The following is a 268911-nucleotide window of genomic DNA, read 5'->3' as shown; positions in this document are numbered from 1 at the left end:
TGGGGGCCATAATGATAATGAGGGGGGGACCTACTGTCCTCCCCCTCTCCGGCCCCCACCCCTGGGCAGCGGGTGGGGGCCATAATGGTAATGAGGGGGTGGACCTTCTGTCCTCCCCCCCGGCCCCCACCGCTGGGCGGCGGGTGGGGGCCATGAAGATAATGAGGGGGGGGCTACTGTCCTCCCCCTCTCTGGCCCCCACCCCTGTGCGGCAGGTGGGGGCCCTAAAATTAACAATAAGGGGGGACCTACTGTCCCCTCCCGGCCCCCACCCCTGAGCGGTGGGTGGGGGCCCTTAAATTAACAATAAGGGGGGACCTACTGTCCCCCTTGGCCCCCACCCCTGAGCGGTGGATGGGGGCCCTAAAATTAACCATTAGGGGGGACCTACTGTCCCCCCGGCCCCCGCCCCTGAGCGGTGGGTGGGCGCCCTAAAATTAACAATAAGGGTGGGACCTACTGTCCTCCCGGGCCCCACCCCTGAGCGGTGGGTGGGGGCCCTAAAATTAACAATAAGGGGGGACCTACTGTCCCCCCCTGGCCCCCAACCCTGAGCGGTGGGTGGGGGCCATAAAATTAACAATCAGGGGGGACCTACTGTCCCCCCCCGGCCCCCACCCCTGAGCGGTGGGTGGAGGCCCTAAATACAAAGGGGGGGCCCTAGTCACCCCTCCCCAAAAACAATTATCCCCCTACCTACCCCCCTCACCCTAAAAATAATGAGGGGGGGAACCTTTAACTAAAAACCTGTAAAAAAAATTAGATAAAAACAACTTACCATTCGATGTTTTGTTTCTTCTAAAATCTTCTTTTTTCAGCCCCAAAATAGGCCAAATAAAAAACCATAATAACCAACGCAATAAAAAAATTAATAAATAACGTCCGCAAAAAAAAAAAAACATCTTCACGCATGGAGGGCTCCGCGCAGACTGAGCTCTGCAGGGCGGGGGAAGGCTTATAAAGCCTTGCCACGCCCTGCAATTAGGCTCAGAACACTCTGATTGGCTGGTTTAAGCCAATCAGAGTGCTCTTTGTCATTTTACATAGCGTGGGAAAATTCCAAAGAACTTTCCCACGCTGTGTAAAATGACACAGAGAACTGTGATTGGATGGATTTCAAGCCATCCAATCACAGTGCTCTGTGTCATTTTACACAGCGTGCGAAAGTTCTTTGGAATTTTCCCACGCTGTGTAAAATGACACAGAGCACTGTGATTGGATGGATTTCAAGCCCACCAATCAGAGTGCTCTTTGTCATTTTACACAGCGTGGGAAAATTCCAAAGAACTTTCCCACGTTGTGTAAAATGACACAGAGCACTGTGGCTTGAAATCTTTTTTTTTTTTTTAATTGCTTCGGTTATTATGGTTTTTTATTTGCCCTTTTTTGGGGCTGAAAAAAGAAGATTTTAGAAGAGAGAAAACATCGAATGGTAAGTTGTTTTTATCTAATTTTAACAACCTTATTGTTAGTTTTAGGGCACCCACCGCTCAGGGGTGAAGGCCGGGGGGGGGCAGTAGGTCCCCCCCTTATTGTTTTTTTTAGGGACCCCACCCGCTGCTCACTGTTTAATAGACATGCCCCTACTCGCGGTATTGCGAGTAGGGGCACAATTTACTAATACTAAGTAATTTTTACTTAGTATTAGTAAATTTGGCCACAAACAACAACAAAAAAAATAGGGGGTGGACCGAACATCGCATATGTTCGCCGTCCGTGCGAACACGAACACGCTATGTTCGCCTGGAACTATTCGCCAGCGAACCGTTCGGGACATCACTAGTCTTCATCTGGCAGTCCATCTTCTCCCTTCTAGACACCACAAATTGTCTTCCTATTCTTCTTAAGCACTGGGTTTCGCTATTTGAGCTGATACTTAGTCAGTGAAGCTTGCATGACATGTTCTACTTCCTGTTTCTTCTGCCCCTGAAAGTGTCCAATTCCTGATAGTGATGGTGTAATATGGTTCAATAATTGGAAGACACAGTAATTTAAACATTAAGTAAAATTTTACATTATCCGTCTTGGTGTAGATCCAAGAGTCACTGTCTACGCCTGGAGTAGGCACCCTTTGGTACTCCAGATGTTGTGGCCTACATCACGCCTGATGATTCACTAGCATTATGACTGTAAGAGCATTATGGTAGAAGTAATCCACAACTTTAGGAATGTTAAAGGTTACCTACTTCTGGCATAGGCAGTGACACTTGGCACCATATACATCAGAGTTTACTTGATGGGCGTTGTAAAAGGGTGGGCCACTGATGCGGATCATGTAACCAGAACTCCCAAAGGGACGAACATACCCAAAAAAGAGGCGTGTCTGCCCAAAGAATTTGAAGGCTAGTCTGGCATGAATGCATGTCAGGCTGTCTGCCAATCATGCATGCTAACAGCATCCTGAGCTTGGCATAAATGCATCTAATGATGCACTCGCTTTATGCTTCCTAAGGACTGTTCCCTAGCACTCATATGGTTACTTGTCTCCTTACCTTCTTACTAGCAGGCAGAAGCTCCTGGTATACAGTCTGAGACAGAGAAAAGGTGGATGTAGTGAGTGTAGAAGAAAGGGAACTTTCTACAGTGTTAGAGAGACCAAAGTCAGCATTACCTTAACTAATTTAATTTCATCTAGTCCACACAAGTTTTGTTTCCATATATCCCTCTTAAGTTTACATACATAAGCAAGAGTATGTGAAGAGTAATTTGGGTTGCCACCTTTCTTGGAAAAAATACAGGCCTTACTAATTTGACTCTGCTGTAAAGATGAATTGCTCTCAGTGTCTCTCTGTCTCCCAGTGGCCCCTAGTGTCTGTGTCCCCATGTCTCCCAGTGCAAACTTCAGACAAGCCTGTACATGTGCTTTCTTGAGCAGGGGGACCTTGCGGGCGCTGTATGATTTTAGGCCTTCACGGCGTAGTGTTTTACCAATTGTTTTCTTGGTGACTATGGTCCCAGCTCATTAACAAGATCCTCCTGTGTAGTTCTGGGCTGATTCCTCACCATTCTCATGAAACTCCACAAGCTGAGATCTTGCATGGAGTACCTGACTGAGGGAGACTGACAGTTATTTTGTGTTTCTTCCATTTGCGATTAATCGCACCAACTGTTGTCACCTTCTCACCAAGCTGCTTGGCGATGGTCTTGTTTCAGCCTTGTGTAGGTCTTACAATCTTGTCCCTGACATCCTTGGACAGATCTTTGGTCTTGGCCATGGTGGAGAGTTTGGTATCTGATTGATTGCTTCTGTGGACAGGTGTCTTTTATACAGGTAAAAAGCTGAGATTAGGAGCACTCCCTCTAAGAGAGTACTCCTAATCTCAGCTCATTACCAGGGATCCAGAAATTGTGCGGATTGATAGGGGATCAAATACTTATTTCACTCATTGACATGCAAATCAATTTATAACTTTTTTTACATGTGTTATTCTGGGTTATTCTGTCTCTCACTGTTAAAATATACCTACCATTAAAATTAAAGACTGATCATTTATTTCTCAGTGGACAAACGTTCAAAATCAGCAGGGGATCAAATACTTTTTACCCTCACTGTATTGCGAACCTAGCCCACCCTATTATAAACATACAAAACAATTGTGTACTATACCCAGTTGGACTATTATATCCTTTATCTGGTATTTTGTGCAACCTATGTTTTTGTTTTTTTTCTCTGTTCTGTTTTGTTATACCTCTAAGATGATAAGGGAGTTCCTCTTTTCACATTGTCTGCTGCCTTTTGGTATCTTTGGTATCTTTGTCTGCTGCCTTTTGGTATCTTTTGTTGTGTAGCTTAGCTCTTATCCAGGCCCGGACTGGCTATCGGGCATACCGAGCAAATACCTGATGGGCCGCGATAGCCAGGGGCCAAGGCCAGCAGGGGATATCACAGGATCTCCTCGGCCAGCCTATGCTTCCCCAGTGGCCCACAGGCACTGATATGCAGCCGCTGGCTGGGGAGGGAGAGGACTACCCGGTGGAGTTCTACCCTGCAGCTCCGCCGGGTTCCTCTCGCGAGATCGGAGTGTTGTCGCACTTACAGCGGCAACGTTCAGATATCGCAAGAGTGAACTCTACCCTGGGAACTGCAGGTTAGAGTTCACTCACCACTAGGACCACCAGGGACTGCAGCATGCAGACTCCTCCATGGCAGCACGGCTCCCCCCTCCCAGGCTAAAGGTAAGAAGGGAGGGGGGATATGAAGTTTATTTTTTTTTAATAATAATAATAAAAAAACATTCCATATTTGCATCTTACCCCCCCCCCACACACACACACACACAATCCCTCCAGACATAGTCACACACACAGCACACTCACACACACAGCACCCTCACACACACACTAACAGCACACTAAGACACACACAGCACCATCAGACACACTAACACCACACTCAGACACACACAGCACCCTCACACACACACAGCACTGTCCTCTTGTATCCCACTTACTGAGACACCAGAGACAAGTTAAAAGCAAACACAGCGCAAGCATGTTATTAAATTTGCTTGCGCTGCGCAGAACAAATACAGGGCCTTTTTCTCATGCTAGAGCTCTTTAGAGGGGCTCTGTGCATTGAACTTATTTGCTCACTTTGAGAGGGGCGTGCTTGTCATTAGTGATGACAAAACAAACCCTCTCTGGCCCCAACCCCCTTCTCAGGGGTCCGCTGTGATTGAAAAATGCCCGGGCATAATTTTTTTCCCAGTCTGGCCCTGCTCTTATCCATACTTCTACACATAAGGTATTGTTTTCATAAATTTCCTTGACCTGATTCTTGCACTAATGCACCAGCAAAAGGCTAAAACCAATACATTGGCCTCCTAGGTGGTGAGTTGGCAATAGCAGAATTACTTATCCGACTGGATTGAGGCACAGACTGAATTTTACTGGTAGAAGTAGCACTAGTAGCCCAATTAACTTTATCTGACTGTTTGTGTGCTGCAATAGCAATAAGGAAACTAGATAACAAATCAAATTCTCTACACAGAGTAGAATTATTAAGCCTAATGACAAAAAATAAATAAATAAGCTTAGAATACTAAAAGGAATGTGAGACCGGACAGCATGTAAAATTCGCTACACACAATAGAATTATTAAGACTGAATTAACAAAAAAACAATCTAAACTTGGAATTAATTCTTACTCGGCAATGCACAGTCACACAATCACTGTACTTGCACAAACTGCTGATTAAATTAAATTACACTAGTACTTTCAGTAAAGAATAAAAAAAACACTTGTACGTCAGAATAGAAACTCGAGAGCAATTCAATACATTTAACTCCACGCAGCAACAGAACTTCTAGGTTGTATTATTGCTGCAATACCAGAAGAATATCAGTTGGTCAATCACCTAACGCTAGCCTAACCTACTTAACTAATCTAGTAGTCTACCCCTATAGGGCAGATATCCTCACCCACCCAGCCCCAAATCTAAACTAAAAATAATTATTTTTCTGCAGCTAAATCAATTACATCTGTTTATTGAAATGTATAAAATTAGCAGTATCCCAAGGAGTGCCAAGCTGGTGTAATACAGGCAAACAGGTACAATGTGAAAAAAATGTCTGCTGTATCTTTTAAATCAAGTGAAATCGGCTCAGTCTGATGAGTGTCTTGCACTAGTCACACACAGAATAAGCAATGACAACGGCTTGTGTCTTTTTCATAGCTCAGTCAAAGTGTCGAGAAAAAAAGTCCCTGGTTTGGATTTATATAGCATTTGCTCACCCTTCCTTTTTTCATAAAAAAATAACTAGGGATAATGCCCACAACGTCAGATCATGTCACATGAGTAGATTATTTGCCCCAGGAAATCATCTCCCTCCCCCGTTGCCCTACCCTTTGTGTGAAGCACGTGTTGAATACAACATCCAAATGGACAAAGTATGAATGGTCCATGGAAGAATTGAATTCAGAATGCATTCTTTTATTCATTCATTCTTCCATTTTGTCATACTGTGAATTGTCGGACTATTGGACAAATGTTTGATTTGATTTTCATCCAAATAGGGATTCTTATGAAAACGAATGCCCAAGTCTAATAGCAAGGTATAACATTTATATGTCATCAAGTCTATCAAAAATGACCTAAATTGTAGAATTACTTTCAGAGTGAGGTAAATCAAAGATAAATCCAGAGACTTTCCGAAGGCTATCATGGATTGGGAAAGGCAGTAAAAATGACCACAATTCACAAGACTTTATATGAGAAATAACAAAGTTGAGGGAATTTGACTACCAACAAAATCTCTGAAGACTAGAAGATGTTATTGCAATACCAGGGTACCCAGACAGTAAACTATAATGACATTTTAAGAAATTCAGACCCTAAATCTCTATCTAACAGCTACTTACATGGGTTATCGGGGTCAACAAATTAATAGTTCCAGGGCCTCTCTCTAACCCTTGGACCCTACGTGGTCTCCTTGGGTCATCTTATGGTTAATCCTGCTCTGCACATAGATAGGTCTACAATTCAATATTCCATTAAAGAACTTTTGTTTCTTTCAGTAGAATAATGACATTTAATAATGTGAAGGAGGAAAAGGGACCCTATTATCTGTAGACCCTACAAGCTTGCTTTAAAGCAAGTTCATTCACTGGAATCAATGCTTTCCTGTTGTTAGTGAAACATATAGCTTAGTAGCTATTTACTAAATCTAGCTTGTAGTCGGATAACGGTACTATAAGACAATCAACACAACTGAATATAGAATGGGTCATGTTCTATAATAATTTAAAAAGAGAATCATTCAGATGCTTGAGGCACAAGCATACTCAAAATAAATGGTTGTTTGCTGACATTTCCATGATATTGTATTAAGTTTATGCGTGGTTCCACAGCATTGCCTGATTTAATGCAAAATAGCACTGAGAGCACTTGGTTTCTATAAAAAAAAATATTTGAGATTACAAAATGACATTATTGAAATGGAAAACATCTGTTATATGCATCAAAACAAAATGTTCAATCGTTCAATCTAATTACATCCTGTGCTACATTCTTCCAACAAGTTAATTACCATTTTACAATATTTTGCAAATCAAAGGGGTTTCTTTACTAAACAGTGAACTGTGGTCAATTTACAGTTCCAACATTTTGAACAAAATACTACATTCCCGGAAAAGGCTTTTGGTTGCCCAATCATGACAATTCTTTGCTTCAAGGAGTATACCATGCTTGATTTAACCGGTTCTTTCTTAATACATTGAATAGACAATGCGTTAAAACAATAAAAATATCATTACTGTTAAAGTTCTTGAATTTTTTGCATATTCTTGCATGTCACATCATCATCACTAAACATTTCCAATTCTGGGAATCAGCTTGGCCAGTCAGGAACCTCTTGTAAAAGGACTCTGTGCTACATAAGACCGGCGATGTTATATTGTATATACAATTGCTACTTTTTCACCACTACTATAGAAGTAGTTTATACCCAGGCAGAAGTATTTATATAGTACCTAGAGGATCAATGCTGATCTTTCAATTGCATTTTATTATGAGTGTTCACAATAGTATTTGTCAAAATGTAGATTGAAATACAAAGAGTTAACTATTGAGCATGGCATACACACACATAGACCAATTCTGAACTCAAATGTGCCGTCAATTATATAATGGAGCTTTGGGTTAGGAGTGTTTTACTCTGTTTATTAAAAGACTATTTTCAATATGCATGTGCATATGCTCTCCATATGTTACACGTGGGAGTAAAATGCAACAAGCACAATAAAAGACACAGTCAGCCAGAATGTTTTGCAAATCCTACTAGTGACATGCCGTGGGTCTTAGCAACAATACACGTGTGTTGAACAGGTACAGCCTCAACAGGAACCAAGTGTAGTGCAAACCCCACCTTGGAGAGCATCATACTATGTCATGTACCTCGCATGGGTACTCAGGAGCGTTGTTACGTTCCAGAAACACATGGGGTTCAGCGCAAGAGAAAACTTGCTCAACTCTACACTAACAAAGTGGTGGGGATCTTTCATTAAATATCCCTTCCTGTCTAGTCATAAACAGTGGCGCACACAGAGTTTTAAATATTTTAAGGCTACTTAAATTACCTATCTCAGCAAACAATATGGGGATTCAGCTCTACCATATGACCATGTTGTGTTAGGTCACCATTACTGCACAGTACCCCAATATCGGTGGGTCCTACACTAATTGCTATTCTGTTATTTAGAATGCTTAGCAGCTGAGATGAGGTACCTAGCCCTGTTTTCTATTTTTTTCTATTTTCTTGTTTAGGGTAATTGGTAATAGCTGCTTGATCCAAGCAGATATCTGACTGCTATTTTGGGGTCAAGAAGGGATTTTTTCCTAGTTTGTTGCAAAATTGGAAGCGCTTCAGACTGGGATTTTTGCCTTCTTTTGGGTCAACAGCAAAACCAAGGCTGAACTTGATGGACTCTTTTCAGCTATGTAACTATGTAACTATGTATTCACCCTGTGCTCTGGATAGGAGTATATTTGGTTCAATTGATCACTGAGATTTGGTAATGTTATAAGAAATCCTGATGGTTTCATTGATTGATTTTTTTCTCACAGACACAAATTATTAAATTATTAATTTATAATATATATCCTATAAATAAGGCGGGTTATACTTGCGTGATAGCTTGACAAAGGCCTCTGTGTGGCCAAAATGCTGCACTTCATGCTCCAATAAAGCTGCTTCTTTGACAGAACAAGACAGTGTCTGGACCATATTCATCCTTTGATCTGCAATATTGGGGATTTGCCAGCTCTGGGTCTGGAGCACCTTCATCCGAATGTAGTAGTGTGGTATCCTCTCCAGTGTGAGTTACCATATAAGTAACCTTATAACATTCAAAACTGTATTTTTATGTGTGCACTGTTCCTTAATTTAGTATCAACGTTGGTCTCTACGGCAGCACCACTACTGAGTAAAACATGTTCTGTGTGTGGCCCCCCCAATTCCCTTTGTTTCTTTACCCATGAATACCATGTTGAGCTCTAGAATCTCAATGAAAGCAGAGTTGGAAACAAGTGTAAGCTGCACAACCACCTATTCAATGCAATCCCACCACTCTACCTAAACAATAGAGAGCTTTGCAGCAAAGTTCATTTCTCCAACACCACTTACTTACAGTCCCCCTACATCGCCTGGAAGAGCACTATACTACTGATCTTTCATTTCATAATAATTGGCTGCTTTGAAAAGCAATTGCCTTATGTGACATTAAAGTTACACTCCAGACCCTCAAAGCACTTTAAAGTACAAACAGTATTGGGTTCAGCTCCTAGTGGCCAGTGGGAAGCTAAAAAGTAAATAAAAGGTAGGCCGCAACCTAAGGGTATGAAGTTCCCTCACAGACCGTCAAAAGTTCACATCTAGAAAATGAAAAATTATAGGTCGCGCCACAATAGAAACAAATGATATGATATCATAAAACCAATAGTGTACTTAAATGCTAAAAGACAAAAATATTTAAAAGGAACATTCCTGGTAATAAGATACAGTAAAAAAAAAAAATTAGGTCTTGCAAAGACTTCTCTTTGAGCTACAATGGGAAGTGTGTGATTGGACAGCCACAGAAAGTCTGGGCAAGATTAGAAGAGGAGTGTTTACAAAGTCAGCAAACAAGAGAACAATGTTTTATTAGCTGTTTTTAGATTTACCCCCAATGAGACATGCAAAATTAAATGCATGGACATTTTCATTTGATGTATATCTACTAAACAGGGATTTTTATTTATTTTGTATTTGGGCAGTGGAGTGTCCCTTAAAAAATGACTAATGTCCTCCTGTTCCCCTACCAACTGTAGAGATCTGGGTCTAAAGAACTCCACATTCAGAGCTTTATCCCCCAAACCTCCTATGTGGACACCTATGTGAGTGCTATATGACATGATTCTTGTTCATAAACATAGTCCAGTCTAAATCATTTCTGACACAAAAAGGAATCCAGAGAGACACGTTAGGAACAAGTAAGGCTGACCATACCAAATTAACAGCAACACACATTCCCTTGATAGTTAAAGGTAAACTATTTTTTTCCCTTTATTATTTTTTTTATTTTATGTACATTTCAACATAAAACGATACAAACTAAATAAAAAGAAGACAAAAACAAACAAACAAACAAACAAAAAATAAACAATACAGAGACTACATGTAAATAACCATATATATATAATCACTATGCCATATGAAGACAGAAAACTAAATAAATACATCAATAATTGAGTAAGTACGGTATATGGACCAAATCACAAGACAACATCAACAATCAGCAGTCATTGCGGTTGCGGGACTCCACTTTGTTACATACACTATTTGTGGTGCAAAAATAGCTGAAAATAAATCGTATTAAGGCCTCGTTATTCTAAAATGTTAACCAAATCAATAAGCTCCCTATAGATGGTAATGTATCTATGGCTATGGTGGAGATTATATAAATAGATGCCCTTTTCCTTAATTTTCCTTTTCCTTATTTTTTAATGCATATGGACAGCAGTAGCAACTACAATTGTGCTCCGGTAGAATTTTAGATGGGTCCTTTTCTAGCAACTGGTCAACTGGCAATGGCTGCCCAGTCGCTTGTTTTTAGTGTGACATATGGAGATTACATCCTCCATTACAGCAATATGGGAATCTTATTGACACCCACAGGATTTTTATTTAAATATTTTTTTTTTACTTTTACTATTTCCATGAGGGTTTTTAACTATTTACCTGCTGGCTGCTAACGCACCAGCAGGCAAATAGTTCAGATTTTTTTTTTAATTTAGGCCAGAGTTGAAGCCTTTGGTCCTGGAATTAATTCATTTGGTTTAGATTTTCAGCCGTCTGGTTTGATTCCCAAATTCCGGATATTGATGAATTCCTTTTGCAATGTATGGTTTTTGCAGTCCAATGGCCTCGTATAGCAGTGAATGGTTTGCCCCATACGGTACGGGGCCATTTGGATTTTAGTAAATAAACCTGTATGTATCTCCCTATTCACAATCTGTGCCCTGGAATGAAAAGGATTGTGATGCCATTTGCTATATCTTTAATATAAATTATAAAGAAAATGGAGTGTCACATAAAAAAGTTCAACACAAGTTAAATGTGATGTTAAATGTTTTATTCAAAGGCATCATCTCCAGAGAAGCAACATTAGTCATGAGTGCTTGGGGTGTTCCTTTAATGACACACTTGCTCTGCATTTGCTATAAACCTCTTCATTTTCATATACGTAGTAACAGAGGATAAAAGAGGGACAGGCTGAGAAAGTCTGTTGTGTATGCGCATGTCTGTGGGTATGTGTTTGGAGGCTGCTTGTCAGGTTTGGTGTGTGGGGGTAGACTGCTTGTGGTGTTGTGTATGTGTGGTAGATTACCTGGTGGTGGTGTGGTGTGTGTGTGGGGAAGTTGTTTGTGGGGTTATGTTTTTTTGGGTTGTATGTGGGTGGAGTGTCTGTAGATGGGACTGTTTTTAGTGAAGTGTGTATCGGAAAAGTGATAATAGGAGCCGCACTCAATCCCATTAGCCACCCAGTGCTCTGGAGCAGGACCAGCAATCCCACAATGATAAGGCAATACAATAAATTCTCCATGCACTCAAGGTGTTCAAGCCGCAGGCAGTTTTAATGGAACAAAAGGAGCAGCAACGTTTCAACCTGCTAAGAGGTCTTTGTCAAGCTAGACGAAGACCTCTTAGCAGGTCGAAATGTTGCTGCTCCTTTTGTTCCATTAAAACTGCCTGCGGCTTGAACAGCTTGAGTGCCTGGAGAATTTCTTGTGTTGCCTTAGTGTGTGTATAGGGGCTGTAGTGTGTGCTGGGAGATAGGGGGAGTAATGTGTGTATGGGTGGGATAGGTGGTGGAGCTTGTCTGTGGGGGAAGAGGAGTGTAGTGTGCCTTTTGGGGGAGAGCGGTGAAAACAACAGGCACACTACACCACTATGTGTGTGGGGAAGTTTATGATCAGTTTAAGACAATCTATATGTATTAAGTATATATTCATTAAAGCCATTGGTCATCTTTTTTCCCATTAATCGTCTTTTATTTTGGTAAAATAAGCAATGGGTAAAATTCAGAATATGCTGAATATTTAATCCTTCACCAACTCCATAACAACCCTTCCAGTAACCCTGTGCTCACACTAACTCTAACTGTACACTACACTAACCTTTAACATTAATCTATACTATTCCTAACCCTAAAAACAGCATTAACCCTAACTCAGTATTAAACCCCTGCATTAATGCTAACCCTGCTGAAACAGTAGAGAGTGCTCTGTGATCACCACCTACTGTCGGTTTTCAGTATGTCAGTGAGATCTCTCTGTTATGCTGTCCCTGCCAGCCATTATGTGATCAGTGCTGAGCATATAGCAAAGTCCAACACAGATCACAATTGTCAGGGGGGGCGTGAAAACCATGGGGGTCTATAGGAACAGGCTCAGAATCTGGGATTGCATAATGTCAGTGTGAGAGCTGCATACAGCTCACCTGTCAATCTGGGGCTACTAAGTATACCCCCAGCTGAGAGAGGGGAGCCTCAGGTGTTGATTGATTTAACACACACCAAAACAATGCAACCAGCATGCTGTGCCTTTCAATGACACTGTGATGGGTGCTGGGCAACTGGCAAAGCTCAGCACTGATTACAATCAGCAGGGGGCATACAGGTTTATCAGGACCCTGGTGATCTCCCTCTGGCAGCCTGAGAATCACCGCGGCTGAGCAGGATTGTTCAGCTTCATGGATTTAAATGTATTTAAAGGGTTGTATACTGTGTTCATTTTTAGCACAGCATAAATTTCATCTGTGAGTCTGGGACCACTAAATATTGTCACAGCTAGAAGAGGGGAGTCCCAGGTGTAAATTGATTACTGGGTTTCCTGGTGAAAGCAGGGATTTAATCCTGCTCACACCAAGTTGTAGCCACCGCATACAGCTCATATTCCAGTCTGGGACCACTAATATTGGCTCAAAGTTCCAGCCATGACGATTTAAATACCATTAAAAGGTCTTTATGCAGCGCCCCCTTACAGTGCTGCAAACAGCTTATCTGTCATTCTGGGACCACTAAATATGGCCCCAGCTGAGAGAGGGGAGCCCCGAGTACTAAATGATACCTGGGTCTCCCTGATGTAAGCAAGGATTTACTATGCTCACTTGAAAATGTCAGAATGTTCCATGCTGTCCTAATATTGTTAAAAAAGTTACAGAAAAGAACCAAAAAGGAGTAAACGTGTATGTATCACCAAAAGTGAATAATCAAATAAAACAACCTGTATATGAATGCTGCAATGCAATTGGTAGATGTATCTAGGGAGAAAAGAAGAATATGGTGCAGTATAATCAGCACAACGGTGGGGGGAGAGGATGATGAAAAACTCACTAGATGGATGCAAAATCAGGCGTCTCTCCCTCTTAAATAGGGGGAACGGTATAATGTGAACAATCTCCAGATGGATATCTTCAGAAAGGGTATCTTAAGATGTCCAAAGACATTAAGCATATCACCACATAAACATGGTATCCAAGACTTCAGCAAGTAGCAAGAAAAAACTCCCAGAATGGAAAATTCAATAAAACAAACAATGATAAAACCAAGATAAAACAAAATAACAAGTCCTATGTTCCACTGGAATTATGGGCAACTAGCACAATGCCTACGTACACTATGATTGGATTTTTTAGTTCTGATATTACATTGTGCTAGTTGCCCACAATTCTAGTGGAATACCTTTTAGGCCTTCGGAATTGATTAGATTGATAGACATTGGAGAGGGGGGAACATTGAGGCATCACTTAACTTGAAAGAGGCCCAATGGATTTTCAATTTAAAAACTCTCAAGTCAGGTCTCAATCAAGAGATAAATCTGGCAGGATTATTTAGTTGTTTTATTCTTCCGTTTTTTTCTTCTGGCTTTTTTTCTGGTTTATTTATTATCTATATCTGTGTGATATTAATATCCTTTTTTGAGTTTCAGAGAGATTGGTCTTAATTTATGAAAATGTTGTCTTCTTTATGATGTGTATATATATATATATATATTGGGTTTGTGAAAATACATTCATCCTGCATTTTTGTACAAGTCGTAGCGTAGCAGTGTATATCTTCCATTTTTTTATATTTTTATTTTTTTCAGTATTATATTTCTTTTTATATACTACATATATATTTTTTCATGCATTTTTATTTAATTTTTTTATATATTCATTTTTTCTGTGTTTAGATATTATCCTGCTATGCTTTGCCTTATTTTATTTATTTATATCTGTAATATTCATGTTGAATATACTTAGGTTTTTCCTCTTGATCTACCTAGTCATGATATTTTTCCCTTATATGATTGACTTCTGCACATTTTTAAATTACAAGCGTCACCGATCACCTGGAAGTTTGTTTTTGCGTTCCATAGTGGAACGCATGTCTTTGTAAAATTCTCAGCATAGCAGTTTATATCTTACATTTTTATATATTTTTAATAGTTCTGTATTATGTTTTTCTTTTTTCTTTTTCTTTTCACATTTTTATACATATTACTTTTTTCACATTTTATACATATATATTTTTTTACTGGCTAGATATATTTCTGCTATTTCTTGATCTTTTTTTATTAATCTTTATTACACAAATCATGCCCAATAAGGGTTCTTCTTTCTGCCCGTTTTGGATATGTTGTTAATAATACTACATTCCCCATGATGCCTTTCACAATAAGAACGACATCGGCACATCTCCGCTTACCGGAAGTGGCGTTGTTTGCCTCAGAAGTTCGCCATGCGTTCCACAGTGGAAGGCACGCTATCGCAATCATCAACTAGAAAGATTTCAGCGCAATCAAAAGCATATTTAGGAAGAACCCGACAGATCAACATTATACATCCTTGAGAAAGTCCTGACAGGACGAAACGCGTAGGACTTGTTATTTTGTTTTATCTTGGTTTTATCATTCATTTTCCATTCTAGGAGTTTTTTCCTGCTACTTGCTGGAGTTCTGGATACCACTTTTATGTGGAGATATGCTTAATGTCCGTGGACATCTTTTTTTCTTTTCTTTTTATTAACAAAAACAAAAATATACAAGACATACACAAGATGGTGAAACCCTTCTCCCTAGTCAATCTGCATTAACTCTTTTCTATCTATCATCCCTTTGATCCCCATGCTTCCTATTCTTCCTTTACTCTTTCTGCTTTACTCTATTGTCTTCTATGTATATTAATCCACCAAAGTCAGTTTATTTAACCATTTATTTATATCAGGAAAAAATAGACCTCCCTCCATCATAAGTTGTGAAGTTAGTTGACTTTTTACAATTTCCCAATTCGGTAGGGTTTTCGTTCTCCACCTTCTAGCTATTGAAATCATTACTGCTATTAATGCATGAGTGAAAAAATGTTGCAAGTCTAAATTATATTGATGAACGTGTAAGTGCAACAGAATCGTTTCAGGGGAAAAAGAGAAATTAGTTCCTGTTACCATTTCAATTTATCCATCTTGAGATTGCTCACCATAATGTTCCACCCTATTTAAGAGGGAGAGACGCCTGATTTTGCATCCATCTAATTAGTTTTCCATCATCCCCTCCCCCCACCACTGTGCTGATTATACTGCACTAAATTCTTCTTTTCACCCTAGATACATCTACCAATTGTATTTCAGCCTTTATATACAGGTTGTTTTATTTGATTATTCACTTTTGATGATATATACACGTTTTCTCCTTTTTGGTAGTAGCTCTTCTGTGTGATCGGATGAGATGTCTAACCCTCACTCCCCATGTGCATCAATGAACATTGGGTGCCCATGATCCTGATGCCGGTTCACACTTTGTCCTTCCTTGCGCCACTGGGAACACCCCACAAGACTAGCTGTTTTTGAGATGCTCTGACCCAGTCATTTAGCCATCACTATTTTGCTCTTGTCAAAGTCACTCAGATGCTTTCGCTTGCCCATTTTGCCTGCTTCCAACACATAAAATTCAAGAATGATATAATCTATGTCATTCACTTCACCTGTCAATAGTTTTAATGTTGTGGCTGATCAGTATATATTACAACAACATAATACTATGACAAGCCTGTGCCTTAGCAAAATTTAAACAGAGCCCTATATAATAGTGGTGAACAAAATGGTTGTAACTATTACTTTTCACCACTAGAGGATGCTATTGTGTTGACATTTGACTAGCCACAAATCAGCTCTCCATAAAACACCCTGAACCTTCAGAAAATTTAAAATGGAAAATAGTCTATATATTATGTTCAACAACTATTTAGCAGATGGTAAGTTATTTTAACATCTTAGGACCAATGACAATCCACTATAGAAGGGGTAGGCAACCTTCAGCACTCCAGATGTTGTAGACTACATTCCCCATAATGCTATTACAGTCATAATGCTGGCAAAGCATTATGGGAGGTGTAGTCGCAAACATCTAGAGTGCCAAAGGTTGCCTACCCCTACACTATAGCATCACAATCTGGTTGGTGCCTAAAGGTCTACAATACCCTACTTTGTGGCATTTAAACATATATGTTGTATTATCATTTTTGGTGATTAGATCATTATTACATTGTTTCCAGGTTTCCTTGTAACCCTATTTTTTGAGCATGTTTCTCTTCCTCGTATGCTTGTTTGTTTACCACTCTAATACATTTTACGGTGTTCTTTTTGTCTCTTATTACACTAAACTTGGATATTCTAAGGCTGGCAACAGTCTCTTTTTAACTTTCGTTCTTTGTTAGGATTTGGTCTGCAATTTGTAAGTTGTGCCACACAGTTGGTCCCTAAACCTGCGAAAGGGTCAATTAACTGAATGAGGCTGGAACAGTGTTTTTTTCAGCTCAGGTGATACTGTGAATGCATGGGCGAACATGTTCTGCAGTGAGTATCTAAGTCAGTTTCTGGCTCATAACTGCACATTCATAGACCTGAAGTAATATCAGGGAAGGAAAGTCCCACCTTGGTCATAAGGATAGAGTGAAACAGCAAGAACAGAGACTGAAGTGCCTTAGACTAATGTAACGTGAAGCAGGTATCGATAAAAATGTGTGTATTCAGGATCTCATGGTCAGAAGACAAAGTGGTCAATAAACAAGCTGGTTTAATATTATATAAGAATGCCACCATCAAGTACATAATCAAAACGCAATAAGGTGCTAGCACTATCTGTACTTCACAAGGTGTAGATTGAATGTTACTCATGACACAATGTAGAACTGCACTCCAAAATAAATATACAAATATACCCGTATTGAACCACATTATAACATATTTTCACTAACAGTTATAGTTCCCAAAACATATTATATTCTAAAACAAAGCAAACAATCAAAATAATGATCACTGAGAAGTGATTCACTAAGACTCCATGTTTCCAACCCTACCCCAACATCCAGAAAAAAGTGTATTTATTTTTCAATGGAGTGTAACAATTGCATTAGCCACGTTAGGTACATATGGCTAACATATGGCTAACACTTAAAAAAAAAAAACTAGCACTTAAACCAATAAAGTACATAATGTGAAGGAAACAACAAAAGTCAACAAAATAAGCCATACTAATCTAAAAAAAACACACACTAATGCAAAAACCCCATGTCCAGGACGTGGGGCTAATGCTGCTCACGATCAGTTCACACAAAATAGCATGGTGTTTGGAAGTAGAGATTTATAATATTCTCTGAACTTGTGTACAAATGTGGTGTCATCATGTGTTTCATAGAATGTTAGTGTTCAGGGTTTGACATTTTTAAGAGTGCCTGAAGTCTAAAAATGTGGGAGGCACAAAAATAGCCCGATATAAACAGTTTGCACCCAAGACTACTAGGTTAGCTCCGACCTCTTCCACCCTTCCCTTTTATTCACACTCCACATATATAGGGTGGGCAAAAATCCAGGGGATTTGAGGAGTGTTTGATGAGTCATTAATTAACCTATTTCAACGATAATACATACGTATGGAGATTTTTTTTGACTAGGCACAGAAGATGACATGTGCTGCTTCACAAAGTCGTTTTCTTTCGATTGCATTGTTCATAATATTAGTTATTGTACATTACTGGCTACGAGTGGAAGGTAACCGAACATAAGGTTGCAGTTCATGCTGATAATCTCTTGTTCTAATCCTCATGTTACCATTCCTTGTCTGATGTAGGAATGTACCGCCTATTGTCTGGCACGGACGTTTCTAAGTTATTAAAATGAATATTTTACCTTGACTTTCATACCTGTTTCAGACAATATCTCTTTGCTTGTAAGATAAAACAGAATATATCTAGACCTATAGAGAAATAAAAGAAAGCGCTCATAGGGGATTAACGTTAAACCATAGGTGTCCCCTTGAGTTTATATCGCACTTACAGAATATCTGTAGTTTTCAAGCTCATCAAATTGATGGATATCCCCAAATTCCTCGAAATTAGGATGGTAGATTAAGCATGCAAAAGATAAAAAATATCATAGTTGTCATGCCTTAACTATGGTATCCTCTTACTTCCTGGTTCCACGGAGCTTAGCTACACCCCTTTATGACACGGTCTCCTTATTTAATCCGACCGCACCAGCTGAGGGACGCTGGATTATTGAACTACGTTCCGTACTCACGAACCGGCTGCAACATCGTTGTGAAAGCCCTCTGTTACCGGACCGGACTGGAAGACTTCAAGTTCCCTTCACCTCTCCTCATCCACGACTAAAGCTGAACTCTCTCCTTCCAGGATAACCGCCTCTGAGGAGATCTCGGGAACCAGTGTTCTATGTGCCGGAAGCTAAGTAAAACCTCTGTGATAAGCGTTGCATCTCAAAGCTGTTATTTCCTGTCTCCAAAGTCTTTCGATAAAACAAACCCGTTACAGCTAACTTCAACTCATACTTTATCTCAGTTAGCTGCATCTGTCTTGCTTCAGTTAAAGTCTATGGAACAGCTATTGTAACTTCTTATCACCTAATTCATTAATACTACTAAGAGACTCTTTCTGATTCAGTGTCTGCTAATTACTACCGTTTACTACTTAAAGCTACAGTGCCTATAATTGTGGACTTCAGTTATCGTTTACTACTTAAAGCTACAGTGCCTATAATTGTGGACTTCAGTTATCGTTTACTACTTAAAGCTACAGTGCCTATAATTGTGGACTTCAGTTATCGTTTACTACTTAAAGCTACAGTGCCTATAATTGTGGACTTCAGTTATCGTTTACTACTTAAAGCTACAGTGCCTGTAATTGTGGACTTCAGTTATCGTTTACTACTTAAAGCTACAGTGCCTGTAATTGTGGACTTCAGTTATCGTTTACTACTTAAAGCTACAGTACCTGTAATTGTGAAACTTCAGTTATCGTTTACTAATTAAAGCTACAGTACCTGTAAATTGGACTTAAAGTCAATACCTTTTACTTTTTATAATAAATACCCAAACTATATGAAATCTGCAGTTGTGTTCCTTCATAACAAATGTTTAACCCCTTAAGGACCAAACTTCTGGAATAAAAGGGAATCCTGACATGTCACACATGTCATGTGTCCTTAAGGGGTTAAACGTGACAGAATAATCCAGCCATTGTAATGGATCCAGCAGATTTCGATTCCACGATAACTACGCTGAATCAAAGAGTTAATACACTAGCCCAAGGTGTGCAAGAATTACAAGTTACTAATGAAAGAATTCTTACTTATGTCAGAGATCTACAAACTCATACACCTCAAACCATTCTGCACTCGGCTAGTGATCCTGCTGTATGTAACCCTGAAAAGTTCTCTGGAGATCGTTCCAAATATAGGGAGTTCCTCAACTCTTGCAAACTATTAATTGCTTTGAAACCTAGATCTTATCCTACAGAAAGAACTAAAGTTTGTTCGGTTATTTCCTTTCTAAGAGGTGAACCTATGTCATGGGCCCATTCCTTTTTGGAAAACGATGACCCCATTTTAGACTCACTGGATGAATTTTTTGAAGCCATGTCTCTTCTCTATGAAGATCCTAACAAACAAGCTACAGCTGATTTAACAATCAGAACACTACAGCAAAGAAATAGACCCGTTGAAGATTACATTGCTGAATTCAAAAGATGGGCTATAGAAACGCAATGGAATGACATCACATTGCGCAACCAATTTCGAATTGGTTTATCTGAAGCTGTAAAAGATGAACTATCTAGAACAGAACTCCCTACTAATTTGAACGCTCTAATTCGCCTATCAATCAGTATTGACAGAAGATTAAGAGAAAGAAAGGCCGAAAAAGCCCTTTTACATTCTAAAGACCGCAAACCTTTTACTCCCTCAAAAGCTCCAGAAAAGACTTCCTTACCAAGTGAACCTATGGAAATAGGGGTAATAAGAAGTCCTCTCACTCCTGAAGAAAAGAACCGAAGACGTCAATTAAACCTATGCATGTATTGTGCCTCTCAAGATCATTTGGTTTCTGATTGTCCCTTATTAAAACGGACAAAGGCCGGTAGGCAAGCCTATACCTCTGCGATCTTCAGTGCACTCCCTTCTACACCAACCACTCAGTTCACTCCTATATCTCTTATACTACAGTGGGACAAGGTGAGAATTGTGACTGAAGCTATCATCGATTCTGGTGCACATGGAGTATTCATCGATTCAACCTTTGTAACAAAGAATAAAATTCCTTGTGTTCGAAAAACCATTTCTGTTCCTATTAAAGTGATTGACGGCTCCCTTATATCCTCGGGACCGATACTTCATGAAACCATCCCTCTAAAGGTAACCACCAATCATATTCATACTGAATTTCTAGTATTTGATGTTATTCCATCACCTCTCTATCCCGTTATAATAGGGATCAATTGGTTAAGGAACCACAACCCTCAAATTTCATGGTCTCCTTTCTCTATCACCTTTAACTCACATTATTGTAAAGAAACATGTTTACAGCAAATTCCTATTCTTCAGATTTCCAAAGAAACAACTATACCTTCTTGTTATTCAGACTTTTCAGACGTATTCAGTAAAAAAGAAGCTGAAACGCTCCCACCTCATCGTTCCTACGATTGTCCTATAGACCTCATACCTGGTGCCCCTATGGATAATTCAAAAGTCGATTGTATCATCAATTGGCCTGTTCCCTCTACAGTAAAAGAATTACAGCGATTTCTAGGGTTCGCCAACTTCTACAGAAAATTTATTAAAAACTACTCTGAGATAGCTCACCCACTCAATCAACTTAGCAGTAAAAAACATCCCTTCAATTGGAACGAGAAGGCTCAAACTGCCTTCAATGAATTAAAGAGAAAGTTCACAACAGCTCCTGTTCTTCAACTTCCAAATCCTTCATATCTTTATGTCCTTGAAACGGATGCTTCGGAATTTGCAATTGGAGCTGTCCTTTCTCAACACAAAACTCCTCAAGAACCTCTTCATCCTGTCGCCTTCTTCTCACGATCATTATCTCCTGCCGAAAAGAATTATCCTACAGGGGAAAAAGACTTATTAAGTATTAAAGTGGCATTAGAAACCTGGAGACACCTTCTTGAAGGTGCTCAGAACTCTTTAATCGTATATACTGACCATAAAAATCTCGAATATCTTCACTCCAATAAAACACTGTCTGCTCGACAAGTAAGATGGAATCTCTTCTTTTCCCGGTTCAACTTCCAAATAGTCTTCAGACCTGGGTCTAGAAACAAAAAGGCTGATGCCCTTTCCAGGATCCATAAAGACGCTAAAATTGAACCTCCTTCTCATCATCATACCAGCAGCAAAATGACTCCATCTCTATCCAATTATGGATTTCATCCTTCCTCATTTCCTGCTCAGACAGTTTCTTCATCTAATCTCTCCGATTCGAATCAAAACTCTCATAAGTCCTCTTTATTCAAGAAATTACATGAAAATCTAGAATCGGCCTCCTCCAATCAAAAGAAGTTTTTTGATACAAAAAGACAACCTTCACCCTCTTATGAAATCGGTGATCTTGTCTGGCTTTCCTCAAAGAACATCTCTACAAACCGTCCATCAAAGAAGTTAAGTTCCCTTTTTCTTGGTCCTTTTCCAATACTATCGGTTAACAACCGTAATGTTGTTAAATTGAAACTTCCACCTACTTTAAAGCTACATCCTGTTTTTCATGTGTCCTTACTGAAGCCTCATCATCCTGACCCTTTCCAAAGAAATGTCACTACTTCTCCTGATCCCATATTGGTCCAGGGCGAAGAAGAATACGAAATTCAAAGTATACTGGATTCAAGGATCCATCGTGGCTCTTTACAATACCTCATCAGATGGAAAGGATATGGAATTGATGAAGATACATGGGAAAACTCCTCTGTCGTTCATGCTGACAAATTGATTTCCAAATTTCACAAGCGTTACCCTTCTAAACCAAGTCAATAGCACCCAGAGGTTGCTCATTAAGGAGGGGGTACTGTCATGCCTTAACTATGGTATCCTCTTACTTCCTGGTTCCACGGAGCTTAGCCACACCCCTTTATGACACGGTCTCCTTATTTAATCCGACCGCACCAGCTGAGGGACGCTGGATTATTGAACTACGTTCCGTACTCACGGACCGGCTGCAACATCGTTGTGAAAGCCCTCTGTTACCGGACCGGACTGGAAGACTTCAAGTTCCCTTCACCTCTCCTCATCCACGACTAAAGCTGAACTCTCTCCTTCCAGGATAACCGCCTCTGAGGAGATCTCGGGAACCAGTGTTCTATGTGCCGGAAGCTAAGTAAAACCTCTGTGATAAGCGTTGCATCTCAAAGCTGTTATTTCCTGTCTCCAAAGTCTTTTGATAAAACAAACCCGTTACAGCTAACTTCAACTCATACTTTATCTCAGTTAGCTGCATCTGTCTTGCTTCAGTTAAAGTCTATGGAACAGCTATTGTAACTTCGTATCACCTAATTCATTAATACTACTAAGAGACTCTTTCTGATTCAGTGTCTGCTAATTACTACCGTTTACTACTTAAAGCTACAGTGCCTATAATTGTGGACTTCAGTTATCGTTTACTACTTAAAGCTACAGTGCCTATAATTGTGGACTTCAGTTATCGTTTACTACTTAAAGCTACAGTGCCTATAATTGTGGACTTCAGTTATCGTTTACTACTTAAAGCTACAGTGCCTATAATTGTGGACTTCAGTTATCGTTTACTACTTAAAGCTACAGTGCCTGTAATTGTGGACTTCAGTTATCGTTTACTACTTAAAGCTACAGTGCCTGTAATTGTGGACTTCAGTTATCGTTTACTACTTAAAGCTACAGTACCTGTAATTGTGAAACTTCAGTTATCGTTTACTAATTAAAGCTACAGTACCTGTAAATCGGACTTAAAGTCAATACCTTTTACTTTTTATAATAAATACCCAAACTATATGAAATCTGCAGTTGTGTTCCTTCATAACAAATGTTTAAACGTGACAATAGTGCAACACTGTTTGAAAAGTAAAATCACAGCTTTTAATGGTTACACTTACAATATAGTAGTGGTAAAAAGGCTCATCAAAATGATTCTGTTTTCTTCCATCAATGTGGGGCCAAAACGTCCTTATAAAGAGGTCAGGCAGGCAAAACAGATACACATTTATAAAATAATAAAATGCCAATCAAATAAAAGTCTCAAGTCTCTACGCGTTTCGTCTGGGTCACCAGACTTCCTCAGGAGTAGTGCTTCAATCCCTCTGGGGGCTTCAACTTCCTTTTATAGGTCTCCCCGCCGGTATTCCAATCCAATTTTCAAAAAACCGATCAGCTGTGTGTTGTGCACGTGCGTTCCACAAGCAGGATCCGGAACTCCATATATGGAGTGAATGATTAAACCGACACACAGCTGATCGTTTTTTTGAAAATTGGATTGGAATACCGGCGGGGAGACCTATAAAAGGAAGTTGAAGCCCCCAGAGGGATTGAAGCACTACTCCTGAGGAAGTCTGGTGACCCAGACGAAACGCGTAGAGACTTGAGACTTTTATTTGATTGGCATTTTATTATTTTATAAATGTGTATCTGTTTTGCCTGCCTGACCTCTTTATAAGGACGTTTTGGCCCCACATTGATGGAAGAAAACAGAATCATTTTGATGAGCCTTTTTACCACTACTATATTGTAAGTGTAACCATTAAAAGCTGTGATTTTACTTTTCAAACAGTGTTGCACTATGATATTTTTTATCTTTTGCATGCTTAATCTACCATCCTAATTTCGAGGAATTTGGGGATATCCATCAATTTGATGAGCTTGAAAACTACAGATATTCTGTAAGTGCGATATAAACTCAAGGGGACACCTATGGTTTAACGTTAATCCCCTATGAGCGCTTTCTTTTATTTCTCTATAGGTCTAGATATATTCTGTTTTATCTTACATGTACTGTGAGGATTGAGAGGAATCCTTTTGTTATATCTGACCATAAAAGGAAGTAACTATTCTTTTTATTCTTGTTTTACACTGCACCTGGGTGGTCTAAATTTGTATTTGAATATCTCTTTGCTTACCTAGAGTGTTTTTAATTTCCTTACGGGCATCCATGATTAGTTATATTTGGAGGGTGAGAGATCGCGTTTGCAACATGACCTGCTGTGACTTCCTCAATTGGGGAGGATTCACCCTTCCTGACTTAAGGAAATATCATCGGGCTGCAACAGTTTGGAATATTGGAATGGTACACTTATCTGAAACATAAACAGTGGGTACAGCTGGATTTTTCTTTGCCATCAGTGATCTGGAATCAGGATATTGAATTGAGGGATAGGTATTGTGGGAATTAAACCAGTGGCCCAGACTCTTCAGATTTGGAAGGTGATAAGGAAGCTTGAACATGTTGCTCTCCCGATGGGCCCTGTCCTCCTGTTGACACATAACAGTGGGTTTGGCAGCAGTCTGCCATCTGGTGCCTGGAATTTTCTTGGCATTGATGAATTAATCCTGATACGAAGAGTGTTGGGGCCTACATGTCTTCTGGGGTTGTGGGAGTTGTTAGGATACACTAAACCTCTTGTTTAGTTCCGTTATGTGCAATAACAATACTATTATAATAATTTCTGGGACAAGTCACAGCTGCAAAAGGAATTGACATGGTATGAAGCTCTGTGGGGCGCGAACTGCTGGATAAAGGCGGACTTTCTTTTTTAATTTTACAATTTTTATTGATTCACAGGATCAGCCAGAGAAGTTACAGTACATACATAAAAAGACAACAGACATAACTAGACAGGGTGGTCAAAAGGTAACAATAATAAAACATAAGAACATTACATAGTTATTGAGCTTATAATTATTGTAACCTACATGACCTGCTTTGCGATATGTTTGCTAATGGCTGCATCTGTTAGGATGAAATATAATTGGGTAGGGAATAGGGTTGGGATGGGTTGAACATAAGATTGTTCAAGGAGATTACAAAGAGGTAGGCAGGGAGTGGGGTCCCACTTTATTTTACTAAAAGGGATTGTGATGTCCGCTATATTGGAAGTGTGATATATCTATGGAATGGAGAAATGGTAACAAATTCATAGAGGCAATTATTATTTCTGCGGCAAGTACAAAAGAGGAGATAGAAGGAAAAGTTCAGATTTGGATTGATGTGGGTCTGGGACACAATGGGGTGGTCACTTATTGTCTCTATAGATACGCCTTAACTCCATCTCTAGGCAAGGCCTGGCAATCCACAGGGTATATGTCTAATAATTCTAAAATGTGTTTTTTGCAGTTGCTTGAGGGGCCAGAATCTAATTCTAAGTGAGTAACCAGCTTTCTTACCAGAGACCCCCTGGGGCATAAGTTTTACTTTGAAAACCTGAGTAAGTGATTAGGACTTTTGTTTTTATCTGTTGTTGGTGTAACTAATTTGATTGTCCTCTATATTTTTGTATCCACTGTGATAATTTTTTGCTCATAATAAATATTCCTTTATTAAGTTCTGCCTTTGTCTGGTAAATAATCACGTTACCTGAAGAGACTAATTAGTGTTTTGCAATTGCTTAAATATTGTGCTAATTTGTATTTGGTGGCTTTTTATTATTAAGTTACCTGGGGGCCAAGTCACCCCATTTAAAAATTGTCATGGTGGTGGCAGCCTTAAAATAGTAATATTTGTATTATTATGCTTACGTTTGGGTGTTAAGTGGGATTTTATCATTATTTCCAGTCTAGTGCAGACAAATAGTGAACGTTAACTCTTTCACCACCACAACTATGTCACGCACACTCTTGAATCCATTATGTTATGCAGTGTGTATAGTGAATGCAATATATGTTTGTGTAGTCACGCACACTCTTGAATCCATTATGTTATGCAGTGTGTATAGTGAATGCAATATATGTTTGTGTAGTGATTGCAGTGTGTGTATTGTATGTAGTGAATGCATTGTGTGTGTACAGTGGATGCAGTGTGTACAGTGAGTGCATTGTGTGTGTATAGTTAATGCAGTGTGTGTAGTGAGTGCATTATATGTATGTGTGTGTGTAGTGGATGCAGAGTGTGTGTGTGTAGTTGATGCAATGTGTATAGTGGAAGCAGTGTTTGTAGTGCATTCAGTGTTTGTGTGGTGGATGCAATTTGCCAAGTGCAGGCATAGGCAACCTTCAGCACTCCAGATGTTTTGGACTATACCTCCCATGATGCTTTGCCAGCATTATGGATGTAAGAGCATTATGGGGGATGTAGTTCATGACATCTGGAGTGCCTGAAGGCTGCCTATCCCTGGTCTGGTGGATGCAGTGTCTATGTAGTGGATGTAGTGTGTGTGTATGTAGTGTTGTCTGTGTAGTGCATGTAGAGTTGGATACATGCTAGGGGGGTGAGCAGATTAAATTAAATTGGGCTTATCCCCCTCTCCCTGCCTCTTACCTGTGGGCTGGAAGGGGGGACGGTGTTCACAATAGCAATTTTTTTTTTTTTAAATTCTTTATTTTGGTTGTGCATAAGGAGAACAGTAAGCGCTGGTGCGCCACAATAGCGACATCAGAGTATAGTTATAAACAATTGCTTTACAGATTGTGGTCATCAATAATCATGCACATTTTTAGTTAGAAGAAATAACATAAGATTCAACGCTGATTACGTAGGCAGGCTAGTGCTATAAATGCATAAAATTACATGCAGGCTGGGTCTCTTGCGATTACTTTAGAAAATTTGGTGTTGTCAACGGTAAGGTAAGTTAACTAAAGCAAATGGTCATCAATAGTCATGCACATTTTTAGTTAGAAGAAATAACATAGGAAGATTCAACGCTAATTACTTAGGCAGGCTAGTGCTATTAATGCATAAAATGACATGCAGGCTCTTGCGATTACTTTAGAAAGTTGGTGTTGTTAACAATAAGGTAATTTATCTAAAGCAAGTGGTCACTAGGAGAAACTAGTTAGACTAAGCATTTTTCAGTTTTAAATGGTTCACATGCTGGTGTTGAGTATGTCGGTTTACGTTAAGTCGTACATTAGTTGGGTCATATCGATTAGATGCATGAGGTATGCCTAGTCAGAATATGCACATTAAGCTACAAAAGAACAAGAGTACCAAAAAGCAAATTAACATTACTGTGGTTAAACCTCTGAGAGTCTAATTTAGATGCACATTTTAGAGGGTCATTTAATGGTTGAGAAGGGGTGCTGGGGCAGTTACTCTGTGCGGGCTAGGCCGCTAGGTGGTCTAATAAGAGTAAGGCCTACATGGAGGGGGGTGATTACCCTATGCCTACTGGTCTGCGTAGCCTGTCCAGAGGTTTGACAAGGGACTGGGTCACCTCAATGCAACCCCACCAGACCCAGTCTCCAGCATAGTCCCGCACTTTTGTCTCGCTGGTCAGTTTGCCTCCCAAAGTCTGTACGGAGTATCGGGGCTCTGCTGTGTGTTGGTGGCGTCGTCGTTGTGTGGTGAGTATCGTGGGTTGCAGCCTGTGCCCAAGGATGCGTCTCCGTGTGTATAGAGATCCGGGAGGTTGCTGGCAGGTCTTTCCATGTAGCTCACTTGGAATGGCTTGTTTGGGCCACGTGTGTGGGTAACCCGGTGGCTGGCGTGGTCGGTGCATAGACCGCGTTCTTTGCCGCTGTTGGACCCCAGGCATCCCCAGAAGCCCCGTCCTTCTTCGTGGAGCCAGTCGGCCCGCAGGGTGTGGAGCCTTTGGTCGACTGTGTAGTTGCTGTTTCTGCCCTGGAGGGTTAGCTTTGTGTAGTGGGGCTTGTCGATGTAGCCTGCGTTCCAGCTCTCTCCAGAACCTTTCAAAGTGCTGGTTCAGCTTGGCTTGGAGGTCGTATGCAGCCTCAGTGTGGCGCTCTGCCTCCGCTGCGTCGGCCATCTTGGTTGAAGCTTTGCACTCCCGCTTTACCCCCGAGGCGGTCTGTAGTGCTTCACCCCGCCTGGGGTAGCCTCCGCTTGGTGGACCGGGATCTCCCCCACCGGTCCAAAGGGGGGGGTGACGGGGCTTGCTCGCTTTGTGTGTGTCAGAGTGCCTCCGGGTCGGGAGAGCGGCCGCCTCCCCCGCCCGTTGTGTGCTAGGCCGCACTGTCTGTCCCGGTGTCTGCGGGTTTCGAGCGGGTCTCACATCGTCCCTCTGCATGCCCTCTGTTGTGAGGTGATATCGATTAAGCAGTACCTCTGTTAGTCTTTCTGGATGCAGCCTTATATTGCTTATTTTGTCTGATTTGAGCGGGAGCTCTTGGAATGCACGTCTGGTCGCCATGATGGTTAGGCCCCGCCCCCCCACAATAGCAATTTTTGACTACTTACAGTTGTAATCAAAGTCATTCAACCCCCATTGAAAATCAGGTTTATTGTCAAAAGTTACAAGCTTACAGTTGTTATCAATGAACAAATCAAACAAAATCAATTGAAATAACTCAACACAACAAATGCTTCAAGTGTTTTTCCCAAATTCAACTGAAAATGCAACTTATAACGACTTTTACAGTCTCAAAATTATTCAACCCCTTCATGGCAAGCATCTTTAGTACTTAGTAGAGAACTCCTTTGCTGAGGAATCTTAGTCCACTTCTAATAAGCAATAACCTCCAGCTCAATAATCTTGTTGGGTTTGCATGATGCTACCTTCTTCAAATCCCACCAGAAATATCCCCATGAAGAGACTCTATTCACCTCCCGAATGAGTGCTCCATCTAATTGGCCATTAGAACCCCCTGTCAGAACGTTAACACCTGACCTGATGCCCAAATCCGCAAGGGAAGCCTTGACGTGTGCTGTCCCCTGGGTGGCCGCTAGTTCGTATAGACGAACACCATCCAGGGGGAGCATTCGTGTACTGCTTCCCACCCTGTTCGGTTCCCGAACGGGGACCTCCCCTAGTGCCCATTAAAATGTTCACACCAATCAATTAGAATGGTAACAACTCTCAACATAAGTGTAAAAACCGCAAGGGAAGTAATTAATGAGTGCTTCCCTGGGCGGCCGCCGTTTGTACAAATGAAAGCCAGCCAGGGGGAGCATTCGTACCCCATAAGGAGACGCTTCTCTTGTCCGGTTTCTCACAGGGACCTCACAAACAGAGGCTGTTTGAGACAGATACCATTACGGGGATCCCTGGGATTAATGTGGGAATCTTTTGGGGACAATGGCTGGTTTGGTGGGATTTTTGAAACTGGGAGGTAAGGAGGCGGGAAGCTTCCCCATGCTGTGACTCACAGGTACAGAGGTTCCTGGGAAGAAGACCCCCCTGTCACCGGAAGTGGGAAACCTGCACTTGGGTGGCGGGAACAGGGGACCAAGGGAGTCCTGGGAAGAAGACCCCTGTCACCAGATGTGGGAACCCCATGCTTGGGTGGCAGGAACAGGGGACAAAGGGACTGGGACTCCAGTGTCATGCTGAAGAACCCTGGGAGGGGGAGGACCCTGTGAGGGGACACTGGGATGATGTGGTATACACCTCTTGCATGGGGTTTGATATAAAAGCAATGTGTGGCCAATAAAGTATTGTTGTATCTCCAGGACTAGGTGTTGTCCAGTTACTGGGGGGAAATGGGTTTCTATGGCCCATAAGAGGTTGAAGGAAGGAGACTAGGGGAGGTAACCAGTCGGGTGGCCCGGAGTTCGCTACATTTTTCAAACCTCAAGCAATCCATCTTGCCTTCCACATGCTGCAGGTATCCAGTGCAACCCCAGAGCATCACAAGCCACAACAAAGCTAAACTGTAGTATTTTTTTTTTATTCTAAGTTTTTGTAGGAGAAATTAGTCATGTACAGAATAGAAAGAAGACAACATTACGTGCGTTACAATCCCATTACATTACAGTAGTGTGTGGAACATGCAAAGATATGGTATCGTGGGTGCCACCTTTATCTACCAGTTCATGTGGTCTTGATTTGGTTAGTATCGAACTACTAACTAGATAAACATTGGGTAGAAACACTGATATGTGTTAAACAAGTCAAATAGACCATGACAGGTGTTCATGGCTGGCTTGGTAATGATATATCGTGATGATGGGATTTAAAAACATTCTAATGGTTGTATTCCACAGCTGTCTGTATTTTGTGTAGACTTCTGAAGTTAATCTCTTGTTTGCAGTACATGAGCATCATGAGGTGTTGGTATAGAACGAGGGAAACATAACTCATAACAAGAGGCACAAGGTAGAACAAAATAAAATAAAATAAAATAAATGATAGAAAATAAGTTATAACATGAACCTATGTCCTATGTTTCAGCCCTGATTGAAACTTTAGAATTGGGATTGGTATTTGCGTAGGGTCTCAGGCAGGAAATCTGGGGACCTTGTCGTTGCCATGGTATAGCCAACCTTGTGAAGTTGTGTTGTGTAATGAACCGAATGTGGTTTAAAGTCTCTATTCCACCAAAAAATTGTACATGCTTAGCTGGAGATATCCACAAAAAGACTAAAACCAGTGTTGTAATGTAGGTGGTGATATTTGCCTGCTGCAGTTTATGTTGGTATCTTTTCCATATACGCTATATTAATGGTTGCCATATACATTAACATGTAAGAGTTTTGCCTAGTGAGGACCATCGAAGCTCCTCTAATGTGCAGAAATGTTCCACATTGTGTATGAGAGCCTGGATAGTCGGAGGTGTAGAGGATCTCCATAAGCTAGTGATTATCGTTTTGGCTGCTGAGAGTATAAAGTAGGTCATGGATGCCTTGTAGTTGCCGGGTCGTGTGTCATTTTTATGGAATAAAAAATGTAGCAAGATCTAATTCCACACGAGAGCCCACCCCCTTCCTAATAAGGGTAACACTTTCCCAGTATGGTGTGATATCTCTACATGTCCACCATATAAGTATAAGCGTCCCCCTATCTATCCTACACATCCAGCAAATGCCTGTTTCGTTCGATGCAAATCTACTTATGTCGGCTGGGGTATTATACGTTGCAGTTAAAATGTATATGTAAATGCACTCACAAGTGAAGAGCCAGTTTCCCTTGGCTAAAAATTTCAGTTTAGTGGAATTTCAGGTTTCCACTCTTATGGAGCAAAGCAGTTTCAATACATTTGATGGTAGTCACGAATGTTCATTTAGGAAAATAAGGAAGTAACAATTAAGCTCTATTTAAACGGAAGGCAACATATAAATACAGGCAATATTGCACTAGCTTGTACTTCTCTCTTACCACCCATTTTTTTAAATTTCGAACCTACCTTTTCTGTACCATTATATAAGATACTCCACCATATAAATATTTTTTTCTGTTGAATATTTTTTGGTGTGGGTTAAGGGAAGCCCACACAGGTGTTACAGATTGTACCACTTTTGTGTTTGTATGTGTCTGTATGTATGTGTTTCTGTCTGTATGTATGTGTGTCTGTGTGTATGTCTGTACGTACGTGTGTGTGTGTGTGTGTTTGTGTGTGTGTGTGTCTATATGTATGTGTGTCTGTGAGTATGTGTGTGTGTGTCTGTATGTATGTGTATGTATTTGTATGTCTGTATGTATGTATGTGTCTGTGTGTTTGTATGTATGTGTGTGTGTATGCATGTATGTATGTATGTGTGTCTACATGTCTATGTGTATGTATGTGTGTATGTATGTGTGTCTGTATGTATGTGTCTCTGTGTGTATGTATTTGCATATGTGTGTATGTGTGTCTGTATGTATACTTGTGTTTGTGTCTCTGTGTGAATGTGTGTATGTGTGTCTGTATGTATGTGTGTGTGTCTACATGTATGTATGCCTATATGTGTGTATCTGTGTGTGTCTGCATGTTTATCTGTTTGCCTTGGAAAAAAAAATATATTAACGATGCCTTGAACCTAAAATGTTTGGGAACCATTGGTATACAGTTTAGATGAAGAGTCATCTCCACATGCTTTTATCGAAGTGTCAGCGTAACCAAGAGACATATATATATATATATATATATTTGCTTTAGTATTGGACTTAATCTGTTATTATGGTAAAGTCGGGCATCTACATTACTGGAATAATACGGCAACTCAAATGTCATGATTTACTACCAAAACATAGGTCACACAATCTTTAAATGTTCATCTGATTCAAAATAATACCTCTGGGAAAAGACAACACATTATATCAGATAATCTGTGTATTTCTACTCTGATTGGATAATTTTGGTTGCTGTGTAAATTGAACTAAACATTTATTTTACTCCAATTTCTTGCCGGAATTGTGCATTGGTGTCAGATAACACAACCCACTGACACTAAAACAGTTCATTTCCTGCAGACATAATACCAAGAGGTCATAGTAAGAGATGGCCCACAGAGACTATATATTGCTACTTTGAACAACATTTCCAGCTTGTTTGCTGAGTGTGGAATAAGTGATTTATTGCAAGCGTGAAAGGAAGAATAGCTCTTTGGAGAATAGATCATTTTCATCAAGGTGCCACACCCAAAGTTAGGCTAAAGGTCTTCCAGTAAGCTGGGGAAGCTGTTTTTTTTCGATATGCAGAATCAATCCCTTTTGCAGAACTCCATATTTATTTTATATGTCATTTTTATGTAGGTCCAGATATTTTATCAAAGCTATTCACTAAACCAGGACTATGAACTTGATTTAGTATTCTCGTATAAGCTTTTCAAAATATTTAATATTTTTGGATACACTTTTAAAATAATTTAATATTTTGATTTTTTTTTTTACTATTTTGATTTTTTTTTTAGACATTCGTATTTCATTCATATTTTTTTTTTAATGTGATATATTTTTGGTATTTAATATTTTGAAAAAAAATATATATTTTAAAAGATTATCCAGAAATATTAAACCATTTGAAAAGTTTATCCCCAAATATTAAATTTAACTTCACAGGGAATTGCAAACTTTAGGCAAAAACAGTCAAGAAACATTTTTTTTTTCATTTTTGGCTATTGTAGCGTAAAATTTGCAATTCCCTAGTAAAATACCTACAGAAAACCAGAGTAACAGATACCAATGAATATATTCATTTTTTTATTACTATGCAAATGTGCAATTTGTTAAATGCATTAAAAAAGGTAAAAAGGTATTAGCAATACAATCAATGGCTGTATGCATAACTGCATTGTATAAATGAAAATTTGAAGAAGAAAAAAAAAGCACTATATTTAGTGTGATACAATTAGGAGCAAGTATTTTCAAAGCAGTTACAAATAAAAAAGCAAATCACTTTTTCACATTTTCACATTTTCACACACTGCTTAAAGGAGAACTCTAAGAGGTTGAAATTATATATATATATCGCCATATCTTTCATATTTTGAGGTCGATGCTGGCTGACTTTCCTCTTCAGTTCACTCCACACGGTTTCTATGGGAATCAAGACAGGGAAATGAAATGGCCATGGCAGGACCTTGATTTTGTGTGAGTCTCAGCAATCTTTTGCTGCACATCACAGTTAGATTCCTTCATCTTACCTATTGTGAGTAATGACAAAGGGAATTTGGCCTATGTGTTACCTCATATGTATACCCATGTGAAACAGGAAGTCATGGTTGAACAATTTCCTGTGTCTAATCACCCAGGTGTACTAAAGTTTGTCAATTATCAAAGGGAATATATTTTGAATATATATTTCTCAAATTAATTTATAGGGGTCAATAAGTGTGCCACATATATTTACCAATTTTTTATACACCTGTCACGTGTTTTCAATAGTTGATATCCATGAGAGGAGAATATTTAAGTGTGTTGTTTGAACAAAAGATCAAAAGGTTAAACAATAAAGACACATTTTTACAGCCTTCTTTACCAAGGGTGCCACTATTAGTCGAGGTTTCTGTATATATACACTGATCAGCCACAACATTAAAACCACCTGCTTAGTGCCATGTGGATCTTCACTGTGCTGCAAATGCATAGCACTGAGACATTAGCAACAAATCCTTCAAATCCTGCAAGTTACGTGGTGGGAATTCCATAGAGTGGATTTGTTGTACCAGTACATCCCACGGACACTCAAACGGATTGAGATCTGGGGAATTTGGAGGCCAATGCTACACCTTGAATGCTTAGTCATGTTTCTCAAACTATTCCTGAACAATTTTTGCAGTGTAGCGGGGTGCATTATCCTGCTGAAAAAGGCCACTGCCATCAGGGAACACTATTGCCATAAAGGGGTGCACATGGTCTACAACAATCTCTAAGTTGGTGATACATGTCAAAGTAACATCCACATGAATGCTAAAACCCAAGGATTCCCAGAAGCACAACTTTGCCCAGAGCATAACATTGCTTCCGCTGGCCTGCCTTCTTCCCTTCTTCTGCCGTCATCTGTTCCCAAGTAATCAATGCACATGCACTCAATCACCCACCTGAACGAAGGAAAACTTTTATTTGACTAAGCTAATTTCTTCTACTGGTCCATGGTGCAATTCTGACACTTACGTCCCCATTAAAGGTGCTTTTGGTGATGGACTGGGGTTATTGAGGCACTCTGCGAGTGTGCGGGTGTGCGGCCCCATATGCAGCAAACTTCAATGCACCTTTCTATCAAGGCCAGCATTAAGTTTTTCAGCAATTTGAGGTTAAGTTGATTTTCTGTGTGATAGGAACAGACTGGATAGCCTTTGCTCCACACATGCAGTGAGGAGCCTTGGGAACCAATGATCCTGACACAGGAACAACAGGTGTCCTTGCTTGTCCCTTTATTGGTAGGTACGAACCACTGCATACTGGTAACACTCCACATGACTTGCCATTTTGGAGATGCTCTGACCCAGTCTGACCTAGCCATCATGTAGAAACATAGAATGTGACGGCAGATAAGAACCATTCGGCCCATCTAGTCTGCCCACTTTTCTAAATACTTTCATTAGTCCCTGGCCTTATCTTATCGGCCTTCTTCTGAGGGGGGACTGTCTGGGTTCAACCCAAACAGCCCCCCTTCTGCAAATTAGGACACCCAGGGGCCATGTGGCCGTGCTAAAAGAGCAGTGACATAGCCGCAATAGGTGTCCATAGTGCTGCCAGCATGGGGATTGCCTGAACTGATAGGCAGTCCCCCTGCTGCTAAAATACGTTTAAAAGAATAAATCAATAAAGTTTAATAATTAAATATATATATATATAAAAACATATTTGTATTTATATATATATAATATGCATATATATATATATACATGTATATATATATATATATATATATATATATTATATATAACGTCATACTAAGTGTATTTTTTTATTAATATACAGTAGTAAAAGTAAAATTAGACATGTATATATAATATATATATATATATATATATATATATATAATAACTATATATATTGTATATATATTATTAAACAATAATAATTAAAAATAAATAAAAAAAACTGTAAAAATAAATTTTAAAAATGTGTATATATATATATATTTAATTCTTACTGTATTTTGTTATTAATATATGCATATTTGTTTATCAAAATACACTTATATATATATATATATATATATATATATATATATATATTATGTATATCCCCTTAACGACCGTGGACATACTAGGTACGTCCAACAAAACACGGTCATTAGGACCGCATACGTACCTAGTAAGTCCGCGGCGAAAGTTCCTTTCGTTCTCCATACTCTTCTCTTCCCATCACTCTGGTACAAGTTGATCTTGGTCTCATCTGTCCATAGGATGTTGTGTCAACAAAAATCACCAATTATTATAATTTTTTTTTAATTTGGCATAGATTGGTGGTAAAATGGTTGAATAAAAAGTCAAAATACCCCAAGTTTAATACCTTAGGTTGTCTTCATTTAAAAATTATATACATGTGCAGGGTTATTCAGGGATATGTGACATATATCAGTGTTACAGTGTAACTTACATTAATTTTGAAAAACATGGTTTGGAAAAAGCAAAGTGCTACTTGTACTTATTGCCCTATAACTTTCCAAAAAAAGCTAAGAACATGTTAACATTTGTTATTTCTAAACACAGGGGAAAATTTAGAAACTATTTAGCATGGGTGTTTTTTGGCGGTTATAGATGTGTAACAGATTTTGTAGGTCAAAGTTCGAAAAATGTGTGTTAAGAAAAAAATTCCATCATATTTTATATGCTTATAATAATGCTGTATAGTTCTACTTTTCAGCCATCAAACACATTTAAGTGTCATAAACCTACTGTAAACGCAATAAAAATGGTATGGAATGGGAATTGCTGAATGAGACTGAAGTAAGAGCTATAAGCTGTTGCAAGCACACTTAAAAGGAGATTAATTGAGCAAAGAGCATGGTCTGAAATTGTAGTGTATTAAGAACCACACATAATGTGTGCATTATACATCATTAGCAAAGCGAGTGCTTTCAGTCACTAGGGAACCTCCTGCACAAGTGCCATTGCTAATGTAGGTGCATTACTTATCAAATGTATTCACATCTTTTACATCTTCTTTAAATAAATGAAAATATACTGTACACATCAAAGCTGTTATTACTTATATAATGGATTACTTGGCACTGACATCTATATGCCATTTTAAACACATACACAAGATGTATAACTTCAATCCAAATAATGCTGTGTATCCTAGCATAAACATAAACATTACTGAATTTAACCTTCCCAGGCTCAATGCAAGGAAAATTCATTGTTGTCAAAATAGTCATTGGTGTCCTCTCTTGGCAAAGCCAATGGGATCAAGTTTTATCCTGTATAACTGTTTGCTAGAAGGCAGAGCCTAGAAAGGCCTGGGAATATAAATGTTTTTGTCAATTGGGAAACTCTATTTTGCTTTGAGGGTCAGGATAATTTCTGTTTTCAAAATAGCAAACAAAGGTCCAACATATATTCAAACTTTTTATATATTTTTTACATTTACATTATTTTTTTTTATTGCCAAAATTGCAAAGTATCATTAGTAATGACATAACATGGTGTTTGATAACATTCTAACAATGAATTCAAAGCAAGCCTCTATAAGTGGTTTCGCTGTAGGGTATACATTTCAATCTCACAGGGTCTAAATAACACTTTGAAAATATTCAGAATCAAATCTTTTTAGAGCACAAATGTGGTAAGCCTAAAAAAAGTACCTCCTGTGATAAACTTTGCCTTAATTATTTTTCCCATTGACCTTGATCACTGCAGAGAAGTTTATTGTCTAATGAATGACTTGTGCAAACCAAATATTTGCTTTAGAACAGTTTGATAAAATCTGGGTTAGTGGCATCTATAGACTTAGCACCATAACCACTGCAAGTGAATTGTAGTGGTTATGGTGCTTAGAGTGCCCCTTTAACAGAGTAACAGTAGGTTCTTGTTGGAAAATACTCTATGATTTTTCCAACTCCATAGCCTACCTCTTAAAAAACAGGGTCCAAAATAAATGCCATATTCATGGTTGTCGGTTTCTGTTTTCACCACTTGAGTCAACATCCCCTTTTATATCTGACAATATTAAACTGCTCTTTGCAGCTGCTGACTGACACTGCACAGGGCTGCTAAACCAATTTTCTGCAATTATCTATAAATGCTTTCTTAAAGCTTTCTCTGATTTAACCTCATTTGCAGGGTTATTCATTGCACTTGGAATTGTCATGGATTCAAATTGAAATTCAAATTTAATGCCAAAATAGATGAACTGAAAATTAAATTGACTCAGAAAAGTATTCTAATTCTGCTATATTTTGGCCTGAATATAAAAATTTACTTTGAAATCATTTTAGATTCCTGGCAATTCTCACTATATTGAAATGCCCTAAAGTGTATAAAAGGTTATTCTTGTATGTATTCAATTTGTCTTCATTGAATATCATCTACTACCGTTTCCATATCCTTCTGTAGAAAAATATTCCGTTTGTCTTATATTTTGTCTTCTAACTTGACAATTTTGCATCATGTAAAAACACTTACCGTATATACTCGAGTATAAGTCGACCTGAATATAAGTCGAGGCCCCTAATTTTACCTAAGAGTTTGTGTGCGTTTGTGTAGTGTGTGTATATAATGAATGCAGTGTGTGTATATAATGCAGAGTAGGTGTGTGTATGAATGCAGTGTGTGTGTATATAATGCAGTGTGTGTGTGTATGAATGCAGTGTGTGTTTATATAATGCAGTGTGTGTGTGTGTGTGTGTGTGTGTGTGTGTGTGTATGAATGCAGTGTGTGTGTATATAATGCAGTGTGTATATAATGCAGTGTGTGAGTATGAATGCAGTGTGTGTGTGTATATGAATGCAGTATGTGTGTGTATATAATGCAGTGTCTGTGTATATAGAATGCAGTGTGTGTGTGTATATAATGCAGTATGTGTGTGTATATAATGCAGTGTGTGTATATATAATGCAGTGTGTATATAATGCAATGTGTGTGTGTATGAATGCAGTGTGTGTGTATATATAATGCAGTGTGTGCTTATATAATGCAGTGTGTGTGTGTATGAATGCAGTGTGTGTGTGTATGAATCCAGTATGTGTGTGTGTATATATAATGCAGTGTGTGTATATATAATGCAGTGTGTATATAATGCAATGTGTGTTTGTATGAATGCAGTGTGTGTGTGTGTGTGTGTGTGTGTGTGTGTGTGTATGAATGCAGTGTGTGTGTATATATAATGCAGTGTGTGTGTATATAATGCAGTGTGTGTGTGTATGAATGCAGTGTGTGTATAGATAATGCAGTGTGTGTGTGTGTATGAATGCAGTGTGTGTATATATAATGCAGTGTGTGTTTGTATGAATGATTGCAGTATGTGTGTGTGTGTGTGTGTGTGTGTGTGTGTATGTGATGCAGAGTGTGTAACCTTGGTTTGGGGTGGGCATTTTTATTATTTTTTTTTATTATTATTTTAATATTACATTTTATTTTTATTTTTAATATTATTAAATGTTTTATTTTATTATATTATTTAAATTTGTATTTTATTTTTTTGTCCCCCCTTCCTGCTTGTTAGCTGGCCAGGGAGGGGGGCTATATTATTCCCTGGTGGTCCAGTGGATGGGCTGTGCAGAAGGGGGGCTGGCAGCGAGCTGTTACTTACCTTTCCTGCAGCTCCTGTCAGCTCCCTTTTCCTCCGTTCCGGTCAGCTCCATTGTAAGTCTTGCGGTCTGAGTGCCGCGCGGAGCGTTGCCACGGTAGCCACGGTAAACCGTGGCAACGCTCTGACGCCGCGGCTCTCGCGAGACTTACAGTGGAGCTGAACGGCACGGAGGAGAAGGGAGCTGACAGAAGCTGCAGGAAAAGTAAGTAACAGCTTGCTCCCAGCCCCCAACAGGACCGCCGGGCTTGTAATGAGCCCGGTGGTCCTGGTCTGTATTATGGCAATGTAAGTTGCCATAATATAGACAGTGACTCGAGTATATGACGAGTGGGGGTTTTCAGCACAAAAAATGTGCCAAAAAAACTCGTCTTATACTCGACTATATACAGTATTTATTTTTTAGATTTAAGGTGTTCTGTAAGAAGATCATAAAACATATTTTGTTGCACTCAATGTGACACTGTGCTTACCCCGCTTACCAATTTTGTTTCGGTAACTTCTAACAAGAACCCTCTGTACTTTACCAGTATAAGAGAAGCTCCAACTCCCAAAAATATAAAAAAAAAAAACATATGTTTTAGGAAAAGATATAATCATCGTCTCAGAAAATTTCCTAACAAATCACAATGCAAAATGCTAAAACAGTATACAATGCAAATATCCTAACATATAGTGTATACTAAAAGCATTCATCAGTTTCTGTTCCTGTACATCCAACTTGTCTAGCAACTCTCGTGTGTCATCCAGTTACTGGGGGGTAAGGGGTGATAGAGCTATTCACATTGCAGCGCCTTGTTCCAGAGTTCGTCTCTTTACGGATCCAGCGGAGGAAAAGTCCTTGTCAGGACTAGCGCTCCGCTACAAAGATGTCTAAAGTTTAAAAATTACCTTTCATTTTATAGTGAGATGAGTCGGGTATTTTGTTTTCTCATATTTGGGTTCTTGTAGACAGTTATGGTCTAACTTCATACACCCATGTTGATCCAGCCTCATCCAAATATTTTACTTTCAATACTAAATAAATGTAACATCAGGCAGAAGAAAACCCTCCAGCTGTTAACGCACACCAGTTCCTAGGCACCATGGATACCACCCACCTGTGACCAAGGGTTACAGAAAAAAGGAGGGTGGCTAAAATAAAAACATTATTTTTTTCCATGTTCGGACCTTATGAAGCTCTATATTTGGTACAATTGTGCCTTATAGGGTTGTTTAAAGGAGGATTCTTACATGATTTATTTTTGTGATATTACTATTTCTATAATTACCCCAATAGTGTTTCTAAGGCCAGCATGGAATTTTTGGCACATATTCCTCTGCTCTGCTGCTTGTATAGTCTGAATGTTTCTAAGGTACAGCTGTCTTTTCTTTTCAAGTGATGTTCTGCTGTTCCCTATACCTTTTTAGCACATATCATAAATATAGCACAATAGACTTGTGCATGGCAAGAAAATATTGTTTCAGCTGAACCATTTCACCCGAAAATGAAAAAAGAAAAATTCTGGGACAGCCGATGGCAGTTCGGTTCATCTGAAAGATTACGAAAAATGAAGCACAATAACCAAAAAAGCACAAAAATTAGCTAATCAGTGTACTGTAATATATATATATATATATATATATATATATATATATATATATATATATATATATATATATATATATATATATATATATATATATATATTTATCTATATACATTATATTATTAATATACATTATGTATATATTTTTCCCTCCTCCAGATCAATTGCGAAAAAGTAACCAATTGAGGCAAACAGAGCAGGATGAGTGAAAAATGTATATTTATATGTATTTATATATAAAATATTTAATAAAATATATAGTAGAGTTTTTTCTTTTACATCTGCTCCTTTTTTCCATCTGTTGGTCATTTCTCACTTGATCTGTGAATAAAATTTAGTGACTGTGCCCGAGCCGTATTCTTTATATTTTGTTTTATCATTTTTTCCCATCGATCATCTTTTTTTCTGTCACATGTGGAATTCAGAATCACAAATCAAAACAAGCCTGTTCGTCCCTTGCACTTTTCATCTGGATCGTCATTTGGCCACATTTCAGATTAGATTTGTGGAATTCAAATGATCACCTGATTGGCCCAAATTCGAATGAATTGCAGTTCTTCTCTATAGAATACGAGTGCTGCATTTATGTTTGTCTTCTCCTATCTAAATTGTGCAGTAACTTGGCTTAAAAAGTTTCTTCATGTGTGTGAACGTATCTGTGGAATGTGTGAGAGTGTCAGGAAAGCTGTCAGTCTGGCATTATCCATGCGCACAGCCAACATACATGATGCTGGGGGCTCCGTCTTTTATTGATCCAGACATTGAAGATGCTGTGCAAAACATGGTGTCTACCTCTGTGGCGTCCGTTCTTCTAGGTGGTCATCTATGCCTTAAAGGGACACTATAGTCACAAAAAAAACTACAGCTTTATGTAGTTGATCTGGTTAGTATAATCAGTCCCTTCAGGCTTTTTGCTGTAAACACTGTGAATGAAATTCAGTGTCTCCACCCTCTGCATGGAAACACTGAACTTTCCTCATAGAGATGCATTGATTTAATGCATCTCTACGAGGAGATGCTGATTGGCCAGGGTGGTATTTAGCTCCAACCCCAGCCTGCCTCCTTTTCGAGATCTATAGGAAAGCATTCTGAATGGCTGAAATCACCACTTCTGATGTCATCCAAGGATGCTGATACGGGGCAGAGCCAGCACCAGCAGACTGGAATACAGGCAGGATTTTACTATATTTAGGGGGGCAAGGGAGGACCAGGGGTACTAGGTAATGTTTTTAACACTATAGGATAAGAAATAAGTTTGTGTTCCTGATCCTCAAGAGTTCCTTTTAAATGACAAACTATCTTCAGTGCCACTACATGGTTTATTTGTCCAGAGTAAATTTTGTTGCATGCAATATTGTGTTTTGGTAATATTAATTTTCTGTACCTGTTAATGATATTAATTTACCACATTTTAGAGGTATATTTATTTTCATTAAAACCAAATGATCTAACATTAGGTAATATAACTTGCTATCCCTTGCTTTTATATGATATTACCCCTTTTAAGTCCAGGGTGTACATACATGTGTGTGTGTGTGCCCGGGATTATGTATTTGTACATGTCTGGAAGTGTGTGTGTATATGTCAGGAAGAAGCTATGTGTGCCAAAACATTGTGGAGTATGTATCTGTGTACACATGTTGTAGAGCGCATGGATCTATGGGTGTACATATCTGTGTGTGTCTGTGAGTATTTTTGTCAATATGTGTGTGTCCTTTTTTATACAATGGGATATTTAATAGTCGGTTGTGAAACTTTATTTGCACATAGTTAGATTCCTTTCACCTGTTCGTTCAACTAATAAAGGGAGATGATTTCACTGAAACTTACTCAGAGGTGTCACATTTAAGAGGGTGAATACTTTTTGTTGGCTTGCAAAATGAACTTTGAGCTACCGTTTAAAGCAGAAATGGATTTTGATACAAAAACTAACAAAACTCTGGGATCCAATATCGGTTTTCCCATTGGCATTTACAATTAAAGACTACTCTGCCTCCGCAGTTAGCCAAGATATGTTTAACAATAAAGGAGATAATTACAAAATGTTACAGGAACAATAGGTTGATTAGGACCCTGCTCAAACAAGCTTATTATCTTAGAAATATTTACAATGTTTCTTCGACCCCTTACACCACTGCCTCTAATCTGAAGGGAAAAACAAAAATGTTTACTTACCGTAAATTTCTTTTTCCAGAAGATTAGAGGCAGTGCTTACTTCCTCCCTCCCCCCCCCCCCCCAAAAAAAAAATTGTTCATAGTCTAAGTGGTACGGTTATTCGGCTTTTGTAATTTCTGGGGATGTCTTGGACAGGGGGCAGTTTGTAGGGCCAGGGGTTGATTGGGGGAGGTCCTTGGGAGGTTTTGGAGATTGCCTGCCTGTTTTTTCCCTCCGGGTGGTGGGGTCCGTGGAGCACTGCCTCTAATCTTCTGGAAAAAGAAATTTACGGTAAGTAAAAATTATTGTTTTTTTGCCTTCTTTTGGATCAACAGCAAAAAACATATGTGAGGAAGGCTGAACTTGATGGACGCAAGTCTCTTTTCAGCTATGTAACTATGTAACTATGTAACCAATTAAATTCTCATCTTTTCAGGGGATTGAAATGGTGAAAACCCTTCGTATTATGAGTATGCATATAAATGTATATATTTTTTGTATAACAGATTAAATCTGGATTCCTCAGTAAAGTAAAATATTGTAAAGCTCTTCAGAATAAGTTGGCATTCTATCAATGATAATAATAAGAATATGCTGATGTATCTGCGAGTATGCATCTTTGTGTGCATTTGTCTCAGGGTGTTTTCATCTGGAAGCGTGTGTGTGTGTGTGTGTGTGTTTTAGGGCTATTGAAGTATTTTAAGGCACACTAAAGTATCAGAAATACAAACATTTATTCCTGACACTATAGTTTTCAAATCATTGTTAGGTGCCCTAACCGTCTCCTTACTAACAGTCTCCTTACTTTTAAAATGTCTTTCTGGGACCACGTCGGTCTCGCCGCAGCTGACAAAAGGCCTTCAGGGACATGCTCCGTGCACCAGAACCTCTACAGTAAGCTTTAGTGGTTCTGGTGAATATAGTGTCCCTTTAAGGTTAAAAACATAAGAGGACTTGGCATTAAGGGCATGAATGTTTATTGTTAGAAGTTGACTTACATTTAGGGTATGTGGGATTTTTAGCGTTGAAAAGGGACTTAGTATTAGAGGGTTTATAATATGATTCTGTTAAGAAGGTGATTTTGGGTTAGTTTTTCTGGGGTTAGGCAAATTATTTCAACAGTATACTTAACATTTCTATTAAAAATAATAGGATGGTGACAGGTATCAGCTATTTTCTAGAAAGAGCAGAATTTACCACAAAAAGATGCAAATTCTAAGAATTAGCTGAACCTTCAAGAATTGTAAATTGCAGTGTGTCGCTTGTATGTCTTGTATGTCTTTGCATAGTTTAACAATAATGTTGCTCTTTTCTTTATGGTGTGTGCAAGCATAGCTTCAGGGCAATAAAACTCACAGCAATGTTTTGTTGTTTTTTGTTTTGTTTTTTTAAAATTCAATTTAATGCGTTTAGAATTGAACCAGATAAGTAAATGCTTTTGTTTTAAATGACATTTTCATTTACATAAATAGTAATCGGTGTGTAACGATTTTGCCTAAAATGACCTGAAATAGCCCACACGTCCAGACACACCCCTTAAACTGAAAGTGTACCAATTTAGGCATGTTAAATTGGAGAGGCATGGTGTTTTTGTGTGGTGTTGTTATATATTATTATATATTATATAATTAGTGCACCCTCCACTTTCTTGTTGTCTATTTGTATTGATTTGTATGTGTGTGTGTATATATATATATATATATATATATATATATATATATATATATATATATATATATATATATAAAACGAGGACTTGGCGCTCGCCTTTAAAAAAAATAGAAGCAAAACTTTTACCCTGGTGCTTTCAGTATGTGGGTGTGTGTATGTATGTATGTATGTATATATATATATATATATATATATATGTGTGTGTGTGTGTGTGTGTGTGTGTATATGTATTTATATATATATATATATATATATATAATATTTAATTTATAATAATATATTATTTTTGCATTGTCTTGTAGATCATATTTTATATTCCACACTTGATTAACTTTGTTTTGGGACTATATATATATATATATATATATATATATACACATATGGAACATGGGGGGGTGGCTGCACTCACCTGAACATGCTTAAATGGGGTGCTGCTGGGGGCCATATTATACAATAAACAAGATCCAGCGCACTCTCCTATCTACTAAACAGCAACTTCAACATTGAAGTTGCTGTTTAGTAGATAGGAGAGTGCGCTGGATCTTGTTTATTGTATATATATATATATATATATATATATATATATATATATATATATATATATATAAATACTAGTTAAATGGCCACGTTTACCAAGTCTATAAACTTAAAAAAAAAAAAATTTTTAAATGTAATCTGTTGTATGTATGGTGTCTACCCATATCAGCAGCTATTCAATATTTTTTGTAACCCTTTGTTTACCAGTTTCATGTATCCCATGCACCCATCCCCAGCCACTCAAATGAATAGTATCACTGAATGAATGGAAGTCGAAGTTCTTGCTATGACTGAATGCCCCAGCCTCCCAGAAGGAACCAGCCAGTGTAAAGATGGGTGTCCCTGTCTCCCTGTAACATGCACTATGGCTGGTTTTAATTGGCAGCACAGAACTGGCATCTGAGACTGCTGTCCATTATACCTCCTCCAAATTAAATGTTATTATAAATGAATGCATTCTGTTCCCCTGTTTTAAAATAACCCAATGGTGATTACGGTCGTTGTCAGTCATGCGGCAAAATCATTGCAGAGAGGGGAAAAAAAAAATCTGTTGCGAAACGTATTGTAAAAACTGCATGTTGCAGTTACTACTTTTGCCAGCAGGTGGGGCTACTGTCCACGGTTCCTCTGTTCTTCTTGTGTATATGCTTCTGTAGATTCGTTCCTGATCTATTACCCACTGTAGTGTAGCGCTCAGAGCAGGAAGCACAGGGAGAATTGAAGAGGGTTGTGAATGGGGCTTGATCGTGTTTTTCCCCCTGCAATAATTAAGGATACATACTTTGGCCGATTCTGATGAGCTGAGAATCTTCAGAAGGAGAAACCATATCCCCACATTCCATTCTGGTGCAGACATTCCATTAAGATGCCTGGCAGAGTTTCTTCTTCATCAGGTAAGCCCGCAGCATCATTTTACCATTGCCTGGATGTGCATGACTCTCTGTATTGTCTATATGGTGTGTACCCAATGCTGCAGTGCACAGGCAGTAGATATTGGGTGTTGGATGTCAGACCCCTGGAATATATGTGATGGCCAGTTGTGCAGTACTGCATGGTCAGGATAAAGCTGGGTTTCTCTATAGCTGAGCCTAATGATACCCCAGGCTTTGCTGCATTTTCAAGTCACCTTGTTATTGTGGCCTAAACTGACTTTGCAGGGCAGGCATCCCATTTGATTTGCTTGATGCGGATTAGATTACCTTAATAACACATTTGTATCATTATCTGGACTTCGTGTGTAAGTTTTGCATATCTCCACTGCAGGTTGGTCACAGTATTCTGCGCAAACAGGGGGCTCAGAGGGAGTTACAACCTAAGCCATTGCCAAGATGCTGTAGACACAATGCAGGGTATCACATCTCATCTTTCACCAATACAGACATTGATACTGTTGGGGAGATGGGAAAAAGACCAAGAGTTCTCCTTCCTTCCCCCACCCCCAACCCCCAATGATCTGCCTCATAATAATGTCCACTCATTTCTACAAATGGTTGTGTTGGAATAGTAATGAATTTCATTTGAGTCTAAAGTCTGATAACTGCTCTGAAAATCACTGAGATTTGTTAATAAACAGATATGTTGTTGTGCTATATTTTTGGAAACTGTCCACTTGAAGAGTGATGGGTCATTATCGAATATCACTCCTTATCAGTTCAAAACAGAAACACTAACACGTCCAATTGCTAGCAACTGCGGCCAATTCAATTAAGGCTATTGATATTAGATTAGAATATTATAATTGTAAAAATATTTTGTTTATACATGTTTACACAAATATGCACACACACGCACAAACACACACACACACACACACACACACACACACACACTAACACACACATGCAAGGATAGCAACTAAAGCAAAATGAGGAATAATTCATTTATGCATTATTTAAAACATTCTAGACTGCATGTATAATTAGCTACAGCAGATGTAAGGATTAAGTAAATATAAATACATTAAATTCATGAGAGAGACTGTAACTAGTTCTGCTGCCAGAATGCTACAGCTTGGTTAAACGTGCCCGGAATTAATAATAAAAGACATTTTTGTTGAGTGGTGAGAAAAAGCAATGCAGCACCACAGCGCTGTTCTCATGAGGTCTGCTATAAATAAACAAATGTATACAGCAGATGTGATGCATTTTTACATTTTATTCTATTTGCATTCTCCCATAGATCATATTTCATATTCCACACTTGATTAACTTTGTTTTGGGACTTCAAATTGAGTTTACATATTGTGAATTTTTACTCACTAGCTTTTAATATGTCCATTGTAGGCATGGGACAATACATGCACCATATCAAGATGCAGCAGCTGTACATGTCTTGTGAATATCTTAGACATTCATGGTATTTCTGGTCCAATAGATGGCAGTATGTGGTATCTGGATGTGCAGACCTTGCTGCATATTGCAACTAACGTGACACTTGATGACTTTTTTTTTTTTTTTGCGCATTTCTTCGTAAAGACAGTATTCCAATGAACCTGCAGTAATGCATATGATATCGTCCTGCATTTTATTACTTTTCTATAAAGTTTTGTCATGCGTTATCTGATTTTATTTGTAAAAGTAGTCCGGTGCTGAAGATCAGACCACTCCTAAATTACCATAAATTTTGGGGCCTATACTTAGAGAGCCTCAGAAGCCACTAGCACAGACCCAACTTCCATTAATTTATATCATACAAAACATATTGTAAAATATTTAATATTTTTGTTATTTTTGGATTTGTTATTAATATGAATGAAAGATTATTACACATATAGTCATTGCAATAATAGTAAAATTCCTACATATGCATACTTTGGGACATGTTTTGGATATATTCATTAAACTAGCAATTCTGGACATTTAACAAGGGATCTGTCCATTTTCAGTGCACACGTCTATGCTCAGTAATTCCTGGTGTTTCACAGCTTTAAATACATTCGTCTTCTAACTGGCAAATGGTACAATCATTTCCCACGAAAGACAGCCCAAATCAAAATACGTGGGTGTTTTTTGTGCCTTTTGAAGTAACAGCATTGGAATAGTTAATTTCTTTATCACACATCAGATAATCTTTGATCTGGGCCTGCTGTCCTGCCATTCTCCATGAGGATATTTTTTTTTTTGTTCCGAAACATCAAAGCTCATATTATGATGAAGATCTTTTTGTTGAAGGTCATTCAAATTAATTACAGCCGAGGAATATCACACTGTTCGTGTTTAGCTTTTACTGGATCTGTCCAATGACACATATCTGTGTATGCCTGTATGACCCCCAGATATTTTTGTCATTTTTTTGGTTACCACTTCATCTTATCAGAGATAGTTTTTTTTTTTTAATCATAGGAATAACATGAGTCATCACAAATTGCTTAGAAGATGATGTAACATCCTGTGAAATGTGTATGAATTATAAAAGAGTTCCAGTCGGCACCCTTTGTTTATGTTAATATGGGGTTAGTTTTAAGGTTCAAAAGCGCTATCAGGAATATTAACATACATTGGTACAGTCAATGACTAATTGATGTTTATTATAAGTGGAGCTTACTACTGTCTCAAATACTATGAATACATGTATAAAGAAGCTTCCAAAACACATATGAGTGTTGTACGTACCACGCCCATGCATTGGCTATAGTATTTGTAGCAAGTGTGAAGGCAAAAAATTGAATGTGCTATGTAGAATGAGATTTATTCTGGGGCATATGCTAAATAAGGACCAATTGCCATGGAAATCGTGCAATGTCTCAACATTTAACAGTTTGCAACAAAAATCACACCTAGTGTGCCTTGGGAATTCTCCTAAATACTGTTTAAGTGTCCTTTGGTCAGTATATAAGAGTACGTAACAACCGTAAAGGAGAGAGTACCATGATGTGATAAGTAAGCTTGGTTATGTTTTGGTCACATGTCTAAACCAAACCTCATCATTATTATTATGTTGAGGGCTTGTAGGGTTCAGGGAACAGGGAATTGTTGGCTACAATATATATATTCTTGTAATGGATCAACAAGAGTAACAGGGATGTGTAAAAGGTTGAAATATTTGGCTTGAGTTTATCTCGTAAACTATGTTACTATGAGGTGTAAATAAAGTTTAGTGCATTTGAAGGGAAACTGCAGGACTGCTTAGGGACAAGATGGTGAACTTTAAAAAGTAAAAACAGAAAATACTATGATTCTTACCTTTTATAAGTTTGCCATTTCCATGGTTATTTACCAAACAGGCAATTGTTATGAATTTGCCAGAGAATTGCAAGATGTAGGAAAAAATAACCGTAAACGTAACTGAATTGTATATATTTTTTTTCTATTCAGGAGTTCTGGCCTACATTTTGGTTATATATTTGTGAACACTATTCAGATGAAGCGTGAGTCGTTATTGAATTAGATATTTTAATATTAGAAAGAAGTACTGTGTCCAGTATAATATGCAAAAAAACAAACAAACAAAAAAAACAAACAAAAAAAAGTAATAAAATGTGTATTATGCGATTCTTAGGTTTAAAACAATGATTAGTTCCAGTATTGCTTAAATGTTATGGAGCAACTGATCTATGCATTTTAAGGATGAAAAATACATATACAGTTATTGATGATGACGTTAAGTTTAGAGTTTTTTTTCTTCATTTCCATTTTTAAAAACCTAGGTCAGCAGATATCATCTCCTTGTACCAATCGGTTGCATTTTCAGAGCTGTAGGAACAAAAGGACAAGCTGTCATGCTGTAATGGGAAAAGGGTGGTTGAGTCAGAGTTAGGTGCGTCATGGGATACACTAGAATCTACTGTCTGTCAGTGGAAAAAAAATCTCCAAACCAGGATTATTCTTTCTATACATATTGTGACAAGCTCTTGCATATCGTTTTTAAAAATGCAAGCTGGAAGATAAACGAGATCCTTACAATGGTATCAAAATAATGTCCATAAAAAGTATATTTTCAAAAAAGGACATCATGGAACATGGTTATCAATATCATTATTGAAAAGTGATGTATTTATGTGACATATATGCGTATCTCATATCCTGGACTTAATCTGATGGAATAAGTTTGATTTGTAACATTTACTTATATATAGAAATTTCTGATTATAAATACCCATCTTTGGTATTTTTATGGCTATTGGCCTCTGATAATCTAATACATTTTCTGTTTAACATATTTTGCTTTTATAATTAATGAAAGTGAACTTGAAATTATTGACTTATGCATGAAATGTATATTTACATTGGCTAGTAAGTCTCAAAATATTTTGATACCATGTACTTTGGTAATATCAATTTTCTTTTTCCTTGTTTTGTTATATAATGGAAAATAATATCAAATCAGTTAGTGGTTTACACATACACTTGTTACTATTTTTGCTTTATACCAATCTATATGTGGATGTACTTTTTTTCTTGTTTATATTAAAAAAAATAAACAAATTCCCTAAACAACAAATTCCCAAAGATATTTATTACCTTTTTTTGGTGATTGTGTCACTCAGTAGAACCTGATACTTTGAACAGGTTAAATTCTACATGACTTGAATTTACCTAGTTGCTTAACATAAATTAGGTGGTGATTTTTGTGCATACGGACACAATTGGGGTAATTTGCAAATGGCATGCAAATTTATTTTTACTATTCACTGTCTCACCACTTTGTTTGGACAAAAACCCAGGTGTATGTTTTTATTTTTTTATTTTATTTTTTTATTGGAACCATAAAATATCCATGTTCAATTTCTGGAACTTGCCTTGTTAAATGTCAAAAACCTTTATGTTAATTAACAAAAACAAACAAACCACTACCATAATAATGACGAAGAACTAAAATTTTTCAGTTAATGGACTACTAAGGTCTACTAAAAGTTTACTAAAGGAATACTAAAGTCATCACTTCATCTCAATGAAGTGGTCTGGGTGCAGTGGTCCTGATGTTTTAACTCAACGATGTAAAACATTGCAGTTTAGAAGAAAGCAAGCGTAAATATACCTCTAATGTCTGTCTTCCTTCTCTACAATCATGGGAAATCCATCCCTGTAATTAAATGGAGGAGTGGTGTGTGTGCCTAGTTCCAATTCATTGCTTCTGTGTGAGAAGCAGTGGATTGGAGAAGATCGCGAGTGAGTAATCTTTAGCAAGCTTAAATTTTACTGAGGAAAGGGGGTGGGCAGTGCTAACAAAGCTATACAGGAAACTATTGTCCTGAAATCATGATTGTTGTATAGGTTTCCTTTAACTGTGGTAGAATGCACAGAGAAAACATTAGCAAATTCTACTCAAGGAATATACAGAGTAACCTACTAAACACTTTGTAATTCCTACTACAGTACTATCAAGAAGTCTCTAATGCCTCGTTTCCACTGAGCGGATCGGTTCAGGTCGGTATAGTTTGGAAGGTTTAGAATGGACCAGCCCATTCTGGTGAGCGTTTCCACTGCAAGTCAGACCTTTCAGGGCCATGCAGGGTTTAGAAAAAATGCTCTTCCTGTCCACCAATCAATGGATTGTATAGTAGCTCCGCCCTAACCGAGCCGTTCCATTTCCTATGGCCCTACATCTGAAGCAGGACCCTGAATGGATCGGTACGGTTGGCTTGTATGGACTACTTTTATAATGGAAACACCCAAAATAGCAAACCGTACCGAACCGAACTAAACTGATCCGCTCAGTGGAAACAAGGCATAAGTGTAAGGCCACCTCTGTCACACAAAACAGCTTCAGTTTGCTTGGAATGCTGTCACTCAAGTTCTGACTTCATTGAAGTGGAATTTGTCACCATTCTTCTAGAAAAAAAGCCCACCATTATTTGAGCGATTAGGTAATTGTAAATCTAGTTTGCATTCTTTAATTCCATAACTTTCTTAAAGTAGGTGTTTTACTTCACCCTGGTGGTCACAAAATAGTTTTTTTACTATGTTCAGCAGGGTGTATTGAGATTATTATCCTTCAATATTAGAACATCATGATGAAAAAGTGTTATCACCACTGGGTACATCTCGACCTTTTATTTATTAGTCATTATACAGCCATACAGAGGAACAATCAGGTAAAATGTCTCACACAAGAATGCTGACCACAGCTTTACAGTAACCAACCATGCTTCATAATTGGCAATATAGATATTATGGGTCGAAGGCACCTTCTGGCATTGTTCATTCAGATGTAAAAAAAAAAATGTAAAATATTAAAATAAATAATATATATATATATATATATATATATATATATATATATATCGTGACATATCAGATTAGGGTGAATTATGTTATCCACAGGTAGGTTTGTGTTCCTCTCAATGAGTTATGTATCTTTAAACTTTCGCCCTAGTACAAGTTCTTGCCAGATGGCAGCCTTTCAAGAAATCTCCTCATTGTGAAGCAGATGGTGTATAAACAGATTTTGCAGAGCCTGGGTCACAAAGGATTCCATTCGGTCTCCATATCGCATACAATATTTCTGAGTCATGCTATTCGCATGAAGTGTCTGTCTACTCTTGTGGGGGACATTGACTTGCAACTAAATTTGGAGATCCATTTCATTCTGAACTGCAGTTCGTTTTAAGTTGGGCTGATTGGGTGATCAATTTGAATTCCAAGCCGAAATATACCCGAATCATGAACCAATGGAAACACACAATAATGGAGCATGTTTGTTTTGATTCATAATTCTGGATTCTTCCTGAGACACAAAAATAATAGACCATTGATGGCTAGGAGACAATGACTAATTGTTGATTTTATTCACAGATCAGGTAAGAAGTGACTAATAAAGGGAAAACCAGGAGGAGGAGTAATATATATATATTTATATATACATTATATATTTAATAAATATATAAATATAGATCTTCTTACTATTCCTCTTCTTTTTCCCTCCATTAGTTACTTTTTCTTACTTGATCTGTAAACTAAAAGGCGTAAAAATGGTGCTATCAGTGTACTGTCAGATATATACATAAGATAAGATATTTTGCAGTACACAGATTGGCCCATTTTCACACATTTTGTTTCGTATGGCTTTGTTCCTGAATCAATGTTTCGGTACCAATATTCTGCCAAGCTAAACCAACATATGGTTGAAATTTTGCCTATATTCAAAAAAATGTTTAGGCTGAGCCACATTTTCTCACCATGCAAATGTTTACTTACAACCACAGCTCCTCTTGCCAGTGCAGTGCAAACTTATGTGGCATATGCTAACATTCATTTTGAGGCTGTCTCCCTAAACACATAACTTTTGTTTCAGTTTTCAGGTTGGGAGCAGGCCCAGACTGGCCATTGGGCAAACTGGGCAAATGCCCGGAGGGAAGCGATGACCATGGACCAAAGCAGACATGGGCCCATGCAGACCCTGCTGTATGCCTTCGCAGGCTGGTGGGGAGATGAAAGATCTCCCTCACTGGCCCACTGTCACTAGAGTGCGGGGAGGCTGAATGTTCCTCCTGCGAGCCGACAGATCTGATCATTGCCGCAGGTTACCACAGCAGCGCTCCGACACAGCACATTGCTAGATCTCGGGAGAAGACTGATATCAACCTGTACATGAGGAACTACAGGATACAGTCACTCAGTCCCACTGGACCATCAGGGCTTTCAATGTCCCCCTCTCTAGAAGGGAGGCAGGATATGCTTTTTGTCGTTTTTTTAAAACATTAAAATAATAGTAATAAAAATATATATATATATATATATATATATATATATATATATGTTCACATTTCATCCCCCCACACTCACTATAGTCCCTCTACCACTCAACATAGTCACACACTGCACCCCTCACACACTGCAACCCTCACACACTACACCCGTCACTGCACCCCTCACGCACAATTTCCTATAGAAATGACATCCGTTATACATACACTGCACCACACCACCAACTACACTGGATCCCTGAATGCAAAACACACGCTATATTCCCTAAACACAAACTCTCTACTGCCGCTACACGCACTACGTCACTATACACACATACACTACAGCCCCTATGCAAACCCTCATTGCATCACCTGACCTTTTTGTCCTCTCGTATCCCACATTTGGAGACACCAGAGAAAAGTCACAAGCAAACGCAGTGCAAGCATGTCATTAAATTCACTTGCGCTGCGCAGAACAAATACAAGGCCTTTTTTCATGCTAGAGCTCTTTGGCAGGACTCTTTGAATGGGCTTCCATGCATTGAACCAATATGCTCACTTTGAGGGAGGGTGTGCTTGTCATTGGTGATGGCACAACACCCCCACCCCCACATCCTTGCCCCCTTCTCACTGGGCCGCTGTGTCCTTTTAATATATGTAACACAATACAATTTCACATTTAATTATGTTTGTAGCAAAGTTCAATAAAAAATTAAATACCAAATATGTCCACATGTAACATGTCTGAATACAAGTCAATCCAGATTTTAGCAAGAAAGACATGTTAAATTACATGCACAATGCACAATATGATTTCTATCCAATATTAATTCTTTAAAAGTAACTGGATCTACAGGTTATTCCAAACAGTTTTAAAAGGTTTGAGATAAATCAGGGGTATGGCGACCACACAACTACGGCAATGATCTGTACTGGTTATGGTACTTGGACTACCTATTTAATAAATGCTGATCGTGACCTTAGAAATTCATGTTCAAAGCATTTTTAAACTTAGAAAGGCATTGGATGTTGAGCTGTTAGTAGCAAACTACAAAATATGCCTTATCATTTTGATGTTCTAAATTTCAAAAGTTAGAGACTGAATCGTCATTTCTATCCCAGATTAATTCTTTAAAAGTACAGATTTCTGTTATATTCAGTGTGTGAAATAACAAAATGTTCCCTCATCTGAACAATTACTGAACTGAAGGATGGCTGCAAACACTGATATTCAGTATGATATACGTGCTGTACGCTGCACATATACAGTATGTTGAAATTGATTTTGAATCTCGCAGCCTAATTGCAGCATTGAACATTGTGTCTATTTTGAGAGAGGAGGCAGACTGACATTTTGTGCCCATTTAGCTTAAATTAAACTTGTGAGTGTCTGAGAGATGGATGTATAATGGTTTGACATGCACTTCATACCTTCTCACCTGGGTTATTATAGCATCCACATTATACAGAATGCACTCTGAATATTTTATTAACACTTACCTTTGATGCCTATGTTATAGACTGTGTTACGATAATGTTGCATGTTGACCTTATGTACTGTAATGTAAAAGCAAACAGAAAAACACAGAGAGAGTGTACAAATGGATAGGGAGAGTGACTGGATGATAATTCCTGGAACGGTTGTTGCAGATATAATGGGGGGGGGGGGGGGGGAGGGGGAGATTGCGTGAGTAAGACAGGCCAATAATACAAAGACTAAGTGGGCCTAATAGAGATTGGGAAATAATGATATAAGTAGAGGAACCAAAAATTGTTGGAGGAAGAAATGGGTCTCGGTAGTAATAATTATAGTGAGACAGAAAATGAGAAAAAATACCTTGGCAGAATTAAAAAAACAAACAAGAAAAACTGAAGAGCTTTGACTAGTCCCAGCTGAGAAGGGGACGGGGCCAGAGAGGGTATGTTTTGTCATCACTAATGGCAAGCACACCCTCTCTCAAAGTAAGCATGTTGGTTCAATGCGCAGAGCCCGGCTAAAGAGCTTTAGCATGAGAAAAAGGCCCTGTATTTGTTCTGTGCAGCGCAAGCAAATTTAATAACATGCTTGCGCTGTGTTTGCTTTTAACTTGTTTCTGGTGTTTCCAGAAGTGGTATACCAGAGGACAAAAGAGCCAGGAAAGCATATCATGTATGTGTTTGGAGCCTGCTTGTGGGACTGTGTGTGTGTAAAGTGAGCTGATTGTGTGGTATTGTGGAAATTTATTTTGTGTTTGTGGTGTAATATGTGTGGCTAGGTTCTGTAGAGAGTGTGTGTTTAGGGGATGTATCGAGTGTGTGCATATGGGCTGTACTGTGTGTGTGTGTGTGTATAGGGGGCATAGTGTTATAGGGGAAGCATTGAGTGTGTGCATATGGGCTGCAGTGTGTGTGTGTGTGTGTGTATGTGTATAGGCGACGTAGTGTGTGTAGGGGTTGTAGAGAGTGTGTGTTTAGAGAATGTAGTATGTTTTTGTTTACAAAGAATGTAGTGTGTGCGTAGGGGATCTAGAGTTTGTATGTCAGGAATGTAGTGTGTGTTGGTGGTGCAGTGTGTGTGTGTGTGTGTGTGTGTAAGGGATCTCGTGTGTAAAGGACCGAGAGTGTGTATAGCAGATCGTGTGTGTGTGTAGAGGATTTAGAATGTATATAGGGATCTAGTGTGTATGTGCGTGTGTGTAGATTAGTTGTTCCAGAGTTGGGTAAGGGATCTAGCTTGTATCTAGAGCGTAATGTGTGTAGTGGTGCAGTGTGATGGGTGCTGTAGTATATATATGTTTAGAAGTATTGTATGTATGAAGGGTGCAGTCTGTTGGATGTGCTGTGTGTATGTGTGAAGGGTGCAGCATGTGTGTGTGTGAGGGATACAGTGTGTATGTAAAAGGGGTGCAGTGTGTGTAAGAGGGGTGTTGCGTGTGTGAGGGGTGCAGTGTGTTTGTAAGAGGGGTGCTGCGTGTGTGAGTGTGCTGTGTGTGAGGGGTGCGGTGTGTGTAAGAGGGGTGCAGTGTGTGTGTAAGAGGGGTGCAGTGCATGTGAGTGTGCTGTGTGTGTAATGGTGCTGTGTGTGTAACTCTGAGGGTGTTGTGTGTGTCTGAGGGTGCTGTGTGTGTGTATGTGTGAATATGTTTGGAGGAATTGTGTGTGTGTGCGAGTGGGTGACATTTAGCCTGGGGGGCTAGAGTTCACTCTTGCGAGATCTGAGTGTTACCGTGGTAACCGCGGCAACGCTCCGACCTCACAAGAGGAACCTGGCGGAGCTGCAGGTAAGAGCTACCACGGATCCTCCTCTCCCTCCCTCCCTCCCTCCCCAGCTGGCGGCCGCATGTCTGTGCCTGTGGGCCGGTGAAATCTTTGATCTCCCCACTGGCCCATGAAGGCACACAGCAGGGCCGGCGGTCGGATAGTGCCAGCTCTGCATGGGCCGACAGTGGAGATCCCATGATCTTCCCTGCCGGCTTCGGCCCATGGCCATTGTGGCCCACCGGGCACTTGACCGGTATGCCCGATGGCCTGTCCGGACCTATAGGTGGCTCCTGTAGGGTCTAGCAAGCTATTAACAGAGCAGGAGATAAGAAATTCAAAATTAAACAGAATTTGCAATAAAGCAAGTGTAAACATTAGATGACTCTTTACAGGAAGGGCTTAGGAAGGCTGGGCAAGTCGCATGCAGGGAGGTGTGGCTAGGATGGCATAAATAAAGTAATATAACTCCTAAATTGTAGAATTCAGCAGTGAGACTGCAGGGGCATGATCTATACACCAAAACTGCTTCATTAAGTTTAAGTTGTTTTGGGAATTTAAAGTAAGTTTAACATTTTAGGTCACAACAGCCAAAGTGAAAGAATTCTCTAAGATATCTCTGTGTTCAGCTCTGCCAATTTGGTCTGCAGTTTGAAACAACCTTGATCGCCACAACATTGATCATGAACATGCCTTTTTATCAAGGTATTGTTTGGAATGTTAGTGTTTAATTTTAATTCTCGAATTGTCCTGTATAGACAGTTATACAAAGTATTTTAATTGTACTATGATTGTAGGAAAGTAAAAAAAAAATTTATATGGGTAATAATGTCATAACAAAATAAACTTGTATAGTACTGGCATAACTACAGCTGTGTAGATAGTGCCTGCCTTAGATGTAGCTGTACTTTGAGAGCATTACCCTAGTGACTGTGGCTCAGGTTGTTCACATGAAAAGGCCAAATATACATAGCCTGTCTGTCATACGTCAGGTCCTTTGACATAGCCTCTATTGAAGGGCTGTAAAATGTAAGCTTTAGTCTTTAGTCATTAGTCATTAAAAAGTAGCCATAAAGACTTGTGAAGGAGTTACAGGACAAATTGTCGTATATGTTTTTGTCTTTTCCAATCGATGGCCCCTGAGTGAAAACATATACATCTGCATAAAACATTTATGCACCATTCAACATAATGACCAGTAGTGCTATGACATTTTAGAAAGTTCTATGATACAACAAAGGCAAATAAGTTGTTGTACAACCTATTAATTCCACTACTAGTGATTTTTTTAAATCTGCATGGAAGTACCATCGTAGTAGGCATTGGCAAACACATATGGTTTAAAATCAACTTTTTCAGCTTTTCAGATTAAAATGATGTTACTGGTAATACAAATGTGTATTTATTCTTTGAGCTTTAGCTTAAACACTCTCAAGACTCTCAAGGCTCTATCAATCAAAAGGTATAGTGCAAAATCCCATATTCAATATTCCCTTCTTATTACTGCAGAAATATGCAAACATTACTGTAATTCTAAGTCCACTCAACCAATACACACAAATATGGTATAGAGTGCCCCCCTAGAACAAGGTGCACCTTCATATTATTTATTGCTTCAATGTAACAAACTGTGCTAGTGGTAAACTACATATTTAAAGGGACACTAAAGTCACCTGAACAACTTTAGCTTAATGAAGCAGTTTTTTTGTATAGAACATGCCCTTGCAGCCTCACTGCTCAATCCTCTGCCATTTAGGAGTTAAATCCCTTTTTTTAACCCTGGTCACACCTCCCTGCATGTGACTTGCACAGCCTTCTACACACACTTCCTGTAAAGAGAGGCCTATTTAGGCTTTCTTTATTGCAAGTTCTGTTTAATTAAGATTTTCTTATCCCCTGCTATGTTAATAGCTTGCTAGATCCTGCAAGAGCCTACTGTATGTGATTAAAGTTCAATTTAGAGATTGAGATACAGTTATTTAAGGTAAATTACATCTGTTTGAAAGTGAAACCAGTTTCTTTTTTTCATGCAGGCTCTGTCAATCATAGCCAGGGGAGGTGTGGTTAGGGCTGCATAAACAGAAACAAAGTGATTTAACTCCTAAATGACAGTGAATTGAGCAGTGAAATTGCAGGGGAATGATCTATACACTAAAACTGCTTTATTTAGCTAAAGTAATTTAGGGGACTATAGTGTTCCTTTAATAAAGATCTGCAGTGCATTGAAACATATAGGAGATATATTCAGCATTCCCGTGATAGATAATAGAATTGAAGATTCTAAGGATTTGTAGCAATTTTTTTTTTATTATTTTAATATTTGTATTAATTGTCCATGTTTTAAATTATTATATCATTTTTATAATTTTAGAAGCCATAGCTATTTCATTGTAAATAGACAAACCATACGGGCAACAAAATGGATCTTTGAATAAAGTAATAATATCCTTTTAAGGTAATGGAAATGTCACTTTCAATTTTGACCTTGAAAATGACTATTCTATATTTTCTCAAACTGTTTTTGTATGTTGTAAGTAAGATTTGATGCCTTTGTCGAATAGGGATCGTTCTCATATTGATAGGCCATATGTCACATTGTCAGCACATTCTTCTGGCCCTTTGCCCAGTGGCTTTTATAAAACCTGTACCTAGAACAATTACTGGCTTCAATTTCATAATATTTCCCCTTACTGCAGCAGTATAAATTTGTATGCAACATATAATTTCATATTTCAAGCAGCTAAAGACCCAGTGCAGCTAAAGACCCAGTGCTCCTACCCATCATAACGGAACCAAAAATAACAAATTTGTTTTGTTGGAACAAGAAAATTATTTAAGGAACTCTTGATGTACACTACAGCCGATTCTCAATGAGTTCTCGCTCAATAGAACTCTACCAGAACACTCACCTTGACATTTACTCGGAAGTTATGGGTTCAGTGATGAAATCTGATCTAGAAGGAAATGGCTTAGTGCGCACGCATGCGCACTTGTGATTTAACTCAATACACGTTTGACCTTACTCCCAATGCGTACAGTACATGGATCGTCAGACCTGTAAAATTGCTTATCTATGCTGATACCAATCTGTAATTTGCCTTATCTTTGCTGATATCACCAAAGGAAGATAAACTTAGAGCTATAGCTGAAATACACCTTGAAATAACAGAAATTAAGCTAAATATATTTTTGATTCATGGTTCTATTAACCCTTTAATGACCAAACTTCTGGAATAAAAGGGAATCATGACATGTCTCACATGTCATGTGTCCTTAAGGGGTTAAAAACAAACAAACTGCCCTTTAATTCTTGTAATTCAAAATAATTCATATGACATGAGATTTTATGAAATGTGGAAGCTATTTCAGTTATTTAGGAAATGCTTTTAATCAGCTATAGTGGATTGTATAAATTCATACCTGAAAAGTGCTACAATTCTCATTAGTGTGCTTCATTATTAAAGGGAAGTTATAGTGCCAGGAAAACAGAGTTATTTTTCTGACACTATAACTCACTATAGTCCCCCCCTCCCTTGTGGCTCCACCCCTGTGGTGTAGATGGAGTTAAAAACCCCTTCTGTCATTAACCTGATTCCAGCACCGATGTCCCTCGGCACTGGTTCAGGCTCCGCCTTCCCTCCTCCCCCACTTACATCAGCCAGCCGGGGGGGCCTTAATAAGTGCCGTGCCTACTTTAGGACTTCACCATAGGAAAGCATTGTATAATGCTTTCCTATGAGGTTTTGGGTGACGCTGGATATGCTCATGAATAGACCAAAAGTCACCTAACAACCGGAAGTTCCTCTAGTGGACAGCCACTAAAGGTGGAGTTAACCCTGGCAGGTAATTATTCCAGTTTATAAAAAATTGCAGTAATTACCATGGCAGGGTTAGGGGACCTGGAACACTGCACCCAGACCACTTCAATAAACAGAAGTGGTCTGGGTGCCTATAGTGTCCCTTTAATATTAAAGCAAAGTTAGCAAACTGCTAGGTCTCTAAATGTTACACAGATCCTTATATCATATATTCTATGTGATTTGGTGTGCTACCAGCTCTAATTAAAAACAAATGTAAAACAGGGACTTGGAATAGTGTGGAGGTAACTTTTTTTCTTTGGTTTTATTAAATGTAAAACAGCGCTGTCCTATAAAGCTTAGAAATAAATAAGTTAATAAATGTTCGATCTGAAATAAATTGTCCAGTCTATATTTGTGGTTTTTACAGTGGCTGTAGTATAGTGCGCAAATCGTTGTGGAATGCCGCAATCAGAATTGTGGACAGAATGCTGCCGTCAGCAATGTGGAAGGTAACAGGTAGGCGCACAGCCCACAGCATGTGCAAGAGGCAGATTTAAAACAAAAATGAGCACAATTCTCCTTGTGAAATATATAGTTTATGCTCGATTAGTAATATTAGGTTCTGTTACAATGTTACAAAACATAATTAGCACAGCATGTTAGCAGGGAGCAGCAACCTTGGTTTTGTAATAAAATACAGCTGTGACAAATCACGGCTGTCATGTGTTACTGTTAAATGGCTTTTATTTTTTGTGATTAAATTGCTTGTAAAATATTGAATAATTAGTGATCTCTTTACTTGTTGCTTTACAAGTACCGTTGTAAAAAAAAAAATGTGTTTTTTGAGCTCTGCAAGATAAATTATCTCGAGCACACTCGTTTAGTTAATGGTAATACAGAAGGGTTGCTGCTATCTATGGTAGTCAGATATCCATCTGAGCCAGTTATCAGAGTACACTTCCTACAAACCTCTGCACGAAATAGTGCAGCAAGGAGCTACAAAACAAACAAAACAAAAAAACTGGAGTAGAAATGCAGTATTGACATGTTTGAATGTCCTCAGTAATTGAAGAATAAGTACGCACTCACCAATGATTAGTCAAAAACTGATAAATAGTTACTGTCAGTGGGCACACAAAGTTTGTTGTTTCTGCCCACCACCAGGGCCGTTTGAAGGGATTTGGGGGCCCCAAGCAAAATGGACATGGAGGCCCCCCAACACTCCCCACACATACGCAAAGCCTACAGGAACCACAGCATAGCCATACAGTTTAAGTTCACCTTCACTTTATATAAATAAAAAAGGTTTACAGTGCAAATACTGCTGTTGTATATAATGTGCATAAAATTTGAACATGTTTCACAATTGAACATTTGCAAAAAACACCACTGTACCATAAAATCAAATATAAATTAAAAAAAAGTGCACAATAACTAAATCCCAACATACTAAAAACACACACACACATACATACATACATACATACACGTTTTTCAGTTCTCACAAACATGTGCAAATTATCTACAACTGCTGTGCACTTAGTGTGAAAGAGCTCCCTGTCCTGCCTCCTGTCCCAGAGAGCTCTCTTCTGTCCCTTAGAGCTCTGCCCTGCCTCTTGCTGGTCTTTCCTCTCCCCCCACCGTCCCCTACCAGTCTCTTCTCACCCTCCCCCCCGTGTTCTCCTCATCTCCGCTTCTCCTCACCCCCCTCCCTGTGTTCTTCTTACTCCTCCCCCCTCCCTGTGTTCTTCTTACTCCTCCCCCCCTCCCTGTGTTCTTCTTACTCCTTCCCCCTCCCTGTGTTCTTCTTACTCCTTCCCCCCCCTGTGTTCTTCTTACTCCTTCCCCCCTCGCTGTGTTCTTCTTACTCCTCCCCCTCCCTGTGTTCTTCTTACTCCCCCCCGTGTTCTTCTTACTCCTCCCCCTCCCTGTGTTCTTCTTACTCCTCCCCCTCCCTGTGTTCTTCTTACCCCTACCCCCTCCCTATGTTCTTCTTATTACTCCCCGCTCCCCCTCCCTATGTTCTTCTTACTCCCCTCCCACCCTCCCTATGTCCTTCTTACTCCCCCTCCCTGTGTCCTTCTTACTCCCCCCTCCCTGTGTCCTTTTTACTCCCCCATGTTTTTTTGCTCCCCCTCCCCCTGCCCCTCTCTGTTTTTTACTCCCCCTATGTTTTTTTTACTCCCCCCTCCCCCTCCCTATGTTTTTTTACTCCCCCTCCCCCTCCCTATGTTTTCTACTCCCCCCTCCCCTCACTATGTTTTTTTACTCCCCCTCCCCATGTTTTTTTACTCCCCCCTCTGCTACCCTGTTTTTTACTCCCCCTCCCTATGTTTTTTTTTACTCCACCCCTTCCTTATGTTCTTTTTACTACCCCCTCCCATCATGTTTTTTTTACTCCCCCTTCTGCCTCCCTGTTTTTTTACTCCCCCTCCCTATGTTCTTTTTTTTTTACTCCCCCTCCCTATGTTTTTTTACTCCACCCCCTCCTTTTGTTCTTTTTACTACCCCCTCCCTCCCTCCCCGTGTTTTTTTTACTCCCCCCTCTGCCTCCCTGTTTTTTTTACTCCCCCTCCCTATGTTCTTTTTTTTTTACTCCCCCTCCCTGTTTTTTTACTCCACCCCTCCTTATGTTCTTTTTACTACCCCCCTCCCTCCCTATGTTCTTTTTACAACCACCCACCCCCTATGTTCTTCTCAGTTACCTCCCCTTTCCTTGTCACGTTCACAGTAAATGATGTGGAACACAACTGCAGATTTCTTAGGACTTTGATCTTTTATTAAGACACTTAGATGGAACTGAGACTTCAGTTCCAGAATTACAGTTACTGTTTCTTTAAATAATAAACAGTTTGTTTCATTTAGCATTGACAAGGTTCAGAATTCATTAGAGTCCGTTATTCTTGTTAACAGTTCAAATTATAAGAGATTATATACATTGGAATTATCAGTAGCAAGAATGGTGCAGCAAAACTTAAATAGTACTTGTTTTGAGGGATGCTGTAGCAGGCTTGCTGGACAACTTGATAGCAGACTTTAGTATGAAGAAATAAGATTATCTGTAGCAAGACAGGTACAGCTGAACTTGAATAATACTTGATTTGAGGAAAGCTGTAGCAGGCTTGCTGGAGAACTTGATAGCAGACTTTAGTATGAAGAAATAAGATTATCTGTAGCAAGACAGGTACAGCTGAACTTGAATAATACTTGATTTGAGGAAAGCTGTAGCAGGCTTGCTGGAGAACTTGATAGCAGACTTTAGTATGAAGAAATAAGATTATCTGTAGCAAGACAGGTACAGCTGAACTTGAATAATACTTGATTTGAGGAAAGCTGTAGCAGGCTTGCTGGAGAACTTGATAGCAGACTTTAGTATGAAGAAATAAGATTATCTGTAGCAAGACAGGTACAGCTGAACTTGAATAATACTTGATTTGAGGAAAGCTGTAGCAGGCTTGCTGGAGAACTTGATAGCAGACTTTAGTACGAAGAAATAAGATTATCTGTAGCAAGACAGGTACAGCTGAACTTGAATAATACTTGATTTGAGGAAAGCTGTAGCAGGCTTGCTGGAGAACTTGATAGCAGACTTTAGTATGAAGAAATAAGATTATCTGTAGCAAGACAGGTACAGCTGAACTTGAATAATACTTGATTTGAGGAAAGCTGTAGCAGGCTTGCTGGAGAACTTGATAGCAGACTTTAGTAAGTTGAAATAAAGCTTTAGCATTATTAGCTCTTAACTCAGAGACTGTAAGTTACTTAACTTCTAGAAGTAGAGGGATTGTGTCCCCAGCTCTCCTCCGAGGCGGTTGCTTCAGTGAATGGTTGCCGAGAGTCCTGGGATCTGTCTATGATGAGGAGAGATGTTGGGGACTTGAATATTCCTCCAGTCCGGTCTAGTAGCGAGTGGTCGTCTCAGCGAGGTCTGTGAGCCGGTGAGTTTGGCGCGGTACGCGTTTCAATAATCCAGCGTCTATCAGCTGGTGCGGTCGCATTAAATAGCAGACCGCGGCAATGGGGGTGTGGCTAAGCTCCGTCAAACCCGGAAGCATGAGGAGACATCGGGAGGCTTAAGGCATGACATTCCTGCAGCATGGCCAAGCTCCTCTTCCTCCTGGCTGCCAGTCTGGCCGGGTACCGCGCGGTACAGGAGATTCAGTTTCCTGTTCCCGGCCGGACTGAAAGGAAGTGAGCACTCAGTGTGCACTTCCTGTCAGTCTGGCCGGGAACAGGAAACTGAATCTCCTGTACCGCGCGGTACCCGGCCGGACTGACAGCCAGGAGGAAGAGGAGCTCGGCCATGCTGCAGGAAAGGGGAGGGGACGAGAGAGGAGTGCTGCAGCCGCCTGAGGCTCTCTATAGAGCGCTCAGGCGGCTGCAGCCTTATAGGAAACACCGGCTCTGCTCGGGGCCCCGGGCCAGCTCGGGGCCCCAAGCAATTGCTTGGTTTGCCTGCCTGCTAGTGACGGGCCTGCCCACCACACACAACTTCTGGAAGTGACCAAACTGAGAAGGTGGCTCTTCATGTTGTAGACTACAGGTCTCAGTTGCATCATTTGACAAGCGAATGGACAAGCAAATGAAATGCAATATTTGTTCCACTAACAAATTCTCAAACAGCTCTATTTAGTGCTACTTTTTCTATTTGTTTTATTAGGAATTATTATTAGATTTTAGTCAAAGTCATATATATATATATATATATATATATATATATATATATATATATATATATATTTTAATCTGAAAAAATAAGCTATTTTAACTTTATTTGCCACTGTGCACCTGCTGTCCTCTTCTTCACTGGTTGCTGGTTTATTACTGTCAATCTTTGTTGATGTAACATTCTTTCTTTTAGGAAGATTTCAAAGTGCAAAATAATAATTTCTAGGTTTAAATGGAGGTAATCCCCTAAAAATGTATATTTGGGCATCTATATGAATATATAGCCAATAATTAATGCTTATAGGCACATTACATTGTGGTTTTGGTACTATATACTGGTTTAGCACTATACTATGCACTTTCTCTCTGCTAATGATATCTTGTTGTATTTCCTATGCTTAAATAAATACGTTTTCTATGTGCAAAACTGTGGTGTGCCTTGGGATCATTTCTTATTTTTTTTTTTTACAACAAAAAAAACATCAAATTGGGGAATAAATAACTATTCATCTTCAGTGAAAGTGCACATTTCATAGTCAACCATTTTGTAACTGAAATTAATGTCCACCTACTATTGACAGATATAATTCTATTGCGTAAAATTGATGAATGTTTTAAATTTGGTGTCATCTTTGCTCTATCAGAATCACTAACTATTCAGTGGAATTTAGAATTTAAAGAGCTAATATTATACATTTTAGAATTTAGGGCAAAGTACATTAATAAGGCTAATGGTAGTGGAGTTCAGAGCTTGAGTACCAATGTTTAAGAGTCTTTGTGTAACAAAAAAGTATATAAGTAATTATGTTAATCTTAGAGGATAGATGTTGAGAACCCAAATTTAAGATTGTACGGTAATTTTTTGTGTTAGGAAGCTAAAATTTAGAACTAGGCTAGACAAAAGACACATTAAGAGTTTAGGGTCTGGTTAGGGTAAAACCTATTTCAGAACTTAGTGTTTCAACAATGTTTAGAGACCCTAAGACTAGGGTTAGAGATAAGCACCATAAATAATCGATTCAATATTGAGTCCACATATTATATATGAAAGGGCTTTAAACATCTTAAAACCCTTCTTAAATGTTAGGTGTGGCGTATTAAGATGTTGAAGCTGTAGTTACCTGTTTTGACCTGTAGAATAAGCAAAAATTTACGTTTCCCATGAAAAGTAATTTGTATGTCAGTATTTTACCATATTGTACTATATCACCCAGTACATGTATTGAAGTTAGAAGAAATGCATCTCTGCCAACAATGAGGGGTATACATGACCAGCCTGTGACACTGTGCTCATCAATGGTGGCATTTTCTGCAGATTCATCCACTCTTTCTATCTATCACTTTCAATGGACGTTAAGATATGAGTTTATGGGATGTGTAGATGAGCACTCACAAGCAATTTCATGCACAGAAAACAGGCAGCAATTTCATGCAGATTTACTAGCCTAGATTTACTAGCCTTAACAGAAACATGGCTCTCCCCCTCTGACACTACTACCCCTGCATCTTTATCCTTTGGTGGTCTTCAACTGACCCGCAACCCAAGACACTCTGAATGGAAAGGTGGTGGTGTAGGGTTTCTCCTCTCCTCTCACCTCACTGCTCCTTCAAACCTCTACCCACCCCCCTTCCCTCCCTTTCCCATCATTTGATATTCATTCTTTTCGCCTTTTCAAACCCTTCTCTGTTAACATTGCCATTATTTATCGCCCCCCTGGTTTCCCTCTCCTCTTTCATGACCACTTTGCTGCCTGGCTACCCTACTTCCTCTCTTAATTTTCCATCCCTAATTCTCGGGGACTTCAATATTCCCATTAATCCACCTTTGACCTCAGCAGCCTCTAAACTACTTTAAATTACTTCCTCCCTCGGGCAATCACAGTGGGCTAATTCTCTTACCCATGTAGCTGGCAATATCCTTGACCTCATTTTCTCTTATGCTTGTACAGTATCTAATATCTGCAAAACTCCATTTCCTCTCTCTGATCACCACCTCTTATCGTTTGCTCTCAAGTCCCTCCTCACCCAACAACCTCAGCTAAACCACCCTCAACTCAGGAGGAACCTTAATTATATTGATCTCCAGCAGCTGTCCGCTGATATTGACTCACAACTGCTATCCTTCCCTTCCCTCTCCTGTCTCTCACTGGCCATCTCCACATATAACACTACCCTCACCTCTGCCTTGAACACTGCAGCCCCGTTCCAAACATGCACGCCGAGGAGGACACCCCCAACCGTGGTATACTAAGTCAACACGTTACCTGCAAAGATGCTCCCGTTGTGCTGAATTCTCCTGGAGGAAGTCTCGCACCCAGGCAGACTAACTCCATTATAGATTCATATTGTGTTCATACAGCGCAGCCCTTGCCCTTACCAAACAGTCATACTTTTCCTCTCTCATAAGTTCATGCACTCGCAATCACAGGCGTCTCTTTGACACCTTTAACTTTCTTATTCGCCCTGCTGTGGCCACCCCCCAAACTAACCTTACAGCCGATAGCTTTGCATGTTACTTTACCGACAAGATTGAATAGCTATGGAAATAATTCTCCCCACCTTGCCGTTCTCTTTTTCAACCATACGTAGATCATGCCTTTTTTACCCTTGAGACTTTCTCCCCGGCTACTGAACATGAGGTGACTGCGCTTCTCCTTTCCTCTCGTCCCACTACTTGCCCGCTCGATCCTGTCCCGTCTCACCTTATCAGATCTCTCTCCTCTTGTCTTGTGCCTTCCTTAACACACATCTTCAACTGCTCTCTATTTTTTGGCATTGTCCCTGCTGACCGTAAACATGCCACTGTAGTACCTATCCTGAAAAAAACATCTCTTGACCCGTCCTCCCTGTCACGAATGCACCCTACTTCAAGAGTGTGCATGACATAGTTGTGGTGGTGAAAGGTTAAAGCTCACTATTTGTGTGCACTAGACCCGAAATAATGACAAATTCCCCCTTAACATCCACCCACACTTAAACATAATACTATAACTATTACTATTTTAACGCTGCCACCACCAAGACGATTTATAAATGGGGTGCCTTGGTCCCCCAGGTAACTTAATAATAAAAACCCACCAAATAGAGATTAGCACAATATCTAAGCAATTGCAAAATACTAATTAGTCTCTTCAGGTAACGTGATTCTTTACCAGACAAAGGCAAAACTTGAATAAAAGAATAGTCACAGTGCATACAAAATTTTGATGATAAACACATTATCTACACCAACAACAGATAAAAATAAATGGATCAAATAACAAAAGGTGACTTATTTCAAAATTAGATCTTGGCCCCAAGCAAGTACCAGGCATACATCAGTTTCATTAGAGATATAGTGAGAAACAAAGAAAGTATATACACTAAAGTAAACTATATAATACGTAAAAAACTAAAAGTGTTCCCAGGTGTACCTCATAAAACACCAAATAAATAGAAATGCAACAGAAAGTGGGAAATAAACACCTAGTATACGTATATAACTTTATGTAAAGTTAAGAAACCACCTGGAAAATGTAGACCAGGGTAGATAGCTCCACAGTGAGTGGAGATATGCTCTTGATTTTACTACAGTCTGTAAGTGCATTCGAATACATTTTTCTATGTTTTAAATTTTGCTTCACCATATGCTTTTTTTTCCCTTTCTTTCTATATGAGGATGTACAGCATTTGAGACCTTCACTGGTTCGTTTTAAACCTTGGGTGGGGTGAAAAGCTTGAATCAACACATGTTTGTGAGTGTTCTACCAACTCCACATATTTCAATTTTGTTATTACTATATTACACTATGTTGTTTTTTTTTAAATTATGATTATAGATCTCCATTGGAGCTATCTACCCTGGTCTATAATTTCCAGGTGGTTTCATTAGAGATATACCCTGTGGATTACCATGCCTCACCCATAGATGGAGTTAAGGGGTACCTATAGAGACACTAAGGGACCACCCCCTTGTGTCCAATCCCCATCAATCCAAATGGAAACATTTGGCTCTATCTTCTATTATGTACCTGCCACAGAAATAATAATTGCATATATGGATTTTTATTATTTTTCCATTCCATTCCATATGTCACATGCCCCAATATAATGGACATCACAATCCCTTCCCATGTGGTTAAGGTATACCATTCACGTTTGGGCTTGTTTAGAAGATGGTGTTTGTCCCATTCTAAATATAATAAAAATGAGGCTTCATTATTATTCTGTGGGTACATATTAATATTTATTTTGGATATGATACCTAAACACAAGGCTAATGATCATTAACATAGCAAAGAAATCCCCTCATCATTGAAAAGGTACAGGCCAAATGGCTGAAGCCAGACATCAGGCTTTTCAAGCATAGAATCTCACACCTTGCAGAGCCTTGATTAATTCACATCCATATGATAAAATCCTTTTCACATTCCTATGCCATTCGCTCTTCCCCTTCTGTCATTTGACCTCTGTGGGGGTCCCAGCTTCAAAAGATGTAACCCCTTTTGAACTCCATACAATCAAATTAACCCCTTTTGACATTGACAATACCATCTCTGCCAGGCCGGCAGGTCTTTAATGCACTACACAAATTAAATTAAAGGACTATATTCCATAGTGCAATAACAAATTAGGCACCCTTGTCGTGACACTCCCCCTCTAACTATCGTCCCATAGCCCTGCTCCTTTTTTCCTCAAAGCTTCTGGAAAGACTTGTCTTTACCCGTATGCCTCACTTCCTCAATTCCAACTCTCTCCTTGACCCTCTTCAATCTGGCTTCTGCCCTCTCCACTCTACTGAGACTGCTTTATCAAAGTTACTAATGACTTAATCGCAGCTAAATCCAAAGGTCACTACTCCATACTAATTCTTCTTGACCTCTCTGCTGCCGTTGATCATGCTCTCATTCTTCAAACTCTTCAATCTCTCGGTCCCTGTGACTCTGTTCCTCTTATCTCTCCAAACGCTCATAGAGTGTTTCCTTTTCTAATTATACCTCCTCCCCTCGTTCTTGTCTCTGTTGGAGTCCCCCAAGGCTCTGTTCTTGGTCCCCTTCTATTTTCTCTTTATACTGCCTCTCCTGGCAAACTTGAGCTCCCCGGACCTCTCCTCTACCGTCCTGCAATGTGTCACTGCTTGCCTTTCTTCAATCTCTGACTGGATGTCCTCAGCTTTCTGAAGCTCAATCTCTCTAAAATTGAGCTCCTTGTCTTTCTTCATCCTAATTTTGATCCTCCTCTTTCGCTCTCCCTTCAGGTTAGTGGTATCCACATAAGTCCATCCTTGCAAGCACGCTGTCTTGGCGTCATACTTGATTCTGGCCTCACCTCAGAGACTCACATCCAGTTTGTTGCCAAATCCCGCAGATTACATCTTAAAAACATAGCCCGCATCCTCCCCTTTCTTACGCAAGATGCTACCAAGGAGCTTGTCCATGCTCTAGTAATTTCCCGCATAGATTATTGTAACCCTCTCCTAATTGGTCTTCCCAAAAGCCGTATTGCCCTACTACAGTCTGTAATACTAATAATAACAATGAATGCTGCCGCCAGACTGATTTCCCTCTCTAGTCGGTCCTCTCACACCTCACCCCTCTGTCAGTCCTTACATTGGCTTCCTGTATCCTACAGGAGTCAATTCAAAGTGCTAACTCATACCTATAAAGCACTGAACAATTCTAGCCCCTCTTATATCTCTTCACAGATCCATAGGTATGTCCCTTCTCGGTCTCTCCGCTCTGCCCTTGACCTTCTCCTGTCCGCTGCTCGCACCCGTACGGCCAACTCACACTTGCAGGACTTCTCGCAGGCGACTCCCTTCTTATGAAATAGCCTGCCTACCACCATCAGATTCTCCCCTAGTCCTCAATCATTTAAAACCCATCTCTTTAGGAAAGCTTATGGCCTCGCAGAGTAACTTTTACCTCACATACCTGTTTCTTGCTCTCTCCTAAAGGGCAGCACTTTACCTCTCCTCCAGCTCTGCTTCACTCCCACCTTTTTTGATTGCTATTTCCTGTCCTAATGTGTTTTATACCCCACCTCCTATAGACTTAAGTTCGTTTGAGCAGGGTCCTCTTCAAGTTCTCTTGTAATTGTCCTATTTACATTTAAATCCCCCCTCTCATAATATTGTAAAGCGATACGAAATCTCTTGGCGCTATATAAATGGCAATAATAATAATGCACAGAAAAGAAGAAAGAAACTGCTTCTAAAGCTGACAGCAACTAGTAAAAATTATAAGCAACTGTTTGCTCTGGCATCATGATATAGGGCTAAATAAACTGCATGGATTAATTGGTAAATGTGGTAAATTAAGAAAGTACTGAGTTGATTGAATTTGAATCGTGTTACATTATCCACAATGTCAGCATGTGCGTGCTATGCTGCCCAAAGAAATTTCCCTAGTATCCCTGGATGCAGGACACTAGGGAACTAAGTTGGGATGTCTGGGACAGGATCCTGAAATCGGAACTGCCCCCAACGAAATAGGGCCTGTCTATCTATCTATCTATCATTCCGTAATTACTCTCCCAGCCATCCATTTGTTTGTATTAGGTTAAAATGTAAATCTGCACCGCAATAAAAATATTTCTATAATGTCCCATTAGCATTTCTCTAACATTGAGCGAAATGGGATTGTGATGGTACACGGGCTTTCATCAATCTGCATCACTGGAGATTCCCACTAAAGGGGTGAGTCAGCCTGGCATCACAAACACCAGATTAACTAACAGACTCCTGGCTGGAACCCCAACACAGAAGACCATACATAGAGAGCTACGAAATCCCTTTCTGCATGGTCCTGTTGCATGCCGTACAGTGCAAGCGTGTCTAAGTATGCACTTGTGCTCTGTGCATGACTGGTCTACCAGGATATTGGGAGATTTCCCGATGGGGTGCCTCAGCTAGGGTCGCTCAGGCTAGTAGGGGTTTCTTTCAGTGACATTAGTGCCCTCTGTGCTTACTCTTTCAGTAAGCAGGAAAGGATGGAGACAGAAGATGGGTATTGAAGCTTGTTTGCTCCCTCCGCCCCTCCCATCTGTCCCTTGGCTGACAATCACTTGCCTGAGTTTCTCTGAGGAAGGAAGCAGTCTCCGGACTCTGTTTCTGCCTGTAGATTACTCACAGAGGATTGTATGCAGAGTCCTGCATTCCTTTTCTTGAACTGCTGCTGTGTGACAACCCTTCTGATCACTAGCTAGTCCTAGTGTCTGAAGGTCTGAGTCACGGCTGAGAATGGAGCTGCTTAGATGCTGCAGGTCAGTGCTGTATTACTTGATATCTATGTATCAAGTGTCTGTTATTTCCCCTATCCCGTCAGGACTGCCAGGCTCCATTTAGCATTAAGACCCAAACAAAAGACTCTAAACTACATTGTGGAAATGTGGATCATTTTCTAACTTCATTGTAGAGGACCCATAGGGTGGCCCATGCACTTATGGCCACCCAGTGGGTAATGCTGAACAGGGGCCCGGTTGGCCATCACGACCCGGCCCCAGTATGAATGGGTTCAGATCACTTCCTCTCAGCTAATAGTGAAGAGCCCACACGGGACTGAAAGGAAGAAAGCAGAGAGCCAGCAGCAGGATCCCAAGTAGCCACCCTTCTGCACACTAAAGGCGTGCTAACAGGAGGGTTACTAAAAATCTAAACATTATGCCATATTTGTGTATGTATCTATGTGTCTATCAGTTTGGGGATTTGTGTAAGTGTGTATGTGTATCAAGATGTGTCAGTATGTGTTTCTGTGTATCAGGATGTGTGTCTGTGTCAGGGTGTGTGTGTCGGTGTATGCATATATGTCAGGGTGTGTGTGTCAGTATGTGTGTCAGAGTGTTTGTATTTGTGTAAGTAGTTGTGTTTTATTGTGTGTATCTGTATCTGTATGTGTGTATGTGTCAGTGTGTGTATCTGAGTGTGTGTGTATGTGTCAGTGTGAATCTGAATGTGTGTGTATGTTTCAGTGTGAGTCTGAATGTGTGTTTTATCACTTAATTCCTGAGATAACTTGGAATAATATTTTAGTCTTAATTTTCATGCTATAGGCAGTGTTTTCATTTGTTCTTTACTGCAATAATTTTTATTCAATATAAATGTAATTGCTTAGGTAACTAGGTGCGTAGATAATTATGTAATTTGTTCAATATATAGTAAAAAATAGATACATCTAGAATTCATTTTCCATTTAATTACATCTTTCATTTTTTTTTTTTATTTAAATGTTTTTTATTTTTCACAAGTTCACATAGAAAAAACTTACATGGAAACAGTTAGGCCATTAAGTTAGTGCAAGTGTGTAAAATCATTACATAGTATCATTGGTTATACAGAGTTTGTAAAATTTATACATGGTATAGTTTGATTCATATGCTAATACAACAGGTTAAAGAGCCAATAAGTTAGTTGATAGTGTTAGTTCGGGCATAGTTATAATGGTATATTTACCTATTTATTCAACAGCATTTCCAGTATCTCTGTAATATAGGTGATCGAATTATGTAAAAATGACTTGTGTTCTAAGTGTGTAGTGTAATGTAGATGTTTAGTCCTAAGGCTGAATACAGTACTAGTCCTAGTCTTGGTCCTGGTCCTAGTTCCTGGAAGGGACTGGTCTAGATGACCCCTCATGGTTCCCAAATTTTAGAGAATGTCTGATAGTTCTTGGTTTTGGCGTAAGTCAGTACTTCCATCTGCTTAATATCTTCTACTCTCCCTATCCACTCTCTAATACATGGGATCTGTGTTTGTTTCCAATATTTGGGTATCAATTCTGCAGCTGCCATGGCTAGATGGTTGAACAGAGTTGCCCCTTCTTTACGGAAGCCTTGAATTTTACTGTTGGTGATTGTTTGGGTAGGGGCATGGATTCTGTTCCAGTATTTTGCTATTGTCGGGCATTGCCAACATATATGAGCATGATGTGCTGCCGGTTGATGACATCTCCAACAGTTATCAGTGGCCGTGTTATGTATTTTTGGTATTTTCGCTGGAGTGTAATGCCATCTAGTGATGCGTTTGTAGATACTTTCCTGGGCTATGATAGAGGTGGTTGATTTGTGTGCTGTCCGAAGGATGGTGCGCCATTCTTTTTGTGAAATGTCTATTTGGAGTTCTTCTACCCATTTTCGTATGCATTTTGGCAATTCTGGGTCTTGTGTCTCTCTAATTACTTTATACATGGTGGATAGAATCTTTTTCGTGAGTGTATGGGCTGAGCATAGTTGTTCGATATTGGTTAAGGCTCGCGTTCCCTTCTTTATAAGGGTTTGGCTTTTAATGAAATGCACTAGATCAGGGATAGGCAACTTTCGGCTCTGCAGATGTTTTGGACTACACCTCCCATGATGCTTTGCCAGCATTATGTGTGTAAGAGCATTATGGGGGATGTAGTCCACAACATCTGGAGAGCCGAAGGTTGCCTATCCCTGCACTAGATGATCGTAGTGTAGTTGTTGGTTGCCTGTTGGGACAGTATTGGGTAATAATTGCGCAAGGCTTTTTATTTTGTTATTCTCAACCATGTCTTTCAATTGTAGTATTCCATTTTTTTCTGATTTTAAGCATCCAATTAATGTAGTGTATGTTGGTTCTCCTGTACTGCTAGTTAAAGGATCAGGATCCATTTTAATGATGTATTCCTTACACTGAGAACGTCAATGTATTCTTCACATGAGAACATAATAATGTACATTAGTGATATGACTCAGGCACAAGCTTCTACTCCTTTATTTAGTTATTATTTTGTATATTAGGACTTGGCCAGTGTGGGTTCTAAGATCTTTTTGAGTATTGGGGAAATAATCAAAGTTACAAGTTCCACATTCTCTGTAACATTAGACAATTTCCTTTCTGACAAATTATGAGATAACATGATGCTTAGTTACCCAAATATAACATACATTTAGACAAAATATGAATGATCTGACATTTACTTTTTCTTAAGACGCACTCCTATTACTTCATAACCCCTTATGCTCCTCACATCAAGGAACAGTCACTCTGTTCTATAGTTTAGCAGATTTTTGAGTCACCTAGACTATATGTATACAACCCCTAATTTGTGAAAAAGGGTAACCACAACTTCATCTTGACAAAAAAAAAATCAAATTTTTACATCCTTCTATATCTGTAAGCAAAACAAAACTTCCACTCAAAACAAAGCCACCAGCCCCTTCTCATATATGTGTATATAGTCACTCCCCAAAGTTACGGTTGGGTCAAAACGTTGCTGTTCAATTATTCCAATAAAATAGCTTTTTTGGCTATCATCTTGAGTGCCTGGACCACTACTTTATTTTTTATATTTAATGTGTGGTTTGGCCATCCCCAGATCATGTGCATCCTGGTGAGTGCAGTTTCCTTCATTTTACCACTATTGATGCACTATGCTAATAGCACTAGGACCATGCAGCTTTCTGTATTGTCTGCCCTCTATGAGTGGCCTGAGTGATTAACAGGCAGATGGCCTGCCAGTTCTTCAGTCAGACCCATCCCCATCCTTTTGGTTGCACCAGTAATGCAGTGCACATTATTGTTCCTCCCCATATTACCCCGCCCACCGGTTTCCCAAAACTGACAGAATGCAGTGTTGGGTGTCAGTGGCAAAACTATCACCGGTGCAGCTGCACCCGGGACTGGGCAGTCAGGGGGTCCATCGTGTGGCCCATGCACTTAGGGTCACCCAATGGGTATTGCTGAACAGGGGCCTAGTCGGCACTGCAGCCCTTTAACCCCCTAAGGACACACGATGGAAATATTCCGTCATGATTTCCTTTTAATCCAGAAGTTGTGTCCTTAAGGGGTTAACAGTGCAACTGGGCCCCTGTAGTATCAGCAAAGCCGGGAGGAACTGAAAGCACGTCACTTCCTCCCACATTCAGAGAAAGCCATGTGGTAGGCTGAGGAGGCAGCACAGGAGAGGAGTGGGGAGGAGCAAGGAGAGAGACAGCTCCAGACCTACACTCCAATCGGTCGCAGCCAGCATCAAGAGGACCCCAAGGAAGGGTATGTTTACAAGAGGGTGGCTACAAATATAAGAAATATAAGAATTATGACATGCATGTTTGTATCTATATATGTGTGTGTCAGGGTGTTCATCTGTGTGTCAGTGATTTGTAAGTGTATATGTTTCAGTGTGTGTCTATCAGTTTTAAGGTGTGTGTATGTCTCAGTGAGTGTATCAAGGTGTGTGTGTCAGCTTGTGTATCAGAGTCTGTGTGTATGTGTCAGTGTGTGTATTTGTGTGTTAGGGTCTTTGTATGTAATGACAAAAACAGAATTGGGGCAAACTCAGTACATGCTTTCTCAGGAATGGTGTCGCTGTAGAGACCAAAATGTATACATAAGAAAGATTAAGGAACAGCACACACATACAATACAGTTTTACATTTTATTAGACTACTTAAAATCACCTATCTCAGCAAACAAATATGCGTATTCGGTTCCACTATATGGCCATATTGTGGTAAGTCCACCACTTCTTCACTATTAGGGTGGCTGTACGTGTCAATGTGTCTGTCTGTGTGTCCGGGTGTGTGTATATATATATATGTGTGTATGTTTTGGTGTGTGTATCTATGTGTGCGTTAGTGAGTGTGTGTGTGATTTTGTCAGTGTGTATTTGAATGTGTGTGTACATGTCAGTGTGTTTATATGTGTGTATCTGTGAGTATTAATGTGTATGGATATCTGTGTAAATACATATGTATGTGGCAGTGTATGTGCATACATCCCAGCAATTAAACATAAACATTAAATACAAACTCCAAAATTATAAACAAACACACTACTTCATTCAAACACCAATACTGCACACAAACGTACACTGGTATTTCAAACACAAACAATACATACAAACATACCTCTGCAATCAAACACAAACAATACATAAAAACACACCTCTGTGTTAAAATGCAAAAATTGTATACAGACACCCCTTCATACAAACACCAACACTACACACAAAATTACACCTGCATTTAAAAGCCAACACTACATACAAAACAAAACCTACATTCAAAAGTAAACCGTATGGCAACCGTACATACAAATACACATATATGTACACATATACTCCATACAAAAACATGCTTATATTTAAAAGCACTGAGACTGCTCACAAATACAACCCTTCCAGGATGGTCAGATGATAATGTGACAGAGCTCTGTGTACCCTGACTGGGTACCTCCGCCAAGACCGCTTCCTAACTGCTTGCAGGGACCGTGGAACGCTTCTGCCCCAGTTGCCGCAGATTGACTGGAGTCCTTCTGGAGCTTTTGCACCCGACCAGGAAGCAGCTCTCCTTCCAGGCAGGTATCATCCACACTGCCTATTCTGCTGCAGCCCTTCTTTCAGACAGGTATTGTCCCCCCTGCCTATTCCGCTGCATCCATGCTTACAGTGATTATAGTTATTGCCCTTACAAAGGCAACTGTGGCTCTCGGGCCTAGCTCTCTTGCTTTATCCTAGGCCTAGAGGGATCCTGCAACCAGCAAACAGGTCCAAAGACTCCACCCTACATATGTCCCTACAAATCCACACGACACAAGTTCCAAAAGGAACCAACACACAAAACTTTATTTTTCTTGGGACTAGCCCATATGTTCATTACATTTAGATTGCTGTGGCAAACATAATACAATTCAAATAAAAAAAACGTTGTAACAAAATATACAGGAAATCATAGCATAATAACATATTCATAAATGGATGGGGAAGACAGTAATTAACAGAAAATATCTCTCCTGCATGCAGAATAGCAATATGCAAATATGCCCAAATATGCAAATTAGCATGCCTTGCTATTCAGGTAGTGCATATAACTGTTGCTAGATCCTTGCAACCAACAGGTGGCGCTGTACAGGCTCCACAACCAAATCCACCTAGTTAAACATAGAATGTGACAGCAGATAAGAACCATTCGGGCCATCTAGACTTCCCAATGATTGGAAGTATTAGCAAGACAGGAGAGCACAATAACCTTTAACCTCAAACAACCACATTACACACACACTCTGCACCCACAATGGACACAGAGTGACTTAAACATAGGAATAGTCCAGGGCCCTACATAAAATGTCCGTATGAAACCCCAGGTGATGGTGACTACCATCACAGGTAAATCTTTGTAGGAGTTCGAGAGATGGGATCTACCTTTTGGCAACCCTTGTGCTAGAGGGGGCCAACAAAAAATGTGTTGCTCTAGGGACCTCTCTACATTCCGTCACTGGTTAAGTGGTATATAGTATTGTGAGCTGGGCATTTTTCTCTTTGAATTTCACACTACATTGAAGATAAAGCCCAAGGTCCATCCAAAAAGTAGTAGATACTTAACATGGGAAGAAATGTTGTTTTTTTCACAGAAGATGTAATTTTTTTTTAAAAAATTGCATTATAATTTTCTAAAACATCTTTGACAGTTACTGGTAAAAAGCTAGCTGAGAACATGTGATTAACATTCAGCTGATAAATCATCAGCAGATTAACTAATCAGCATTCTACTGTTGAAATGTGACGTTAGATGTTTCAAATAGTTGTGTGCATAGTTTTGCATATATGGTTGCTAGGTGTGCCAATCTCAGCCAATCCAATAGGAAAGCATTGGGAGGCTAATGCGCATGTGCAGGCAAAATGCCTCAGTGCACCAATCAGCATCTCCACATAGAGATACATTGAATCAATGCATCTTTATGGGCAGCGTTCAGCACCTCCATGCAGAGCATAAAGACTGTGAACGTCAGTGCTGCACACTGTACTGCACTGACACAGGAAGCATCACTAGTGGCTATATTAGTGACTGCCACTAGAGATGTCACTAGGCAGTAATTAATTAAAAAGCCTCTAAGGACATGCTATACACACCAGAACAACTACATTAATCTGTAGTTATTCTGGTGACTATAGTGCCCCTTTAATGCCAGAACAAATATTGTGAGTTTTATAGTTTTGTATTTTTTTTTAAACCTTATGCTCTTTTACGTTTTAGTTTGATTAATAAAAATACAGCACTTATGATCTCATATTCAATAAATATTTAAATTTATGAAGAAAGTTAAAATGGTTTTCACCCTATTGAAATGTGATGTGCATGTCTACGGCTGTGGCACACTGACCGCAGTCCACTCTTTCAAATACTTGGGTATGATGTTAGACCCCAATCTATCTTTTTGCCTGCACATAGAAAAGCTTGCATCTAAACTTTATCCAAAACTAGGTGCCCTGTACAGAAACAAATCCTGCCTAAGCCCTACAGTAAAGGAAAAGATTGTACAGCAAATGCTGATGCCAATCATTGATTATGGGGATGTAGTATATGCATCTGCATCGCAACCCCACATTAATAAACTCAACACATTGTATAACTCGTTCTGCCGATTTGTGCTACAATGTAATTACAGGACCCACCATTGTGACATGCTAAAAGAACTAAACTGGCTGTCGCTGGAATCCAGACGCACCCTTCATCTTTCCAGCCTTGTGTTTAAGAGCTTTTCTGGAAAACTCCCACCCTACCTGAACACAATGCTTTCCCCGGCTGTTCCCACTTCCTATAACCTCCGATCCAGTACCAACACTTTACTTAGTCTACCCCAATACAAAAAGAAAGCAGCCCGATCCTCCTTCTCCTACAGAGCACCGCAATTGTGGAACAACCTCCCGCACAATTTAAAATCTTCCCTAAGCTTAAAGTCCTTTAAGAAATCCCTCTTTACATACCTCAAAACAGAATGCACCTGTCATGGTTGATTATATATTTCCTACCTGTTCTATGTTAAATTTTGTATATATTGTATATTAATATTGTTTTGTATTTTATTGTACACTAACTGTAACAATGCAATGATTTGTGGACCCAGGACATACTTGAAAACGAGAGAAATCTCAATGTATCCTTCCTGGTAAAATATTTTATAAATAAATAATTATCTGGAAAGGTCTGACTCAAGCTCACTGCAATGGAAAGGTAAAATGTATTAATTAAATGTTATTAGCATATTTACAGGACATTCTGTCTATCTCAGTATTTGTTTAATACTATTCAATTGTTTATAATCAAGTTTAAAGGGACACAAAACTGCCCAAGTATAACCCCAACCCCACTATTTAGTAGATATACTCCCAGTGAAAGCATGCATGCATTTAATTATGCATTTTTTCATTGAGGGATATATCTAAAAACAGTTTGTAAAAAGTGCAGCTTTCTTGTCTTAATGCTTTCCTACAGGGGTTTTCAAGACGCCGGACATCCTCATGCAAAGCATGCAAAGCATGCAAAGCATAAGGACGTCCAGCGTTGTTTCACAAACCCTGTGAAACTGCAGTGGTAGACAGCCACTGCAGGTGTCTTAACCTTGCAATGTAAACATTGCAATTTCTTTAAAACCACAATGTTTGCAGTTGCATGGTTAAGGGGAAAGGAACACTGTACCCACACCACTTCCATGAGCTGAAGTGGTCTTGGTGCCTTTAGTATCCATTTAAACCAGTTTGCAATTCAGAAAAAAATATGATTGTCATATAAACCAAATAGCTTCACAAGTTAGTTTGTACAGTAGTGTTGACCAGAAACAAAGAAGATTCGGGATATGGCTATATAAATCTACAGAGAAAACATAAAACAAAACATAGTGTGATATTGTTATAAAACACAATATTCATGCGCAGCAATCTTTGCACTCACAGGATGTAAACGATAAAAGCGCTCTTAGGGTGCCTCTCCCGATGTGATGGGGGGCTAGCCGGTATTTCTGATCACCTCTGGATCATTGTTTCACCAAAAGACATCCACAGGTCAGGGTTCAGTAGTAAAATTTTTTATTATTATTATTCAAATAAAAGGTGTAGTCACCATTTCAGCATAGGATATAAGTAACAAAAAAGTTGTCCTACGCGTTTCGTTCTATAAGAACTTCCTCAGGGACCACAATTAAAAACAATAACCATGTATCAATGTACAATATATAAATGAACATAAATCCCCCCTCCCTGTGTCCTTAAATAGGGCTAATCCCTAAAGTCCATTGGTGGATCCAGTGGGTGTGTAAAACCTCCTTGTTCCAGATTGGAGGAATAGTTTTCCTGTGGCAGCTGTTTTCCGTTTGTCAATTCTCCATAATTTGTAATTCGCGCCCTTTTCGACAGGAACCGGAAGTGATCAAATTTTGCCGAAACCAGAAGTGACGTCACATGCGTTCCACCGGAAACCAGAAGTGCCGTCACATGCGTTCCACCAATAGCATCTACATAGCAACTGGACGCAATCAGATCATTCAGAGATCATATGAAACCAGGATAAATAAAAAGCCCCATTCTGCTAGAGAAAAGACTGTTAGACATTGTACAGTAACCTTCTGATAGGAACCTTTATTTAGCCAGGGCCTGATTTACATCAGGAGTATTTGTAGGAAGATAATTTTCAAGCACCCCCAATACCCTTCCCCACTTCCAAACTAATAAAAAAAACAGTATCTTAAATTTGAAGAAATTGTTGTATATAAACACATATAGAGTAAGTGTGTGTTAGTTTATATGTGTGTCGGCTGTGCACATCTGTAGCAGCTGTGTAAGCCTGAGGGCAGATTTTTCTGTGTAAGTGTATTTCTGTAGATTGTGTTTGTGACAGTATGGATTGCAGCACCTGCAGTGGTTTGTGTAGTAGTGTGTAGTATGTGTGTGTAACAGCATCTGTAGAAGTATGTGCAACAGTGTGAAGAGCAGAATGGGTAGCACTTTGTGTGTAGCTGAGCTGTGTGTGTGGCCATGTGAGTAAGCCAAGCTGTGTGTTTGTATAGTGTGGGTAGCTAAGCTAGGTGAGTGGCCATGTGAGTAAGCCAAGCTGTGTATTTGTATAGTGTGGGCAGATAAGCTGTGTGTGTATACAGTGTGGGTTGCTAACGTGTGTGTAAAGTGTGGTTAGCTGAGCTGTGTGTACAGTGTGGGCTGCTGAGCTATGTGTACAGTGTGGCTAGCAGAGCTGTGCATATAGCGTTGGTTCCAGAAGTGTGTGTGTGTACAGTGTTGATAGCTGATCTGTGTGTGTGTGTCAGTGCACGTAGCTGAGCTGTGTGTGTACAATGTGAGTAGTTAAGCTGTGTGTACAGTGTGGGTAGCTAAGCTTTGTGCATATAGTGTGGGTAGTTGAGCTGTGTTTGTGGGTAGCTGAGCTGTGTGCATACCATGCTGGTAGCAGAGGTTTGTGTGTAGAGTGTGGCTAGCTGATCTCTGTGTGTGTGTACAGTGTGGATTGCTAACATGTGTGTGTAAAGTGTGGGTAGCTGAGTTGTGTGTGTACAGTGTGGATAGCTGAGCTATGTGTGTACAGTGTGGATAGCTGAGCTGTATGTGTACAGTGTGAGTAGTTGAACTGTGTGTACAGTGTGGGTAGCTGAGCTGTGCATATAGCGTGGGTTCCTGAAGTGTGTTTGTACAGTGTGGATAGCTAAGCTGTGTATGTGTGTACAGTGCAAGTAGCTGATCTGTGTGTGTACAATGTGGTGAGTAGCTAAGCTGTGTGTACAGTGTGGGTAACTATGCTTTGTGCATACAATGTGGGTAGCTGAGCTGTGTGCGTACAGTGTGGGTGGTCGAGCTGTGTTTGTGTACAGAGTGGGTAGCTGAGCTGTGTGCATACCATGTTGGTAGCTGAGGTTTGTGTGTACAGTGTGGGTAGCTGAGCTTTGTGCATACAGTGAGTAGCTGAGCTATGTTTGTGTACAGAGTGGGTAGCTGAGGTGTGTGTACAGTGTGAGTAGCTGAGCTGTTTGTATAGTGTGAGTAGCCAAGCTATGTGCATAGTGTGAGTAGCTGAGCTGTGTGTATAGTGTGAGTAGTTGAGCTGTGTGCATAGTGTGAGTAGCTGAGTTGTGTGCATAATGTGAGTAGCCAAGTTGTGTGTATAGTGTGAGTAGCCAAGCTGTGTGTACGTTTATCTGTCATTTCAGACTATCAGAGTCCAATCTTCTTTCCTCTCCCTCAGTGTTCAGTCTCTGATCTAAATGTTTAAAATACAGTTGTCCAAAATGTTATGTTCTGTCTGACCATTTTACTAAGTCCATGTATTCTTTTATATATGTGTCCTGATTGTGTATTGTCTGGTTAGAGCAATAGTAATGTTACTGCCTTAGAACTATAAAAACCCAGGTTTGAATACCAGTCAGACCATCTTATATGTAGACTAAATCAAGGGTGAGTACTCCTTGGGGCTCTAGGCCAAGGTGGGACACGGTGCACTGTGATTCCCCGAAGATATTCCCTGCTGTTGTAGTCTTAGTGAAGTTAGACTGCCAGTGGTTGAGCTGTCATCAAAGTTAGAGGCATAGTTTATCAAACGTCTCAAGGAAGGAGGCTTTAGCATGGGCAGTAAGGACTCTGGTATAGCCATCATGTAAGTGTGCAATGAAACTGTAGGTCAAGCCTTATAATGGGTTTTTGCCTCCGAAATTGAAAGGTTTACGAGAAGCTTTCACAGAGCACGTCTTGTCAGCATGGCGGTCAAGTCTCCCCCTTTCCATAATTGTAAGTGATTGTGGAATATGGTGGTGCTATAATGCTAATAATAATAATATATTTTAAGAAGTGTAGATTATGAGTTCCCATTGGAATAGGGCTCCTCCTGAGTTTTGTATTGTATCTTTGCCTTTTAGCTTGCTCTGAATGTACCCTTGGACAGTGCTAAGAATACTAAGATCATTCATGTAACATTAATTTAAAAAACCCAGGGCATAAAAGGAATATCTTTAGAGAAAATCAATGAGTCCATGGATTTTAATGATGCCGATATCCTGCCATAACTGCTATTTTTAAACAGTCTCTTTGTGGAGCACACAAGTTTGAAGTTGGTTTTAAATAACCTTATGTTATGAATAATATTTTCTGGCTAACTTGAATGTTTGAAACATTGGTCAACCATGTCCAAGACCCGCCAAGTCAGACATTTTTCACTCAGTTCTCCATAATCGACCGACAGTCCAGCTCTGTCACCTGGTGCTTGGAGGACTGCAAAGCAGTTGCACATGTGCATCAGGATGACATGTCACGTCAAGAGGACATGTCCTTTGTGAGCAGGGATGCTGTCAATGATGGTAATTGCATTACGGACTTGCCCACTCACTGGCCACACCACAACCAACCTGATTTCAGACCAGCCAAAGTTGGTAGGTTGGCAATTATTTATTACTAGATCCAGAAAAGCATATATTCTAGTTGGTGCTTGTTCTGAAGAGAGTTCTTACATTCTAAACGATGCCTTGGTAATTAAAACCATTGATGACTAACGTCTTACTCAGATGTGTTGCCTTTTCTATTTGCAACAACAATTGATGCTTGGGGCTTTATAGCAGATAGAATATACCTAACATTAATACATTATTGTCCTTTTCGGTCTCTCTAATTTCTACCCATAATGCTTCCACATTATCATCGATAAAATCATCTACTATTTCCTTAATATTAGGCTTTGAAGAGGAACTGTGACTTTAGAAATTACACCATTGAATAGAACCATGAAAATCACCCATTACTCTTCGTTGTGCGCTACCTATTGTTTTTAAGGCTTCATCACAATCCAATTCAGTAGAAACGCAACTGTTGTTTCTGTTTCAACCTTTTAACAGACCATTAATTCTGTTTAATGAGAGCAGAGCGATGATTGAAAGGGAATTAAAATAGCGACACTCAGTTCCAGCATAGATGTAATACAATGGTGTAATTAATTTTTTCCGACCTCACAAACTTTTTTTTTTTTTTTTTTTTTTTTAATATTGGCGATGTGTAAACACAATTTTAAAATTCCTGCAACAGTGCCGCTTTAAGGGCTGGTGCTTCAACATAAAAAAATAATAAATAAGAAGTGAGTTCCTTACAGTAATTTTTTTTATTCTTGCATGATTTTGTAAATTCATTATCTTTGCAATGTATTAAAAGAAGGCAGGGCAAGTTCATGCTACCTCCCTCTAGAGGTCCTATTGAATAGTGCAATAACCAATGGTTGATAGGGCAGACTTATCTATGAAGCGAATTCTGTTACAGTGGTTGTTAGCAATTTGATTCAATTGTCTATTCATTAAACAGTGATGTCAAGCGGGGCCTGGACGCCATGCTGAATGGTCGTAGAGTGCTTAGGCTCCTGCTTGATCCTGCTCTAAATCTAATCTTTTGTTGGACTTACCCACACTGGCACCCTTGTCTGATACTCCTAGGGCAACCTTGGAGTGGGATTTCGTAGCTGTTCGGCAGCTGTGGCCTCCAGCAACTCGTGGCCTGGTGTTTTCTCGGTGGGAGAAGCAACCAATCTCTCTGTCCGGAATGGCCCGTGCCTACCTTGGATTGTCAGAGCCCCATAATCTCCCTCCCCCTCTCGACCAGCAGGGGTTATCCCGGTCCCCACCAGATACCAATTACTCACCTGTCTGCTGCTCCTTGGTCAACCCTGCGTAACATGCTCCTTTGTGACCTTTTCTAAGATGGCGGACAGCGCAGAGTTGGGAGGAAGACTTCAACAGGAGACAGAGTCAGTAATCAGCACTGCTGATCCGTGTGGCTCAGCCTGCACACAGAGCTCCTGCCAGGAAACATCCCCCGAGGCGGAGACCCGAGAGAATCCAGCGGGTCTTATGTGTGATGCATACCCGTGAAGCTGACAGCCTCCTGCAGCCTCATGGACTTTGTCTCACTGTAAAAAGAGAGTTTGGAGTCATGGGAGATGGAGTGCTGCAGTGAACTGCAGAACCCAGGAAGGTTTCTGTCATCTCTTATACCTGTCTGGACTTTGTGTGCTATGGGTATTGGTTGAATAAGCTACTATCTAGTTACCCTAGACCAGTCTGGCTAAGTTTAGCTTAGCTTGCATATTACATTGCCTGCACACTCAGTGAGCACAGATAATAAGCAACTGGTGGTTTCCTTCTGTCTTATCCTAATTTTGTGTAGTTGCATTACTTGTTCTTTATACATAGACAGATATGCCTAACATGTTCCTTTTTCTACATATTTACTTCTAAAATGTGCAGTCACAATGCTGACCAACTGTTATGCTATCTATTTTTTTCTTGCTGTTGGGGCATTGCAATTTATTTTATGGTATATTCATGGACAACAGAAATAAAGAAGTAAAACAAAATAAAAAATAAACAGTGATGTTTTGACTCTAGAAATTCAGACTTAAATAGACAAGTAGAAAAATAAATCTGTAATTCTTCATCTGTATATCTTTTCCAACTCTTCCATTTTGCTTTAGATTTTGCAAGGCAATGGTTAGCTTACCATTATGCTTCGTTTAGTGAGTAACACTGAGAGTAAGCTAGGGACAATCAAGTCTGTAACCATCATATAATCTGTATTACAAGCTGATACATATGCTTTAAGAGCAGTTTAATATGTAACAGTCATAAAATTTGTACTACAATTTCGTACAAATACTTTAAGATCACATTTTAGGGATACTCTAGGCAACACAATCACTACAATGATAAAGTGTAATTGTTATATTGCTAAACGTTTCTGGGCGTCAAATTGTCTCTGAGTGATTTGACAAAAAAGCAGGGAGCCCTTTTCAGCCGAATTAAATATGGAGAATTTATACTTCCAAATGAACAATTTCAATTTTGTCCAGTCTGGACAGTGGTAATTGGTTGGCAATAGTGGATGCGGGTTAGCCTAGTGTTATCACTCTATCAATGACATGAAGGTTTGACACAATTGAAATTGACAATGCAGACGTATAAATTCTGCATTGTAATTGTGGCTGAGGCAAATGTTGGTCCAAGTGTGCTTCTAAACAGTTTGACCAAAAAAGCAACAGGGGGCTTTTATCAACACAAGACTGAGCTGTAGTGATTAAATAGCTTAGCATGTCCCTTTACACTTTATATTTCTGGTTTCACCTTATATTCAGTCTTATAAGGAAACCTGGAATCTGGGAGCAAGGAACCCACATGTATGATTTGGTTGGGTAATGGTCAAGTTGTAACTCTAGAAATTGCTTTTGATGAACAACAAATCTCATGTTCTATGTGTAAATATTAATTTGCACTACAATCATTATTATCCATTCCTAGAATTTTTACGTATAAACCCTACACTTAAAACAGACTGGACATCTGCAATACATTATTATGCACTGTGTTGGCTGATAATGTGTTATGTAAATAAAAAAAGTCAAATGACACTATTAATATTGCCAATTGTTACATTTTCTAAGTTGGTGCTGTGGCGGAACCAACCTCGCCACTGTGAACTGGAGAAGCCTGGTTGCTAGCCTCCTGCCCTGCGACTATGGCCCTGGGGTGTATTAACCCTTCAAGAAGTATATTTGGGCACAATGGATTTTTGTATGCTGTTCCTGGCCCTTTAAATACTTGGGAGCAGTATTACAACTTTTAAACTGGCACTTTGAATGCAGTCGAAGTGCCAAAGTCGTTGAAGTGTCGAAGCGCCGAAGTCGTCAAAGTGGCATTACAGTCGAACACGTGGCGACGGCCATTTTAATCCAGTCGAATGCGGTGAGGTGTACCTTCCCCTACCCTTCGACACTGCGGCTGGAGACTAAGTCCCGTTCGAAGATTCGAACACACGTTCGAACGGGACTTTGTCATTTCTGGGTGTAAAATAGACCTCTGGTAGACAATATAACACCACGGAAACACAACCCGGTTTCACTTCGAGTCGAAGTGAGTTTGACGATTCGAACACTGCCTTTGGATGGGACTTTGTAACTTTTCAGGGCAGAAATAGACCGACCGCACAGCCTGAATCTGTGGAAATGTTTTGGGCATGAAAATGTGCTTGCGGTCGGTCATAAAGGACTTCCAGCTAACTATTTAACCCCTGAATGGAATTGGCTGAATTTTGGATATGTGTGTAAGTAAAGTATGCTGATTAATAATATGTGTTTTTTATGAAGATTGAATGTATAGTTTTAAAGTTATAAAAATGTATAAAAATGTATGTTTAAATTGTACGTTATAATTGGGTTACCTCTCAGGCTAAGGGGAGGGAATCTGTGGGATGTAACCATTGTGTGATTGGGTAATGTTTAATTGGATGTGGGCGTCTCCCTTGCAAGGGAGAATTGCATAAAAGCAGAGTGTGTGTAATTAAACCAGAGTTCTTCTTGACCCTCAATACGTAGCCTTGTCTCGTTATTGGAGGGAACTGCTATATCACACTGGGGATTGCTATGCTCTGCATACTCCCTTGAGCTTTAATCACTTAGCTCTTTTGAGAGTTTGTTCCGGTTACGTTCTCCTTGGAGGAGAGGTCTTCCCCACACGGTCCTGGATGCTGGAGGTTCATGCAGGGTGGAAGGAAGACGGCGCGGCTCATTTAAGCTACGGCGGTTGTGGAGTCTGCGGTGGTTGTGGTGTCGTCTGCAGTGCTTGGAGTCCTCAGGAAGCGCTAGGAGCATCCGTCAACGGAAGGTGATCCATTACAGGTGCGTATCAACTTATCATGGCAGGATCACCTAAACAAGTAAAATATCCTAAAGCAATACAAAATATAATTTATCATAGTAATAAAATATATATTTCATTGCTTTAGTAGTTGTTAAGGTAGCAGTTACCTGCTATCCAAATTACAATGGTTGGAGGTTTGCGGGTATTAAGAGCAGTTAATACCTTATCTTACATTACACTCATATAATCTCTTCCCCTGATATGATTTTCCCTGCTTGCACTGCAGTTGTTGTTATGGAAAATAGAAGAACCATCAGTAGGAAGGTTTTCCAGCTCCTTCCTGTCTTTCAGGTGTTGATATAGAGGTCTATACTGGCTGGGAACTGTTTGACAGGTGGGGGTAGGGACCAAAAAGAAAACCTATACAAATATATATAAATCTATCTATATAAATGTGCAGGGACTTCTGCTGACACACTGTGTAGATAACATTTTATAATCTTTTATTTACACTAAAGTTGCGTGTGATTAATTCACTTTAAAGGAACACTATAGTCACCCAGACCTCATGTCTCATGTCTCTGCTATGTAAAACAGTGCAGTTTAGGTTCACAGCCACTAGTGAAGCTTCCACTTCACTGACCTATTAAAACTCTGTGACGTGATGCAGAAACCATCTGATGTCGTAGGGGTCGGAGTGGTGAGCAGCACCTAGATAGTCTCGGGACTTGAAAAAGTTAAGACCTTTATTATATTAGCGTTCTCTTGCTCCGGAGAGGGGACACCTGAGTAGACTACAAGTAGGGATAGGGACACTATAGCTTAGGAGCACAGAACTGTATTCCTAACGCTATAGTGTTTCTTTAATAGGAGCCTGAGCAGCATAACTTAACTGGGAAGGTTCAAAATAGCCCATGAAGACGCACAGGAAGTTAATGTGTACCATTATTAACCAGTCATCTGGTAGATCAGAACAACAGTACTTTAAAAGCCTCATTAAATGTAGATAGTGACCTGACTACATTAGTTAATGAAAGAATTTACAGTTTTACTGGAAACTTCTAATTATGTGAAACCGCAAAAGTGATATTCAATTTAGCTATTGTTAATGAAGATTTTTGAAATAATTACATTCTACAATGCTGTGGTGTGTGTTGTGGAGATTTATGAGAAAATATTATTCATAAAGAGCTCTGTAAATTTACAAAGTTATTGAGGTTTTAGAAGTAGGAAAATATGATGCATACAATTTAAATTATATGGATATATCTAAATATCTAAATTGTATGGATACCTAGGTCTGGAGTGCCTTCGTTGTTAGGAGAAGAAGATATCCAGCTATAAAAATACTCAGTGCTGTCCATTGAACTATTTACAGCATTGTAAAACACTTGTCATTTTCTAAGATGTATTGTTTACCCTCAGAGAAACATAAAAATAAACCTATAGAATAAAAATCCGTTCAACATTTGACATTACTCGCAGAGTACACCTAATGCAGCTCCTGACTCCTGAGTGGGAAAACTAACCCATTAGAGAAATGTTTAAATCCCAAACCCTCTCAAGGCTTAGACAACACCCGTAGTGTCAATCCAGCCTTAATATAGTAAGTAAAGCTATATAAAATTCACAGAGGCCTAAAATACTCTTACACTAACATGGTGAAACTGTGATAGATGCCTGTGAAAAACATCCAGTAAGAAACCAAAGTGGCCCCTTCATAGCTGAGGAAGGCCTTGTGAAATGACATCTGGATTGACACCCAGTGTGATTCATTTTGCCCCACTTGCAGTCCAGAACCCAGAATTGCTAGTTCTGTGCTGCTCTCTCTGCCCAGTCTGCTCTGTAAATTTCACATGGATTCTTGATGATTACAGGCCAATGGCAGCTCAATCACCAAGTACGAAGTCTCTCTTGTCTGATAAAAAGCTGGATAAAGATAAAGATGGGCGGTGCCAGGCCACCATACTGCATAGTAGCATGGAAGAACAGCTCCCAAGATTTTCAGACCTTTTGGCCCACAAGCGCTGATAAATCCCTCACCTGACACTGAGAAGCGACAGTTCAGTGCACTGCGGGGTGCCGGTCATGACGTTAAACTTGAAACTTGTCTCAAGGCTCCTTGCATGGAGATATTAAACCTTCGAAATTGAGACCTACCCAGGTAAGTGGGGTGGACTGCCGCTGCCCTGCTATCCTGCCTGCTTGCAACAGCCCGGAGCCTTTGATCCTCATGGTGCCGGCCCTGCCCCCTCCACTTTTTGACCAGTGGGGGTCATCCTGGTCCACCCTGGAGCTGAACTATCGGGTAAGCTGGTTAGTGGACTTACCCACATCATGGCTGCTGAGCCTGTCACACAACCCAGACAATCACTGGAGGTGGCGGTCTCCTTCAGGTCCTTTGAAGCCCTCTGCACACAGTTCTGGGTGACCCTACCCAAGAGGCATGCAGCTCATGTGACTCAGCTCGGAGTGCAACTATCTAGCGCTGAGGCTTATTTTTTGGGTGACGCAGATTCCACCACCATTAAGCCGCTGGCTGAGGCAATCCCTTGGCTGGGTTATATCCCCACTTCTGGCAAAAGTTACCTATTTGCCACCAGTGAAGAACCTGTTCCAACATGAAATGCGCAGATAAACCTCCGTGACGGCATTAACCGACATGGACTGGCAGACTGGCTATCTGCTCCTAATGTGGAAAGTGGGTATTTTGGGACTGTGTCTTGCCATTGATAGGGGTGGGATAATCCCTACCTGATGCTTGGGAAAGACTCTTAATGTGAAGTTCTTACCATGGACAGCTCTATTTCCCCAACTGCTTAACTGTCTATGGCTGTCTGTGGGGTCCAGGAATCTTTACTTAAAATGGCATGCTCTCAAAAGTTTTCTTTCTAAGTGATATATCTCTCCTGTCATACTGTTTCACATGTTTTGCTTGCCTAATTTACTTTCTTATCTTTAACAAAAGAACTCTGGCATCTATCTCTGATTTACATTTGTACTTATACTGATGTGTTTGCTACTGCTTGTATTTGTTTTGCCTACGCTGCAAAAATAAAGAAGTCAAAAAAATAAAAGTTGGGTAAAACAGGAGATAGGTACAGCGCTTAGATAGTGCTTATGGGGTTATATGTAACAACAAAAGGAAGACGCGGTAGGAACTAATAGTATATTAAAACTTCTTTGTAGAGTATAAGTGAAGTAAAAATATGCACTCACACTTTTGTGGAGCCTCAATTCAGATCCAGCTTGTGTGTCTGAACGGAATAATATCTGCCTAAGGATATAGTGCAGTGCATACCTCACGTAGTATTAGTTGTAGAAGGTATCCTCATAGGAAGTTAAAAACAGATACAAATAGTAATATAGTGTAGTATATTGAGCTATAGAGCAGGGGTAGGTATGTAAATAAAATGTGCACTCACATGTAATGGAGTCCTAATATTTGCTCCAGGAATAGCGTATGAAGTGGTATGATCCCCACTCAAGGATTTAGGTATAGTGGGTCTCTCTCCGTGGATATATACATGTAAAAAAATAAAACAACAATAGTGTACACCACTGATATGCAGTAAAAAACACAGTAAAAAGAAATGAAAAAAACTGCTCACATGCTGAAGAGCACAGTAATGTTTGCTCAGTCCAGTGCGCTTAGGTGGTATTATCCCCACCAAGGATATCTAGACCAAGAATCCAGCAGCAGATATTCAGGTCCAATAAAATAGTACTTTTACTAGAAAAAAACTATAAAAAACATAATAAAGGTAAAAAAAGTGGATTAAACACTTAACGTGTTTCAGCTAAAAGTAGGCTTTCTCAAAAGTATTAACAGGATGTATAGGACCTTAGCTGCTTAAAAAGGAGTGTTGAATTAAAAAATAACGGTTTTGTGACATCACAGTCACATGACCGAAACTAATTAGTATAAAAAAATGTTTTTATTTAAATGTAAAATTGGTTAAAAACTTGTTGCATTAGAAGATTGGGCTAATAGGAAGTGGATTGCTATAAAATGTATAAAAAAAAACCAAGTGTTTATTTAACTAAAATGTAACTTTATTGAGATAGAAAATGGGTGCAAAGAACAATCCAAGATGGCACTGTGGGCCGCATCACTTGACAGGAGCGCCGTTGGAGTAAAATGTAAATAGTAAAAGAATGTACTCTCTAGTGAAGGGGGTAAGAGGGGAGCTCCCTAGATATATGGGGCCAAAAAACAAGGGCCACAAAGTAAATAGCCGAGCTTCTCCAAAATGGCACCAGTTTGTAAATAAAGCTACAGAAACAGGGCGAACGGCGCCACCTAGGGGCTAAAGCCAGGGTAAAGGGAATAATGAAAATTAATTAAAGAAAGAATAATGACACAAAAAAAATCATGATTCAAATCGTGAGTCCAGCGGCTATATTAAAAGGACGCATGATGGAACATTTTAGTGATGTACTAAAATTAACGCCAGATCACCACGGGATCGGTGATCACGGGGTTAATGCTGTTGCTGGGTGTCTCAGTGTGCGAGGCAGATCAGCAACAGCAAATGGCGCTGTCCCTGTCACCATGTGATCCCTGTGACATCTGATCCACCTCTCTATACCTTGCTGTGAGTTGTAAAGTTGAGAGAGATGTATGAGAGTGAAACTTTGTGCGCTGTTGAATAATTTCATAGAATTTTAAAGCCTTTTTAGCAATATAAATCTGATTTTAACCCATTCCCTGCCCTTTGATAACTTGCAGTGATCAAAATACAGTTCACTACTTAAAGTACAATTTTTTCCTTGTCCCAATGGGTTACATTTGATTATTATTTATGTTATGTTAATTTGAATTTTTGATTTAGTAAGTTGGTTGGGTGGTAGTTAGTGGGAAATTGGAACATTTTGTGTTAAGTTAATTAGAGGTAAAAAGTGAAAAAAAAGAAAAAAGTGAAAAACAAACAAACAACTGTTATTTAGTTAAAGTGCATTTGTACATCATGCTTGGATACCTTCCATGTGTACAAAGGAAAAGACAGTCACCGTCATCCCCCGGGTTGCCTGATGAAATAGGGACAAGTGGGAAAATTGTTGGGGACCTAAACAACCCCTTACTAAACAAGACATTACCCTTATAACAACAATTATCACAATAGTACCCTACTACTTAATATGCTTAATATAGTTTCACATTGACATTTTATTTTGACTTCTTGTATATTGTGACCTGTAACTACCAAAATAGACTGAAATCCTAGACATATTATGTACTCTGTAAATAAGTACAAATAAATTCGTTTATTTTGAATTACTTTTCTTACTCTGAATTTATTCTAAACACATTATTATTGCTAAAACATTTTTGTGTGTGTCTTGTATTTTTTTTTTATAATAAATGAGAATTTATATATGTGTACCGTTCTTACGACCCGGTTGTAAAATGAATTGGTTGGTAAGTGAGGCGCATGCGCACCAGTGCAGATCTATGTTCAAGGAAATATTCCCAAACATAGACAAGCACAGCAGAGCAGGGAATCCCTCCAATCTATGTTTGGGGAAATTTCCCGACCATAGATTAAAGGGATTCCCTGCTCTGGTGCACTTGTCTATGTTCATGGAAATTTCCCTGATCGTAGACATACGCACCAGAGCAGGGAATCCCTCTAATCTATGTTCAGGGAAAATTCCCCGAACATAGACCAGCTTTCTAACATGGGGAATCCCTTGAATCCCCACGCTAGAGAACTGGTCGTAAGTGTAAGCCTTTGCAAAACAGGTAGGTCGCAAAGTGAGGACCACCGGTATGTCACATCAAATTAAAGCCCCTTTTATCCTTGAAAAAAAGGTATATAATATGTGTGTGTGTGTATATGTATATAAATGTCCAGGCTGTGGCACTCAACCCCCCCAAAAATATATATGTGTGTTAGTGTATATAATATAATATGCAACTTGCAGTTGAACACAAAACGCTGACAAATTCAAAAATTGCTTGTGTCTGTAAGTACAAAACAAGTGTCCTTATGGGTTTAACACTAAAAAATTATTTAAGCATCCACCCAAAAGGAAACGCTAGATGGTGAGTTTATTTCAAATGTTCACAAAAAGGTACCATGATTTTTCAAATTAATTTAGTAACTTCTAACAATTCCAGTAGATGTAAAACTAATACATAGTTTGCAAATAAACACAATATTGTTCTAAACGTAATTCCAAAGGAACATCCAAGATCTTTTACTCCGTAATTTCATACATCAAAACACAATTTATATTCCTATTTTTGATTTTCAAGGTTCTCTATGGTTCTATCAACAACATATATATCAAATTCCGGCAGGGTTGACTAAGCCCTTCATCCTTCTGAGGTAGATAAAATGAGTACCATTAAATTGGGTAATAGTAACACCTAGATGTTGGGCTAAGGTAAGATCACGAGGATTTAATTGAAAACCAGAGTACCGGTAATCTGAATGGGCCTTTCCTGGCTAAATACTTTGTTATTGTCATATATGTGGATTTAATAAAACAACCAGTCTGTATGTTGATTGCATTGGGTGCATTGGTTCCTAGGTGCATGTATGCATGTATTCCCAGAAGTTTAGGCACTTGGAAGAGTTCCATCTCACCAATAGGTCATACTATAAAGCTATGATATCAGAGAAACACAGTAGGGTATTTTAACTGCTTCTCTGGATTGAAAATGATAGTCAATGAAGCAAGTCTTGATTTTGATCCATGGATTTCTGGAACACATTTATTTTGCTGCCTTTGTTTATGTTTATATAGTTGCATTATGGCTTATAACCTTTAATCAGGTTCCTTCTTTGTAATTGATATATCGTTCTAGATCAACTGGCCACTTGTAATACTAACAAGAAAATATAGTTCAGTTAAAAATATAATTTAACATCTATACTCATAAGAATATGAAATTAATGTGCTGGTGTGTAAACCAGTCTGTAAAATGTTATTGAATGATTAAGAGGTTGATTGTAAATTGAAGGTATTTCTATAATGTGCTGTTGCTAATTACTAAACATTGAGGGTGGTAGCAGTCAGTGGTTAATCCCTCAAAAGTATTCACTAATTGGCTGCAGAATGAGTCTGACTTGGTTGTATTGTCAAGCTCACAGATGAAGTCTCCATGCTTTTTACTGATTGTTTTCTGCATGATGCCACCAGCTTGTTAAAGAGTGATTCAACCGTGATAATACCAATCTAAATGAATACACTTCAAACGGATCTATAATTGACTGTTGTATTTAGAAACAGATTTAAGTTTCTATCTTCTTCAGGTTTGTAAACCATTAGTTAAAACATAACCAGCTGTTCCATTCTTTCTATAGTAGTTCAGAAAATATCAGGATAGAATTTACCTAGACTAGTAGTCGAGTTGAGTTGATTATATACCTAATCCGACATGATTGTTGAGTTTATGTTGGGAGAATCCCTACATAATGAGTTTTAGCAAACCAAACAAAATGTATGTTTTGTAAAGTTCCATCTTTAGCTCTTCCAGCCTATGAAATGTTAAGAAAGAAACAATTATATTATCTAAAATGTTATAATATACAAGTTACAGAAATGAGTCTCAATGTGATCTTCACAATCCAATTCTGATGCTTCTATGTTTTATGTGATGTAAATACAAAGTAATTCAAATATGTATTTAAACTCAGCATATAACTAGAATCATTTTGATTAAGCTTTATAAAGAGCCAGATTAATGCAGTAGCTGATGGAGCTACAGCTCTAGACCCATGCCTCTTTGATAGGCTCACGTAGTGTAAAATGTAAATTTTTGTATGTGGGCAAGAGATATATTCCATCCTTGATTTTTGTTACTTGCACTCTAATCTAGGACATTAGGTCACCCCCCGCATTCTAATTTAGGGCCCCCACCCACCGCTCAGGGGTGGGGGCCAAGGGGTGAGGACATTTTGCACATTTTGTCTGTATTATGGTTATAGTAGTACTTTTCGTACATTGGAGACACAGTACAAGTATTAACATTGATAACGTGGGTTAGGTGGGGGTGAGGGGTCGTTTGTATCCCGGGGGTTCAGTAAGTGGGTGATGGGTGGTTGATGATGAGGTGATTCATGTCCTTTGGGGTTCGGTTGTTTCAGAGTACGTCTTGCCCTTGGGGGCTTGGTGCAGAGGGGTTTGGCATCCAGTGTTGTAGAGTCTGTAGGGTGTTTACGTACCCCTGTAAATTGTCAGTATGGACTTGCCAATGTGTTGTGTCCCTTGTCTGTTTATCGTCGAATTTGGTGTTGTGACCCAAGGATAGGGACGTATTTGTGGTAATTTCTGGGTGGGTGTAGGTGCGGGGGGTAAGGGCAGGTTGGGGGGTGTTGAAGAGGGTTGAGAGGGATGGTTCGGGAGGGGGTGGTGGACAGGGGTGGGGCCGGGTTGGGGATCAAGTGTTGTGGGTCGCCGTAGCCGAGCTCCCCTTAGGAGGTTGTTGGGTGCTCAAAGATCCAATGGTCCCATATTTTATTGAAATGTTTTGTGGTGTCATGGATTAGGGCTGAGAGTGTATCCATTTTCATTGCATCCTCGACTTTTCTTTTAATAGTGGTTATAGAGGGGATGTCTGAGCAGCCCCATTTCTCCGCTATCGCTCGTCTGGTTGCTAGTGCTATCTTGGCTATTAATTTGTTTTGAGACCTAGGGGTGTCTTTGTGTGGTTTGGAAATGAGTCATATCCATGGGTCCATGGGGATGATTGTGTGTAGGAGTCTGGACACTATATGATAGATTTGGAGCCATAGTTGTTGTATATGGGTGCATTCCCACCATAGGTGTATGTATGTGCCCTTAGTCCAGCATCCTTTCCAGCAGAGGTCGAAGTCCGGTCTGCCCATTTGTTTTAGTCTGATGGGGGTAAGGTAGCATCTCATTAATGTTTTGTATGCTTGTTCCTTATGGTTGACACAAATGGAGATCGTGGCCGTGGCCTCCTAGATGCCTCCCCAGTCTGTTGTGTTATTGGGGGATCGTAGGTCTCTTCCCCATGCTGTTTGATAAGATAGTGCTCCTTCAGTAAAGGTCTGGGTGATGTGTGAGTGGTTGTGCCTGCTTGTTTATAGATAGGGGTATTTAAAAAGCTTTGGAGTTGTAGATATCGAAAGTAGTTGAATGTTGTGAGCGGGGTGGTCCTGGGTAGGTCGTTAAATGGTATTACCTGTCGGTCTTGGTAGAAGTGGTGGAGTCTGAACAGTTCATTGTGTTCGAATCGCGCAAATTCAGTTGGTATCATGCCTGGTGTGAATAGGGTATTGCATAGTATTAGCATTAAGGGGGAAGGGTTGGTCACGAGGGCACATTTGGAGGCCATCTTGTCCCAAACTTTAATAGATAAAAGTATAGCAGGGGAAGTAGGGGGTAGAGGCAGTAATGCCTGTTTTGCTACCTATGTATATAGTGAGGGGAGGTTTCCGCGTAGGATATCATGTTCGAGATCCACCCATCATTTGGTTCCCGTGGGTTAGTTGCGCTGCGTGGAAGTAGTGGATAAGGTGCGGTATTCCTAGCCCCCCTTGTATGTTTGGGACATAGAGAGTCGATCGCTTGATACGGGCTCTCTTATTGACCCATATAAATTATTCTATTTGTGTTTGCAATTGTTTAAAGTCGAAATATGGTTGTTGTTTTTTAAATAAGTAATAATATTCATGTATTGATTCAATGAAGAAGAATATAGTATGGTTTTAATTTCTGCTCACCACTATTGTCACAAGTACATGGAGGAATCTGGTCAATGTGACAAGGTGTTTTAGTTCACATGTTTCTCAAAAGTCAAATACCACTAATATAGTTAACAAAGTGATGTGTTTAGAAAAGAAACTAAAAAAAAGAAAGTCATGAAACAGTCTATAGTTCTGATTTAAGAGAAAGTGATCAGGTGTACTTTTATTGTAGCACTTGTAACATACATAGATATATAAGCATTTTTATAAATTATTATTATTTCTTTTGTTTCTTTGGTATGTATATTTAAGTTAACTATATATAGAAATGTGATATGTTTAAAAAACACTGCCAATAAATTATTAGATACAAATTATTTGAATTCAAATGAGATATAATGCACAAACAGGTAGCAATAAAGCATTTTTTGTTAATGGAACTCTGATAGCTAGAGGCAGACACCTTATTTTAAAAATGCAGTAGAAGTTTCAACGTTAAACATGTACTTCCAAAGTAAGGTTAAAAATAAGAATATCAGGCAACCTATAATTTTGAGCTACACAGTATCTGTAGTATATGCAACATTCTGCATTATGAGCATGCAAGTGCTGAAAAATATGAATTATTTCATTTTGCACAAAAAAAACTAATATATTGGGTATGAAAAATGCATAGCTTATTCTATAAGCCAAAAGCTATAAAGTACAAAAATGTTGTGTTGGTGCCTAGAATGTTCTTTTAATCTATTCTTCCAGCTTGCTAACCTTTCAACTTTTTTCACAGTTTGTCACTCAAAATAACATATTTTTTACCTTCAATTTTATTATAGCACTTTCGTGTATAAGAGGCTGATTGGTAATTAGTACAGGATGAGAAGATGGAGCAACCACTTATACCCCCACCAGGACCAGACAGCCTACGTCTCTTCACAAGAGAATCTCTTGCTGACCTTGAAAAGCGATTTGCAGAAGAAAAAGCTAAGAAGCCCCCAAAGGATCGCAGAGATGATGATGATGAAAATGGCCCCAAGCCAAATTCGAACTTGGAAGCAGGCAAAAGTTTGCCTTTTATATATGGAGACATTCCATCCGGAATGGTATCAGAACCAATGGAAGACCTGGACCCATATTACAGTAATAAAAGGGTAATGGTGTTGTAATTAAAATAAGATTCACAATAACAAAAGAAATCCAAATAATCATTAATTTTATAGGAAATGTTTTATAGAAAAGATATTATATACAGAGGAAGGGAACTATATACAAAGTATGACCACATTGACCATTGTGTGGAGCGGTACATACCTCCATGATGAAGCTTACCCTTAGTTTATTGCATTATGGCCTCAGTTTAATATTTTTCTCTACACTTTTCTAATAAATGTAATATTTTTGGGATAAAGTGTTAAAACAATATCAACATTTTAAAATATTCAATCAGTTTAGAAGTTTATCCTAAAATATTTGAATATTTTAGCCAAGAAAATATTAGCTCAAGGTCTATATAAGTAATACATTACATGCAAAATAAACAAATAAAATAATTAAAATGAAAAGGTTAATCACTTCTGAATTTCTCATGCTTGCTGAAGATTTTCTTGGCTTTTGTTTCTTTGTGAGTTGTGGATAGTAGCAATTATGTTTATAACATACTGGCTTTCTTACGGACGTAATGGCTCTCCCAGGGGTAAAAAAAGAGCTGATCCTAGTTACAGAAGGCAATGATTACAACTATAAAAGATGAAAAGCATCTTGGATAATTGATGTGACCTTCAAATGGTACCACAATGCATTAAATGGGTAGAACTGACACATTTTAGCACAAAATAACCTAGAATGAGCAAGGAAAACTCTTCAAATGACTTGTTTTTTCCTTTTTAGCTTTGGTCTACAGTTCCCATCTTCATTCTCTCTGATTTCCAGTTTGATCAATACCCATACAACAAATTCCACTAATCTAACTGGTAATAGAAGATGGCATGGGTCATGAAGATAGGATTGACCTTAAGAGGCGACCTTGCTCATGAACTCAGTCTACCAGCTAATAAGAGTTTTTGACATATAAGATCATATTCATTTCAGTTGTTTTTTTTACATTTAGTAGGATTCTGCTATCCAATTACAGTACAGATCAATAATTACAAACTAACACTGCCTTCTGTTGTATATTCATAACTTGATAATATTTATACTTTAGTCTAGAGGTTCCTGTAGGTTTTTAAAATGCTGTCTGAAAGTTCTACTAGCAGGAACTACATTATATTTCTAACTAGTAGACCATTGATACAAGAGTTTCAGTTTCTATGCTATGAAAATATACCATGGTAGGTAACGCAACACTTTCTTTGTGCTGTATTTTGTTTTTGCCCTCCAGTTCATAAAGCACTTAAGAAATCCTTAATCCAGGAATTTGTATCATGAAAAGTAATATATAGCAGTTATTTAAAAAAATACAATGTACAGCTAGGAAAATGCAATGCAGATAAAACAGTAATTTTGTGCACAATACTTTTCTTATTAAAAAGGTATGCAGCCTGGATGCATTTTACATACAATAACTGCACACCAGAGCCATACCTAGGTTACATGGCATCTGGGGTATAAACGTATTTTGCCCCTCCGCTCTGTGTGCTGCTGCGATCCCTCTGCACTGATTGTTTCCCAGCTCCATGTAGCTCTGTACTCATGCCAGAGCTAGGGTGACGTCACATCCACACTTCAGCATCAGTGACAGGTATGAGAAGGAACTGGTCAATCGGTGCACAGTTATCCTAGCATCACCCCTACCGCCCACTTTGCATCAGTGTACAAAATACTTCACAACACCCCCTAACTAGCAATGTGTCAGGAGACAGGTGCCTCCTCTGGCAAAAGGGGGCGGTACTCAGTGCACCTCCGTGCCTTCTGTTATGTTATCTGTGGTGGTCCACCCCCTCTACCCTCCCCAGGTTATAATGCCTCTTGTGCACACCATATGACTGGTTCCAGATAAGGGTTGTTTGAGTTAATTTCCTGATCTCTTATTATGCCAATATTCAAGTGGCAAATGGCAGTCTTATCAAGTCTAAAGGGTATTAAATTAGAACGAGTATTATTGCTGGATTGTACACAAGCCTGGACTAGTCTAGAGGGCACTGAAATTCCATTCAATTAAGATGTTTATTTTGTGATAATTAATGGAATACAGCTGCTATGACATGACCTGTTAAATGTATACTTTTTAGCATTGGAAGTATTGGAAGCTGGAGTTTCTGGCTTTTAGTGGTGGAAGTGGCTGGCAACCAGTGGACCCCATGTAAGTTGTCAAGCTGTTAGCAAATGGGTTGACTACTTACATTGGAAGGAACCAGGTCACTCCTAGCACCATAACTACTACAGCATGCTAGAATTGTTTCTGTGATCTATATATGCACATACTTCTACTAGTTGTACATAAATATGTTTATATAAACCAACTTTACTGTGTATTCAAGGTGGGTAGGCCTAGTGTTGTGGTTTTAGTTTTTCAGTATTTTTTTAAAATTAATTTTTGTTAATGAAGAAGTCTTATTTTTAATCAGTTATATCGGGATATGATGGATTTTTTCGGGGTTGTTCCGGTGGCTGAAGGAAAAAGTTTGAATTGTTTCACACTGCTTTCTGCTTCACTTAAAGCTTAATTAGAACTTTTACTGTCTTGGTGGCATTGCTGTATTAATAATTGGAAAATGCAATTTGTTTCCAATTTTCGGATGGCCCATATCAGTGAAGGCAACCATTACTAGCAGCCAGATAATAAAGGCTGGAGTGACCTAAGTATTGGTATTGTGGTCACTATTATGTACTGACTGTTACTAGTAATAGGTTATTACTATTATTTACAAACCATGTTGAACTTGAACAATTTACGTTGTAGGTTTTAGTTTGTGGCTTTATTATTTGGTCAGAGTTCTGCAGTTTAACTCTATACATTTATTTTTGTTTATGTAGTAGCAGACATACATGAGATGGTTGCACAACCATTTCAAGGTCCATATATTTTCGCTTGCAAATCAACTTATGTGGTGCATCTTTTGTGTACAAAATGTCCTGCAAGCGTCTGTATATATGAGTCAATCAGGAAAGAAGTGTAAGTATCTATCAAGCCAAAATTTGCACATAAAGTTACATTTCCACAGCTTCAATTAAGACACCAAAAACTGAGAAAATTTCTATCAAAATAGAAACAGCATCTATTCTAGAACATTAGTGCCTACATTTTACCTTACTCTTTTCTTAAATGGTGACACCCCTTTCAATAATGGCTGCTAAATACTGTCCCAGATTACCAAGGATTTACTTGTTTCTAAGACAAAAAATATGGTCTTTGGGCACTCTTCAAATCTCCAAAGTATGAAAATGGAACTCACTACACGTGTTAAAAAATGAATTTGAAGCCATCCGTCCAAATAAAATGAAATTCATGGTAAATGTAATCGATTCTGAAACTGTGGTCATTCCATTCATAAATGAAGTAAATTCATTTCTTTATAAACTATACTCATTCATTTATGAACATGTTTATTTTATTCCTGAACAAAATAACATAGTTTTCTGAATCTATTAAATTAACAATTGCCAGAAATTTTATTTTATTCACACAAATGGCTTAAAATGACTTTTTGCTTTTGCTCTTGTTACGTATTGTACTGAATGTGTAGTGAGTTCCATTTTCCTTTGTTTAACTGCTCAAAGGTCTCCCTTTTTTAATATGAGGATAGAAACAATAACATAGTTGGGAAAATGAGGTAGTACTGAGCAGCCATTATTGAAAGGCCACCATTTTAGAAAAGAGTAAGCTAAGATGCGGTAGAGTAAAACTCCCACATTGTTGGTCTCAGGATTAATAATCTACAATTTTTGGTATTAATGCTGGCAAATTGCAAATTATCTGGGATTCCCTTTTTAAAAATCTGTATTGGCTTGCTTTTCATCCTATTAAGATGGTAGCTTGTATCAATTATATCAAAGTATTTTAATCAGTACAAAATACAACACCAGTATCTTGAGATTAAAAATGTGTATTTACAGGTTTGTTTTACAATTATTTTATACTAGTTTTGATATATTTGTCACAGTGTGTATTTTCGTACTAACGTATTTTCCTTTGCTTTTTTTCAGACCTTTATAGTATTGAATAGAGGGAAGGCAATCTTCCGTTTCAGTGCCACATCTGCCTTGTACATTTTAACCCCTTTCAATCCTATTAGGAAAATATCTATAAAGATTTTGGTACATTCATATCCTTTTCAAAGAAATAATGAGCAAAATGTGCTTCATTTTACAAAAAAAAAACAGTAGAAACAAACGGAAAAATGTAGCCGAGAAGCAATCATAACTAAGTAGGCACAACAACAAAAAATGAAATTACAAATCTCGGTACATGCTCTAGTACAGTGAAATAGTACAGTGAAACAATATACAGTATTGTCTAGAGATTTGTCTATATTACTTGTGTGTTATGTCACAGTTGTTTAATTGTACTTCCGTTTGAATGGTTGTTCAAGTGGTGATCTTAGGAGAGATTTTCCTCAGATTTATTTAACCTGCAGCAACATGGCTTGCTCAAAGTAAAGATAAAAGGAATGATTTGTGATCCTAATCCTCTGGTAATTATTATAGAAAATAATATTACGGCACAATCCAGGCACCGATACAACTTTAATGATTTTGATAGATTTTGACCTTATTAAAGGATCACTATAGAGTCAGGAATACAAACATGTATTCCTGACCCTATAGTGAAAACCCACCATTTAGGTGGCTTGCCCACCCCCCACCCCCATAGCCCCCTCAGAATGGGTTAAAACTCACTCATTTCCAGCTCTCCATGGGTCCGCCAGTGCTGGGCCCGCCCCCTTTGTGGCATCATCAAAATTCCCCCATGGGGAAAGCATTGGATTGGCTAAAATTGGCTAGGGGGCAGGGCCAAACACAGTTTTGGCCAATCAGCACCTCCTCATAGAGATGCATTGAATCCATACAGTAAAATCTAGAGATGCTGCCATATTATGGCATTATCAGACCCTCAGTCAATCATGGCCAGGGGTATAGATCTATTACTCCCTTTCACTTACAAACTGAGCCTCAGGACCTCTTCTACAATAGTAAGGCATGTGATCAAGAAATTGAGTTTACCAGCAATGGTTCCAAAAGATATTAATGCAAGGTTCCTCTTCTCTGTGCAGAGGATTTGAGCTCAGAAGGCTTGCATTTTTACACATCCATGAGCTTGAAATCTTAGTGGATACATTTACAACTTCAGCTCATGATATGTTGTGTCGCCATTTGCATAAAAGGTTTTTGTTTTGTTTCTCAAAGTCAACAAATTGTATGGCATGCAAATGTGTCTCCTTCCTGTGTTTGGTCAAGTGGCCTGACATACGTATTCAAACTTAGATATGCCATTAAAATGTAAATCATTGATTAAGGAAGAGACCGGTATTTGTGTTTCTTTTCTAAGCACAAAGCTAAACTTTTTTTTTTTTGGTTGCTTTTTTTTCCAAAGACGGAATTAATTAAATTTTTTGTTTCAGGGGGAAAAAAAGGAAACAAAGCTTTTATGTTATTGCAAAACATGTGAGGCAGCTGTGTGCAGATGATCTGCTACCAAATGATGCACACATCATTGCTAAATCCCTGTGTGCTATGAATTATGGGATGATTAATATGTAAAACTTTCTAGTCAAAAAAATAATTGAGAATAAAAGTAGATCTATGTATTTGACAGCAATTTGTCTAACACAAATGGGATTTAATTCTTTATAAATGTCAGCATATTGTTTTTATGTCTTATGTACACGTTAAGTTTGTGTCTCCTGTAAACAGTGTTCTTTTTATTATTCATATGTGTAGGTTAATTGCATGAGATAAAGGCTGACACTTAATACTACGTGGTATTGTGTGCATCATAAGTGATGTTTTCCTTAACTGCAGTATACATTATTCAGCATGCTCATTATGTGCACTATTTTAACCAATTGTGTGTTCATGACCATGAGCAATCCTCCAGAATGGACAAAGAATGTAGAGTAAGTGACATATAAATTTATAATATAATACTTCCTTTGAGAAATGAATAGCTTAATCCAATGCACAATATTTTCTTTATTAATCACAGATATACCTTCACTGGAATTTATACCTTTGAGTCTCTTGTAAAAATCCTGGCCAGAGGTTTTTGCTTAGAAGGATTCACTTTTCTGCGAGACCCTTGGAACTGGCTTGATTTCAGTGTCATAGTCATGGCGTAAGTATTCTATATATATATTTATATAAATATTGCGTATAAAACTAGTTTTCCTCTGTTACGGCCCTTAATTATTTGAATTACTGTCACTGGGGGATATTCATGTGAGCTTTAGTATGCAATAGAAAAAAATTATGTAACCATAACCATATATTTTTTTTTATCTCGGCCATATTGTTTTGTTTTTTTAAACAGTTAATTTGGAATTTTTCTCCAAATTGATTGTTTTGACCTATACTTTGCAGCTTGTTTTTCTAATTCCCATGACACACAAATGAGTGAATACGCTAATTTATGTTAATGAGAAAACTGTGAAAGATTGCTAGCCTGTAACTCTACTAAAGCATCTCAATGCATTTATAATAGCCCATTTCCATTACCTTAGTTGGAAAAGAACCCAAAACCATTAATCAGTAAAGTTCCTTTACTTAAGATTTACAGTATTTATCAGTTAAGGGAGAAGACAATTTACATTCCATAGAAGAGGTAGACAACTTCTGCCCTTCAAGATTCCATAAATGACATAACCCATGATGCTTTGCCAACTGGATGCCTGGCAGAGCATACTAAGGGTTGAATACCACAGTATCTAGAATGATCCAGATGGCCATTTGTGCTCTTGAAGAAGGGTATCTGACCTTGATTCTCCAGTTGTTATTTGTACTACATTAACTACAGTGGCTTATCTAGGTCTCCAGGCCAAATTTAGGGTAAATCCGTAATGCCACCCTTAACTCTTAACTTCCTGTCTCAATTACTCCCCGTCCAGTCTTAATCACCTCTCAGGTTGTTTGTGTCTCTGTCTTTCTATCTTCTCATCTCATCCATATCTCTATCAAAAAAGAAATGGTATTAGTATTTACATGTTTTCAAACTAATAGAGAGAAGGAATGATTCCTTTCTCCCTACTATTTTGACGTGTATACTAATACTGTCTCTCTTTAAATTTGGCAACTGCTTTAATTAACTGCTGTCAAATATAAAATAAAGACAACTCTTCTGGTTTGCCTCCCAAAGGGATCAAGTGCTAAATAAGCCACATCCGAGGCATTGGCCCCTAAAGCCACCCCTAGCTATCCCAGTAGTGGCAGATATACTTGTGATACAATGCTTCTATTGCAATCTTAATTCACCACTCATGTAAAAAAAAATATATATTTGGCCTAATGACTTAATGTATAATTACAATAGTTTTGTTCACTTGATTTTCTTCAATATATGTTATTCGGCCACCTCTTCCAGCCTAGGTATTGGAAACAAGGGACAATGATGAACACCCCTGCTCTAAAGCCTTCTTATGTTTAACTAAAATATTGATGACCTGTAGCTATATGGCTCTTGTTAAACTATACTTTCTATGGTTCTTGATTTACCTTCTGGCGAACGAGGATCTTGGAAATCGCAATACAAAAATAACTGGAGAGAGATAAATAGAGTACTGTGTACATGAAAATGACTTACAATAAGAAATTAATAGAAAAGTATTCTGAAGGCCTTTGAATAATGTTCATGATAAGCCAAGAGGATCCTCCTGATTATGAGTTGACTGAATTGACTCTTCACTTTTCTATGCAGATGATCTATCTGTTATATCGGTAAGTCAACTACAGTTCTTACCAAGGTATTAGTTACTAATAATATGAGAATAACTCTTTGCGCTGTATAATTCCCCATATTAATTTAACACTAAACATTTTCTGTCAGTTAATATTCAGTCAATTAACTGTCTGTTTGTTAAGATCTAGATTGGGTAAATGCATGAGTATATACATTGCAGACCTTATATGCATGATGTGTATAGTAACTGTAAAACTGGAGATTTAATAAATTCGTTTATAATGTTTTTAAGTCAGAAATGACATGTTTATATAGCTCTCCGCATGAAACGTAGGTTGCCTAGTGTACCATTCATTTCACTTTATTGATGAAATTGAAAATACAATACTACATAGCGCCAAGATAATATAAGAGCAATCCATGAGAATACAAACATATTTTTTAGTAGTATTCTTACAATGGCAGTTTTTAAAGGGAGCAAAATTTGGAGGATTCAAATTAAGGAGGAAATATAAATTCCACTGTAATTTCGAATAGAGAAAATGCTGCCATTTTTAATCCCCAACCATTTTAAATCTAAATCTTTGCCAGATTGGCACAAATAGCTGTTGGGTTATAATTTGGATACAGTATTCGTCACCACAACTTAAAATTCCTCTTTTTTCAGTAACTTTTTTTTTACCTTATGGAGAAAAAAAAAAAACCCATAGCTTTAATTATATCTTCACAAATTCAGTGTTGAATTTAACACCAAAAAGGTCTTTGTGAAAGACCTAAGCAAGTATTCTGAATAACTCTGATTTAATCCTACAGGTATGTAACAGAATTTGTAAACCTAGGCAATGTTTCAGCTCTTCGAACTTTCAGAGTATTGAGAGCTTTGAAAACTATTTCTGTAATTCCAGGTAAGAAGTAAATGGTGTGAGGTGTTAGGCCCCTTGTACATCCAACTGTTTCTTTGTGTCTGTCATTGTGTTTGTGTGTGAACTCCCCTATTGCAGATATGTGACAGAGTTTGTGGACCTGGGCAATGTCTCAGCACTGAGAACATTCAGAGTTCTCCGAGCATTGAAAACAATTTCAGTCATTCCAGGTGAGAGCTAGGTTAAACACGCAGGCTGATTTTGCTCCATCTAAGTTTTTAGCACATTTTGAGCATAAAGCCTTGTTGCTTGCCATTGCGATGCAAAAAATAAAAAGCACAAATCTGTAGGTAGTTACCTGATTCCAAAACGATTTTGTGCTTTTTAAGATTTTGATTCTTTTCATTTTTTTTTAATCAGCCTTGGAGTTTAACAAATCCTTGCATGGAACATCACAATATTACCCAGCCTGCGTGATGTTTGTTTTTGTTTAGTTTTTTTCTCTTCCATATCCAACTAACCTAAATGTATATCTTTTTTATGGTTCCCTATTCATTGGAATTTTTATGCTTTATGTTTCATCCCAAACAATGCTTCATGTTTTAATGCATACTACCTCAATAAACCATCTTCACTATTTGCGAAAAAAAAAAAAAAAATTGGGGGTAAAAAACTAACTAAACAAACATATTTTCATGAGCTAAAATGAATAAAATGTGAAATAGAGCACAATCATGGGCATTGCATGGGAGATTTAATATTGTAAATGATATATATTTGGCATTTATAAAATGAGTACAATTTTATAATATGCATGTCATAGCTACCATCTTTCTTTATTTGAGGTAGGACAATGCTGTATATTGTAAAATTGTCAGTCGCACATCTGTGTGTGCCACAAATAGCAACAATTGATGCTGCAGTTATGAGTATGATATAAACTTTTCTTATAGCATGAAGACCAATATAACTTGTTTTCTTACAAAACAAGTATTTATTTTTTTTCACATTTCTGGCTTCCATTTACATCCACTTTTCTTGAATAACCAAAACGTTATTCTTTCATCCTTGTCACCTGCTAACTTTCCATCAAATATTAAAAAAAAAAAATCACTGACATTAATGTTTATTTAGGCTTCTGCATGTAAAATCTTCTTTTCTCTAGGATCTATGATGCTACGTGGTCCTTTGATAACTTGAAATAATGCATCCTCATTTTTCCTAGGACTGAAGACCATTGTTGGGGCGCTAATTCAATCGGTTAAGAAGCTTTCGGATGTCATGATTCTCACAGTATTTTGTCTGAGTGTATTTGCACTTATAGGGCTGCAGCTGTTCATGGGGCACTTGAGAAATAAATGTGTACGATGGCCCCCTGACTATGAAGCAAATATTACTTCCTATTTTAACAGTAGTGTCGGCATGAACGGTTCTTATATAAATATAACTCTAAATCCGTTTGACAAAGAAGAGTACGTCCTGCAAGAAAGTGAGTGTCCTTCTTACACTAATTCAATATACAATGCTTGTAATATTACATTAAGGCATTTATTCACTAAATTGTGACTTGTAATCGTTTTCAAAGTCATTGTTATATTTAGGACAAAATGACTGAAAACAGAACCGTACTAACCTATTTATCAGCTGTCTGGAGAAGTAATTACGACAGTCTTAATTTATTTTGAAAATATGTTGGAAATTGTATTTTTCAAGTAAGGCCTTACTTTAATATTCTGGATAAGCCTTTCATATTATTTCATATTTTTGGATTTAACTTTTCAAATAATTTGTCTACAAAAATTTCCCATTGACTTCAATGGTGACTTATGTAGATACATCTTTTGAAAAGTTCATCCAAAAATATTAAAGAATTTGAAAAGCGTATGCAAAAATATTAAATTGAGGCCTTAATTCACAGATGGCAAGTTTGGGGAGGTTGTGGCTGGCTTTTGTCAGTGGAGGAGCTATTATCACTTACATCTTATGCAGATCAATGCATATTGCAAAAAAAAAATACTCTTGTGGACAGCCATTTGGAGTAACCTCGAGTTTGAATCAACTATTACTGAAGATGACCCAAGATCACTCCCACTTGTCCAGATGCACACCCACTCAGCTATGATGTCACCAATCATTTATGAGTGTCCCAGAAGTATGTAAGAAGATGATCATTTTGTGACCCTTGTAACTGAAAGCTCCATCTTGGCAATGGCAGATGGCATCATTGATAAGTGAATGTGTGTGGTCTGTTAAGTGAGATTGATTTCGGGTCAGATATCCTTGGGTCCTAACCCAAGACCAGGCCTGCACAACCTGGGCCCCGCTCCCCAGGCGTTTTTGAACTACAAAGCCCATGATTTTGTGAATAAAACAGATAGCCAAAACCCATTATTTATTTAATAAAACAGATAGCCAACACCTATGTTTTTTTTATGAAACAGATAGCCAGGGAATCATGGCTGATATCTAGAGAATCATGAGAATTGTAGTTAAAAACATCTGGGAGCAACATCTGGGAGCAATTTTGGGAAAGTTACAAATTGCAACTTTCAAAGTGTGTTGCAACTGAAATTAAGCCATTGATGAACAACTATTACATTCAACTGGTGCTCTATTGAATCAAATTGATGCTACTCGCAGTTTGAATCTTTTTAAAAATTTGTTCCACTGGTCATGCATTTCAAGTATGAGGGTTGTCGCGGCAAGTAAAATCCAGCACACTACACTGTTAAAGCCAATAGGAATTCACTATGACTACTTCAGTGATTGTGCCTGAAGTCTGGGTGTGCAGTATTTCAATATGAGGCAATGCACATACACAGTTTTATACCCTTTGTTGCCCAACGTGTAACTCCACCTCCAACAGCGTAATGGGAGTGTGAATAGCCAGCCCAGAACTCATGATGTCCATTATGTGTATATTTCTATGCACATAATGTCATTCATTCACTTGGAACACCCAGCTGATGCTCTCAGCCAATTGGCATCTGACTTCTTCAGCTCTGCAGAATCTGGATGTGCATTGGCAGGACCGTGGTCAAAGGCATTGCAAAATGGTTTGACCCATTATTGTGGAATGGGGCCAAGGAGCTTCTCACATCATAACCACTACAATGGGCTTAAAAGTCAAAGGGAAATTAGTTGAAACAAAGTTGATGCACATTTTGCAACTTTTCCCAAATGAAATCCTCCCAATTAGGATCTTAAATGAACACTATAGGGTCAGGAGCACAAATATGTTTTCCTGACCCTATGGTGATAAAACCACCATTTAGGTGTCTCGCCCCCCCCCTTAAAATGTAGGAAAACGTACCTTATTTCCAGCACCGCATGGGTCCTCCAGCGCTGGCCCTGTTCCCAATCCGCCTCCTTGGCTGACATCAGAATTTCCATAGGAAAAGTATTGGATTGGCTGAGATTGTCAAGGAGGTGGGAAAGGGGCAGGGCCAAACACTGACTTGGCCAATCAGCATCTCCTCATAGAGATGCATTGAATCAATGCATCTCTTTGAGGAAGCAATACTTCTCTGTGGAGAAAATTCAGTGGATGAGGAGTGGCTACTGGAGGTGTCCCTAGGGAGCAATTTAAACAATGTTAACAGCAAAAAGGCTGCAGGGACTGCCTATACGCATACTTCATTAAGCTGTATGTGTTCCGGTGACTATAGTGTCCATTTAATGGTGCAACTAGAAAAGTGTAGTGCATTAATTTTTATGCTTGTGATATTTATACTTTAAATGTTAAAACACATTTAGTAATATAACATGTTTTTTTTTTACTTATAAATCTTACTTTTAAGAAGACGTAGAGTTTTTATTTAAGTAAGGGATGACAAAAGGTAACAGTCCAAACACCATAACCACTGCAGTGTATTTTATAGTGAATGACCCTGTTAGCATCTCATCTGCCTTAAAGTCACAGGTTTTAATAAGAGAGTGTATTCCCTAGAGAGTGAATTAAGCTAAATTAAAAATATGAAATTGCTGTGAATATTGGAGAAATATTTAATTCACAGTTATAAGCTGTTTGCATTTAAATGCAAACACATGTTGTAATGGTGCTTGCCCCTTTATTAGACAATTTGCTATGGTTTTGCCACTGTTTTTTATTTTTTTATTAACTAAACATTTTTGAATAAAATCTTGTAAAATATCTATTCGTTTGACTCTTGTATATTTGTCTTTCTAAACAGAGAATTTTTATGTTTTACCTGGGCAGAGGGATGCTCTTCTCTGTGGCAACAGCACAGATGCCGGGTAAGGGAAAAAATATATTTTAAAAGCTTGAAATAATGTGATTGGTCTATGAAGAGTTCAGACATAAGACATTAAAGAAACACTCTGGTCAGCATAACAACTTAAGTTGTTCCCCCTTCCCTCTCCTCCCCCCTCCCCCCCCCATGGTGCTTTCTTACCTTAAGGGGTTTAACTATTCTTTAATGGGTTAACCCTAAACGTGCCCTCCATGCAGGATCTGCAGTCCCCCAGGTGGCATCTGACTTCTGAAATTGAGTTTCAGGAAGCGTAACAAAACTAACTTTGTTTTATTTATGGAGTACACAGCTGCCTTCTGCTTTTGAGTACATTATAATTCTTGTAGTCTGAGAATCTCCATTATGTTGAAGTTGTGTTGGCAGGTCCACCTGAGGAGCATGATACATGTATTAAACCTATAAAGAGCAGTTCTGCAATGGCTAACCTCAACATTATAGGTGTTTGAGTCTCTCTGGCTAAGCATCATGAGAAGTGTAGTTCATAAACATCTGTGACCTTGGCATTACAAATTACCACGAAATAAAAGAAAGCCGGTAAACATTGCTTCTGTTCATACGGGCTCGTTTCCATGGAGGGTTGCATGGAAGTCTGTAATATAGGCCTTAGTTGAATAAGCTTCCCAGAAGATTCAGAACTTTCCACATTATTTATCTACAAAAAATCCCATAGACTTTAATGGTGACTTCTGCAGAAAAATCGTTAAGAACGGGTTTCTAATAGTATTGCATCATTTGGAAAGCGAATTAAAGCAAGGTCATATTTTGTAAAAAAAAAAATACTGAATATTCCTCTTAAAATATTTAATTGTATTTTTTAGTCAATGCCCGAAGGGATATGTCTGTTTGAAAACTGGACGAAATCCTAACTATGGTTACACAAGCTTCGACACATTTAGCTGGGCTTTCTTGTCTCTCTTTCGTCTAATGACTCAAGATTATTGGGAAAACCTTTACCAACTGGTGAGCATGCTCTGTGATATATTTTCAACAATGCTTATTTTAGTTGATGGATCGTAATGTCTTGTCTGTCTGTTTGTTTATAATTGTTATTATTGGCATTAATATAGCGCCAACAAATTCTGCACTTTACAATATTATTAAGGAGAGTTTAACAACATATGAGACAAAAAAAAAAAAACATTGCAGATTTTGACAGGAACAATAGATTGATGGGGATTCTGCTCAAACAAGCTAACAATCTTTGTAGCCACCCATCCATCCAACCATCCAGTTCATAGCATAGTGCACGGATAGTCAACCATTGGCCCTATAGATGTGGACTTAATCTCCCCCAGCTTTTTCAGCCATAACTCTGGCAAAGCAACATGGGAGATGTGGTCCACACAATCTGAAGTGCTGAAAGTTATCTACTCCTGGCCTAGTTTACACATTATATACATCCAGAGATAAATGGCAAACTGATATGTACCGTAATTTGAAATACTTTAAAGTAATGGAAACATAGTTGAGCTTATCTTATAATACTTTCTATAGACCCTGAGAGCTGCGGGCAAAACCTACATGATCTTTTTCGTTCTGGTGATTTTCTTGGGCTCCTTCTATTTGGTGAACTTGATCCTGGCTGTGGTTGCTATGGCATATGAGGAACAAAACCAGGCAACTTTAGAAGAAGCCGAGCAGAAAGAAGCCGAATTTCAGCAGATGATGGAACAACTAAGAAGACATCAGGAAGACATCCAGGTAAGTGATTTTGAATGTGTTTTGCAAAACAATATTGTGAGATGTTGCTTTGATTAGCATTGGAATTTCAGTTTGGAAATTTTAAATCAAATCATGATAAGCATTAAAACTGATTGTCACTGTGGACATAGGAAAAACACATTGAACGCCCTGCTATTCCTTACTGGTAACTAACAGATTTAACCCCTTAAGGACACATGACATGTGTGACATGTCATGATTCCCTTTTATTCCAGAAGTTTGGTCCTTAAGGGGTTAAGAAGGAATACCCTGTTTATAATTCCTTTTTTTTTTTTTTGGTAAAAAATAAATAAATAAATAAAACCCTGTTTACATTTCTGTGTTTAGTCTTTAGCATTTAGGTTGATTAATTACAACTATCTCTACCTGTAGTCTTAATTAAGAAAGCATCATCAGTAGGCCATGAGGAAATTTCAAATTTAGCAGCAAAAAAATAATAAAGTGAAATGACAGATAGTAAAGATATTATTATCTTTTTATTAACTTAGTGGTTAGTGTTAGAATTGCAGAATCTCTAGTATGTATTAAAAGTGTAGATTATTTGTATTTTTCTGGCATGGCAAACTCAACATTCCATCCTTCTGAAATAAATTAACTGATTACCAACCAACACATATATGACAGCTAAGTGACCTCTTTTGTAGGTTTCATAATTCCAGCTTTTAAGAAAACAAACAGACCTAAAACAAGCTTACCATCTGAAATGAATGCGGACAGAATTGTTGTTTGGATTAATGACGTCTCTGCAGCATGGTGTGCAGTGTGTGTTAATGCAGAGCAAAACCTATGTTTAGGGTCAGAATAGAGAGTTATTTTGTATCGCTTAAAGACACATTTTAGAGTGTCTTAGAATGCAGGAGTGTGTGCAGAGTCTCAGTGTACTTGTGTACGCAGAGTTAAGAGTAAAGAATGTGTCAGTGTTTTAAGCGTCATTCTGCAAAGTCTTAATCTATATGAGCATGCTGTAAAGTTTTCAAGTGGAAAATGCTTTGTGTGTATTTCACCCCTTAGCCTTTACCATGTTAGTGGCATCTTTCTTCATGTCTTTGTCTCACTGGCTCCCATCAAATGCCATTTCCAACCAACCCATCCATTTCTGACTACACTTCTACCCTCTCACCACCTGCCCAAATCGCTTCCAACCTTCCCTAATAACTGCCACCCACACTATCCTTCCCCTGCCCAGAACTCTTCTTCCAACTCCATACCTATGCTCAGAACCATCCTTAGGTGCCTTGTGCAACACTTTGGATTGACACCTCCACCCATCATTCCTATGATGCTCACTCAAGCCTTAAGACTGTCTGATTTCACGAGAATTGCAGTTCATAAACAGTTTTTAAAACCAAGCACTGCATAGATGATTAAACTGCAGTTCCAGCACACCCAGTCAGGCCTATGTGCATATGAGAATTACAGATCACAAAAACATTGTCAAACACAGGCAATGGTTGTGAACTGAAATTTCCCTTGAGGCCAACCAAGCTTAAAGGATGGCTGAGCACCATGACATTTGTACTGTACAAATATCTTTGTAGATTAGGCCCTGAAGATGCTTGTGAAGAGTAATTCCTGTGATGTTTTGCCAACCTAAAAGCATGCTGAGCATTATGGGAATGCATATCAAAATACATTTTATATACTCACTTAGGTGCTCATCTATCCAACTTTATATTTCTTCCTAGCTCTGTTGAGCATATTTCCTGAATCACCCTAAGCATCTTTAACCTCTCATTTTTAAGTTCTTACGATCTCCCTATTGTGTTTCTCCATCTAGCCCATTTAGTCTCTTCCACTGTCATACCAAGACTCCCTCTCCCTAATATGTCTCTTTTTCTTCCCATCTCTTCCTCTCCCTCATTCTATGTCTGTACCCCTGTCTGCCACTTTCCCCCTTCATCCCCATACCTGCCTGTTAGTAGTGCATGGCCAAGCAGTCAGTGCTTTTTGCTAAGTTCTGCCTGCCTGTGCAGCCCCCACATTGTCGACTCCATATGACTGGTGCTGTGTGTATGAGGTGTGGCGATAAGATGTAAGATCAAATCCTCATCTTTGCATCAACATAATTCCTGTCATTGCATCACCATAGTACCACTAGGCCTGTAGGGTATACGCTGTTCAGGCTTCACAGAAAGGCATAGGAAACCAAAAATCACTGACATCTCAGCAACACTACAGGAATGGGAATTGTAGAGATGAATGAGCCTCGTTGACACTGCCTATATTGTTGCTGTTTTATATTATCTTTACTTCTCAGCAGCCCTATGGTTGGCTCAGCTAGTGCAACAATGCCCCCCTGTCCCTAAGGTCTATGTCAATTCAACTCATATCCAACAATATAACATATACCCATTATAACCATCATTGCCCTCCCCACATCACTTTTATGCACCCTTCTCATGTCAATTCCATGCAGCTCACTCTAAAGGGATGTCATATCCCATAGCATTACTATGTGTGTTGTAGCTCGATTCCATGCTTGGCCTTTTGTGTTTATGTGTTTTGTTGTTTTGTTTTGTCTGTGTCTCTAGTTCTTGCTTATTTTACTGGCCGCTGTCCCAGTATAAATATCCCCATCCAGGACAATAATCTAGGGCCCAAGTTACATTCACATGTGAAAATGGGTCTACTGAAAAAAATTTTTTGATCTGGTAAATTATAGGTGGTTTTCACACAAAAAAACCCCATGCTTTTATACTGTTTGTTTTTTCTTTGATTTACTACTGCTATACTTTGTATACCTTGTATTGGTAGCATATACTTCATTATCAGCATAAGCAAGGTTAGTTGAGCTGTTTTTGTTTCTTTTTTTAGCATGCAGCAGCAGCAGCAGAAAACATGGTGGGATCCAAGGAGTTCAGTGGTGGAACTGGATATGGTGGTCTTTCTGAAAGCTCTTCAGAAGCATCAAAGCTAAGCTCAAAGAGTGCCAAAGAGCGAAGAAACAGAAGAAAGAAAAGAAAGCAAAAGGAGCAGGGTGATGGAGACGAAAAGTGCGATGATGAAAAATTCCATAAATCAACATCGGAAACTAGCATAAAAAGGAAAGGCTTCCGGTTCTCAATAGAAGGAAACCGACTCACGTATGAAAAGAAATATTCCTCCCCACATCAGGTATCATTACATTATTTTCTTGTTTCAAGTTAAACATATTTTAATTCTAGAACTTTATTAAACTGTTTGAATAATGCCTAAAATATATTTTAAAAATGGTTCTGCAAGACTACTCTGCATACAAGATATAAGGCATTGGATCTATCTATCTATCTATCTATCCATCTATCTGTCTATCTATCTATCTATCTATCTATCTATCTATCTATCATCTATCTATCATCTATCTATCTATCTATCTAACTATCTATCTATCTATCTATCTATCTATCTATCTATCCATCATCTATCTATATATCTGTCATGTATGCATCTATCCAGTGGTGTATTTTGGATTTGTGCTGCCCTAGCCACGACTAAATTCGGGCACCCCGAAATCTAAATTTGCCCCCCCGATTTGTGTCAAGGCCACTTTTTTGACTGACAGACACATGCCTTCATTGATACATGCACTGATATACACTCACTGACAAATACACAGTCATTGGCACACACATACAGTCATTGGCACACACTGTTTAATCAACACACACTTTCACTGACAGACACACACTGACAGGCACACACTCTCAGATATACATAAAATGACATACACACACTGACACATATTCACAGGCACACCCATTCTCACTGAAAGATACACACACACACTTTTACTCACTCACAGACACACACTGACAGCTACACTCACTCACAGTAAGGTGGACAGCCCCCAGAACACAAGGCAAGCAAGGCATTTGTCTGGGAGCTTGGGGTGGCATTTTTTGGTGCCCCTCCCTGAAAGTGCCGCCCTAGGAAAATGCCTTGTTTGCCTTGTGGTAAATACATCTCTGCATATATCTATTTATCTATCTATCTATCTATCTATCTATCTATCTATCTATCTATCTGGTGTTAAAATTCAATTAGCCGGATCTAGGTAGACAAGGGCTTTGAATGGTGTAATATTACCTAATAAGGAACCTCCACCAATTATACCCTATGTGGAGCTTTTTAAGGGGGCTCTTATCCAAGCCTCTATGGTAAATCACACTTAATTTAACTGTTTCAAATCCAAAATCTTGTTTCCTAGAAGTTAAAACACAAAATAGTCTCTGATTGTGCAGCACTGTGTAAACATAGGAATCTGAGCACTCTCCCTATGTAAACTGCTCTCCCCAGTTTACATAAGGAGAGAATGATGGTGAGAATTGGTGGGCCATTGTAGTTTATTTACCACCCCCCTGTATTTCTTTTTACTTTCAGTACAACATTTGAAAACTAGGGGGTTGGAATATTGCCAAAGCTCTACAATTGGATTTTGAGCAGCAATGAAGATTAATATTTATGTTGTGTCTCTAAAATGTTTAATAAGCAAAACAGCCAGGGATCTGGGAAATCAGTTTGCTGCTAGTGTTTGTAAGAGTAGCCCTGAGATGTTGAATGGTCACATTTTTGGGACAGTATTGCCTTTTGTGTTGTAAAGACAGTGACACTGTGTCTCTTATATATACAAATCGGTAGAAATGGTTGTAAATATATATCTCACAATCAATCTTATAGAACATTGCTCTTAAAAGGTCATGATTTTGAAACAAGCTTCCCATATATCATTCCAATCTGTGCTCTGAAGGAAACATTCCCATTTAAAGATATAGTTCAGGTCATCCCGTGCTCTATTAGAAGACTGCAACTGGCAGAAAGAGAAAATTTGAAGAAAAGTTGAAGTGAATCACGTTGGAGTGACATATAGTGGGTTTATAAACTGTTCTTGCTCTTACCGTTGACTGTTTAGCAGTTCTACACAATTTTATTTATCTAAAATAGTCCCTTGTAGTTACATATTTCTTTTATGTTTTCTACGGTTTGTTTATTTTACTTTATATTCAATTAGTAGCTTTGGTAAATTACTAACATCTTAAAGTAACATCTTGATAATTATGTATTTTCGGTTTTAGTCTCTACTCAGCATCCGAGACTCCCTATTTTCTCCAAGACGTAACAGCAGAGCCAGTCTGTTTAGCTTCAGAGGACGTGGAAAGGATGTCGGATCAGAAAATGACTTCGCAGATGATGAACACAGCACCTTTGAGGACAATGAAAGCAGACGGGGTTCTTTGTTTGTTCCACACAGACACGGTGAACGACGGAACAGTAACATTAGTCAAGCCAGTAAGGCATCAAAGACGGTACCGATACATCCAGTGAATGGGAAGATGCACAGCACAGTGGATTGCAATGGAGTGGTCTCGCTGTTTGGTGGTCCATCTGGTCCAACTTCGCCTGCTGGACTACTTCTGCCAGAGGTGATAATAGATAAACCAGCTTCTGATGACAATGTAAGGAAGTTTCAAATAGTTTATAAGGCATGGTAGCCTTACAGTGCCTCCATGAGGAACACTTGATAATTGGTTGGTCAAGTGTTGAATGTGACTGCTTCTTGCTCTACCCATAATATACTAACAGCATAGATTGATATTGCATTTTTAAATACAATTAACCCAAAATTCAGTAACCTGTGTATCATATGGTACATGCCATGCAAGTGATTTTAATACTACTTAAGATATAATATAAATTAATATGTAATATTATATAAATTGAATATAAATAGGATATATAAAAATTAGAATATGTTTTTTCTTCAAAAAAAATAAAATACACACAAGCATACAGTACATAAACACATAAACTAAAGTACTTTACAGTTTGCCCCTAAATAACCAGGAGGTATGATCAAATATAATACTGAATTAAAATGTGATTTTATCTCTCTTTGCACATCTGTATTTTAATTGCAGGTTGATTGCTAAAGAAAGATACATCAACCTGTGAAGGTTGTAATGACACACAGATATCTTCTTCCTTTAATATGAAATAACTTTAGAATAACTCTACAGTAATAATTAGGGTTAACAGTTTGATGCCGACTAAAGAAACAAACAATAAATTAATACGATTTTTTAAAAATGTGTTTACAAACTGAAAACTAAAATCTTTGGATAGGTCCACCAATAGAAAGTTCCCATGTTGTTCAGAATGACGTTTTGATCCTTTTAAAACAAAAATATCCGCAGTATATTCAAAATGGCCTCCGTTCAGCCCTACTAGAAAATTTTGAGAAAGGCCACAGTAGCAAAGTAACTAAAAACTATTTAGTAATAAAAACCTATGGATGCATATACTAAATAGTAAAATGTTAGCAAATGCATGTAGGGGATCCTCTCCTTACACACTATAATATTTGATGAAAAATCTAACTATATAGTAGACATTTCCAGTAAGTGCTAGATATGAGTGTCCTACATTCCTTACACATTTTTTATGTTACTATTCTTGGACTTGTCAGGTTTTCGCATTGTTTTTTCAAAATTATACACTGTCTCTTTATGTGTCAGCTTCATTGTTTAAAATTGGGAACGTTCTCTTTAAGTCACAGGTGTTTGCATCATTTTCTGATGCTGCTTTGGAGATTGAATGTGACATCATAGTCTAGGCTTTTTAAAGGATGGCTCTCCTCTGGCCCTTTTCCATTTTGTAGTCCTTTCTGTGCTGATCTTTTGGTTCAGAGTTTGGTTTTTCCTGTACTCCTGTTTTACTGATCTTGACCTGGCTTGTTCTCAACCCTGACTTTGGCTTTTCTGACTATCTGTTTTCAAGTATACTAGCCTGTCTTGGCTAACTACTTGATTTCCTGTAGTTTGACCTTGGATTGTGCATTTTGTTTAGTTAAATTACACCTGTTGATGTCTTTCCTTTTAAGTCCAGCCACCCAAAGGCCTGACTTTTCTATCCCTGCCTATATCTATAGTTAGGGATCCTATACTCCAGGGCTTGCCAAATTTGCTTGGAATCTAGTACCCAACTAGAAAAGTTAGGATCCAGAGAAATCAATGCAAAAAATACAATTCTTAAAGAGACGCTATAGTCACCTGAACCACTACAGCTTAATGTAGCTGTTCTGAAGTCTATATCCTTTCAGACAAAAGGCAGTGTTTACATTGCTGCCTGGTGACACCTCTAGCAACAGTCACTCAGATGGCCTCTAGAGGTGCTTCCTGGTTCAGTGGTTCACACTGTGCAACACCTACATTAATGTTCCTTATAGGGATGCATTGATTCAACGCATCTCTATGAGAAGTTAATTTGGCGCAGTGGCATTTTGCTGTGCATGCGCAATAGTCTCTCAAAGCTTTCCTATGAGGAAGCATTGTATTGGCTGAGATCGGCAAGAATGTTGATCTCAGTCATGGAGGTGGGGCTAGCCGCGGTGTCACTAGCACGGCGTGGGAAAAAAGGTAAGTGAAAACATTTTTGCCATGTGATTGGAGGGAACACACACTCACTGACCAACACACACACATAACCTCACAGACAGACACACACTCACAGACAGACATACACTCACAGACACACACACACTCACACACAGATGCACACACACAGACACAAACACACACAGACTCACAGACCGACACAAACACACACACGCACAGGCACACACACAGACAGACATAAACACACACACATAGACAGACACAGACACACACACTTACAGACACACAGACAGACATACTCACTAACATATAATAACTTTTTTTAATTTTAATTTAAATCCACCCAGCCTCCCCACTTTATAGCGCTGGAGTGGATAGGCTTTCCCTAGGGTCCAGTGGAGCTGCTGTCATCTCCCTGCTCTGCTTCTTCTGCGCAATGTTTAGTGAGCTGGGGGCCAGAGTGACTTCCCTCAGCTCTGCAAGGTGCGTGAGGGAGCAGAGCAGGGAGATTATAGCTCCCTCCCTCGCCGCCACACTAAGTGAGACGCCGGCCTGCCTCGGCTCTCCATTAGCCAGTCGGCCTCCTCCTCCCTCCCTCAGTCATCTGCCTGTCTGCCTCAGCCCTGCGTGAGCCAACTGCCGCCACTGTTGTCAGGAAGCCGGTCACCTCAGGGGCTGAACAGGCTCACAAATCCCAAGGATTTGTCAAGCCTTGCTGTACTCACTTGTTCCAAGTTCTTTTGGAAACTGACAGGACTTTGTCAAAAACAATACCTAGTAGTCTTACATTTGCTTCTCTTATTAGCACAAGCATCTACAGAGAATCTTGTTGGTTCACTTGAGACCCATGTAGCCTTTCTAAACCTATACCTTTAAGGGTGCAAGTACCTTTAAGGTAACCACTGTTAAATGTTTCTCCAAAACATTGTGATAATGTACTATTAATGATATTCTTGCTAAGTTCTCATAAACCAGAGTTTCATTAATGGTACATCATCGCAGGTTTTTACAAAACATTTTAGAGTGAAACACAATAAAAGGGGCCTTACATTTAAACACATGACATGTGTGACATGTCATGATTCCCTTATATTCCAGAAGTTTGGTCCTTAAGAGGTTACAGAGAATATCTAGGTCCAGAGTAGACCAAAACAGGTATTTTATTATCCAGTTTTATTAGGCCGTCGAAATCCAGAAAAGTCTAAGAATTGTTAAGGACAAAACAAAAGTTGCCAGGAAACAAGCATCTCATTGATGTGCGAGATGTATGATACTTGGAGTATACTGGTGTTAACTATCATGCTAGATTAGCAGTATAATGTCCATCAAACCAAATCGTGGAGGGTATGGCCCATAGGTGCATTTACAAGTTTTTACCAATAAATAGTTTTTAATTACTTTGCAGCTTTCCTAGAACTTTTTGTTTTGTTATATCTAAATTAAGAACTTCAGTCTTCATATTTGGTCTATGTTTTAATTTATATTTAGTTTATTTGTTCAAAAGTTTGTACGGCAGGGTTCATACGGTGATTTTTCTTCTGGAGCCCTGCGTAGTGCCGTTATTGGTGCTTGGAGTGATTTTGTTTAAAATAAACTCTACATGCAGTTTCTTGGTGTAATTTAATGACATGTGCATGATGCCACAGAACATGAAGGAGGAAGAGCCTCTGATGGCTCTGACATCCACTAGAGATGGGGATTTGGACAAGGTAAACGTTGCCAAAATGTTTATACTGTCTGCAAAAAGGGAAGGAGTCTGTGCACCCAAACTACTTCATTAAATAAGTGCTTTGGGTGTTTAGATTTTCCTTTAACTAAATAACTGTTCGGTTTAAAAACACGTATTTTTAATAAAAATGTGATAACTGTTAAGAACAGATTGCAACATATTACTAGTTTGGATCATAAATCATCGATTTGTTTACAAACAGAAGTACTTTTTGTATCACACACATACTCTATATCAGTATGTGGTACATATAAATAATTAAATGTAGTTCTGCTTAAAGTAATAATAAATCATCAAATAACACATAATTAACTAAAAACATGAGTTTTAGACAGTGTTATATTGCTGAAGCACCAATATTAGCTGTTGCATGTGTTATGCTATACAGCTGCTTTAACTCTTGCAGCCCAGATGGTATGCGCTGCATGCCCCTCTGGTACCCAAATAGCTAGAAAAAAAAATACAGTAAATAGCCTGGCAATGCAGATTACCTACATACCTTGCATGGAGCATGTTCCCTAAAGTTACAATACATTTCTGAAAAACATTATGAAAAATTAATATGAAACATTTTCCTTAATGTGTTCTTTTTTATTCCTTAGGGAGCCAATACAGAGAACGAGATTAGACAAAGGAGACTGAGTTCATATCATGTTTCTATGGATTTTCTGGAAGATCCTATTCTGAGACAAAGAGCTTTGAGTATTGCTAGCAACCTAACAAACACAATGGAAGGTACAAAACAATGTTACAATGAATCACTGTAATGTTTAAAGCTGTGGAGGCTGTAAAGATATTTTAGAGACCTGACCATTTCCTTTTTTTTTTAGAAACAGATTTGATGAGCCTATGGCTCATTTTGGGGCATTCTCGCAATTTGATTGTTCGAATTACCGTACAAAGGTCTACTATTTGTAAAAGTAGACACTCAAGGGTATATTCTATGGTGTACATTGTGTCTTAACGTGTTGCCATTTTTTCATCAGTTTATGCCAAAGTTTGCGGTAAAACATTTGTGGGCCTTTTTTACATACACATTACAACGAGGCATTTTTCAAATCTGAGATGTGTCACTGTGATCAAACCAGCCAAATTATGCTCAACAAGCTCTTCCTAATAAAAATAATTAAGACAAATACCCCCAAAGTATACCTTTGGAACTACCTGACAAAGTTACAGCACCATGTAAGAGACCTGAATATTTCAGTTTTTACATTTAGAATTTCAATAGATGAATATGATCATCCTATTTCCCATTTTAATGGGTATTGTAGCAGTTAGACATTTAAAATTACCCAATAAATACCATTTGTGAAAGTAGACATCACGAGGTATGTCATATGTTATTTTTTGAACCCAATTCTTTCAAAGTTTATGGTATTCATTTTTTTTTTACATGTACATTGACATTTTGTGGAATATTTTTTTATTTTGCTACTGCAAGAAAAGTAACTAAATTTTGTTCGACTATATCTCATAATTATAGTATAACCCCTCCCCCCCCCCTTCCTCTTAGCATGCCCTTGTTAAGTTTTTGTGAAAATACAAAGCAGAATTTATAACCTGCCCATCGCAGTTTTTGGTTTTCTAATGCAAATTGAAAATGGGTTTATGGTGCATTTTGGGGCATTTTAGTAGCTGCCATATATAAATAAAGTAAAAGTGACCAGCATGGGGACTTTAACATGATATATTTTGAACTTTAGTGAGGTCCCATTTTTTTCACCCTTTTTTTTTTAAAGTTTGTGGTATAAATTTTTATTCTTCCATTTTTACATACACATTTTCTGCTTCATTTTAAATCTCATGTGTCCCACTGTAGTCAAATCTTAACTCTACTCATCAACATCTCCTGAGTACAACTGTACCCCATTTGCATTTACAAAGTAACAATTTTCCTTTATCCTAATCTTAATCCCAACCCTACAAATAGTGTTAATACGATTCCCTGTGCTGTTTTCCGTAGAGGGATTCCCTTCCTGGCATTAATCCAAATCCGAACCCTAATCTGAACCATTATATGAAACCTAATCCCAATCCTAAAATGAATTCTAAACCCAATCTTAAATATAAATGTAATAATCCTAATTCTAAACTTCATACGTATTCTAAACCTAATCTAATCGTAATCCTTAATTTACTCCTAATCCTAAGGGTTCTCCTCTGCTAATATTAGTACTGTCATTAGCAAAGGGAATTCTAATCTAAAACAGAGTGATATGTAGCTGCCATCTATTAGCTGTTTTCAGTATGACAGGTTCAAAGAGCTTGTCAAAAAATACTGGGAATAAAAATGGCCCTAGGTCATAGAGGAGAGCCCCAGAAATCCATTGATATTAGTGGTTAGTGGTGTGGATTTAACCCTGCTCACACCACAATTCTTTTACAGGCTTTTATATGCCTATATAAAAAGCTGTTTGTTGAGGTGACTTTCAACACTACAAAGAGCTGATCAAAAAGTCTGGGGCCTCTAAAAATGACAGAGGAAAGCCATGGATCTCCATTGATACCTGGGGCTCCCTAATGTGATCAGGGATTTAACCCTGCTCACACCAGATCTGAAGGACATTACCCGCTAAAAGCATTAAAGCCCAGTTTAATGAGAATAGTAATGAAATGTCCTAATGCCGTTAAGTAGTCTTGGCAGAGGATCAGATCACATTGTTTATAAGTAATTCATTAAGTTTTCAGATAATTAAAAGTAATCAGTTGTTTTTCTTACAACTTCATGAGTATTTTGGACTGAAGTAAAAACATTAATCTGAAATAAAAGAGAATATGTAAGAGTAGGCAGTGCTAATATTTAAAGGTCAAGCATAAACAGGAGTTAAGTAGCACCTATTGGAGACATAAGTGTGACGAAGTGCCCTTCACCACTTGTTCTTGGAGAGGACTAATGGCTAGCCTTTTGCCCTGTGATTATGGCCCCTGTGACTTATTGGATTTTAAAACATTTTTTCTGTCCCTTTAAATACATGGGAAAATGTGCCTCTTCCCCTCCCCCTTTTTCCTGTCCATTGTTCTCCAGCAGGGCGTTGTCCCAGGGACACTGCCAGACCAGTTGAAATTGGCTGCTTTGTCCCTCCTCAATCTCTCATCAGCCCTTGCTATTGCTTAACCCCCAATACGTAGCCTTGTCTCGTTATTGTAGGGAACTGCTATAATCACACTGGGGTTTGGTATACTTTGTACATTTCCTTGAGCTTTAATCACTTAGCTCTTTTAAGAGCTGTTCCTGATACGCTCTCCTAGAGGACAGGTCTTTCCCACACGGTCCTGGAGGACAGAGGCTGATCCAGGGTGGAAGGAAGCCTGCGAGACTCCAGTTAAGCTACGGTGGTTGTGGAGTCTGCGGTGGTTGTGGTGTCTGGTGCGGTGCTTGTGGTCCTCGGCGTAAGCTAGGAAGCGTCCGTCAATGGAAAGTACTCGGTCGGAGTACAGGTGATCTGTTACAGTGGTGGCAGGGGTGGGATGGCTTTCTAGTGAGAGGAACCGCATCCTGGAGACACCGGAATCATTACAGAGCGATATGGAGCCAGCTAGTCCCTGGACAGCGCTCGAAGTGGAAGATGAGTTTGACTGGAGGTTACAGAGCCTCATGGCCCCACTGGATAGGCCGGTATCAGAGGCAACCAGGTTGGACTGCAAAAGAGAGCGTCAGAAAAGAGATGTGGGACGAAACCATGGAGGGTGTCCAGCATTGGTGAGGTGAATGTCTCCCCAGCGAGGAGCAGCGACTACAGGTCCAAGTGGCCATGCGGATGCCTATGCTGGGAGAACAGCCCAGGTGGGAAATGGTGATGCAGCTTGGTTCACTGGCACAGAGGGAACTGTGGATCGACGACGCATACCAGGCGCTATTTTGGTATGCGGGATGGCCAAGTACGACAAACCGGAGGTCAAGGATTACAATGGCCCTGGCCTATTATGGGAGGCCTTTGCCGAACCGGAGTTCAGGAGTGCTGCAGAGTCACGGCTTTGGGACATACAAGACTACAGAGAAGCCATGCTGGATCTCCCTATGGCTGACGGCCTAGGGCCGGACCTGATTGAATTGGCCGTCCAGGAATGGGAACTGGAGCAGGATTACCAGTACCTGCTCTGCTCCAGTCAGTCACAATATACCTTGAAGGTACCGCCAGGGCAGTGGGAGTTTCAGGGAGAGGAGACAACCAGTCTCTCTCCTCAGCAGAAGTGTATCCTGTGGGGAGAGGAGGCAGCCGGCCTCTCTCCCCAGCGGCAGTGTTCCCTCCAGGGAGTGGAGACAATCGGTCTCACTCCCCAGCGACAGGGTGAGTTTCAGGGAGAGGAGACAACCATTCTCTCTCCCCAGCAGCAGTTTATCCTGCAGGGAGAGGAGGCAGCCGGCCTCTCTCCCCAGCGGCTGTGTTTCCAACAGGGCGAGGAGACAACCGGTCTCTCTCCCCAGCAGCAGTGGATCCTGCAGGGAGAGGAGACAACCGGTCTCTCTCCCCAGTGACAGTGTAATTTGCAGGGAGACGAGGTAGCCGACCTCTCTCCCCAGCGGCAGAGTATTGTATTGGGAGTGGAGACAAGCTCCCTACCCAGCAGCAGTATGCATCCCAGGGGGCCGAAGGTGTTGTCCTTCCCCCCCAGCAGCAGTGTGTCCTACAGGGAGCAGAGACAATCGGTCTCTCTCCCCACCAGCAGGACAATGTTATGGGAGTGGAGACGGTCAGTCTCACTCTCCAGCGGCAGCATGTGTTTCAGGAAGAGGAGCATATCACCCTCTCTCCCCAGCGGCAGAGTATTGTATTGGGAGTGGAGACAAGCGATCTCCCTCCCCAGCAGCAGTATGCATCCCAGGGGGCCGAAGGTGTCATCCTTCCCCCCCAGCAACAGTGTGTCCTACAGGGAGCAGAGACAATCGGTCTCTTTCCCCAGCAGCAGGACAATGTTATGGGAGTGGAGATGGTCAGTCTCACTCTCCAGCGGCAGCATGTGTTTCAGGGAGAGGAGCATATCACCCTCTCTCCTCAGTGGCAGCTTACCCTACAAAGGGGAGACATTAATATCCCAGACGGTGCAGATGGGACCATGGTCTCTGCACCCGACCTACAGGGATGCTGGACAGCCTGTCCAGATCCCCAGCTACCCTCGCAGGAATACCAGGAGGAGGAGGTAAGCGATGTCTCCCCTTCCCAGACAAATTTCATCCAGGCTACCCCAGCAGAAGCGCTGGCATCGGGGCAAAGTGCAGCTGGCCTCTGCCCCTCAAGTACCCACAGCATTTGGCCTAATTGCACCAGAGCGATCAATGGTGTTGACCCCCCATTCAGCCACCTGGGACGTACAGGCCAGAGCCGATGATCAGGAATCACCAGGTGCAGTAACTGTTTATTGTGGGTGGGCTACGCTTGTACTTGATTACTGTGGGTGGGTGGATCGACTAACTTAGGCACTGACCGACAGAAGGTCGGGTACCTGGTTAGTCTCCCCCCCAAAGGGGAGATGTGTGATGAAGTGCCCTTGCCACTTGTTCTTGGAGAGGACTAATGGCTAGCCTTTTGCCCTGTGATTATGGCCCCTGTGACTTATTGGATTTTAAAACACTTTTTCTGCCCCTTTAAATCCATGGGAAAATGTGCCTCTTCCCCTCCCCCTTTTTCCTGTCCATTGTTCTCCAGCAGGGCGTTGTCCCAGGGACACTGCCAGACCAGTTGAAACTGGCTGCTTTGTCCCTCCTCATACTCTCCTCAGCCCTTGCTATTGTTTAAACCTCAATACGTAGCCTTGTCTCGTTATTGTAGGGAACTGCTATAATCACAGTGGGGATTGCTATACTTTGTATACTCCCTTGAGCCTTAATGACTTAGCTCTTCTAAGAGCTGTTACTGATATGCTTTCCTGGAGGAGAGGTCTTTCCCCGACGGTCCTGGAGGACAGAGGCTGATCCAGGGCGGAAGGAAGATGGTGAGACTCCAGTTAAGCTACGGCGGTTGTGGAGTCTGTGGTGGTTGTGGTTTCCGGTGCGGTGCTTGTGGTCCTCGGCGCAAGCTAGGAAGCGTCCGTCAATGGAAGGTACTCGGTCGGAGTACAGGTTATCCATACTAATAAGCAATGACATGCCTTTGGATTGCTCTAATTTCTGTGCCCACTTTAAGAGATTAGCTAGCTAAATCACTGTTAAGGTTTATCTTTGTTTCTTTGTTTGGGGTCAGGTAGTTTGCCAGTCTACTTCCAAACATATTCAGATATATTTAGTATAAACCAGGGTTCTCTTAGTGCACCTGTTAGTTGAACTATGACTGGAGTAAGATAATGTAACTAAGTAAAGATCAGACCAGTGGTAATGTCACTACCTTAGAATTGGGTGATCCAGATTTAGATCCTGGTCAGAACACCTGTACAATTTACAGTAAATGTCCCTGGGCAAGACACCTAACAATATCTGCCTACCTCAAAGCTTCGTAGATTGTAAGCTTGTTTGAGCAGGGTCTTCAAATATACCCTTTCTATAATTATAAAGTGCTGTGTAATATGTTGGTGCTATTTAAATGCTAATAATATTAATATAAAGAATCAGTGCATGCAGTACAACTTGCTAGTAACATTTTTAGCTTATCTTTGTCTTTGTCAGCTAACTTGCCTGGCCAATTCCTAGCCTATACAGGTATATCCAGCATGAACTCGAGTCCCCTTTTCCACTTGTTTTTGCAACTATGATCATGGTCAGAAAATTTTGTCAATTTAGTACAGATACAGTGCGTCCATGGTACAAATTAATTAGTAGCCAAATACAATTTGCTAGCCACCATGAACTAGAAAAAAAACTAGTTCCTGATTCACCAGAGCTCATTTTACCCATAATTCCAAACTCATTTTTTTTCACCTCCTATTGACCTTAACCAAAAAACTATCTGGATAAATAACTAAACCATATGAGATACCTCCTTAACCATATTAATTCTGTACCCTTTCCTGAAGACAGGGTAGATCAAATAAAAAAGAGGCTACCTTCATTTTTGAAGGTTGAATTACAGATAATATTAAAAGGGGATATCTGGAACATAGATATAATATATTTTATGGAAGGAAGATACATAATAAGATACATAAATAATGTTTGTAAAAATTATTAGTAGATCAATTAGATTCTAACAGTCTAAAAACGATTATGCAATGTACTACCTGATTTTCTGAATAAACTCTTTGATAACAATAACAATAATAGTAATTTCTAAATTTGTTTACATTTTTCTATGTGGTTTTCAAGTTATTAACTATTTATCTGCTTTAATAAATGTGTCACGGAATTGTTGCTTATAGGAAACCCTCATTATATATTACTCTGTAATGTTCTTTTTACAGAACTTGAAGAATCGAGGGAGAAATGCCCACCATGCTGGAATAAATTTTCCAACACATATCTCATATGGGAGTGTTGCGATTGTTGGTTAAGAATGAAGCGTGTTCTCAACATCATCGTTATGGATCCATTTGTTGATCTTGCAATTACCATTTGCATTGTGTTAAATACACTGTTCATGGCTATGGAGCATTACCCTATAACACCGGAATTTAATGATGTCCTCTATGTTGGTAATCTAGTAAGTTGAACCAATCTCTTTTTACGAACAATATGCAATTGCTTTTACTTAAAATGTTTATCTGATACAGTGTTTTATGTTAAATAGTTGTTAAGAGATCTGACTGACATTTTGGTGTCAAAAAGGATTTTTTTCCTAATTTATTGCAAAATTGGAAAGAGCTTCCAACTGGGTTATTTTGCCTTCTTTTTGATCAACAAAAATAAACATAGAATGTGACAGCAGATAAGAACCATTCGGCCCATCTAGTCTGCCCAATTTTCTAAATACTTTAATTAGTCCCTGGCCTTATCTTATAGTTAGGATAGCCTTATGCCTATCCCACACATGCTTAAACTCCTTTACTGTGTTAACCTCTAGCACTTCAGCTGGAAGGCTATTCCATGCATCCACCACCCTCTCAGTAAAGCAATACTTCCTGATTTTATTTTTAAACCTTTGCCCCTCTAATTTAAGACTACGTCCTCTTGTTGTGGTCATTTTTCTTCTTTTAAATATAGTCTCTTCCTTTACTGGAGGATGTGAGAAAGGCATAACTTGACAGACACAAGTTGTTTTTTCAGCCTATAATACTATGTATAATAATAAAAATCTTCAATAATTGATTTGAACCAAAGGGTTAGCAAAACAAGGTATTTATCATTCTATGAATATTGTATATTGATGTGCTGTACATAATAAATTTTGAGAGCGTGGTACTGGAATTCACCAAAATAAAAGACAATGCTGATGCTAGTAATTAACAAGAATGATTGGTTTGATGTAACTAGGAAGATCAGCCATTTAAGGCTGTTAATTTCAATAACATTATTCTCCACATAAAAACATTTTTAAATCGGGCCATGAGTATGTAAAAGGTAGTTATACTTATTACATACACAGGGCCTGATTTAGATATCATGCGCCTGTAGACACAGAATTTTAAAGCGCCCCATAGTTCCCCCCCCCCCCCCAAACAAAACAAAAGGACAGATAAAGTGAGTTTAATTAATTTATTAACTGGACATTGCCAGCATTGACATGTAAACATGTAAACTTAATGTCAACATATACAACTGCATAAACATCTCAACATATACATTGCTATATGTATACGTGTGCACGTGTATACTTGTAATGTTTGAATCTGTGAGTTTGTGCAGATCTGTTAATGCATGCAGAGTCACATATAATGTTAGAAGTGGCTAGAGTAAAGGGAGGTTTAAGGTTTTGAGAGGGGTTAAATTTAGAGTTACATATGTTGTTAAGAGGATTAAAAGCTTGAGAGGGGATAGAGTGGTAAAATGGGTGTTTAGAATTATGTAATAGGGTTATAGTGCTTCAATTGGAGACTAAGGAATTATTTTGTATAGGTTATGGGAGGGGTGTTTTAAATTTAGGGTTAGGGGGAAATGGGTGTTTAGGATACAAGTATGTACCTATGATTGATTGTTGAACTGCAGGAGTTGTTATACAGTATGAATCACTTAGTGCTATAGCTGCTCCTCCTGCAATGTACTTCCTGTGTGAGAGGTTACTAGTGGACAGATCGACAGTAATACCTTCCACTTCCTTTCCAGCCTCACTCGCATATACTGTGTTTAATACCCTGTAAAACTGTTCCTGAAGCTCTGCTATTAAATATAATTGGCTGACTGGCCAAGGCTCCTGGTAGTTATCTACCCTCACCAGCCCACCTAAGCTTGAAAAACATATATTATAAGTGCTGTAAATAGGCACTCCTAAAGGACTGGTGTCTGAAGGAAGATGCCCACTCTGCCTAATTAGAAATCCGGCTCTGTGCGTATTAGGAAAACTGTTTATGCTTGGTGGTAGATACAAGTTTTGCTCTGTTTATGCTCAATCCGCATGTCAGACTGTGTCTTCAAATGCAATTTAAATCGAAATAATTTTATTCTGAGAATATTGTACACATATCAAGAAACACGGAACTAGTGTCAAAATGAGACCACCAAGAGGGATGGGAACCTAATACTACCTTATTACTTCCCGAGGGAAAGAAAATTACAATACGTGTTATCCGTTTTCACTGGGGATGAAGGTGGCAGGACTAAGGGTGGATCATTTACCCAAGTCAGGTCAAAGGAGAGAGGGGAAAATAATAAAAGGAAAGAGAAGCGCATAATATATGTGCGAACTCCAGAAATCGTATTGCAAGTTAACAAGAGACAGACAAGAGGCTGAATAACTTTTCTTCCAAAGACATTTTGGTGGAAACAGCAACATCCAGTCTATAATGCCAGAGAAAAGGTTCTTTGAGGTCCATGTTGCTGCTGACACTTATTCTGCTGAAACTTTGGCTGACGAAACACAAGATAACAAAATGCCATAGTGGAGCAAGCACAAATTCCTTAAGGTACTTGCAAATGCATTTTGATAACAGAAGCTATTTATCCTCCAATCATAGAGATGTAAGCTGAATCGCCATTATTGCTGCCAGATTAGAAAACATATAGGCAAGGTGATGTCATCCCGGAAGCAATTGTTTTCATAAAAGTAGATAAGTCCTGTACCAGATCCATCTAATGCTAATTTTTTTCCTCTTTTGAAGTTGGATGTTTACATAGCTATATTTAGGCTTTAATTCAATATCAGTTTGGAGAATGACTATAGTTTCATGATACGCTGTATAAGGTGTCTCTCAACAGAAAGCATCTTTTTGAAATTCAACTCGCAGTATAGCCCAGCAAAAGCACCACTTTAAAGACCAGCTAAATCAAGATAAATACTTTCCAGAGGCTTCATAGGTTCTAAGATGATATATTGCTCAGTGTGAAAGGAGGTGAACTGCTTCTGACAGAAGAGCTGATCTCCAAAATGATATAAAACAAAAACATTACACATCTGGATCTTTTGACCATCTGATTTCTGTCATGGACAAACCAGCAGAGACATGGACTATGGGTATTAAAGCTAAAGTATTTTTCTAGAAAAGCCTGCACAAATTTCAAAATATCCATAGTTGAAAGTATTGGTGGAATCCAAAATCTTATAGTGGGATGAACAAAAAGAAAGTAGATTAATGGGGGTTTCCAGTTGGATGGAGGGGTGTAAATATACCCATTCATTGTGCTGCCAATGGATAAAATAAACACATAAAAATAAATATTATCACGAGCCATCTGTGTGAGTGTATATATATAGAAACATATATACATATATACATATATATACACTCTTACACAGATGGCTAGTGATAAAAAAGACAGACAGTAAATATATAAAGGACAACAGACTCTAGGAATGCTGATCTGTTGTTTTGGTAGTATAATTGTTGTGTTGAAATTCTAAAATGTTTTAGTAAGAATATTCATTGATCTAGCTTCTTAAAAAGATGCAAAGTTAAACTTATACATCGTGACTGAGTAGTTGAAGTTCTGCCTTTTTTATGTATTGTGATCTCTTAATTGATGTTCAGAATATGCATGGGTTTTCTGTGTTAGCAATGCATATTTTAGGATATAAAAGCCTATTTTATTGAACACGATAATTTGCAGTGCAATAGATAGAGACCCAATTTGCATTGGAATGAAAAGCCTTTAGAATCAGAACTGCTTCTTAAACTAACAAGCTTACACTGGATACGGATGAACTAGGTTACAGTGTGGTAATTTCCCTTATGTATGGTATAATATGGTTGTAATATAGTCAGCACAATGCAATGTATAAATGTGAAGTCAGTGACTGTCTTGCTTCATAACATGTCATGTGAAATATTGGCATCTGCAAGTAGGACAAAAGCAACCTTTGATACCTAATGGACCAGTGTGGTCTCCTACTCATTGAATGGGGTTGTGGAAATGATGCCCAAATGTGGGAGTTTTTAGCTCTGGATCTCTACAGGTAGTGGAGGTCACAGGAGAATATTTGTGTTTTTATGTTTTTTTTTATGTTTTATGTTTTATTTTACATGAGGCAATTGCTTCTCCAAGCAGCCATCTGATTTTTATTTATTTATTATTTATAAAATATTTTCCAGGCAGGATACATTGAGATTTCTCTCATTTTCAAATGTTGCCATAGATCTCTTAAAGGGTTTAGATTGAATAAAGATTTGACTGTGAAACATTGCCCTGGCCCATCAGAATCTCCTCATAGAGATGTATTGAATCAATGCATCTCTATTGGGAAAGTTCAGCATCTCCATGCACACTGTGCAGCACTGATCCAGGAAGGACCTCTTCTGGCAGTCTGAGGAGTGGCCACAAGATTTGTTCATAGGCTGTAACGTAAACACTGTCTTTTCTCTGAAACATTAAAGGACCACTATAGGCACCCAGACCACTTCAGCTTAATGAAGTGGTCTGGGTGCCTGGTCCAGCTAGGGTTAACCCTTTTTTTTTTTATAAACATAGTAGTTTCAGAGAAACTGCTATGTTCATACTGAGGGTTAATCCAGCCTCTAGAGCCTCTAGTGGCTGTCTTATTGACAGCCGCAAGAGGCGCTTGCGTGCTTCTCACTGTGAAAATCACAGTGAGAAGATGCCAGCGTCCATAGGAAAGCATTGTAAATGCTTTCCTATGAGACCGGCTGAATGCGCATTCAGCCGATGACGTCGCTAGGAAGGAGGAGAGGAGGAGGAAAGCTCCCTGCCCGGCGCTGGAGAAAGGTAAGATTTTAACCCCTTCCGCTCTCCAGAGCCCGGCGGGAGGGGGTCCCTGAGGGTGGGGGCACCCTCAGGGCACTATAGTGCCAGGAAATGAGTATGTTTTCCTGGCACTATAGTGGTCCTTGTCACACTAAAAAACCTGCAGGGATTGACTATACTGACAAAAGTTGTAGTTGTTCTGGTGACTATAGCTCCCTTTTAATATTTTACACAATGTATCATGCAATCTGCAACTGTATCCTGCACATTTCAATAGATACTAATTCTTATAAACTTGTAAAATTTAAATTGCAGTACAGTACCGGTTTCATCCAATAATGGTTAGGTTCCTTCAGATGTCAGAGTTGTGCAGAGAACACTTTATATTCATATACCTTAGGAGGAACAGCTCTTGTGAGACTATGGCCGTGAATTAATTGGACTGATCATCATTTTTGTCAGTTTATCAGTTCCTGATAAGCCATTTATCAGTTCAGATCGACTAAATTAATGCCATTAAAGGCTTTTTGAAACCCGATAATTATCAGTTCCAATACCGATAGCCAACATATTATCCAATAAATGGCCTTATCAGATTCAACTAAAATGTATTGATTATTTGTTTTTAATTAATTTTTCCCACTGGCATTACTAGCAGCCACTAGGTAAATAGTTTTTTAAAAATCAGGAGCACAAGGGTTAATCATGTGGAGGCTCCTCAGCATTTACTAGCCAGCTGCCACATTAAAATAGTAAATCAAAATGAATGTTTCCTCAGCCAAAATTTCAAAAATATGATCCCTGTATTTAGTAGACATGCCCTCATGTATTTAATGCTGTGTCATTAAAAACTATCAAATGGACACAGGTCCCCCACATGCCCTCACCCATGGACTTTATGTAAGGGCTGAACATGTATTATTTGGGGGAAGGGGACATATTGTTGGCCATGTGTGTGATCTTGATAAAATAAAGCAAATTGGGGGGGGAGGAGGGGGAGGTATTAAATCTCCTGTATCCTTGTATTGGGTCATATTGTCAACCATGGGCTTTTTAATTTATTTATTTTTAATGACTAACTGTGTTAATCATAAAATATAAAAGTAAAGGTGCTAGTGACTTGTCTTACTAGTGACGGCTGTTGGAAAAACAGAAGAATGTAATATCCAGGGGAGTAAAATAGAGATCATAAAGTTAACCCCTTAAGGACACAACTTCTGGAATAAAAGGGAATCATGACGGAATATTTCCGTCCTGTGTCCTTAAGGGATTATTGAGGTTGCTGGTTGTGAGTGGCAACAAGTAGCTAATGTGTACAGAATACTGTTGTTGGCAGACCATACAGTGCAAAGTTTAGGACTGTGTGGGTGAATGTAAATTTACAATGCTTCAGAAGTATGGTTAGTCTGGTATTGTTTCATCTGTGGGAGCTGCAAATCAGGCTAGTACAATACAGTAGATCATGATGAAATAAACATTGATTACATTGGAGCTAGTTTTTGTGTGGAATAATTGTAATTTATAGTGTAGGAGCATGCTAAGAGGTCTATTTGTGTTCAGGTCCTATTAGTTGTCAGCTGCCAAATGAAAATATTTAATTTAAGCATCAATCAGATTTATTAAAGAAAAAAAGCTGTTCTTCTAGTGTTCAATATCACGTTTGGTCATTTTCTAAGATGTAATTATAAACTCATTGATTTTGCTTTCATAAGGTTAAATGATGGATGGGTTTGTGGATGGGTGGGTTTGGATGGACAGAAAGACAGACAGGAAAAACAAGCTCCAAGGTGACCCAGAGAATCTGTCTATACACTCGGTGTCCTTGAGAATGGTCTAAAAATAGCATAATGTAGGCTGGAGCTCTGATAGCACAAAAGTATACATCCAATTCTTATTCTAAATCATATGTTATAAAATACCTTCTTTCGTCTATTGTTTTGTTCTGTAATTTATAACATAGAGCATATTTTGAAGATTATTTAGATCACAGCTTTCATCTTATGATGATATATAGTTAAGTATTAATTAATACATGTATCAGAGCTTACATCCTCATTACTAATAAACACGGTCATACTCAGAGCTAATCCTGTAACACAAAATGCTTCTATTTATCCCAGATAACTGCCATGACTCTTCTAGATTATCCTCAATCCTCAAGACAAGGTTTTTTTTTTTTTTTCACTTGGATTCTCATCAGCCAGACAGATTTTCATTGTTCTCTGTTCTTTCATACCAAAGCTATGAAAAATTAATATGCTGCAGTGCTCTTTGTGTGCCATAAAATTAGCAACCACACTTTGGCCGAGATTGCCAATTACCGGTACATTGTTTTCTTTCTCTTGCTCATAGTTTGAAAAGATTAATTATTAAATGCAGTTTATTTTTGTTCTACTTATGCAAGTTTTCACCTGGCATCCCTGTACATTGCAATAGATATAAAAAGTGCGAGAACAAGGCCACTTGCATTTTGCTGGATAACTGGAAAAAATATGGGTGTCCTTGAACCACCCATTACCATTTCACGGGTCACCTTCCGTTGCCTACCTTTCCATTGAGAGGAGTAACATGGTTTCCAGTCTGGTAACACCAGTGTGATGAGTGTTACTTCAGTTCACACTCCCTCTCTCACTAATACTGCAAGACCTAGAACACACCACATATGCCTTTGTTCCTGATATTCCTGAACATTCCAGGTAAAATGGTAGCTGTGAGAGAGAGCAAGTCCACACCGTGCACTGCAACCACCAGGGAAACAAAGCAAACTTACTCTCAATCATAACTCTCAAAGGCTCTATAGGAGAGATTATTATTGCATCAGAATATGGGGTCTGCACATGATATTGGTTTTGTTCGTTTTATGTGGATTCTGCATGTACTTTTCCATCTCTTGACCAGTTTTATCTGAAATTCTTATATTATTATTATTGCTCACCTGTAGAGTTGTATGCAGTGAAAATAATTGTTTTGACTGGACCATTTCGCCTGAATATAAAAATATTTTCGAGACAGCTGAATTTTGGCCACATGGCAGTTTGGCTTGTTTACTTTTCATAAAAAAAAAAAAAAAAAGAATTTGAGGAAACGAATCAGACAAACCAAAAGGGTGCAAAATATGCCAATCAGTGCACTAAATATTTACATAATATAAGCATTTCCCTGCCATTGGGTTCACAGATCAAGTGAGAAAAAGTAACCAATAGAGGGAAGTTTAAATATATATATATATTTATATGTAACAGGAAGCTCTTCTGAGAGTGTCTCTGCCATTGAAGCCTTTCTCTTTTACTACTGTTGTGTGGATGTTAGCTAGGTCATTTACATATATTTACATCTGTGTTTGCACGGCTCACTGTGAGCTGAATGATTTGTTGCTGTGGGCGAGTCCTTTTAGATGTCCTTGTCCCTGCTCCCCCCTTCCCCCTGGAGGAGTAGAGTAGTTAGTGTTGTCTTTTATTTGGGGGGCTTGATGACAGAGTCTGTAAACGTGTGTCATTAAAGCTTAACCCCTTAAGACCGCAGGACGTACTATGCCGTCCTTATTTTGGTGGCTCTAAAAGCCGCAGGACGGCATAGTACGTCCTGCGATCTTATGTACTTACCCGGTCGCCGGCGATCCCACGCCGGCGATCGCGGTATGGGGGACTTACCTGGGAGCCCAGGGAGTCCCCCTGCGTCCTCTTCAGCCGCCCAGGGCCATGTGATCGCGAGGTCCTTGCGAGGACCCCGCGATCACATGGACGGCATAGCCGTCCAAGGCATTGCCAGCAGGGGGAGTGCCTGTAATGACAGGTACTCCCCCTGCTGTCTGAAAAAAAAATTAAAAATGTTAAAACAGTGTAAAAATAAATTATATATACTTAGATCATATATATATTTATTATATATATGATCTAAGTATATATATACACACATATACACACATACACATAAATATGCATACACTGTCTACGTGTATTTTAATATTAATATATACATAATTATATATATATATTAATATCAAAATACACGTACAATGATATTGATTAAATATATATATAATTTTCATTATATATATATTTATATATAATAAACAATAAATAAATATATAAATACGTTAAAAAAAAAAATAAAAAAATAATAAAATAATAATAAAAAAAAATATATAAAAAATATATAAACATGCGTAATTTCGTTCTAACTGTATTTTAAAATTAATATATATATATTGATATCAAAATACATGTAGAACGAAATAATATATATCTATATACATAAGTATATACGTATTTGTAGTCGGGGACAAAAGCCGTATACATGATAAGTTAGATATATGAGCAAGTCGGTTGTAGTGTGCCGAAACCGACGTATCGGGTAGGCCTGTAATAAAAGAGGGCCCACCTGTAATAGTAATATGTATAAGGGGAGAGGTGGGAGGGATGAACCAGGCAGCATCAGCCCAGTGGTGTAGGGGGCCTGAGTTTAAATAGCCGGGTAACCCCTCCCACAACTTCAGGCTACGCCTTCCAATTTGTAGTCGGGGACAAAAGCCGTATACATGATAAGTTAGATATATGAGCAAGTCGGTTGTAGTGTGCCGAAACCGACGTATCGGGTAGGCCTGTAATAAAAGAGGGCAAAAAGTTGAATAAGATACCTTATTACACATCTTTACGTTGCAAGATTCATAACGGCTTGTCCTACTCAAATCTAGCTCTGGTTGTGGTATGTATCTAGTATTATACTGTGGATTTCCAGCGTCCTAATGTTTATGGTGTGAGCAGGGACATTTTTCTGGAAGCAGCTGATGCTGCCCTGATTCTGGAGGAATGTCCCGAAAAGGCATTGGGGTTGAGTCCCCGCCTAGTTAAGAGGGTTCTGAAGTACATTATGAATTTAGCTGTAGTGAGTGGTTTGCCCTGCAGTTAAATAGGGGCATATTGAGATTTGGTCCTGTGAGTGATAACCTGTAAAGGTCTGACATTTTGACCGGCACCTTATTGCCCGTAGGATTGTCCCTACGTATTACATATGGCAAGAGGATGTGAACTGTTTGGTACCAGGATGGGCACTTAAGACATGGTGTAGCCAGCCAGGTAAGTTTTGTAGTGTTAAGAGAGATTTTAGAAATTGTGTGGGCAAAAAGGAGAGGAGTGTCGCAATGGTGACTAGTGAACGAATATCGGTTTTATGGTAATCGGTGGTAAACTTGTTGTAAAGGTGAAATGTCTATTGTATGCTTGTGATGTATAATCAGAGAGGGCAGCTCAATCCAGAAATCTGCCAAATGCCATGAGACGAGTTAGTGCAGTATTAAGCCATGGAATGTGGGTATAGCCAGCTGCTTTATTGTCAGAAAATCACTTGACTTCCCCTATCCGATCATACCTCCCCAGGCCTTGTAGGCGGCCACTATGGGGCAGATTACAAAGAAATGTTGACGAGGAATAGAAATTTTTTTTTTTTGAGTCTCAACTGGCCAGGCAACTCAGAACCAAAAGTCACCAAATTGGCTGTGAAATCAGTGTGTGCGGACGCATTGGTCCATGTAACTGGGAAATGATGAGAAATGGCGGGAATAACCTGGCCCCCAATCCAATGTGGTATGAACCTGAGCCATATGTGTAGGTCTGCTTACAACTAGTGCCAGAATGCAACTGTCGGTGGGAAGAAGACTCAGCGGTCGGGAAATAAATGTGCAGAATAATTCTCATGGCAAACCTCAATGTGCCCAGTAGGACTGTAGATCCATTCTCCCCCCACCCTCCCCGCTTGTTCTTCAGAAGGAAAGGTTCCCAGGACTCCGATGCGCTGTACCTTCTCTGTAGGTGGACATGTTCTGTAGCTTATTAGTGTCAAGATGAATGCCTAAGAAGGTCAGTTTGTGAAAGTGGAACCCATAGTGAGGAAAAGTGCCATCGTCTTGTGAATACTAACCAAAGCGGAGTGAGGGTGTTCTATCATGAGGAAGTTATCTAAGATAACCGGTGACTGCAGGACATTCGCTAATATTGAGTGTTAGTCAACATAGTGTGTTAGAAAATAAGATAAACAGCTTGGGGTTACTCTTTGCTCTAAAAGTTACACGTGTGGGAAATTCATGACAATCCCTCCATAAAATGCCATGAACATGCCCTTGGGATGGCTGAATAGGTAGAAGCTTGGAGGCATAGGAAATGTCTGTCTTGCCCACCCAAGCTCTGGTCAACCCCTTTGGCATAGTGCTGGGAGAATTCCTTAGAGGAAATCAATGAGTTGAGGCTAGGGGTGGGTAATTAATATGGTTGAATACCTTCTTAAGCAACGTGATTGTGTTGCGGGGTCTATTAATGCAGACAGAAGGTTCTGACACTCGTGAATACCGGACAGGAGTGTGACCAGACCTGTGTGGAACTGGTGTGTGGAAACCTTGATGTAGAAGTCGACTGAGTGACAGAAAGGCTGTGCTTAGAGGTAAAACTCCAGGTTGTCGATGCAAACCTTCTCTATGGTGAGGAGAAGTAGAGCCACTTACATCACAAAAGTCTGAAGGCTAGGATGAATTCTGGGATAGTGAGTTTCTGATTGAGTCTGGGATTCTGGTGTATAGAACGACGTACAGATCATCGTAGTAGTAAGACTCTAAGACATTGTGGGAGGCAATCAGTAAGGAGACTAAATTAACCTTTCCAGATGTCTTTGCATATGGTCATTGACACAAAGTATGAGGGAGTAATAATTTAAACCGATGTGCTAAGGGAGGGATTTGAAAGGATAACATAACCATGAGAGGGATTTGGGAGTCCTGTGGCTGGGATGTGCATCAGTGCCTGTGGAGATTCCAGTCTCTGTAGTCCATCGTTGATGTTATGTATGGAGGCAAGTAGAGTGGATATCAACGGTTTGACTTCATGTGATTTGGACTAGTGGGCAGGGGCCACTGAAAGGTGTGGCAAGAATGTTGGCCTCTTGGGGACTGTAAAAAGAGTCAATATAAGAGGCCATGCTGGGTGAGGCCCTAACTCGTAACCTGGAGAGGTTGATGTGAGGCGTTAGCTATGTGTTGGGCCGAGGGGCGTGTACCTCCATATGCGGATGAAGATGGGTGTTGGCCTCACGGAACTGATAATGATGAGGCTAGTTACTGGCATAGCTGGGTACCAGGCCGATAGCTGACATAGCGGATCCGAGAATGGGACGAGTAATGGGTAGTAGCGAGGTGGGTAAACATACCTTGCTTGGGGTAGAATGTGGTTTCCTTGCCAGAGGAATGAGATATTGGAGAACCTACAGGGAAATGATGGTGGGAGGCAAGTTGGAACTGGAATTGGGCTTGACTTACTGTGAACGAAATACGCCTGTATAATCGGGGTGGTTGTTCTTGAGGCTGGTCTATGAATAGGTAACCTGAGGACATAGTTGTTAGAATCCTGACCCTACAATGGTGGGTACAAGATTCATAGGACATAAATCAAATATCCCTATAAGTGAATAGGGTGAGGATCCTAGGCCATTACCAGAGACCATGGGGAGTGTTTAACCAATACTGCGACAATAATGGGGGATAGGCAGAGTCATGAGTGACCGCTAATTGGTCCTGTGACTTCTTAAGCTAAAATACATATAGGGGGATATGGAATACCAAGCTATGATGGCAGTTTTGAGCTATCCCGGTAGGACTTAGAATATTTAATTATGGTCGTGCCAGCATGGGAATGAGGGTGTATGTGTGGGGAATTAAGGATCCCCGGGCGTGGGCCTGTGTACGGCCTGGCAAAGGAATTGCGTGCCAGCGTTGGCTGATGTAACATAGAACAGTTAGAGTGGAGTTGCTGTAGGTTTAGTGATACAAGGGTCGGTTAGGATGATGAACTTGCTTGAGTAGAATATAGCAGCAATGAGTAAATAACCTTTAGGGCATGATACGTGATTATTTTGACGTAGAGTCAGGGGGAACATATGATTGTATGGTAAAGCCTGGTACACTAGGGTTTGTCCCAGGGAACATGACGATACATATGAACATAGGAGTGTGGCGTGTTACAAAAAAGGTTTAGCGAATAGGTGATCGTCCTCCAAATAAGTAATATACCTATCGTGGGAGCAAGTATACAGATTGGCCATAACACATGGTAACAAATGTGAACGTGATGACTGCCTCAGAACAGTACCAGGTCCATAAGTGATAGAATAAGACATATGCGATATATGATGGTAATGCTATATATGTAGTGAATATTAAATGCTTACCAGAGCTGAATTAGTAATGGGAAACTGACAATATCCATGCACAATCGTAAATAATAACAAGAAACATAGCAAATATAACAGAACTACAGGCGGCATGTAAGGATAACTAGTAGCAGGCTAAAGAACCTGGACATTTCATGTATCAGGGAACAGTGTAAAACTAACGAATTGGTACTATGATTGTGGTGGCCGTTGATGGAAGCATGGAATGGAAGATGGAAGCATGTAATTGAGATAGACTGGAGACTAGTTCGGTAGAAATTTGACGAAAAGAAACTAGCGAATAGGAATGGAACAAAGAGCAGGCAGGAGTAGGTGAACTGACTTAAGTCCTGAACGGGAAAAAGTCCAGAATATACGGTATGTAAAAACGTAAACGTGTGAACAATTGTGTGTTCATGGATTTGGCCCGTACGGGCAGACTCACGGTTCGTGGATTTGACTGGTACAGGAAACAAACGAGAGGTCAGCTATGTGGCTGGAAAGTACCCAGACTTGGTGGACACGGAGGTTTGGTCCAGGAAAAGGCCCGATAAGCCGGTAAGGGGTCTCATAGAGCCAGCGGGAATGAACAGCCAGTTCTGGAGAGGAGGTGAGTAGTCTGACTGCGTGTGGCTGGAACAGCATGATGGGAGTTGTTGGAGCAGGGAAAACTTGGTCCGATCAGCGTGGGAGTCAATGACCGTATGTGGCTGGAACAGCGTGATGGGAGTTGTTGGAGCTGGGAGAACTTGGTCCGATCGGCGTGGGAGTCTGACCGCATGTGGCTGGAACAGCATGATGGGAGTTGTTGGAGCTGGGAGAACTTGGTCCGATCGGCGTGGGAGTCTGACCGCATGTGGCTGGAACAGCGTGATGGGAGTTGTTGGAGCAGGGAGAACTTGTCCAATCGGCTTGGGAGACTTTGACCGCATGTGGCTGGAACAGCGTGATGGGAGTTGTTGGACCAGGGAGAACTTGGTCCAATCATCGTGGGAGTCTCTTACTGCATGTGGCTGGAACAGCATGATGGGAGTTGTTGGAGCAGAGAGAACTTGGTCCGATCGTCCTGGGAGTCTCTGACCGCATGCGGCTGGAACAGCGTGATGGGAGTTGTTGGAGCAGGGAGAACTTGGACCAATCAGCGTGGGAGTCTCTGACCACATGTGGCTGGAACAGCAGGATGGGAGTTGTTGGAGCAGGGAAAAACTTGGTCCGATCGGCATGGGAGCCACAGTAGGCCCAGACCAGCTTGTTTGGAGTTTTAGGCAGTCTGTGTTGATGACCTTTGAACCGGAAGTAGTCATGAACCAGGCAGCATCAGCCCAGTGGTGTAGGGGGCCTGAGTTTAAATAGCCGGGTAACCCCTCCCACAACTTCAGGCTACGCCTTCCAATATATCACTATGTATATACCTATATATAAATAAAAATAATTTAAAAAAAATATATACATATATATACACACATATATATATACACACATATATATATAATAATTCTACGCATATATTTATGTAATAATTTTACATAATTAGGTCATTTTATTAATTACAATTTGCAGGACCTGCCTGCCAACCCAGGCCAAAAGTTCAGGGAATTACATTGTCTAGCACTATATTTAACTCTGTAACTTTCCAAGACACCATGAAACCTGTACATGGGGGGTACTGTTTTACTCGGAAGACTTCGCTGAACACAAATATTAGTGTTTCAAAACAGTAAAATATATTACAACGACGATATCGTCAGTGACAGTGACATTTTTTGCATTTTTCACACACAAATGGCACTTACACTGACGATATAATTGTTGTGATACGTTTTACTGTTTTGAAACACTAATATTTGTGTTCAGCGAAGTCTCCTGAGTATAACAGTACCCCTCATGTACAGGTTTTATGGTGTTTTCAAAAGTTACAGAGTCAAATATAAGGTTTGCGTTTCAGTTTTTTCACATTAAAATTCGCCAGGTTGCCTTTGAGACCGTATGGTAGCCCAGGAATGAAAATTATCCCCATGATGGCATACCATTTGCAATAGTAGACAACCCAGGGTATTGCAAATAGGGTATGTTCAGTTTTTTTAGTAGCCACTTAGTCACAAACACTGGCCAAAATTTGCGTTCAAATTAGTTTTTTGCATTTTCAAATATTAACACTAACTTTGGCCAGTGTTTGTGACCAAGTGGCTACTAAAAAAGACTGGAAATACTCAATTTGCAATACCTTAGGTTGTCTTCTTTTGCAAATGGTATGCCATCATGGGGGTAATTCTTATTTCTGGGCTACCATATGGTCTCAAAGGCAAGGTAACCAATCTGGCGAATTTCAATGTAAAAAAACTGAAATATGTAACACGCTATATTTGACCCTGCAACTTCCCAAAACACCATAAAACCTGTACATAGGGGGTACTGTTTTACACGCGAGACATCGCTGAATACAAATATGTGTATTGTATTGCAGTAAAAGCAAACAGTATTATGACATTCACAGTTAGAATGTCACGTAGAACTAAAAAAATTTAAAAAATTCTTATTTTCTCCCATTTTTTAAATATTTTTTTCATATTAAATTATGTTCCATACCTAAATATTTGATGTTAAACGAAAGCCCCGTTTCCCCTGAATAAAATGATATATAATAATGGGGGGTGCATTTAATATGAAAGAGGTGAATTATGGTTGGACAGACATATAGCGCAAATGCCAGGTTTTGTTTACGTTTTTTTGGATCACAACTTGTACATTTGGCTGCGGTCTTAAGGGGTTAAACATTGAAGTTTTGTGAGTCAAAAACATTTATATAAAGATAGTGTCAGGAACCCTCATAGAAATTGGTTCTTTATTATAAGAATAAGTGGCCAAAAGAGTAGATATCTGCTTTTGGGTAGATGACAAGACCTTACCCTGAGTAATAGTGGTGGTGGAGGATTTTGGTGCCAGAGACCCCAGTCCAACTATGACAATTGGGTCTGAAGAGCTCCAGAGTCTCTGAGGAGTATTGAATACAGGAGCGTTGTTAGATTATATATTTATTATATATATATTATATGCATAGTTTGTTTTGTTTTGTTTGTTGTTGTTTTTTACTGCTCTTCCTTTTTTTCCCTCTATTGCTCACTTTAAAACATTTAATGGCTGTCCCCTAACCATCAATCATATTTTCCCCAAATTAATCATCTCTTTTTTTGGTGACAGGGGTTAAATTATGAATCACAAATAAAAAAAAAAAAAAAAATGCTCATCCATTGTGCAAGTCATTTTTTTTGTGATTAGTCTAACTTATGGTACAGAAATCGGAAATTCATACGATCACCTGATCAGACCAAATTCGTAAAGAATCTCCAAGTATGCTGACATGTATGGTGTCTTTACCTATTGTACAATATTGTGAAATATTTGTTGCTTTGCAAGTAATAGCAGTCTCACATTTTTCCCTTTTACACAATAAAAAAAATTTGGATTAACTTTACTGTCTCAAATTGTACACTTACATTTCAAATTCACATATATTGCAAGTTAAAAAAATATTATTTGCATAGATATAATTTATGAAACATAAGGCAAGTGATAAATGGAAACACCAATTGTGAAACAGCCACAAATGATATATAACACATCAATGTTTCTTCCTAGGATTTTTATATTCTGTTTTATTTAACAAATATGTATTTGTAAAGTGTGAAAAATGAAATTAAATGCAGAAACACCTCTTTATCCCGCAACTGCTACCCATCTTAGCATCCTGTCTATTTTTTTATAAGCTATTTTCATTATCATTATATATATCATTAGAATGTTTATGTTGTTTTGGTTAATTCATCTTGTCTGGCAAAACTACAGTTTTTTAACAACATATATTGTTTCATTTTAGGTTTTCACTGGCATTTTTACAGCAGAGATGGTATTCAAGCTAATTGCCTTAGATCCATATTACTATTTTCAAGTTGGCTGGAACATATTTGATAGTATAATTGTCAGTCTAAGCTTGATGGAACTTGGTCTTTCTGATGTGGAAGGTTTATCAGTGCTTAGATCCTTCAGATTGGTAAGTATTGCGTCTGTGCTGGAGGGGTTTTTAAGAGAAGTATGGAAAGATAACTGATTTGCTTAACATGCCAACAGGTCTTCATTTCAGCATTGGTATGAACTCCAACATTCTTCTAATCTTTGAATAAGTCCACCCCACCAAGCCTTTTTTTCGTATCATATCAATGTGCGTGTGGGCAAATATAAAATGGATTACTTTGTTTTTTGACTCTTCTATACCATTTTATGGATTCTACATGTTTGTTTTATATAAAGCATATTGATGACTTGTTCATTGGTGTCTTACACACACATCTAACCCGCCCCCCCCCCCCCCCCCCCAACAAAAAAAAAAGAGTTCAGTTTGTAAGACAACATTACTTAAATAATGGTACAGTTTATTTACTTTTTCTGGCTATTCTCAGCCAACCTGCACCTCTCACTTTCAGGCACATCTTCTGCTATTTATGACAACCCACTCACCCCCCCCCCCTTCTCTAACATCAATTGTTTTAAGTGTTAGACTCTATCAGATTGATCAGTATTGCTTCTGACCTGAGGAAGAGAAGAAAACTCTCGAAAGCTCGTCTTTGACATATTGTGTTAGTCCAATAAAAAGGGTATCATTGTATATTGCAATATTCTGGTATTTTGGCATCTTGTGTATTATATATATATCTATATATAGATAAAATCTACTATATATATATATATATATATATACATATATATATATATATATATATATATATATATATATATATATATATATATATAAAGAGTCTAGAATGGATTAGCCGTATATTGCAATAAAAAGGGTGAAAAATGCAATGCAATAAAAATAATCCATGTTGGTGCATGGAGGGCTCCTCTTAGACTGAGATTGCATGGTGGGTAGAGCTGTTTTAACCCCTTAAGGACACATGACATGTGTGACATGTCATGATTCCCTTTTATTTCAGAAGTTTGGTCCCTTAAGGGGTTAAGTGCTTCCCCACCACACTGTGCAATCTCAGTTGTGGTGCTCTGATTGGTTTGCTTGTATGCCAATCAATCAAAGCACTCTGGCAGGCAGGTCTTATTCATCTCAAAACTTGTGTGGGAAGAGACAATATAAATTTGTAAATGAAGAGTCGCCATTTCCCCTGTTTCTGAGCCTGTTCCTTTCCACTCTTTATGAAAAGTATACTTTGCTTGTGACCTCCTGTAGATTTCAATGCTCTGCTAGGCACTTTAAATGGTATAAATATTCAGGACTTAAAAATAATTGACTGCAGTACCACTGTAATTCTACATCTAAAAACTGGGCAAATGCAACACATTGGTCATACTTTTAATAAATAACATTTAACCATATTTAAGCCATATTATTGTTTGTTTTTTATGTTAAACAAGATATTATTGGCAATGGTACCACACAAATAAAATAGTGGTACACTCCTGACCAGCTTCTGTTATACTGTTACAGGAACATTTTAGTGTCAGGTATACAAATTAGTATTTTTGACACTATTGGTGGGAAAACACCATTAAGGTGTTCAGCCCCCTGTGAAAAATGTGAGAAAACTTTTTTCCAGAGCCGCGAGGGTCTCCTCACGGCTTGCTCCGCACACGCTCCAACTCCTTGTCTGAGATAATCAGTTTTGATAATGCATTGAATCAATACATCTCTATGAGGATCGTTCAGAGCCTCTATGCAGAGTGTGCAGCACTGACTCAGGAAGCACCTCTAGTGACCATCATGAGCTGTTACTAGGCAGCAGTTACTAGGCAGCACTGCAATTTCTTTGAAAAGGGAGTGTTTACATTAAAATGCACATCCACACGTACTAAACTTTAGACAAGAATTAGGCTATACTTACACTGGGAAGTTAGCTGCTAGTTAGTCGACTAATGGTTGCAGTAAATACATTTTTAACCAACTTAGTTTAACTAACAGGTTTATACACTAAAGTGTTAATTGTCAAGATTTCAAAAGTGAATTATAAATGAATGTCAAATGTTAAGCTACAATAACTATCTAATAAATTCTCCAAGTCACATTTTCAGTTGAGCTATTTTGGCCTAAAACCTAAAATCACTTTAAATTCCTAGCAATTTACACTACAGCAAATAACCCTGCATGAAATTCCTTGTTCTTACTTTGGTAGACATCCACGTGTTTGTGAAGTAGGTTACACTTTATCCTTCCACTGATGAATTTCATGTTTGTTTTTATAAGTCACTGAGCAAGAGGCGACTAACCTTAGAAGCTTTTCAATTTCAATTCCTTCCTAATCAGTCAGCCTTTTTTACATCTGTGATGCCAAGTTTACCCATTAATGCTCAAGAAGTCAGTGGTAGGCAACATTCGGCAGTCCAGATGTTATGGACTACATTTCCCATAATGCTCTTACAGCCACAATGCTGGCATCAAGGGAGATGTTATCCACAACATCTGGAATGCCGAAGGTCGTTTACTACTGCTCTAGATCTATGTGTCACCGGTTAGCACAGCCTTGCTGATATACCAACAACAAGCATTATTGCGCAAATGTTCTTGTGTAGTTTTTCTTTCGCACACTAAAATATGCCAAATAATTATTTTTCTAATTTTTTATTATTGTTTTTTTTTTCCACTCCCTAGCTTCGTGTTTTCAAGTTGGCAAAATCATGGCCTACCCTCAACATGTTGATTAAGATCATCGGCAACTCTGTGGGAGCCTTGGGAAACTTGACCTTGGTGTTGGCAATCATTGTTTTCATTTTTGCTGTGGTTGGAATGCAGCTATTTGGCAAAAGTTACAAGGAATGTGTTTGTAAAATTGCACCAGATGATTGTAAACTTCCGCGCTGGCATATGAATGATTTCTTTCATTCCTTCTTGATTGTGTTCCGAGTGCTCTGCGGAGAATGGATAGAGACCATGTGGGACTGTATGGAGGTTGCAGGACAATCTATGTGTCTGACTGTATTTATGATGGTAATGGTCATTGGAAATCTGGTGGTAAGTAAACTTGTATGCTTTAACAAGCAATAAAGCTTAGGTACCGTGGGAGTTAATACAAATGTTTTCCTAAATTAACTTTGATTTTCTTCTTTTTTGACATTTGTCCATCGTCGGGTTGAACCCTTTTGGTAGAAGTCTACCAACATTTATGGGTGGATTGTTCTGTCATTTTCACTTTACTTAGATGTACATTTGGTTCTACTCATTTTATTATTTAGAATTGTCTGTTACCGAGTCTAAAAATAACTGCACCTTACTTATGATGTCACTGCCTCAGTAGCATGCTATGCAGCTGACCCCGATAGCAGATTAAATAATTACTTCAAGCACCATGACCACTTCAGTAATTTTAAGTGAATTTTTTACCTCTGGCAGCATCAGTGGGATGCATCAGCCAGTTCCAAAATGGGTAATGCCAATTCTGTGCAGCTCCCGATGCACAGAATGTTAAATGGACACCCCACTGCCCAAATACAAACTACATAAAAATAACTGTTTAGTAGATATACCCCAAATTAAAACTTGCATGCATTAAATTCTGTCTTTTTTTCATTGGTGATGTATCTAAAACCAGCTTGTAAAACCAGGAGTTCTCTTGTCTGCTGCCTTTGCAAGCGCTCCCCTTCTAACCCCGCTCAGATTTTCTGCAGCTCAATGGAAAGTCTTTGTAAGTCAGGTGCTCTGAGCAATTGCTGCCTCTTGAAGTCAACTGCATTGAGCTAACGGAACCAGGAAGTAACTTTACCGGTTGTCTGCTTGAAAGCCAAGGGGTGTAACCAGGTTGATTTATAAAAGGGTAAATTTCATTGGCAGATAACAGTCACCAACGCTCTCAGCCAATGAAGAGTGATGGCTATGCCTTCTGTGGCTTCAGAAGTCTGAAGCGTGTCACCAGACCACGAGGGAGAATCAGAATCCAGTAGGGACCTAGGTAGGGACACAAACCATTGCTATGCAGTTTGCGCCATTACTCGGGAACCAGGCCAGAGTACTGCTGGCATCATAACCATTACAGTGGTTTTAGGATACTTGGAGTAATCTTTTAAGCTGAGCTACAGTTTTTGACATATTGTCTAGTTGATGAATGATTGACGGGTGACCTGTCCATGCAAAAAGGAAAATATCAGCACGTATTGTGTTTAGCAGCATTATAATAGTTACTAAATATTTGGTGTGTTTTCTTTATTAACTCCATCAGAATATATTACACAATAGAGGTCAGGAGACCCACTGCAATATGTCATACAAGTCTGTTTTCAGTTGTTTTTGCACATATTGTTATGAAACAAATATACTAGAAAGTAATTAGCAATTACATAATTCACATTTGCTACAATAATATAAAAGTTTGTTTTAGGTCAATAAATTGTGATATGGTGTAGTACAAAGAATGCTGTATTATAATAGCAATAGAAACTGGGAGCCATTATAAAGTTGAATGAGCCCATGGTAATTGAGAAAATTATAATGTTATTTTTTTTCCTGATCCTACTGCCTAGAAACTGGTATAACATAAGTAATATGTGGTCCTATAGTGGAAAGATAGTGTCTGTTTTGAGCACCAAGCCATTTTTATATCCCTGTTTACCCCTACTCAGCAAAGATACACTCAGTAGTTGTGTTAAAATTACAGCAAATTTTATAATAATGAGAATGTATAAATATGATAATTTAGACTTGCTCTAAATTATATTAACATAAATGGATATCAGTTGGTCACAGAGTAACTTTAAATACCCAGAAATAGCACTTATTTCTTCATACTGCTAAATTGCTTATGTTCCCACTTTGACCCTTTGAAATATTGGGAGATATGCACATTGGTGGTTGGTTAAAAAACAAAAAAAAAAGAAATCCCCTTTAGGCTGATGTAAACACAGATAATACAATACAATTTATTAAGATCTATTTGTTTTTCCCCGTTGATTTAGGTGTTAAATCTGTTCCTGGCTTTACTACTCAGCTCATTTAGTTCTGACAATCTTACTGCTACGGACGATGATAATGAAATGAACAATCTACAGATCGCAGTGGCTAGAATGCACATTGGAATAGCCTATGTGAAGAAAAGTGCAAGGGAGTTTTTTGCAAATGCCTTTGTCAAAAAGAAAAAAGCATTGGATGAAACCAAACCACTTGAAGACATGCAGAATCAAAAGGAGAGCTGCATTTCCAATCACACCACCGTTGAAATAAGCAAAGACTTTGACTATCTGAAAGATGGAAATGGAACAACAGCCACCAGTGGAATAGGCAGCAGTGTTGAGAAGTATATCATAGACGAGAGTGACTATATGTCTTTTATACATAACCCAAGCCTTACTGTAACTGTACCAATTGCTGTTGGGGAATCAGATTTTGAGAATCTTAACACAGAGGAATTTAGCAGTGAGTCTGATTTGGAAGAAAGCAAAGAGGTAAGATTTGCTCTTTCTTAACATGTACACCTACGGTGGGTTATTATCTGTCTAGATGGTCAACATGTATTGTTAACACAATTCCCAATGCAATACATGCTATCAAATGACCACAGAGGTTCTTGATCAATCACACTAATCTTGTAGGAGCCATGAGTACACAACCCCTCAAGCTGCATAATGAAAACAATGAATGCCTTAATCAGATAGTCATAGTCACTCTGTTGACAAATTCCCGTAGCTCTGAATGGTGCATGGATTTAAGGTTCAATCCAAAACAAATAACTAGTATATAGTTAACACCTTCTCCGGACCTTTAGGAGATCACTCATAAAACTATGGATGTTCCCAAGATAGCTCAAAATTCCATTAGAATGATGAGTAAACAGGTTTGCACAATAGCCAAAAGAAATGTATCTTTTTAAAATATAGCCTCAGCAAGAATAACTGGGTTCCAGTGCTGGATACAAATGTCTATGTCTCTAACAAAATACTTGACTTTATCCAGATTATGCCTTTGTGACAGATTCCAGAACATGGTCTTACATAATGGCTCTCTTTTCCCCATCACTCTTTAAGTAAACTAAATATTATTTTTATTCTATTTTTATGCAATATATTATTTCTCTAACGTCTTGCTTTTTGGATTTTTAGAAATTAAACTTATCCAGCTCATCGGAAGGCAGTACCGTTGATATCAGACCAGCAGAAGAAGGAGAGGCTCCAGCAGTAGTGGAACAAGAGGAAATTATGGAACCGGAGGCTTGTTTTACCGAAGGTACTTAAAATAAGCTCTGACATTCATGTTTATTCTAATGTTGAGTTTACTTTATTCATGAACAGTGAAGTCAGATAATAATAATAATGAAAAAATAACCTCTCAATTACCCGTAGAGAATTTGAATAGTGCTTATTAAATAATATAATTTGACTGCATAATTTCTTCAAATGGCTTTTGTGGCAGACCACAGTTACAACATAAAAACTCAAAACAAATTACGCAAGAATAGAATAAAAAGAAAAGGAACAAAGTAAATAATGCAATGTGTAATATCATGTATTAAAATTAATTACTGTAAACATGACCAATTTCGCAGCCTACCTGACAATTACCAGTCTGTAGTTCATGCAGGCAGTGAAACCATATAATGTAAGGCATTGTAAATCTGTAATAACATAGAGGTTGAAACATAGCATATTTTTTTTATCTCAAGCTCTACTGCTAGTAGCAGCTCAGTTTCATTGGGAGGGGGTCTTTCTTATGAAGCACACTTCACCCTGCACAAGGAACAGCAGACTGAGAAGACTGAAGTAGCCCTCACCTTCACAATCCAGATGAGAGAGTTATCTTTCATTCTGGTGACAAGAAGTGGTGGAGCTGTGTGATGAAATCAAGTGAATCAGCATCATCTGCTTCCTACCCCTCATGGAAATTTCCATGCCCAGTCATTAGAGCTTCCATCCTCATACCAGAGAGCCAAAGAAAAAGTATATTTTTAAATGTGAGGTGTGCGATTTTCAGGAACCTCGAAACAATTTTTATTTATTTGCTAAATTTAACTAATGGAGAAAAGTAAAACATTCAATATGGAATGTACAAATGCCTGGGCTCTCTCTTCAGAAAAACCAAGAAAAACTGTTTAATATTTAATAATTAATAAACATGAAAAATAATAGTCGTTATTAGTAATAACAAAATAAAAAGTGGTGTTTTATTTTTATTTTATATGTATACACTTCTGTAAAATAAAATACTAGTAACAAAAATTGTCAATTTTAACCACTCTCACGAACATCAACTGTGTACGATTCCATATTGTTTTTTTTTAAGATATAGTAAATGGTGTATGTGCAGAATGAGATTTTGTTTTTAATACAAAAAACATCACAACAAAAGAATTACGAAGCTGCAAACCCTCTAGAATATCACAGGATGTAGGTATTAGCTCATTGGGGCTTAAAGGACCACTCTAGGCACCCAGACCACTTCAGCTTAATAAAGTGGTCTGGGTGCCAGGTCCAGCTAGGGCTAACCCATTTTTTCATAAACATAGCAGTTTCAGAGAAACTGCTATGTTTGTGAATGGGTCAAGCCTTCCCCTATTTCCTCTAGTGGCTGTCTCACTGACAGCCGCTAGAGGCGCTTGCGTGATTCTCACTGTGAAAATCACAGTGAGAGCACGCAAGCGTCCATAGGAAAGCATTATGAATGCTTTCCTATGTGACCGGCTGAATGCGCGCGCAGCTCGTGCCGCGCGTGCGCATTCAGCCGACGGGGAGAAGAAGAGGAGGATCGGAGGAGGAGAGCTCTCCGCCCACCGCTGGAAAAAGGTAAGTTTTTATGTCTGGAACATGCAACACAACAAAGAGATAGGCCAAAGGCATTCTGGATGAAGTTTTGGGGTCTGATGAAAAAATTAGATTTGGTGAATAATATTAGAAGCATTTGAAGACAGCAATACCTTGCCAATTGTTAAAGATCACTCCAAGCACCATGACCGCTTTGGTGATTTGAAGTGGTCATGGTGCCTGTAGTCTTGAATGTGCAGTGTTTCAGTATGAAGTGCATATATGGAGTTCAATCCCTTTGTTGCCGGAGGTGTAACTCTGCATTTTTAGCCAGCTCGAAACAAGAGTGTTGATCTGAAACATATATTGCATAAAAAAACATTATTTCCAAACTGGTGGGGATAAATGTTCAAAGTAGCAATAGAAAGAGTGTTAGTTGGCCATACGTTCTGCCCAAACAAATTCTGTTCTAAGTACTGATGACAGCGTGCCCAAAATTTTGCACATCATATTTATTGTTTATTTTTAAATTTAGCAGATACATAGAAAGTATGAATTAAAACATGCAGAGATATGCAGAATTTAAGTCCTTCTCATTGAAGGGGGGTGAAACCTTCTTCGCAAATAGAAAATCAACAAAACATTTCAATTTGTCATTGATGGTATCTGTTATATATTGCTCTCACTGTGACAGTGTAGACACGAAAATAAAGATATATTAGCCTTTATAAAACGTGTGATGGATAAACAATTGTAAACCCTGGGATCTTAATGACTTAATACAAGTGTTCAACCTACTTTACCAGTAAAATTAGCCACATCAAGGTGCACACTATCGTACATAAAATAAGAGAAGAAAGAGACACATACATTATTTTATGTAATATCTAATAATAAAATGATATCAAACATTTAAGCAAATCAAAACTGTATAGTGCTTTTTCAATAATAATAATATATGTGAGTCTCCTGTTAGCATGGTAGATTGGGAAATCTTCCATTTTAAATCGACATTTGAGTGCTTCCTCTGAGTGAATTTATTTGTCAAGAAACCCGCTGCACTCAATAACCACATGAAGAAAAGTTTCAAGATAAAAATAAATAATTATCATATAATATCATTCTTACAGATATCATCCAATGATGCGTTAGATGTATAGATATATGTTCTTCTACAACAATAATATGTACTATTATGTAATAGTTAGTATATAATGATCGTATTCTCTTCTATCTTTCCTGAAAGGCTGTATAAGAAAGTTCCCCTGTTGTGACGTCAGTGTTCTAGAAGGAAAAGGAAAAGACTGGTGGAATTTGAGGAAAACATGTTTCAGGATAGTTGAACATAACTGGTTTGAGACATTTATTATCTTCATGATTCTTCTTAGTAGTGGTGCTCTGGTAAGTTCCCATTAAATGACAAATGCACTTGTACTTCATCCTATGCGTGATTGCTTATATCATAGGAAAAGTGGTGTTGTGCATTAAATCTTCTTGTAACGTACTAAATAAATAACTGAGGTTTAGTAAAATGCTCTTAGGCATTGGAGTGTATATTGCTTAGCGGCATAGAAAAATATCTTTTTTCTCATACAACATATTATTTTGCCAGTGGGCTTCCTGCAAATTCTATGAGTTTTCATTTTTCATCAGTGGAAATATTATGTAGATTTATCTGTTGCATGTAGCCCACAAAAATGAGAAAAAAGTTGTGAATGATGATGTTGATGTTATAGAGTTGACTTTGTAATGCCCAAAATATAATACATAGAGCCTTAAAAACTTGAATTAACTTTTAAATTGTTACCCAGCAAAACACTCTAAAATTCATACAGCTGGCATTATATCTAGAATTCTAGAAAATCAATTCTGAATTACGTCCGGTGTCTGGGATAGACACAATATCCAGAAACAGTCACATACTGATATATAGAACACATGATACAGATTGAGTATGTTTTTATTGAAGGGTTACTCCAATCATCATAACCACTATAGTGGTTATGATGCCAAGAGTACGGTAGCCAGGTTTCCGGTAATGGAGAAAACCTTTTAGCAAATGTTTTCCCCTTACTGGGTTCTCACCGGACTCCGAGGCTGCCTGGTGATTCAGTGATGCACTGTAGGCATCTGCAAAGCCACAGAATCCGGAGTCATTCATTGACTAAGAGTGTCATCTGACCGCTCTCAACCAATGACTGACATTCTGTGCAATGAAAGTTGCACAGATGTGACTTTAGCCAGTCCAGTCATCTAGTTCCAGGATGGCTGACGACACCCCAATGATGCTGTCAGAAGTATAACTCGACCTCCAACAGAGTCATTGGGGTGTCAGCAGCAGATGGATTAATCTCAAAGCGAACCCTGTACATACAGACGCTAGGCGCCACAACCACTTCAAATCTCTGAAGTGATCGCAGTACTTGGACTAACCCTTTAAAATTTGCAAAGTATTTTAAACTATTTAAGTATGTGCATAACCATTGATGATACAATAATTTTAGAATACTAATAAAATCTTTAATAATTACAGGCATTTGAAGACATTTATATCGAACAAAGGAAAACAATAAAGACAATGTTGGAATATGCTGATAAGGTCTTCACATATATTTTTATCCTGGAAATGCTGCTTAAGTGGGTTGCCTATGGATTTCAAAAATATTTTACCAACGCCTGGTGCTGGTTGGATTTCCTGATTGTTGATGTAGGTATTAAATACATATTTAGATAAGTAACATATACATGTTTACTAAGTGCCTTTATTTACCTGCATTACTAGAATAAATTATATTTGAATTATAGATAGAATACATTTTCTATAGCCTGAAGTTATACAGTGGAAATCGACACAACAACATGTGCATGTTAATAAAACTTTATATCTTTCTTATATGTAATATCTTGCAATATTAAGACTAAGTGTCATTCTCTTGCATATATATATATGTGTGATCTGAAGTTTGTTGAAAAACAGTTTCCAGGAAAATTAATTTTTTTATAAAAATGGTTTTTAATTTGGTATCTTGATTAGAAGAAAAGGTAATTGGGCAACGATATGTAATAAAAAAAAAAATTAAAAAAATGATATACACATTTTAAAATCACTTTAGCAACTGCAAAGAAACCAAATGGTGTGTGTCTGAATTGAAGCATAGCTGTTAAAAAAATGATGGTATATGCCACATCAGCAAATCGCAGTGGGAAAATAAACAGTAGTTGCAAGTGAATGCTCACTGACTAGGGTACACACTTCACAAGGTGGTTGCTAACTCTCAAAGACATGAGCCTCAAAAATGAGCACACAATTTAATCAGCCACGTTTTGACCCAGTCTCAGCAAAATTATATATTTTTTTTAATTTGATAGTTCTCTCCAGTTTATTGTTTAATATTATGTTTACTTATCCCTATATTTATTAAATAAGCATTTGTAAGGTGTGCAAAATAAAATTAAATGTCAAAATCCAGACCTCTCTATCATGCAGCTGGGCACCTCCATCTTAGCACCCTGTCAATCATTGTGATAAGCATGGTTCTTTGCACATGACAGTCAGCATAGCAAATGCATACAGAGAAGAGCAAAGCTTAAAAAATGTTTCTATTTTGTATTTTAATTTGCAATGTTTGTCCTTGCCTTTCCTTGTCTGAACTGGATTATGATGCAATTTGCTAAATCTGTAAAATAAATTACAAAGATGATGGAGCATTTCACGAATGAATTTATTAATAAAAATACATAGGTGATTTAAATGTATTATTCAATGGCGTAAATTCTAGAGATGTGACTGTTCCACCTTAGAAGTGTCCACTTAAACCCGTTGGAGAAATTTGACTTGCAACCACTGTGCCTCTTTGTTGATGTAATTTGACCATGTGTAGCATATGCTATCATTAATATTATAACTGCTCTGCCAACACAGTTTTGCAGTGTTTGTGACATATGCACCTATAATTTGGGCACCAACCATCTGACACCTTTGGAACTATTTTACTTGTGTCATGTTGTTTGTAAATCTCATATATCCAAGTACGTACTTAGCTGACACATATCTTTCTCATTATCTAACGTTATATGAAACAGCTTGCAGATGCATATAGTATGTATTGCCGATATAATTAATGTCAGACTTAGATTTTATTTTTATGTTTCATGTATCTGCTATATTGACAGCTAAGGAATGTGAAATGCAGGGTGATTAAAGAAACCACAAAGATTTAATTTCTAAAAATATTCCAAAAATGTTCTTAACATTTTAAATGTCTTCAAATTTAGTAGAAACAAGTTTTAAACATTGTTGTTGTTGTTGTTGTTGTTGTTTTATTTTATATAATTTTCTTTTAATTTAAGGTATCTTTCCTTACTCACTATTGTTGAGTATGAGTAAATAAAATTAATAGCTAAAGTAGACATGAAAAAAAGTTAATATAGCTGTTTTGAACCATACCAGAAAGCTCTTTTGACACTAGCAGAGTTTTTCACTTAAGATAACAGTTCTGGGAATTCTTTGGAAGCATAACTGACTTGGAGAATTGTTTTCAGCTCAGCTATTTTGGTGTTAAGTTTACAATTGTCATTGAGTTTCCTTTAAATTCCCAAGAATTCTCACTTTAGTGAGTAACACTGCAAATGTCTATAAGTAATGGTTGTTGATAAAGGTCAACAGCGAATAGTCATTAACAAAATAATGTCACAAAAAGAAACGAAAATTGCCACTGGCAACTCTGAGCTGCCACTGTGCCAACAATAATTTTTTATTTTTTTTTTAGAATTTTACTAAACTGAGGGACATGCATTGACCTTCCTCCCCATCCCATACACAGTGCACAGGGGAGAAGCATGTTGGCAACAATTGGCAGAACTTGATCATACTAATCAAGGGAAACCATAAGTCTGGCCCCTGTACTTCGACACTCTGTCTGCAACAGCGCAGGGTTAATAATATTTTTTTGACAGTTCTTATATAGCGCCGCTATTAAAGTGCTTTACCATTATGCAAACACAAAAAACACACTGGTACACAAACTGGTATATAAACATCCACAACAAAAAAGAATTATAGGTGCTCATTATAGTATAAGAGAAACAGTGGGAATGCAGTGAATCACACAAGGATTCCCAAAACTATGATGTAGCAAAGAAATAGAAAAAAACAATGATGCACCACACCGAACCCTCAGATTGTGAATATGTACATGAGCCGCTGCAATATTCCAATTGAATTAACTTCAGATAAAAAAAAAATAACAGTATAAATAATAGTGCAATACAGTCTGATAATATAAATATGGTTCTTCACAATGCTATAGAGAGTTTACTTACATCTACCAGAACTAACTGAGAGCTCTGCGGTATAATGCCTGTCTTAGGATATATGTTGGCCCAAATGGAAGGAAATCTCTAAATAAGGTATTGATTGCAGAGTATATACAAGAAACAGAAACATACAAACTCCAATTGTGAAGTAAGTACTGATTTAATCAGATAGGAAAATAAAGTATTTTACTTACAATTCCTAATGCGGGACTTGCTCTAATATTATGAGCCTAGGTGGTTTAATCCTTACCTTGGGCTATTGCTGGTAGCAAGAAGCAGTATGGTAAATGGATGATTAAAGAGGTAAGTAATATATAGGAGTTAAAAAAGGATACGTTTTTTTTTTTTTCCTTAAATTGAATATTAAAACATACAATAAAAAGTATGTGGATAAAAACAATAAATAGTCCATTAAATATAGGGTTAGTCCATTAAATATAGGGTACCACACTTAACGCATTTCTCCTTTCAAGGCTTTGTCAGAAGTCAAACTTAACACATTTCTCCTTTCAATGCTTCCTCATAAGTCACACTTCTGATGAAGCTTTGAAAGGAGAAACGTGTTAAGTGGAGCCCCCTATAGTTTATTTGGACTATTTATTGTTTTTATCCATATATTTTTTATTGAATGTTTTGATATTCAATTAATGTAATAGAAGTATACATTTTAACTCCAATATATTACATATCTTCTTGACCATCAATTTACCATACTGCATCTTGGTAGCAGCAATATCCCAAGGTGGGGATTATATCACCCTGGCTCATAACACTAGAGCAAGTCCTGCTCTAGGAATTGTAAGTACAATTCTTTATTTTTCTATCTGATTAAATCAGTACTTACTTCACCATTGGCGGTCTTGTGCTTCTGTTTCTTGTATATACTCTGCAATCAATACCTTATTGGAGATTTCCTGCAATTTGGGTCAGCATATCTCATAAAACGGGGATTAAACTGTCTGTGTGCATACAAGCAGAGCTCTACGTTAGCTCTGGTAAATGTGAGTGAGCTCTCTATAGCAATTTGAAAACATATTTATATTATCAGACTGTATTGCACTATTTTTTGCTCTGTTTTTTTTTTTTTAATTCTTTATTTTTCTCATTCTGCAAATATGTCAGAAGTACAATTTATATTGGTTGACAGATCATAAGTATATAACAGGTTACAATACGTATATTTCACAAGCGACAGGTATGCAGAATGAGGGTTTTTTGTTTTTTTGCATGTACAAGCAATAACTAAAGCATATATAAACAAGATATAAACAAGATATTCCGACATTCTAATCAGCTTTTTAAATGCAGTATGTTGTTAAGATTACAGGTACAGAGCAAGCTGCAAGTGGGTAATATGTGTGAGGGTTCTTGCTTAAGGTGCTCGTTTGGCAGAGTGGGGGTTGTCGTCATGATATGTACAGGCTTAGGCTGGAGATATCACCAGTGGGGTCGTTATTTACAGATCGGTCCGCAGTATTTGAGCGTGTATGGGTAGAAGTCGTTGAGTAGAACCGCGGGGGTGTCGTCTCAATGCCTGCCTGTTTGGGCTGTATTGGAAACACTGTGGGTCAGTGGTTTCAGTGGTGTGGTCAACGATAGAGGGGGAACTAAAGAAAAATAAAAGAAGACGTAAGACTGCGTCTCCTCAATAAGGCGTGTGGCTTGTCTGGGGGCTGGTAAAGCGTGAGAGATGTGCATCGCTGGTCTTTGGGCCGTGGTAGTGTGGTGTGTGTCCGTGTCCTGCTGTGGGTGAAGACTTGGTGGTGTGATAGTAGGTTCTGTCCCTAAAGGATAAGGTATATGCCCTGCTTGACGCTAAACAAAAGTTGCAACTATTAAAGTAGAGAAAATAAACTTCCAATAAAGATTAACAGTTTTGGTGTGACAGTAGCTGGGGTTCACAGTCATTTGTGGAAGGCTTTTGCCCCCCCCCCCCTCCCTTTCCAATCTGCAGGGTTGTCATCCCTTGGGGTGAGTTTCTCCTGTGCCCTAGTCACCCATATGCATAAGGGGGGGGGAGTACTGCAGAGGGCATCCGATCCCAGAGTCTGTCCATTCCTGGGGCACTTCAGCCGCAATGTCCAGTTCCCGGTAGATGCCCAGTGTGAAGTGAGTTCCTTTGCCTCTAGGTAGTGGCACGGTCAGAGGGCTCTGCCGCTCAGGTTCGGGGCTCAAACACCGCTGTCGTCTGTGGGTTCCAGTGGTGCCGGTTCTTGGGTGCCTTGGGCAGGTTGTCCTGGGTCGATGCTGTTCCGATGAGGCCCATATTTTGTAGGATAGCCGACGCCTCCTTAACGTCCTGGGCAGTGTGAGTCACGTCCCCATGAAAGATGGTTAGGGGCCGTGAAAGATGCCAGCGGTAGCGGGTTTTGCGCTGCTGTAGTATTGCCGTGAGCGGTACTGCCCGACAGGTCGGCGTAGAAGTTGACCTCCATTTCCTCAAAGCGGTATGGCAGCTTATCCCTGGAAGCCGCTATCAGCGCCATTTTGTCCTTCATGTTTCAAAACTGGACTATCAGGTCCCTTGAGGCCGTGGGGGGTGCTTTCAACGGTTTGGGCACCCGGAATATTCCCTCTATCTCCAGGTTTTTAGCCTGTCTTGATGTCAGCAAGTCTGCTATCAGGCGTCTCACCATGTGTGGGAGTTCCTCTTAGGGGACGTTATCTGCGATCCCCCTTATTTTAAGATTGTTTCGCCTGCGTGTGTCTTCCTGGGCCGCAAAGCGGCGTTCGTATACAAGGTTTTTCTTTTGCAGGTCGTGGACTGCTGTTTGCAGGGATGCAATTTGTTTAGTGCCTTCCGTGGAGGTTTTTTCAAGGTTTCCAATAGTGGCCATATCAGCCATGAGGATTTGCTGCAGATCTGCTAGAAGCTCTTTCATTATGGCCGTTGTTACTGGAGCAGTGTTTGGGTTCGGCCGTGGTGTCAGCGGTGCGGCTGCCAGTGCGGGTAAGTACCCCTCGCCCAGGTCAGTGGACTGGTCGTCGGAGAAGTCCGAGCAATCTCCCATGAGGGCCGCCATTTTGGACTCTTGCATGCTGTTTGCCTGCTGCCACATGTCGCCGTTGGACATCCCCTCACGGGGTTTATCAGGTCTCATCTTCTTGCTTTTTTTCCCCATGGTAGGGAGTATAGCTTGGGGCTTTTCCAGAGCGCAAAAGTGCCGGTAGAGAAGGCTGTAAAATGCCGATTTGGGCCTTTGTTTCCAGGAGCTCAGGAATCGTGCGACCAATCGCTTTGGCAGTTAGGCTCCGCCCCCTCTGTTTTGTTTTTTATTTGAGGTTATTTAAATTGGAATATTCCAGTGGTTCATGTACGTATTTACACACTGAGGTTTTGGTGCAGTAGATCCTTGTTTTTTTCTATTTCTCTGGTATACAAACATGAACAGTTTAGTTTTTTTCCAATAGAAATGCATCTTTATTACACAGTTATAAAATTAAATACGTTTTAATAAATCACATTTAACTATGCAAAATAAATTCTTAAACTATATTTTATTTTAATAATCTTCCGTTAGATTTATCAAAGTAACAATGAACGCATCAAACTGAATGTGCACATTTGTCATTTAGCTGTCAGCTTTTATAAATTAGTACAATGTACAGCTGACTTTAGCACATTTGCATTAACTTAATTTACTTTATTAAATATTGGCTTTGCTCATATTGACTGCCACTCACTTAAGCCTTAGTTAAAATTGATCAATTTTTTTTTTTATCACTTTAGGCTTTTGAGATTTAGATTCATCTAACAATAGATACTTTTTACTTATGGTTATATTTTATTTTAGTTGTTACATCCTAGTTTTTTTTTTAAATCACCCCAACCTTTCTCTAAATTGTCCATAAATTAAATGCAAATTAACTAAAATGATCTTATTTGTCACAGATTTTAAATCCATATTTAAGTTTAAACTAAAAGTTATTTTAATAATAATTTTAAATAAATACATGATATACATTTTGTACGCAACTTGAAAATGATTCTTTGTATTGTTGGATAAATCTAGTTTCAAGCAATGATTCACATTTTTTCAAAGACTTGATTTTACTAAATAAACTGTACACATAGACACACTTTTGGACGATTAGATCTGTGTGCTCTTGCATTCAGAATTTTTCAATAAATGTGTTGTTTAAACTGCTCTTTGTAAAAAAATAAGTGCTTAAAAAGTATCGATTTTGTGAAAAAGGCACTATTCAAAATAACCACTTTCTATGCAGCATAAGCACACTCCACAAAAATGTATTAAAGCAAAAAATGGTAAAGCACTAGACAAATATAAACAATAAACAAATAAATACTCACATGAAAAAGAAGGCCCCCTTTTGGTTTAAAAAGTTTGTATCTGCTGAACAATAATTTGACAGTGTTCAAGGGCCCAGTAGATTTGATCACTATTCAATTTTTTGAATAGTGAACAAATTGTCATTCTACAGGGTGAGTAAAAAATCTGGAACAAGTCAGGAACCACCCAAAATAGGACATTTTAGGACATTTAAGTTGATGACTTTCCAGATGATAGATAAGTAGTGTAACATACATATTTGTTACATTTGTTGATTTATTAGATGATTTATGAGATAATAATGAAATGTATCTGTCATTAAGCACTGTTCCCGGTGTTTGGCTTACCTTCTGTATTTAAGGCATAATCCCATATTACTTACTCTCTACCCTGTTTACTGTACCAAAAACCAATGCAGATACTAAGACAGATATTAAATTATTTCACAGCAGGTATATCCTTTTACTTAATGTTATTTGAAGACTGCTTATGTACCACTAATCATAAAACTATAGTTGCAATTTAGGTGCATGTGTGTGGAATTGTAAGTGGTTTAAATCTGTTTGATATCAGTATATGTTGTTAGATATCAGTATATGCTGTTAATATGATTTATTAAGTAACTGATCTTTGATGATTTTGTCCATAACTAACAAATTTCTTGCCTCTTACTGAATAGAACTTATGTTTATAGTAGATGCAGTTAATATTTAAAATCTTGTTCTCCGCATTGCAGGTTTCATGCACTGACATGCATTTCAATTTAAGAACTAATGTTTTTCCTTTTTTTTTTTTTTCATTGTATCATATTTTCCAAAAAATGCACTTGCCATGGTGCAGGTCAATGAAACAAAATAAAAAAATAATAACTATAATTCTAAACACTGCAATGGCAGATGTGCTACTGAATATATAGATGTTAAGAATTTTTGTCAATCTTGACAAATGATTGAAAGGGGGAGAGCAGGAGAACCCTCCTAGAGAGGATTCTCCTGCTCTCCAACACAGCAACTAGAGCACATGCACTGTATTGTCTGTGTCCGTAATTACATCTGTAGCATCTTGCTTTTACTAGGGGAGTATAGGAACATAGTGACAGATGTCACACCATTCTGATGCCGATGCCCTGGCAATGAATTCATTATTTTGGCATTATGGGTTCCCAAGACGAACCATGGTGGTTCTGGCATCTTGGGATCAGAGGTAAGTATTAATATAACAGCTCCTAAAGGAAACACATATTTTTAGCTTTCCATTTTCCCCCCATTGTTGTAGGAGCTTTCATCTGTTAAGGTAAAGCTGTCATGGCAGATTCACTTTAAAATTGTTCATGGAAAAAACTAAAAAAGCTGTGTATGAAAAACAGACTGAAGTTGATGTGAAAAACGTAACCGGAGTCATTGAGAGCCATTTCTCTGCTGATTGACTGCTAAGTAATTATCCTCAGTCAGGGTGGAAAGATCAGCTGTCACAAAGCATCCAATCATCTAACGAGTAGTTCCAGGGAAAAACACATGGCAGCCCTGATTTGCCGGTGACTTAATAGTGATTAATGGATAAGTTCAAATAGCCTCATCCCTTGGCTCTTCTGTACTTATTTTCCTTGTTTTGTCAGAAACACATTTTGAGCTGCTTTCTAGTAATAAATTACAATGTGTATAATTCATGTCCTTTTTCAAAATGTTGTGAAGGCCACAACAACAAATAATTTATCGTGAGCAGCTAACCAGGTCCTACATAAGGATGATGTACCAGTTTCTATTTCCAATGGAATTGCAGGTCCAAACTAATTATGTAGAGATGGGATACAATTTGATTGACTTTTAGTAGTGTTCACTGAATAGCAATATGTGGTGAATTGAGAACAGACTTTGCCAAACTTAAGATTTTGTTTTCGGCTTGGTTATTTTAGCCTAAATTTGTTGGTCTACAATATTGGTTAAAAGTTAAGGGATTATAGCAGAGAAGGGATGGAGGGCCAATGCAAAAGGTCGTGATGTGGTGGATGTATTGTACTCTATTGTACATACTTTGAAAAGATTAAGCTAAGAGATCTGCACATTATTATTATTACTATTTTATTATTTATGTAGCGCCAGCAAATTCTGTAGTGCTGTACAATGGATGGACTCACAGGCACGTAATTGTAACAAGACAAATGGATGCACAGGAAAAGAGGGGTTGAGGGAGTGGGGTAAAGTGACACAAAATGTGTAAGGAGGGGTAATGCTTCTTACACTTGTGTATTAGGGAGGCTAGGTAGGTTGAAGCAGCATTATGTAGGGACTTGTAAGCAAGCACCAAAATCTTAAATTGAGCCCTATATCTAACTGGAAGCCAATGTAGGGACTGACAGAGGGGTGAGGCATGGGAGGTACGGGCGGACGGGAATATGAGCCTTGCCGCTGCATTCATTATAGATTGCAGCGGTACAAACGGTATAGACACGGAAGTAGCAACACTTGAAGGAGGAAAGATCAGAAGTTCTATTTTGGACAGTTTAACCCCTTAAGGACTCATGACATGTGTGACATGTCACGATTCCCTTTTATTCCAGAAGTTTGGTCCTTAAGGGGTTAAGGAAGTTAGCAGCCATCCAATTGGAAATCGCGGAGAGGCAGTCAGTCACGAGACACGAGTCAAGATGGGCGGAGAGAGATCAGGAGAGAACAGGTAGATTTCTGTGTCATGTGCATATAAATGATAATGGAAGCCAAAGGAGCTGATGGGTTTACCAAGGGAGGCAGTATAGATGGAGAACAGTAGGGGATCAAGGACAGAACCTTGGGTAACGCCAACATAGAGGTGTTGGGGAGAAGAGGCAGAGCCAGAGAAAGAAACACTGAAAAAGCGCTGGGAGAGGTAGGAGCACCAGAAGAGAGCAGTATCTTGTAGACCGAGATTATGGAGAATGAGAAGAAGATTTGATGATCAACAGTGTCAAAGGCAGCAGAAAGATCAAAGAGAATTAGGATAGCGTAATGGCCGCGAGGTTTAGCCACGATTAAATCGTTGGATATGTTGGTCAGAGATGTTTCAACAGAGTGACTAGCATGGAATCCAGACTGAAGTCAATTTTGCATACACAACTCTCTCAAGGATCTTGGAGGCAAACGGCAGTAGTTATGTAGGGCAGTAGTTGAATGGGGAGTTGGGGTCAAGGTTGGGCTTTTTCAAAATTGGCATTATGGTTGCATGCTTGAAGGGTGAAGGAAATGTGCCAGAGGAAAGGGGGAGATTTAACATTTAGTGAGAGGAAGAGCAAGAGAGGGAGACAGAGTGTGGATGAGATATGAGGGAGTACAATCGAGGGAACAGGTGGTGGGGCGGGAGGACCGGAGCAGAGCAGAAACCTCTTCTGTTGTAGTAGGTGCGAATAAGCATAGAACAGTGGAGTGAGTGGGGTTGGGTGATGTATTGGAAGGGGAGGGAAAGAGGTTAGAGATCTCTTCCCTGATTGTAGAAATCTTCTCAGTGAAGTAAGTTGCAATATTTAAGGCAGACAGGGTGGTAGGAGGAGGGGGGCAACAGAGCGAAGGAGAGCATTAAAAGTAGGCATTTTTTGTTTGGCAGGACAGTGTGCTTATGAGGGTGTTGAAGTAATTTACTTTTGCAGAGGAAAGAGCCAGAGTGTAGGAGCGCAGCATAAATTTATGGTGGAGGAAATCAGGTGCAGAGTGAGACTTCCTCCAACAGCGTTCAGCAGTTCTGGAACATTTTTTGAGAAATTGGGTCAGCTTTGTGGGCCAGGGTTGTAATTGGGAACACTTGCTGCGTTTAAATGTAGGAGGTGCCATGATGTCTAGTTGAGAGGAAAGAGTGAAGTTGTAGAGTGAGGTTGCAGCGTTAGGGCAGGTGAGATTTGAGATGGGTAAAAGGAGAGTTTGGTGGAGAAATGCTGGAGATCAAGGCAGTGGAGGTTTCTGCGAGATTGGAGAGTTAAGGGTGGTGAAATTTGGGTACGGGGTTTGCCGATGTCAAAGGTCAGCAGATGGTGGTCAGATAGAGGAAATGGAACATTGGAGAGATTAGAGGTAGTACAGAGATTGGTGAAGATGAAGTCGAGTGTTTCCTGCTATATGAGTTGCTGAAGTAGACCACTGTGTGATGCCAAAGGAGGAGGTTGCAGAGAGCAGACGGGAGGCATCAGGGCAGTTGTGGTTGTTGATTGGATGTTAAAGTCCCCAACTATGAGGGAAGGAGTGATAGAGGAGAGAAAGTGGGGTAGTCAGGAAGAAACGTGTTCAATGAATAGCCTCAGATGACCGGAGGGGTGGGGATAAATGATGGCAAGTGTGAAGGAGTGGGCTTAAATATGCGGACAGTGTGAACTTCCAAGTAAGTAAAGGATAGGGCAGGGAGGAAAGGTTGAAAGGTACATTGAGGGAGAACATGTCTATAAATGCAAGTACAAGCCTTCATTTCTGGACAAATCAGTAGATAGGCAAACAGAGAGAGATTTAATCATCCTTTTAATCATTTTAAAATGAAAGAATAGCCACAAAATTGTGGTTGAAATCCAGACATCATGTAGTGATTTGTCTTATACACATCATATCTACCAAATGGTAGTATGACTTTTATATTAAACAAAAGCTTTCCACACTTGCCACAATATTATCACATGCCACGTAATGCAATTTTTCAGCTTTTGAATAACATTGCCATTAATTCTGAACAGATATCTATCATATCTCTTTTGGCTGGAGCCCTCCAGTATGATCAACTAACTGCTATTAAATCTCTAAGGACCTTGAGAGCATTGAGACCTCTGCGTGCATTATCAAGATTTGAAGGCATAAGGGTAAGCCCGAACTATAGTACAGGAGATAGCGACCATTCAACTGTATTATTTTCTAGTCTGCTTTTTTTTCTATAATTATCTAGCTTAGGTTTCCTTATCTCACATGAAACTGGCCATCAACAAGGACCAGTGAACATTAAAGGGTAAGATGGCTTTGCTTGTTTTTCCTCGTAGGGTTCATCAATTGGTGTGTTAACCATTGTACTCTAAAATGTTCCAAAGATTTCTCCTAGGTTTAGGTTGAAGATGAAGACCACAAGATATCATCACTGTATGTATGATGCAGTACATGTATGTATAGAGGATATGGAAGACCAATGAGATTATTACTTTTGTGTCTTTGTGTAGGTCTCTTTGGTTAGCTTAGTAGCTAATGCCTTGGGATACTCAGAATTAGGGGCTATAAAGTCCCTTAGGACACTGAGGGCATTGAGACCACTGAGGGCCCTCTCACGGTTTGAAGGGATGAGGGTAAGATGACTTGAAAGAACATGAAATAATGCATGCATAGAAATAACTGAATCATGCATGTACAAAATATGAGCATAAGGAATGATAAATCCATGCAGAAAGGCTGCAATAACCTCATACCTACTGTTTATCTAACAGAGTTGTATGGGAACAGATGCTTCAGCACATTGCCAACCATATGCTATCACACATACCAGCTTTGTTCGTATATGAGTCTATTCAACAGAAATCCAAAACTCTTTAGGGCTTATATCACCTAGGTATGTCCATTTTATAAGGCTAAATAGGTTTTACATTCAGGATATACTTTCTTTTTTTTATGTTGAAGCCTATTAAGATTTGCAATGTAAAAATATAAGAACTGTTTAGTACCCCACTGCCCAAATAAAAGGGAAGAATAAATAAATACTCTTTGGCACTGACACAAACAGAACGGGATTCATTTGAGCCACAGAATAGGTTTATGTGCTAAATATAGGCTACAAGGTTTATCTCCTCTAAAAAGACATTTCCCATGCTTCCTAAAATGGCAATATGCACAGATCCCAAAATTAATAATAGATTAAAAGTAACCTTGGTGTCCATCTAATTATCCCCTAAGTAATGGCACAAATTCAAAGCCGAATTTGTAATTTGAGCTACCTTGTCTTCATACTACATTGCTCTTTGCTGTTAGATTCTTGTCAATTTGATTTCCATGTCGTTTTGAATTTTGCAATAAAATAAACAAGTGGAAATGGATACAAAGTGTTATAAAATATCAGCTGGTGCTATAATTTTTTTTAAATCATAACTTTGGGGTTTATGAATTATTTTATTGTGGTGACGTGTCTTACGGAAATTAGAATAAAATAGCCATGTTGGATAAAAACTGTTAATCAGAGTTGGAGAGTTACCCTAGTTAATAACATTCTGAGCAAGCACACGTCAGCGGTAACAGTTAAAAAGATTTAATGCATCTCCTTTAATGATGTCTCCTGAAGTATCCACTGCCCTAACTATAGGAATAAACTGAATATATATGTAGACCAGTGATGAAAGCTATTGTTTTTTTCTCAATAGCATGAAGCATTTCTGTTTAATAGACCCGTTAATCTAATATTGAAAGCTATCGACTCTCAGGAAATATGTATTGTCATGAGATGCATGTATGCATTGCCTATATTCACCTGAGTAACACTGAGGTAAAAATGTAATCTAGATAATGTAATCTTCTAATATTGTATCTGCTCACTAAGCAACACATATATCAGTCACATTTTATTATGCTTCACTCAAGCCCTACAAACAGTTAAAATACCTATATGCTTAACTTCTGTTGACTGACATGCAACATGATGTCCCTTCTATAATAATTTCAAATTAGTTATATATAATGAAGATAATGTTTTTATTAGACTTGCACAGTGCGACTTCTGTACAACATTACCCCCTTCCACCTCTCCTACTTCTTCCCTCGAGAAGCCAGGAGAATTTATGTCTTGCCTGCAAAAGGTTCTAACTTAAGGGTCATCCCCATTCTGTCCCCAAATGTCTGCATCTAAGTTATTAAAAATATAACAGGGCCACCACGTATTAAGCCTGCTATAGATACAATCCGTGCCAGCGAAGCTACATGCTTAAATGTGTGTAGGTAATTGTCACCGTATGCATATTTATAAATTTGTGCATCTGTATATGTTTGGATGTACATGTCTTTTAGAATTCGTCACACATGCCAGCATTGCCACTCCTGAATATGGGCTCTGGATGTGTCTCTGATTGAGGTCAGGCTAAAGCCAAGTTTTGCTGCAGTAAAAACATCTCCTTGTGTGTCAGTCTCAGATAAGCACAATCACAAAAACAGCACGTCTGATGTACACAATTTAAGAACTAATTATATACTGGCTAATATTCAGACTGCCCCTCTTTGTCAAATACATGCCGTTTTAGGGAATATAAGCATCATTTCACTGACATTGAATGAATTTATGAAGCAATGCCAGTGCTATTGATTTGTGTTCCATCTTTATATTAAAGTATGTTTATAAAAAAACAAAACAGGAAGAATGAAATTAATGGAACATAAATCTGTGAATACATTTACCGTTTATGCTTCACCTTATTCATGCACTGGTGTTGAATTGTTTTTGGAAAATTTACAAACAGCAGCAGTCTACATTAATCTTCAGAGAAGAGACTCAAATGCATGAGCTAGATTTGGAGGACACGAGCATGCTTGACACCGCTAGACTTCTAATATAAGGCAAGTCAACTTTAAAACAATTATGTTAAAGTTGAACTGTCGAATGTGCATGTTCACTTGATTGCTCTAGAAATAATTCATATTTCAAACTTCCAGTCCAATTAAAATGAAAATCATTTTCTTCCTTCGGTTATTGTAGTCAAAGATTAATCAGTAAATGGAGAAGGAACGTCAAATTCACATCATAATAACAAATTTACACCACGCAGGTAGATAAGTTAGATCTGTCTTTTGTTCTTTTTTATAGTGTATTTAATGTACACTTTTATATTAGTTCAAAAGTAACCACTTTCTTACACTAAATATTTGTATGTGTCTGTTGGCTACACGGTTAAATGTGGTTATTAATTGTGTATGAAAGTTTCTTACAAATGAACCAAAAATGCCAAACAATATATTTGCATATCCGAAAACCTTCAAAAAGTTAAAAAAATAATAAAAAAATGTTTTAAACTACACTGTAATAATAAACGGAAAATGAAAAAAACTCAATAATAATATAATTTATGCAATAATAATGTTCATTCAGTCAGTCGTACAAGAAGGAATCCAGCACCACAACAGTTAAAACAATATGTTAAATCCACAACTTACTTAATACAGGAATAATGGATGTTGCTTACCTGCATTAGTGCGTAATGCTTTCTTCATAAGGAGTTTTCTTTTAACTTCGTCTATGCTGGATTGCTTACAGCAGAGTTAACATTGGATACAGAAACTATTTCACCAATTGGGTTGACCAAACATTAGAATCCATTCATTTTTAATGTCACTTACAGATATTTAATGCACCATTCTGTGGATCCATATCTTACAATATAAAATATATATAACAATATCTGCAGATTTTCATGGGTCTAAAATGAATTTATATTAAATCTGCGTTTTCTAAGGACTAGATGTTTTCTTAATTTTGTGTACAACAAAACCACACACTAATTATACATGTTATTCATATGTGTTTCGAGATTATCAGCAGTATAGTTTGAAATAATACTTGGAACACAAACTCTGGTTTGTATTCACAAAATTTAAGTTCACATTTGTTCTGTATGTCGCTCCAGCTATAATTTACCATCAGCATCTCATAAGTGTTTATGGTGCTTGATCACCATAAACATACAGATAGCATTTCTGATGATAGCCCACCATAACTGCACAAATAGTAGATAGACATCAATTTCAGCTCACTGATTCTGGTTGCAAACTTTACTACAAGCTAGCAGTAGTTCTGGTGGGATGTGAACTTATAACTTATTATTTTGTGTTCTGATCTAAATATAGCTCAGGGAAGGAGATGGTTTTACACATGCAAAGGCAGTGTTTGAATAAGTAAATGGAAAAGAAAGACTGAAACTTCAGTACATTTGTAATATTAACATGTACATATAAAACCAAGAATAGTTACAAGATATGGAGAAATGGAAAACACCAACAATTTATGTACCGTTGCCAAATATTTTTTAATAATTTGGTTTTAAAATTAACCTACACTCCTACAAATAAACCGTAACCCTAAACTCCAAAACCTAGTTTATAAGATGTTAAATTAAAACAAAAATAATCATTTCTAAACATGTAACTTTTTAAGAGTTTATATTTAGATAAAAAATAACGTTAAACATTTAGCATGCAATTAAACAGTTTTTTGTACACATAAAATCGAATAATTAGAAAGCAGCGTTCTGGAAAATAGATTAGCTGTTATTGATGCACCAATAGTTAAATAAGTTTAAGGTTGTGGTGAGGTGTGCCCAATTCATCTTCCATATGCTGTTAGTGACTGGAGTATGACACCTTATGAAATAGCTCAAGTCTTACTGTTGCTACACATTTTAAATATTGACTTTTTAGACTCAGGAGAATCTAATTTAATATTACTTTGAATGATTAATGTGACCAAATGAAAATTTTCACATTATTCAGAAATGCTGGGCTTTATGTTGCTAGGCCCACATCTATGCAGAGTACTTTGGTTTACAAGGTTTCAAATGTCTAGAAAGATACACATTGGAGTTTTATTTTTATTTTTTAATTTAAATGATTTTTATTTTATTTTTTACTTGTCAACACAAACTGCTTTAAACTCAAGTTGAGTGTATTCAGTTCACAAAGAAACACATTTTGAGATTTTTTACATTTCATTTAACTTAAGGCTGATGATTTTATGAGCAGGATACCCGCAAGAAATTCTGTGATTCCCTCTCTAAAAAATACTTATCTCAAGATCTTGCAATGTCGCAGTAAGTATTTAATGTACACATCCCTCTCCATGTCAAACACCTTTAAAATAATAACATTAAGAGACATAAACTCCCAAAATCAATGTTTTATTAGAACACAAATTCAATAAATTAATATCTGTAAAAACATGGTTAGTGTACTTTTTTTATTCCATTCAAAGCATTGATGCACAATTTTCATGTAATTTTCTGCAATTAGTAAAAAAATATATATTTAAAGAGACAGTCTTAATTGTTTGCCTCTGTTTCTTTTTAAGTCCGTACATGGACTTAACTAGTGAAAAAAAAACATACTCTGCCTCCTACATTTTAGAAACTAATAAATTAACTATATACTTATTCGTTTGAAGCCCAATCACATCTAGCACTAAAAATAAAACAAAAAAATACATTACTTAACTATTAATTGTTATTTGTTTATATTACGCTACTCAAAATGTTTAAAGACTGAAGTTTGAAATTTAGTGTAATGAAAAACAAAATTAAGTAAGTCTTATTTGCTAAGAATGTTACCATGCATAGAATGGAATGATAGTGAATATCTCATTACTGACTGCCTGGCTTTGAACACTGTAAAATGGCTAGTAGTTAATTAATTTGAGAATGTTTCATTCCATTGGATTGCTTGTGTCTGCATCTACAATTTAGTCATTTGCATGTTTGTGTAATAAATTATCTGTCCACCGCCATCTTACCATCACTCATATTGTATGTTTTTAAACATGGTTCATAATTATCAAGTTTGAAAGGAAGCTATAATTTATCCCTTGCTTGGTAAATGTAGTCAGTCTATTTTTATCTCATATTGTATATGTAACATTCATTTTTTTTCTTCTCTTAGCACGCACAGCTTCTCAGGTTTCACCATGCTTCTAGCAGGTTTTTCTTGTTTTATTTTTTTTTATTTTTTTTTGTATATATTTCTTTTAACAAAATTATTTTTTTTCTCACCTTAAGAACATTCTTACCTCTTTTAATCCCTTGAGTGTGAGCAATGTATCCAAAGAACATTGTCGAAGTGTGTTGTGCATATTTGGCAGGTTATTTTTCAGTTTGCTTTATTTATTTGGTTTGTTCATAGCATCTCATTCATAGTTGTGTTCATGTAAATATTTCATTATTATCATGTTCTTCAAACAACTCATACAAGTCAATAATAATCTCTCTTTCTTCCTTTTTTAATGTTTTTTTATTAGGTGGTTGTGAATGCCCTGATAGGAGCCATTCCATCCATCATGAACGTCCTCCTGGTTTGCCTCATATTTTGGCTAATTTTTAGCATTATGGGAGTAAATATGTTTGCTGGCAAATATGGCTATTGTGTAAATACCACCAGTGACGAGGTATTTTTAGACACTAGAGTCAACAATAGAAGTGAATGTTTGCAGATAATAAATGAAACGGGTGATGCCAGGTGGAAAATTGTCAAAGTGAACTTTGATAATGTTGGATTTGGATACCTTTCATTGCTTCAAGTGGTAAGTATCTTCTTTTATATGTATCTAAAATCACATGTGTGCATGTATGTATGAATATATTAAGTTACAGAACAAAAAAACTCACAGTAATATGTGCACAAGTTTCTCATAGCTCTATAGCAATTAAACACGTAGTAATATGTTATGTGAATTGCTGCTAGAATACTTTTATAGTGTACATTAAAACTGCTTTGAATGTGTAAATTAGCTAGCGTGTGAGAAAATGTAAAAATTTAGTATTAAACCATTTACCATTTTATTTGGCAAACAAGATAATTTCTGCCAAAATTAAGCTTTACATTCATGTGTGTTAGTGTATTGCTTTTAGAACTTTGATTATCAGATTATGTAGATAATAAAAACTAGTCCTTTAATATATTCATTTGTTGGTGACTATTTGACTAATATGTTGGCAAAATTTGTCTCATCATATAACGTGGAATGCAATATTAGTACATTTTGATAATTTTGAAACTAACGTTTTGATATTTACAAACAATTCTATTATAGCAGTATTTAGAAAGACAAACATCAAAAGAGAATGTGTAAAAATTCATTAATAACTAAAACATTTCCAATAGTAACTTTCATGAAAACCTCTTACAGGCAACATTCAAAGGCTGGATGGATATTATGTATGCTGCTGTGGACTCAAGAAAGGTTAGTATTGGTTAGTAATGAGTGACACAAGAAAGGTTAGCATTGTGCATGTGTATTGAAGATTAATTTGTTATATATATATATTGAAAAGATACACTGTAATAACTCACAGTAATGTGCAGTGTGTATGGGTGCAGTTTTTGACATTCATGGTATTTCTTTAATATACATTGTGCTATATAAGTTTTTGCAATTTTTGAGTGTCAAGAATTGTGTTAAATTGTTTTCTGTTATTATTATCATAAAATAAGGTGAATATGATGGCTACCACCAAAAAACTCTGTGTCCTCTGTTTTATTTTATTTTATTTCTTAGAATATAAGGGTACTATTTGCTTTCAACATATGTTGTTCAGTTATATGGAAGATCAGAGAGGAGATTGCATATACCATTCTATGCATGCATGATGTTGGTTTATTCCCTTGTTTCTCAACCAGTGTTACGCATACCCCAAAGGGTTCACACACCAAAGGCAGGGAGTATGCCAAGAGCTGGTCCGATGGCCACCTTATTGCACTCCAGGAGGCAGACAGCTGTGCGATAAGGCAGAGTAGACAGCAGGTGTCTACTCTTCCCTAATTCACTGTCCTGGAGGATGGAGGCAGAATGGGAGCTGTAATCTTCTAGCACTTCTAGCTCTTCTACCTTGCGTGCCCTGTGGTGATGACATCACTCCGGCACTCGCCCCCCTAAAAAGCAGCGAGGGGGCAGTGCTGGAAGAGCATGAAGATTACACAAACCCCACACTGGATCGCAGGGAAAGGATCCCCACTGCACCCCAGAGAAATTATCCACTCAAGCTCTCCAAAAGATAGGAAGACTGGGTGGGCTTAAATCAGCGAAAGTGTGTCTGTCAGTGAGTCACTGTACTTTGTGTGTAAATGTGTGTGTGTGTGTCACTCTCCTCTGTGTGTAAATTTGTGTGTGAGTGTCCTCTGTGTGCGTCTAGTTCTTTAACCAGAAGTCATTAATTATCCATATAATGTTCCTGGAACTGTTCATTTTGGCTTATCTTGACTATTCTTATTTCATAACTTTGGCTTTTGATTTGTGATTTCTAGCATCTTGGCGATACCCTAGTTACATATTTGGCCTTCAGGAATTCTTTCACCATATTATTTATATAGCATGAACATATATATTCTACAGTTCTTTACAGTTATAGAAAGGGTATATTTAGAGTTGCAGAATATTGGCATATTATTTCCAAGGTTTGTCTGCATGGCTTTCATAGAACCAAATCTATTTAGAAGCATGGGATATGCTAGGATATTTTAAGTGATGTCCATTACTGCCAAATGGACATTGTATCCACTGTAAATAAGGAGAAAGTGTTGGCTCCATAACAATGTTATGGGCTGTGCACCAATTTCATTGTTTGGGTTTGGGCACCCAGATTGAGTATCAAGGATTGGTAATAAGCTAATACATGGTCATTAGCAAATAAACAGGGGAACATTTTCACACACAGGGTTCTTTCAAATGTTTGTATTTACTTGCCTTCCATAGCCCAGGGAATAAGTTCATGAGTTGATGGAAGCAGTTAAGCATCTCATCATATTATTTACTTCTCTCTCATCACATGTGTATCAGGGAGTACGATTGGGTATGGAGTAACTCACTGCCCCATTTATATTCTCATTATCCTTTGAATGGGGGAATAAACATGTATTCAAATGTTACCAGCTGGTAAAAAGCCAAAAGGACTTTTTGGTTCTGCTCCCATGTTTTCTTTGTCACAGCATTGAATTGAGCTCTTCCCTGGCATTCTTTTGCAGTTTGAATGTATCATGTCTAGTAATAGTTAATTCACAGGATTTCCTAGTTTTATAACATCCAATATTCTTTTTGCTTTCAGCAAGATGAACAGCCTAAATACGAAGACAATCTTTACATGTATCTTTACTTCGTTATTTTCATCATCTTTGGATCCTTTTTCACCCTAAACCTCTTTATTGGTGTCATCATTGATAACTTTAATCAACAGAAGAAAAAGATAAGTATTTAATGTTAAGTAATGACAGCATGCAAATGTAGATTGCTCACAAAGTACAACAAGAACACTATAGAATAATGTACTCTCAGTGTAAGCTTTTTACAGTCCATGCCTATTACCACAGTTCCCCTAGTACTTAAGAAATGCAATCCTTCATTGATAAAAAAGTTCAACAACCTTGTAATACATAGACATTACACAATAGTGCCACCATATACAACAATACAACCCATAATCCCTAATCCAACACCTTACATGTGCAATAAGTGTACCAAACTGCCATATAGTTCATACATCTATTGCAAATAATTACCATATCATTAACAATATACCTTTATCATGTGAGAAGAAAAAAACTTAATACATGCAATTCAGCAGAACACGTCTACCATACACACAAAACACAATCTGCAACCCACTGACCAATAACATAAAGTGCTTTATGTGAGCACATGGGCCATTTGCATAAAGTGCAAAGTGTGAACATATGTGATATTTGTAGAATGTATTCCTGTACAATCTATTCTTGGTTAACTGAAATTATGACCTTTAGATTCTTAGTACTTTTAGGATTTGCTTTTCCCTAAAACCTTTTTACAAAAGCCTCCTAAATGAAAACATTTCAAAGCATTTAGGTGATATATTAAATAGTTTGTGTTGCCATGGTCACATAGATCTACTGGTACAATGAGTTGTAGTGTCTACACAGCTAAGAATAATACAAAATAAATAGAAACATACTAAACATCTGCATTCCACAATTGATGATGATGTGGAGTGCCATAAAATAAGCAGGGTTCCCCCAGAATCTGTTAACAAAGGATGATCCAAGTCAAGCCCCAATACCTTTTTTTGTAGTGAACTATAGGTTTTTGATAAGCTCTACTATTTCCTCATTCTGTGACCCATAGGAGTAGATTTTAATAATGCGTTCTGAATTAAGTTAGGCATATGTGAGACACCTCTTATGCATACTTACTTTCCAGTTTGTAGTGCAGGTGTAGACAAACCTTTTAAGCTGTGTTATGATGCTCTCTTCGGGATATTTTATGCTATTTTGGCTGTTCAAGAACACCAAGTACATTGTTGATCTTCAGAGCTTTCATTATAACCAATTGGTCAGCTAGAAGAGGCACACACAAATACGAATGATACACCATACTAAATTATTTCACAATTTGATAATCAATATATAAAGGAGAGCAGGTAGATGAAGTAAGCAAAGAAAAAAATATATTAATTTCTGTAGTTAATGTTCTTTTTAAACTTCAAATGACAATTCAATTGTAGTGCAAAGTCTTTGAAATCTAAAACTAATATACCTACGTAATCTAAAAAATGTTCAGATGACTAGGTGGGTGAGTTTATAACTTTCTCAGTAATCCTTATCCTCATGCACGTGGGCCAACATGCCACTTGGTGAGTAAATGCTAGAATGGCAATGATTGCTATATTGTAACCAAATTTGATTTGTTTCCTATAATTCGGAGGCCAAGACATCTTCATGACAGAGGAACAGAAAAAATATTACAATGCAATGAAGAAACTAGGATCCAAAAAGCCACAAAAGCCTGTTCCAAGACCCTCGGTAAGTTTAATTTATTATTAAGTTTACATCTGGAAATATTCAAGCATAGAGCGTTGTGAAGATTATATTTTTTTTTTCTGCTAGCTTTAGTTTGGTTCTAACAGATTAAATGTTGAAGAAATGCTGTTTTATTGTATTGGTGTTATTTAAGAAGTGGCATCTCTTTTTACACATCGGGCAGTGTGTTTGTTGATTTTATTGCACGATACACAGATAACACTATGGTTCTAGTTTATTGGAACAAGAGATTTTTTGTGTTTGTGAATTGACTGGCACATGCAATTAAGGAGATATTGGTAGGTTGTCTAATCTTATTTATGGCAACTCAGGTAACTTTGTATATTTGTGATTAGAGGAAGTTTCTAGGAGGTTTTTGCTGGGATGTGAATGTTGCATCCTAGGTATAGTTAGGTACTACCTTTCCAGTAGGGAAGTAAACTAAGAAATGGATAGCTCACTATTGGGAATGGGTCCAGTGTAGATTTAGTCATTCTCAGTTTCAGTACAGCAAGCTTTCTTCCTCATCCTTCAAGGAGTTTAGGTGATACCATTATATTATTGACAGGATTCATTTTGAAGCTGCATCTCACAAGCTATATACTAAGTGTTTCTAGTACCTTCCCATTAGGTCAGTTTTGAGGTTCCTTACCACAAGGTAGCTGTACAGATATAACACGGTACACTAGATCAGTGTTTTATGTGGCACATTCATAATAAAGCCATTTTCTAAAACACTGTATCTAGTTTAGCCTCTTTAGCTGACTGTAGTGAGCTTACAACTGATACACTGCTCATTAGAGATGTCGCGAACATAAAATTTTCCGTTCGCAAACGGCGAACACGAATTTCCGCAAATGTTCGCGAACCGGGCGAACCGCCATAGACTTCAATAGGCAGGCGAATTTTAAAACCCACAGGGACTCTTTCTGGCCACAATAGTGATGGAAAAGTTGTTTCAAGGGGACTAACACCTGGACTGTGGCATGCCGGAGGGGGATCCATGGCAAAACTCCCATGGAAAATTACATAGTTGATGCAGAGTCTGGGTTTAATCCATAAAGGGCATAAATCACCTAACATTCCTAAATTGTTTGGAATAACGTGCTTTAAAACATCAGGTATGATGTTGTATCGATCAGGTAGTGTAAGGGTTACGCCCGCTTCACAGTGACAGACCAAACTCCCCGTTTAACGCACCGCAAATAACCGCAAACAGTCCATTTGCACAACCGCAAACTCCCCATTTGCACAAGGTTGGATACCAAGCTAGCCATGTCCCGTTCCTTGTCCTCACTGATGTCATTGAAGGTCTCTCTTCCTCCACCCAGGAAGCGGGAGATGGAAAAAGATGCTTGGTCGGTCCTCCTACTTCAAATTTGGGGCACTGCGCGTGCAATCTAATGTGCCACCAGATAGGAGTGGTGTGTTAAGTAGTACTATTCCTATCAGTTTAATCCCTGTTACGTCCTCTATCAGGGTCGTGTATATAAGGCATCGATTTTAGGAAGCGGGAGATGGAAAAAGATGCTTGGTCGGTCCTCCTACTTCAAATTTGGGGCACTGCGCGTGCAATCTAATGTGCCACCAGATAGGAGTGGTGTGTTAAGTAGTACTATTCTTATCAGTTTAATCCCTGTTATGTCCCCTATCAGGGGACGTGTATATAAGGCATCGATTTTAGGAAGCGGGAGATGGAAAAAGATGCTTGGTCGGTCCTCCTACTTCAAATTTGGGGCACTGCGCGTGCAATCTAATGTGCCACCAGATAGGAGTGGTGTGTTAAGTAGTCCCCCTCATCAGGCCTTTTTTAGTCGAATGTATCGCCCACTGTCAGTCCCTTCGGGATCCATCCCTCATTCATCTTAATAAAGGTGAGGTAATCTAGACTTTTTTGACCTAGGCGACTTCTCTTCTCAGTGACAATACCTCCTGCTGCACTGAAGGTCCTTTCTGACAGGACACTTGAAGCGGGGCAGGCCAGAAGTTCTATCACAAATTGGGATAGCTCAGGCCACAGGTCAAGCCTGCACACCCAGTAGTCAAGGGGTTCATCGCTCCTCAGAGTGTCGATATCTGCAATTAAGGCGAGGTAGTTTGCTACCTGTCGGTCGAGTCGTTCTCTGAGGGTGGACCCCGAAGGGCTGTGGCGATTCGTAGGACTTAAAAAGCTCCGCATGTCCTCCATCAACAACACGTCTGTAAAGCGTCCTGTCCTTGCCGGCGTGGTCGTGGGAGGAGGATTACTTTCACCTCTTCCCCTGTTAGATTCCCGTTGTGCTGTGACATCACCCTTATACGCTGTGTAAAGCATACTTTTTAATTGATTTTGGAACTGCTGCATCCTTTCCGACTTGCCGTAATTCGGTAACATTTCAGGCACTTTCTGCTTATACCGGGGGTCTAGTAGCGTGGACACCCAGTACAGGTCGTTCTCCTTCAGCCTTTTTATACGAGGGTCCCTCAACAGGCACGACAGCATGAAAGACCCCATTTGCACAAGGTTGGATGCCGAGCTACTCATGTCCTGTTCCTCATCCTCAGTGATCTCTCTGAAGGTATGTTCTTCCCCCCAGCCACGTACAACAGCATGGGTACCAGATAGGTGACAACGAGCACCCTGGGATGCCTGTTGTGGTTGGTCTTCCTCCTCCTCCTCAAAGCCACATTCCTCCTCTGACTCCTCTTCCTCCCAGTCCTCTTCCAGCGTTTCCGCAGGTCCAGCAAGTGATGCTGATAAGGCTGTTTCTGGTGGTGATGGTGACCACAACTCTTCCTCTTCACGCTCATCTACGGCCTGATCTAGCACTCTTCGCAGGGCACGCTCCAGGCAGAAAACAAATGGTATGATGTCGCTGATGGTGCCTTCGGTGCGACTGACTAGGTTTGTCACCTCCTCAAAGGGAAGCATGAGCCTACAGGCATTGTGCATGAGCGTCCAGTAACGTGGCAAAAAAATTCCCAGCTCCGTAGAGGCTGTCCTAGCACCCCGGTCATACAAATACTCGTTAACGGCTTTTTCTTGTTGGAGCAGGCGGTAGAACATTAGGAGTGTTTAATTCCAACGTGTTGGGCTGTCGCAAATCAAGCGCCTCACTGGCATGTTTTTTTGCCGCTGGATATCGGAAAAGAGCGCCATGGCTGTGTAGGGACGCCTGAAATGGCCACACACCTTCCTGGCCTGCTTAAGGATGTCCTGTAAGCCTGGGTACTTATGCACAAAGCGTTGTACGATCAGATTACACACATGTGCCATGCACGGCACATGTGTCAACTTGCCCAAATGCAATGCCGCCAACAAATTTCTTCCATTGTCACAAACCACTTTGCCGATCTCCAGTTGGTGCAGAGTCAGCCACTGATCCACCTGTGCGTTCAGGGCGGACAGGAGTGCTGTCCGGTGTGACTCTCTGCTTTCAGGCAAGTCAACCCCAAGACGGCGTGACACTGCCGTATCCGGGATGTGGAACAGTACCTGGGGAGCTGGGGGGTGCCGTTGATGTGGAGCAAGACGCAGCAGCAGAAGAGGACTCAGCCGAGGAGGTTATGGAAGAGGATGGAGTAGGAGGAGTAGAGGAGGTGGCAGCAGGCCTGCCTGCAAGTCGTGGCGGTGTCACCAACTCCTCTGCAGAGCCATGCATTCCGTGCTTGGCAGCCGTCAGCAGGTTTACCCAATGCGCAGTGTAGGTGATATACCTGCCCTGACCATGCTTTGCAGACCAGGTATCAGTGGTCAGATGGACCCTTGCCCCAACACTGTGTGCCAGACATGCCATTACTTCCTTTTGCACAATCGAGTACAGGTTGGGGATTGCCTTTTGTGCAAAGAAATTTCGGCCGGGTACCTTCCACTGCGGTGTCCCAATAGCTACACATTTTTTGAACGCCTCAGACTCCACCAGCTTGTATGGTAAAAGCTGGCAGGCTAAGAGTTCAGTCAAGCCAGCTGTCAGACGCCGGGCAAGGGGGTGACTTTGTGACATTTGCTTCTTACGCTCAAACATGTCCTTGATAGACACCTGACTGTGGGCAGATGAGCAGGAACTGCTCAAGGCGAGAGACGGAGGGGCGGATGGTTGAGAGGGGGCAAGGAGGACAGCAGTGGTTAACGTGGCTGAAGATGCTGGACCAGGTGTCACGACTAGTAATGTGGTCCAGCACGCAGAAACTATGTAAACATATACATAGGTAAGAAAAGGAAAATAACAGGATAGAGCGTAAACCGGACCTTAGAATGGCCGGACTAATACGCTAGAGACAGAGAATGGTCAAAGGGAAAGCCGAGGTCAAGGAAGCCAGAAAATACTCAATACCGATAAAACAAGCCAAGTCAGGGAAACCAGAGATCAGAACAACCAGGGAAACGCCAAGGATCAGGACACCAGGAAATCATAATCACGGAAATAGCACTCTCAGGAAATCAGGAAACTGAAACCACGACATGGCAAAGAAATGGGAAAAGCTAGGGGTTTAAATACCCCTCTCTAGGCTATGATTGGTCAGAGGGTGACCTCTGACCCCAAAACGTGCGTGTGCGTTGACGTCGTGACGTCACGCACACGTTGGTATAATTTTCGGGGGTGGAGCTACTCTTAGGCGCGACCATGTGGTCGGCGCCATGTTTGATTCGGGCGTGATGCCCGGAAGAACGGAAGGAGCGGTTCCCGGCTCGCCGACGAGCAGGTAAGCTCGTGTTGTCGGCGTGGCCGTGCCGGTCGGGCACGGCTGTGAGGCTCGGCGGGCCGGTGACCGCAACAGTACCCCCCACTCGAAGACCGTGCACCGGGCGGGAAGGACCCGGCTTAAGAGGAAAGCGGTTGTGAAATGACCGGATAAGACGGGGCGCATGGACCCGGTTCCTCGGGACCATAACCCTTCCAGTCAACGAGATAGGACAAGACACCTCTGGATAATTTGGAGTTCATGATAGAACGGACTTCGTATTCTTCTTGATCACCCACTACCAAGGGCGGAGGATGAGTGGATAATCTGGTGTAGCGATTGCAAGTAAGGGGCTTGAGCAGAGACACATGGAAAGTATTTGCAATTCTCATATGAGCCGGAAGTGCCAAAGAATAGGTCACTGGATTGACACGTTGGGTAACCCGAAAGGGACCTATGTACCGGGGGGCGAATTTCATGGACGGGACCTTAAGTTTGATATGTTTTGTGGAGAGCCACACCCTGTCACCTGGAAGATATACAGGATTAGCGCCCCGTTTTTTGTCAGCTTGGGCCTTTGTTCGTAATGAAGCTTTCTGCAGAGCTGAATGGACGGAATCCCAGGTATCATGAATTGATTCCAAACGGGTGTTCAAGGCAGGAATTTCCGTGTCTGAGAATTCAGAAGGAAAAACAGCGGGGTGATAACCCTGATTTACAAAGAATGGACTATGATTAGAAGATTCATGAGTGGCGTTGTTCCTGGCGAACTCAGCCATGGGTAAGAGCTCACACCAGTTAGACTGATGGGCATTTATAAAGCAACGTAAATAGGCTTCTAGAGACTGATTCGCCCTCTCTGCTGCTCCATTAGTTTGAGGGTGATACGCCGACGAAAAGGAGAGTTCAATGCCTAATTGCTTACAAAAGGAACGCCAAAACCTAGAAACAAACTGGGTACCTCTGTCAGATACTATGCTTTTAGGTACACCGTGCAACCGAAAGATCTCTCTCAAGAATATTTGAACTAGATCTTGAGCAGATGGTAATTTTTTAAGGGGGATAAAATGTGCCATCTTTGTGAACCTATCGATAACCATAAGGACTGTATTAAACCCGTTTGAACTGGGTAGATCCACAATGAAATCCATGGCTAAGTTGATCCAAGGAGCACTGGGTATGGGCAGTGGTTGTAAGAGTCCAGGAGGCAATCTAGGAGGAACTTTAGAAACGGCACATATTTGACATGCCCCAACATATTCTTTGATATCGTTTCTAAGAGCAGGCCACCAAAACCTCCGGGAGATGGCAGAGAGGGTTTTATGGACTCCAGGATGGCCTGCTGTGAGGTTGTCATGGAACAAATCTAGTACCTTCTTTCGAAACTGAGGTGACACATACAGTTTGTCCGGAGGTTTTCCCACAGGTGCCTGAGTTTGATCTGCTATTATGGCACAGAAGAGTGGAGAAGACACTTCGGTAACTGTAGTGGCAATGAGGCATTCAGGAGGTATAATAGGATATATCACCTGTTCCGGAGCTTCATCTGTCTCAAACTGCCTAGAAAGTGCATCTGCCTTGGTGTTTTTAGTACCAGGCCTGTACGTAATTATGAAATTGAATCGGGAGAGGAACAATGACCATCTAGCCTGACGAGAGGACAGTCTCTTAGCGTCCCCAATATAAGCCAAATTCTTATGATCAGTAAAGATCAAAAGTGGCTCTTTGGAACCTTCCAAGAGATGCCTCCATTCCTTAAGGGCAAGTACAATGGCCAAAAGTTCCCTATTCCCTATGTCATAATTCGTCTCTGCAGGTGTGAGTTTGCGAGAGTAAAATCCACAAGGATGTAAAGGTGTATCAGGACTTTCTCTTTGAGACAGAATGGCTCCAACTCCTGTCTCTGATGCATCTACCTCTAGGATAAATGGTTTGGTTGGATCAGGATGGGTCAGGACAGGTGCTGAGGAAAATAAAGATTTTAACAGTTCAAATGCCTCTCTTGCTTCTTTGGGCCAAGATGTACAATTAGCTCCTTTTTTGGTTAAATTGGTTATAGGGGAAATCACGGAGGAAAAACCCTTTATGAATTTGCGGTAGTAATTCGCAAAACCTATAAAGCGTTGAGTGGCTTTAAGGCCCTTGGGTAATGGCCACTGTAAGACTGCCTCCAGTTTACGGGGATCCATCTGGAAACCAGACGGAGATATAACGTATCCAAGGAATTGTATCTCCGTTTGGTCAAACTGGCATTTCTCCAGTTTACAGTAAAGGCCGTTCTGTAACAGGGTTTTCAGTACAATTCTCACATGTTCGTGATGTGTCTCTAGGTCTGGGGAATAGATGAGAATGTCGTCCAAGTACACTAAAACGAACATGTGAAGGTACTCTCTTAGGACATCGTTAATAAAATCCTGGAATACCGCTGGAGCGTTACATAATCCAAACGGCATAACCAGGTATTCGTAATGTCCCATTCTGGTGTTAAATGCGGTCATCCATTCGTGACCGTCCTTAATCCTGACTAGATTGTATGCGCTTCGGAGATCGAGCTTGGTAAAGACTCGAGCTCCCCTCAATCTGTCAAACAGCTCTGATATAAGGGGAATAGGGTAGGCATTTTTTATGGTAATCCTATTCAAACCCCTATAATCAATACAAGGGCGTAGGTCTCCTTCTTTTTTAGAGACAAAGAAGAATCCAGCCCCGGCTGGTGAGGAGGACCTACGGATATGACCCTTTCTGAGAGCATCTTTAATATATTCCTCCAAACAAAGATTTTCCTGGGGGGACAAGGCATAGACTCCTCCCTTGGGAGGCATAGTCCCTGGTAATAAGTTTATGGTACAGTCATAAGGTCTATGAGGAGGTAACCCTTCTGACTGGACCTTGTTAAATACCTCTTTCAAATCCATATACTGCGGTGGAATTTGTGTGGTCAAGGGAGGTGCAACAGGAACATTAATGGTACCAATAGGTTGTGGGATTTGCTTAAAGCAAACACCTTTGCATCTCTCACCCCAACTCACAATCTCTCCTTCAATCCAATCCAAACGTGGATTGTGTTTCAGAAGCCAAGGGAAACCGAGTATTATTGGAACTGTAGGTGAAGATATGATTTGAAAGGTCATTTCTTCAGAGTGGAGAATACCCACTGAAACAGTGATTGGCAGAGTTTCGTGTGTGATGAAAGGCTGGGTAAGAGGCCTTCCATCAATGGCCTCGACTGCTATCGGTTTCTCTTTATGTCTTAAGGGCAGGAGATGTTTTGCAGAGAATTCTTTGTCTAGGAAATTCTCCGCTGCCCCAGAGTCAATCATAGCCTCACACTGAACAGTAGTGTTCTTGAAAGATAAGGTTACTTTGACAAGGAAACGGTTCTTAGTCAATTTAGGGGACATATACATCACACCTAAGGTCGGTCCCCGTACGTGCCTTAGGTGTGCAAGTTTTCCGGCCGAACCGGGCATGACGATCTTAGATGTCTCTTCTTGCCACAATACATACATAACCCCTCGTTACGTCTGTGTTGTCTCTCTGCCTCAGTGAGTTTAGCGCTACCCAATTGCATGGGTTCAGGTTCTGGAAGAGGCGTTTGGCTACTCACCACTGGGTTAGAGAAACGAGGAGCTATGGACAAATTAGAACGTCTGTTACGTTGTTTGTTTTTCTCTCTCTCTCTGAGCCGGTTATCAATGTCTATCATATAGGCAATAAACTCATTAAGATTAACCGGAAGGTCTCTAGCTGCAGTCTCATCTTGTATACTCTCAGCTAGACCTTCAGAGAAAGCAGCCACCAGACCACTATTGGTCCAATCAACCTCAGACGCTAATGTCCTGAACTCTATTGCATAATTGGCTACAGAACGACTGCCTTGCTTGATTCTCATAAGGGCTTTGGCAGCGTTCTTCTCCCTGCCTTTAGGTTCAAACGTAGCCTTAAAGGCCGTAAGAAAAGTACTGTAATCACGGGCTACTGCGTCACCACTTTCCCATAAGGGGTTAGCCCAGGTCAAGGCTTTTCCAGTTAATTGGTTCATCAGATAGCCTATTTTTGATCTATCTGTTGGGAATGAACCTGAGGAGGCCTCAAAGTGGTATTCAATTTGGTTTAAAAAACCTCTGAATTCCTTAGAATCACCTCCATAGCGAGGGGGCGGTGACAAGGTTATGGACGGTGGTTTATGTGGTACGGGAACCACTACAGGTGGCGGAACCACAGGTGGTACCGGAGGGACCTCTAAATAGGCAGTCCTCTGGAGCAAGGTCTGAAATGCCTGGGCAAATTGGTCTAACCTGTGGTCCATATCCTCCACCCTACTCTCACAGGTGATCATATGCTTGCATAGTTCTGCAGGATCCATGGCCATGTCGTAATGTCACGACTAGTAATGTGGTCCAGCACGCAGAAACTATGTAAACATATACATAGGTAAGAAAAGGAAAATAACAGGATAGAGCGTAAACCGGACCTTAGAATGGCCGGACTAATACGCTAGAGACAGAGAATGGTCAAAGGGAAAGCCGAGGTCAAGGAAGCCAGAAAATACTCAATACCGATAAAACAAGCCAAGTCAGGGAAACCAGAGATCAGAACAACCAGGGAAACGCCAAGGATCAGGACACCAGGAAATCATAATCACGGAAATAGCACTCTCAGGAAATCAGGAAACTGAAACCACGACATGGCAAAGAAATGGGAAAAGCTAGGGGTTTAAATACCCCTCTCTAGGCTATGATTGGTCAGAGGGCGACCTCTGACCCCAAAACGTGCGTGTGCGTTGACGTCGTGACGTCACGCACACGTTGGTATAATTTTCGGGGGCGGAGCTACTCTTAGGCGCGACCACGTGGTCGGCGCCATGTTTGATTCGGGCGTGATGCCCGGAAGAACGGAAGGAGCGGTTCCCGGCTCGCCGACGAGCAGGTAAGCTCGTGTTGTCGGCGTGGCCGTGCCGGTCGGGCACGGCCGTGAGGCTCGGCGGGCCGGTGACCGCAACACCAGGAGGAGGATGGCGGATTTGAGTTTGTGTGCTGCTTGTACTCATGTGTTGATCCCATAGGCGTTTGTGATGTGCGATCATGTGCCTTCGCAAAGCAGTTGTACCTAGGTGGGTGTTGGACTTCCCACAACTCAGTTTCTTTTGGCACAGGTTGCAAATGACATCACTGTTGTCAGAGGCAGACACACATAAAAAATGCCACACTGCTGAGCTCTGCAATGACGGCATTCTGGTGGTGGCAACAGCATGAGTTGATTGGCGTGCTGTCTGACTGACCCCGGATGCCGATGCATGCTGTCTGACTGTACCACTAGCTCCTTGCGACGACCTCCCCCTGCTTCCAGCTCGTCTCCTCCTCCTCCTCTCTGTCTCACCATCTGAACTTTCCCCCTGTTCTTCTTCTCTTCTAGCGGGCACCCACGTGACATCCATGGACGCATCGTCATCATCAACCGCTTCACTTGTATCTGACAACTCAGCAATAATCCCTCTGGCAATAATGGTTACGCATCACTCATTTCTTCCAACTGATGTGTAAATAACTCCTCTGACAGATCAAGTGAAGCAGCTGTGGTGCTAGTGTTGGTGGTGGCGGCAGGCGGGCGAGTGGTAACTTGAGAGGTGCCTGAAGCTAAGCTGGAGAAGGATGGTGCGTCAAGGTTCCGAGCGGAATCTGTAGAAGATTGGGTGTCCTGTGTTAGCCAGTCAACTATGTCCTCAGAACTTTTCAAGTTCAGGGTATGTGGCCTCTGAACACTGGGCATTATTCTAGGGCCAGAGGGAATCACAGCACCACGACCACGACAGCCCCTGTGGGGTGGCCTGCCTCTGCCTGTCATTTTTTTTTCGATTAGTGGTACTATGCGTGCAAGCTACTGTGACAACAGATATGAGTGGCACTGGTGTGACACCGTGCCCTCGCAGGCCCTGAAACACACACTTGTGAAGGAAACTGACTGCTATTATATTATAGTCCAAAAAGTTTAGTTTTTTTTAAATGCAAGCTATTGGGACACCAGATATGAGTGAGTGGTGGCACTGGCAGGCCCTGAAACGCACACTCGTAAAGGAAACTGACTGCTATTATATTACAGTCCAAAAAGTTTAGTTTTTTTTAAATGCAAGCTATTGGGACACCAGATATGAGTGAGTGGTGGCACTGGGCAGGCCCTGAAATGCACACTAGTGAAGGAAACTGGCTGCTATTATATTACAGTCCAAAAAGTTTTTTTTTTGGTTAAATGCAAGCAATTGTGACACCAGATATGAGTGGTGGCACTGGGCAAGTGGGCACAGTATACGCTGTGAGCCTGACACACACGCTGGCAGGCAACTAACTGCTATTCAATCTATTACAGTCAAAATTTTATTTTTTATTTTAAAAAAAAATGTACACTACTGTTACACCAGATATGCACTGGTGTGACACTGTGCCCTGGCAGGCCCTGAAACGCACACTAGTGAAGGAAACTGACTGCTATTATATTACAGTCCAAAAAGTTGTTGTTTTTTTTTAAATGCAAGCTATTGTGACACCAGATATGAGTGAGTGGTGGCACTGGGCAGGCCCTGAAATGCACACTAGTGAAGGAAACTGACTGCTATTATATTACAGTCCAAGTTTATTTATTTTTTAAATGCAAGCTATTGGGACATCAGATATGAGTGGTGGCACTGGGCAAGTGGGCACAGTATACGCTGTGAGCCTGACACACACGCAGGCAGACAACTTACTGCTATTCAATCTATTACAGTCAAAATTGTATTTTTTTTTTTTTAAATGTACACTACTGTTACACCAGATATGAGTTGCACTGGTGTGACACTGTGCCCTGGCAGACCCTGAAACGCACACTCGTGAAGGAAACTGACTGCTATTATATTACAGTCCAAAAAGTTTTGTTTTTTTAAAATGCAAGCTATTGGGACACCAGATATGAGTGAGTGGTGGCACTGGGCAGGCCCTGAAACGCACACTAGTGAAGGAAACTGACTGCTATTATATTACAGTCCAAAAAGTTTGTTTTTTTGTTAAATGCAAGCTATTGTGACGCCAGATATGAGTGGTGGCACTGGGCAAGTGGGCACAGTATACGCTGTGAGCCTGACACACACGCTGGCAGACAACTAACTGCTATTCAATCTATTACAGTCAAAACTGTATTTTGCTTTATTTATTTTTTAAATGTACACTACTGTTACACCAGATATGAGTTGCACTGGTGTGACACTGTGCCCTGGCAGGTCCTGAAATGCACACGTGTGAAGGAAACTGACTGCTATTATATTACAGTCAAAAAAGTTTTTTTTTTTTTAAAATGCAAGCTAATGTAACACCAGATGAGTGGTGGCACTGGGCAAGTTGGCACAGTATACACTGTAAACCTGACACACACGCTGGCAGGCAGGCAACTGCAATTAGATTACACAGAAAAAAAAAAGCAGACTGATGTTCTAGCCCTAAAAATGGCTTTTTGGGGTGCTGTCCTTACAGCAGAGATCAGATGAGTCCTTCAGGACTGTAGTGGACACTGAATACACTAGCCTAGCTATTCATTTCCCTATTAAATCAGCAGCAGCTACACTGTCCCTCCTCTCACTAAGAATGCAGCTTCCGGGGGGCGGGGCCTAGCTGTCATGGAGGAAAGACGCACTTCGTGTGAGCTCCCTCAATATCTCACTTTAAGCAGCTATCAACAAGCGAATTTCACCCCAGAAGGGGATGACCCAGCAATGTTGCTCCTACCTGACCAACCCGACATGCTTAATAGTGGTCAGCAACTCGACAGAGTCTTACTTACCTCCGCGTGGAAAGTGTGGCCTGGTGCTCACAGGGTGGGAGAGGCGGCCGATCTCCCGATCCTGGGATGCCCAGGAGCAGCTACTTCCCGGCAGGAGCTCCGTTACCCCCCCACCAAAAGGCATCGAAGACGGGACCGGAGGCACAAGCAGAATTGCAGAGCCTGCCCCACGTCAAGCACTCGCCTCCACCTTAAGCCGCAACAATCCCGCACCGGACGTGAAGCACCCCCGGGACAGATCCGACCACCCAACAAAACAAGCTACCACCACCTCAAGCCGCAAACCCGGCACTCAGCCAGAGACTTGCCTTTGTTGTTCCAGGTATCAGGGACTCCCAGGGTCTGCACCTGGCGCCCAGAAGGGATCGGATGAGCACAAGCAGTAAACAGCAGCCTGCCAAGCATGTCCCACTATAGCCGATCCTCCACACCATGCCTTTGATCACATGAACTGCTCTCTGCACATTAACTAATCAAAAAGTAGCAAGCGTTTAAACATGTCATTATTTAACCTACTAAAGAGTTTATTGTCGCAGTTCCTTACATGCCTTTACCTTAACCGTTCATGTATTATGTTATTCACTAGTCTCATCTCATGGGGCGACTCACACTTGATTTATAACTAGTGGTGGAGCTGCTGATATAAATACACAGTTGATAACGTGCAAGCTACACCCTAAACATGACAGCCATCTTTCACAACAATGTACTGCTATATACTCATACCCTCAGTGCAACTAGCCATGATATACGCACATTCAGCCTAGCATGCTCAAATGTAACACACTTCTGTCTAAAAAAAAAAAAAAAAAAAGAATGCAGCTTCCGAATGAATCTAAAATGGATGTTGTCCAGGAGGTGGGAGGGCCTGTGAGGGAGGGTCTGCTGCTGATTGGCTGGAATGTGTCTGCTGACTGTGAGGTACAGGGTCAAAGTTTACTCAATGATGACGAATAGGGGGCGGACCGAACATCGCATATGTTCGCCCGCCGTGGCGAATGCGAACAAGCTATGTTCGCCAGGAACTATTCACCAGCGAACTATTCGGGACATCTCTACTGCTCATACATTTATACTAATAGTTATACCAACAGTTGTGTAGCTTACTATTGACCAGACAAGAGAGTTCTTCATTTAGAAAAGTTTGAAATTATTTTGATTGTACATCTTATGCAACTGACTAGCGTCTCCAGTTTCAATTTAGGACAGAATATTGTTGAATATTATATAGTCCTTTTTATTTACTTTGATGAGGTGCTTATGTCAGTGGTCTGATAGCACTGTTCACTGTCTCATGATTATTCAGTATATTGCGGAAAATTCCTTGCATTCATAAACAGTAATTCCTTAACTAAATGAACACCACAATTTACTGTATCTCTGTCATACCTCCTCCTGGCCCGCGCTGCTCCGGTCCCTCCATCTGTCCTGTGACAGATGGAGGGACCGGAGCAGCGCCCGGCCCGGCCCGGCCCGGGTGCACACGCGCTACTATTAGCTAGGGGGCGTGTGCCTTGTCTTCGGCTTCTTAAAGGGGAAGTACCATTTTTTAACCTTTGAACTGGCACTCTATTTATATCTATTTAATTACTGCCCTACTCGGTTCCCTAGTCTTTCAGCTCTCACATAGCCCAATTTATACCTCCCTCTTTCATCACTTCCTTGCCCTGCCATGGTCTCTTGTAGCCTAAAAGTGTGTTCTGTTAGTTTGTATTTTCTGGTATCTGACTTCGGCTTGTTTCCTGGTTATCCATACTTCTGGCATCCTTGACCCTTGGCTTTGTTAGTAGTTTTTTCTTCTGTCTCCTATCCTGACCTTGGCTCATCTGACCATTCTGTTCTCATCTCTGTATTTTCATACGTTAAGTCCGGCCATTTGAAGGACCTGTAATACGTCTGGCTTTGTGTTCCTTTTGAGCCCCTTAGTTTGTGTGTTGGGGAGGTTAACCTTGACAATCTCCTTCTCTTGCCCTAACTCAAATATACTTGCCCAGATATATGAAAGTCCTCTTTAAATGTGGAAGCCTTTTTTTTTTTTTAAAAAAAAACATGCGGCTCTGTGATAGACTTAATGGTATATTAGTAAACAATGCACAATTATAAGGTGGTATAATTTTACATAATGTAAATTGAGTGTATACAACAAACCCTATACATTAGCAATTAATTTTATCTTTTTAATATGTTTGCATGATAGGTGCACTTATTTTTTATTTATTGTTGTGTTTTCTATTCTTTACTTTCTGATGACAGTTAACTTTGTTGTTCACTGTCTTTGCCTTTGTTATTCCTCTAATTTTTGTTAACTATTTTATTGGGAAAAATAAACAAATTTTGGACAGTTTTTTTCTTGAATTTGTTCTTAAGCTATTTCTTTGCATTGACCGAGATAAACCTGACTCAATCAACCCAAGCTAAACTTATTTGATGGACAAGTCCATGTTACATCTAATTTTCAAATATCAGCTTCATGTCAAATGTGTAAATGATTGTGAGTTTCCCTCTTAACACCATGCCATCAACTGTGTGCTGTACTGATATAATTGAAGTACCTGCTGGAGTTGAGTGCTGTGTTATGTGATTGTAGCAATGTCATTGTCAACTAATTGTTTGTCTTACGTGCTTTGTGGCCTGTGGTTGTTCATATTTTAAGCAAGATATTACGAAAAATTTTCTGTTTGTTTTCTAGTTGTTTACTCAACTATAATTTACTGCATTCAATTATACAGTATTATTTTTCCCCAAGATGGAGTCTTAATATTTTCACTTTAGGCTTACTGACACAAAACACTGTGACAGAAATCATGGACATTTTAGGCTGAACTGTATAAAATTATGTTGAGTTGCCTTTTCTGAAGGCTGTTGTAAAGCCAATGTTAACGTATATATATATATATATATAAACCTTATGTGAAAAAAAGCAGTCAACTGCGACACTTAGCTTATATATCTGGTCTTTTCTGTCATTGTTTGTATAGAGACACTTCCACATGTTATTTAGATAGTCCATACCCTCAGTGCTGTGTCCATACCCACTTTCCATCTGCAAGCTAGTATTAGGCGGGGATAGATAACTTGCTACCTGCTATCCCTCTCTAAGCATTTAATGTGGTTTCATGTCATTGTCAGTCTTTGGTTTCTCTGTGATAATTCATCTGTCGTTAGAAAGGTCCCTGAGACAATAAGCCTTGGTGTATTTTTAAGAGATCGACAAGCTGTTGAGAACTCAAAACTGATTTTATTTCTTCCTACATTGAACAACTTTTTCCTCACCTGAATTATTGTGTAGCATTGCCCCGCCAGTGGACATATACATGCATTCATCTCTTACAGCTTATGCTAATCCTCAGTCATTCTCCGTGTCCCTTTCTCAAGGACGGCCTTTCTATATTTAGCCTTTTGTATACCACCTCCCATTCCCTACGCCCAGTCTTCTTATATAAACATTGTGTTCTACTGGTTTCGGAAGCGGTGGTGTACAATGTGCTGTTATGTGCAGGTTTACTGTTTATTGTTTTGTTTTTGCGTTTGGGGCATGAATGTATTGTAAAAATAACACCCATGATTTTAAGTATTAAGTACATTCCTATGAGTAGTTGTATTATGTAAAGGTTTGCCAGAATTGTGTTTTAAATTAACATGTACTCAGTTTCAACATGTGATCTTTAAGTATCTTAGAAATATGAAGTCTTTTAGGTCTCACTTAGTAATGCCATACATATGTGGATAACATTTTATTCTCAGATTAATTTATCCTATTGCTTTATGCGTGTATTAACTGCATGTAATTACTACATACATGCAATTTCTAAATAAATAATTAGGAATACAAAAGCAATAATAACCACTAATAATGCCAACAAGGCCTACATTTGCTTGCTTACTTAAAAATATCACAGTATATAAAGTTAGGATTTTAAATATATGTTTAAAGGCCAGTCTGCAATGAAAATTACATTTGCATATTAAATGAATGGAATAAATTTACTATATTTTTTTTTTTCATTTGGTATTTTTAACTTTTCATTTTACTGTCTCACAAGCAGTATAAAAATTGCATGAGGTTATATATTGACCATCTTCAATCTGGCTTCCGTTCCTTCCATTCTACTGTAACTGGTCTTACCAGAGTGACTAACATTACTGTTTAATCACTGCTAAATGTATTTAGGTCATTATTCTCTTTTAATACCGCTCGACCTCTCTGATGGCTTTGACACTTTTGACCACTCTTATCTTCTACAAACCCTTCACAACCTTGAACTCCATGAGTCTGTACTTTTCTGGTTTTCATCCTATCTTTCTGAACACTCATTTAGTGTCTCTTTCTTTGGTGCCACCTCCTACCTTCTGCCTGTTTCAGTTGGTGCTCCCCCATGTTATTGGTCCTCTCTTGATACACAGCCTCTCTTGGTAACCTTATTAAATCCTTTGGATTTCAGTAACCTCCATCTGCACAGCCTCTCTTGGTAACCTTATTAAATCCTTTGGATTTCAGTACCATATATATGTTGACAATACTTAAACTCACCTCTCCTTCCCTGATCTCTCTCCTGCTCTTCTTCCCTCTCTAACTGGATGTCTTCCTGTTTTCTAAATGTAAACATTCTAAAACTGAACTCCACATCTTTCCCCCCTCAAATAGGCATCCTCCATAAATCTCCCCACAACTCATAAGGACACTTTTTACCCTAACCCCTCAAGCTTGCTGCCTTGGTGTTATTTTTCAAATGACATACAGTCTGTCTCCAAATCCTGTAACTAACACCTTAAACATATTGCCCACATTTGCCCTTTTCCAAGTCAAGATACAACTAAGGCACTTCTTCATACACTCATTATTTCCTGACTTGACTACTGCAACTTCATACTCATCAGCCTTTCAAATACCTGTGTTACCCCTTTTCAGTTTATAATGAATGCTGCAGTCAGGCTTATCTTCCTGACCGACTGCTACTCTCATACCTCACCTCTTTGCCGATGATTACTTATGCTTTCTGTACTTTCAGGATCCAATTAAAACTGCTAACACTAACATACAAAGCCCAACACTAACTCCACTTCTCGCTACATTTCCTCTTTACTCAACGAATATGCCTCGTTTGTTCCCATTACTCTTCAAATGACCTTCTCCTGACATCTGCTTGTTCCAACATAGCTAACTCTTTTCTGCAATAGGTTCCTTTCAAGGCCTTTTCCATTGGAATTTGCTAGCCCCTGTCATCAGATTCTCCCCTAGCCTCCAGTCCTTTAGGAAGTCACTGAAAACACACCTTCATTTAATATTTATTTAAGATGACATATTACGTATGGAAATACATGTGGACTGTGTATTTCTACATTATTTGTACATGACTATCTTATAAATATTTTCTTACCATCTTCCTGGGTGATATTTCTCTCATTTTGCTGCCCTCATCAGATCCCTTGCCCCCATAGCTAAGCTCACTCTACCTCCTACCACTGGATGCTTCTTCCACACCCCGCTTTTATTAGCTTATTTCGACACAGGCATCTTATCCATCAATCCCTACATCCTCTGCCATACTGTTATTTCTCTTGTGTGTCTTTACCCCTTCCTCATAGAATGTAAGCGCATTTAAGCGGGGCCTTCTTTACCTCTTGTTATTATTATATTCTGTATATAAATTAATAGTTCATTTTTCTTTTTACATTTTGTAATTGTAACACCCTGCAGAATATGTTGTTGCAATATAAATGATTATAATAATTCATAATAATGATATATTGAGCTATAGTGTGTCACCTTTTAATACAACTAGAGCACAAATGGTTTATTGTTCTACAAAGCAGAATGTTTACAGGTGGGTTTCCACCTGCTCTTTTCACGGAACACTCATTTATCCAGTAGTCATTTAAAAAACTTAGAGAAGCACACGCAAAATACACATTAATCTTAGACATCATACATTATACAAATAATCACAGGCATAACAAAAATCCAAAAATATTGTATCAGCCTTTTGAATATTATACATTTTAATATTATAATTATATAATAAGACATTACAATTATTACTGCCCCCACATTCATTTAATATTTATTTAAGGTGACATATGTCAGGAGACTGTGATGGCCACTCCATAACCTTCACCTTTTTTCTGCTGTAACCACTGGAGGGTCAACTTGGCCTTGTACTTAGGGTCATGCTGGAAAGTCCAAGAGCGTCCCATGCGCAGCCTTCGTGCAGAAGAATGCAAATTGTTTGCCATTATTCTTTGATAACATGCTACATTCATCTTGCCATCAATTCTCACAAGATTCCCTGTACCTTTAGAGCTCACACACCCCTAAAACATCAGTGAGCCACCACCATGCTTCACAGTGGGGATGGTATTCTTTTCACTGTAGGCCTTGTTGACCCCTCTCCAAACATAGCGCTTATGGTTGTGACCATTAAGCTCTATTTTGGTCTCGTCACTCCAAATTACAGTGTGCCAGAAGCTTTGAGGCATGCCAAGGTGTTGTTGGGCATATTGTAACCGGGCTTTTTGTGGCATTGGTGCGGTAAAGGCTTTCTGGCAACTCTACCATGCAGCTAATTTTTATTCAAGTATCGTCGTATTGTGCTCCTTGAAACAACCACCCAGTCTTTTTCCAGAGCAGCCTGTATTTCTCCTGAGGGTACCTGTGGGTTTTGTATTGTATCCCAAACAATTCTTCTGGCAGTTGTGGCTGAAATATTTCTTGATCTACCTGACCTTGGCTTGGTATCAAGAGATCCCCAAATTTTCCACTTCTTAATAAGTGATTGAACAGTACTGGATGTCATTTTCAAGACTTTGGATATTTTTTTTTTTATGTTCTTTCCATCTTTGTAAAGTTCTATTGCCTTGTTACACAGGTCTTTTGACAGTTATTTTCTGTTCCTCATGGCTCAGTATCTAGCCTGCTCACTGCATCAACGTGAGAGCTAACAAACTCATTGACTATTTATACACAGACACTAATTCCTATTTAAAAAGCCACAGGTGTGGGAAATTAACCTTTAATTTACATTTTAACCTGTGTGTGTGTCACCTTGTGTGTCTGTAACAAGGCCAAACATTCAAGGGTATGTAAACTTTTGATCATGGCCATTTGGGTGATTTCAGTTATCATTATAATTTAATAAAACGCCAAACAACTATGTGATAATTCATGGCTTCATATGATCACTATCCTTCAATAAAATACTTTTTTTTGGCATGATCAGTCATGTTTTCAAAATCAATTCCAAAATTTCACAATTTCTGCCAAGGTATGCAAACTTTTGAGCACAACTGTATATGTTACTACCAGGATACTAAAGTATAGAAACAATGGCAAAGCATATATTTAAAGTAATTCAGCATAATTTAATGTCCCTTTTGACTGAATAAAGGTAGCAATTTTACTTAAAAAAATTATATATATCATATTTAAAATCATGTGCTCAAATTAATGTACTGATCTTATTTGGAAGTGTACCAAGCAGTACCAAGCACATACTATTGATATTGAGTATATTTTGTATCCCTTAACTGCTATAAAGGTTAAAGGGACATTATAGTCACAAGAAAAACTTCAGCTTAATTAAGCCGTTCCTGTGTGTAGATCATGCCAGTGAAGTCTTACTGCTCAATTATCTGCCATTTAGGATTTAAATCACTTTTGTTTCTGTCCTAGCCACACCTCCTCCGGCTGTGACTTACACAGCTAACATGAGAAACTGTTTCATTTTCAATTAGCTGTTGACTTACTTTAGACGTTTATATCCCCTGCTCTATAAATTGAATTTTACTCACACACAGGAGGCTCCTGCAAGGTCTAGCAAGCTATGAACATTGCAGGAGATAAGAAATTCTAAATTAAACAGAATTTTCAATAAAGGAAATATAAATATTAGATCTCACTTTACAGGAAGTATTCAGGAAGGCTGTGCACGTTACATGCAGGGTAGTGTGACTAAGGCTACATAAACCAATTAATTTAACTCCTAAATGGCAGAGAATTGATCAGTGAGACTGCAGGGCCGTGATCTATACACCAAAACGGCTTCATTAAGCTAAAGGTTGTTTTGGTGCTTATAGTGTCACTTTAATATCAAGTTGATGGGACTCTGAAGTATTGTAATAGTGCCTGAACAAATTTATCTTAAACATTTCACTACATATATCATCTTGCAATATGCAGTCATAAGACTGCCACACAGTGTGCTACACTGTCTGATACAATAAGAAGAATGATGTGCAAGAGAAGATGAGATAATGGATAGAAAAGTTTTAGAACTACTTGCAAATTGTTTGTGTTATAATTTATCTCCCAAGACAGACATCCAAGTTCTTCACAGAGAGAAGAGCTCTTGTCGCCGCACATTTTTCATCCACTGCTAATGAAAATACAGAAGAAATATCAATTTTTAGCTCTAAATGTCTCCTCTGCTGCTCATAAAAAGTATTAAAAGACTTTGTGTAGAAGAATGTAGCAACATGGCAAGAGATATCGGCCTGTATTTATAGGAAGTGAGGGCTTATACTTAATTTTAATACTTTAAATTGATGAAATGCATCATGGGGTATAATTATATATTCTCCCACATGTGATTGTTTTGCTGACCTTAAAATGATTTATTGATCAAAGTGAGAATTCAAAGTGAATTTCAAGTGTAAGGCCGAAATAGCCAAATTAGAAATATCATTTAGGTCTTCTATATTTTTAGTTTCGATACTGTGGCCTTACATTTGAAATTCACTTTGAATTCTCAATTTAGTAAATTGCACAGATAGCATACGGAGAAAATAAAGAATTAGAAAATGAATACAATTGAAAACAAATAGTTTTATTATGTTTGACATTTATTTTGTGCAACAATAGTCATGCAACAATAATAAAAATCTTATAAAACTAACCTATCATATTGCTCTATGAGTGTGTGTTTTGCATTTATTTCTTAACAAGACACGGGTGACAGTTTTACGCAAGAGATTTTATTGTTTCTCAACAAATATGTCACGGGATATTTACAATGTAGCAGAATTCAACGTTTCTGAAATGAATTCCCTTTCCTTAAGTTTACATAAATCTGCAAGATATTTCAGTTGGCATTAACGATGATACAAAGTAGATATCATATGATTATGATGCATTTTCTAGTGTGAATAAGTGTTCCGGTGATTTATCTTGGTTATAAGACTTTTAATATATTTTAACATTATTATACATTTTTCTTTTTTCTATGCATAGAAGATTGACAGCTAATATGTTTTTCTCTTTGTAGTCATGGTAGAAAGATTTGACAGTCAGTTAGACGTGTTACTATAAATAAAAAAAAAATTAAAAAAAAATGTCATTGAGTATAGTTTTCCAATGTTGATCATATTTTGATCTGGGACATAGAGGAGTTACATTCATTGTCCTCATTTTAATATTTTTGAATAAGCTCTTCAAGTAATTTTCTATTTTTGGATAATCTAGTAAAATGATTTGATACTTTTAATTTATTTTATAAGTTTAGCCAAAAAATATTAAATAATTTGATAAGCTTTTCCAAAAATATTAAATCGGGTCAGAAAGAAATGTATTTCTCAACCGTGAAAATATGAATGTAGGATTAGTATGGAATGTGTATATTTATTTATTTGTTAATTATTTCAAATTCACATTTGAGGGGGGGGGGGGGGGGGAAAGCTATGCCGCATATATATTTAATGATATAAAAAGAGTAACGAAAAAATAAGAACAATTAAGTAAATTTCTCTGTATATCTAAATCATAAGAAAGAAGAAGTTTGATATACAGACATGTTCTTACATGGGTTCCTACAGCAAGTACTAAATTATTGTACTGTTTCATTATTTAATTTAGAGTTACCATCTCTCATTTTTGTTATTTCAGAACAAATTCCAAGGTGCAGTCTTTGATTTTGTGTCGCAACAACCATTTGATATCACCATTATGGTTCTGATCTGTTTAAACATGGTAACAATGATGATCGAAACAGATGACCAGACAGACGACATGGAGAACAACTTGTACTGGATTAATGCAGTTTTCATTGTTCTTTTTACTGGGGAATGTGTGCTCAAGCTAATTTCTCTGCGTCATTATTACTTTACTATGGGCTGGAACATATTTGATTTTGTTGTTGTCATCCTGTCTATTGTAGGTAAGTATATTGTCACCAATACAAGTAATATTGCAAACCTGTTGTGTGATGTGTGTGTATTTTATTTTTATTTTTTTAAAGTAGACGTATTACTGTTTTAATAACTTTTCCACGCTTGGTTCAAAAAGGCCACAGTGCGGCCTATTTTGTATAGAAAGAAATATATTATAAATAAATAAAACTAAATAATCAAAAATAAAAGTAACCATATGCTGTGCTCTAAAATGTAAAGATATAAAAACGCAGATACGGGTATTAAGGCATACCTGATGGCAATAAGTTGCTGTAACCAATTAGAACGAGATATCTTTCAAGATAACTAGGCAAAGGACTTGTTTGAGTCAATAAATGGCAAGCACTAGCTCTCCAATTATTTCATGTAAGGGACATAACAGCTTAGAACATATTTCAATCCAATAAAAAAAAACATGTATATTTCCAACATAACATATCACCCGTCACCATTCAAGCCATAAAAAAAGATAAAATTGTAGTGAATTGTTAGAACTACATTATAAAACTGAATGTGCACACATTCTGAGACGTTACTAAAGTTATATCAGATTTCATGAAAAACACTCAAACAACACATATAGCGAAACATTATTTATTTATTTAATATACTTATTTTAGTTCTACTTGAAGGAACGTGCCCTCAATTCACCTAATGAACTTCTAATAAATCCAGTATTGCCCACCCTTGATTACTACATGTAATCACACAATGTTAAAAGCCAAATACAACATGTAATGAAACAAATTCTGTTATTGCTTAAGCGTTCTTGCTTCAGTATTCTTTATCATTTTTATTTGAAATGGATACATTTTTATTTTGTACGGTATTGTACCTGAACATAATAACCATTGTGAAAAGGGCAGCGATACAAGGCACACGATGTCTTATTTTAGTCCTTATTTTTGAACAAAACAACCTTAACCTTTTCTTCAAGATAAGATATGCTATCTAGGTAGGAGTCTTAGCTGATGCAACAATTTTGAATTAGGGGGAAAAAAAAAAAAAACTTTCCTTACATTTTTCTACCAGCATATTAAATGGCCACCTGGAAAAAATATGTATTCTAAGAAAATAACAATTCAACAGATATGTCATATATTATTTTGCTCTGTTGTTCAAAACAAGAAATATAGTGATAAGAAATCTTGCATCCTATGGGATCCCTATCCGTGTGACATGACTATAGGCTAGAATAATTCAGATCCAAAGGAAATATGAATAAATCAAAATTTGAATTAAATGAACTTTAAAACCTTATGTCTGGGCAGATCATGTGCACTGCCATAATTTGTGGAAAAGCTCTATGCTCTATTTAGTCAAGAAGGTTTTTAGTGGGGTAGGTTGAACTATTCCTTTGACATAGAAACATAGAATGTGATGGCAGATAGTCTGCCAATTTTTGAAATACTTTCATTAGTCCATGGCATTATCTTATAGTTAGGATAGCCATCCCATGCATGCTTAAACTCCTTTACTGTGTTAACCTCTACCACTTCAGCTGGAAGGCTATTCCATGCATCCACTACCCTCTCAGTAAAGTAATACTTCTGGACCTATCTTACCTAACTGTAGCATATATTTACTGTTTTTCACCCTTCCTAGTAACACAACAGAGGAACATTGGATAAATATAATTTTAATATATAGATTAATTATTTTATTAGTTTGCATATATCTGATTATTATCAAAGTTAAGAGTTTTTTAATGTATTACAGTCTTTTAAAGGTATGACAATATGTTGTGGTGGCCTGTATATTTATGTCAACTATTTGTACTCTCCCATTTATGTTTCGTTTTCTCTTCCACAGGTATGTTTCTAGCTGATCTTATTGAAAAATACTTTGTGTCGCCTACCCTGTTCAGGGTTATTCGATTAGCAAGAATTGGTCGTATCCTGCGTCTCATTAAGGGAGCGAAAGGAATTCGCACTCTGCTGTTTGCATTGATGATGTCACTTCCTGCATTATTCAATATCGGTTTACTGCTTTTCCTTGTGATGTTCATTTATGCCATCTTTGGGATGTCCAACTTTGCCTATGTCAAGAAAGAAGCAGGAATTGATGATATGTTTAACTTTGAAACTTTTGGCAACAGTATGATCTGTTTGTTTCAAATTACGACATCTGCTGGGTGGGATGGCTTATTGGCACCAATTCTTAATAGTGGGGCGCCAGACTGTGATCCACTGGCTGAACATCCAGGGAGCTCTGTAAAAGGGGATTGTGGTAATCCGTCCGTTGGGATTTTCTTTTTTGTTAGTTATATCATCATATCCTTCTTGGTTGTAGTAAACATGTATATTGCTGTTATTTTGGAAAACTTTAGTGTTGCTACTGAGGAAAGTGCAGAACCACTGGGAGAGGATGACTTTGAGATGTTCTATGAGGTTTGGGAAAAGTTTGATCCAAATGCCTCTCAGTTTATACAGTATAGTAAATTGACTGATTTTGCAGATGCCCTAGATCCACCTCTTCGTATACCAAAACCAAACAATGTACAGCTTATTGCTATGGATCTACCTATGGTAAGTGGGGACAGAATTCACTGCCTTGACATCTTGTTTGCATTTACAAAGCGAGTGTTGGGTGAAGGCGATGAAATGGACAATTTACGCCAACCAATGGAAGAGCGTTTTATGGCCTCCAACCCATCCAAAGTCTCCTACGAGCCAATCACTTCCACTTTACGAAGGAAACAGGAGGAATTATCTGCCATTATTATCCAACGCAGCTTCCGTAGTTATCTTTTAAGGAAAACAATAAAACATGCTTCATTTATGTACAGTCAGGAGAAGAGCAAAGAAGGGGACAGTCTACTTATGAGAAAAGATGTGTTGAGTGATCGACTAAATGGAAACTCCACAACGGAGAAAGCAGACATCACACCTTCAACAACATCTCCTCCGTCCTATGATAGTGTTACAAAACCAGATAAAGAAAAACATGAAAAAGACAAAATAGAGAAAGAAGACAGAGGCAAAGATGTCAGGGAGCATAAAAAATAATTTCTGTGGCAATCTGTTTACAGCCTGTGAACATTATGTATTTATGTCATCAGGACTCCTTTCAGAGATTTATGCCAAACTGACAGTTCTTATAAATATGTACTTATGGTCAGTGCCTACAAATCAGACAGTGACCCCCTGTCAGGAAATAATTTAATGACATTCAGCGACCTTGACTGGAGGCTACTGTTTAAACCACTTCACTACTATGGAGGCTTACAATGCATTGCAAGTCAATGCTTTGTTGGTCCCTTCAGAAGTAAAGAGGTTTATCTCCCAGCTGACACTGCTGAAGAGGATAGTCAACTCGGCTACTCAAACTGTATGAAATGGGGACCATTTTTGTGGGATACAAATCTGTACTTTTGTTTTTTTTTTGTGTGTGCGTGTTGAACACTTTAGTAAAAATACTTGTATCCACTGTTTGCATTTCAACTGCCATATTTGCCATATGTTTACAAATTATACGTTTATGGATTCATGGTTTTTTTGAATTCATAGGTTCTCTACTATTATATGCGACTATTTTTGTAAATGGGTTTTATGTTGGGATGGGGCTGTTACAACTTCAAAGGTATGAGGACCAGGTGTTCAAAAATATCTTTTTCTCTTTAACATATATGAATAAACCTGACTGCATGATAGCATGCTAGACTCATAGGTCATGCATGAAACGAAAAAAAAAAAAAAACAACATAGAGCTACAGAAAAAAAAATCCTGATCATTACTATGTGACACTAAGTGTTGGGGTGCTTTAACTGTTCATGCTGTGTCACATCAACAAAAATTAAATATGTGCCTGTAATGTCCCGTAGTCCCACACCAGAGGACAGATGGATTCACTTTTTATGCAAGTTTTGGCTAGTGCAAACATAATTTCAGTGCCTAGAACCTGGAAGGTCAACTTGTGACTCGTCAGCTGTTATAAGAATGGGCTGCCAGAGAATACTTGTTTAATAAAAAAAAAAAATAGCTGAAGAGGCGCAGATTGGCCGACTCTGGAAAAAAGGCACTACTCGTGTTTCATTATTATGTGAAATGAATGTGTCGAATAGCACAGGATTTGACCAAAAAAATAAATAAATAAGCTTTTGTTAGGCTTCAACCTTCATTATGTTTTGGCCATCTTCAGCTGTCAGCAACGTTGACAAAAGCCAACGGAGATAACTACATCATGGTATGTAAATAGTTATTTTAACCTGTGGTGGATGTTTGAGCAAAGAAATAATGACTTGGGCACAATATTTATTGCATCAAATATGTACCACAATATGTGTAGTTTGCAAGCTTTTGGAAAATAGAAAATATTCTGTACCAATATAAATAGTTTGGAAGTTATCACAGATGCATGTTTATATTGCCTGGGCTGAATATAATGTTTTTTTTTTTTTTTTTAATTTATGTTTTTTTTCCAGCAGTCGATATGGAAAGCCATACTCCAATGGTAATGCAAGATAAACTGTTCAACAAAACCTCATTCATTTGCCATTAACCCCTTCACTGCTCTCCAACGTGCTGCAGGGCTCCACCCCTTGGCAGTGAACAGGTTAATCTAAAGTTTGTAGCTGTTCATTTTTTTTTTATTATTATATTTATTTGTTTTTTTTTTCTCTTGTTTGTTTTATTTCATGTCAATTCTGATAAATTTTGGAATGCTTTAAACTGCTTTAAAGGATACAGAGTTTTTAAAGATGATATAAATACTGTAAATATTCATTTAAATTTATTTTTCAGCATTTTGTACATAGGAGAAGAGATGAAAACTAACTTCAGGGTTATTGTTGCGGTCACTTTTGTTACTACCCATGCATAGCACTAATAAATTGGAGACCTTTACGAATAAAAGATGAAGACGTGAATTGTAAATCTGCTATTTTATTATAATTATTCTGTTTGTTTTTGTTTTTGCTTTTTGTTTTTGCTCACATGCTGAATGTGGATATGTGTTAAAATAGGATCACAGCTCACATGTATCAAGACACCTGTGGTAATTAAACTAATAATTCAAAAATACAAAATTTGTGAGCACTGCCTGCATCAGGGGTCAAACATTTTCAATGGCAGGGGCTTCTTTAGCATTGCTGTTTCAGGGTGCACTGCAGCTGAAAGAGTTAAACATCATCATTTTTATTATTGTTATTCTTTGTTGTTATTTTTTTTTCCCCATAGTCTGAATGCATCAATCATCCAATCCTTGTTGTTTCATACTGCACTGGAATGTTTTAGCTAATATGTGGGTATCACAAGCCTCCGTTTTTCCAAAAAGGACCTGACTTTGCTAATCACATCATGTTAGTTTAACTTCTGTTTTGCACACATGCAGACGTTCGATGTAGACTCCTTTGCTTTCCAAGACTATTGCCTTGTAGTGTACTGTGAATTGCATGCAGGAAAATGCTATTACCTTAAATTACAGCTGACTACATTACAAACAAGCCAAAAGAATAAAGATTACATTTTGTATTGTATTCATTTGCTCTGACTCTGTGTGTTTCATTTCAAATATATAAATATATATATATTCAACGACAAGCAAGTTAGAAGTGCAGCATAAGAACCTTTTTATCAGCATACATATCAAATATTTTCTAAATTCTGCAAAGAGAAATATCTACAAATAGGACAATTAGGAACCCTATCTTTAGGTTTGCTGCCTCAAACTATCCCTATTTATAGTATTGGTTAATCTTAGCGCTGTTTCCTTTGTTTATATAAAGATCTACAAATGTCTGTGTACAAATATTACTTTTTTACAAAACAAATCTTACAATCTGGTTATATTGATTGATAGGTAGACAGGCAGACAGAGAGATAGACAGAGAGATAGACAGACAGAAAATACATTTTTTGTGCTGTGAATGTGTTTCTCTACAGCTGTTGTTGGATTGCGAATGTGATCACCACATCAAAACTCATTTTGTTTGCAATATATTCAATATAACTGCAATTTAATGTATGGCTCAGTTTGAAAGAAGTTGTGCTGCAACAACAGTTGGAGGATTGCCGCAGCCCTGATCTGGGTACATTATGTGCCAGTTACACACAATTTAGAACACATTGTTTTGATATGTTATTACATTATGGATCGAAATTTGTTTTGTTGAAGGAAACATATTGCATGTTAATTCTCAGTTTGTACTCTTCAAAGGCCTGGGCTTAGACCATTTTTTAAAAAAAATATCTTTTTATGCATATCATCCTCCACTCTCGAGTGTTATTGATGCCAATATTTGTATATCTTTTCTCATGACCTTGCATTATCATACCTCTGTCATTCTTCCCTTACTTGTGATTCCTTGTGAATGTTTCATGTTCAATCCCACTGCACATTTTTTTGTCTTCCAATTGACTCCTGTGCTCTTGAATGTCTTCCCACTATCTTCCTACTATCATCTTTCCTTTGCATGTACTGCGTTTGTCTCCCTGTTTTCCTCTATCCAATATTGCCAATTACTAATATTACTGTTCCCTTCTCTTATTATCTTCCTCACTTCTACTTCTTTTCCCCATAAGAACAATCTCGTCTAAATGAACATCCCCTTCCCTTTGAACTGGATCAGGTTAAGAATATGTGATACTGTTAAAACTGAAAATCACAGTTTTACCATTAGGTAGACATGTGAAATCTAATATGTGACCCTGGACTGTCTTCCTGCTGTCAGATAATAGTGTTGTCTCCTGTGTTGCAAAGCCGAGGTAATTGGTGTCTGTTAGATAAACTGCTTATGTAACAAAATAAAGCAAAAGGTTTATAGATGTCACACTTCCTTCACCACATCATCTTGAAGACCTCTTGCTTTAAAATATAGGCAAGATGAAGTAATGTTGGCTTAATACATGTTTTTTAATAGTCCAAAATAAGAAGTTGGGAGAGAAAGAGAGACATTTAAGTGAACTTCACCTAAGTCAAATCATAAGACATTTTGAAAATTGAGATATTTATAAAAGGGCAAGAAACATGGAGGAAGATTGAGATTTTGTGGAAGGGTAAACACTTGAAGGGGAATGAAAGCATTTGGAAAGGAGAATCATTTAGTAGATTTAAATATATAAAGTAGTAAGGAAAGACACTGGGGAGGAAATTGAAAATTGATGAGTATACTTGAGGGATTGAGATACTAAGGCGGAACAAATTTAGGTGTTGATAGCCAGGTGTTGAGAACCCTGTGAAGGAAACAGAGACACAGAGGGGTTTGAGACATGTGGCTAGGGAAGACATTGAAATTGTAGCATGTGTGACTTGTGACTTGTGTAGTCTGTTTCTCCCAAATTGTGATTTATCCAAATTTTGGGTAATAGGTGGTTCATCCAAATATTATGAATTACTATATGGATGAATCACAAAACTAATGAAATAGACAATGTACAATACCAATTTTATGATTCTGGATTCCTGCCATGGAGCCAAATAAACAAATTGATGGGAAAAAGATGATTGATGGTTAGGAGACAGTCACTAAACATAGATTCTATTCAAAGATCAAGTGATAATTGACTAACAGAGGCAGAAAAGGAGTGGCAGTAAACAAATTAATATAATCATATATTGTTTTTTTGACTTCTCTTCCTCTTTTTCCTTCTATTGGTTACATCCTCTCACTTTGACCTGTGAACCAAATGGTGGGAAAATTTGCTTATCAATTTACTACAAACGATATACATTAAAATTATATTTGACAGTACAGTAGTTGGCTCATTTTAGTTGACATTACACTAATTAAATATTTTTTTCCTGAAATTATCACATGGACGACATTTGTCCGAACAGAAATGCTACGTAGAAATAATGTTTTCATGTGTACAAGACTAGTAAAGGGTCACAAGAGGAATGTAGAGGATACATATGAATGAAAGAAAAGAACAATAATAAACTATTGGGGGAGAAGATAGGTCAGTTTGATAAGGATCGGATGCAAAAAAAATGGGGGAAGACGAATGCAGGAAAACTGGCCAAGTACAAAACAGAAAAGGAAAAAGAAAACAGAAATGGAAGTTAGAAATTCCAGATCCATGTTTGCACTATGCATGCCAATTCCACATTGTAGCACAGCACAAAATGTAGTGTACTATAAAGAATTAATGTTGATACCAATGAAACTGCATTGATCAATGAACTGATTTCCACTTTCATAGTATGAGCATATGTAAAAGTGATATGTATCTGTAAAATATGGAAGATATGGCAATTCTGTGTGAGGGTAATTGGGGAAAAAATTTGAGAGTTGTGTATCTCCAAAGAATGGTGTTTTTCCTTAGTCTTTATTATGAATATGCCAATGTGAAGGATTAAAAATCTCTCCACAACCAATGAAACCGAATACCAGGATTTAAGCCCCTTACAGGCAAAATGGAAAAGTAGTTCGAGTGGAGAAGGTTTACAGCTTTGCTAATGTTGCATACAAAGTGCAATTGTAATGGCCTTTAAATAGAAAGTTAGCTGGTTCAACTGACTCAAAGCTATGTCCTGTTACTGAACCTACAAAAGCTAAAATGTGAAGTTCTCATTAGGTGAATGGGGAATATACATAATTAATTAGGCCATATTGACTCTTATACGGTGAGGAAAAAAAGTATTTGATCCCCTGTTGATTTTGAATGTTTGCCCACTCAAAAACAAATGATCAGACTATAATTTTACTGGTAGGTGTATTTTAACAGTGAGAGACAGAATAACAAAAAAAAAAATGCATGTCAAAAAAGGTATAAATTAATTTTGCATGTCAATGAGTGCCAACAAGGGTTTTGACACCAAGTAATACGTTGAAGGGGTTTTAATTAAGGTCTGAAGACTGGCTAAGCTACTCAAGGACCTTAATGTGTTTCTTCTTGAGCCTCTCCTTTGTTGCCTTTGCTGTGTGTTTTGGGTCATTGTCATGCTGGAATACCCATCCACGACCCATTTTCAATGCCCTGGCTGAGGGAAGGAGGTTCTCACCCAAGATTTGACGGTGCATGGCCCCGTTCATCGTCCCTTTGATGCGGTGCAGTTGTCCTGTCCCCTTAGCAGAAAAACACCCCCAAAACATAATATTTCCACCTCCATGTTTGATGGTGGGGATGGTGTTCTTGGGGTCATAGGCAGCATTCCTCCTCCACCAAACACAACTAGTTTAATTGATGCCAAAGAGTTTGATTTTGGTCTAAGCTGACCACAACACTTTCTTCCAGTTCTCCTCTGAATCATTCAGATGTTTATTGGCAAACTTCAGATGGGCCTGTACATGTGCTTTTTTGAGCAGGGGAACCTTGCAGGCGCTGCAGGATTTTAGTCCTTCACGGAGTAGTGTGTTAGCAATTGTTTTATTGGTGACTTTGGTCCCAGCTGCTTTGAGATCATTAACAAGATCGTCCTGTGTAGTTCTGAGCTGATTTCTCACCATTCTCATGATCATTGAAACTCCATGTGGTGAGATCTTGCATTAAGCACCTGACCGAGGGAGACCGACAGTTATTTTGTGTTTCTTCTATTTGCGAATAATCACACCAACTGTTGTCACCTATTTACCAAGCTGCTTGGCGATGATCTTGTAGCCCATTCCAGCCTTAAGTGGGTCTACAATCTTGTCCCTGACATCCTTGGACAGCTCTTTGGTCTTGTCCATAGTGGAGTGTTTAGAATCTGATTGATTGCTTCTGTGGACAGGTGTCTTTTACACAGGTAACAAGCTGAAATTAGGAGCACTCCCTTTAACCCCTTAACCCCTTAAGGACCAAACTTCTGGAATAAAATGGAATCTTGACATGTCACACATGTCATGTGTCCTTAAGGGGTTAAGGACACATGACATGTGTGACATGTCATGATTCCCTTTTATTCCAGAAGTTTGGTCCTTAAGGGATTAAGAGAGTGCTTCTAATCTCAGCTTGTTACCTGTTCAAAATCAGCAAGGAATCAAATACTTTTTCTATCACTATATATGGTAAAAAAAAAAAAATACTACTGGGCAAAACAAAAACAATGAAAAAGCCTTTTGGCATTCTTGAGCTTTGAGCAAAAACTTGAAATTGATAATAATATAAGTAACCAAAGCTTACTGTACTGGTAATGTTGGACTAGTGGGAGGCCCATCCTGAGGTTTATATATAATTCAAAAGATATCCCTCTGACATAGAAAAATATATAAGAATATAAGAATATTAGAAACTATTTTGTGTTACTTGATCCCATTTTATATAATATGTTTTTGGTCCTGGGAAGGCTGTATCTTACCAAGGTTCTTCATGAGTTAGTATGAGGCTTGGTGTGGAACAGGTGTTCTAAGGTAGTATAATGTATAGGAAGTGGAGTGATATAGAGTAGATAAGCCCCTATCACCAAACAAAATAAATGTATACTTAGGTGATAGGGGCTTATCTACTCTATATCCCTCCACTTCCTATACATTATACTACAATATTCTATAACTGGTGAAGGGAACACCTGTGGAAGTGTGGTAGCTGCTCTGATTAAATTGCACATAACTGTATGTCTAAATAGCTCTAAATTTTTACCTCTATAGAGCTTGAATATATTTAATGCTCCAGTAAAAGTAATTTATTTTGCATAGGTGTTCTAAGGTGCTTCAAAAGATTTAGAGCAAGTATTTCATAGTCAGTGATTTTTAAAAAGATACAAGGTGTAAGACAATTGTTAGTGACCTGGAACTTTGCATCTAAGCTACTATTTTGCATAACCGAGTTTAACTAACGCACTGAATTCATACCTTGGTACTATCCAAGATAAGATCATAGAGTCAGAAGAAAAAGGTGGTCCAGACACTCCATCAATTTAAGCATCTTTATTGAACATGAGCAGACATTGTAACGTTTTGGCCCACAACAGGGCCTTTGTCAAGGTTTACAAAGGCCCCGTTGTGGGCCAAAATGTTGCAAACAGGTGGTCCAGGCTCTCCACCAATTCAAGCAGCTTTATTGGACATGAACAGGCATTGCAAAATGTTGGCCCACAATGGGGCCTTTGTCAAGCTTGGGGTCCAATAAAGCTGCTTGAATTGATGGAGTACCTAGATCACCTTTTTTGTCTGACTACATGATATTGAGGGATTGCCAGCACTTACTGTCTTACTGTTTATATTAGTGTGGCTTCCTTTTCTAGTGTGGACTACAGTAAACAAGATGAGATCATGGCAATCTTGTGAAACTTCCATCATATCGATTGTAATATTGTTTAAATGGTATAAAAGAAAACAAGACATTATTTTAGGTAGAATATAGCTAAGACTGTTTGAATATTCCATGTAACCCATTGTTAACCATACTAGCACATTCTTATTAATTAACTGTACGGACTGTCTAATTAAAATAAATTAATAAGACACCGAGAAGAATACGTATTTGACTTGTTGCATATTCCTGTAACATAATGGTCGAGAGTGTTGATGAAAAATGGATATGTGAGTCTTCTTCAAGCCTGCCAAAAACAGGTAGGGTAACAGACTTAGCCTTTTCAGGTTCTGCTAAAAATGGGAAGAAAGATCCAATGCTGGCAAAGACTACAAACACTTCAAAGTGTCCAAAGGATCCTCCTGATCTCAAGGAAGATTGCAAATCCAAGTGTTCAACCTTACAAAATGAACAGAGAAGTAAGCCCACACCCTCTCTGACCTCGCAATTTGGTGGAAGAACTTTTTCAAATCTATGGTTGCCGAGGGATTGCTTTTGTGAACAGCATCGGAACAATATGGGAGACTATAGTTTCAGCATCTGAAGGTGAACAGTACTCTCCCAGTTGAGCAGTGTTGGATGTAGTGCACAAGTCCTGCTACTCTTCACAATACATCCTTGTCCTTGGTGAGTGGCATTTCAAACCCAATGTTTTATTCTGTGTAAAAATCTGTACAAATATTAAAGATCTGTGTAGAGATGGCCACAGATTGGTTTAAGAAGCAAGCAAAGAACATCTATTTATCAAAGATCTAAATGGAGTAGCGTCAAAGATAAACTGAAAATTGGAGCAATATGTAAAGATGTGCTGGTTGCAGAAAAGTACATGGAAAAATTCTCTTTGCAAAATACAGCTTGTGAGATCAATGTAAATTGAAACAGAGTACCAAGGCTTTGAAATCACAAGTGATGGAAAAACAATCGGCTGTTATAATTGAAAAAGAGAAAAGTTGTCTTTTTTTTTTTTTTTTTAATCCCTGATTGCACCAGTTATTACATTAACCAGGAGGAATCTAAAAACTGTTAAAGGTGTAATACAAGGTATAAAAATTGAAAACAAAATAAAAAATGGGAAGAGTCAGGGATGAATCTGAAAAAAATAATATTTTAACCCTGACTAACCTTGAGAAAGTTAGCACCAGGTCGTTATTGTAAAAAATAATCCATTAGCGAAAGGACAACTGATGAGATACAGTGAGACATTGTGGCAGTCTGCTGACCTATTGTGTCTGCCACCCTGTTTGATGAAAGTCAATGCTCAGTTCTTTAGCAAATCTTTCCTTCACAACCAGGATCAGCACAATTAGGAAGAATTCAGCTTGCAAATGTTGTCAAAAAACAACATCAAGCAATATGATAAAAAACATTAATTTCTTAAATGTGGGTGTTTTGAAGTAAAAATTACTAAACAGTAATACATTGTGAATTAATTTATTCTCTGGCTGCCTATCCTTCTAAGTGAATGGGTGTGCAGAGAGATTTGAATCCCTACTTTATTGTTAAATACTAACAAATTGTTTGATGTATACCGAAATAATAAAAAAAAAAAAATGTTATGCGTCCATGATGTAACAGAGTTTATGGTTTCCAACCTAGAATGTTTGAAGACAGTTAGAAGACACATCTTTATTCTATATGTTTTGTTATTTATATTTTACTTATAAAGAAATGTTCTTTTAGATGTGAAATGCATTAAGCAAACTTTTCTTCTTTTGATAATGAGCTTATTCTATTTTTGTTGGTGACACGTTGTGGATGGTTTTAAGTCAAGATAAATAGAGGTATTGTGTTTTTACTGCATCTGCTGTTTGTTTTACATAACAAAGAAAGGCATGAACAGTGTGTTGCAAGCGGCGTCTCAAAATATTATTATAGATGAAGGAAATAATAAAAATGCTGCTATAAAAATATTCTCAAAGCACACTGAGAAAAGGGAAGGACATAGATTGTTTCATATGCTAGTCATTGAGCATTGAGGTCCCATTTCTTATCGTGCTGGTCCTCAACACTGTCGGGAAAGGTGCACAACCACCCCAGTCTGAGGACAGTCTTCAGTTCCTAGAAATCTGGTTTGTTACTATTGCAAAAAAACTAGGTCATTCTAAAATAGATTGTGAGAAAAGTAGTGCAGCAATATGTTAAAGAGTCTGAAGGTTATGCATGTTAAAAACAATAAATATATTCCAAGGCATCTAGATTTAGCAGTGCAAGCATCTCACCCCCCCCCCCCATCCCCCATCCCCCTCCATTTTTAGGATACAGATTTGCAAACATATGTTAAAAGAAATGAGTGAAAATACAAAGCAGAGCAGAACCTAAAGGTACAGGGTCACTGGCACGAAAAGTGTTAAAGACCCGAACGGTTGGAACATCAATTGGACATTATGCACAGTTAATTATTTTGGGAATACAATAAATACAATTTTCTCATGGATTTGAGACCTGGAGAGCTCCCTAAATTTAATTTTGTTTTATATATACTCTCATGGGATAATACAAGGCTCAGGTAAAAAGCTTGAGTGCGACACTGGAGTTTAAATGCAGAAATAGCAGCAGCTGTTTCCTCAGGAGTAAAGCGGAAGAGAGGCAGGGTACATCAAAGAAGTATTACATGCATTTATTAAAACATAAGTCATGAAAACCTTACATTATATAATGTCACCAAATGGTATTCACAAGCAGCACAACGTGTTCCAGGCACCGGAAGTGATGCGGTACACCTTAAGTGACGCGGTAACCTCCTATTAGGGCATATATATATATATAATTTATTACCACTTTTATACACATGGTGTATGTGTTTTACACTTAAGGTATTTTAAGTGTGTGTTTTTATGGTTTTATATTTGCGCTGTTCACTTTATTTTTGAGAATATATAACTTAACCGCTCCAGTGCTTAAGTGTGCTAAGGGTAATTTATAATATTATCAAATTATTTTTTTTTTTTTTAATTATTTTTTTTTTGTGTGCATATAGGCTTAACAGACTTGCTTGTGGTACCCCAAAGGCATTCCACTCGCTTCTATCAATTACATTTGTTACAATGGGGTATACAGAGACATGTGCAAGTTTTTATATTTAAAGTGAAGTAATGATAAAACATGAGTAGTAGTAAAATAGTTAGATTGGCTACATTGGTATAATCATATTGTGTTATCATGTCTAGCGCTATATCAGTAGCTAGGTAGTGTGTAATGCAAGGAGGGGTCACACTGTGAGTGTATAGGCTACAATTTGTTGTGTAACGGATATCTTCCCTAAAGATTGGGTATTTTGTAGAAGGCAATCTAGAACACTCGTCGTACGACTGAGTTTAAGATAGCAGAAACATAAGAGGCGAACTATTAAACACAGGCTGAACCCACATGTCTGTACAACATGCTAGTGTTTTACGTTTTAGCTGAGCAGGTTGGCCAGGCATGGTGTACTATAGCATACTGAAACTTAGCTCATTAAACGATATACAGATTAAACAGATTAAACGAAAAGTTAATTGTTGTGCTATATAATCTAACGCGTTACTCTATGTGATATACAAAACAGGCTAGGTTATCTGAGCGTCTGGGCAGACTCAAAGTTCTCCTGGTGTGAGCAAGGGCTATGGTTGGAAGCCGGATGGTGAGGGAGACCCCCCCCCACCCCCCCACCCTCAGCCGATGCCCATTCTGGAGGCCGTTGTTGCGGGTCTGAAGCCGGGTATTGGTGAGGCGCTGGTCCGCCGTGGCGTCCGGTGTCTGCCTCCCCTGCTTAGCAACACTTTGTGGGTTGAGGCCTGCAGCTGTGCATTTCGCTGGTTCCTTTTCGAGGCTCCTGTGTATTGGTCACCACTCCAGTGAGTCTCGCTGTCGTGGGCTGGCGCTCAAGGGTTGGTGTGGTTGGCAGGGTGGTCTGAGGTCCCCGTGGTCTTTGTGTGGTAGACCGATCGGGTGTATCGTTTGGTCACGCTCTGGTGTGTTTGGGGGTGAGTGCTGTTGCTCGTGGGGCCTGTCACCTTTTCTCGTCCCCTTGGTAGTTGGTGCCGTCTCCGTCGGGAGGCCGCTCTGGTGGTTCTTGGCGGGAATCCGCACAGGTGCCGCTGGATTACCGGGCGTATCCATGCCGCTGCCATTCTCCTCGCTAGCCTGAAGGCAGGGCCTCTGTCCTGGAGCTTCTTCCAGATGCTTGCGCAGAGCTGGTCGAAGAAGACCAAGGTATGTTTGGGTGGCTTGGTGTGGATGCTTTGCGTCGCCATCTTGCTTGTACTCTGGCTATTTCGTCTCACCTCTATCGCTTGTTCTCGTTGCTTTGCTGGGGTGGTCTCCCCCAGTGTGGACCGGGATATCCCCCGCCGGTCCAGAGGGGGGGTAGCAGAGCAGTGGTTGGAGCTTGCTTGTGAGCGGTTCCCGTGCCGGGCGATCGGCCGCCTCCCCCAGGCTTTGGGCCCCGCTCCAATTTAGGCCTCATGGCCGGTTCCAGCGCTTGGGACCTGATTTGGTGCAAGACAGGTATCTGCATGTTCCGTGAAGTGTCCTACCTCGTTTTCTGGGCACCTTGTGTTGCTGACATTGTTTGCTTGTCCAAGATTAGCGTTTTTGTGCCCGCTGGTGCCGGAGCTTTCAGAAAGCGCGTCCGGCCATCTTGGCAGTCAGGCCCCGTCCCCCAAACTTTTTTTTTTTAATTATTATTCTACAATATAGTAAATATTTCATAAATCTTATAAAGGATGTAAAAGCATAAGCAAAACAATATTATTAGAATGGTCCAATTAAAAATTGTATATAAGTTAAACCTTCTTACCAAAACAGATAATTTTTTGGTGGAATCTATGTTATCTATTTGGAATATCACATCCAATCACAATAATGTGAGTATTGATGATATCATTGTTTTGTACTAAAAAAAAAAAAAGATATGAGGCAGAATAAACACCTTATCATTATAGTATATCGCTTTGCTGTAGAAGGCCAAAGATATTATAGTAAAGCGTTATTATGTAGAAGTATGTCGCAACAATTGGTTATGGTGAGTTGCAAAATGATGTTGACAATATTAGAATATAAGACACTATATTGCGTTACTTGCTTCCCTTTTATATAATATGTATATTTTCATGTTGTGACAATGTCTTACCAAGGTTATTTATGAATTAATATGAGGCTTGGAGTGGAACAGGTGTTCTAAAAAGTTTCAAAAGAGTTAAAGCAAGTAATTTATAGTCAGTGATTTCTAGCAAGGTACAAGGTGTAAGACCATTGTTAATGACCTGGACCTTTGCATCTAAGGTATGATTTGGTATAACCAAGTTTAACTCATTACACTGAAGTCATGTCTAGGTGCTTGACTAAGATATGATCAAGGCAGTCTTATGACCCTATTTAAAATTGACTGTGTGATATTATGTAAATGGTATAAAAGAAAGCAAGACATTCTGTCTTGTAAAATATTGCTAAAACAGCTCAAATATTCCATGTAAACTATTGTTAAAGGGACACTCCAGGCACCCAGACCACTTCTGCCCATTGGAGTGGTCTTGGAGCCAACTCCCACTACTCTTAACCCTGGAAGTGTAATTATTGCAGTTTTTATAAACAGCAATAATTACCTTGCAGGGTTAACTCCACCTCTAGTGGCTGTCTACTAGAAACCTGTCCTAGAGCGTTGCTGGACGTCCTCACGCTGTGTGAGGACCTCCAGCGTCGCTCATTTCCCCATAGGAAAGCATTGAAATTATTTTTCAATGCTTTCCTATGGGGAGCGCTAATGCGCATGCGCGGCATTGCCGCGCATGCGCATTAGGTCTCCTCGGCCGTTGGGCGGGATCAGTGTCGCCCACCGGCCGACGCAATGCAGAGGAGGAGCGGCGCAGAGGAGGAGACAGCGACAAGGGACAGCGCCGCTGCCTCAGGTAAGTGACTGAAGGGGTTTACACCCCTTCAGTAACCAGGGATTGGGGGGTGAGAGGGAGAGGCACCCTCCAGTGCCAGGAAAACGGATTGTTTTCCTGGCACTGGAAATTCCCTTTAATGCTACTAGCATATTCTCATGCATTGACTGTAACAGACTGACTGATTAATATTACTTAACCCCTTAAGGACACAACTTCTGAAATAAAAGGGAATCATGACGGAATATATCCATCATGTGTCCTTAAGGGGTTAATAAACACAACACTTAAAAGAAACTTTGGCCTGACTCTCTGCATATTTACACCCTCCTGAATGGTCAGACATTCCTCAATTTATTTTTTTTGCATACAAGTCATAAGTGGAAAATATGATTTATATTGAGTGTGTGGTGTGGTAGTAGATATGGTGGGCAATGATGGTGTGTTAAATTATGTTTTAAATTACAAAAGCAATGTATTCTAAAAAAACAACAAAATAATTTAGCTATTTTATTATCACATTGCAAGTGCTAACGTGATCATGTTGCTTCTTTGTTTCTATCTCTGCCTGTCCGTTTTATTGTCTATGTGCTATTCTACGCATGTGTTTTAAAAGGTTAAATAATTTAAAGCAATTTAAAATGCTTGAATGCAGTCAATATGTGTGGTACTTATTCGGAGTTTAGAAGATGTCTAGAAATTCCAGCTCTTAGTCTACTGCACAAGCAGAAGGATGTATCGGTTCCACACACTTATAAACATGTAAGGTGTGAAATTAGTAAATTGTGAACAATTCTAAGTGAACTATTATGGTGTTATTCACCAGCATCACACACTTACAGGTCCTTATTTTTTACAAAAATATGTATGTATTATCATATCTTGGATATGTTTCTGCTGACTATTTAACTGTAGCATTTAGCCAGCTTTAAGCAGACATATTGATTTGCTTTCCCGGAACATTACAAAACAGCTTGGTCTAATGAATCAACGGGGTAGTTTATTGGCATGGCTGATGGATTGAAAATGAACGAGTATACTGAGAGGCTCAAGGAGGACATGGAGAACCTGGGGGGTGGGGAGGGGGGAGGATCTGTCTTTGTTTAGCGTTAAATCAGTGCAAAAGATATTTTAAGGCAATACATTCAGGAATTATGAATAATCTTTTCAGATTTAGGGACATGTATGAAATCACTATATAGGTACAAAGTAAATTTCAATCTATGTGAATGTAGTTTGTAGTAATCTAGTGTTCAATAAATTCTAGCTCAATAGATGCTTGAGCTACAAATACTATACAAGGATTAGATTGATATTTTTTTGTTTCTGTTATATTATATATTAACCTCATAAGCTGAAGGTGACATTACACTCTAAAGCCAAAAGTGCACTGTCTAGCTATTCATGCGATCAATACAATTCTTGGGTCTTGGAAAAACATAAAAGAAACAGAGAGGGAAAAAAAAGTAGAATATCACGGTTGGATAAGTTTGTGAAAATATATTAGGATTTATATATAATGTGAGTCTTATTATTCATTTATCTAGGAGATTCCATTTATGTGCAGTCCTAAAGGTTCATTGTTATGGCAATGTTTAAACACAACTTGGATCATATACGTTTTATTTATATGTGTGTTTGTTTTTTTATTTTGCGATATGTATATGTTTTTCCTTTGTTATTTGTTATACTTTTTTTATATTTATAGTTTTTTTTATATTATCTTTGTTATATTTATAATTGACAGTAAAAATATTTTACACGATGGTCAAAATATTTCTAGTCTACTCCTAATGGCGGCTTCCATATCAAAGAAGAATCTGTCCTGTTTTTACTCATTCGCTCTATCTAAGACAAAACAAGAATATTGCTAATTCAGGGATTCTTGCTTGAGTGCTTTATTGTACTTGCTCTGACCTGAATGCAGTACCCTGGGGATAAGTGTTAACGCAAGCGTCTAGTCATTAATATAATCCATTTAGCTACTCTGGACTATTGAAAGGCAGTAAATGATTTATTACATAAGAAACATGGAGACACAAACTGCAGTATGACAACCAAAACCCAATGGATATTGTTTAATGTGCCAGCAACATTTACATTTCGATGCAACATATGGTACACTACTATGAGGACAAACATACATTTTGGGGGAAAGCAGCACATTCCCAGTTGATGTTTTGCTGTGAATTAACTTATGGTATGCATTATGGAGTGTCTTGAAGGTGAAACAAAGAAATCATGCATTATTTTGATAGTAACAGAAATCTGGAAAGCCATTTTGAGATGCTTGAAACTAGCAAATGGTTTTATGATTCACTGCTATCAGATTGTAGGAAACCATTTACTAATTTATCTGAAAAGGACACTATAGTCTTCAAAACAACTTTGGCTGTATGAAGCAGGTTGGGGGGTATAAATCATGCCTCTAAAGTATCACTGTTCAATTATCTGCCATTTAGGAGTTAAATCACTTAATTTAGAAATGTGTATCTTCTCCTCTGTAAATTGAACTTTAATCACACACAGGAGGCTCATCAATGTCTAGCAAGCTGCTAAGACAGAGTGAGCAACAAAGGAAGTGTAAATATTAGATATCACTTTACAGGAAGTGTTTAGGAAGGCTGTGCAAGTCACATGCAGAGAGGTGTGACTAGGGCTTCATAAATAAAACGATTCAGCTCCTAAATGGCGGAGAATTGAGCAGTGCGACTTCATGGGCATGAGCTATACAGCAGATTCCTTAAAGTAACATTATTAATGATGTATTAGGGTTCTGATATCACTCCCCCCCCCATGTGAGAATTTTAAAGGCAAGTATTACTTACCTTTCAGCCCTCACCACACTGCTCTACCTCTCTGGCTGAGATAATCAATGTTGATGATCAGAACCAATCCATTGCTTCCCCACAGAAAATCATTGGGAGGAGAGTGCACAAGTGTTGAAAATTTGAATGTGCCAATCAAATGCAGCCAATCAGGATCAGCATTTGAACTGATGGAAGTTCCTATTAGCAATTACAGTTGTTACAGTGTTAACCATGGAATGTAAATCGCAACTTTTAACACTGTAGACTTCAAAAGACATGGGCACTGCACCCAGACCACTTCTTTGAGATGCCCTTTAACATTCTCTGTTGAGGCACACACAAACTAGTGTGCTGTCAGGAAAAGAGTTAGCTCATTTGCTTGCATGGTAGTCGTATGTGAATTCATATATATTGATCCAGCATGGATATACATTATGCTGCCATGCAAATGGAGTAGAGATATACATTGCAAAATTCACCTTAAGAAAAAAACAAATTCATGCATTTGCTAGCAATGCATGACTATTGTAATTGTATTGTCTCTACATCATTTTTGCATGACGGGTGCACTTTAACATGTAATATAATTGTGGGTGGCTGGACGCCATTTAAGTATACTGTGCCCCAGGGAAGTATTTACTTTGTCGCATCAGATGTCTGACTTAATGTTAATCCTGAAAGGAAAATAATGCACTTAAAAAAGGAAAAGAAAATATGAGTCAGTTTCATTTATTTTTCAAAAGCATGCTAATATAATACATTAATGTGTATGATGTAACTCATAAAGGAAATGTAAAAAAAAAAAAAGATACTTTCTCTTAAAATTAGTCAATAAGGGGAATACTCATTAAACAGAATCTTGTTAAAAGAAACCTCTGCAAAAGAGGGATGTCGTACATAAAATGTGCAATGTCAGATCTCTCCGAGCAACACACTCAGTGGGGGATGGGGTGACACTACAAAGAGTATTGGATTCTTGGATTCTTTCAAAAAGAACAGATAACAGTTATATGCAATGGCTCTACCTAAAAGGTACCTTTATATATATACTTTTTTTTTATTATTTAAATCAAGGCAGGAAATGTTGCAAAGCAACTCAGGCATCAAATATGCAGAGCAAGAAAATAAATTGTACTGCAGCATTAGAACCAAATGTAAACTGCGGCATAGCGTAGCCTCCCAGATTGAGGGCAAGGCAGAGTGAGGATTTTCTCATAGAAGAACTCTCAAAGCCCCTCCAATGCAGTCTGATGAAAGCAAGGAAAGGCACAATATTAAGTATTTATAACCTTGCAGAAAGCACTCTGCATTCTACTCAGAGCATTTTTTATTATTTAATCGCTGTACACTGTATAGAAAGATACAGAATTATGTTTCCTTTCTCTATAGATACACATGCAGGTTGAAGTGGCATTGTCCCCCACCACTCCCTTAAAAATGAGTATTCCATAAAGATAAACTCTTTATGAAATACTCATATTGACTGTGTTGTAGACAAAGTAAATTATGCAAAGTCCCCTGATGATGAAAGTGCCGCTTGAATTTATTATATTAAAATGTTCTACAGTTATATCATAAACATTTTCTGCATAGTAATTATATTATTGTTACACATGGTCACTATCACAGAAAAGCCTTATAACTGGGACAGTATAAACCAGGGTTACCCAATAGGTAGATTCCCAGATGTCGTACAACTACAACTCCCATGATGCTTTGCATGCCTGTAGAATGCCTTTAGGATGACAAAGCATCATGGAAGCTGTAGTTTTAAAATATCTGGGGATCTCTTTGAGCACCCCTGGTATAAACATGAAAAAGGCACCCAGAAAGACCCTTAATATTTGACATTGGACATTAGAAACCATTTATTATCTATTATTTAGTATACGTATGTGTTTACGTGTGTAGCATGCCTTGAGCTACATTACATTTTGATGTACTTAACAGGGAATGAAAATAGTTGCATGGCCTTTTTGCTGCTATCATCTTCTCATTGAAGCCTCTGAGTTTTGATTGTTGTTGGGAATAGCAGTCCCACCAAAATCTGATTACTATAGTATGATATATTGTATAATTGGGCTTTAGGTAGGAGCCAATTTTCAGAACCTCTTCCTGTTTGTTTTCTTCAGTGGCACTCGTTAATATAATATATATAACCATCAAGAGCTGAACATACTGTTCAGTGAATATGTCCTTACCCTGGTGCAGACACCAGCCGAAAATATAAGAATCAAGGACAGGAGCACTCAGGGATTTTCTTCAAAAACTATCTTTACTGCTTCGTTCAATTCATGTGCAGGACATCACACATCAATGTTTCAGTCTCAGAAGATGAAAGTCCATTTTAGAACTAAAACATTGCTGTATGGTGTCCTGCACATCAAAAATCTAAGGTGCATCACGTCATTTCCGGCGATGCGATATACGCATTTCCAGTTTCGTCTGGCCAATCCTGATTTTCATTTGTCTTTTGGTTGCCATCTTAGTACTCTCGGAAATGTCTCCTTGCCATGTTTGGGTACTCCCGGTAATTCGGAAGTTTTTAGATCTAAAGAGAGGGGTATCTTAAAAACTACTATGTATTTTAAATCAGTAGATGTAAATAGTTATATCAACATGGATAGTTGTAATTTTACCCCATGGTTGACTAATATACCAAAAGGCCAATTTACAAGACTTAGACGAAATTGTACTGATGATACGAAGTTTCAGCGTAAATTTTTGATTTAAAAAGGGGACCGACGTAACTGCAGGGGACATGCACCTGATAAAGGCATCTTGCCAAAACGCGTTGTGCTGTGCCACATGAAGAAAGGACCTTGATGCAGTGTTTTATGTTTTTAGATGTAAAAATTGTATATATTTGTTTATAATACATTTACTAATTTTATTCTAAACTGCTTGTTATCTCCACTACATGAACATTGAGAGGAACTTATTCGCTGTAATCTCAGTCTTCACATCGTACTCATTCCTATATACCTGAGCCAGTCTTGCACAGGCTCATAAAATGTGAGTAGGATGCAATAAAACTATATACAATTCATTTTATCTGGGTATTGTACAGACTGTATTACCCTATGTGAGCATTTCTCTTCTAGAGTACCATTGGACACAGTTTCCCATAAAGTGTATGTAATCTTTCATACTTATATATACACTGTGCACAAAAGTGATATTCCACTCACATTGGTTTTTAGTGCGCTATCCACTTTTTATTTGTTCTTATTCCAGTTAGGTATGCATACATATATACAATATATATTAAGGACATTTTATAAACACAGTGATAACTATTATTGGGTGCATTTTACAAACAAACGTGTGGGTTTTAGGCACTTATTTATTATTGTTGTGCTAAATATTAGTTTATAGCAGCTGAAAACACTGTGTGGGTGCTCCAAAATCACCCACTAGAAAGAACATACAAAATAGACACAATACCAGGTCTTTAAAGTGGTTGATACCCCAAACACCCAATATTAGTAGTGCAGCGCTTATTTGAATTCAAACGTACCCTTTCAAAATTTCAGGGTAGGTTAGATCATACATGTAAAGAGAAACATAAAACTATATAGTGTGAATCCGTAACACAATGAGTGAGGTACGCAATATCAGCAAACAGAAGTCAGCTGAGTAGAAAGTGGGAGAATACACAACGAACATCAGGATTGGAAGACATGGAAAGAAGGCGGAGTTCAGACTCCGTCATAACAGCGGAACCCGGAATAGGAACGACAGCTGATTGAGAAAGCCTACAGGATAGGAGAAACGCGTCTCGGCAGTCAGAGGATCCATAGATACTTGTATTTACTACTTTATATTGATTTTTATTTTAATCTGTTTTTAATTTTGATCCAAGTTTCCTATACCGGGTACCAAGGGGTTGTGTCACCCAGAAAGGACACACATATGCTTCAAACTCAGAGCCAGTTTTTGGAAGGCTCTGCACCAGGTGAGAGCTCACAAGTGTGTGCTATAGTTCACTACTAAGCTATAAGCTCACTGCACTTAGAAGCTCCCCCCCACACTTTTTTATCTCCCTGCTGCATACTTTCAACTACCATCATCACCAGAACAAGAGGGTCAGTGTGTCACCTCAAGACACACCTGCATCTAATTTTGGATTCTATATTCAAAAGGCTCCTTAACATGTGAGTTTAATACCACTCACTTACATCACTGTACCTCACTCATTGTGTTACGGATTCACACTATATAGTTTTATATTTCTCTTTACATGTATGATCTAACCTACCCTGACATTTTGAAAGGGTAAGTTTGAGTTCAAATAAGCGCTGCACTACTAATATTGGGTGTTTGGGGTATCAACCACTTTTTGTTTTGCATTACATTTCTATACAAAGTTTTTGAGAATCCTTGTTGATTTACGGATGCCATTCACCTTATATTATTGAGAGCACCTAGACCCCTTTATTTCTACATATATTACACCATGTCATGATTTATTTAACAAAAATAAAGTCAAAACTGAGAAACCACGTGTGAAAAACGTAGTGCACCTTATTGTAGAACCACCTTTAGCAGCAATAACTTGCAGTAATGGTTTTCTGTATAACTTTATCAGTCACATTATTGTGGAGGAATTTCGGTTCACTCTTTATTGCTGTGTTTCTTTAGTTCATTGAGGTTTGTTGGCATTTGCTTATGCACAGCTATCCTAAGGTCTGACGACATCATTTCAATTGGGTTGAGGTCTGGACTTTAACTAGGCCATTGCAACATCTTGATTCTTCTATCCTTCAGACATTCTGTTGTAGAATTGCTAGGATGCTGGGGATCATTATCTTGTTACATGACCCTATTTCAGCCAAGCTTTAGCTATCGGACAGATGGCCTCACATTTGACTCTAAAAAATACTTTGGTATACAGAGAAGTTTATTGTCAATTCAATGTTTGCAAGTTTCCCAGCTCCTGTGGCTGTAAAAGAAGCCCAAATCATCACCCCTCCACCACCGTGCTTAACAGTTGGGATGAGATGTGTGTGCTGATATGGTTTGTTTGGTTTTTGCCAAACATGGTGCTTTGCATTGTGGCCAAACATCTCCACTTTGGTTACCTCTGTCCAAAAGACATTGTTCCAGAAGTTTTATGGTTTGTTCAAATTTAACTTTGCAAACCCAAGCTGTGCTGCCATGTTCTTGTTACAGATAAGAGACTTTCTCCAGGCATCTGGCACCCACGACAATAGCTTTTACAGCTCACCTAAAAGAGAAGCTTGTATATGTGATAAATGTGATAAAATATGGTTTTATGTACATTTGGTGCATGTAGCCTCCCAAGAAGGACTCACCTCCAGTAGTAGAAGGTTTGGGCATGATTTCCCCTAATAATTAATCATTTTATTTGTTTTACCAATGAAAGAATCTTCTTTGATCCCGGATTCAACCAGGCTGCTCCAAAACTAGAAACCACATCCATGTTCTGGCACATAACAAAAGAAGAATTAGTGGGAATTACCTTCGAGACCATCGCTATATAAACCCCCCACATCTGTTCATGCTATACTTTTCTGTCACTGGAAGACTTCTGTTGCAACACCGCTAACTGTATCAGTTATACCACACAATACGATGTAATGGTTATCTGCATCTCCAGCTGTTTACAGAGGAATTCAAGACTAGGATCTTGAAATAAGTACGTTATTATAGCCAAATCTTAAAGGAACACTACTGGCACCATAATCACTGTATTGTGCTGTAGTGGTTATGGTACCAGGAGTGCGTTGGCATTCTCCCCACGCAAGTAGACAAACTGTTTGCAAATGGTTTGACAACTAATATGGGGACTGCCAGACACTGGTCAACTCATCTGTGAGACCTCAGACATGTTGTCATTTAATTTTTAAAATGATTTGACTACTTATCCTGGGAGAGCACCAAGTGACCACTGGCACCATAACCACTGTAGTGTACTTGGAGTGTTCTTTTAAGTGTTCCGAACCCTCATCTTCAATCTGTATATTTTAAAGTTAACTCGCCATTCAGAATCTAGCAGAAACAAAAAGATTTAGAGTTCAAGAAACCTAACCTAACCTTTGTTAATTTCATAATATTTTCTACACTCTTGTATTATTTTGACACTTCTATTTGTTATTTTACTACACATGAAATTCCACATAAATGTTAATGGTATCTGTTGCCAGTAATAGAGGCTAACGACATATGTGATCTTGGTAATGCAGAAAGAAAATCAAGCGAGTGCTAAGTAATGTGAGCCAGTGAGCCTTTTACTGGTTATTTGAACCTACACATGAGACAAAATATTACATTAGTCCTGCCTTTTGGAGATGCACTGGCTGAGAAAAGCCATCATCCTTCTTGCAAATAACATTTGTATCTTTAATTGTTTTGGAAATCTAGAAACAATCAACTTATTTATCCATTCATGTACATTGTATATCGGTTCCCAGTTCTTAACCTAAAAATATCTCTTGCATGTTCACGAATTCAAAATATAAAAAAAAAAAAAATGTTTAAAAATAAAATGTGAAATGTATTTTATTAAGTGCTTGGATTTAATGATTTGAATAACATGCTACCCGTTGCTCAATAATATACACGCACGCTATACACTCAAACAAATAAATAAATAAATTATATATATATAAACTGATCAGCCACAACATTAAAACCACTGACAGGTGAAATTAAAAGCTTTGATTATATTGCTACAATGGAACCTATCAAGGGCTGGGATATATTAGGCAGCAAGTGAATAGTCAGTTCTTGAATTTCATGTGTTGGAAACAGGAAAAATGGGCGCGCAAAAAGATCTGAGTGACTTTGACAGGGGCCAAATAGTGAAGGCAAAATTACTGAGCTCTCCAAAATGGCAAGTCTTATGGGGTGCCCCTAGTATGTAGTGGTTAGTACCTAACAAAAGTGATACAAGGAAGGACAACCGGTGAACCGGCATCATAGTCATAGATACCCAAGGCTCATTGATGCACATGGGCAGCGAAGGCTAACCTGACTAATCCAATCACACAGAATGGCTACTGTAAATCAAATTGCTGAAAAACATAATGCAGGCCATGATAGAAAGTTGTCAGCACACTTTGATGCATAAGGGGTTACGCAGCAGTCGACCAGGCAGATTGACCATGATGACTCTTATCCACTGCTTAAAGGGCTTACAATAGGGACATAAGCAGCTGGAAGAAGGTTGCCTGGTTTGATAAATCAAGTTTTCTTTTAGATTAGATGGATTGCTGGGTGCATGCACATCATTTACCTGGGAAAGAGATAACAACAGGATGCTTATGAGAAGAAGGCAGGTCAGCAGAAACAGTGTTATACTCTGTACGTTCTGCGGGAAACCTGTGGTCCAGGCATTCATGTGGATGTTACTGACATGTATAATCTACCTAAATGTAATTGCAAACCATATACACCCCTTTGTGGCAATGGTGTCTCGTAATGGCAGAGGCCTCTAATAGCAGTATAAGGCACCCTGCCACACTGCCCAAATTGTACAGGAATTGTTTGAGGAACAAAGAGTTTAAAATATTGCCTTGGCCTTCAAGTTATCCAGATCTCAATTAAATTGAGCATCTGTAGGATGTGCTGGAACAACAAATCCGATCCATGGAGGCTCCACCTCACAACTTGCAGGACTTAATCCCTTAAGGACACATGACATGTGTGACATGTCATGATTCCCTTTTATTCCAGAAGTTTGATCCTTAAGGGGTAAAGGATTTGCTGCTAATGTCTTGGTGCCAGACACAAAAGGACACGTTCACCTTCAGAGGTCTTCCATGCCTCAATGCATCAGAGCACTTTAAACAGCATGAGGGTGACTTACATGATATTAGACAGGTAGTTGTAATGTTGTGGCTGATGAGTATATATATATATATATACTATCTGCTGCCGTAGTCTATCACAGAACTGAATATGTCATAAAAAGGTGCTTGAATTAATATAACTAAATTATTAGTGGTAACCAATAGAAATTAGCAAGCTATGGAATTTTATGGACATGTGGACAGATAATTGCTTCCTCAAAATTTGCAGAGTGTGCATTTGATTAAGAATTGTATGTCCACTGGGAGCAAATCAATTGATTGAGCGGAGAGAAAAAAAATCAACTTTCTCCCATTTTACAAGACATTTTGGATAGCTTGTAAAATTCTGCCCCTCCCAGGGAAAAAAAAAAAAATCACTTTGAAAAATAAATAAAAGCATAATAATTGCTTAGAATGATTTCCGGAAAAAAAGTTAATGCGTTAATGCTCCTGTTTCACATATTCAGAGCTGTGAATTATCCATGTGCAAATATATTCTGGTTTAAAAAATAATTAAATTATTTTTAAACTATTATTAATTTTATAGAATTATGTAAAATATTCGTCAGTGTAATTGTGTCTTTATTGTATTTATTATTCATAAATTCATTCAATTGTTCTTAATATGTAATGTTAGATGTTAGCATTTAAACCAAGTTTTTAAATTATAAATGAAAATAAAGTCAGAAAAAGTCGCCACAATTCACTGTTTAGTGATAGACTGTGGAAAGAATCTAAAGACACCCATGATCTAAAGCCACTAAAGGCACCCAAACCAATTTATCTCAATTAAGTTGCCTGGGTGCAGTAGTCCTTTTTTTGTAACCCTGCAATGTAAAATATTATTGTTTGGTTGTTATGGCAATGCTTGCATTGCAGGGTTAAATACACCTCTAGCGGCTGTTTACCTACTGAGGAACTTCCGCTGTGAGAACCGTGTCCACTGTTAACCTTCAATTTATTGGAGGAGCACAGTGCTGGTGGCACATGTGCTTCTTGTCCCCAATGCTCCTCTTTAACCCCTTAAGGACCAAACGTCTGGAATAAAAGGGAATCATGACATGTCACACATGTCATGTGTCCTTAAGGGGTTAAAGAGCTTTGGATTAGACGAAAGAGATGCCCTGTGACATCACAGCGGCCGCAGAGACTTGATCTTAGTGCTTTTAAAAAAAAAAAAAAAAGGTAATTAATACAGTTTCTTCTAGTATTCTTTTTAGATTTTGGGGAGCCCTGAATCTAAATAAAGAAGACATCACTATAGCATTAGAAATGCAGATTTGTATTTCTGACACTGTAGTGTACCTTTAAATTAGAATCTTAACGTCAAACATCTGCAATAAAATAAATACAAATGTATTTCATAATAATTCTCTATTTTTCACGATGATACTTTAATGAGTTACAATGCCAAGCATACATTTTAGAGAAAAAATATTTGCAATGGTTGGTTAACAAGTAATATTTCAGAGTAATAATATAATTGTAATGTAATTTGTTTCTCTGCTGTGCATGTGTTTGTGTTTGCAAACCTTTTGAAAAGTCAGCATGACGAGAAGGGGGAAGGGACTGTTTAAATGTCTCCTGGCACAACCGTCTGCAGAAAAAGCATTGTCAAGTCTTTCTTCTAAAACATGATCTCTGCAATGCTTTTTTATGCAGGATCAAGATGACCTATTTTACAGCATATGCTGCCCCCTACTTTTATTTTCAGATGCACATTGTTATATATATGCAACCTACTATCTTTCAGATACATTAAGCTATAGATGTAATCCAGTGCATGTACATAGATAGTTATTGACAATGGGTTGTGATGAGTTGATAATCACCCTGCATAAAGGTCATCTGTAGATTGTTTTACTCTACCAAAGCTTATTCATTGCAAACCTAAAAGGACCAGGTTATTTAATGTATAATATTACAGTGGATTTTTAAAAATGCAATGCTTTGTAGATTTTCAGATTAGTGCCTTTTCAGTAAATTTAATCCAATGAAGTTAAAGGGACACTATCGTCACCAAAACCAATAAGGCATATGCTCACATGGTCTTGACCAAAGCCTTTTTGATATTGTGGCCATGTTTTTGTTCCACCATTATTTAACCCTCTCTTTAAAGGGACACTATAGTCACCAAAATCACTACAGCTTAAATTAGTGGTTCTGGTGTCTGCAGCATGCCCCTGCAGCCTTAGCAGTGTAAACGCTGCCTTTTCCGAGAACATTACTGGATAGTTACATCTCTAGTGGCAGTCATTCAGACGGGCACTAGAGGTGCTTCCTGTGTCACTGCTGCACTATGTGCAGCACTGGCATTTAATGTCTTCATGGTCTGCAGGGAGGTGCTTAATGCTCCCTATAAAGATGCATTGATTGAATGCATCTCTTTGAGGAGATGCTGATTGTTGCAGCACTGCAAATAGTCTCCCAATGCTTTCCTAAGGGAAATCATTGGATTGCCTGAGTTCATCAAGTTTGATAATCTCAGCCATGAAGGTGGAGCCAGGTAGAGCCATATGTTGCAAGACTGGCGAAACGTGGGAGAATTGGTGAGTTTAAGCACCTTTTTACTGTGATCCAGGGGGGTCCAGAAATTAAATAGTTAGTTTAACACTATAGTGTCAGGAATACATGGTCGTGTTCCTTTAAAATGAATTTTTAATGAAAGTGATAGAGTAACTGATGTTGCCTGTGTGGATACATTTATGCCAGGAGTTGTGAAACATTATTAGATTGGGTGATCTTGAAGAAGGTTGATGATACATTCTAAATGATAAAATAACATGGACCAAATGTAGTTAATAAGCTGTAGTTTGTTAAGCTCAGTTATTAGCTAATTCTCAGCCCATGAAGATCACTATTAAAAGTATTATTCTTGTGTAACTATGTAATGTATAGTGATGTTGCATCTTCTATATAAACTGCTGATTATGTTGTTCTAACTATGCATTCAGGTCTATGTGTACACTAACACAAATATGGTGTTCCTTTATTATATTAATAAGAATTTAGCATATCTAAATTTTTAAGATAATTCCACATGTTAATTAAAAAAGAAATCATTGTAGATTCAATATCACAATGCATGTCACAACTTCTATCTGTATGGTAACAAAAAGTAGCTTTTAATGTTTAGATGTACTGAAAAAAACACACTCGACTTAATGTCTGTATTATGGCAACTTACATTGCCATAATACAGACCAGGACTGCCGGGCTCATTACAAGCCCGGCGGTCCTGTTGGGGGCTGGCAGAGAGCTGTAACTTACCTTCACAGCAGCTCCTGTCAGCTCCCTTCTCTCTCCTCCGGTCAGCTCCCTCAGCAAGTCTTGCGAGAGCCGCGGGGTCACAGCGAGACTTACAGTGGGAGCTGCATAGACCGGAGGAGAGAGAAGGGAGCTGACAGGAGCTAATAAAGAGCTATTCAAGAATAATATAGATGTGAGAAGCTGCTGAACTGGAAATTAAAATTGTTATTTATACCCAATGATTGTTTTCAACATAAACAGGTCTATTTACTTAAGTGAGGATTCAAAGTGAATTCAAATTTGAAATTTAAAATTGGAAAATGTTCCCTGTTCGGCTATTTTGACCTACAATTTGAAATACAATTTGATTTCACTTTGAATTCTTGCTTTAGTGAACCCTGATTCTAGACAGATAGAAGGGCATATTGCACTCTCCGTGGTGCTGATAAATGTATTCAAACATAACTTGCTTGGAACATGAAATTATCTTTAGCCTTTTGCTTAGCGTTCCCTCTCTAATACCAAACAAGTTATGACGCAGTAAACATAACGCATGCATTTATTTCTCCTCTTAAATAAAAAAATATGCAATAGAAAGTGCAAAATACATTATATATGCAACGATCAAATGAATTACAATGAATTACAAATAATATATAATTGTGGGATTTTGAGCAACGTTATCCTCTTTAAAAATGCAAAGACAATAGTTCACAAAGTTCCCAATTTAATAGAAAAAGGCACCCCTATTTAGGCTGGATTTGTGCCTAGAGGTAGTTCTTGATAGTCATACTTACTTCATGGAACACAATTTACCGATCTCACCATCTTTTATTTAGCATTTCAGTGTTCTAATTATTCCTAACAAGGTCAACAATGTAATTCGTCCTTCTATGCTATACTTGAAAGCAAGTTAGAGGTATGCTTCATGGTCAAATAACATGGACATTATTATTAATAATATATACTAAAGCACCTCTTGTTCTTGTTGTTAGAAGTAGTTGAACAAAAAGGGAAACGAGATATGCGTATAAAAACTGGTTGGTAAATTGATGAAAATAAAAAATAAAAAAATAGATTTTATAAACTCATCAGGAAGATTCTCTAAGCTTTGTGTACCATTTAAAAGCACATGTTACAAGAATGACAGTTTATTTATATTGAGAAACCCAACCATGGAGTAACGTTGCAATAATAAAACCACATATTTAAATATCTTTAATTAAAAATACATATTTTTTTATAAAGTTTTTAGCCAGGTATAATATCATGAGATTTTTCTCACGTACAAATGTGCCCTAATTACTAAGAAAAATATTGCTTTAATAAAAAATATTTGTAAAAAATATTTTTAAGTATTTAAGGCATATACACTATATTTGAAGAGGGTTCTGTTTAGTCTGCACCTTGCAGGTTCCTTGCATGAGTTGGTATCTCAACCTACTCCATCATTTGTGAAACTAGACAGTTAATTTGCTCCTTGCCAGGTTTTGCATGCAACTCACCAGGATATTTGGAAAAACCACATACCTGTATTGATTACATCTGGGGTGTACAGTCATTCCTCACCTGTATTAACAATACAAGGTGTCTAACAAATGTTCTGTAGTTACTATTATTTAGTCCTTCACCATATGTCAATATTTAATTACCGTATATACTCGAGTATAAGCCGACCCGAATATAAGCCGAGGCCCCTAATTTTACCCCAAAAAACTGGGAAAACTTATTGACTCGAGTATAAGACTAGGGTGGGAAATGCAGCAGCTGCTGGTAAATTTCTAAATAAAATTAGATCCTTAAAAAATTATATTAATTGAATATTTATTTACAGTGTGTGTATATAATGAATGCAGTGTGTGTATGAGAATGCAGTGTGTGTGTATGAGAATGCAGTGTGTGTATGAGAATGCAGTGTGTATATGAATGCAGTGTGTATATGAATGCAGTGTGTGTATGAGTGCAGTGTGTGTATGAGTGCAGTGTGTGTATGAGTGCAGTGTGTGTATGAGTGCAGTGTGTATGAGTGCAGTGTGTGTGTATGAGTGCAGTGTGTGTGTATGAATGCAGTGTGTGTGTATGAATGCAGTGTGTGTGTATGAATGCAGTGTGTATGAATGCTGTGTGTATAAATGCTGTGTGTATGAGTGCAGTGTGTGTGTATGAGAATGCTGTGTGTATGAGTGCTGTGTGTGTGCATGAATGCAGTGTGTGTGCGCATGAATGCAGTGTGTGTGCATGAATGCAGTGTGTGTGTATGAATGCAGTGTGTGTATGTGTGTGTGTAATGCAGAGTGTGATGCAGAGCCTTGGTGGGGGGTGGGCATTTTTATTTTTTAATTATTATTTTAATATTTTTTTTGTTTCATTACATTTTTTTATTATTATTATTTTTTTATTTTATTATTATTTTTTATTTTATTATTTTTATTTTATTATTTTTATTTTTTTTATTATTATTAATATATATAAATGTTTTCGTCCCCCCTCCCTGCTTGCTAGCTGGCCAGGGAGGGGGGCTCTCCTTCCCTGGTGGTCCAGTGGATGGGCACTGTGTAGGAGGGGGCTGTGGGGGCTGCAGAGAGATGTTACTTACCTTTCCTGCAGCTCCTGTCAGCTCTCTCCTCCTCCGCCGGTCCATTCAGCACCTCGGTCAGCTCCCAGTGTAAATCTCGCGAGAGCCGCGGCTCTCGCGAGATTTACACTGTGAGCTGACAGAAGAGCTGAACGGACCGGCGGAGGAGGAGAGAGCTGACAGGAGCTGCAGGAAAGGTAAGTAACATCTCTCTGCAGCCCCCCTCTCCCCCAGTCTGTATTATGGCAATGCAAATTGCCATAATACAGACAATTGACTCGAATATAAGCCGAGTTGGGGTTTTTCAGCACAAAAAATGTGCTGAAAAACTCGGCTTATACTCGAGTATATACGGTAGTTGTTTGTCTCCCATGTTAAATTAGTGTATGATCCACCGATACTGGGGTGCTGTGACATAGTGGTAGGCTTAACACAATATGGCCATATGTTGGAACTGAATCCCAATATTTGTTTGCTCAGATAGGTAATTTTAAGTAGCCTTTACTTTTTTGTTTGTGCGCTGTTTCTTAATCTGCATTTTGTATACATTTTGGTCTTAACAAATAAGTTTGGTTCCTGGTTAAATTTGATAGAGAATCTCTAAGGTACTGTACTATACACTCATATATTTTTAATGTACTTCTGATACACATATTTCTCCCAGACAAGAAGAATTGGAGTGTTGACATTCAATATAGAAGTTCTGCTCAGACCCCTGCGCAATCCCCGCTGTTTGATCTAATTGATTGTAACTTTAACCCCTTAGTGACCAGACTGCTTTTCAATTTTCTTAGCGTTTGGGACCAGGGCTGTTTTTACATTTCTGTGGTGTTTGTGTTTAGCTGTAATTTTCCTCTTACTCATTTACTGTACCCACACATATTATATATGATATACCGGTTTTCTCGCCATTAAATTGTCTTTCTAAAGATACTATTATTTTTATCATATCATATAAATAAAAAAAAATTAAATATGATGAAAGAACGTTAAAAATTGTTGTCCTGAGTTTAGAAATACCCAATGTTAATATGTTCTTAGCTTCTTTTTTTTTTTTAGAAAAGTTATAGGGCTATAAGTACAAGTAGCACTTTGCTATTTCCAAACCATTTTTTTTTTTAAATTAGCACAAGATACATTGTAACACTGATATATGTCAGGATTCCCTGAATAACCCTTGACATGTATATATTTTTTTAAAAGAAGACAGCCTAAGTTATTAAACTTGGGGTATTTTGACTCTTTTCATGCAACCATTTTACCACCAATTTATACCAAATTTAAAAATAAAAAAAAATAATTGGTGTTTTTTTTTACACACATATAGCAATTTAAGCAATCTCGAGTACAGTGATACCACCCATGTATAGGTGTGTCAGGCTCTCTGGGGGCTAAAATACCTTATTTGGAGGGTGTGCATTCCAGTTTTCCAACTTGGAATTTTCACAGCTGGTCACCATGCACATATGTCCTATTTGGGACATTTTTTTAAAGCAAGCCAATGTAATTTACCCCCATCCAACCAGATATTTTTGAAAAGTAGACAACCCAGGGTATTCAATATGGGATATGTCCAATCTGTTTTTGTAGCCACTTAGCACTGGCCACAAGCACTGGCCAAATTTAGCATTTATATTTGTTTGGGTGCTAAAAATGCAAAAAAACTATTATGAACGCTAACTTTGGCCCCTGTTTGTGACTAAGTGGCTACTACAAAAAAGACTGAATATACCACATTTGCAATACCTTGGGTTGTCTTCTTTTGCAAATGGTTTTCCATCATGGGGGTAATTCTCATTCCTGGGCTACCATACGCTCTCAAAGACAACATGACCAATTTGGCAAATTTCAATGTGAAAAAATGGCCTTATATTTGACCCTGTAACTTTCAAAAACACTATAAAACCTGTACATGGGGGTACTGTTGTACTTGGGAGACTTCGCTGAACACAAATATTAGTGTTTCAAAACAGTAAAACGTATCACAACAATGATATCCTCAGTAAAATTGCAGTTTGTTTGTGAAAAATGCAAAAAACTTCACTTCCACTGACAATATTATCACTGATATGTTTTACTGTTTTGAAACACTAATATTTGTGTTCAGCGAAGTCTACCGAGTAAACCAGTACCCCCCATGTACATGTTTTAGGGTGTTATGGAAAGTTACAGGGTTAAATATTGTGCTAGCAAATTAAATTCTCTGGACTTTTGGACTGGGTTGCCAGACAGGTCCCCCAAATTGCAATCAATAAAATTACTTAAATATGTAAAAAATATTACATAAATATGCACATAGAATTTAAATACATATACATATTTATATAGTCGAAGTCTACGTGTATATTTATGAAATTATTTATGTAATTATGTATATGGACATAAGTATATTTTGTATTATTTTTATTTATTTATTTATATATATATATATATATATAATTTAATTCTAAGTGTATTTTGATATAAATATGTATATATTAATATCAAAATACAGTTAGAATAAAATTACACATATATATATATATTTTTTTTTAAAGTAGTTTTTATTATTTTTACGCTTTTTAAATTATTTTTAATTAATTATGATTTATTTTTAATACTAATATATATATATACAATATATAGATATTATATATTATATATATATATATATATATATATACACACACACGTGTGTAATTTTACTCTAAGTGTATTACTTTTAAGTTATATTACTATATGCATACAAAAAATACACTTAGTATGACATTATATATAAGATATATATATATATATATATATATATATATATATATATATACATATTATATATCTTATATATACATATATATTTATTTATTAACATTATTTTTTATTGTAAAACTTTTTTAAACTTTATTTTAACTTTTTTCACCACCAGGAGACTGCCTATCAGTTCAGGCAGTCCCCTGCTGGCAGCACTATGGACACCTATTGTGGCCATGTGACCGCTCTTTTAGAACATTCACATGGCCCCTGGGGGTCCTAATTTGCAGAGGGTGGACTGTCTGGGCTATCAGACAGTCCCCCCAGATGGAGAAGACCAATCGCTGGTGGGGGAACAGCGGCGATCAGGTAAGTGAATGAGAGGGTGTTAGTATTGGGGGCTTAATACTTTTTTTTTAAATTTAATTTATCTTCACTGAGTGCCTCGACCTCTCGAGGCAAGCCTGCCTGATGGCTTCCGATGGTCTGCACTACCCTGCCGGGCTCCACGTAGAGAAACCCAGAAGTGATCGCACTCAGGGGCCCAGCAGTCAGCGGGGTATTGCAGGATACCTCGACATTGAGGCATCACTGCAATACCCTTAGAGCAGCTGGTAGCGATCATATTGGCTGCGGACGTACAGGGTACATCAGCGGTCATTACGGACCGTTTTTTCCCTGACGTACCCTGTACGTCCACGGTCACTAAGGGGTTAAACGTGGCCTTCTTGTTATGTCTTGCATGTGGTATATTTTGTGACGGATACATGTCTTTTTTATATCTTTAACAAAAAGACAGTTAAATTACTTCATGCGAGGGATCCATCAAATTCCTTCCTCTTCTCAACTATACGTAGATCTTATTCACTATGCCGATTCGTCATTTTTCATCCCTCACTGTACACTTTACAATACTCTTATGTATGTTTTGAATTGAAAAGATTTGTTCATATTTAATGATGATTATATACTTGTTGTTTTTGTATAATGCGAAACAAATTTTTTTGCGTATTAACAGTAGCACCAATGCTGAAAAATGCATGTTCCTAGTGTTCCCCCAATTCCTATTTTTTCCACTACTGTTAATGCATATCTTGACCAGGGATGTATAACGCTGCAATTCCAAAAGAAGCAGAACGATGCATATTGACAAGTCTTTGGGAACCATATTTTGGTCCTTAAGGGGTTGTTAATGTGGTCCCTAAATGACTAATAACAGGGCTTCATTACACATGATATTTTATTTCCAGTAATAAAAACAATGATGACAGTTTTCCTTTAAAAAAACAAACTAGGGTATAGGTTAACTGGCTATAGCCAAGGAGGTATTCATCTTTGTAGCCCCTTGTAAAAGCTCTTAAATCATAACATTCAATTCTGACATTTTATCTGCCTTATATCTACCCCATCTGAGTAAAAAAAAATCAAACAAACAAAAAAATCTAATATACTACCCTGGAGTTGCATCGACACTAAAGGTCAAAATCCTCACGTAACATGAAACCTTACTATTAATTATATATAGATATTAGTATAAAAGAAGAAATTTGTTAAATGATGCAAACAGAAAATACACCAAACAATGAATCAAACAGCAAACGGATATCACCAGAATAGTATAAATGTCATGCATAATATATCATGAGAGGAACTCCCCCATGGATTTATCTCATATAACAAATAGAGATTGTATTTTTTTTTTTTAATATGTTTGTGATGAGACAGAATTTGCTAGTCTGACTTTATTTTCTATATTCCTTTTTTAACGGTAACATGACATACATTGATAAACAAGACCTCCTTGTGCTTGCCACTTTAATTACACTACCGAGTGCTATATTACCATATGTTTTATATTACTATATGTGATGTATTATTATAGTCAATTGTTCTTTGACTTGTAGCTATCAGACTGTCTCTCCAAACCACACAGTGAAATCCAGCATGGAGTACTATAAAAAAGAACAGTTTTTACAAAGATAGGCAAAACCAAAAGAACTTTGTTTTATCATCAGACATTCTTAAATAACTATTTGTATATATTTGCAGGTTTGCATACCAAATTTTTTTTTAATTTTTTTTTTAAATTTATGTTCATTTGTCACACATAAAAATATACAGACATTTGCGTAAAATCAGATACTGAATACATATAAATAACACAGACCTTCATATATATGGCATCAGTCATTACTAAACCTGGGTTATACATTGTAGTTCTTGATGGGTAGTCGTAACGGAAATGTTACAATCACATACACTTAAACATATCCACAATAAATTGCCAAGTATGGTGAAAGACAGCACATTGTTGGTAAGAGCATGATACCAATACAAAAGGTTCTCATGAAAGACAAGATCAGCGTAGCATAAACTACCGTATTTATCGGCGTATAACACGCACCGGCGTATAACACGCACCTAATTTTTAGAAAGAAATTCCAGGAAATTTCCCCCCCTCCCATAGTATCCCCCCCCCATCCCATAATATTCCCCCCTCATCCCATAGTGTTTCCCCCTCATCCCATAGTGTCCCCCCTTTCCATAGTATTCCCCCCCTCCCATAGTATTCTCCCCCCTCCCCTCCCATAGTATTCTCCCCCCCTCCCCTCCCATAGTATTCTCCCCCCTCCCCTCCCATAGTATTCTCCCCCTCCCCTGCCATAGTATTCTCCCCCCTCCCCTCCCATAGTATTCTCCCCCCTCCCCTCCCATAGTATTCTCCCCCTCCCCTCCCATAGTATTCTCCCCCCTCCCCTCCCATAGTATTCTCCCCCCCTCCCATCCCATAGTATTCTCCCCCCCTCCCCTCCCATAGTATTATCCCCCCCTCCCCCCCATAGTATTCTCCCCCCCTCCCCTCCCATAGTATTCTCCCCCCTCCCCTCCCATAGTATTCTCCCCCTCCCCTCCCATAGTATTCTCCCCCTCACCTCCCATAGTATTCTCCCCCTCACCTCCCATAGTATTCTCCCCCTCACCTCCCATAGTATTCTCACCCCTCCCCTCCCATAGTATTCCCCCCTCACCTCCCATAGTATTCTCCCCCTCACCTCCCATAGTATTCTCCCCCCTCCCCTCCCATAGTATTCCCCCCTCCCCTCCCATAGTATTCTCCCCCCCTCCCATAGTATTCTCCCCCCCTCCCCTCCCATAGTATTCTCCCCCCTCCCATAGTATTTTCCCCCTCCCCTCCCATAGTATTTTCCCCCTCCCCTACCATAGTATTTTCCCCCTCCCCTCCCATAGTATTTTCCCCCTCCCCTCCCATAGTATTTTCCCCCTCCCCTCCCATAGTATTTTCCCCCTCCCCTCCCATAGTATTCTCCCCCTCCCCTCCCATTCTCCCCCCCCTCCCATAGTATTCTCCCCCCCTCCCCTCCCATAGTGTACTTCCCCCCCCTCCCCTCCCCTCCCATAGTGTACTTCCCCCCCCTCCCCTCCCCTCCCATAGTGTACTTTCCTCCCCCTCCCCTCCCATAGTGTACTTTCCTCCCCTCCCATAATTACTTACCTGTCCTGAAGCGTGGGCCGGCTTCACAGCTTGCACCGCGGTACAGGAACTTTAATTTCATGTTCCGGTTTCCGGCGGGACTGAAAGGAAGTGTGCACACTATTGTGCACACTTCCTTTCAGTCCCGCCGGAAACCGGAACATGAAATTAAAGTTCCTGTACCGCGGTGCAAGCTGTGAAGCCGGCCCACGCTTCAGGACAGGTAAGTAATTATGGGATATCGGCGTATAACACGCACCCACGATTTTCCCCCTATTTTCAGGGGAAAAAAGTGCGTGTTATACGCCGATAAATACGGTAAATTAAGTTTAAACATAAGAAAGGTAACAAAATGATAAAAAGCTGCTTTGGTCACAAAGCAGAGTAACTAGAAACAAACTGAGTGGTCATTTTGAGTTTATAGCAAAGACAGGCCTGCAAACTCCTGTTGGGAATCAGGGGTGTAGGACTGTGGAGTAATATAATGAAAAAGAAAAAAATGATGGAAAAGAAAAAGGAAAACAGAAAACAAAAAAAATACAATTTGTGGGACAGAGTACATGGTTGACTACGCTGTACCTTCGCTGTACCAAACACTGTACCATCACCCTTAGACTCTCTCATGGTCTCTAGCTGTATGTAGTTAATCATAGTCTACTAACCAGCATCTATAGACCAGAACATCATCCATGTCTCCCAAATCTTACTATTTTTGTCCTTTAGCCCCCTCGCTGACCTTCATACTGAATTCCTAATTGACGTGTTATCAAGATGTTAGAAGGTGGTGTTTTACATGTTTGCAATTGGTGCCTGGTTTAGAGCAAAATTCCCATGATGCAACTTGCCCATGACACTTATTTTATACCAAAAAAATCATGATAACGTTTGCTCTGTGCATTAAATAATTCAATAGGCAAAAAGGTGTTCAGCCTACACAACTAATGTACTTGTAAAATTGCTGTGTTTTCTAATGTCCAAAATGTGTTTAATTATTATTAACATAGCATATTCCACAGCACTTACATTTATACGGTGGGATATAAAATAGCTAGTAGTAGGAATAGTAATTAAAAGACAAAATGATAACAGATGCAAGAGAAGAAGATGGTTCTGATCACTGATCTACAAGCTAATTCATCTTACTCCTCCATTTTAATACTTGTGCAATTAATACATCAATTATCTAATTTTTCTCTAGTTGATTTTATTCATGCACTACCTCATATTTTATGAACTAATCCAATCAACCCACCACATTTATTACACTGTTTAAATGACAATTCACCATTAGATATAGAACTGAGCAAAGTTGTAAATGCCAAATATTTGGGAGGTGCAGACAAGTAAGCAGACACAAAGACTCTGAGCTCCTGAGCAATTAATCACTCCAAAGCAACTGTGCTTATTTTTTAACTAGACTTGAGCATTCACCTTTTTTCTGAACTTGCTTTTTAGAGCCTAGTGGTAGCTGTGATGTGGGTAAAGCAGCCAATCTCCTATCCTCTAGGTGCTAGTAATAACAGACTGGTCTCATTCTGCCTCTTTTTGGACCAGTGAGGGTTATCCCAGGCTACTTTAGCCTTGTCTCTCTGTTATTGGCTTACTAAGATTGCAAGTAAGCATAAGGCCTTCAGAGCCTCATCACTTCTGCTTAGAAGTCTTCGATCTTCAGATAGAACTGCAGGTGAGGAGGAAAGCAGATGCATGTGTACCTTCAAGACAGGTCGTAGTATATCCCCCCTCTTATTACACAGTGGTTCAGATGGGTTTCACGATGGCCATCATTTTACAAGTGGTGAGTAAAATGGAGTAGCACCCCACAATATAACTATCAATTCCAAAAAGACCATAGGACAAGATAGATACATTTCTGCAGGCAAGACTTTTGTAGACATCTACTACTCACAGTTTTGCCACAGTGTTCACTTGGGTCTAATTCTGGTGTCTGGAATGTACGGAGTAGACAGAGTAGTGTCAAGACTGGTCTCTCAATGTGAAGACAGGGTGGTGGTCACCCACGCTCACTACTTAATCCACAATCCATGACTATCTGAGATGGGATGCCACTTGATTTGTTTTACCTGCCCCAAACTCAGGCTCCCAAACTGGCCATTGGTTAAGTGAAATGGACTGCTCAACGAGCCTGTATCTGCCATCTGTATTGGGTCAAGTTGTTGTTTTTTTTGTTTGTTTGTTTGTTTGTTGCAGTCAGATTGCAATGTTTATATTTGTTTTGTTTCTTTTGTTGGAACTTCTCTTTTTATTACTGAATGCATTAGCTGGGTTTTTATAGTGTTTCTATTGAGCCAATCAATTTTATTGTAATACGCTGTTTATATTAGTCATTCCATTTTCATGCTGTTAATTTTGTATACTTATATAAAACTGACATATACATGCTGCTGCAGAGAGCTAACTGATCGTATGGCTTTTTATGCACAAAGATGTCTTCTGCATGACCTTTGTGTATGACTCAATAAAAAATGGACAAAAAAAACCAAAATATTTGAAATTGCTTCTGGATGTTGACATGTTACATTCATTTCTAACTGTATTAACTTATCTGTGTAAAATATCTGTGTATTTTTTAAATCAATTTTGTGTTCATGCATTTTATTAAAATTAAATATACATAAAACACAATGGAACATGACTGTTCGTGTTTTTTCAGTTGCTAACTCTTTGTGTAGGTATTTTGATACAACTATAGCTCAAAGTCTTATCTAGAGAAAGAAAGACAAATGGAGAAAGAGATAAAGATCATTACTACTAATGAGTGATTATTACATAACTTAGAGCTGCCCACTCAAAAAAGAGCTCTCTAAGAATCAATTAAGTATTAAAATAAGTATTTTTAGTTTAAAAAAAAAAACCCCGATAGTTATGATGTTATATAGATCATCATTGATGCCTCAGTCCAATTAGGTCTATTGGAAAATGTGTATATTTGTAATCCAGGTGCAATTGTTCTCATTTTTAGTTGTGCTCTGTATATTCAAAGGCTATGAAAAGTGCCTATTTACCCAAAAAAATTGAAATGAGTTTTTTTCCATACAGCATGCAGGTCTGACAGGCAGACAAACATGTCCAATTTTATCCGGCAGCTGGACAAATAGAGAAAGGCTCTTTCACTAAGCCTACTTTTGAAAGTAAAATAACCTTTGATGTTTCTACAGCAAATAAATACACAAAAGCTTATTAATTGGCTATTTCCAGGTTTCTGTCCTCACTGGTAATTTCTCTTTCTCTCGATGTTTTATTTGATGAGCAACGAATAAAAACCAAACCTGTAACACGTAGGGATATATATCCAAATTGATGGTAGTGCTGATTTTTCTTTCGATTTAATTTCTAATTTTTTTTCTTTTTTTTACTTTCAGTTTTCAATTCACTGCAAACCACTCTTAGGTGACTATTGACCCTATTTTTTTGGTCAATGGTAATGACATTGACATTTTATTTGTAGATCATTTAAACAATACATCTGTCCTTAATATCATTGTTCGTAGATCACAGTTTGGAATTGGGGGAAAAAATAGCAAACTCATGTGTAGCATTACAAAAAAAATTTAGATTTCTTTATATTTCATGCTCGGAATAGGACATCGAAAAACAATTTGTGTTTTTTTATTTTTATATGTAACCGGGGCTCAAAATTTACACTCTTCAACTTTTAATTTTTGAGTTAACATTGAGCCCGGTTGGGTTGGCCAAGTGGGGTTGATATATAGTGCCTGTAGCAGATTTTGTCTAAAGTATAATGGACACAAAATGAAGTTTGCAGTGGCTTACTGGAGGCTCCATTAGCGGGGCAACTACCAGCAAGAATGAGTGCAGCCACACGGACGGTGTTCCATATTGATCCAAGCAGTCACTGTGTGGCTTGCAATATTTATATGTGATGCTGTGCATGCTGGCACCAGACAACAAATTTGCAAAGAATTTACATTAGCCAACCAGATTTCTTGTTCTGGGCTGGATGACATCTCTTAACTTCTATCGTTGTTAACTCCCCTATTTGCTATCCTTATGTAAGATTGCTATATTTAAGGACAGCAAATAAAGGAGCTATCTACTAACCACATACACATTTACATACACACACAGATGTATGTAAATACACACACAATCACAGGCATACACCCACATAACCACAGACACACACAATCACAGACACACACACACAATCACAACAAATACACACTTAACCACACATAATTACAGACATATACAAACACAATCACATACACACATAATTACTGACATACACACAATAATCACATTCATACACACACATTTAGTAATTAAGAGGTCCACCCAACATTACTACCTTGCTCTGGGAGGGCTGACGTGGATCCACCCCCTGGTGACTAGCGGTTGCTGCTCGGCTGGGATCTCTGTGCTCTACCTGCACAGCTCACTCAGAGCCAGATGCCAGGATAACGCCATATCCCGGCTGAATGTTTAATCCCACTGCCTCACACTATATATCTGTCCTTGTCCTGTCCTTGCTGCTAACAGAGAGGTCTTGACTTTACACAAATACACAAACGGACATTATTTTGAATAAAAAAAAAAAACTAAAAAGACCTGGCTAGTAACTTAACCTCAGGATTTGCCTGGATATTTCTTTTCTTCCATTAACTTAAAATGTGACATTTTGAGACCTAATACCAATCTAAACTTTGGGGCAAATATTTATAAACATTTAGAAGCAAGTGTGTTATTTAAATTGATTATTTAAGTTATAAAATCAAAATATATTAAGTGCTGATGAAAAATAAAGTTTACATTTTATTAAAGGGATTTTTAGAAGGTTGGCAAAACTTCTTCTCTATCTAATAAAGGGTCTGGCATTAACATGCAATTATACGTATCTTCCTAACTAGAACCCCTTGTTCTCCTGCAACATACTCTTTCACACTTCACATCCCGAATCCCATGGCAATTAACTCCTTCTAAGACCCACTTACAATCCTGTAAAGGTGTTTATCTAATTTAATTGTGTTGCTCATACATTATGCTAGGAGAACTATAATAAAATAAAACAAATGGCCAGGCCTTCCCCCAGTCTGTCATGTAGACACACACATAGAGATACATTCCACCAGTCACCTGCAATGAGTGAGTAGCAGATCTGTAATTGTAGTCTGATTTGGGGACATAAAAATACAAATGCAACCCACAGCCTCACCCAGTGATAGATGTGGAACAAAAAGCACTTATGTTAAAGGAATTATTTAAGGCACAGCTTTCCCAGGGGATGTCACAAGATATGTCCCCGTTTACAACAACCAGAGTATAGAGTATAGAAACTATTTTTAGGGATACAAAAATGATGAAACAAAATAAAATGGAAAAGATTGCTCCTACTTCTTCAGCTTCAGCTGTATCCCCAAAAATTTTTCTACACTCTGGTTAGGGGACATATTTACATTTCCACACCTAAACAGCATAGCATTATGCCATCCAAGTGGGCCCCCTACTTGATCATTCTCTATATTCATATGATGATGGCTCTGGGTCTTTTTGCTTGAGTACAGAAGATTGTGTTGATGCAGTGAATGAACTTTGTATTATGGGAAAATAATACCAGCGCACTGTGTAATATTCATAGTTAAAGAATGTCTCCAGAACCTTGGGACACCATTATTTCCATTATGATATGCCTCAGAGGTATGTATTGACGCATACAGTTATATCAGCACAATAAATAAATATTTCCACTTTAGATCAGTCCTTCAATTTTGAGCTGGCATAAATATATACATTTAGGACATTGTGTATGTAAGCAAAAGAAGGTGGAAGAAAAGATTAAATAATGGCCAAACAATGCTGATTTCCTAAACAAATTTTTTTTTTGGCTAAAACAATCTGAATACCGTACATCGTGGACAAGGAAACACGAGTACAATGAGGGCAGGACACCTGATTTGCATACATTTGAGTAGCGTCCTTTACTGACAGGTGTGCACCTGTGTACACACATACAGAAAACTATCCTGAATGTGAGATGAGGCTTAAAGAGCTTTAATTGATTTCCGTTTTCAGCCTACACAATTCTGATTCACCAATCAAACAAGAATGCAATTCCTGGAATAGGTAATGGCTTGAGGCAAAGCCAGGTTTTAATGAGCAGAAAACACTTCAATTGAAGGTCATTAGTGATGTAAGTATAGTATAGAGGTTGGGAAGTAGTATGGTCTTGTTTTTATACATCTATACCTTCTAATGAGGACAGGTAGGTCAAGTTTTTACAATTTAAAAATGCAATGTCACATTTTACTCCATAGCAATCATCAATGCTCAATGTGTTGCCATTAATGTAGACCTTTTGACACTGACTGCTATTATCTAGTGTCTGTTGACTAGTCGAAAGCAACACTTATACTGTACATCCAAATATGGTTCTCATGAGAAAAAGGTTGAATTTAAGTAAAAATCAAAATGATTCCTGTTTGATGTAAAGTGGCTTGCACATGTACTTATCACCTGCATTGACAATTAGGAAGTGCAGTATCAAAATTACAATAAAGGTATAAGTGATTTACTGTAAAAAGGTTAATTTTATTCAATAAACAATGTTTCACGGAAATATAATAGCTCTTTATCAATAAGTACAAATAAACACACACCTACACAAAACTGTTTAGCTACATAAAATGTCTCACAATAAATCAAAAAAGTAATCTGATGATTAAATAGTAACACATTGTTTTGGGGTGTTTATTTTTCAGTTTTCTTTTTTTTTTTCAGTTGATGTTTTATATTTTTGCTTTATAAAGAGAAAACAAAAAACAAAAAACACTTTTGGCTGATGCTTCTAAAAAATGTTCCAAAGAAAATTTCCATGTTACAACCACAGTAACCAGTAAGTGGATGAAATATGTCTGTCAATTATTGATCTTGCATTCAACAGAATGGGCGAAGCACTATATGTGCGTGCGTGTCACACATGCAAACTGTATTAACGCCTTCATTATCAAGTACTTTTTGTTTTGAATATATTATTATATAATTTATTTGCAACATTGGATGTATATTTTACACGAAAAGGTGGACAAAATGGCAAAATTGACAGATTTTAGTTCAGAGATACAGAAAAACTGGATTAGGTGAATTTACACAATTTAAACTTTTCATTTATTCATTCATCATTTACAGAAATATTAGGAGGATGACACATACAATAGGTATAACAGAAATAGATTACAAAATAATAATACACTGCTTTGGCATTTCTATTAGGATTCTAATTGCATTATTACTAAAAACTGCAACACAATGTAAAAATTATATCTATTATTATTATATTTATATAGAGCCAACAAATTCCGCAGCGCTTTACAATGGGTGGACTAACAAACATGTAATAGTAACCAGACAAGTTTAACGCACAGAAACAGAGGGGTTGAGGGCCATGAGCTTACATGATAGAGGAGCATAATGCCCACCTACAATAGGTACAGCTTAATAATTTGTAAAATATAGGGTTTTGACAAGTCTGTTAGCAACATGCATTAAACTTTGTATAGCCACGAGTTACATCAACTTCCCCATTGCCTCTTAACCCTCTCAGACTTTTAGACACAGAAATAAAGTTTTATCTAATGAAGTTTCCTTTACTGTGCAGGACTGGACTGCCATTTTTGGACCATTTTCTGATATTTAAAGGGTCTATAAGGAGTCCTTGCAGAGAAATGTGTTTCTCTCCAAGATGAAGCTCAGATATATTCATGAACTAAATTCTACATTATGAATTTAATCAGTTATTATTTATGTATAACATATTTTACCAGGAAAGATACATTGAGATTTCTCTTGTTTTCAAGTATGTCCTGGGTCCACAAATCGTTGCATTGTTACAGTTGGTGTACAATAAAATACCAAAACAATATTAATACACAATATATACAAAATTTAACATAGAACAGGTAAGAAATATATAATCAACCATGACAGGTGCATTCTGTTTTGAGGTATGTAGAGAGGGATCTCTTAAAGGACTTTAAGCTTAGGGAAGATTTTAATTTGTGTGGGAGGTCGTTCCACAATTGCGGTGCTCTGTAGGAGAAGGAGGATCGGGCTGCTTTCTTTTTGTATTGAGGTAGACTAAGTAAAGTGTTGGTACTGGATCGGAGGTTATAGGAAGTGGGAACAGCCGGGGAAAGCATTGCGTTCAGGTAGGGTGGGAGTTTCCCAAAAAAGCTCTTAAACACAAGGCTGGAAAGATGAAGGGTGCATCTGGATTCCAGCGACAGCCAGTTTAGTTCTTTTAGCATGTCACAATGGTGGGTCCTGTAATTACATTGTAGCACAAATTGGCAGAACGAGTTATACAATGTGTTGAGTTTATTAATGTGGGATTGCGATGCAGATGCATATAATACATCCCCATAATCAATGATTGGCATCAGCATTTGCTGTACAATCACTTAAAAAAATCTGTGAAAAATTAATACATGAAGTACTTTTGTTATAGTTCTATGTAAAAAGCCACTTTCCTTGCTACACATAGTGTATTTCTGTTTAATGTAATAGATAATACAGGAAATGGACACATTCCGTTAAACATGCATTAACGTCTCCCAAAGTGGAGGAATGGATGCTTCAATTCACAGTGCCCTACATTACATTTATGACAGAAAAAGCTTTAAAAACACTATACTGTTGAGAAAAGTGCAATTATACAAAACAAAACATAGATAACCTTTCACAAACAAATCTTATTGACATCCGATGATCTACACAGCTATTACATTACTTTGTGAAACGGAATCTCCGATGCTTTCGACTTTACATGATGTCATCATTATCCTCTTAAACAGGGTGGTTTAACTATTCGTGCATCTGACTCTATATTAACAGAAATATTAAGCGACAGGCTTTAAAGTATTAGCCCAACAAGGTCAATAATGCATGTAAAGGCAAAGAACACGATGGCCCCAAAATAATTAGAGCAGCCCAGTGGATATCCCCCCTTGTTTCAGGTGCTGTACTACTCTAAAAAAATAGAATTTATATCGAGATTAAAATAAGTAATCCAGACCACCTCAAAAATAAAAATGTTTCTCTAATTATAAGGTATTAAGCACACAACACTTGTGCCGGATAAATACATTGATCCATATAGCATAATACTCCCAAGATGAACCAGGTGTGAGGAAACATCAAAAGGAATTTTAAGAACAAGGAAAACCCAGGAATACAATTCATGGCAGATGCAGCATGGGTGACTTAGGCACCCAGGTAAGTTGTCAATCTATACCTTAATGGTTTATCATCTTAACGTAGTCTACCGCCTTACCATTGGTTTGTGGCAACCCTGGTGTAAAGAGGTAACTCTCTTTAGGAGTGAGAAACATTTCGGATGTACCAATAAGTGTAAACGCAAGGGCCAATCCTACATTTTTGTAGGAGATTGAAACAGTTTTTGAAAGAGAACACAGCCCGCAAATTTGCAGAAAATGAAGACACTATATATATGCACATATAAGAACATGTACTTTGTCTATTTATTTAGCATATTTTAATTCATTAAATAAATAGTGAACTAAAAGCATAATCATACCTGATAAAGAAAAGAAAGAAATGGTTCTGGTTCCTGACCTCTGCTCTTCATAGGTGCAAAAAAAAAAAACCTAGACACTCTGATAATTGAAAGCAGCTGCCTATAATAAGGAAATGATGCAACCTCTCACTAAGAAGGTTATATTCAAAGAAGCTCCAATCAACCTCACCCAGTGGTTAGTCTACAATATATTTATAAAGCAAGTCACCATATTAATGGACACATTAAAATGAATACTTCACAGAATTGCACTTGAACTATTATGCCTATAAAGTATGACTTTTTCATACAGATTCCTAAATATCAATAAAATAATCCATCTCTATGGGAAGCTTTGTATTGGAGGTTTATTCACAATAATTATCTATGAGTATCATTTGATTGGACAATGCCTAGCAATTACAGGAACAGGATGAAGCTAAGACATAAAGAAAGGTCCTGCTAAAAAAAAAAAAGCTTACCATTTACGAAGAAGTGGGGTAAAAGAAGGCCAAGAAGATGAAGAATGTCAGAGGGGAGGAGAGCGTAATACATATGATGTCTTTGTCTATTTAAAGGGAAACTATAGGCACCCAAACAACTTTATCTCATTGAAGAGGTTTGGGTGCAGTGTCATTGTCAGTTTAACCCTGCAATGGTAATTATTGCAGTTATTGATAAACTGAAATAATTATCTTGAAGGGTTAACTTCACCTCTAGTGGCTGTCTACTAGGGCAGGTTTTTAGAGACTTCTTAAAAGGTGCCACAACCATGTAGGAAGGCCAAAGGACCATACAGTTAAATGCTAAAACATTTCTCATACAGTATGGTTTCGTTGTAGCAACCTACTAATACACACTAGAGAGATCAGCACAATTTTATGATAATCGCTACCAGTATTAATTTTGGCAGCAAATTTTAATTTAGTTTTAGTCCTAGTATTTTGACTAATAAGCCATTTTAGTTTTAGTCGTATATTAGTCGTCTGAATTGTTTTAGTTTTAGTCTAGTTTTAGTCGACTAAATCTCAAAAATTTTAGTTGACTAAAATTTGACTACAATTGTTAGTCGGCAAAATTAAGACTGGTCGCTACCTGAGATTGTTGTGAAGCTGAGTATCTTTTCTCAGTCTATTGAATATTTATCAATAAATATTACGAGAGGATTTATACTGCAGTGATGATCAGTCAAGTTTTCCTATTTACAGTATGCATTGTCCTAGAATGCACATCTTAGAGGTAACCGAAAAACAGCTATACGTCTACAGGAATAAAGTAGGATCAATAAGCCAGGAGAAGACACAGCGGTTTATCAGTCTCTGCAGTGAAACATGCTAAGACAGGGAATTACACGCTGCAGATATAACAGGCAAGAACACACACTCTGCTTCACTACCGACAGACAAATTGCTTCCATAAGCAACTGCATCATTTAATGTTTCTGTATAAAATAGACCTCGTGTTTTAGATTTTGTCTGTGCACATATCTGGAATAGAAAATCCCCCAATGGCATGTATGTCTTTATTTATTTTTTTTAATTATACAAATCCAAATATTTATATAGATATGTAATAACATAAAAACATAAAATGAAGTATTTTTAATATAATTATTTCTCACATTGGTGTGATTCGTAAACACAACAAGGCTTTAAAAACTAAATTGGGCAGAATCGACAAGGAAAAAGAAAAATCTTTAAAGGAAACTATCCGTTAACAATGGGGTATCAATTTATTAATTTTTTTATTCTTTATTTAAATAATTGAGTGAGTGTACAAAAAGCAGATGAGTAACTTACATGATGATACAAGAGAAAGCACAGTCCAATTTCATGTAGGAGTATGTAAGAACAATAGTGGATCATCATTTCTCGAGCGAGATTGTGCACATCATGTACACAGTGGCGTACATACCGGGGTCGCAGGGGTCGCGGCTGTGACTGAGCCCAGCCCACCAGGGGGCCCAGGCCCAGCCGCCCTGCAACCCGGTATATATGCCAGTGTGGCCAACCTCTTCTCCTGGTGTCACCGGGCTGGCCCTGGTGTCACCGGGCTGGCGGGCATGCGAGGGAGCACTCTCCCTGGCTGAGCGCTCTCTGCCCAGCTCCCTCGCGTACATCACTGATGCCATCATATTCCGGCTCCGGCATCAGTAAGCGGCGCGCAAGGGAGCTGGGCAGGGAGCGCTCAGCCAGGGAGAGTGCTCCCTCGCGCGCCTGCAGGACCGGCCCCTGGGCAGCCCCACTGGACAGACAGACAGCCAGACAGCCAGCCAGCCCGCCCGGTGATCGGCCGCCAAGCAGCACCACTGGACCCCAGGGAATCCCCTCAGCTCTCCCAAAGGTAAGGAGGCTGGGGGATTAAATTTGAAAGTGTGAGTGTGTGTGTGTGTTAGTTTTTGTGTCAGTGTGTGTGTTACTGTGTGTGTGTCTGCTAGTGAGTGTCAGTGAGTGTGTTAGTTTTTGTGTGTGTTAGTTTGTGTGTGTCTCTTATTGAGTGTGTGTCTGCTAGTGAGTGTCAGTGTGTGTGTTAGTTTGTGTGTCAGTGAGTGTGTTACTGTGTGTGTCTGTTACTGAGTGTGTTAGTTTGTGTGTGTCTGTTAGTGAGTCTGTTTGATGTCTGTTAGTGAGTGTGTGTTTGTCAGTGAGAGTGTGTTTTGTAAGTGAGTGTGTATGTGTGTCTGTCTGTCAGTGAGTGTGTATGTATGTATGTCGCTGAGTGTGTCTCTGTCAGTAAATTTGTGTATCTGTTAGCTAGTGTGTATGCGTCTGTTCGTGAGAGTGTGTGTGTGTGTGTGTGTTTAAAACCCCTTCAGCACTTACCTTTCTCCAGCACTGGACTTCCTTGGTGCTGGGGATCCCTCCGCCCCTGATCCACCTCTCAGCTCCGAATGCGCATGCGCGGCAAGAGCCGTGCGCGCATTCAAACTGCCCATAGGAAAGTATTACTCAATGCTTTCCTATGGACGTCCAGCGTCTTCTCACTGTGATTTTCACAGTGAGAATCGCAGAAGCGCCTCTAGCGGCTGTCAGTGAGACAGCCACTAGAGGCTGGATTAACCCTCAGTAAGACATAGCAGTTTCTCTAAAACTGCTATGTTTTCAGCTGCAGGGTTAAAACTAGAGGGACCTGGCACCCAGACCACTTAATTGAGCTGATGTGATCTGGGTGTCTGTAGTGGTCCTTTAAGTGTGTGTGTATCTGCATGCACTGGCGTACATACCGCGGTCGAGGGGTCGCAGCCCTGCGACCCCTGCGACTAGGTGCCCCCCGACATGGGTTCCGGCCCGCGTAAGTGCGAGGGGGGGGGGCACGGTTTAATTTTCGCACCGGGGCCCCATGGGTCGTGTGTACGCCACTGCATGTACATATACTGATAAGATTACAAGTTTGGAAAGAGAGAGAAGGATGGGGTGTTACCCCTTTTTTAATGCATTATGAAGATAATGCATTATTAAACCAATTGGGAGCCACTCATTCTAGTCTTTGGGACTTGGTCCTACCATGTGTAGCATCATATAGGATGAGTGGGGCTGCTTCAAAAACTGATAGCATATTTAAAACTGCTGCTATCACTTTAAATACAACCCAGTTGACAGTTTTATTAGACAGGTTTTCTGCAGCGATCGTCAGAGCCACCAACTGCTCATGCACATTGCCAAAGTTCAACTATTCCTCCGGGTAGTAGTAAATGCAGCATCCACATTACACAATTTACTGAGGCAGCCCTGTAATAAACAAAATTGCACTCTTGAATTAGCCAGACTGGAAATACACTAACTTAGGGTTGTGATGCATTTTAGCATCTTTGTTTTTACTTAAAATTTGCAATTCATTTGTGACGGTTTACTGGACAAAAAGTAGATTTCTATATCCCAAGAAACCTGAAAAGCACTTTCAGTGAAGTTCCTTCTTCCACCCCTTTGACCTCTAATTTAGTGACTAAAAGAAAAAAACTGTATGTCTATTTGATTGTTTGTTTCATTTTCTAGCACATATATAAATTCCTCTTTCTAGAATGTGGTTCTGCACAAATGCACAGATTGTAAGTAATTCAATAAGAACCCATTTGGTTTTCAGGAAACACCAGTCAATACTACTCTAAGGCATCCTCATTACCTAATGGGAGATGCAGTTCTGTCAATGTGCTATAGTAATGTGTCAGAGTCTGGCTGATATTCAGCTACATCATTAGGTTTCCTACCTTGGGCAAGGATTGCCATACATAGCAATACAATAATTTTATTTTTAGTAAATTAAGAACACCAGATGCCACCTGCTGATTCTGTAAACATCTCCCCTTGTAGGGGAAGAGCAAATGTCTATATTTGTAAATCCAATTTCTATTCTTTTTCTCAGTATGCTGATTGATCCCAATCTCATCTTAGATATTGAAAAGCAAATTATCATTTTCCAAACTGATATAATCAATCAATTAGGGGTTTACCATCTGTTTTCTGTTATAACTATAGCCACCCTTCTTGGTTGCTTAAATTCTAGAAGAATATCAATTCATATACATAATTTTAAGTTTATCTAAGAGAAATTATGTTGTCTATTGATCCACCTAAGCTCATCCATGCATGAAGGCATGTGTATTGGTCCAATTGTGCTTGAATCCAGGCTAGCTCTGTTTATGCACTAAATAAATCCATGGATGTATAGACAAATATAATATATCAAAAATATAAATATATATAAAACATTTATCACATACATTTCAAAATATTAAATCATTTGAAGAGCTTATCCAAAATATTAAATCGAGACCATAGTCACTAACCCAGTAGGGTAATTTCAGAGTTACACACATTAAAGTGGAATGTTTTAGAGAATTAAACAATTTAGACCAAAGTAGGTGAGATGGAAACAAATTGAGTTGGATTTCCCCCCTCAATTTTTCTTTTTTAAACCCAGAATTTTTATTTTACAAATTTCTATTTTAGTAAATAACCCGCCTTAGTAAATACTGATCTGAATTAAAAAGCTTTATTTAGCTTCAATTATTCCAACAAATGTATATTGGCTATTTCTTTAAGGGTAGATGATGTATGTAATTCACCTGACAACACATTTTAATGGAGTGTTCTCTTTAGGAAACTTGGCTATAGGAGCTAGGACATAGTGTCTTGGGAATCTGCCAAGTTGGATATTGTGATATATAAAGATATACTTAGCAAAGCAAAGTGTCAGCCTATATAAATGTCATAAATTTGTTTCAACACTTGCCTGGGCCAATTGCCAAGTAGCAGACTGTGCAATATTGCTTATTTCCTAAAGCAGTCCTTTTACCTACAAATAAACAGCGACGTAGCATATTCACATACAAAGCATATTAAAGAGGACTAACCATTCCATTTATAAAAATATTATCACACATATTTGAAATGATTTTTATTTATTATCTATTTCTCTTTGATACATAAGACAAAATATTGTTTTTACTACTTTTTAAACTTTTGTTATATATTATTGTTCTGTTTGTTTATTGTTTTATGCTGCAATAAAGTTAATCCTTTTAAATGTAATTTACTTTGAATTTATCTTGGTTTACTTACTGGCTTCCTGGTCTAGCACCTCCCAGGTGTGGATTGTACGACCATGCTCTGTATCATGTAAGTAGGATACCTGCTCTCTATTTTTTTATACTACTACTGTTTCATACTACACCATTAGATATCTTCACTTTTTTTTTCTCCACATAGCACCTTGCTTTTTGGAGAAATACCATAACCGCTGCTGATTACATATCCTGAGATGGGGATTATGCCGTCCACTCTGAAAACAGCAAAGCTCATAGAAGCTCTGAAAAGTGTGAGTGTGCCTTTTGCTGCACTATTATATTGTATTTACCATTGAAAACATGTTGCACTATTATTGTGTTTGTTTTGTCTTCCTTTTAAGATACCTAATAATATATTACAGAATTATTCCACTGATACAAGTATGTATATGCTTCTAATGTGTAACCACACACTTGTGTTATCTTTTTTAGGTTCTGTTTATTTATTATTGGTTTTATATCTGTATTTCCACAAGGTTGGGGAATCCTTCTAAGATTTACTTCTGCCTTCACTATAGTATATAGAGAGCACCTTTTTTTTTATAGTTTTCTTATAAGACAGAGTAGGGACTTTAGACATGCTTCGCCCATTGTTAACTTGATAAAGGAAGTGAAGTTTGCCTTAAATGTTGCTATGTTACAGGACTAGAGGCACTTCTAAACCTGGTACACACTGCAGCTTGAGAGTAGCAGGTTATTGCTCACAAGTGAGGCAGATCAGCAATAAAGCATTATTAGCTACCAGAATCTATAATTGCCCTAGGAGACAATCAAAGAGAATACATGCCAAAACTTACAGGTAACCAACCAAAACAAAGTGTAAGAGTATGGTTAGTATTAGCTAGTCCAACGCACTATAGTGGTAGCCCAATCTACTTGTCCATCATCACTATCTACTTGTCCTGACACAAAATAATATAAACTATGAGACAGAAAAACCTTCCGCGAGGAATTGCTCCCGCACATGGAATCCCTATTCCATGATTTAATGGAAGGGACCCCACCTACTAAGGACATGACACAAGCACACATCATACTTCTACCCAAACCAGATAAAGACCATGCTCAACCGGAGGCATACCGACCCATCTCACTCATAAACCATGACAGTAAAATTCTAGCCAAAATACTTGCGACACGCCTTAACCCACACCTCACTCGCCTCATTCACGCTGACCAGGTTGGGTTCGTCCCCGGCAGACAGCTTTTTGAAAATACAAGACGAAACATTGACACGATCTGGACGCTCACTACAACCAAAACACCAGCGAAAGCCCTCACCCTCGACGCTGAAAAAGCGTTCGACAGGGTGAACTGGCCTTACATGTTCACACTGTTGGAACACTTAAATATACCCCCCCCCCACATCACGGCGGTCTGTGCACTATACACAGACGTAACAGCGCATATAAAGTTGACAGGGTCAAACAGCCCACGATTCAACATACACAACAGTACTCGACAAGGCTGCCCCCTCTCTCCGTTGCTGTTTGTATTAACTCTTGAACCCCTCCTACAGGCAATCAGGGAACACCCCGAAATTACAGGGGTGAAGATAGCAGACCAAGAATTCCTAGTTTCCGGATATGCGGACGACGTCCTGCTCACATTGACTAACCCCATCAACTCCATACACGCACTAATGCCCCTTTTGCGGACCTATAGCACAATATCAGGCTACAAGGTCAACATGGAGAAATCCAGTGCCCTCCCACTCCTCCTCACACAAAATGAGATCGCCCGCATTACATCGGACTACCACATACGCATATCACCAACCTATCTCTCATACCTCGGCATTAAATTGCTGGCAGACCCCACGGCGCTTCACAAATGAAATTATACCCCCATAATCACTAAACTTATAGCGGACATGGAGACCTGGGCAGACAAGCCAATATCATGGATCGGGAGGATTCATTCGGTCAAGATGAACATCCTACCCCGTATCCTTTTCCTATTTCAGGCCCTACCCATCCCCATAACGAAGCACGACCTAAAGCCATTACAGCGGACTATTGATCGCTTCATTTGGCACAACAAGAGACATAGAGTAGCCCGCAATATACTATACCATCCCGAAGCGAGAGGAGGCCTAGGCCTACCACACCTGCATTTCTATTACATTGCAACCCAACTGACGCAAATAGCAATGTTGCATTCCCTCTCCAGAAACCAGGAGTTGGGTCGACCTGGAATCTCTGATCAGGAAATTCGATCTTCCACAGTTCTACATATGGACCCCGAAAGAGCATAGAGCACTCCTGAGGACCACTTGCCAAGCTATCACAAATTCGATCCATATATGGGACAAATACGCTATAAAATACGAACTAACAGCAACGACCTCCCCCCTCACTCCCATATACCGAAACAGGGCATTTATCCCAGGCATGAGACCTAGAGATTTCAAAGGCCTAGAAAGGGCAGACCTTCAACGAGTCCACCAACTCTACATAGGAGACAAAATAATCCCCTTCACGGAATTACAAACTCGAACAACCCTGACCCCCGCAGCTAAGAAACTATGCTAACCAAGAGTCTGTTAAAATAGCGGCCAAAACTAAACTGACATTCTTTGAAAAAATATGCCTAGCCGAACGCTACCAAAAGGGCATGATATCCCTCCTTTACTCCCACCTCTGCTCCACCACGCGGGAATGGGGCGCCCTCCACTACACTGACAAATGGGAAACCCATCTTGGGGAAACCTTAGAGGGCATAGACTGGCAGGACATATGGGAGGCAAACGCCAAAACCTCCATCTGCGTCACAATGCAGGAACAGTCGTACAAAACGATGTTCAGGTGGTATACCACCCCTGTTCAATTGTACCACATGAAAAAAACGCCCACAGACCTCTGCTGGAGCAACTGCGGAGAGAAAGGGATGTACGCCCACATGTGGTGGCACTGCCCCAAGATTAAAATCTTCTGGAAGGCCATTCAAACACTATTAACCCAAATTATGTACAGACCAGTTACACATTCCTGCTAGTCAGTAACAATAGTGATCAATAAGATTAAAGAATGCCATCTCATGGACAAACGTACGGCCCAAGTATGAGGCTCCACCAAAGCCTTCACCAAGACTTGGGAAACCTGGGAAACCTACAGTGACCGATAAGGGCGGGGTAGCCGACGAGAGAGGCAAATACGAACAACAGACAAAAATATGACCCCCACTTCCCCCTACCCCTCCTTACCCACCCCAACCACCACAGTTGGGCCGAGATGACTGGTATCCCGGCCCGCAGTTTAGTTTCTTTTATTCCGTTTTTTCTTCTTTTTCTTCCTCTCAATTGATGTTATTCGTTTGTAAAAATGACAACGGATAAAAGTAGCAATGCTGTCTTTATTTAACGAATCCAAAACATGTATTGTGACATATTTGTATCTTAATGTCATCAACTGGAAAACCTATGGGCTCTTGCACGAGCCAAACCTTTCACATTGCCTACTGAATACCGTTGCAAAAATAAAGAATTATAAAAAAAAACTAAAAAAAAACTATGAGACAGAATAGCCCCGTCACTTTTGGCTCCTTTCATGGAAATGTATTCATGTTATTGCTATTTGGTTTATTTGGTTCGGTTCCTGAACAAAGACCACACCAGAAACCCATTAGAACATGGAACGTTGAGTATGCTGTATGAAAACTGCAACGGAATCAGTTAATAGAATGCTTCCCTAGGTGGCCGCCATTTCGTGCAAGCGAACGCACTTGGTCAGAACAATGAATGGCGGACATCTTTTCTCCCAAACGCAGGCAGGAGGACTTGGTCATAGAGTGCCTGGAACTAATTTCGTCCAGGCACTCCCGCGAACACTGGTAACCATGGACCTAATGCCCGTTCAAGTTCCTCTTCACCTACACGAACTGCGTTTGGGACCTACGTACTACCGAACAAGGGGAGCATTCTACACAAATCCATTTTCGCATAACTTATGTGGTTTTCGTACAAAACCCCACGAACGGAGACCTGCTCTTGCCACAACTTCCCTGGAACTTCCCCACGATGGCGATCTAAAACTGAATGGATCTGGGTGATTTTTGGATATGTTTTTCTCCCAGATCCAGGCTATCCAGGGATATGACTTTTGTGGGGTTTCTATGCATGTTGGGGGTACTTTTGGGGTGGTTATAAATTGTTAGATTTTTCTGTCCGTGAGAGAAAATGTAATTATCAATGTGTAATCCGATAATTACCTCGCAGGCACAGAGGATCCTGGGAGGGATTTCCCTACATTTCTGTGTGAGAAACTCAAGAACTGCCACAACCTACATATATTGGGACACATGCCTAGAGCCCTGGACATGGACATTGACTGAGATATTTGCTAGACTCTGCATTTTTCACAAATTAAATCTGGATTGAAAAATGGTGGTAAACATAGCTATCTGGAAATATTCACTAACTTTGCTATAGTTAAAAGATGAGGATTTTTGCTTCAGTTTTGCCATTTGGATTTATTTTTCTAAATAAATCCAAGTTTTATAAATTACCCTGGGTGTCTCACCATCTGCACTCCGACTCTCCTTTTGTCATAGTGTGTGTGGTTTGCACTGGCTGCATGTAATGTGTGTGGTGTGTGCTGGCTGTATGTAATGTGCATGTGGTGTGTGCTGGCTGTATGTGATGTGTATATGGTGTGTGCTGGCTGTATGTAATGTGTGTGTGGTGTATGCTGGATGGATGTAATGTGTGTGGTGTGCGCTGGCTGTAAATAATGTGTGTGATGTGTACTGACTGTATGTGATGTTTTGTATATGGCTGTATTTTTAAAGTAACGTTATTCAGGTTTTTATTATATATTTTATGCATATATAGACAATACTTATAATACCTATACATGTAAATATTTATATAGTACACATATATTAATATACATGCATATATGAATAATAATCTCAAAAATATATATTGCTGATTTTTCTAAAATTAAACTGTCTTCACTGACCCACACACACAATTTTTGACACATACACTGTGACGCACAGTCACTAACCCACGCACTGTCATTCTGGCACACATACTGACACACGTACCCACACAAACATTCCATACTCACACACAGACAAACTAAACACACTGACCCATTTACACACAAACTACATCTGACCCACATACTGTACAGTCCCATTCAATCTTTCACATTACCAGCAGATATGGTTTTATGCTGTATCCCAGCGGCAATAAACTATGTGCATCACAAGAATCGACTGCTGCTCCTCGCACCTTCCCATGCTTGGTGGTATACAGTGGCCCCTAGTCAGCTCCAGTCATTCCACTGCAGCAGCCCTGCCATTTGCCTGCAACAGAGCCGAAACATTCCACATCCCTGATTATTCGGTGTTACCTAGAGGTAGTTAGAATTAGCTAAGGTTAGGATTAGCTAGGGTTAGGCAGAGTTACAATTAAGGTCAGCTAGAGTTATTGTAAACTAGGGTTAGCTAAGGGTTTTTAATAATAATTTTCTGTTTTAAATAGTAGGACACACAAAGCCTGTGAAATGTCCCATCAAAATTTGATATGTATGTGAAAAAAATTGTAATATATATTTTATTCTTTGGATGATACATGTTGACTTTTATCTTGTGCAGTTCTCTACTCTTGCTATGTCCCAACTATTTATTCTAAACGTAGGTCTCCACACTACTTATGTGAATTCTCCTAAAGTGCCAAATGACTGCAACATCACCTTATATCCCAATCCAATGAATGTCAGATGAACAATGATTCTATGGCTGAATTATGCATATTACTGCAAATTTATTTTATAGGGCCAAATTAGTCTGCTTCTCTATCTTTTAACAGGTTTAGCATTATCTGCTCAGGCACCTTTGTATGTTCGGGTTTGTTCTTACCTTGTGATTTTCTTCTGACTTAACTCATACCTCTTTATCTTAGATTTATAACTTGCCTTCAGGTAGCTCATGTAAATGTGCAGAAATCTAGTCAGACCCTTACTTCTAAATGTAGATAACATATTGTATTCTAAAATTTAAACTCTACTCAAAAATGACTCTGCAAAGGAGCTGATGCAACAAGTGCTAACACCTGCTATTGACTATAGGGATGTATATGCCTCTGCATCAAAATGTATCTCAGTAAACAGGGCACAAATTAATGTTTTGGGTGATTTATGTATCAAAGTGATTACACTACCCTTCATTGCTGTTAAAGGTACTAAAATGTCATAACACTTAAGGAACAATATAGAGTCAGGAACACAAACCTGTATTCCTGACTCTATGGCGTTAAAACCCCCATTTAGGTGGCTTGTCCCCCCTTAGCCTCCTTAGAAATGATCAAACCTTACTTTTTCTCCAGGGCTGCGCAGGTACGCTGGCGCTGGATCCACCCTGATCTGCCTCTTTGGCTGACATCATTAGAATTGGATTAGTTGAGATCACCAAGGAGATGGATGGGGACAGGCCAAATGCCAGCAGGCCAATCAGCATCTCCTCATTGAGATGCATTGAATCAATGCATCGCTATGAGGAAAGGTCATCGTGTCCATGCAGATGTTGCAGCACTGTCCCAGTAATGTTTACTGCAAAAAGCCTGCAGAGTCATGCTTTGCTCACTAGAACAACTACAGTGAGCTGTAGTTGTTCTGGTGCCTATAGTGTCCCTTTAAACAATAAGCTCAGCTCTATAATCAACAGCCCTTATTACCTACAGTCCACTTCAAGCACCTTACTTTGAATTCCCCTATACAACAAGAATAGGGTCTTGCAGGCTTTTCACACCGAGCACCACAAATTACACTCCAATATCTCCAATCAAACCACACATACAAAACTACCAAGAGCTCCCTTTGTTCTGCATGTGGTAAATGTGCAACTATGTAACAATATTACGTTGTTTGAATATCCCAAGGTTTACATGAAAACAAGAAAAATCTATACTTTCCAGTAAAACACCTTCTAAACAAAAATAAAAAAAATAAAAATGTGATAATGCAGGATGATCTGTCATATATTTGTAGGCTTTAGCCTTGAGTTTTGAACAGGTGATAAAGTTGTTTTAATACCTCTTCTTTGTCCAGTTTAATCTGATACCTTCTTTATGCTGTATTCTGTGCTATATATCGGTTAATCTAATATTATGTACACTCTAAACACCAAAGTCACTACATCTTCATGCCCACATACACTGACACACATACATATACAAACCCTACATACATACAGATGACACACAAAGACACACATACAGGTGAAAATGTTAGCCACCCTTTAGTATCCTACCTTTTGGGTCCAAGAGGGTGGCTGTTAGGAGTTAGGGGCTTGCTTCTTTCCTGGTCCCCCCCCAGTCACAGCTGGGTCTAAGTCAGCTGGGAGGAAGTGACCATCTCTCACTTTCTCCCAGCACTCCCTGCAGATAAGACGTCATCCAGTCACATTGTTAAAGCACCGCAGTGCACGACCGGCACATGTCTAAGTGCATATGCCATCTGACGGACCCTCACCCTGCGGTTCCCAATCTGTGCTGTGCAGCTGCACCGGCACGAGAGTAGAACTGACATTAGCTAATTTTTTTCATGTACCCTAGGGGACCTGGATTGTACCCTTTGGGGTACACATACCACAGGTTTGGAACCGCTGGGTTAGAGTGTTCATTTAAAGCAACATGACTTTGATATGCAATTATTTGTTGTGAATGAGCAATTAAGAGGTTAAAGGGAAGCAGTAAAATCATGCCTGCTTGGAGGAATCACCTCAGGGATGCAAGGATTGCTCTGAAGGAGATACCTAGGAGTCAATAAAATATTTAGAATTGTAATGAATATTGCAAAACATCATATACACATAGTATCTACTGTGCAAGTCGCATTTCTGTTTGCTGGTCCTGCTTAACTATAGTAAGTGTCAGTTCATGCAATAAATACAAATCATATCAATCAGTTTGGGTAATGACAGACAAGCTTCAACTCTGTACACATCTAGTACTGATAGAGATATCGAAGTGATTATGTATATATATGTGTAGATCTATATCTGTACCTCTCAATATACATAACAACTCCAAATTCCTGCACTCGAGAACTTCAAATAGTATTATTTCCAATTGCAATGCTTAACATTTAATACAAACGTTTTTTTTTGTTTTTTAAATGGCATAAGCACTATTGCCTATTTATTAAATCAATATTTCAGTATACATAATAAACAAATTGTAACTATAGTTGATATGGAGAATTTTGCCAGATCAGCTATTTTATCTCAGTTTTGCTGTTCAGAATTAGTTTGGAGAAATTCAGAACTTAGTGAATAACCCTGTCAATGGCCACTTTATAAATTGCCCCTTAATACAAACATCAAAAAAAGCTATTTGTATGGAAGCAACTCAATGCAGACATGGTCAATAGGTTCAGTTCTTGTTTAAACCAAATGTCAGCATGGGTATAAAGCATGATCTATCAGAGTTACTGACTAATGTCTAGATTAGAAAAATAATCTGCTACAATCTGGGGGTATTTGGAAAACACAATCTTGACATTCAGGAGTGAGTGTGATTGAAATTTAGTGTGTGACATATTTCTCAATCCTAAATGTTATACAGGATGTGGAGAGATACCGATTTTAATGCAGACACTGGATGATGCCAAATGACATGTGCTCATAGGTTGAAATGACCAAATATCAACTGGATTTTTCTTCAGTAAATATAAGAATTGTGAATTTGGTTGCAGTTTGGTAATTTTAAAGGGAAGCTATAGTCTTAGGAATACAAATTTGTTTTACATTGAAAGACTAAGTGGGACAGTGACAGTGCACCCAGACAATTTCAATGAGCTGAAGTGGTCTGGGTGCCTATAATGTCCCTTTAACCAAATTTTGCTGATGGTCTCTCAGTCCTTAGTCTATAATGCTGTAAATTGCTTTGACTGTGGAAGGATTGTTGGTGTCAAACCAAAACATGGTTTGAGTACTTTGGATACCGCTGTTTGCAGTCTTTACAGTTTACAAAGAAAAATCAAAATGCATCCAGTTGTAAATACGTTATTAAAGGACCACTATAGGCACCCAGACCACTTCAGCTTAATGAAGTGGTCTGGGTGCCAGGTCCACCTAGGATTAACCCTTTCTGCTGTAAACATAGCAGTTTCAGAGAAACTGCTATGTTTACAAATGGGTTAATCCAGCCTCTAGTGGCTGTCTCATTAACAGCCGCTAGAGGCGCTTCCGCGCTTCTCACTATGAAAATCACAGTGAGAAGACGCCAGCGTCCATAGGAAAGCATTGAGAATGCTTTCCTATGAGACTGGCTGAATGCGCGCGCGGCTCCTGACGCGCATGCACATTCAGCCGATGATGTGGAAAGGAGGAGGAGAGTCTCCAGCACTGAGGGTGCCCAGCGCTGGAGAAAGGTAAGTGTTTAAACCCTTCCTCCCCCTTCAGCGCAGCGGGAGTGGGACCCTGAGGGTAGGGGCACCCTCAGGGCACTATAGTGCCAGGAAAACAAGTATTTTTTCCTGGCACTATAGTGGTCCTTTAATGAGAAAGTTCAGAGAAGAATAGTCATGCTTGCTCACGCTATTTTAACCATTATGTTGGGCAACAAGAATCTTTTTAGTTTAAACAATAAGTGAATACACAAACCTCTTCACCATGTCTGAATGCTTTGTGCACTTAGTTAAAGCCACGTGATTGGCTGATTAGGTATTTGCATTAACAAGCAGCTGTATGCCTAAAATTTTTGCCACTGACTGTAAATGTATGCAAAGAGATAGATAGTGTATATCAGTGTTTTTATATAAAGTTTAGAAAGTACGGAATTAAAAGACGCACATGTGTTTGTGTGGCTCATATAAGGCAATTTTGTATAAATAAAATGATTTCACATCAAAATGTAAATTCCACCTAAGTATGTAGGAAAGATACAAATGACCTATAATTGCTTTAAAAATGTATGTGAGGATTGCCAAAACAGCAGTTTCATTATTTATTAATAATGTGATCAAGAGAAATGAAGACGTTCTTCATGTGAAGGATGACCTAGTTTTAAGATACTTGATGCATCTTTGAAACACAAATATTGCAAATTCATACATGCCTTCCCACATAACTGACGATGAATAGTGTATAATTATTAGAAAACACATTACAAATGTAATGTAAATGTGTTTCAAAGGATCGTGTGTAACCCATCGTTTTAACCTGGTTCTAAATGGTGTATGATATTTCAATGACCTGGGTATTAATGGTTTGGGTTTAATTTTCTATTCTATTAAGGCAAGTAATGTGTGTAGGTTTTTGAAAGTCATATCCCACAAATAGTAGACCAAACTTACAAACAATGAAGAAGTATCTGAACATCCACTACATAAAAATAAGTGTAGAGTTTAAGTCAATATTCGGTATTCCAAGGTAAATTATTATTATTATTATTACTATGTTATTTATATATATATCAAATTCCGCAGCGCTTTACAATGGGTGGACGAACAGACATGTAGTTTTACCCAGACAAGTTGGACACACAGGAACAGAGGGGTTGAGGGCCCTGCTCAATGAGTTTACATGCTAGAGGGAGTGGGGTAAAATGACACAAAAAGGTAAGGATAGTATTAGAGTAGCGACAGTTGCAGAAGAGGAATCAGTCAGGAGCTATTAACAGTTTAATTGATACGCTTTTATGAAGAAGTTGTTTTTTAACGATTTTTTGAAGGAGTGGAGACTGGGTGAGCATCTAATGGAGGAGGGAAGCGAGTTCCACAGGAACGGTGTAGCCCTCGAGAAATCTTGAAGGCGAGCATCAGAGGTGGGAGTATGGACAGAAGATATCTGTGTTTTTAACAAAATATAAGGTGACTACCATAATATAACAAATTATGA

The 268911-nt window shown here is 38.7% G+C and overlaps 1 protein-coding gene across 1 annotated transcript; it reads left to right on the top strand.

Moving 5' to 3' along the window:
• The first annotated feature begins 45986 nt into the window (after positions 1-45986).
• Positions 45987-208730, top strand: LOC134571436 (sodium channel protein type 2 subunit alpha-like). The gene is made up of 27 exons (XM_063429686.1): positions 45987-46194; positions 99502-99816; positions 103811-103929; positions 105631-105720; positions 105810-105938; positions 108309-108400; positions 109584-109847; positions 112552-112615; positions 113451-113592; positions 114127-114333; positions 117169-117468; positions 119406-119786; positions 124056-124188; positions 130786-131024; positions 147678-147851; positions 150459-150818; positions 152753-153238; positions 153893-154016; positions 156774-156928; positions 158061-158234; positions 170288-170410; positions 176095-176376; positions 176983-177036; positions 178895-179032; positions 180516-180620; positions 202963-203233; positions 205059-208730. Exons 2-27 carry the CDS (start codon positions 99550-99552, stop codon positions 206252-206254), a joined length of 6069 nt encoding a protein of 2022 aa, XP_063285756.1. The 5' UTR covers positions 45987-46194; positions 99502-99549; the 3' UTR covers positions 206255-208730.
• The last annotated feature ends 60181 nt before the right edge of the window (positions 208731-268911 follow it).

The sequence above is a fragment of the Pelobates fuscus genome, chromosome 8, assembly GCF_036172605.1.
Source record: "Pelobates fuscus isolate aPelFus1 chromosome 8, aPelFus1.pri, whole genome shotgun sequence".
NCBI lineage: Eukaryota > Metazoa > Chordata > Amphibia > Anura > Pelobatidae > Pelobates > Pelobates fuscus.
Note: the sequence above shows the minus strand (reverse complement) of the source record. Positions and strands in the feature narration are given on the sequence as shown.

Excerpts from the sequence above, each read along its gene's own strand:
- LOC134571436 (XM_063429686.1), top strand. The coding sequence starts at position 99,550 with ATGGAGCAACCACTTATACCCCCACCAGGACCAGACAGCCTACGTCTC. Across the intron at positions 112,616-113,450 it reads GGCAACAGCACAGATGCCGG|TCAATGCCCGAAGGGATATG; the intron begins GTAAGGGAAAAA and ends TGTATTTTTTAG. Across the intron at positions 158,235-170,287 it reads TGGATTTCCTGATTGTTGAT|GTCTCTTTGGTTAGCTTAGT; the intron begins GTAGGTATTAAA and ends GTCTTTGTGTAG.